At 58.3% G+C, this 248334-nt stretch overlaps 31 protein-coding genes and 2 long non-coding RNA genes across 46 annotated transcripts; 13 read left to right on the top strand and 20 right to left on the bottom strand.

The window, feature by feature from the left end:
* Positions 1-3286: 3286 nt before the first annotated feature.
* TMEM80 (transmembrane protein 80) lies at positions 3287-9549 on the bottom strand. Its single transcript, XM_036384436.1, is given in 7 exon segments — positions 3287-4400; positions 5336-5428; positions 5530-5623; positions 6838-6854; positions 9111-9144; positions 9147-9256; positions 9259-9549. Coding segments are annotated over 7 exon segments (801 nt in total). The 5' UTR covers positions 9506-9549; the 3' UTR covers positions 3287-4194.
* On the top strand, positions 9394-29590 carry DEAF1 (DEAF1 transcription factor). Of its 3 annotated transcripts, none has more exons than XM_036384435.2 (13): positions 9394-9462; positions 10725-10822; positions 11162-11291; positions 12146-12292; positions 13095-13234; positions 13838-13903; positions 14821-14947; positions 16811-16939; positions 17682-17810; positions 19578-19828; positions 25694-25759; positions 27444-27533; positions 28570-29584. In XM_036384435.2, the coding sequence occupies exons 5-13, from the start codon at positions 13157-13159 to the stop codon at positions 28672-28674; spliced, it is 1041 nt and encodes a 346-aa protein (XP_036240328.1). In that variant the 5' UTR covers positions 9394-9462; positions 10725-10822; positions 11162-11291; positions 12146-12292; positions 13095-13156; the 3' UTR covers positions 28675-29584. The 3 variants fall into 3 exon arrangements, with proteins under 3 accessions (XP_036240328.1, XP_054371210.1, XP_036240327.1); XM_054515235.1 differs by lacking the exon at positions 9394-9462 and adding an exon at positions 9655-9950 and having other exon boundaries at positions 28544-29590; XM_036384434.2 differs by lacking the exon at positions 9394-9462 and adding an exon at positions 9655-9950 and having other exon boundaries at positions 28570-29585.
* A 2005-nt stretch (positions 29591-31595) lies between these two features.
* On the bottom strand, positions 31596-40706 carry DRD4 (dopamine receptor D4). Its single transcript, XM_036384375.2, has 4 exons — positions 40476-40706; positions 33161-33273; positions 32271-32818; positions 31596-31857 (listed from the first exon to the last, which is right to left on the bottom strand). Exons 1-4 carry the CDS (start codon positions 40704-40706, stop codon positions 31655-31657), a joined length of 1095 nt encoding a protein of 364 aa, XP_036240268.1. The 3' UTR covers positions 31596-31654.
* A 15805-nt stretch (positions 40707-56511) lies between these two features.
* Positions 56512-67572, top strand: CDHR5 (cadherin related family member 5). Its single transcript, XM_036384722.2, has 14 exons — positions 56512-56590; positions 56780-56955; positions 57900-57950; positions 58282-58374; positions 58501-58599; positions 59727-59837; positions 60187-60363; positions 60719-60809; positions 61972-62069; positions 62401-62607; positions 63105-63221; positions 63726-63798; positions 65771-65931; positions 66796-67572. Exons 1-14 carry the CDS (start codon positions 56512-56514, stop codon positions 67381-67383), a joined length of 2121 nt encoding a protein of 706 aa, XP_036240615.1. The 3' UTR covers positions 67384-67572.
* Positions 67573-71687: 4115 nt separating this feature from the next.
* Positions 71688-80285, top strand: LOC118687914 (uncharacterized). 2 transcript variants are annotated; one of them, XR_004980405.2, is made up of 4 exons: positions 71688-72180; positions 75151-75266; positions 76518-76585; positions 79138-80285. It is a non-coding gene; the product is annotated as an uncharacterized LOC118687914 (long non-coding RNA). The 2 variants fall into 2 exon arrangements; XR_008508479.1 differs by lacking the exon at positions 71688-72180 and adding an exon at positions 74273-74382.
* On the bottom strand, positions 72046-79867 carry LOC118687916 (uncharacterized). The gene is made up of 4 exons (XR_004980406.2): positions 79772-79867; positions 76494-76605; positions 75821-75904; positions 72046-72169 (listed from the first exon to the last, which is right to left on the bottom strand). It is a non-coding gene; the product is annotated as an uncharacterized LOC118687916 (long non-coding RNA).
* An 11545-nt stretch (positions 80286-91830) lies between the features above and the next one.
* On the top strand, positions 91831-94159 carry MPEG1 (macrophage expressed 1). Its single transcript, XM_036384628.1, has one exon. The coding sequence runs from the start codon at positions 91886-91888 to the stop codon at positions 94040-94042; it is 2157 nt and encodes a 718-aa protein (XP_036240521.1). The 5' UTR covers positions 91831-91885; the 3' UTR covers positions 94043-94159.
* Positions 94160-94630: 471 nt separating this feature from the next.
* On the bottom strand, positions 94631-102801 carry DTX4 (deltex E3 ubiquitin ligase 4). The gene is made up of 9 exons (XM_036384629.1): positions 102539-102801; positions 99477-100206; positions 98592-98653; positions 98298-98459; positions 98128-98189; positions 97746-97898; positions 96913-97074; positions 96547-96636; positions 94631-96298 (listed from the first exon to the last, which is right to left on the bottom strand). Exons 1-9 carry the CDS (start codon positions 102747-102749, stop codon positions 96065-96067), a joined length of 1866 nt encoding a protein of 621 aa, XP_036240522.1. The 5' UTR covers positions 102750-102801; the 3' UTR covers positions 94631-96064.
* A 3755-nt stretch (positions 102802-106556) lies between these two features.
* Positions 106557-107973, bottom strand: CNTF (ciliary neurotrophic factor). Its single transcript, XM_036384727.1, has 2 exons — positions 107785-107973; positions 106557-107537 (listed from the first exon to the last, which is right to left on the bottom strand). The coding sequence occupies exons 1-2, from the start codon at positions 107896-107898 to the stop codon at positions 107046-107048; spliced, it is 606 nt and encodes a 201-aa protein (XP_036240620.1). The 5' UTR covers positions 107899-107973; the 3' UTR covers positions 106557-107045.
* Positions 107974-108909: 936 nt separating this feature from the next.
* Positions 108910-124524, bottom strand: ZFP91 (ZFP91 zinc finger protein, atypical E3 ubiquitin ligase). Its single transcript, XM_036384071.2, has 11 exons — positions 123848-124524; positions 123162-123187; positions 117544-117762; positions 117305-117341; positions 116763-116852; positions 116306-116428; positions 114146-114196; positions 113542-113620; positions 113151-113265; positions 112547-112646; positions 108910-112226 (listed from the first exon to the last, which is right to left on the bottom strand). The coding sequence occupies exons 1-11, from the start codon at positions 124192-124194 to the stop codon at positions 111716-111718; spliced, it is 1698 nt and encodes a 565-aa protein (XP_036239964.2). The 5' UTR covers positions 124195-124524; the 3' UTR covers positions 108910-111715.
* On the bottom strand, positions 124357-125019 carry LOC129046713 (uncharacterized). The gene has a single exon (XM_054515075.1). It carries the CDS (start codon positions 125017-125019, stop codon positions 124357-124359), a length of 663 nt encoding a protein of 220 aa, XP_054371050.1.
* Positions 125020-127190: 2171 nt separating this feature from the next.
* Positions 127191-130061, top strand: LPXN (leupaxin). Its single transcript, XM_036384562.1, has 9 exons — positions 127191-127203; positions 127960-128063; positions 128176-128231; positions 128447-128552; positions 128628-128777; positions 128857-129030; positions 129104-129185; positions 129373-129521; positions 129602-130061. The coding sequence occupies exons 1-9, from the start codon at positions 127191-127193 to the stop codon at positions 129866-129868; spliced, it is 1101 nt and encodes a 366-aa protein (XP_036240455.1). The 3' UTR covers positions 129869-130061.
* Positions 130062-130264: 203 nt separating this feature from the next.
* CTNND1 (catenin delta 1) lies at positions 130265-157400 on the bottom strand. 3 transcript variants are annotated; one of them, XM_036384521.2, is made up of 20 exons: positions 157187-157400; positions 143746-143864; positions 142687-143000; positions 141597-141668; positions 141181-141339; positions 140453-140985; positions 137075-137538; positions 136798-136981; positions 136423-136540; positions 135961-136114; positions 135567-135584; positions 135252-135320; positions 134473-134600; positions 134207-134357; positions 133776-133968; positions 133571-133685; positions 132953-133040; positions 132568-132615; positions 132353-132450; positions 130265-131931 (listed from the first exon to the last, which is right to left on the bottom strand). In XM_036384521.2, the coding sequence occupies exons 3-20, from the start codon at positions 142879-142881 to the stop codon at positions 131920-131922; spliced, it is 2799 nt and encodes a 932-aa protein (XP_036240414.1). In that variant the 5' UTR covers positions 142882-143000; positions 143746-143864; positions 157187-157400; the 3' UTR covers positions 130265-131919. The 3 variants fall into 3 exon arrangements, with proteins under 3 accessions (XP_036240414.1, XP_036240415.1, XP_036240416.1); XM_036384522.2 differs by having other exon boundaries at positions 130265-131928; XM_036384523.2 differs by lacking the exon at positions 135567-135584.
* A 6074-nt stretch (positions 157401-163474) lies between these two features.
* Positions 163475-164723, bottom strand: SELENOH (selenoprotein H). 2 transcript variants are annotated; one of them, XM_036384918.1, is made up of 5 exons: positions 164655-164723; positions 164126-164411; positions 163904-164049; positions 163719-163832; positions 163475-163644 (listed from the first exon to the last, which is right to left on the bottom strand). In XM_036384918.1, exons 2-4 carry the CDS (start codon positions 164275-164277, stop codon positions 163732-163734), a joined length of 399 nt encoding a protein of 132 aa, XP_036240811.1. In that variant the 5' UTR covers positions 164278-164411; positions 164655-164723; the 3' UTR covers positions 163475-163644; positions 163719-163731. The 2 variants fall into 2 exon arrangements, with proteins under 2 accessions (XP_036240811.1, XP_036240812.1); XM_036384919.2 differs by having other exon boundaries at positions 164126-164340; positions 164655-164672.
* Positions 164724-164847: 124 nt separating this feature from the next.
* Positions 164848-167026, bottom strand: TMX2 (thioredoxin related transmembrane protein 2). Of its 2 annotated transcripts, XM_036384917.1 has the most exons (8): positions 166814-167022; positions 166363-166423; positions 166088-166201; positions 165891-165967; positions 165710-165816; positions 165557-165622; positions 165319-165448; positions 164848-165221 (listed from the first exon to the last, which is right to left on the bottom strand). In XM_036384917.1, exons 1-8 carry the CDS (start codon positions 167000-167002, stop codon positions 165084-165086), a joined length of 882 nt encoding a protein of 293 aa, XP_036240810.1. In that variant the 5' UTR covers positions 167003-167022; the 3' UTR covers positions 164848-165083. The 2 variants fall into 2 exon arrangements, with proteins under 2 accessions (XP_036240810.1, XP_036240809.1); XM_036384916.2 differs by having other exon boundaries at positions 165319-165622; positions 166814-167026.
* Positions 167027-167208: 182 nt separating this feature from the next.
* MED19 (mediator complex subunit 19) lies at positions 167209-169188 on the top strand. Its single transcript, XM_036384067.2, has 5 exons — positions 167209-167429; positions 167715-167971; positions 168064-168160; positions 168241-168335; positions 168459-169188. Exons 1-5 carry the CDS (start codon positions 167231-167233, stop codon positions 168519-168521), a joined length of 711 nt encoding a protein of 236 aa, XP_036239960.1. The 5' UTR covers positions 167209-167230; the 3' UTR covers positions 168522-169188.
* ZDHHC5 (zinc finger DHHC-type palmitoyltransferase 5) lies at positions 169097-186356 on the bottom strand. Its single transcript, XM_036384066.2, has 12 exons — positions 186278-186356; positions 180083-181359; positions 174702-174823; positions 174194-174351; positions 173936-174108; positions 173734-173836; positions 173267-173358; positions 173055-173187; positions 172520-172643; positions 171680-171792; positions 170655-171535; positions 169097-170349 (listed from the first exon to the last, which is right to left on the bottom strand). The coding sequence occupies exons 2-12, from the start codon at positions 180184-180186 to the stop codon at positions 170184-170186; spliced, it is 2169 nt and encodes a 722-aa protein (XP_036239959.1). The 5' UTR covers positions 180187-181359; positions 186278-186356; the 3' UTR covers positions 169097-170183.
* Positions 186357-186640: 284 nt separating this feature from the next.
* CLP1 (cleavage factor polyribonucleotide kinase subunit 1) lies at positions 186641-188841 on the bottom strand. The gene is given in 3 exon segments (XM_036383157.2): positions 186641-187461; positions 188150-188395; positions 188397-188841. Coding segments are annotated over 3 exon segments (1278 nt in total). The 5' UTR covers positions 188757-188841; the 3' UTR covers positions 186641-186789.
* Positions 188842-188967: 126 nt separating this feature from the next.
* Positions 188968-190239, bottom strand: LOC129046712 (proline-rich proteoglycan 2-like). Its single transcript, XM_054515074.1, has 2 exons — positions 190079-190239; positions 188968-189535 (listed from the first exon to the last, which is right to left on the bottom strand). The coding sequence occupies exons 1-2, from the start codon at positions 190237-190239 to the stop codon at positions 188968-188970; spliced, it is 729 nt and encodes a 242-aa protein (XP_054371049.1).
* Positions 189284-191813, top strand: YPEL4 (yippee like 4). The gene is made up of 5 exons (XM_036385132.2): positions 189284-189535; positions 190079-190390; positions 190757-190800; positions 190899-191007; positions 191568-191813. Exons 2-5 carry the CDS (start codon positions 190238-190240, stop codon positions 191655-191657), a joined length of 396 nt encoding a protein of 131 aa, XP_036241025.1. The 5' UTR covers positions 189284-189535; positions 190079-190237; the 3' UTR covers positions 191658-191813.
* Positions 191814-192174: 361 nt separating this feature from the next.
* Positions 192175-196356, bottom strand: SERPING1 (serpin family G member 1). Its single transcript, XM_036385175.2, has 9 exons — positions 196255-196356; positions 195500-195568; positions 195256-195325; positions 194624-195149; positions 194400-194537; positions 194116-194319; positions 193764-193906; positions 193257-193476; positions 192175-192723 (listed from the first exon to the last, which is right to left on the bottom strand). The coding sequence occupies exons 3-9, from the start codon at positions 195322-195324 to the stop codon at positions 192476-192478; spliced, it is 1548 nt and encodes a 515-aa protein (XP_036241068.1). The 5' UTR covers position 195325; positions 195500-195568; positions 196255-196356; the 3' UTR covers positions 192175-192475.
* On the top strand, positions 195573-197490 carry UBE2L6 (ubiquitin conjugating enzyme E2 L6). 3 transcript variants are annotated; one of them, XM_036385178.1, is made up of 4 exons: positions 195872-195901; positions 196586-196675; positions 197050-197236; positions 197305-197490. In XM_036385178.1, exons 1-4 carry the CDS (start codon positions 195875-195877, stop codon positions 197463-197465), a joined length of 465 nt encoding a protein of 154 aa, XP_036241071.1. In that variant the 5' UTR covers positions 195872-195874; the 3' UTR covers positions 197466-197490. The 3 variants fall into 3 exon arrangements, with proteins under 3 accessions (XP_036241072.1, XP_036241071.1, XP_036241070.1); XM_036385179.1 differs by lacking the exon at positions 196586-196675 and having other exon boundaries at positions 195573-195901; XM_036385177.1 differs by lacking the exon at positions 195872-195901 and having other exon boundaries at positions 196373-196675.
* Positions 197491-197673: 183 nt separating this feature from the next.
* Positions 197674-200212, bottom strand: SMTNL1 (smoothelin like 1). The gene is made up of 7 exons (XM_036383682.1): positions 199604-200212; positions 199241-199427; positions 199049-199082; positions 198814-198954; positions 198208-198310; positions 197984-198135; positions 197674-197902 (listed from the first exon to the last, which is right to left on the bottom strand). Exons 1-7 carry the CDS (start codon positions 200210-200212, stop codon positions 197758-197760), a joined length of 1371 nt encoding a protein of 456 aa, XP_036239575.1. The 3' UTR covers positions 197674-197757.
* A 1340-nt stretch (positions 200213-201552) lies between these two features.
* TIMM10 (translocase of inner mitochondrial membrane 10) lies at positions 201553-203586 on the top strand. Its single transcript, XM_036384593.2, has 2 exons — positions 201553-201780; positions 202279-203586. Exons 1-2 carry the CDS (start codon positions 201710-201712, stop codon positions 202478-202480), a joined length of 273 nt encoding a protein of 90 aa, XP_036240486.1. The 5' UTR covers positions 201553-201709; the 3' UTR covers positions 202481-203586.
* On the bottom strand, positions 203545-207786 carry RTN4RL2 (reticulon 4 receptor like 2). Its single transcript, XM_036384592.2, has 3 exons — positions 207552-207786; positions 204896-205383; positions 203545-204496 (listed from the first exon to the last, which is right to left on the bottom strand). The coding sequence occupies exons 1-3, from the start codon at positions 207583-207585 to the stop codon at positions 203759-203761; spliced, it is 1260 nt and encodes a 419-aa protein (XP_036240485.1). The 5' UTR covers positions 207586-207786; the 3' UTR covers positions 203545-203758.
* Positions 207600-212383, bottom strand: LOC118687028 (basic proline-rich protein-like). Its single transcript, XM_036383681.1, has 4 exons — positions 212304-212383; positions 209525-210296; positions 208165-208726; positions 207600-207973 (listed from the first exon to the last, which is right to left on the bottom strand). The coding sequence occupies exons 1-4, from the start codon at positions 212381-212383 to the stop codon at positions 207600-207602; spliced, it is 1788 nt and encodes a 595-aa protein (XP_036239574.1).
* On the top strand, positions 209357-216305 carry SLC43A3 (solute carrier family 43 member 3). Of its 4 annotated transcripts, XM_036384946.2 has the most exons (13): positions 209648-209834; positions 212326-212568; positions 212905-213034; positions 213178-213224; positions 213326-213402; positions 213499-213591; positions 213777-213916; positions 214073-214179; positions 214594-214752; positions 214829-214942; positions 215148-215334; positions 215597-215720; positions 216072-216305. In XM_036384946.2, exons 2-13 carry the CDS (start codon positions 212382-212384, stop codon positions 216225-216227), a joined length of 1521 nt encoding a protein of 506 aa, XP_036240839.1. In that variant the 5' UTR covers positions 209648-209834; positions 212326-212381; the 3' UTR covers positions 216228-216305. The 4 variants fall into 4 exon arrangements, with proteins under 4 accessions (XP_036240837.1, XP_036240838.1, XP_036240836.1 ...); XM_036384944.2 differs by lacking the exon at positions 209648-209834 and adding an exon at positions 209357-209510 and having other exon boundaries at positions 212326-213034; XM_036384945.2 differs by having other exon boundaries at positions 209529-209834; positions 212326-213034; positions 214864-214942.
* A 125-nt stretch (positions 216306-216430) lies between these two features.
* Positions 216431-218739, bottom strand: LOC118687027 (uncharacterized). The gene is made up of 6 exons (XM_054515073.1): positions 218734-218739; positions 218231-218321; positions 217521-217780; positions 217261-217395; positions 216842-217040; positions 216431-216489 (listed from the first exon to the last, which is right to left on the bottom strand). Exons 1-6 carry the CDS (start codon positions 218737-218739, stop codon positions 216431-216433), a joined length of 750 nt encoding a protein of 249 aa, XP_054371048.1.
* A 988-nt stretch (positions 218740-219727) lies between these two features.
* On the top strand, positions 219728-221037 carry LOC118687026 (proteoglycan 3-like). The gene is made up of 5 exons (XM_036383678.1): positions 219728-219788; positions 219874-220052; positions 220132-220266; positions 220567-220678; positions 220885-221037. The coding sequence occupies exons 1-5, from the start codon at positions 219728-219730 to the stop codon at positions 220941-220943; spliced, it is 546 nt and encodes a 181-aa protein (XP_036239571.1). The 3' UTR covers positions 220944-221037.
* A 177-nt stretch (positions 221038-221214) lies between these two features.
* Positions 221215-229921, bottom strand: TNKS1BP1 (tankyrase 1 binding protein 1). The gene is given in 13 exon segments (XM_036384741.2): positions 221215-221520; positions 221697-221762; positions 221877-222043; positions 222206-222342; positions 222425-222554; positions 222755-223070; positions 223193-225330; positions 225647-226141; positions 226143-226901; positions 227680-227752; positions 228428-229052; positions 229177-229311; positions 229797-229921. Coding segments are annotated over 11 exon segments (4995 nt in total). The 5' UTR covers positions 229271-229311; positions 229797-229921; the 3' UTR covers positions 221215-221520; positions 221697-221701.
* Positions 229922-231203: 1282 nt separating this feature from the next.
* Positions 231204-237594, bottom strand: SSRP1 (structure specific recognition protein 1). 2 transcript variants are annotated; one of them, XM_036384798.2, is made up of 17 exons: positions 237511-237594; positions 236852-237010; positions 236468-236653; positions 236193-236298; positions 235541-235731; positions 235243-235473; positions 235048-235151; positions 234821-234949; positions 234441-234662; positions 234285-234357; positions 233748-233886; positions 233610-233655; positions 232999-233122; positions 232468-232638; positions 232134-232225; positions 231841-232021; positions 231204-231585 (listed from the first exon to the last, which is right to left on the bottom strand). In XM_036384798.2, exons 2-17 carry the CDS (start codon positions 236903-236905, stop codon positions 231517-231519), a joined length of 2118 nt encoding a protein of 705 aa, XP_036240691.1. In that variant the 5' UTR covers positions 236906-237010; positions 237511-237594; the 3' UTR covers positions 231204-231516. The 2 variants fall into 2 exon arrangements, with proteins under 2 accessions (XP_036240691.1, XP_054371256.1); XM_054515281.1 differs by having other exon boundaries at positions 237501-237516.
* A 666-nt stretch (positions 237595-238260) lies between these two features.
* On the top strand, positions 238261-242549 carry P2RX3 (purinergic receptor P2X 3). The gene is given in 14 exon segments (XM_054515233.1): positions 238261-238288; positions 238439-238607; positions 239388-239523; positions 239615-239686; positions 239758-239794; positions 239797-239823; positions 240225-240318; positions 240400-240477; positions 240666-240807; positions 241341-241471; positions 241559-241652; positions 241729-241794; positions 241978-242055; positions 242165-242549. Coding segments are annotated over 13 exon segments (1329 nt in total). The 5' UTR covers positions 238261-238288; positions 238439-238467; the 3' UTR covers positions 242399-242549.
* A 2609-nt stretch (positions 242550-245158) lies between these two features.
* On the top strand, positions 245159-246275 carry APLNR (apelin receptor). The gene is given in 2 exon segments (XM_036384640.1): positions 245159-245293; positions 245295-246275. Coding segments are annotated over 2 exon segments (1116 nt in total).
* The last annotated feature ends 2059 nt before the right edge of the window (positions 246276-248334 follow it).

Here is a 248334-nt window from a genome sequence, read left to right as displayed (position 1 = left end):
TGGGCTCATTCTGGTTAGCCATTCCTCTCCCAAAACTGAGGCTTTTGAGAGTGTTTTTGTGGAAGTTCACGTGTCTGCAGGCTTCCCCACCATGCCCAGGCTGTGTGTTGAACCACTGCCATGCCCATGTGAAGTGAGAACCCGTGTTGCTGGCCCTGGGAGGAAACAGCTGAACTGCGACACTAGGGAAAGAAACAAGGAAAAGCTTCCCCCTCAGGACAGCAGTCTGGGAGAAGCCCAAACTCTTTAGCTTTACATTTGCTGAGTTTCCCGCTGCTGTGGGTTTCTTTGAGGGGCTTCTGCCCAGCGCAGGGCTTGGCCCGGGTCCAGGCTCCGCACGCACGGAGGAGCCGCCCTGGTGAGTTCCTGTGGGAGGAATGCGGCCGGGTGAGCCGGGCGGGCAGGGGGAGAGCAGCTCCCTGCTGACAGCCGGCATTTCTGCAGCTCGGCTTTGACAGGACCACGACCTCTCCTGCTGCGGGAGAACACGAACCGATACTTGGTGTGACACTCCCACCCAGTGCCCCATCATCCTCATCAGGATCCCCGGGGACAGATTGTGAAAACACGGCCAGCCCTAGGAAAGGCAGGATTTAGGGAATGCCTGCTGTATCAGGCAGAGGAATATCAGTCCAACACAAGAGAAATGCAGTGGGAATGTCAGCCGTGCTGGAGCCTTGTGAGCCTCAGCAGCCAGAAGGTTTTGTGCAGGAGATCCCTACTCCCTGAAACACATCACTGAGGTATTTCAGCAGGACTGCTGGGCTTGGCTGACTTTCCTGGGATGCAAACAGGGAGTTGACAGGATGGTGTTTTAAGGCACTGCTTCCTATCCAGCTCTGCATTCACAATGAAGACAGGGCTACTGTGAGCTGCTGTGCCCCACAGCAAATCTCTTAACTGCTCTGCAGAGGCAGCAACTTTTCCTCTGGGCAGAGAAGAAAACCACAGCAGAGCTTATTACACCTTCCCAGCTGTCCCACCTGACAGCTGGTGCCGGTGAGGGTGGGCCAGAGGCAACTGGAGAATCATGGAATGGTTTGGCAGGAAGGAATCACCCTGTGGTATGGTGGTGGTTCCTGTCATGGCTCCCAGGTGTGGAATCAACTGAGTGCATGTCCTCAGCCTCCCTCCTTCACTGGAGCACCAGGCCACTCCAGAGGGACACCATAAAGTCATGGACCCATAACACCCTATCTTCCAGTATCTCCAATTTGGAAATCCCGGGAGGCTGACTTGCCTCTCGGGATCAGCCTTTTAAATCAGCTTGGCGGCAGACACCCCTGTGATGGCTCGAGAACAAAGACTTGTCGAGTAAACACCACCCAAACCAAGCTCCTCAAAATATGTGTTCCTCTAAATTTTTAATGCTGTTTGCATCCAACTTGCTTGTCCTGTTTCAGAAGGGCTGGGCCTCGTAATTAAAAGCTCCAGCGATTGTATGTCTGGCAAATGTCATCAATGGCTTCACTATGCCTGCCCTGCTTCTCCAAGCAGTGGGAACAGTTGGGAAAGGAGCTCCTGGTTAGGGAAACTCTCTGAAGCTGATTCACTTTGGGTCTTTGTACCACCTCAGCATTGAGAGATGCCACCATGAAATCAGGGACACCAACACATTGACAATTCCCATTGAAAGCCTGGAAATACTTGGGATGAAGGAGTTGTCTGAAGATTCCAGGCTTCATGCTTCATCTTAGAGTGCAGGGCTGTCAACAGCAGCAGTACCCCTCAAAAGAGTTCACGGACAATTTTATCTGGAATTGGAAAACTGAAACCAGAGCTGTCCTGCCCTTGTGAGAATGCAAGTCCAGGTTGGTGCCAGTTGAGCCCAGCAGGCACTGATAGCCAGCCAGGGCTCTGAACAGTTGCAGCCATCAGGCCCTGCCCTGAAATGAGCCAAAAAAATTAATGTTTGTTATCCTATGTGCATATTTACCCCATGCCTCACTATCACTAAGTACTGGCACTCTCTGCTGATCCTTGTTTTACACCTAGGTGATGGGAAGGGAGCAAAGGGTTCACCATGTTTTATAATTCATATTTGTGTTTTTGTTTGTGGTGATCACTCAAGAAGGTGAAGCACAGGAGCTGTGACTCAACATTAACCTGTGTGACCCTGTTTGCTGTTATCACCTGCATTCAGGTAAAAATTCCACTTTGCAATATTCCTTTTAGAACCTGTCAGTTGTTCTGTGGGCAGACCTTCGTGTAAGGCAGGTGCAAACACCAGGAAAAGTTTGTGCTTTTTTTTGTGCCCATCCAGGAAGAGTTTTGCTTGTGTCCTTTGATCGTTAATGGGGCAGGGACAGCTCGGTATGTTGGTCACTCCTTGGAACAAGCATGTGATGGCACATTCCATCATGCCAAGCAAATCTGGGAGGACAAATAGGTGGGGGCTCCATTCAGGCACATTAAGCACGGAAACATTTGATGGTTCCATTTCCTGGGTGCTCCTTAGCCCCTGTTCTGCTGTGATGTTTCTGTGGGAGCAGCAAAGGGCTGGCTGTGCCCTGGCTTAGCAGGACCTGTCCAAGGGGATTTGTGCCAATGGGTACTCTGTGACTGCCAGGGGGTGTAATGTGGACAGAACTTGCTGTTACCTGGCCTGTGAGTAGAAAGGTTAGGGTTGGATGGGACTTTAAACCTCATCTCCTTCTATCCCCCCTGCCAAGGGCAGGGACACCTTCCACTAGACCACATTGCTGCAAGTCCCATTCAACCTGGCCTTGGACACTGCCAGGGATCCAGGGGCAGCCACAGCCACAGCTTCTCTGGGCAACCTGTGCCAGGGCCTCAGCACCCTCTGAGTCACAAATTTCTTGCTGGTATCTCATCGAAACCAATCCTCTTTTGGCTTGACACCACTCTCCCTTGTCCTGTCACTACATGCTCTTGTGAAAGCTCCCTCTCTTTCTTGTAAGCCCCCTCTAGGTACTAGAATCCTTAAGGTTGGAAAAGCCCTCTGTGATGGTCAAGTCCAAGCATGGAATGACTGAGGGATGAAACTGGGCTCTTCCACAGAACTTCTGTGTCTTTCATCCCTTTCTACCCCCACCAGAAAGCAAAGAGCAGCGTGGCTGAGGTGCCACAGGCCTGCACCCCAAAGTTTTCAGCCCCTGTGATTGCAAATTAACTCAGACCTTCCCAGGGCAGGAGAAGGGGCTACACACAGCAGCAGGATCAGGATCAGAAGAGGCTTCCACACACATCCAGGCTTGCCAAGTCTTCCTTTGGATGACTTAGCTGGAGCCCAAGATCTGAACAAGATGCTCTGCATTTCAAACACTTCTTAGACCTAAACCATTATTTATTTGAATGAATAAATAAATACAAAAATAGGAAATTCTGAATATAAAAGAGGCCTCTTCAAAAACCCAGGAACTCCCAAAGCTTTCCATTAACACATATTTTTGAGACAGGAAAAAAACTCTGCAGTTGCACCAGTCAGAAGTTAAGACAGACTTGAATATAGTAATTTTTGCAAAATAGTAGAAATAAGCACATTTAACACCAAATAGAAATAAAACTGCCAACATTCTGTTGGACTTTTAAACAGGACAGAAGGGAGAATGAATGGTGAATGGTTTTGTTCATTTTAAGTCCATTCTGTCTAACCAAACATCCCCTCACGTAGTAAGAACTGGCTGCCAAACCTTGTGGCTTGGCTCTCCAGGTATGCACAAAACCCAGTTCCACTCTCCCCCGCTGGGATACATCAGGTTCTGCCCTACTAAAGTCAGGGAAATTACCACTGAGGTCTGGAAACACAAATGAGAGCAGCAGAGCAGCTGTGCCCTCAAACACGGACGTGTGCGTGGCAAGGCACAAGTGAGCCCTGGCCTGATTAATTTCTGTGTCACTTGGGCTGCGTGTTGCTCCCGTGCCATGAAAACTGCCACCATGCCAGCAGCACTGCCTCCTGTCCTGTGCTGGGAATGGATATTTAGTACTGACCCCTGGTGAATGCCAGAGTGTTAAGTGTTTTGTGATTCACCCCTTGCCTTTGCTCATAAATAAGCCAATGGTGGACAGCATCACACAGCTCCTGGGCGGGACATCTATGTCCCCAAAACTTCTCATTTAACCAGAGAGAAGCTTTCCAGGGTTTTTCTACACAAAGGAATTCAGCAGTGGAAATGAAGCCCCACTCTTTCAGAGAAGGAATGTGTGGCAGGTGTGTGGGAAGGGCCGGGCTCAGCTGACAAAGGCAGCGATGGCCGTGACCTTGAGGCCCGACTCGAGCCCGTAGGCGGCGAGCAGCACAGCGTTGAGGAGCACATCTGCCCACAGCACGTAGCTCTGCCACAGCAGCAGGTACACACACAGCAGCACGCTGCCCACCGTGAGCCCCAGGCTCAGCCCCAGCGGCGCCTCTGCTTCTGTCAGGTTACCCTTGAAACCTGCGAGGAAACAGAAACCAAAAGTCCAATTTGTTCTGACAACAGCTCAAGCTGTAACTCGAGAATATTCCTGCTCAAAAAAGGCCCCGGTTCTGACTTTGCTCTTACTGAGTCCTAAAAAAGCTCAGAATACACTGAAATACCAGCCTGAATCAAAGCTCTGCCAGCAATCAAACAACAAGCCCAACACCAATGGACAATCCATTTCAAAACAGGAAAACTAACCAAAGTTAATCTAAATAAGTTCATCAGTTGATAATCACAGCCAGGGCACCTCTTCTTACCACAGAGAATCAGTTCTGAAGCTGCATCCTTCTGAGCACTCAGCTTCAACCATCAAACTCTTCCTGAGCCCTCCAGCCCTGCACTCAACACGGTGACCTCGGTGCACCCCTGGAGTCCAATCCTCATTTTCAAGTCTTATTCCCTTCTAATCTATACCTGTTTCAGATGACTGGCATTGTGGAGAAGCTGTCCTTCTCTCTTCTTTGCAGCTTACTTCCAAGCTCAGCTCAGTAGATTTTGGTGTTTAACTACATTAGAGTTGAAACCCACCTCTTTATTAATGGATCAGGCTCCATAAATACCCAGAGAGATTTAAAGCAGTGGAATAAATCCAACCCTAAAGCCACTCAGATTGATTCAAGGGCCCCACCCTGCATAAATGCCTTTGGAATATTAAGCAGATTTAAATTGTGATTTGGGTTTTTTAAAAATTGGACTTGAAGAAGTTTTAGCAGGCTTTGGACAAGGTCGGGAGGCCCTTCCTGCCCTTCTGTCTTAGTGAAAGGAAGGTGTTGGTGCTGGCAGGGGCATCCTCAGGAGAGAAAGGAAAGGTGTAGGGGTCTCCAAATATCTGCTCAACTGACAGACTCCATTTCCAAATGATTCATGTTTACAGATTACGTTCCAGTTGCACTGATAACATCACCTACCCAAGTACAATCGAGGCACTTCCAAAATGGCCATAAGGAAAAGCACGGCAAGATCAGGAGCCAAAAAATCATCTGGATAACTGAAAACCTGACCTGGAGAATAAACCAGAGTAAATAAAGCAGGAAGACACAGCGGGACAAAACCCAGCTGTGCATCAGCACAGCCTGCTCTGGGGACAATACCTGCAACTTACTTTTGTAAATAATCATTGCAAGAGTTGCCAAGAAGTAGAAGATGTAATAAACCCCATTTACATAAAGCAGGATGTGTAAGGGAAGCGATGACAGCTGAGAACTGTTGTTAAGGATTTCTCATAGCAATGAGGTGGGATCTGTTCCATAAAAACACCATTTCCCAGTAACCCCAAAATACACTGCACTCCCTCTTTATACTGAATGGTCCAGCTATGCCTGGCTGTGGGGAGGGCTCAGGAAGGAACTTGAGGCTGTGAGCACCATGGCCTGGGATAAAAGCCTGCTGTTTCAGGCTTGGCTTTAGTTCCCTTTTTAAGGAATTTTATTTGGACTGCAGTGGGGCATCCGTTAGCCTGAGAAAGCAGGGGGGATGCATGTGTACATTACCCCAGACTACTTCTACACTTCTTAGTCAGCCTTAAGGAAGTTGACAGAGAGTTGGCAAACGCCATCAAACTTGTGTTTGGAGAAGAGGTGGCTCTGTGCAGCAGCCAGGCCTTGCTCCTACTCACAGCATGGAAATGCTTTGCTCCATACCTGTCTGAGCTCAGCTTTGAGATGCAAATTCCTAAGAAACAGCCTTAATTCACTCCCCTCTCTCCCCCAGCCTTTTTCAAATCCTACAAATATCTCCAAGCAGGGATTTCATCCCAGGCATCTTTTACAGGAACTGCCCATCCCGCTTCTAAACCCACCCACGCGCCGTGGATGGATTCCAGTTCCCAGAGCAGCTCATTTTATTAACACAGAACCAGGTTTTGGGGTTTTTCCAGTTGAAGGAAGGTGGAGCAAAAAAAAAAAATTACTAGATAGGTTCTAAGCATGGAAATCTCAAGAGCCAAGGGTGTCTCCTCCTTGGAGGTTACTTGGATCTTGGCAGGAGTAAAGGTGGGGTAACTTACTGTAAGAGAGGAGGAAGTTACTACTGAGGGCTGCTTTTACTACCCCTTGTCAGCTGTGTCAGCTGTCTGTGAGCTGTGATGAAGGGGGTGTGTCCACCAGTCCATAAATGCAATTTTTAACCTCCTTTCCTAAGAAAATTGGTTAAATCATGACTGCAGGGGGGCTGAAGAGGTTTCTGCAGGAGCAGGAGCCCATCAGAAGCAAATCCCAGCTAAACCTGCACCAAACATCTTCCATTGGAAGCAATGTTGTCCCAGTTGTGCTTCCTGTGGATGACACTGACAGAAAATTCAGGAGCACAGACCCAGCAGTGTGCAGAGTTACTGGACAGAAGACAGGAATCCACTTGAGGCAGTCTTCTCCAGGAGTCTTGCAAGGAGGGAGCAGTGGTACAGAAAGGATACAATCTCTGATGTTCTTCCTTTCCATGGAGAAGAAGAAAACAAAGAGAAGAGAATATGTCTAAATCCAGAAACATTCTAACAATGGTATCTAAATTCTGGGAGGAATCTCTTTTTTCATCTCCCAGGAACATTTATTTCTTGGACTTCAGGTTCCAAAAATAACCTTTTCAAGTAGATGAAGTCTCAAATAATTTGGGGAAAATCCCTACTGGGAAAAGCCACTTTCATTGAGGAACTTTAGGCTCTTTCAAAGCCTGAAGGAAAGTGCACAGGCATTATCCAGAACTTGTTCATCCTGTCCTTTCCTAGCAGATGACACTTCATCCCCTCTAACTATGCAGGAAGGAGGTGAATATGGGATCCATTTGCTTGTAAATTGTGAGAAAGTTTGTGGAGAACACAGGGCTCCCAGGTTCCTCTAAATATCATCCCTCCAAATGTCATCTCTCCAAACCAGTTCCCTTCACAAAGTCATTCCACATCCAACCTCAGTGTGTTCTGACAGCCCACAGAAATCAAAGCAAGTATTCCCAATGATCCAACCAACACATTTCACTTTTATCCTTATTATTTTCTGCAAAAATCACATAAAATTCCCATGCAACAGGATGGCACCAACCTACTAAAGCACCTCTTGAGTTCCTCATTAATATTCTTGGCCTCTCTCAGACACATGAGGAATTGCACAGTTGGGATTTCTGTTCAATTGGGAGAGTAAAACCTGTGAAAGGCCATTTCATCTGTTTCTTCAGAGACAGCTCATCACTGTCACACCGCCATCCTCATCCCCGGATTCCTGATCTCACTGTCCTCTTCACCTAAGAGTTTTATGCATTTAGGTCCAAATTAATTCCCCCTAACTCCAGGCAGCTAATTAAGGTGTCCAGTTTGGGAACACAGTGGGAACGGGCACATGATTTTAGGTGATTTATGTGTCCATGATCTGAAATGTCTCCTGGACCTGATCCTCTCCTCTCAGCTCTCTGTACAGGGACTGGGGGCTCCCAGCACTCATCCTGTCACTTGGGAGTGACAGGACAAGGGGAATTGCTTTGATACTGGGAAGAATTCCTTCCCTGTGAGGGTGCTGAGGGCCTGGCACAGGGTGCCCAGGGAAGCTGTGGCTGCCCCATCCCTGGCAGTGTCCAGGGCCAGGCTGGATGGGGGTTGGAGCAGCCTGGGATAGTGGAAGTTGTCCCTGCCCATGGCAGGGGATGGATGAGCTTCAAGGTCTCTTCCAACCCACACCATTCCAGGATTCCATGATTCCATGTTCACTCAATATCCAGAACTACAGCTACACCACTGGTGCTGAATTGTATGATAGTCAAAGGCATGGAATTCCCACAGGGAACTCCGAGTGAATTCCCTCAGGGCAGTTCCCCATCTTCATACGTGAACTCTTCTTTCCTTACTCCTTTCCCAGGAGAGGGCAGTGAGCCTCCTGCAGCTGTTCCAGGCCGGGATGGCAGCCACAGTTCCTGAGGATGTGCTGCCTCCCTCAGAGCGAGCGGGACATTTCACAGGGATAAACCCTGAAACCCCAGAGCACGCCAGAGCCAAGAGGGATTATTAAACTGCCTGAATATATCATTTCAGTGCTTTACCCAACAAAATCTTGGTTATCTATCCAGCCTGGTGCTGATTTTAGAGTGAGTGACACTGAGAATGGGGATTTGAGGTGGAACATGGCCCATTTTCTAACAGAAAGGTTTAATTTTTAACATAAAACTTTATTAAAGGCAGCAGATGTGGTTAGCATCGCCCAGAGCACCTCATTGCACAGTCTTGGGATTAGGACTTTTTTATTATTAATTCAGCACAAATTCTCTCAGCCGTCTTTATCATCTCCAGCCAAAAATTTACATTTTTGGGAGTAAACTCTGACCTCGGTGAAAGACTTGAAAATTAATGATTTTGACCACACTAAGGATGAAATTTCCCCCCTCTGAATCCCAGCAGTTCCTAAACTGAAGCAAAGATCTGGATTTTCACGAGGCGTCTCTCGGCCTCAGGAAAGCGTCTTTCCCGAGGTCAAGATGCTCCCCAGCCCGCACATGCGCCAAGCCCCGGCTCGCGGCGCCACCGAGATCTCCCCAGCGTGTCGGGATTGTCGCGATATGCCAACAGGACAGGACTCGACCTCGGCCCCGCCTCGCTCTAGTCGTGTCCCCCCGCGAGAGATCACCTCTAGCTCGGTGGGAGACGGCCCCCCCGGTGCCCCGGAAAGGGCTGTCGTGTCGCTGTCGTGTTGCTATCGCGACACCGCTCACCTCGGCTCGGCACCGCCATCTTGACGCCCCCGACCCGCCCGCCGGTCCTCCGCCGTCCCGGCAGCCCCCGCGCGGCCACTCGCCCCGCCCACCCGCCTTCGGGCGCGATCGGAGCGTTCGGCCCGGTTCGGTCGCTTTCGGGCGCTGCTCGTTCGGGCGTCTCCGTTCGGGCCGGCGAGCGGAGCTCGGGCACGATCGGAGAGGACTCGGCACACATCGGCGCTCCTCGCTACCGCCTTCGGCTGAGATCGGACACTGCTCGAGCGCGCTCGGAACTCTTCGCCTCGCCGGGCCGCACCGCTCGGGGACTCGGCCGCGTTCGGGCGGGCTCGGGTCTCACCCGATCCGTCAGGTACCGCTTCGGGCCGCGCCGCGCGGACTCGGCCGCGCCCCATTGGCCAGCCGGCAGGGAGCGCGCACGCCGGCCGCCTTCGCACGGGGCCCGAGCGGCTCGGGCCGCTTCGGGCCTCATCGGAACTCGGTCGAAAGGCCCCGAACACGCTCGTCAGCGGTCGGGCAGGCTCGGCTGCGCTCGGCTCGCCGGTCCCCCCTGCCCGCAGTACCCCCCTCAGGCGCGCCCGGGGGGGGAGGCGGAGCGGGCTCGGCCACCCCCGGTCCCGCGCATGGAGCAGCGCGACGGCGACTCGGCCGCCGGACAGCTCGATTTGCCCGCGGGACCGGGGCAGCAGCGGGAGCCACCGCAGGCAGCGGAGGGGGAGGCGGAGCCCGAGGAGCAGGAGGAGGCGGTAACGGTGATGGCGGCAGACGCCGAGCACATCGAGATGGGAGCACCGCCAATGCCAAGCGCCGACGAGGCCGCCGCCGCCGCTGCCTTCGCAGGTCAGGGCGGGCAGCGCTCCCTCAGCCCGCCCGGGGCTCCCCCAACCCGGGCTCCGGCCCCCACACAGCCCCCGGGGCTCGGGCTGGGACAGCGAGCTCCCTCAGGGAGCGCTCCCACCCCCTCGCCGAATCCCACACTCCGCCCCTTCACACACAGTAAAGAGCGGGAGGCGCCCGGTGCGCCTGGGCCACGGCCCCGTGTCCCCACAGCCCAGCGCCCCCAGTCACAGAGCAGCGTCGTGCAGCCGAGCTGCGGTGCCACAGAGGCCAGAGCCCTTCGCCCGGCCCAGCGGCTGTTGTTCTTTCACCCTCACCCACGTGGGAACCCAGAGATTTGAGCCAGGCCAAGCGCTGAACACCACAGAAACGCTGGGCTGTGCGGCTGTCAGCTCTTAACTGGGCGACCTGCACAGGTCATGGCACCATGGGAATTAATACATGACAGAGGCAGAATCTGTTCAATTTCTCCTGATGTCTGCCTGTCACCCCTATTTAAATAAAAGCACCACAGCTTGGAGTATCCCTAGTACAGATGCCATACTTATTTTTCCCTTAGTTCATCACACACTGATAGTGACTGCCCTGCTTTCATGAAGGTTAAAGCCTGTTGAACCCAAAGATTAATAGAAATAAGAATGATTGTGTTTATAACAACTTACAGGTGCAATGAAAAATAAAATTAATTTAGAAAGGAAAGAAGAAGGAATTTTTCAGATGTTCATCAGGCTCTCTGCATGAAGCAGAAAATTAAATTAACCCTGTTTTACATTCCAGAAGTCACCACAGTGACAGTAGCCAACGTGGGGGCCTCTGCAGACAATGTTTTCACCACATCTGTGGCCAATGCAGCTTCAATTTCAGGACACGTGTTGGTAAGTCTGTCCTTTCATTTGAGGGCCTTGACAAAGTTTCTCAGTGTAAATGAAGAGCTGTACTAAGGCTTGTTTTCATTGTAATATCCAGGCATTAAACTACAAAGCCATTAGCTGGGGGACATACAGGGGTTTTATTCCTAACTTTTTTTACCTTTCCACCCCCACATATTTGTCTGGTAACAGAGCTGGTAACCTGGAACATGAAATCTTTGTATTTGCATCAGAGACTCAAAAATTAACCTAATAACTGCCATACTGATTGGAGTTTTGGGGTGCTGTGAAATCTATTCATGTTGAAGTGTTTTAATCAGTTTAAACTCTTTATTTCTTCTGCAGTCTGGGAGAACAGCCCTCCAAATTGGGGACAGCTTGAACCCTGAGAAAGCCACTCTGATAGTGGTGCACACAGATGGCAGCATCGTCGAAACCACCGGGATCAAGGGGCCTTCAGCACCTCTCACACCAGGTATTAGACAGTCTGCTTCTGGTGGGTCACTCTCCCAGAGGGATGGCTTCTACTCCACTCATCTTTCTAGAATCTAAAAATAGGTGCATAATTTTATAAGGGTGCTTTTCTCTCTTTTAAAAACTATAAAGTTGTTCAGATTGGAAAATACTTTTAAGATATCAAGTCCTCACACAGTATTTTGTGTATTTCTTGGGAATGAAAGAATGCTTTTTTTGTTTTTGAATTTTTTTCCTGTAAGAAATGTGTTTAATTTCTTCATTCTTTGCCCTAACCCTGGCAAAGGAGCTGCTTGAAAAATCTTGCCCTGTTACCGGGCTTTCTACACCCATCCCACCCCCAAGGGCAAACAGATAATTTTAACATGGTTAATAAAAATCTGAGTCTCCCAGTTCAGCACGTGTTCTTTCCAAGGCTCCTGGCACACATTTTCATGTCCATTCAGGCTGATACTTTAGTGTCTCTGTCGCTGAGGTTTTGTTCAGGGCTGCCTGTCACTTTCCTTGCTGCCCACGAGATGGCACAGCAAACCTTCAGTGCTCCAAAGCTTCCCACTGGATGGGCTCTGGGAAGGGGAATCTCCAGCCAGCTCCTTACACCATAGCTTACACGTGGTGTAAGGATCAGGTCACAGTCTCAGTGTTTATTCGCTGTTAGAGCCTGTTTCCTCAGGTCCTCTTTGCTTAATTATCAGCCTTTCTCAGTTCGTTCAGGCTGAGCTTTTTGTGCTGCTTCATTGTGGGGGCGTTCCAGCTGCTCCAGTCAACCCCTTGGCATATCATCCAGCCAGGCATGGGATGGAGCACCACTCTGCCTTTTGGTTCTTGACACCTTTCTTTGCTCTTTCCTCCAAGGACCACAGTCTCCTCCTACCCCTCTGACAGCCGTCCAGGGGAAAAGTGGAACCAAGTACAACTGGGACCCGTCTGTGTACGAGAACGAGCTCCCAGTGCGGTGCCGGAATATCAGCGGAATTCTGTACAAGAACAGGCTGGGCTCAGGTAACTGCCACCGGGCTGAGGGGTGGCACAGCTCCTTTTCTTCCTTCTCTACTCTTCTTTTAATCAGGTTTTTCTTAAGGGCTGATCGTGACAGGAAAAAAAAACCAAGAGAGTTTCCAAGACAGCCCAGAGTCTTTTGATTTTACTGTTCCCTTTTGTTTTGCTTTTTCTTCAGAGGGTTTTTAACTTTTTCTTAAACCTGCAAATATCCAGGCTGCCATGCAGTGAGTCTCCTCAGTAATAGGCTGACTCCTTTAATGATTTTTTTGTCTCATAAGTAGACTTGTGTTTTTGCAAAACTCTGAAGAATCCCTGCTGGAATGCAAATAGTTTTTTCTCTTCACGGGGCTTCTGAGCTCTTCTCTTGTCTTTTATCCCTGTGGGGAAGCTGGGGAAGCTGCAGCAGAAATTGCCAGCCAGCCTGGCTGCCCAGTGCAGTGCTTGCTTTGTGGACAGAAAGTTTTCTTCTAAACCCACCACAAACTCAAAAAAGATCAGAAATTTAAGTGCACATTGAGGAAAGAGTTAAATTTGTGGTGTTTGTCCAATACAGCCTTTTCTTTTTTGTGGAGGAGTAATTTTTACAGCCTTTTGAGACATAGAGTTAGAGCTCTTAACATGCCCATCATTGTCCCAGCCATGATAATAAATGGACGTAGTTACCCAAGAGCAGTGGCCATGTTTAGCGGTTCTTACAGATTAACTGCTCTTTTGTCCAGCAATTTTCATATTTTCTTCTTTAGAGAAGTGGCAGAATTATCCTTAACCTGGACTAACAGTGTATTTTGTTGCTTTACTTCAGGAGGCCGGGGCAGGTGCATTAAGCAAGGGGACAACTGGTACAGCCCCACAGAGTTCGAAGCCATGGCGGGGCGAGCCAGCAGCAAGGACTGGAAGAGGAGCATCCGCTACGCCGGGCGGCCCCTGCAGTGCCTTATCCACGTAAGGTTAAGTTTGCTCCCTCCTTTCTGCAGGAAGGGGCAGCTGGAGCCAGGTGCTGATGGCACCAGGAGCAGTGCTTGGTTTGGTTGAGGGGCGGTGAAGTAGGGGAATTGGTTTTGATATGTCTCAAATAGCACGCTGGGAATCTCGTTTATACTGGGAAGAGTTTCTGCAGGGTGAAGCCCAGCCTTGAGCTATGCCACAGGAGTTGAGCTCTCACCTGTGATACTGTAATTCAGTAGCCTGATCTCCTTCAATGTCTGCCTGCCACGCCTTCTTCATTTTCACCATTCATGATTTGAGTCTCCTGGAGAGCTTGGCATTGCCACTAGGCTGACAGTTGATTTCTGTTTGAGCAGAAATCAAGTCTCAAATTCATATATCCTGGCCTTTGGGTGTGGAAAAGGTTTGGTTTTCCTTTTCTCTCCTCTGACCCTCTCACCCCATTGCACTGGTGTGGGGAACTGGCCTCTCTGTTACTGTACAGCATCCAGGAGGGAATGGGTACCACTCTGGGAGCCATCCACATTTTTTAGCAGGATCAAGGTGTGCTCTGGGTGATTTTTGTGACTCTCATGCTGAACTGGTGATCTCTGATTCCAGGATGGGATTTTAAATCCCCATGCTGCCTCGTGTACTTGTGCGGCTTGCTGTGACGACATGACCCTGGTGAGTGGGAGGCTTTACATCCATTACTTTAGGAACTAATTATTTCTGTTGGACAAATTAACCAGTCAAGCTGCCACAGCTCTTGGGTGAGCAGGTCATGAGTGTCCTGGGAATTGAGTGCCCTGACACATGAGTGTTCAGGGACAAGTGCTTTGTCCCTGCCGTGTGGAGAAAGGAGATGAGGAACTGCTGGCATTATTGCAGACCCTCAGTAAAAGCAGATCCTACTTAGTGCTTTTTTTCTTTTTTTTTTTTTTTCATTTTCTAATTAATATATCTATGCAAAATACCTTTTGGTAATGTCAGTGCTATTCATGATTTTTGACTCAAATTTCACAATGTTTTGAGTTGGAAAAATATTTTTGTGAAGAAGTAACATTATAATCTTATGATAGGTCAGTATTTTCATTTTAAAACTACTTGGGTTTTTTTGTTAGTTGATTAGGGGTTTGATTTTTTTGCTAGTTTGTTTCAAAAATGAGATTTAAATCCTGAAGCAGAAGCAGAAGACTTTAGCTTGACCTGGTGCTTTGCCTTTCTTTTCTGCTATGAACTGACTGATGTGCTTGTTTTCTAGCCTGGAACTCCTCCCTCTTTTTCTCTTTTCTTCCACCACCTTGGCCAGCAGCTGATTATCTTCCCAGTTCTACTCCTTAAATAATAGTGGGAAGATGTTGAATTTGTGACTCTTCAGCTGGAGGGAGCTGAGTTTAACTTTTCTTTTTTATTCAAAGTTCTTTTTGTTTGGAAAACTTTTAAGTGCTTTGGTCTATTGTTGCAAACCAGACATCATCCATGGGGATCTGTGCTGCTGTTCCTGGAAAGATGAGAGTAAAACCAAAGTCTCCAAAGAGGTGCCTTAGCTAATGCCTTTTCCTTTTTTCTTTTCATTGTCTTTCTGGTGTTTTTCTACCCAGAGTGGCCCTATACGACTCTTTGTGCCATATAAAAGGCGGAAAAAAGAAAATGAAATACCGGCAACTCCAGTGAAGAAGAATTGTTCCAAAAACATCACTCTGCTTCCAGCCACTGCTGCAACTACGTGTAGGTTCTTTTCTCCTGGTAAAAATTGCTTCCTTCCTTTGGAGAGTTGCCCTGCCAGGTGTTTTATGTCTGTTAGTGGCCCCTTGGAACTGTCCAGCTGAGAAAAATCTCCTTTTTTTGGTCACATTCTTTTCGTTGGATGATTTTATTGTCTCAGTGTCACTTCCTATTTTATAGGAAGTAGCACAGTGTTGCCACATCTGAACACAAGTTGAATAGGAAAAAGTGCAGCTCTAGACCTCCAGGAGACTCAGGTTTAAGCATTGTGGCATCCTTGTGCCATGAACAGTAGGTTTCATATTTTGTGCTGAGAGAGGTTTGGGCTATGTCCTGTGCCTGGAATTGTTCAAGGCCAGGTTGGATGGGACTTGGAGTAGAAGGTGCCCCTGCCCATGGTAGGGTGGTGGAAGGAGATGACCTTAAGGTCCCTTCCAAGCCCAAGCATTTCAGGATTCTGTGGTTATAGTTTATGATTATATTGCCCCCTGTACCTGCTCTCAGTGGGGTGACAATTATGGGATCCTGGCCTGGATCCTTAGTGAATTTCAGGTTGATTTTTCACAAATAACAACTGAGAAATTTCCTGTTGGAATTAGTTTTGGGAGAGGCTGGCCCTTCTCTGCTCTGCCAGAAATCCCTATTCCATCCTCTGAGCTTCTTTGTGTCCCTTAGAAGCTGGAGTAAGATTTGTGCTATTCCTTGCAAAATAGCCTGGAAGCAGCTGGAATGAAATCCCCAGCCTGAAAGTCGTTAATGAAGGAGGCAGAAGGTGATGCTTTGATCTGCACATCCCTCTCCAACATTCAGCTTTGTCAGTTACTGGTTTGATTGGCAAATTATCTGTGTGAGAACAGGAATTAATTTGCAAGCTGATCCAGCTCACACATCCCCAGTCACATCCATATGTCCTCCTGCTCTCGGCACGCTGGCATCATCTGCAGGTAACAGTACAAAGTGAGTCAAGGAGGAAGCAACAGAAATCTAAAAAAAACCCGAAAAAGTAAGATTAGATCATCAGCAACAGTAGGAGGAGAAACACACAAGGATTCTGCAGAGGTTTTTTTTATGGCTTCGGTCTTTTTAGTCCCCAGATAGGTTGAATCTGTATTGGTTTGTTATGTGAGGTGCTGTGAGGCTGCTCGTTCTCTCATGCTGGCACTGGAAGAGAGAACCTCTTGTTTTGGTGGCCAAATACTTCAGCCAGGAATTTGTAGCTACGGTATTTTAAAATTTAATTATTGTGTACCACAGAATCAGACCATCACCAATTAACGGTACCAGTTAAATAATCCTCTTTAAAATGGGTTTTAAACATTCAGAAGCCACTCAGGTATAATTATACAGAAGGATTTTGTGCCTTGTTCCTTTCATTGGTTGAGCACATTCTATCACTTTGTGTAGATAAACAGCTAAAATTGCCCAGCTGTCATGGAATTAGCTGTAATCCACAAGTTGTTGTGTTGATTTAAGTAACAACAAACACTCTTGCTAAAATTGTCATAAAGCAGCCAGAAATTGATGGGGTGTGTGGCCTCACTGAATCTTTATGGGAAGTGTTAAGTTATGGTTCATAAAATAACTGAAAATGTGGTGATTTGGGAGATACTAGGTTGTAAATTAACGTTTTGGCCTCGTGCCCCCAGAGCCTTGGAAGGACAGCAGAGCCTTCACAAACCCCTTGGGGTTTTTATTCCCCTTTCCAACTGCACTGGTCACAGGTGTGATCCAAACTGGGTTGTCCCAGGCTGGTGATCTGTGAGTATCCTGAGCTTGGATGGTGCAGCACAGGGATAACAGCAAACAGCTGGACAGGCATGTCCTCTGCACTGAGTGTTAATTATGAAAGTGCTTTAATGTTTCCAGTCACCGTGACTCCCTCTGGACAGATCACAACCTCCGGGGCGCTGACCTTCGACCGCGCCTCCACCGTGGAGGCCACAGCCATCATCTCAGAGAGCCCAGCACAGGGGGATGTTTTCACTGGAGCCACTGGTAAGAGCTCAGCTGTCTCCTAGACAGCCGTGGGGAGGAGGAATAGAGGTTTGGATGCCCACTGCTGTAGGAAGGAACATTTTGAATGCAACACAAAGGATTTATTTCTCAAAGGAGACACTGCCTAAGGCACTGTCTTTCCTGTGAGATCATTTCAGCAGTTTGAAATCTTAGCGGTTGCACCAAAGGAGAAGCTTTGCCCAGGTGTGGCAGCTGCTAATGTTCACCTCTGCTGAGTTCCTAGGATTTATGTTCATCTCTGTAATTTTTATTTTTTTTTACTCCTCATTTAACCTAAAATACTACCAAAAAAACCCAAACTAGGTGAGGGTTGAAATGGAGTGAAAAATGCCAGGATAAGTCAAACAAAATATAAATGCATTATATACATTTTAGTTCTCTCAGTTTGAGTCATGCTTTGGGTTGTGAGCTCTCCTGAGGGAATGATCTTGCTCCAAGAATGAGAGTTTGGAGCCCTGTGATGATCGTGGATATTTCAATATGTGGGATGGAACTAAGGAACCTGTGGCTCTAAAGGTGAAAGTAGAACATGGTCGAGCCAGGACCAGGATTCCTTGCTTGCTGACTGTGTGAGACCCTGCTGCTGTTTCACATTTTCAACCCTTGGGAATTACCACAGAGTGTAGGAACTTGTCTAAAACATAAAAACATAGGGGTGAATGCAGTGTAAGGAACACGTGCCAGGTGTGTTAGTGATTCCAAGGCCCTTGTTCTCCTGCAGTTCAGGACACCAACGTCCAGCAGCCTTGCCGGGTGTCTCATCCAGAGCCTCACTATCCCAGTTACCAGGACAACTGCCAGATCTCACCTTTCCCTGAGGCTGCACTGCCAACGTCTCATCCCAAAATCGGTACGTTTGCTCTCCCTGTGCTTCAATTTCCTCCCATCTTTCTCAACAAAGGTAAAGATTGGGACAGAAAATTAAACTTTGCTCTATTTTGCTTGTGAGTTTTACAGATACTAAGATTTGGACAAACAGGTGTCCCCTTCATGGGAGATTTTTCACTCTTTATTGAGAGTGATTTGATTTATTGATTGTGCCAGAGGCGGCTGCTGTGATTCTGCATCATGAGTTGTCTTGCATTCCCTGCCGTTCCTAAAGTTTTTACTTCCAGACTTTTGTCTCTTTGGGCACTGTGGCTGAACATTTATTTAGTGTTCGATCTGAGGAGAACAAACCCAATTCAAATCATGCCACAGAAGCTTTTCTAGACATCCCTTTACTCCAGTGATGCGTGATGGGGGTACTTTTGACCAGGTTTAGTGTCAGTTTTCAATCCCCTCTGTACGACCCTTATTTATTTCTTTAGAGTGGCACAGGATGTTCCTGGTCTCCAGAGTCAGATCTTCTTGTGTTTAAGACTTAGTCAGATCTTGATGTTACTAATTAAACATTGATTGTTTTTTCACCAGTGAATACTTTCTCTTGCCTGATGTACTTGTGCCAAAATGAGGAATTGGAAGTAATTCCTGCTTGATACATTATCAAATGCCAGGCAGGGATAAATACTGTGCTGGAAATGGAGAGTGGGAAAGGCTCTTGTGCAAACAGAGATTGATAAAAAAGACTGGTTTATCTCGTACTCATATCTATGTGCAAATAGTTCCATGCCACTCATGTGCAAGTTCATTAAAATCACTGTTTTAATTAAGGGTGTTTTGAGGTAAGAAGTCTGCACAACCCTGAGGCTGGTGGTACCTTCTTTGTACCAGTAAAGAATTCAGTGAGGAGTGTCGAGGTCAGTGTTGGTAGATGTGAATGTCTTGGACTGAATTTTATGGCAGATGGTGAGTATTTATTGCTAGAATTACATTTTGGAAAAGGAAAGCCAGATAACATTTCTTCCTGGAATGTTACCTAAGCTGAGCTTATACTGTGTGTGATGGAGTTCCTGGGTCTGGATTTAATTTTATTAAATTAAATACCCTGATCTCCCAGTGTACACACAAACCTAATGTGAAAGTAACTGGTTCAGTGACACACTAACTGCTGGGTTATTAAAGAACTTCCCAGCCCATGGTTTTGGGAAGTCCATGTTTGGAATACACTCACTTGGAGGTAATGGTGACTGTCTGGGGTTAAGTTCAGTGTCTGGCCAGGGTTATGTAAAGGTCAGATTTCAGGAAGCACAGAGAGTGTGATGTGGATCAGTACTTGAGTTTTGTGGTTTGCACCCTGAGAATTGACATCTGGGTAGGATCATCAGGGTGTTTCTGTAAAGTATTGGGTCACTGAGTGACTTACTCTGACCTTACCTAGCCATGGCTGCGGGAAATGTTGGCAGTGGTGGAGGAGTTCCTGGGAATGCTGCTTTCACTGCATCATGGTGCTTCTCCACAGCAGTGCTGCGAGGTGTTAAACTCTTCCTAGGGTCATCCACGTCAAGAGGAGGCATTCTTGTCCCGTGGGCTTGTTCTGCACAGATGTGCACTTGATGTTGCAGAAGGAGCAATCTGTTTAACAAACACTTTCCTGGCTGGAAATTCTGCAAACCACATTTTAAAAAAGAAACCACCACAGAAAAACGACAAAAACCAACACCCTGCCACCACCACCGCTTCATGGAAATGAAACACCCTAACTGTCTGTATATTCTCTTTTGTTCCTCACGTGCAGTGTTGACGTCTCTGCCTGCCCTGGCAGTGCCCCCCCCGACGCCCACCAAAGCCATGTCGCCGTCGGTGGTGAACGGGCTGGAGGTGACGGAGCAGCGCAGCTGGCTCTACCTGGAGGAGATGGTCAATTCCCTGCTCAGCACAGCACAGCAGCTGAAGACTCTGATTGAGCAGGCCAAGCAGGCCAGCTCCTCCTTCCGTGAGGCTGCTGTCACACAGGCCAAGATCCAGGCTGATGTGGAGAGGAAAGAGGTAACTGTGCCACAGCGGCTCAGCCACGGGCACCTTTGGGGCTGAGTGGTGAGCAGAGTAGTTTCTGGCTGGAACAGTGATACTGGAAATTGTTTCTCCAAGCCTTGAAAGCAATGCTAGCGAGAGAAATCTTCGGAAGTTATTTGTATCCTGGGGAAAGGAATAAAGTTCTCTGGGATTCCAGAGCTGTGGGCAGCAGGCTGGTTGTACAGACTGTTTGGTGTCACAGATCCTGAGGCTCTCCCATCAGCTGTGCATAAAGTTATGGGATGTGGGCACTAAGTCCCGATCTGAGGAATCTGGTGAGTGTTCAGCAGTGCAGTGGCTGCTGTCAGGTGAGCTGGGTTTTCAATAGGATATGTGGAACAGCTTAACACAGAGTTTATGGGGAAGTGTTCTGTCCCAAGGTAAAAGAGGGAGTTGGGGAGGATTCTTTTTGACAGATTTCTCAGATGAAAATAAAGCACAAATGCGGCAATATTATATCTGAATATAAAGAAGGCGTCCTACTGAAGGGGCATAGAAAAGAGAGCAGAGAGGAGAAAAGAGAGACAGAGAAAGAAACAGAAGACAGGGACAGCGTTACCGCAAGCACGCCGGTGCTCGGTCGGCGCCAGCTCAGCAGGCGGAGCGTGCGTGTTGCAAGGCGCGGCGAGACCCCGCGGCTTTTGTCGGTGCCCGGGCGCAATCTTCTCACAGCAGCAGCAGCAGCAGCAGCAGCAGCGCGTCCCCGGCGGCGGCAGCGAGCCGCCCTGCGCCGCTTCTGTGAGCGGCGGCGGATGCGGGCTCTTGGTGGCCGCATGCGGCAGCTGCGGGCTTGTCGGGGCGCAGGCGGTGACGCCAGGCTGGTGGCTGCGGGCTGAGCGCTGTGGCGGGGTGGCGGGGCGGGCAGCGCACAAACACCGCGGCGGCGGTCGCGGCTGGGTGCAGGCGGCTGCAGCTGCGCCTGGGAAGCGCGGTGGAGGCAGCCGGCTGCGGCGGCACCCGCTCCCGCTCCGTCGGGGAAGCAGCGGAGCACAAGGTCGTGGCGGCAATGAGCTGGTTGGCAGGAGCAGGGCAAAGCAGGTAGCGGCAGGGAAGCAGGACAACAGGGAGGAAAAGGTGAGGGGTGGGGGGGAAGAAGGACCAGGGTGGCTCTCCCAGCGAGCCTCTGATGCCTCCAAGAAACCCAAAGCAAAAGGTCTCGCCGTTTTGTCACAGTTAGCCACTTTTGTGTGCTAAGGCTCCTTCCACAGCCCGATTGTATGGACATTCTTCATGGGAATCCGAGCCTTTGCCCTACCGGCAAATGGGGCGGGTCGCTGACAGCCTGATCATGGAAGTTTTTTCGGCCCTGATTGGCTGCCTGGCAAAGCCCTTGCAGGAGCAGGGTTACCAATACATGTACAGACGTGTATACCTTACAGGAATTCTTCACCTCATGTGTAACATACGTCAAACCATAAATAAAAATCAGATTGATCCCTCTCGGGGAAGATGAGCAGTAAAGTTTAGAGGTGTTTTGCTGAGAACTGTGCAAGCAAAGCTGACTCGCGAGTCCTGGTGGTAGGACTGGCAGGCTGCCTGGCCTCTCAGGAGCCCTGACTGGTTCCCATCTTCTCTCTCTTGTGGACAGGGATTATCCACAAGAACTGCTCTCTTCTCCCTCCTCTTCTTCTTTGTAACTGATGCATGGTAGGGATCTCGGATCCTTCTGACCACCAGTTCATGCATACACCCAAGTATAGCTTCATCCTGAAGGTGCTGTCCCTCTCCCACAGATCCACAGCTGGTGTGAACCGGGGAGAGAGAGGTGGGGGGCAGTGTTGAAACTGGTGTCACCAACAGCAGCTGCTGAATTCCCAAACACCACTTTCCTGCTGGTGCCATCAGCATTGTGCTAACATCAGCTTTCTACTGAATCCATAGGCATGAGTGTGCAGCAACAGGCCTGGAAGAGAGGTGTGGGAAGACTTTGCTGGAAGCTGAGGACCCCTAGGACAGTCCTTGCAGCCTCTTTGATATTCTTTGCCATGTTGGCTCTGCTAACCTCTCCCATATGATGCATCTTTGATGTGCAGGTGTGTGATATACTGGGAGTCGAATCCTTCCCTGCCTCCCTCCTGTAGAACAGGTGCTGGTGCTGCTGCCCAGCTGGGCTGGCTGCTGCTGGAAAACTGCACAGAGTGTGGGACACTGAAATATTGGAAGCTTTGGCACAGTTGAGTGATAAACATCTGCTTTTGTTTAGCTTCACTCTGCTTTTTCTTTCCAGTCTATGTGCATCTTCCCTTCTGTTTATCCTCACAGTGGTTTCTGGAATGGTTATTCAGTCCCTTCTCCACACCCTCTGATCCAAAACCAGCTCTCTTTAATGTTCTTCTACTTCTTGTCCTGGGAATGGGAGTTAGAATCCCTCCTTTGTACGGAGTAAAGCTGACTTGACATGGGAAGGATGAGCACATGATTTCCAGAGAAAACCCCTTTCCCAGGAACTGCTGCATGCCCAGTTACACCACTTGTGTCTCACCATTCTCACTGTGTAATGGGGACCACCACACTTGTGCACTGTGGTGAAACCACAATACTCATGCTGATATTTTTTATCATCCAGACAATTCTAAGCTGTGCTGGCTGCTGGAACCATCCAGACAGTACCACAAGTACCTGTCTCTGAATTAATTCCTGCTTGTGAATTCCATATATGGACAAAACTCTGTGTTCCTGGATACAGGGAAGCAATTACACTAAAGGTCAAAAAATTGGCTCTGCTTTTGTGTTGGTCAAAGGGTCTTTCCCAATTTCCTAGTGGTTTGTGACTCAGTTTCCCACTCTGAGTATGTGTGTGTGGTCCCGTGGCTTTTTTGGGCACTTAAGGTATATGAGAAGCTGAGAGGCTTTCATGGCCTTCAGGTAGGGGATTTTTTACAAAGGAGGTTGGTGCTTAATTAGCACTTAGTTTGTTCTTCCACTGATAGAACTTCCAAGGGTGAGCAAACAGGGGGAGCCTTTCCTGGTGGTGTCCCTGTGTCAGAGCTGCAGAGTGAGGCTGGGCTACAGATGAGATGATAACAGAGCTGCAGACTCAGCTCTTCCTGGAAAAGTGACTTAGTACAGAGCAGTATTGTAGAGATCTGATAGAAACAAGCTGGTTCCCAACTGGATACACAAACTCAGGTGCCTCGTTGTATGCTACAAACTCACTATAGTGTGTTTCAGTATTGTATTTATTATTTGATGAGCTTTCTAGTCATTAAATAGCACAAATGAGCTGTCCTGCTCCCATAGAGCAGCAGTTAGGTTGCCTTAGCTTTAAATAGCAGGAGCTGTGCTCTGTGCTGGGCAGTGTCAGTGGCTGTGGGACTCACACAGCTCTGAAGTGTGTCTGATGTCAGGGGTTTGCACTCTGCCTCCCTCCTTGTGCCATCTCAGCCCTGTGTTAGGGGCTGGGAACATCCTTATCCCTTTTGAAGGAACTGTTCCAAATGCTGGAGATAAAGGCTTCACCAGCACAGAAGTTTTTTAGCACATAATTTAGTATTTTGGCAGTTCTGACACACACTCAGTTGCTTTCTTTGTACTTCTTAATTTCTGTAAATTTGTTCAAGGGTCATGGTTTGTTGAGCAAATTTCAAGCCTGAGGATCTCCTTCAAATTTTGTTTCCATCTTTCCCACAAGTCATTTTGATGTCCCTGGGTAAGTCCTTGGCCTCACTGTGCCTCAGATGAAAATAACACTTCCTTCCCAGAGAGCTCATGTGCAAGTTTGCAAAGTGTTAGGAGTCGCTGAGTAAGGTTACATTTGTGTTACTTAGAAGTCCTGGGGAATGATATCCCAAAAGAAAAGTAAACCAGGAGCCCTCCAGCCCCATGTTTATATGAACTTCCAAAATGCGTCATGATATTGCAAAAAAATGGAAATATGGAGAGATTTATAAGGTTTTTCTGAATTGCAGCATTTTGTGTGGGATTAGTTAAATACAACTGCTCTGGTTGGATTTCATGTGGCTGTTAAGAAACAGTTCTGGAGTATCATTAGTAATTAGGTTGTGGTTGAGTATCTGATCCCCTGGTTAATATCTCCATGTAGGCTTTACTGCATTTTTTGGTAGAGGAAGGACATCTGGGAATTTAGGGTGAGTGGAGTAACAAAGGCTCAGTGTCTCTTGCAATAGATATTTGACATTTGCAGATCAGGCCCAAAATGAAGAGATTAAAGGCAGGACTGACATGTTGGTGTTCTTGGGCAATGTAATTTTTCTGAGTGTGCATTAATCCAATGTTTATATCAGATAAACTTTAGGATGGGGATATTACACATACTCACTAAATTCTGTACCAGAATTGCTAGGGAATAATAAAGAGATTCAGAAAATGCATTAATTGTATTTTCTGTACAAGTTGAAGAAAATGAGTGTTGAAATCCCACAAATGTTTTAATTGGAATAGCCCTCTGTAAAGCAGAGATGTTTCTGGAGCCCTGCCTGTTTGAAAGCAAGTGGTAAATTAAATCAGCAAACAGCTGGGGCATCTGAATGCTTTTTAAGAAAGATTAAACCAATTCAGGGCTGGAGAGTATGAAATTAATCTAAAAAGGGTTGGACAGTTGAGAAATATGGCTCTGGTCAGCAGACGGTGGCTTGTGTACTCCAAACTAGCAGTGATACTCTTGGGAATTGGAGATTCTGGATTTTGTGGAGCTGTTTCTGTGAGAGATCTGAATGTGTCTGGCTTGTTCCTCTTTCTTATCACACCTTTTCCTTCTCCATGGTTTGTGCATGGCTGGAATTGCCTTGTCAAATAGGACAAAACCAAATCACACCCCTGGCAGGCCACAGCAAGAGGCTTCTCTGCCTCCACCTCCATCTGCCTGGAGTTTTTAAATTTAATTTCTGTCACGGTAATATCAAGGTTTTGAAGGTTGTGGTTTCACAGGAGAATAAATACTGTGCTCTCAGGTCATACACTTGTAAATTAAGCCTTTAATCTCCTTATGTGTTGAGTCAACTCCTGGATGAACCTGCTTGGCCTGGAGGAAGGGATTCGGCTTTTTTGAACTTTTTAACTGTTCCAAATATATTTAAGCCAGAGTTAGCACATAATTAATTTGGGATTGAGTTTGGATGCCATTAGTTTGGGACTTCTGTCCCTCACTGCTGAGTGTGTTGCAGCTGCAACAGGTACAGCAGCACCTGGTTGGGCTTGAGTTGGTGTGAAGTGATTCTGCCAGGTGGTCAAAGTGGGCTGAGATCATCACCTCCAGAGGACTGATGGAGTCACAACTTGTTCTACAGCCCTCCCACTCTTCTGTTTCAAGGAGGAGTATTGATTATGGTTAGTGCTGCTCCTAAAGTCTAAGGTGTGTTAATTTTGTTTGGCTTTTCTTTTCCTCCTAATCCTTTTTGGTGGTCTGTACCTTCCTTCCAGACTCCTTTGCCTCTTTGTGAATTAGGATCACTGGACTTGACCCAAAATTTGGCCCCAGAATGTGCCACTTGGCCCTGTTACCTTGGTGTTTTCCTCATGTTTCTTGTGCTTGTTTCCCAGTTGCCACGTGTGGGGGAGTTGCAGTTAAACCCCCCAGTTTAAGGACAAGTGCGTGGTTGGATGGAGTGGGGAGCTGGGCTTGGAGGCAATGCTGTACTGAACTGGCAGTTTGTCACCTCAGGCCATTTTCTCACAGGCTCCTTGCCCTGTCTCTGCATCAGGTGACAGTGTCCCTCTCCTAGAAGTGAGCAGTGAGGGGCCACCCTGTCCTGTTGCAACTGCAGCGTGGGGCTGGGCAGACACAGCTCAGCACAGGGACCCTTCATCCCAGCACCCTTTCCAACCGCTCACGTCATGCTCTGGCTGGGAAATGACATGTCTGGTGTGTTCTCCTTGCAGCAATACCAGAGCCAGTTATTCCAACAAACAGAAGATGTGGATGGGAAGACAGAAATCATCATCAAGGTAGGCTGGGGATGTCTCATGTTGTGAAGAGCCTTTTGGTCTTTGCCTTATTCCATTTAAAGACTCAGAGGTTTTGTCATTGCTGTGGAATCCTGTGGTCTGTGTCTGGCCTTCTGACAAAGGATCTGAGCCCTTCCCTCCCTTGGCCAGTGCTCCAAGCAGTGTCTCCCCTTTCCCAAGCATTCCAGTTTTCTGTGCTCCTTCACCTGGCCAGGTTCATCAGTCTCCCTCTCCTCTGAGTGGTGCTGCTGCAGCTCTGGTGGGTGGCTGTCACAGAGCTGTGACAGGAAGAGAATTTGCTTCCTTTCTGTTCTGTGAGCTGGTTTTCATAACTCCACAATTTCCTCTGGTACTTGGAATGGGAGTTAGTTCTGGACCCATGACTGAAGCCCTTAGAGCTGTGTTGCTCAGTTCTCTTTCAAATCTGCAGGTACAACCATGCCCCGTGTATTTTCCACATTTTCCAGTTACAAACAGCCCCAGTCAAGTGTCCCGTCAGGGCAGGCTTTGCAAGTCCCAAATCACAGCTTTAGGCCATTTTTGGTGTCCCAAATCCACAGCTGCACATCAGGAGCACAAACACAGTTCAGTGTCACCAGCTGTTCACTGCAGGTACATGGAAAGGTGTGAAAGAGGCTATTAATCAGAGCACTGATTTCTGGGGTGGTTTTGCTCAAAGAGAGAAGAAACCTAGAGGAACTGATGAGCCCACAAAACTTTCACAGCCCAGCAACACCTCTTGTCACTGCTGCTGACGTGCTAATGATTTGTCAGGCGTTTAATGAACTGGAAGTGGAATGCTCTGTGAAGTGCTTATTTAGGTGGCAGTTCAGTGATGTTTCCACCTAAATATACAGGTTAATTGATGTCATCAAAATAAGATTAAAGCGATAGACACAAAAACATCACTTAAAAAGCAGGTGTGATTTTTCACCTGTGTATCCTATCTCACCTTGCTTCTGGATTTAAATCCTGGGCTTCTGTTAGAACCTTCTTAATTTGACTCCTGTTTCCCTCTTGGTACACTCCTTATGTAGTCATGACTGGGAAGGGACCAAGGAACATATCCCATAGGAGCAGATGCCTTTTTCCTCCCTAAAACTGGGGGAAAATATCTGAAGGGTCCCATCTGTATTCTTAGTCTGTTGTCCTTCCTCAGACCTTCTCTTAGATATACACAGGACTATAAACCCAACAAAACCACCAATGAAATCTGCCTTTAAACCTTTAAATTTGGGATAACCTCAGAGCTTGTGTGTCCACAGCCTGTGCACAGCCTGACATGTCTGGGTGGGAGACACCCGACTCCTGTAGTTACCTGACTGCTGGATACTGGACCTATCTGGAGGGAGATTTCCCTGGGGTGGTGGGGATGGGTTTTCATGACCACTCAGTGTCCACACAGTTTTGGGGGGCTTCCTGCCCAACAGAAAGAAAACCAGGTGTATTTCATTTTCCAAATGAAATTTCATTTCCTGCTGAAAGAGCAAGGAGAGTGGGTCTCTGAGGGTGTATCCAGAGGCGACTGGGCCTCTTTGTTGTGGGTTGTGTGCTGAGGCTATTTTGGGAAATGGGAGCTTTCCCACTGCTCTGGCATTCCAGCCATCACAGCACTGCTGTTGCACCTTGGTGATGCCCCTGGTTTGTCTCTGTGTGATTTGTCCCTCTCCATCCCTTCCCTCAGCAATCCTGCGTCAACTGCGGACGGGAGGCCACCAATGAGTGCACAGGATGCCACAAAGTCAACTACTGCTCCACGTTCTGCCAGCGGAAGGTATCAGCCTGCTTGTGACTTGGGATTCAGTTCCCCAGAGGGGGCTGTGTGACCCTGGGGACAGCCAGGCTGCTTGGGCTGTCACCTGATGGCTGTCAGTACGGAGGGAGGAACGGACAGCAGAGCCAGGCAGTCAGAACAGAGCCTTGCATGGGTTAAGCACTCCAAACCCACCCTGCCAGTGGGATCACCAACAAGGCTGTAGTGATGGGGCAGGCCTGCAAGTCAGGACAGGGTTAAAAGGGTAGAGAAGGTCCCCAGGTTTGTACACACCTTCCAAAAGGTGACCCAAAAAATCCAAGTGACACTAGAAATGAAGCATGGACACCTCACTGGGAACTGTGGGGAGCACTTTTACAGCCCCTTCATGCTGCTTCCTTCCTTCCCTGCTGCTCCTGCCATGGCACTGAGGACATAGTTCTCCTTTCCATTACTTGTGATGCTGCAGGTGGTACAGTGGGACAGATTCTACAACTGTGAACTTGGGAGGTGGGAACAGTGTGAAGTACAGTGGAGGAAGCTGTTGTGTGTCATGTTTCACACCAGTTCCTTACAGTGACCCTTGGCCCTTGCTTGGAGAGAAGGATGCTTCAGTTTAGCCATTACAGCTCTGTTGGGTGGCCAGGTTCAGGCTGAGTCAAGCTGTCCTGAATTCCAGAAGGAATTCCTGAATTCCAGAGTTAGTTCCAGAAGGAATCTGTTCCTGTCCTAGCTGAGCTAAGATCCCAGCACAGTGCTGTCCCTCGGGAGCACTCAGTGTTGAGAGCTGCCTTTCAGGAGAGGCTTTAAGTCGAGGTTCTGACTCAGTTTTAGTAAATTTTTCCATCTGACTGACACTGATATCCTGGATTGTGGTTGTATGGAGATGGCAGCATTCTGCTTAGTCCGATTCCACCTCTTACATTGATCCAGTGCATGGCTCCTTTGTCCTCCATCATTGGTCTGGTTTGTGGAGAGAGAGTGTTCTCACACAGGGATGGCCCTTCTCCAAGGGCCTGTTCTGCTCACAGCCTTTCTCTCTGCTCTCCCCTGGCAGGACTGGAAGGACCACCAGCACATCTGTGGCCAGTCAGCCACGGTGACGGTGCAAGGGGACGAGGTGCACGTCCCGGACAATGTCATGGAGAAGGTCACCGTGTGAGGGCGCTACCTCCGCAGCCGTTCGTGGACACGCGGGGCCGGCTGGATCGGCGACCGGCGGGAACGGTCTGTCCTGTGCCAACAGCACTCTTCTCACTAGCAGACTCATTTTTCATTGATTTTTTGATACTGTGACAGCACTTGTCTATTCCCAATCCCCTTCCAAAGCTTTGGATAATACAGAGACTGTGAAAACCTCATCTGGAACCCTCTCCCTTCCGTCCCAGCCCCAACTGGCTTTGGGAGGCTTTGCCTTTGCCTGACTGGATCCTCCACCATGTGGATTACAGCAGTCTCCTCATCTCTCTTGAGATGGATCTGAAGCAGGTGCTGCAAGGAGATCTGCCAATGCTTTCTCCTACTGGGGCCTCCCTACCTCTCATTAGAGAAGAAAAACAAATCTTTGGCTGGTTTATTTAATTGCCTTGACAAAGTCGGTACAAGTTCTTAGTTTGGCATTTTGGGGTTTCCCGTGTTCCCTCTGTGCTGGGCAAATCTGGAACACATTGGACTTCTCTACTTAAATATAGTTGAAAAATAACATGTTGTTAAATAAAATGTGCTGAAAGCACAAGTGTGCCCAGTGGTTCCCCTTCATTCCCCGGGCAGCACTTTGTGGTACAGGTAACTGCTCAGGTGAGTGCACCAACAGCTGCATGTGTGTCTGTACTCCCTGTCTACCTGGGAGGTATTTTCTCCACAGGGAAGCACAGCTTCATTCCACAGCATGCCTGGAATGTCACTCATAGCATCCAGCTGGCCAGAATCAGATGGGATCAAGCCCAAGGTGAGCACAGGTGGATATGGGGCTGTCCTGTCTCTGCCCTGTAAGAGCTGCTAATTAGAGATGTGCTGACCATTAGGAAATTACTGGCTTTGTTCACTTCAACAAATTAATTTTAATTAATAATCTACTATTTTAATTGTTAAATTAATCCTTTATTTGTTAATTAAGTTAAACCTTTGTTTGTGGTTGGAGATTTCAGAGGAGTTTTGACAAGTGCACAAGCCTCTGATTGGTTGGTTGGTTGGGTTTGTTCTTAGCTCCAGGCATAGCCCCCATTAGGGGTCACAACCCCCATGAAGGGTCACTATTGTTTGCTCTGGTTGAGGGGTCACAGTCCCTGTGAGAGGTCACTTGTCCTGGCTCTTGTTTGCTCCAGTTTGGTGATGGTGGATGAGGATGGCTGTTCATTTCCTGCTCTAGGCAGGGTCACCTGAACCACAGAGTGACCCAACCTAACATCACACACGCTGTCAAACTGAAAATTCTATCCTGATTCACAGGAAACTTAAAAAGAGAGAAAAATGCCATGGAAAAGACTCAAAGGTGAACTCCAGGGAAAAGACTAGATGTTTCTGACAAATCTATTCCCTCTACTTTGCATCTTAAAGGTCTGCCAGGTTGCATTCTATGTGTTCCAAGGCAGTAGGAGCTGGTTTTCTGTCTCTCAGTGGTGTCTCTCAGAAGTGCCCTTGGTGGGTTTGCCAGCAGCACCAGCTCCTGAGGGGCATTGGTCCTCATTCTCCCGTGGAGGGAGGTGACAGGGCTCCCACAGTCCGTGGCAGGTGGTGAGTGTTACTTCCTGGCTGTTTCCTGGGAAAGTTATTCCTCTTAACACAGGGCTGAGCAGGCCAAGGGGGCAGCAGTGCAGTGCCATAGAGGATGAGGAGCTGGTAGCCACAGTGTGCAGCTCTTCCAGAAGGAACCATGCTTACAACGAAATCCAAGCAGGAACTGAGGCAGGATGGGAACAGAAATTATCTGTGATACTCCTGGGAAAGAAAGAACAGGCAACTCCTTCCACTCCCATAGCAAAATGCTCACTCCTGCTTTCCAAAGTAATACTTGAGTGTTGGGAATGGTTTCTGCTCACAGTTAAATGCTGATTGCCCATTGTCTAGAACTTGGAGACAATTAGTTAATTGAGAAGACAGTCTTGATTGAGCCCACAATAACACAGCTCATTTACAGGGTTTCTTGCCTCCTGCATTCAGATGCAGCAAAAGCAGCTCTGAAGCAGCACCTCTGAAAAGCCCATGGTGCCCTGGTACCTGGGGCAGCTGTGCTCCAACCCATCATGTGACAGCTCAGAAATGCACAATACAGTCGTGGGAATTGAGTCTGTTTGCTGGTGAGAAATTGAGCACTTGCTATTTTTAGTCAAAGGAATGCTCTAGACATCCCTTTTCCGTTCTGCTTCCAAGCAAATTCCCTCCTGGAAAGCAACAATTCTGTACAAAATCATTACCTGGAAGACTGTAATTTTCTGCAGTATTCTTTTTCTCCCCTCTGAGCCTCAGTGACGATCATCACCTGTCCCACTGGCCACTGTGGCTGTCGCTGCATGCAGGTTCACCTAAAGGTATGAAGGACATTTTCCTGAGGCTGGAAATGGTTCCTGGCAGGAATTGTGTGGCTTCACAGGAAATTCTGGAGCACTAGCAATAACATTATGGTGCCTTTGTAAGACCTTTGTTAAACATGAGTGAAATCAGGTTTTGGGTTTAAAATTATCAAGGATAAGGGGAAAGGAGATTGCATAGGTAGATTCACCCTCACCTGGCATATGGACATCTGGAAATGAGCCTGGTACCCTTGTCTGATATGTGGACATCTGGGAAATGAGCTTAACAGCCTTTTTTCCCCCCAGGCCCATGTCCATGTTACCTTACAGCCCTGTAATACCACCCCGGAAGCCAGAAGATTAGAAATTACACTTATTATCCTGCTTACGTCAAACAGCAACTGTTTAAGAAGAGGCTACACTTGGCAGTTCCACTGGGAAGAGGATTCAAGCTGCATCCAATGGCCCTCACCTATAACACCTTACTACAAGGACTTGGGGAGCCCCTTCCTTCAGCTGCCAGCTCTCCTCATCCTCCGCTCATCCCCAACAAAGACAGCAGACCAGAGGCAGAAATAGATCTTTAATGAACTATACAAAAAATGACCCAGTGGTTCCTCCTGCGCAGAGGGCTCAGCAGAAGAGGTGCAAGACTTTGCGGAAGAAGTTCCTGAACTCGGCATTGAACACGGTGTAAATGATGGGGTTGAGAGCACTGTTGACGTAGCCCAGCCAAGTGACAGTGCTGGTGACTTGAGGGGGGATGGAGCAGGACTTGCAGAGTGCCCTGGTAATGTGCACCACAAAAAAAGGTGTCCAGCAGAAGAGGAAAGCACCTGCCAGAAGGACAATAAAGAGAGAAGGTGATATGAATGTTCAAAAGGGTTTAATCTAACAAAGTCTTAGACAAAAAAGACAGACACAGCTTGGGCACTCAGGGAAAAGGCAGTAGTTGTGCTGACATGTGGAGCTGGGCTTATGCCTAGACAAAAATTGGGATGTTATTCCTGTCCTAAACATTGATAAAAAGTCTTAAGTTAGTCTCGCTTTGGCTTTGAATGTAAGATATTGGGAGTCACGGGTTTGCCTTGGAGGGAGGTTGCGTTATAGACAATGCATGTGTTCTTTCCCAAGGGTGGTGGGTTTTGGCACTGCTCTGGATTCACCCAGGTCCTGCCAGTCTGAGTGCTGTGATGTGACAAGGTGGCACATTTCCCACTCTCCCCAGCCATCCCTGACATCCACTCACCGACAACGACGGGCAGCACCCGCATGGCCTTGCGCTCCCGGCCGTTGATCTTGGCCCGCTTGCGCCCGTGCCCTGGATGCGGGTACCTGAGGTGTGGGTAGGACACAGTCTGGATCCCACTGTTCATCCCACACTCCCCAGGGAGGCCAGCACGGGCATAGGGGCTGCACTCCAGCAGCCCCAGCCGGGTCTGCTCTCTCTCCATCAAGGTTGGGGGGTGATACAGCTTCCTGTTGGCTCCGTAGATGCAGCCTCTCAGCTTGGCCTTCCGGGCTTCTTCCCAGCGCTTGAGTCCTTGGAACATGCCACAGTACAGAACCAGCATGACAGGGCATGGGATGAAGAAGGAGCAGATGGAGGAATACACGATGTAGTTGTCATCCTCCAGTTGGCACAAGCTGGGGTCCCGGTCTGGGACATTGTTGAGGCCAAATATGACTGGGGATGCCACAGCAAAGGCGAATATCCAGGTGGTGGATATAAGGATCAGCTGCCGCAGGTCGATCTGCCGCCGGTTGTAGTTGAGTGGGATTTGAACAGCGATGAACCTGCCAACACAGCCCTGGGTGAGTCAGTCCTGGTGTGGTGGCATTGTGATAATGTAACCAAGGGACCCCAAACTCCTTGCCACTGTCCTTTCCCCCCCATTAATTTACTTTACTAACAGCCGAGGCCTGGGCTACAGCCACAACAGCCAAGGGACAGCTCTGGATCATCACACAACGAGTTTATCTTGGCCACCACCAATGGGACACAAACCTGATGGTGGAGGATGTTAGGGCAGAACAGCCTCCTTAGGGGAGGGCAGAATCCTCCCTGCCTGGGACACTGGCAAGGGGCTATGGAAGCAGTGTGCTGCCCAGGCACAGCCAGAGCAGGAAGCCACTCACCGATCCACGCTGATAGCACACAGGTTGAAGATGGAGGCCGTGCACAGCATCACGTCCATGGTCATCAGGGCATCGCACAGCACCGTGCTGAGGGACCACACTCCTCCCTGGAACTGAAAAGATCCCTGGGGTCAGCAGATGCTGTGTCCTTTAAAATGACAGGAACACGGCCATGCCTGGGTGCCTCAGCCACTCATGTTTGCTCCAAACAAGCAGCCCAAAGCTGAGTGCTCCTCCCATAGCACGATGCTCCCAGTGCAGCAGCAGCACATGGGAATCAGCCCCACACAGAGCCCACAGCCTGCTCAGGGCTTGTGATTCTGGCCTGTCTGGAGAACTGAGCCCTCAGACCATCAGTACAGCCAAGTGAGTCATGCTGGGCAGAGAAATGGACACGGATTTGCACTGCCTTGGATGAGGTCATGTACCCCCAAACTCCTCAAACCCCCAATTCAAGACCCCAAGATCTTCCCAACAAAGCAATATTGGCTGCACAGCATCCTGAGCTCAGTCCCCAAGCAAGCAGGAGACAGAGCACAAAGCTCCTCTTCCACTTCTGTGTCTCAGCCACTCCAAACCCCTGTGTGCAGATGATGTGAACAGTTTCTCTGTGTTACACAACTGTTCCATCCTGGCAGGCCAAGCACAAGTCCAGCCTCTGGAGACAAGGTCCAGGCAGTGAGTAACAACCCCTGATTCTCTCCCCATGGTCTTAGGCACCAGGGCAGAGCAGCAGGGACCGGTGTTGGTGCTCTGAACCACCTGGAAGTGTTGACTCTGCCATTCTTGGTGATTTTCAGCTTGGTCATGTCTCAGCCAGACAGCACAAGCTCTGCACAGCCCATAGCACAGGACAGGCAGCAGGACAGACAGAAGGTCAGCAATGGCTGATGCTCATACAATCAAAAACTACTTACAACGCTTTGTTCCAATCAAGTGCTTGTCTCAACCAGGTACAAACCCAGCTTGTTCTTTTAACATTAAAGCACTTTTTAGGCTGATAAAGAAATAGGTCACCTCGATCCCATTCCTGTGCCATTATTCCCATGAGCTCCTTGAGCAGAGGCAGAGACCTATCAGTTTGCTTGCACCTGCACAGGTAAGCCAGGTAGCTCAATAGGCTGTCACCACAAGGTAGCAGGGAATTTTTCCTCAGAGTTTGAGACTGTGAGGAGAATTCCTTTGGGTCCCTCTGCAGACATAGGTTAAAAACCCAATAAAATGTACAAACAAGTATGATTTTAGCTGGAAAAAAAAAGTGTTCAGTAGCAATGGTCCCTTGTCATGTCTGATTCAAACACTTAATTTTGATGTTGCAAAATACCAAACACTATCTGTACTTTCTATATGTTTTTATTAAAATATATATTATAGATATTACTATAGTATACATATTGCTGCAAGTAATATATTTAATTTTCTATGTATGTTTATCTACAGATAATGTGCATCACCTACTATATATAATTTATTATATATTTTTATCTATAGAATTGTGCTGCATAAAAATTATATATATATATATATATATATATAAACCAGGGACCTTTTTCTCTATAGCAATAGTCAGCCAGTGCTCATAGAGTCTAACGTTGCTGCCCTTTAATGTTGCAGGTTTCAGGAAGCAGGTATGGATTTGTTCCTGTACTGGTGCTAAACAACAGGTTCTGGTTTCATTCATCCCAGCACACAGTAGAGCCACGTGGGGAACACACTCCACAGAATGCTTGGAAGGTGCTGAACCCCAGGCCCTGCCAGCCACAGGGCAGGCAGCTCTGCAGGGATTAATATCAGCCAGTAATGATGTCAAGCACAGGATTATGATTAGAGAAGCTGTAAAGCCAAAGGAGTCTCTGAAGTAACTGTTTTGCTATTTTTGTACAGCATCTCCTTGAGATACCTCCGGGGGAGCTCTGGAGTCAGACCTGTGTGCTTCAGTCAGCCTATTTTCTAGCACAATGCAGACACTCCAAACTGAATTTGGGACCTGAATCATTAAAAGCCAAATTTCTGCCAAGCTCACTGGGATCTTGACAGGTTCAGTTGAGCTTATGAGAGAGAAAAATTTGATTTTGGCCTGCAGTTTTCCAAATCTATTTGTGATTTGAGGGAGCAAATTGATTCTGAAAAGGACAAAGGCTCTTGGTCTGCAGCACCATTGGATCATGTGAGATTAAAGTTGGGCACTTGGAAAATGCTATAAACCCTTTCCTTTACCCATCAACCCCCAAGACTGGGCTTTGGAGGAGGTGCTAGGAGAGAACTTCCCATTCTGTGGTGTTTGTCACCTGCCCACCTTGGCAAAACGTGCCAAGGACCCCTCTGATGGGAGAGTAACTTTGGATAAGAGGCTTTGCTGGGCCATGTGATTAAGGAGTACCTAATTCCAGGAGGCTGCAGCAGATTAGCCCATCAAGGTACACAGTGTAAAGATTTAGGGATCACAAACAGCTCAAGCTTCCTTTAAGTGCTTCAGAGCAACTGAACCTACAGCAGCTCTTTGGGTTCTCCACTTTTCCAGAATACAATACAGAAGTTTTTATAGGATGCTGGATGGCAGGAGACAGACTTGGCTTCTCAAACACCCTTGCAGCTGCCTTCCTAGTCAGCCCATTCTGGTATCCTTATTGCTCAGCACAGCTGATTTGTAAGGAAAACTGCCTTCTAAACCAGCCTGATGCCAGAAAAGCTCCTGAGGGCAGGAGCCAGGACAAAGCCAAAGGTTTTAGTTCTATTTTCTCTGATACCAGCCCTTGTCTCACTCCTGCCACATGCAGGGAACAGCAGGAGCCTGAAAGGGAATTAGGAGATGCCCATCTGGACTTTGAACAAGTATCTGCCTCAGTGCAGCCATGGCTCCAAGACATGGCATGGAGTGAGAAGGCTGTGACACGAGTTGGAAGAGAAACAGTCCTTGCCAGTGGGAAAAGTCCAGCATCAGAGCCAAAGAATTGTTTCCGTGTCCACCAGAAACTGACTTGGGGCTTTTTGTCATGAGTTGTGACAACTGTCACAGTCCCCAGAATACACAATGCAGCCTGCAAGGGGAGAGGAAGAAGAGGGAGTGGGACATAAGACAGAGATGCCTCATGTCTGCTTTGATGTTGTTTCTTAAATCATTGAGGTCAGGGTTTTTCAGAGATTGTGAAAAAGTCTCATCATCCGTCTGAGACATTATGAGGGCCAAGAATTCCAAGGCACCTCTCCCAGTTACTGGTATCTGAAAAAAAAAAACCCTAGGCACTGCTTTGTAACTGCTGGCCTGTCTCACCTCCCTGGTACTTTGTGTGGCTCAGACATCAGCCAGGCCCAGAATAACATCTATTTCCACTAAAACTGTAACATTCTAGGAAAGACTAATCCAAATCCTGCTGCAAACAAGCTGACACGCATTCACAGAGAGCCAGGGGAAATTTGGAGAGGGTAGAGGTCTGGCCTCTTATTAGAAGAGCTGCATCACAGGCACACAGAAAAAACTGCAAGAAAATATATGTTTTGATACCAAGCCAGTGACACCCTGAACGTTTTGGGCAGAACCCATCACCCTCAGCAAGATAAGAAGATAGCTCATGAAGTTTTTACTGGCTGCTCCATCATCATGACTGCTGGGAGCACTCATCTTCCCTGACCTGGAGAAGGAGCCAGGTAAACATGCAAATCTGCTCAAACTGTTTCCTCTTTTCCGTAATCACTTACTCAGGTCTTAGTGGCAAAGATGTTTACATAACCAACACCCTCAGCTCCTGCCAGCAGCTTCCTGGCTCAGGCCTGCTCCACAGTTCTGCTGCTCGGCAGGGATTAGCAGAGAGCTGATCACAGGAGCAGCAGGTACAGGTACAGGTGTGCTCCACAGCACAGTCCACGTGTGGAGCTTGTCCTGGTGCCTGCCATAATTGCTGGGATGCCTCCACTTGATGAGGACTGTATAAACTCCTGCAAGTATCCCAGAGTCCTTGGGACTCCTGCCATTTTCACAGTCTCTGGGAAGAGGAAGCTTGCCTCACAAGGCAGGCCTGTGGAGCCATGCAGCTCCCTCCCAAAGCCACCCAGAGCCAAGTGATATCCTGCAGTAACTCCATAGCTCTGCTTCCTCAGGTAACCCCTGTTTCGCTGCTACCAATGCTCCAGGGACTCTCTGGGATCTTCTCATGGCCTCTCTTCACATGAAAGCAGAACTCTGCTCCTCAGGAATAACAATTAATGCCTAAGAGTGCTCCAGGTCATCTCCTTCCCCCTTGTTTCCCATCATCCCCGCCTTTCTGGCACTGGATTGATTGCTGATACTGGAAAGCACCTGACACACTCATTAGAAAGCCAAGGCTGGCAGAAGAGCAGTGCAACTTCCACATGGAAGTTACCATTACCTCTCCCCATCATACTGCTAAGACCTCAGATTCCCAAGCAGGCAGGAAGGTAAGTGCCTTCTGCCCACCAGGGCAGGCAGCTGTGTGGTAATTACAACTGGAAACATTGGAACATGTCTTTGTTCCATATTTGGATGAGTCCAGTGGAAGGAGAGTATGTGTCCATAATTGCTGCCAGTGTCTGAAATGAGCTTTCTTAACAACCAGAACTAAAAGCCAAGATCAAGGACTCTCCCACTGTGCTCCAGCTTCAGTGAACAGCAGCAGAGGATCACCCACATCCCACAGGGAGGAATCCCATCCCCACTGGGGCTTGGAGGAGATCTGTTCTTTGTGAGAATGTCAGATGTCACCTCAAAAGTTAAGTCCCTCCTGCTGTCTTCTACAGCTCTGACTTGGAGGAATGTTTCCAAAACTGGAACACAAGATGCCACCTCACAGGAAAACAGCACAAGGTGAGCAAATTTCTGCTGAATGAAAAAATGCTCAGTTTATTGTTCTGTTCCTGCTAAAAAGCAAAAATCCACTGCCTCAGCTAGTTTTTGAGTTTTCCAATAGGCCCTCAGAGTCTACTGTATCAGGAGTTGTACTAGAGTTTAAAACGACAAAACTAAAACCCCACACCAAGAATGAAGATTGAGGTGAACATTCAGGACTGTCCAGTCCATATTTTCAGTGCCCACCATGTTTGGTACAGAGTGCAAGCTGAAACCGAGCTAATTTTAAAGAGCAATCACTACACCCTGCATCTTGCATCCCAACATCTAATTCTGAGTTTTGCCTCCAAGAAAAAAAAAACAAAACAAAAACAAACAAACAAAAAAACAAAATAAAAGAAACAGTAAAAATTCTGTCCTCTGGCATGGATTCAGTGGTTACACTCCCTTTTGCTTATTTCAGAACAAAATGAGCTGGAAATCCTGCACCGGTGTACAGGAGACAATTAAAATGAAAATAGGCACCTGGAGTCTCTGAGCCCACAGAGAAGCTTCCAGGCATGGAATGGGAACTGCTGCAACACTAGAGCTGGAGTTGCTCTACACATCAAAGCCTCACTGCCTGCTCAAGGCTCTCCCTCTCTCTCCCTCTCTCTCTGTACCTGTTCAGCACTTCCCTCACCTGCTCCATGCATTCCCTCTGAGCGGCACGAGTGCAAATCCTGGTGCCTGTGCTGTTTTGTGCCTCTGAATGCCTGCCTGGCTGCAGGAGCTGCAGAGGATGGGAGGGAAAGACTTCTGTCATATAGCACCTTCATTCCCCATGTTTAATATCCTGGGAGCAGAGACATGGAAGAATTCCCTCACAGAATTGATGTTTATGAACAGCCATGGAAGTGAACGTACCAAGTGTCACCACAAGCTGGACAGTACCAGTTTTTAAAGCTCATACAGATATGAACACCTGTTACCTGAGAATCCAGAACTTGTGGAATGTCTGTGGTATTCAAGAAATACTCCTGCCCCATTGGAAGCATTTTCAGAGGTACCCCAGAATATGTTAACCTGTATTTTATATATTCCAGCAAAACTCCCACCTGCAGGCAAAAGGAAACCACTCTGGTGTTGGTGACTGCCCATAGAGAGACCTGGGGACTGAAGGCATCGAGAGACAACGGAAAGAGGAAGGAAGAAAAGGGATCCCAATTAGCAAAAAGTAGCTGAGAAGAATGATGAAGAATGTGCCTTTCTAACCACAGCAAAAAAGAAGTAATGAGGGAAAAGCAAATCCACAAAAGCCAAGAGCACAGTGGAAAAAGAGGGGACCTAATGCTCCAGTTCTTCTTGGTTCTTCTCATGGGTCCCCAGATGAACCTGCTGCTCCACAATACCTGTCTCCAGAGAGGTCACAGTGTCCTGCAAAATCCTAGGATGAGGTAGAGACCATTCTAAGCTCTAATCTGCAGCCTGCCTTGCTTAGGGGAGTACACGCCTGCACAGTCAGGGCCTGCTGAGCCATGGGGTGCTCTTCATGGCTTGTGAAAGAGGACAAGAGGGGAGATGCTATTCCACAGCTGGGAAGAAGATTTACACTACCAGCTACCACCAGGATGGGTAGAAAAACCTGCAATTTGGCCCAGTGGATGCTTTCATCCTCTTGAGCAAGGAAGAGCCACCAGCTGGTACTAACAGGTTCTAAAACATCCCTCTGCAAGCACAATGGTTTATTTGTCCCTGGCAGTAAATGTTACAGAGAGAACAACTCAGCCTCAGGAGTGCCTGTTCTTTCCTTCAGCTGTCACAGTCTTGGGGGTGAACAGGTTTTGGGAGTGAACAGCAACTCTGCCCCATGTCCCTGAGCTGGCTCTCCACGACCGCCATCGCATGCTGGGTCAGGCCTGTGTCAAGCAACAACCTACCAACCAAAGCCACCTTGGTGCAGGGTGACCAAATCCCATCCAGCCCCCAGAAAAGACAGCTTCTCCTTCTCAGCCAACATGGAAAGTTATTTCCTGGCTAAAGATGCTAAAGATCTCCCTTTATCACCAAGGCTCACTTTATGCCAAACAGAACACAGCACCTGTCTCTTCCTATCATTTGCTGACGGCAGCCTGGACAGCGTGCAAGCCGAGGGACAGCGTGCAAGCCGAGGGACAGCAGCCCGGTGCGCCTCCGCTCGGGGCATCTCCACTCGGCGCGGTTCGGACGGGGATCCCAGGAGCTCGCACGGAGCCAGCCCCGCTCCCCGCCGCCCGCGGTCCCGCAGCGCTGTGCGATGCCGTGACGCTCGCAGGTAAGAGCCGGGGGGGTCTGACCGCCACATCCCGGGGGGCACGGCAGTCCCGGGGGGGGAAGCACTCCGGGGCCGGCGGGGTGGCGGTGGGGAGCAAGCCCAGAGAGCGGCTTGGACCCTCACTACTTGATCTCTTGCCTCCCCGTTGCCTCGTAACCTGCAGGCTCGGCGGGCACGCAAGCCCCAGCCCGCCGTTCCCCGGTGTCCCCGGGCTGTCTCACCTCGGAGTAGACGTAGAGGGGCAGGACGAGGAGGGCGAGCAGCAGATCGGCCACGGCGAGGCTGACGATGAAGTAGTTGGTGGTGGTCTTGAGCGCCCGCTCCGTGCAGACGCTCAGACAGACGAGCCCGTTGCCGCCGACGATGAGGAGGATGAGGAGGATGCCGAGCACCAGGGCGGCGATGCTGTGGCCGGGTACGGCGGGCGGGGGTCCGGCGGTGCCGTTGCCCATGGCCCCGCGGCGCTGCCCCCGCAGCCCCGCGCACGGAGCCGGGCCGGCCGCCGGGAGCTGCCCGCCGAGCCGCGGGAGGAGCCTCCGCCGCCGCCCCGCCCGGCCCCGGTCCCGGCCCCGCGGGGACAACTGGGTCACCAAGCGGCTTAAGGGGTGGCGGGGGGGGCAGGCTCCCGGGGTCCCGGCTCCCGGTGTCCCGGTGTCCCGAGCGCTGCAGAGGTCTCGCTGCGTTCTCACGTGGTCTTGCTGCGTTCTCACACGGGGCTGTTCTCTTAAGCAATGTTAAAGAATTGGAATTAGTACAGGTCGGGTGAATAACTGGGAAGTTTTATTCCGATGTGTGTGTAGAATCTGGTAATATTTAGGAGTTTGTAATTAAACTGAGTAAAGATCCATAGAGAGATCCATAGAGACACAGTCCATAATCAAATTTAAAGATACTGCCAAGACAGGATGCTGAGGGTGTCTTAGAGCACGGAGGAGGGATTAAAAGTGCTCTTGATAAGTTGGCAAATGCAAAATGCTCTTCAAAAGGAATTTTGCACCTTACCCATGCTTGGGCATGAATAGCCAACTGCAGAAATGTAGGATACAGGATACAGGAAGGAACCAGATGGGCAGCAAGTGTGGGACCAAAGATGGGGTGGCAGGTCATGAGCTGAACATGGCGGCTGGGGTGTTTTACTGCAGAAAATGAGAGAAAAATGCTGTTTGAGGGGTACCTATGCACCTGCAGGATCAGGAGGTATGAGAGGTGTGACCTTCCATTTCCAGCCCAGATGACTTGGGAGATGTGGGAGCTGATACAGACTCTGTGAGCATCTCTGCAGCTGTGCCACCAAACCTCAGCCCAGATGTTAATGCCAGGTAAGCATTCAGGTCAGCCTGCTGCTTGTGGAAGATGGTGGGAAGAGAAGGCATAGCAGTAAAGGGACATTTATACTGCATGGAAGGGAAAAATATATAATTGGAAGATTTTTATGCTTCTAAGATCTGTTTATAGGCTGCAGCTATCAGAGTTTCACCCAAACTATTGAGACTTGTGGTAGAAATCCTCTCTCCAAACCCTACCCCTGCTGCCCAAAATTCCCTTACTCTTTTTTGGAAAGGATCACAGTTATCCCCCAGCATGTGCAGCATGGAAAGGCCGCAGCCCTGGTGTCAGCCTTGGGACACAGATCCAAGCACTGTCCTTCCCTTGGACTGGACTAACAGCAATTGATCCACACAGTCTGTTTTGCCCAGCTGCTGTGGCTCTGCAATTTCATACATGAGTAAGAGAAAATTCCCTTGGTTTAAGCACTTGGACAACAGTCTGGTTGGCTAAATTCTGCCTCCAGACATGGGGCTTCCAGGTCTTTTCTAAAGCCAGCAAGAATGCCATGTCTTTAGTAACTGCAGAGTTGTACCACCCTTCTTTCCCACCCTAGTGAAGGCTGCCCATCCTCATGTTGATCCCAATATCCATGGATTTGTTTCTCCAGTCATCTCCCTCTTCTAGTGTGCAAAGACAGGAGAGACAATTCCATCTGGCCTGAGTAGGACCACATCTAGATCTGTCTGTCACCAGCACTGGAGTGGGTACTCACATACCTATATCTCTACATTCCTTTTGGGAATGGCTTCTGTTGGACTCAGGTGGACACAAGCATGGCTGCACATCTGCCAGGTTTGAAGCTTGGTGATACCTCATCTGCTGGCAAGCTCAGACAAGGAAGATGGTTTCCATCATCTGGTCACAGCTTTTCCTATCTGGCTTTGTTCCCTAAAGCCTGACTCCTGACACAGCCCTCACTGAGTGAGGGGCTGGGACAGCAGAACCACATTCACTAGAGTCCTTTTTATTCTGAGAAATTAACTCAAAGTAGTAAAAGGAGGCCCTGAAGTTCATTAATGAAACTGTGTGGACAAAATACTCTTAATTTATTTATGTTTAAACCACCTGAGCAGCCAAGAGAGCAGGATGGAAATGTGACTGCTGTCCTCCTGCCTTCCCACAGGGATTAGTGGCATTCCTCTAATCCCCTTTAACAGTTAATTTACATTCATTATCTCAATTTTCCCTGTGGGTTAGTGCTGAATGACTCTTAATTCTCAGTGTGGAAGCTCATATTCCAGACTAACAGGTCCTTAATCTTAAACTAGTTTAATCTTGGAGTGGGTTAAACTAATGTGAAATAATGCTTTTGACTTCCAGAAGTGAGTAGCCATGCAAAGCACTAATTAGGACAGTGCTTCCGTGGCAAACAGGCTACAGACATTAAACACAATTCCTTTCTTGGATAAGAGGGGCTGCTCTCCTAGCAGAGGAGAAGGAAAGTCTGTCTTACATCAGCATATCCAAAGTCATGTCGTGTCAGTGCACAAAAACAGATGGCAAAGGATAGAGTAATGGGTCACCCTCATGGAAAGCAGGAGGAGTTATGCTGGAGTGATGGACTGGGAATGCTTAGAGCACCTTTGGAGAGGGTCTGATGTGGTTGGTGTTTTGGAACAACCCTTTTTTGTTTGGATGCACAGCCTGCAGTGTCCTCATTCCCCATCTCACTCTGACAGAAGTTGTAGAAACACCACAGCTGCTCCTGGTGTCGGGAAGAGGGCAGCACCAGAAAAACACCCAAACCAACAAACCAGCGGGAGATCTGCCTTTTTGGAGTGTTTTGGAGTGTTTGGAAAAGAAACTCTGGGAGATAAGCAGTGTGGTTTATGGCTGTGGTGAAGCTGGTCCTCTGCCAAGGAGCCAGGAGGAGTCCTGCAGAGACTCCCCCAGGATAAATTAATGGAGGATTCGATTCCCAGCCAGTTCAAAGGATCAGGAAGTTTACGAAGTGAGACATCTGTCAGAGTCTCCACAAGGAGATGGAACTTTTATCAACGTAATTTTTCACATCTGAGGCACTACAAATTTAAATAGAAAAGGGGAACAATGTGGCTGCCAAAGTTTCAGGACAGATGTGCCAAAGTCAGCTGATGAATAGTGCCCTGATAGCATCAGCTCTCCTGGCTGCCTTCAGGTTCAGGACAAAGGGAGGAAAACAAAGAGCTTTCAAGGCCAATCGTGTTCCCATTATTTGCTATATTCAGCCTGGCAATTTTCTGTGAGACATTCATAGGCAACAAAGCCATCCTGCTTTCCAATCTCCTGTAATGCATTTCTCAAAAAGGAGGCAGAGGCAGCATCCCCCCCTCTCAGGTGAGCTTTTGCAGCAGAGAGAAGAAGATGGCTCAGCTCTCTGGGCTTTCCAGACTCTCCCAGTCCCCCAGGAAGCTGCAGGGATTTATTTACATGCTGAATGGATCTCTTGACATTTACCATTCTGGTAAATTATGATAAGTCCATGTAAGATGTAAAAACTAATGCTAGTGGTTATCTGCCAGGGGTGAAACTATGGAGAAAATGGCTGCATTTTCCATCTCTGTTTGCTTGGAGTCAAAACTAGATGTTTTTGTGGATGCCTGGTTTCAGCTTAACCACATAATTGATCTCACACAAGGGTGACCCGATGAGATACAAGGGCTTGTGCCACAGGACAGATCAAAATAATATAACTCAAGAGCTCCTGCTGGGTGTAAAACATCACTGAGCTTATTAGACCCACTTGTTGGGAAAAACCTCCCGGGCAGGGGGAGAAGTGGAAGCCAACACAAGCAGGAAAGGCAGGGAAAGGCGTGACTGGGAGCAGCAAGCACCTGTAAGTGCACCTCCCTCCATGCTCATCTTCCTGTTTACTGAAAAGGGTGTCCCTTCAGGTGCCTGACAAAGTCAGGGAGGGATGAGCTGAAATGCAGCCCAGGCAGCTGTATCAGGAGCTGCTGGGATGGCACACCTGGGGCAGCTGGCCACAATGCACATTCTAATTCTTCTAAACTAATTCCCCGAAGCGCTTTCTCCTCTTCCCAGACACACAAACAGCTGGAGGATGAGATTACAGCGCTGATGCCAATTAGAGCGGTGATAAGGCAGGACACAAGGGAAGTGTGAGCGCGCTCAGTGCTCCTGTAGTGCAGGTACAGGGAGCTTCCAGCTGGGCAGGAGGCAGCGCTGGGCCAGCAGGGCGAGGGTGGCCAGAGCAGCCTGGGGAGGAAGCCACCCAGTCCTCTGTGGTCAGGTCCCTGTGTGTGATCAAAGCATGACTTTCTCTGCACAACACAGGCAATGTGTGGATGAAATTATTTCTGCTGCACATCCTGACCAGAAGGAAGTAACGCCTTGATTCTCTAACACTAAAAATGTTGCTGGGGAGTTTTTTTGGTTTTCCTGCCATTTTGGTGATGCCTGCACTGGGATGTGTTGTTCCACCCTGGGAACATAACCAGGGGGCAGTTTTTGGGGTTTTTTTCCCACTTGGGTGGGAAAACCAACCCAGGGAAAACCAGGGAAGGTTTGGAAGGAGTTCCATGGGCTGTAATATTCCAACAGGTGATTGATGGGAGTGACAGCTTATCTTTATAAACTACTTTGGGCTTCCTTGGTGACAGGGAGACAGGCATGATGCACTCATAGGATTGGAAAACAGAGTTCCCTTCTTCCTGTAAAAAGAGCTGTGCCCTGAGCTTGGCTTTTCCTTTTCTGGATCACAGTGCCAGCCACAGTAAAACCAACCCTTCTTTCCCCTTAGAGCACCCATTCCCAAAGCAGGCAGGAAGAATTTCTTCTCGGGAAGAATTTCCTCATGGAAAAGGTGGTCAGGCAATGGAAGGGGCTGCCCAGGGAGGTGGTGGAGACCCCATCCCTGGAGGTGGACAAGGAACAACTGGATGTGGCACTCAGTGCTCTGGGCTGGGTGACGAGGTGGGGGCACAGGTTGGACTTGATGGTCTTGGAGGTCCTTTCCAACCTCAATGATTCCATGATTCCTTTATTTGCTTGCAGGAGGGAAGTGCCTCATGGCAGCCCTTCCAGATTCAAGGCTTGTCACAGGTGTTTCTGCTGCAGGATGGGCCTGGCTCATCAGCATCCCTAGGGAGGCATCCCAGGAGACCCTCTGGCTTAGCTTAGCACCTATCCCTGCTTCAGAGGGATCTTCTCACTTCCAAAGCACCTCTTATCTCTTATCCTGTACTCAAGAGAGCCAAGGCACCCTGCCAGCACTCAAGGTACCACTCCTGCACCAACAGGATAATTTTCCCCTTGTTCTTCCCCGTTCTTAGCAAAATGTTTCAAGCATTTGAGGACTTTTTCTTCTTTTTTTTCAGTATGCGCCAAACACCTAATATTTACTTTTTTTTCCTTCAAAAGAGCTGGGGTTTACTGCAGATTTCACCCAAGGGTTTGGCAGGAAGCTGATACAACTTTGACCAAAATGACTGAGATCTGCTCCAGCACAACCCAGAGCTCCTGACAAATGTTTTGCTGTCCTTTTCCCCTGGATAATGCTGCCAGCCATGCATGTCACCAGCATGTCCAGCACCTTCCCTCCTGGACTTCAGACCAAGCAGGCACAACTCCAGGTATGTGACATTTTGTGCTTTTGTCCCTCACATCTAATTTTTGTTTTAAACTGGTGCAAATCCAGAAAGGTGCCACATATTTCAGTCAAACAAAGCAGGGGAGAGAGACAGGCAATCCAAGCCTGTGTAACTCACGAGCAAGTAGGTACAAAGAGAGACACACATATCCTGGATCTACCCACCTTCTTAGCTTAATTTGCCCCTTTGAGATTGGGGTATGTGTTTTTCTGAGGTTACATGACCATATGGGCCTGTGATCTTCCTTCTTCTTCCAAGCCCACCTGGGCTGCCCTACTTGCCTCTTCCTTCCATCCCACTCTTCACTCTTACAGCCAAAATCATTAAATCAGGTGGTAAAGATTAAAACCACTCCTGAAAGCATCCTGTGCAAGAAAGGAGCATTTAGAAGGCTAAATCCTCCAATCCCTTTATTCCAATTAGGGTCCTTTCTCTTACAGACCAGGGAGTGATGCAAGGAATCTCCTCCAATCTGCTCTCAGCTGGAGCAGCATCACTGTCATCACAGTGGCGTGGGCAAGGCTTACCTGCAAACACACAGAGCCAATCCCCACTGCCCACATGGCCTGACACAGACACAGGAACGGGAAAAAAGGAATGGGGGAGGTAGAAGTTCTTGAACACCCTGTAAGCTGATTAAAGGGTATTTTACGTAGGAAGGATTTAGCCATGCAGTTCCTAGTACCATCTGACCTCAATAAACTCCCCTGCCATGGGCTGGTGCTGCCATTGCATGGGGCACAGCTTGTGCTGGGCTCCCCAAAGGTCAGCTACACCTGGACAGCTCCATCAGGACTTGGGACAGCATTGCTGAACATGTGTGGGGCATGACATGGTCCTCCCACAGCCTTCTTGGCCTGGCTTAACCCTTGTGCATTTTACCATCCCAAAGACATGGTGCAAAGCATGGCTGTAAGATTTTGGGCTGTGTTTTGGCCAGTCTTTAGGAAGAAGAGAAGCTCCAGCAGATTATGGGGTCTGGGTTCTGGACAGGCTGGCAAGGATTGGGCAAACTTTGTAAGGACTGCCCCGAATAAACAGCAACCTCAAAGGCTGGATGGGCTTTCCTTGTCCAAGGCAGGAGCAACTATGTCCACTTGACAATAGCAGCATTTTTCCAGACTGTTCTTAATGCTCTCTGGAGGGGGCCTCTGAATGCATCCACACTGCTTCACCAGGGAAAAATATTTTCTGATCTCCTGCGTCAATTACTTTGAAGGGTGAATGGGAATTCCTCCCCTTCACAACTCAGAATGACCCACCCTCCACCCGCCCCAGAGCTCTGAGTACTGATTTTGGAGAGTCTGCCTGCATCCTCCCTGTGCTGTGGGCTAGGATAGGTAGCTCTGTGATGAAATCCTCTCTTCTGAAATGCAGTTTCTTGTATTTACCTCCAACATCAAAAAAGGCCAGGCTCACATGTTCTCTCAAATATTGCCAAATTTGGGGCTAAAGCATTTAACATGATGTCGCAGACATCTTTTCATTAAAAATCCTTTCTTCGGATTTTTCTTCCTGAGAAGCTGAGAGGCTTCAGGAACAAAATGTAAACAATGGTTATCTGCTGCTGTGGAATGCAACAGGTGCATCTGTGATTGGCCCATCTTGGATGTTTACAATTAATGGCCAATCACAGCCCAGTTAGCTTGGACTCTCTGTCCGAGACACAAACCTTTATTTTCATTCCTTCCTATTCTTAGCTTAGCTAGCCTTCTGAGATGAAACTTTTCCTTCTATTCTTTCTAATATAGTTTAAAAGTAATGTATATCATAAAATAATAAATCAAGCCTTCTGAACATGGAGTCAACATTCTCATCTCTTCCCTCACCTGAAAACCCCTGTGAACACCGTCACAACATGGCTCTAAGATGCTGCCTTTCACACTGCAGATTTGGTGACCCCTCCCACTGTAAAGAGGAGCAAAAAGACCTTCCTCAGTTCCATTCTCAGCTCTGATGCCTTTGAGACAGAGCAGTAACCAGAGCCTGGGTGTTGAAGGGGGATGGTCCCTGTGTTTCATAATCTTTGCTCTCTGTTGGCACGAGGGTGTCCCAGGCATCAGCATGGTTACTGGGAATAGCCCTGGCACCCATTGCAACTGGATTTACTTAATGCATCCCATCACAGGTCTCTGCATGCTGGGCATGTCAGTCGGTGTCAAGCCTAAGCACAAGTGACTGCACAAAGATCCTGATGGCTTTATACCTGGCAGCGTCCCCAGGGCAGCTCAGGGATGGCCCCAAAGCTCATAGATCCCTTCTCCATCTTGTCCTGGGGCAATTCTCCCTGCTGTCTTCAAGGACTGTGTGTGCACAGCCTCAGCACTGCTCAGTGTCACCTGTTTGTGGCACTTTGTTAAAATTCCTGTGCCATGGACAGGTCAGTCAGGGCAGCCCGGGGCTAGGATCAGTCCAGCCCAGACTTCCCACACCTGCAGGCGTGGCAGTAGTACAGCAGCAGGGATCAGGTGAGGCCACTCATTTCCTCTGTCATTCTTAGCGACAGAAAATAGCTGAAAGCTTTTCTCTGCAGCGATGCTGCACATAGATAATGGGTTATAGATTTCATCTAAATGGATGATTTAATCCTGCTTTGTGCCTGCTGGATGCAGGCAAGGGGAATCTCCACTCTCCTGCTGGGACTTGGAGTGTTCACACAAATGGAGAATCAAGGTGCAAATTCACAAAGCTCCTTATAACTGATATTGTTAAGCAGGATTCTTTATTACTCCTATTTCCATAATGTCTCCTGATGAGAGTTTGATGTAAATTCTGGTTAAGGAGAATCAAATGTTGTTTCAGGACTGAGGAATTGGTTTGGGCTCTGGTTTATTCAGTTATAAATTTCAGCTTGAAAATGCTTTTGAGCTCTCTTCATGGCCCTGAATATCCTCATCAGGGGCTTTCAGAGCTGCACTGGAGCTCGAGCCCACATTTGTCACCTGCATTAAGTTGCAGCAGTGCTGGGCATAGCCACACCATTTCCTACCCCATCAGCTTTTCACTCTGCCCCTGCTGCTGGAGGCAAACCCCATTTTTTGTTGCAAAATAGTTAATCAGGTTACTTATTTCATGTTCTTCCAGTCCCCAGAACCTTTTAGTGTCCTGTTATACACCCTCTGCTGCCATCGTGGGGCCACTTTGTCATTCCAACCTCTTCTCTTGTCCTCTCGTGGCAAACTGAGTTTCCCCAGAGCTTGGAGGCATTTCAGACCCACTGAGGTTGTTTGCCAAGGAAGGAAAATCACATTAGTAATTTTTACCTCCCTACATCTTGTCCAGCCTCTTTTATAAACCTGAAGCTGCCAGCACCACTGCAGGCAGAAGCAGAGGCAGAAGGCTGCCACTGGAGAAAGCAGGTTCAGAGAGGAGAGGAAAGTGTTTGGGAAATGCCTGGACCAGAGCAGGTCCCAGAGGAGGAAATGGGCTCCCCTGTCCTAGTGCTGACCATGGCAGGTCTCGATGCTCCAGGCCTGGAAAGGGACCTCGACTGTCCCTGCTGTTTTCCCCTGTCCCTGGGGCAGGGCTCTGGCTGCAGCCTGCACTCACAAGCTGGAGGGCTGAGGTTCTGCTCATCAGGCCCTGGGGCATTCTTCAAAGAGAAAGATGATGGGGGAAATCTTGTCCCTCCCAGTCCTCTAGTCATGAGGATGCCCTTTGCTTTTCCAAGGAAAAAGATAAGTAGCTAAGCTCCCATTTCTCCAGTTGGAAGATTAATTTTTTTTTACTATTATTATTCCTTATTCCTTCCAAGCTACTTTATACCATACAAAGAAGGAGAGAAAGGGTAATCTTATTTTCTTCCTCTATTTCTGAGTCACCTTTAGCTGCAGTATTTGAGACCAGCCAAACCTCAGCAATGGCAGCAAATATATTCAGGATGTTTTCCATACGTGTATAAGTATGCTGGCTTTTTAGATGCTGTGACAATTTGTACTTGGCAGACATTTCCCAGTTGAAACCACAGTTCAAAAGGTTGTTGCCCCCTCATGGAAAAGTGAGCCCTGATCCTACTGATCAGGCAATTCTTGCCCTAAAAAAGTGACGCATTGTTCAGCCAAATCACTGCTGCACACAGGGACTCCCTGACAGATCCTGGCAATTGCAAACAGCTCAAGCCAGGATGAAATTACAAGAACAGATTAAGCTCCTATCAAGAGGTAATTAAAGCCAGGAAATAATTATGACAATCATAGTGAATCAATTGGTACAAGGATGTTTGCCCAACAAATGTCATTATAGGCAGAAGCAGGAATTATTATCCATCAGCAGAAATATTCCATCAAATTGCTGTGAATGACCTGATCAGGTAATTAAAGGGACATTCCAACCCCGCTGCATTATTTGCTGTTAATCATGATTGCTCATATCCATATCTTTACTCAAATAATTGCTTCTGATAAGGCTGCAGATTTATAGGGGTCCCCAAGAGGAGCAGGCAGTGGAGCATCAGCTGTGAGCCCAGAGCAACCCAGGTCGGTGAGTCCTGCTGGGGTGAGTGTGCTGCACGGGCTGCCTTCCCCTCTCTCTCACTTTGGGTGGATTTCAGACCTCTGTGATGCCTCACTGAGCCATTGCTATGAGGCCACCCATGTCCTGAGCAGCAGTGCTGGAATATGGGGGTTTCCCTCCTCAGGGCTCCCTGCCTGGCTCAGGGTGTAGTTCTTTCAGCTAAAGGTCCCAGCTGGCCAAAGAGTTTGCAGTCATTTAAAACCAGCATCAGTGGGGAGGAAATTAAAACCTTGGAAGTGTCCTGCTAAAGTTAAACAGCCCTTCAGTGATAACACTGGAGATCTACCTGCTTCTTGGGATGTGGGTAATTTTAAAAATCATTATTGATAGGAAGGAAAAGTTCCCCAATAGCTATCACTGCTCTTGGGAACTTCAGCAAGCAAATATGGTCTACCCAGGGGACACAAAATTACATCCAGGAAGAGAAAAGAGAAGTTGATCACCAGATTAGCAGCTAGAAAGGTTGTGAAGAGAGGGAAAGTCTGGAGCCAGGGATGGGGTTTTAAATGGTCTCTTAAATATGGTGCTGCCAGAGAAATGCCAGCCCATGAGAGGCCAAATGCTGAGGTGAGATCCTGGGGTCAAGGGATTGTGTGACAGCTGTTGGGCAGATAGAAGGACAGGCTCAGGATTCAGGTGCCCCTTGCCCAAGGATGCTGTGGTTTTGGTGGCTGTTTTCAGCTCCTCCTGCATTGCAGGACTGTGGAGGCTGCCTTGTTTGGATTCCAGTAAGATGCTGATCTTTGAAATGTCCTTCTTCCTTTACTGTTCCATCCCCTCAAAGCTGGATCAGGCAGGAAAACACAACACTAAAGCTCAAAGTGTGTGTGAGATGAAGCTTATGGTTCCTTCATCCTCTCACATGTTTGCTTTGCAGCCCTCATTAAATATTTGCCCTGTGGTTTACAGTGAATAAATTTCTGTATAAATCTCTCACTCTTGTCCTTTCTCCTTGTGCCTCTTCTCATCTTGCAGCACCTCCAGAGCAGCAAAGAGTCCCAGAAGGGGGGGCTAGAAAGTATTCTGAATTCTTGGACATTCTCCTTGCATGTTCTTTGTGCTGTTTAGCTTCAGAATAAAGTAAAAACCAAGGGAGGATTTGATTTGGGGTTAGCAAATGCCATCTTGAGAGACTGCAGGACAGTGATGAAGGTTTGTTTCTTTGCAGGAAGAAGATAAAAAATAGAGGAGTGTATTACAAATTACAGGTAGGGCTGCTGTGTGATCCTTGAGGAAGGGTGAGCACCTGGGAATAAAGGGGGAAACAATCTGGGAATAAAGGGGGGAAATATGCCATGGTTTGTGATGAACAAAATGTACTTTTCTTTTTATTTCAGTGAGAAAACAAAATAGGAGGGCCTGCTGTGACTTCAGATCTGTGTTATTTAATTTTTCCTTCTTGAAAGGTTAGAGGATAGGTGGATATGGGCACACACAAGCCCTTCCTCTATATGTGAACAAATTTTATTTATCATATGTAATTTTTTTTTGTCTGAAAGCCCCTTGCAGATGTCTCCAGGTGTTTATCTCTCTTTATTCCCTCTGCTGGCAGGAATTCCTGCTTTATTTAATTACAGTGGTGGTGTTTCCAGCCCTGTCTTTGTGGGGCATGTGAACTGCACCAGATACACACCAAGGCCTCTTGTCCTGCTGCTCACAAAACTTCATGCTTTATTTCAGGAGAGAACATGGTTTCCATGATGACAACTCTGTGGCAAGTAATTATTCCCATGATTGTCCTGTCCCACTTCTCAGCATCTCTGCCATCCTGGGAGAGGTAAGCCTTTCTCAGGACTCTGCTTTCTTTTTCTCCATGGTTTTTGTTCAAAGAGCCTGCTAGCTGAAAACCCAGCCTTTTAGCTGCCTTCTTGAACTTGCATCTGCTTGCTTGTGGATCTTCTTTTTCCCTAAACAGATTTGGTTAAATGAGTGCAAATACTGTAAATGTTTTTCTTGCTTAAGGATGAGAAAGTTAATTTTATTTAATTCAGAAGAAAATTTGTGACTCCAAAACAAAACACAGCTACAAGGACAGTTTTGAGTCTGTTTTTCTCCTGTGCACTTACACAGCCTGATAAAGGTGAGAGTTTGTGTTTCCAACAGCCTGGTCCCATGAAAACATAACCAGAAATAGCCAACCCTGTAAGTTCACCAAGTTCACCAAGGGGGTCACCTGCAAGGGCTGGTCTTTGCTGCTCTTTCCTAAATGCTCTTCAGCTTTGTGTCTCTGGATATTTGTTTATTACTTCTCCAGCCTCTTGTCCTACTCTTTTGTGCTGAATCATCAATAACCCCACATTCCCACATCCTTGTGGCAAGGTGATTACATCAGTAAAAGCAAGGGCAGGTCATTTTCCTGTGCGATGTTTAACAAAGGTATTTTTAAACTCCCTTTTTCCCCCTATTTTTGTGAAACTTTGCCAAAGTGGTACGAATTCTTGCCCATGTGTGTTTGGGACTCTCTTGCCTTGAGGCAGCAGTGTTTAATGCCTGTTCTCGTGTGTTTTTAAACCATTTTAAACCCTCTGACTCCCCCTTTTCCCTGTTCCAACCCACAGGATGGAGCGCCACGCAGACGGGCTCTTCCACAGCGAGCTCAGCAAGATGAACGGCAACGCCTACGTGCAGCAGTTGGTCAAGCACCTGGTGGGCCTCAAGGACAGGTGAGCACCAGCCACACCCACCCTCCTGGGGCAGGGAAGTCTCCAGGAGGATGTGGGATCCCTGCCCTGAGGGTCTGCCCATGGAGCTGAGCTGTCCAGCTGCAGAGCCAGCCCCTGGCTGCCCAGGATGAGGAGGGGAAGGGGAGGGATACAAGGCCCTGTAGTGGTGGAAGGAGAGGCATTGCTGTTTGCTGTGGCTCATGGGGAGTCCCACATGGCTGGGAGGTGCAGCTGCTGTCCCATGTTGTCCCCACACAGGTCCCTGAGGCACTCGGATGGGCTGTTCACCAGTGAGTACAGCAAGATGAGAGGCAACGCCCAGGTTCAGAAATTCATCCAAAACCTCATGGGCCGCAAGCGCAGGTGAGAGGGAACCTCTGGTGTCCCAGTCCCCACCCAGGCTCTCACTGCCACACTGGGCCAGCAGCCCCCACTGAGGCCATGTCTGTGAGCACAGCAGCAGATACAACACAACCTGCAAGTGCTGCTCTGCAGTGGTGGTGGTTTGGTTACATAATTGGTGGTTTGGGGTTTTTAATTATTATTAATTTTCTTTATCTAAACCAGCTCTCCTGGCCCAGTCAACACTGACATGCAGGGGAGAGAGGGAGTAAACAAACCTGAGGAACTTTGCTTTCTCTGGTTGTACCAGAGCTTTCTGAACACCAGGTAGGTGAGAGGGATTGGTCACCTCTGTGACTCTGAGCCCCACAATACTGAAGCCAAAAGAAGGCTTTTATGAACAGCCATAGAAAAGTCAGTTGTTAAAATAGTAAAACCCAGGGAAGCAAAAGAATATCTTTTCTTAATAATTTCCTAAGAGTTGTCATTCTGGATTGAAGCAATTATTCATCTCATTAGGAAATGTGATCTAATGGTTAAAATTGAAAGAAAGCCTTTGCTACCCTGTCTGAATTCAGCTGCTGATTGGAACACACACCTCAGGATGGGTTGTCCCAGCACCTGGACATTGTCTTTTCCTAATGCCCAACTGCTTTCCCTTAGACATCTCACTCTTAAATCACTGTAATTAGGAGGAATAAACTGGCCCTTAGTACCTCTTGTGCCACAATGGAGGAGAAACACCACTGTGCATTTGTAGAGTGCCTGGCAGCAGGCAGCCATGATCCCTCTATGGGGATCATGACCTGCTCTTTGGAGTCATCCCAATGTCACAAGGTGGCCTTGTCACACTTTCTGAAGTTTATGCTCTCAGAAATAATTTTTTTTCTTTTTTTTTCTTTTCTTTTTTTTTTTTTTTTTTTCTTTTTTTTGTCCCTGATTTTTCCCTTCCCACAGCCGCTCAGACAGAGATGCCAGGGAGGCTGCTGCCATTACCAGCCAGTACATTTGTCCCTTCTCTAAGCAGCTGGTTGCAGACATGAAGGAAGATACAGATGGTTCTGAATGAAGGTTAAAAGAAAGAAACAGCCAAGGAGACAGTTTTGCACATGTATGGCCTTGAAAATAAACAGGGAAGCTCTTGCTTAGGAAAAATTCTTGAGATAGGCAAATAAATAAAAATAATCCTGTAAAGCAGTCAAAAACCAATGAAACCTTTGAGATTATCCCAAGTGAAATGCATGTGGGTGTGTACTGCTGTCAGTAGATGGAGCCTGGGTGAAGCACATCCCTTCCACTCTGTGTTGGCATCTGGCTGCCTGCTGCTGATCCCAAATAAAAATGGTTAGCTGTGCCTGTGCCTTGGCTGCTCTTTGGGAAACTGGAATAAGGATGGTTCTATTACAAGGTCTTGGATTATTAGGAATGCAGGGGAGGAGCATTTTGCCAGAATTCCCCACGTGAAGCATGGTGGGACACATGGCTGGGACTGGGGAGTGCCTACAGTGCAGCTGTGCAGAGATCAGAATCAGGGCTCCCTGTAGCAGGAACAAAGCCAGATGTTAGGTCTTATGGCAAAGAAATGTTCTGAGAGCTACACAACAGAGATAATCACTGTAAAAGTTATTTCCTCTCCATTCTGCCCCTGGAGTTGATGGCCCAGTTTTGTCACAGCCACTGAAGACAAAGCTCCACAAGGAATAATTTGTTCCCACCACTTAATGAGGTTCATGTACTATACCTCTGCCACACAGGCAGATTGCTTTCCTTTGATGGAACAGCCACACCAGCTTTCCTGTAAAACCAATGGATTTTGGAGAGCAGCTCTAAAATAAGGATCTTCAGCTGCAATCCTGTGTTGTGCTGTGCTGTGCTGTGCAGCCCTGCCCAGCCCATCCTGCTCCAGCAGTTTCAGCATCTGTGATGGACCTGACACCTGCAAAAGGAGCTGTTCTGACTCAAATGCACGCCTAAGCACCATTCCCTTACTGAGGAGCTGAACAAGCCTTGGCAGTTGTTCATTTTGGTCCATAGGAAGTCTCTGCTAGTAAAGATTCCTTTTGGAATACTTTTGGAAGGAGTGTTGACAGCCTGGATTTCAGTAAGCTGCTAGTAACCACCTGGCTGAGGCACAGCATCTGAGAACTTCCTGAAATCAGAATGAATTTTAAAAGATCAGTGAGAGCAGAGGTCCCCTGAAAAATTCAGGAAGCTGCTGAGGTTCAAATAGTTGAAGATCTCCTGGTGTGGAATGTCCTGGAAGGAGATTCTGGGAAGCATCTCTAGAAGGAGCAGCCACCAGTAAAAGGAGATCTGTTTTCCCTACAAAGTTGCTGGGCATTCCCTGGGCTGCAGGTGAGCCTTGTCACTGCTGGGATCCACTTGCTCACCTTGTGGGATACAGACCCCATCTCTGGCACATCAGAAACCAAATTTTCCCCCTTTCCTGTGGGAGAGACTGGAGTAAACAGGCAGTTTCCTAAGTACCAGCCCTTGTCCTGCATGCTCAACTGGGCAAGGGCTTGGTTCTGAGTTCTGAGCTGCTTCAAATATATCCTTGTTGCCACAGGGAGTTTAGGATAGGAAAGATCCAGAGAAAAAAGAAGCAGCAAGGATTTATGTGTCATCGTGTTCCATGACTGGTAAATCCTTCAATAAGTCATCCAATGGGGCAAAGAGGCAAAGGTTGAACCACAGCAATCCACAGCCAGCTGGTGTTTCTTGGTGCCATAAAGTGGTGAATGCAAACAGGGCACAGGGCAGAACAGGGAGATCAGCTTAGTTGGAAAAAGGGATTTTTCAGCAACTGGCAGCTCACCATGGCTATTCCTCACTGGCTTCTCATGTCTGCATTCTTCCTGCTGCCCCTCTTGGCACAGATTTCGGCACAGGTACCAGGTAAGCTCTTTCACAGGGTCCATGTCTTTGAGGAATGTCTCCCATGGGAGGGGGTGGCCCTGTTACAGGTGGGAGGTTGCTGCGCTCCAAGACCCCTTTGCTCTACAGCTTGTGACCACAGCTCTCGCCCAGCTCCTTCACAATGTGAATCCTTGGGCAATTTTGCATCTTATTTATATGTTTTTCCAGGATGTTCTGTCAGTAACAACAACCCAAGTGTCCCTGAAAATGAGTGTCCTCTTGTGGTGGCTACCATCCATGTGCAGCCAGGGTACACCCTAACAATTGATCCCAGTTACCCCGATGGCCAGTTCTTCACCATTGAGGGCTCCGAGCTGCAGCTGACAAAGTGTGTGGACTATGAGGTAAACTTTCAGCTGGCTGGCTGTAAGGATGGGGTGCAATGAGTTTCAATCTGGAGTCTTGGGTTTCCAGGGATTCTTGACCTGTTTCTAGAGGAAATAAGTAATTTCAGTTGTGTGAATTTGGGAGCTTACAAAAAAGATGGAGAGAGACCATTTTAAAGGGCCTGGAATGACAGGATAAAGGGGACTGACTTCAAACTGCCAGAGGGCAGGGTTAGATGGGATACTGGGAAGAAATTCTTCACTGTAAGGGTGTTGAGGACCTGGCACATGTTTCCCAGAGAAGCTGTGGCTGTTCCATCCCTGGAAGTGTCTGAGGCCAGGCTGGATGGGGCTTGGAGCAGCCTGGGCTAGTGAAAGGTGTCCCTGCCCATGGCAGGGGGTTGGAATGAGATGAGCTTTAAGGTCCTTTCCAACCCAAATCATTCTGGGATTCTGTCATCTTGTGTGAAGCAGTATAAAAGGTCATTGTGTTCACTTAGGTGGCTGCTACTTTATTTTAGCTCCCTGGAGTGCTCTGTATACAGCCACAGGCATCCTTAAGTTCCCTTTCAATATAAAAACCCACTTTTACTTGAGTGAAGAGCAACAACCTGAGTTAACACCCCACAGGTGTCACCGTACTTGCTGCATAGAATGTTTCTGATTTATTCAATTTTAAAAGAAATCTGTTTGAATTCACCTGAGGTGAGAGAGAATGGTAGATTAGCTCTGCTAACATCTTACAGGAATTGAAGGGAGAGTGCCTGGCAGATGGGGCTGCTTTGATATCGTCATAAACAAGATCCCAGCATTAAGGAAAGAAAGGAAAAGTTAGATAAGACCTGAAAATAAGATAAAGCCCAGCAGCGTTTCTGATTCAGCAAAGCATGAATTTGACTAATTTAGCCAGAGGTTGTACTCTTGGGCTGTTTCTACAGTGAGGGGGTTTGTTTTTCATGCAGGAAGACCCCGTGCTGCTGCTGTCCCTGACCTGCAAGGACCCTGCTGGCCAGGTGAGTGCTCTCCTATGGCTGAGCCCTGGGACAAGGCACTGCAGGCAGCACCTGCTTCCCTCTGCTCTTCCTAATCCTCACACTGGGATGGGCAGATGTCCTTCTCTTGTGGACAGACACACTGTTCTCAGAGCCACAGAGAGTGCCAAGGCTCTGCCAGTGGGGAGGAGGTGGCAGCAAGCCCACAGTCCTGCCCAGGACGTGGGCTGGCTGCAAACCCCAGCCCCATCTGGCCCCATCCTTACACCATCCCCTCTGGTCACTGTGCAAAGCAGGATCAGCCCCAATAGTCTATTTTTGTCTTTGATTCTTTGATTTGCCCATTCTGCAGAGCGATTCCTTGCAAATCCTAGTCACCATTCTGAACAAGAACGATAACCCCCCCGTGTTTCCACAGCCAAACATCACCAGGCAAATCCCAGAGGTAAGGGGTTTTGGGAAGGGAAGAGGGCACTGCTCACTGAGTGCTGTGGGACTGAGGAAGGGTCAGCAGGGAGAGGACTTCAATCCATTTCACACAGACAATAACTACAACAATGTGTTTTTTCAGGATACAGAAGTGGACACAGTCATTGTAGCCCGTGAAGAAGTAACTGCTACTGATGCTGACCTGGACACCATCTACTATGAACTCACCACTACAGTGCAGGTGAGCAGCTCTGGGGACAAACAGTAGCTCTGAAGAAGAGCCCCAGCTTTGAGGAGAAGATCACTACATTTAACTCACTCAACCTTTACAAAACTCAAACATTGATTTTCTTAGCAGAACAGAGCCATCAATTTGGCAGGTATTGAATTCTCTTATGGCTCACACTTCTAATGCACTGTACAGATTAAACTTTCATCTATAATGTTCAGAGCTGTAATGATTGAGGGAAGTCTTGTTGGCATGATCTGTAAACATATCAGGAGACCTTTGTACCTCAGGGAGCTCAGAATTGCACTGAGTCTGATGGGGAAAGCAGTCCTTGTCCTAGCTGCTAACAGCAGCACAGGAAATGTGCACACAGTTAAACCAGTGCCAGCCTAGAGTGCAAGGGCTGGCTGTAAACTAAAATCAAAAGGAAATTCAAGAGAAAAACCAAATGTATGTTTGCATTTTTGAAAAGTGTTGTGGAGAGAGCAGACAGTGCCTCTGTTACCTCTATATCCCCAGGGAATTTAAGTTTCTGTGAACAGAAACCACCAGTTTTTCAGCTCTGGGATCAGACTTTGCATTCACATTGGTGTAAATTCAGAGGGATTTAGAAATTCAGAGGCACAAGATTAAAGGAGAACCAAAGCAAGTGCAGAAGGTTATAGAGTAAAATGCAACGCATGATACTTCAACTCAGCTTTACAGTTTCTTTCAGTCCAGCTGTATTAGGCTAAGGCAGGTGATCCTGCCAGCTCTCAAAGGCTGAGCCATCTTTGACCTTTTTTGTGCATGGAAGTGAGATTGTTGGCCATTAGGGACCCAAAACCAAGGATTGTAGGCAACTTGCTAAATATAGGAAATAAATGAAGTGATAGATTTAATCCAGAAGCTACTGAGCAGGTGGGCAGTCAAAGCAGGTATTCTGTGAGAGGAAATTCACAAGAACAAAACTTTCTGACAAGCTAGGCAACTCCAGTGTGCAGTGCCAAAAATTAAGTAGATCAGACATTCCTACAGTGCCCCTCATCCAGGTCCCCAGGATTAAAGGTCCAGTTAGGATGACAAAGATAACAATGAGCAGGATTTGGAATGTGTCTGTAATTGAGTCTGCTATAGGATTTTTCCTTTTCCCTTGCCAGAACACAGACGGTTATTTTGCCATAAGAGGAGTTAATAACCCGGAAATTTATTTGCAAACAGCATTGGACTATGACAAATTTAATTCAACAACGTTGCTCTTGTATGCAAGGGTAAGTGCTTTGGGAAGAACAGAATGCCTCGTTTGCATGGTCCCTCTTATCTGAAGGATGAGTCTGGATGGGACATCTCTGGGATAACAGGAGGGAGGGTGGAGACTGGAGGGGGGTGCATTTGGAGCAGCCTTTCCCTCTCCATAATTCTAGTGACAGACCTGCAGTCAGCCCACTTTTGTCAGCAGAACAAGATAACTTACTGCTTTAGCTACTCTCACATGAATTTCTAATTAAACAGAATGGAGTGACAATGGCTAAAGGGCCCCAGTCCACTGCTTTTGGCCGATGGGCCCTTGTTTTGGCAGTGAAACTTGTGTCTCATGAGTGTGCTTTGCCTTGGGGGCAGGACAGACCTGTGACCAGCCTTGAGCCTGCCAACATGGCCACTGCAACAATAACCATCACCATCAAGCAGAGTGACACCCGGGCACCCTGGTTCCTGCCTTGCACCCAGCTCTACAATGACACCAGCGTCTGCATCAGCAGCCCCTACTCTGGCAGGGTCAACATCTCCGAGATGTCGGTGAGCAGGAGGGCTCAGACAGTGCCCCTGGGCTCTTCCCAGTGGGAAGCACTGAGCCATTTCCATGAACTTGTGCTGGTCTCCAGTATAATGCAGATGATTCAGCAGAACAGGGAGCCTTTGTCATCCCCCACCCCAAGCAGCACTGCTTGTCTCTGCTCCTACAGCACATCACAGGAGAGGCAAGAGCTGGAACACCAGCCCAAGGCTGTCTCACCTTCACCCTGTCACAGACACCTCCCAGCAATAAATCCCATTCTGTCCAGGCAGAGCCATGGGATCTGCCCTGGGCTGGGAGAGCTGCAGTTGCTGATCTGGTCCTTGTGGTGTGTGATTGTTTGCCTTGCTGTTGCAGACAGACCCGCTCCTCCTGGAGCCAGGACCCATCTATGCTGTCGACCCTGACTACACCATCAATGACAGGATCGTGTACAGGATTGTTGGGGGTGAGTAGACCTTGTCACCTTCCACAAGGAACATTGCTCATGTCTCCTGTGGTACTTGCCAAGAGAGAGGGCCTGGGATTTACCCCTCTGTTTCTGCCACAGAAATATAACTAGAGCCACAGAATGCTGTTGATTAAGTAGAAGAAACAGACCATACAGAGAGGAAGAAAAAAAATAATTGCAGTCCCACAAAACAATCTCAGTGAAATTAGTTTCAAAAAGATTTTGGTTTTTTGTGAGATGAGACATGTTTTATGTTTAAACTTTTAGCTGTGATTTTGTCAATCTGGTCATGCTAATTTCATGCAGTCTTTGAACTGTACCTAAAATTCCCCCATTATCAGCCTAATCTCTATTCATTGCCCAGAATTATGTTTTTATTCCCCAACACATTGTAACTTTCTCATCTGCCCTGTTTTAGTCTTGATTCCAAAAGGATCAAGGCAAAGGTCATATTGGTCAAGTGAAGTTCCTCTCCCTTTATGCCTCATGCCAGCACAGTTGTGAACTTCCCCCTGATGCCAAATGTATTAAAAAACATTAAATTCCACTGGCACTTGGATGGAGTGTGGCCTCACTCCCCACAGTCAGTGACTCAGATCCCTGTCAACAGAGAACCCACAGTGTCTCAGGTGAGGAACAGAACTAAAAATTCTGCTTATCTTACAACATGTATCCAGCACAGGTATTTTTATTATTCCCACACAGATGTAGGAATCTGATTTCTACCTCTACATAAATACAAGGTTTGTGTCTACGTTCCCTTTGTAACCAGTAGAGAGAAATAAGCATTCCCAGAGCAGACTAGGAACTGGATGGAGATTTTCAGTCCTCAAATTCCACCAGAGGCTCCGGGCATTTATTATACTTTAGACTGACAGTCTGTGGGCCTAGCTTCTGGAAATGCAAAGCTTTGTTGTTTTGCCTCATTTAATTGGGTTCACACATATCTAATGTGTCCCTCTACGTGCCTGGCCATCACTCCCAGTCTTTGGAGCAGCCAGGCAGGTAAGGAAAGCAGCATTTTAACTTGGGTAAATGGTATTTACCCAAGGAAAATTCCTTGAGGGTATTTTCACTAAGATGTGGAAGAATGAGTCTGTGAGCTCCAGGTCACTTTATAAGGAATCTGATGGTTGAATTGTCTTTGCATTTTCTCTAGGGAATACAAACAAAGTGTTCTCAGTGGATGCAGACACAGGGAATCTAACCATGAACAAAATAGTGACTTCACCAGATTCCTTTCTGTTGCAAGTTATGGTAAGTGATGACATTACAGCCACCCACCCAGCACAGCTGGATTTCCAGGAAGCAGCAGCCTGGCTGTGACAGGAGTCAGTGACCTCAAAAATAAGTCAGTTACTCCCTTTCTTTTGAAGGGCCCAGTGTTTGACCTGTGGGTTGGTCCTGCACCAACCCACAAGCAAAGCTCCTGCAGCAGTTGAGAGTTTCCCCTCAGGTGTGAGTGGAGACAGCAAATGAAATTCACCCTGGGCACATTCTGCTGATTTGATGAAGGCTTCAGATTGAGCCTGTCCTTTCATGTCTCATCAGGGGCAGAAGTCTGGCATCTCTCTCTCTTCCTCTCCAGGCCACCCAGGTCAGCAATGTAAGGAAATACTCTGTAGCCACTGTAGAGATCAAGGTCATCACTAAAAGCAACTTTCCACCCTACTTTGAGAAGGGGGTCTACAACGGGATGGTGTTTGTTGGGCTGCCCCAGAGAAGCTTCGTCTACCAAGCTGGAGATCCTTCCACCCCCCTGGTGATAACAGCAATGGATCAGGATTTCCCTGATGTAAGAAACTGCTCTGTGTTCTGTCTCACTGCTTCAGGCTTAAAGCAGGATCAGGAAACACTAGGGGGGGAGGAGTGGAGAGGCAAACACATGTTGTCCTCTAGTGTTCCATGTTATATTCCCTTGGAAATTGCACAGATACCAGAATCACTTATGGTGTAATGTCATGGGGAGAAGCTGCTGGACTCCCCTCTTCCAAAGCCAGTCCCACACACATCATTTGCTTGGGCGAGTACTAAAATTGCCAACACAAACTAGATTAAGACTTGGGATTTTTACTTTTTTTAATATTTTTGTGATATGTTCTTGGCCTCTGAGCAACAGGGTGAATGCAGTTGAGTTCAGCCTTTCTCACCTGCTCAGCCCAGGTTTATTTGTTACTCTCCACATCTGCTTGTACCTCAGGTGTTTTGGACAGATCCTGCCAAGGGGTTGTTAGGAAGATGCATGTGAAGCACAGTGTGGTTTGATCACCCACTCTCTCTCTGGCCTTTCAGAAAGTCAACCCCAACATCGAGTACTATCTCAAAAACAGCACCGATTTCATCGCAACCAGAGATGGGCTCATCCTGACCAACAAGGTGCTGGAGTCCCCAGGAACTGTGACCATCCAGGTAGGGCACCTTTCTTGGGTATTTTGCCAGGGGTGTGTGGAAAGGAGGAATCCAAATCCTCCTTTTTGCTTGAGTTAAAGAAGCAGTCAACAACTTTAGACTTGTAAGAAGCTGGATGTTCCCTTTGTCCACATGCCTGCCTAAGGCTTGCCTGGCACTGTGCCATGTCCTGTGGGGCTGTCTGAACCAGCCTGGCCCCAGCATTGCCAGGTTTCACAGGCAGGCACACAGAGGTGCCAGCACCTGCTGCTTCTGCCCCACACTGCCTCAGAACCTGTGCTCTGCACCATGCTGGAGCTGAACACAGAGCAGGGACCTGGTTCAGCTCATCCACTCCCAGGGCAGGGAATCCTCAGAGCTCTTGTTCCCCTGTGACCAGGCTGTCCAGCCACAGTGAACAGCTGTGGTGACAACAGGGACAAGGTACAAGGGCCCCCCACAGACCTTGAGAGTGAGCTGGAGATCTGGAAGTCCCTAAGCCATCTCTTTCCCATGTTCCCATAGGCTGTTGGAAAAGATGTGTTGAGCCTGCAGGAGGCAAGCACCATAATTGTGGTGGAGGTCATCCTTGCCACAGGTAGGCTGGGGTGGGGGGGTGTCTGTTTTTCACTCTGGAGAGTCTTTTCTATTTCTGTGGCAAATTGGCCATGATGGGTCACCTGCTGAAGTCTGTGGGCCAGGGCTGAGGCCAACCCCAACCCTACAGGAGGTTCTGTGGTGGCTTTAAGAGAGAAAATACATTCAACGTTCTCACAGCAGTCACCAGATGCCTTGAAAAGCCTCCTGAGACTTTAGTGGTGCTGTGTATTGGAGTGTCTTTTCTTGCTGTTGTTTCAAAGCTAAAACTGAAATTGGTTCATGCTGGGAAATAACCCAGGATGTCTTTTCATGGCAAAGGAGACCTTGGTACATCATTGCTCCTTTTTAGCCACACACAGAGAAAACTGCAATGTTCTTGCCTGTCTGAGGCAGAGCAGAGGGCAGCTGGCACACCCCAAAGCCAGGCTTGCCCATGAGCCAAGGCTTTTCTACTCAGGTCAGGACAGGTCAGGGTCTTTTACACCAGAATTTTATGGTCTTACAGGAGAAACAGCCCATGAGTCATAAGGGAGACATGAGGCTTCATACATAACCCTCTGGCTACTGTTTAACCTTGTCAATGTGAAATCAGCTCACACTTCCATACTGCTGAGAAATGACTCTTAGATTGGTCTTATAAATAAATTAGGATTGAAGTTCATGAAACTTCTTATGCTCTGAGTTAAGCTGAACCAATAGCAATGAAATTTTTATCTCAGGATAGGCAGACAATGCCCAGACTCCACTGGATTCTTCACAATGATGTGTGAGTGAAGTTCTATGACTTCACCCTCTGATCACCACCACTGTGGGGTGGGAAAAACAAGTGAGTTCCTGGGTGTAAATTTGGATTCCCTAAAGGCAGTGCTACTTCACAGCTAAAAACCACTGAACCCCCATTCCAGGGCACAGCCCAGCATAAAACTAGTCCACGTGTGAGCTCACAGAGTTAAAAATGCTCCAAGCATGCGCCAACACTTCTGAGCAACTCTGAAATTGTGCCTTTGTTGCTTAAGCCACACCAAGCAATGGTGCTGCTGAATATGCAGAATTACACAGCTCTGAGACTCTCTGTGGGCTGCAGCTCCCCAGGAGACAGGATTAAGCAGCAAAAATTCCCTGAAGTCCTAAACCCTTGCTGAGGTGTTAATGATAAACTAAGGGCGAAATCAAATGCAGAGGGAATACTCCAATTCCATTATAATAAACAGGTCAGCAGGAGAACAAACCCTTATTTCATTAATCATTAATGAGAGTCATTGACACACACAATGAAACTGGAAAATTTAAAGAATCCCACCACCAGCAAGCAAAGCTGAGAATGGTACTGTCTTTCCACTCTGGTGTCAATCTCTGTACAAACACCTGACACTGCTCCTGAGCAGACTGGGCAATATTGCTACAGCTACAAAAGAGCAAGAAAGGTTTTCTTGTCCTGGGGACCTTCTAATGCTTTTCCTATTTCCTATTCTGGTTTTTTGTTTCTTATTTTGATGTGCTCATCTGTATTGGAGAGGATGTTCCAGATGAAAGGAAGTTTTGCATTTTCACAAACAGACGTACAATCAAACCTCATTTTTGCATTCTGGTGTAAAAGGGTGAAGTGGGAAAGTCAAAGAACTAAATAGCTACTCCATGTAGCATCAGCTTGCCTGATGCAGTCAGGTATTTATTAACTTAGTTAAATCACAGGGTAAAAGTCACTGTCCTGTAAATGGCTGCTATTTCCACTTCATGGAATTTATTGGAAATGACAATATTGTGTGTAATTAAGAAAGAAGCCCTCTGCTGTTAGGACAGCAAAAAAAGATTTTCTGTGGTATCAGATATATGATTGTCACATTCTGAAGCACAGGATGCTTCCTTGCCTTTCAAAAATTGATTGGAGCTTCTCCCACAGTGAAGGGTTTTGTTGGAAAATGCTGCCTGCCAGTTTTTGGCTTTGTAACACTGCTTTGTTTTCCTCGCAGCTGTAACCCCCTCTGACAAGATGTACTCTGCTCAGGACATGGCTATCTTAGGGGGCACATTAGCAGCACTGCTGTTAATTGCCTTAGTCTTCCTTGGAGTGCTGGTATGGAAATCCAGTAGATGGCACAGAAAACCTTTCACATACCTGGTGAAGAAAAAGGTAAGTGCCTTGTTTGTACCTGAACTTCTAAGAGTTAGAAAGTGGGATCTGAGGAAGCTTTGAAGTACGGATGGGCTGCCCAAGTACCACACATTTGTGTGAAGGTGGTGAATCACTCCCAAGACAAAGTCTGCAGAGGTAGCACCACTTTGGTGGTGTTTTCTGCTGTTCCTTCTGCCCCTGAGGCAGGAGCTGTGTGGTGGATGATGAGCAGACATGGTAAGGAGAGCACCACAGCTCCATGAAGAACAAAATCTAGGATAAAAGTGGCACACATTAGGGGTGGTCTCTGAAAAACCCCTGTCTGAGGTATAAACTACAGTTCATCCTCCATAGTCAAAGGAGAGGAGAATTCCTTCATATCTGATCCCAAAGCCCGGGCTCAGACGCTTGTCTGCCCCTGAGCTATTTAATTTTGGACCTCTCAGGTCCCTGGCAGGTTGGTCACTGCAAGTTTAGGGTGTAGTTTGTCTGACCAGCTGTTGGTCTGTGCCATAGGCTGGGCCTGCCAGGAGCCTAGACCTGAGAGCAGAGCACATAGCTCAGGTGAGTAACAAAAGTCCTTCACCCTGAGTGAGGGAAATGCCACTGCAGAATGGGCTGGGTACAAACCACCATGTGTGTGGTGCTGGTGCTCAGCCCTCCTGGAGAATGAGCCTGCTTATCTGAGAAATCTCCAGAAATGGAGCCAATCAAAAATGTCTCTTCCAGGGATCTGCATCTTTCCCTGGCTTCAAATAGGTCTAACTGCAAACCAAGCTGAACTTTCTTGAGCAGGAGCTCAGTCACTGCAGTCAGCCCTTCCCTCCTGCTCCCCATTTCTTTTCTTGTTCCTACAGTCACAATGTGTCTCTCCTCCTGTAGCTTTCCAAGGAAATCTCTGAGGGTCACCAGAACAAATATTACCAGGAAGATGAACAGCCAGATGTGAGCACCAAGCAGCATGAGACATCAGAAAGCAGCAGTGTCCAGGCAGAGACTCCTGTGCCAGAGCTGCTAGCACTTGCCTCACACTTCTCCAGTGCAGAGGAAACAGAGAGTGTCCCAAAGGGCTCCATAGCTTCCACTGTCATCTTTTACCAGGAAGAGGAAGAGGAAAAAAAGGAAGAAGAGGCTGGACAGGAGAAAGAAGTGAAGTCAATCCTCAAAACAGACAGGCACGTGGCAGATGATGGCTACAAAGCTGTGTGGTTTAAGACCGATGTGGACCCCGAGGCTGGAGAGAGGGTTGAAGTGATTGAGGACAATGCAGCAGATGATGATAATGATGATGATGACAGTGACCAAGATGTGCAGAAGAATGAGGAGGAGGAGAAAGAAAGTTCTGACACAGATGGTCACCGCGGAGGGCTGGGAGTGTCCTTTTCCTCAGAGAACTCGTCACTCCCAGCAGCAGAGGTGACAGCCAACATGTCTCACACAGGTGCAGGGACAGATGACACTGAGATGTAAAGGAAATTGGGTACACACCCCCAAAAATGGGACAATTTCAGCTCCTTCACTGATGTGAAGCCCAGGGGGGAAACTGGAATGCAGAAGGGTGAGGTTATCTGTCCTGCTTGTCTGAATGCAGCAAATAAGGCCAGAAGAGATTACAGCTAATTTAACCCTTTAGTGAGAGCTTGGAATATCACTTAGGATTTTCAGGGGAAGCAATTCATCTTTCCGCCTTCCTGCCTGTTCCCCCTGGGTCCCTTGGCACAGCCTTTCCTAAATTGGCTGCAGGTTCAGCAGAGCTGCAGCTGACCTGGCTGGCAGCAGCCAGCCCAGCTCACAGGAGCAGTCCAGTGTTGTTTGGCTCTTCCCTTTAGGTGTGGTGCAGCAGGGGTCAGCAAGTCCCTCCAAGCCTGCAGGTGCTCTGACTTCAGGGCTTGGCTCTGCTCTGTTCTCCCAGCACAAACATCTGGAATGTGCCACCAGGCCCTTGTCCTGCCAGCAGGAGGTTCCACGCTCAGGACCTGCTGTTTCCTTTGTCACTGGTAAACACGGACTGATCACATGAAGGACTTTGTCATCAATTTTCCGTGTCATAAACCCACTAATTGTGCAGTACTTTAGCTGTCTATCTGTTATCTGTCAGCCAAAGAGCTCCTGAGATATTGCCTTCAAGTGCCAAGTCAGCACTCTGTTTTTAGCTAGCAGAGGGAAGGAAATATTTGATACTCTTGTCTAGGTTTGCATCTCCCATCAAATAATCTCTTCCCCAGCTGGCAGCCAAAAGCTGGGCTGGTTTCCACCAGCTGAGAGCATGGCTGTGTGCATTTGCATCTTCTGATCATCAGCACAAGATTTATGCTGCTCCTGGAGAAAGAAACAAAAGAGTGACTGCTAGGATCTGCACGAACATCAGAGCATGTGTGATTCCCAGGGAGGCTTTTATCCTCTTGGGCCATACATGTCCCTGTCCCAGTGTTCCCATGCTCACTCCTGCTCTCCTGTCTCTGAGGAATGCTGCCCTGGCCTCCAGGACTTCAGGAGATGTGTTTGTGCTGCAGATCAAGCCCAGGACCCGGGAAGCTTTCCTACTTCCTGCAGCAAAGCTGTTTGCCCGGGAATTACAGTGTGGTAATGGAGGGTGGGGAGTGCAGCCAGTGTTTGCCATATGAAGAATCCTTCCAGCAGCTTTGGGCTGTCTCCAGGAAGCATTTTCCACAGGCTTATGAGAACTATCTGGCAGCTGCTCACTGCTAACCCAACACCTCTGGCCACCAGCAAGGCTGAGGAGGAGCCTGCCCCCCATGCTGATGCTGCTCGTGGGAGGGTTGCTGATGTGGGGAGAAGCTGGAGTGCTTCTCCCCTGCTCCGTTTCCTTGGTGGCTGTGCTGTGTGTGGTCCATTCCTGTCAGTGCTCTGCTGTCTGTACTCCCTCTGCTGCTGTGTACTCTGGATTTCTGCTGGTACACTGATTTATGAGCTCCCTATGACTGCAATCTGTGTTCAGCTCTTGGTGTTTTCCTTCCCCTCACCAGTGTGCTTCCCATGCTCTTGGAATGGGACTGGTCCCATCAAAACAGTCTTTTTTTTCTCCTAGGGCTCATCAGTGCATACAGCCACGGGATTTGGTGTTTTTCAGGGTTATGGGTGTTTAATTTCAAAGGAGATGATGTTTAGTAAATATTGTGTCTGTGGAAGTGGTGGTTGTTGTGAGGAGAAGCACAACACAATAATAAAACTTGGCAGCAGGCAGAGCTCAGCTGCTTCCAGCCATTGCCTGTTAAAGCCTCCAGATCCTGTGTTCTTGACTCCTGTCTTTTTGGAAAGAAATTAAGAAAACTGTCTAAGGAACAAGAAGAAAATTGGACCTTTTAAGTTCAAGTGAGCTTGAACTCTGTCTGTCTGTATGGGTTGGTTTGTCTGCTGAGGCTGGGAGGGATGACAGAGTTTTTGCATCCTTGTACAGCAATCATGTTCATTTATAAATATCTGCATAAGAAAGAAAAATGTACTGATATAAATGTTTTTAGAAAATTGGATCAGCTTAAGTGGTTTTTGATGGCAAATAAATATCTACATACCTTGAAGGTCTCATCCTTACACTCCAAAGATATTCAAGTGCTTTTGGAAGTTTAACTCTACAGGTAGATATAAGAAATCTCTTTCACCTCATCCCCTGCCAAGCTCTGTTTTTATTTCTGTACCAGCTTAGAATGATACTTTTTTAATACTTGTAATGCAAAGCTATAAAAAGCTTGTCAGCAAATCTGCATGGGGAGAAAGAGCAATTTCAGTGTGGCTGTGGTAAGTGTGGATTTGAGGTTTTACAGCTGGAGTGGCACAGATGCCAAGGGAGAGGATCCTCATGGCTTGCCAGCTTCGAGCACCCTCTCCTGATGTAACACAGACCTGGCATGTGCCTGTTTCATCTTCATTTTAGCCTCTAGAAGGAAAAGAAGCCTCTCAGCTGCCAGGGGAAACTCTAAAACTGAATTGAAATCAGCAGGTGCAAGCAGGGAATTGGAAAAATCAAGTAAATACAGACATTTTACCTGCAGGAAGTAACAGAAACAGACTGAAAAATTCCCAGGTGTCTGAAAATTAATTTCTGCTCAAATTCTGTCTCCATTTAGACCTGAATAACCTTACGGATTTCATCACGTGTCATTGGCATAACTGACAGCAAATGCATCCTTTTGCTTTTTTTGCCTCTGAGAGAAAAATGCTTCTGGCACATGGGTTGCCAGAGTAGGGAGGACACTTGGTTTAGTTTTGAAGGGATGGAAGAGAACTGAGACCCTTCTCTTTGTATGTAGGATAGCAGAATGATCTAGCATTTATAAACTTCCAAATGAAAAACAGTCAGAGATAAAAGACCTGTTTTAACTTGATTCCCCTTAAATATTAAGCAGCCTTAGCTCCAAAAGGGATTCCTTTTCCTTCAAAAAAGAAAGTAAATTAGATTTTATTCCAGTTTGTGTGATATATTTTTTCATGAGTTGGTTGCTGAGTCCTCATGGAAATAAAGCTGACATAAGCAGTAAATAGAATTTTAAAGAAGCAGGATCAACTCCATCAAACAGCTTTTAAGCAAATTATGGCCTTTCCTTTTTATAAATACATATTTTATCCAATCAACAATAACAGCAGTTCACCACCAAATTCCAAGGAACAAATTTTGAGCTATAACAACAACTGAGGCTGCAGAAATTATCCAGTAGCAGTACTGGGGCAGAAATTGTATCTGTGGAGAGCTAGCGATCTGCGTGCAGAAGATCTCGGGCTGTACGGGTAGATAAGAAGGCCCCCCTCACCCTGCAGTCTGACCTTTGCTCCGTACCCGGCCACACCCAGCCGGACGTGAGCAGAGGGAAGTGACACAGACTGCCCAAGCCATAAATACCCCTGAGACCCCTCAATAAACGCCATTTGCTGTCCACCACATTGGTGTATGTAGCATTGGACCGAGTGACCCTGGGCCTTGGGTCACCGGGCCGGACCTCCTGAACCAGGTCTCCAGGCCGTAACGGCAACATGTATCCTTTTTGCACAGAGAGGTTGCTGTAATGAAGGACAGAGATGGGAGTGTCAGGTTTCCCCTTGATTTGTGGAAGTTCAGATAAACACTTGTATGATAAGCCTTAATGGAATGGCTGAAACATGTAAGACACCATATTATACTTGTGTTCTGCTTGGATTTATACATCTTTATGAAGGTGTTATGGGTTTTATAGTACGATAAGTATCCTAACTGTTCAGGTGTAAAAATAACAGATTTCTTAGGGAGATACAAGGCCATGTATCCATCCCTGCTAGGTCCCACATGAGTTTCTTGCCCATGTGATGGAGAAACAACCACATCAACACCATGGTCCCGGGCGGTCCCGGGGCTCTGGGGCGGTCCCGGGGCTCTGGGGCGGTCCCGGGCTCAGGGGCGGTGCCGGGGATCAAGGGCGGTCCCAGGCGGTCCCGGGCGGTCCCGGGGCTCAGGGGCGGTCCCGGGCGGTCCCGGGGCTCTGGGGCGGTCCCAGGATCAGGGGCGGTGCCGGGCGGTGCCGGGCAGTCCCGGGCTCTGGGGCGGTGCCGGGCGGTTCCGGGCGGGGCCGGGCCCGGTTCAGGTGTGCAGGGCGGGCCCGGCTCAGGTGCGCGGGGCTCCAGCGGCGCTGCGCGGGGCGGGGCCGAGGTGATTTAATCCCTGGAAATCGCCTCCAGCGCCATTTGCTCACCCGGAGGGCAGGGAGGCTGCTGCCGGGTTGGGCTCTCCCGGCGGGTACCCCTCTCCTTTTCCCTCCTCTTTCTCCTGCCCTTATCCTCCTCCTTCGTTTCCCCCTTATCGCTGCTTTCCTACCCCTCCAGTTCCTTTCTCCCTCCCACCCCGCCCTTCCTCTCCCCCTTCGCCAGCCCTCTGCACCCTCTCTCCCTGATTCTCGGCACATCCCCGACCCTCCCTACGCCACTCCCGCACCCGACTCCCCTCTCATGCCCCTCTACCTCTCTTCTGTCCATCCTCCCGCTCCCTCACCCACCTGCTCCCCCCATCCTCCGTCTCTCTCCCTCCTTCCCCGCAGCTGGGCTCAGGCACCGGCGAATAAAGCCCAGAGAGCCGGAGCCGGCGCCTCCCGCCCTCGCTGCAGCCCCACACGGGGCCGAGCCCGTTCATACCATGGGCTCGTGGGGTGACTTGGAAGAGACGACGAAAACTCTCTGGACTCTGTTGTCCCATCTCACGGCAAAGAACACGTCCAAAACTGCCTCCTCAGGCTCGTGGAATGGCAGTGGCTGTGTGGAGCTCTGGCAGGAGTGCCTGGAGACCAGGTAAGGACAGAAATGAGATTGTTTTGGCTGCTGCTGGATGTGGTTTTCTCTTTTCAAGATATTTTTCTGATTGATGTTTTCACAGTCATTTTCTAGGTGTCATGAGAGGGTAATTCCAAAACTTTGGAAGTAGTTGGGAAACAGTGGGGCAAAAATGTGAACCTGATCCATTTCTAGTAATTCCAAACTTCTCCCACAACACCATTCTGGGGGAAAGCTGGTTAAAGGATAAAGATACAGAGGAACGAGTGTTGTGAACCCCCCTCGCTCTCTGACAGAGCAAACCTTCCAGTAATCCCAGTACATCTCTCTGAGAGACTCTGGGATCATATGGTCTTCCAGGAAAGCAAAACAAGCACAGAGACGAGGGAATAGGCTGCTGGTTAATAATGATTTGATGGGTGTAGGAATGATTCTTGCATGTTTCACACTCCTCTTTTAACTCCTGGAATATTTTTAAAGTTATTTAAAACTTTAACAAACTAAATTTGAGAGGAAATGGTGCAAAATAAATGCATGGAGAGATCATGGAGTCCCCAAATGGTTTGAGTGGGAAGGGACCTTAAGGATCACCTCATTCCATCCCCTGCTATTCCATCCACAGCCCAGGGTGCTCCAAGCCCCATCCAGCCTGGCCTTGGACACTTCCAGGGATGGAGCAGCCCCGATTTCTCTGGGTTGATGGGCACAGGAGGGAATTTCCAGCAGGAGCTGAGGCGTTTCCTTTGCTCTGGCCAGCCCAGCAGGGCTGTGGGAGGCAGAGGATGTGGGAGCAGGAGCTTTGCCCCCTGCCCCGGGGGAGTCTCTGCTGTCCCAGCCCCAGCAGAGCAAACGTTTGTGCTTTCACATCCCGTTCCAAGGAGCTGCCCAGGCAGGAACGGGGATGGGCGCGGAGCAGGGACGGTGCCAGGCACAGGGGCACATCCAGAGGGTGCCACCAGCCCGTCCCTGCTGCCCAGGCTGGCATGAGCAGGCTGGGCACCGTCCCTGGCTTTGCTCTGCAGGCTGAGGAAGCCAACCCTGGCGAGGAGGAAGATGAGGAGGTGCGGGAGGATGGAGACAGCGGCCCCCAAAGGCTGGGGAAGGCCCAGCTCCAGGTAGGAGATGCTGCCTTCCAAGGAGAGGGACTGGTCTGTTCCACTGGAATTTGGGCTGGGAGGCCAATGGAACAAAGGGGTTGATTCTATTTTCTTACGTGGGCCAGGCTGTGTTTGAAACAGCCCAAGGTAGCAGAGAGCTGGAGTAATTTCCTAGCAGGGAACTTGATTTGGAAGCTGCATTCCAAACTCTTGTCCACATTTATTTTATCTCCCACATGGAGATGCCTAAGGAAGATGGGGTGTTTCTAACAAGAGAACATCCCAATTCATCTGTGGTAGAGGGCTTAAAATTAAAGTGTGAATGGAGCTGCCTTTAGGACACTTCAAATTCCTTAGTATACGAATGGAATTTAAATGAAATATCCAGATCCTGAGAAGCTTGTGTGAACTCCAGAGCCTCTGCAAATGTTTTACAGCCAGGGAGGGAGACAAGAGTCTGGAGTCTCTCCCCAAAAACTGGCTGCTGGTTGTTTGACCAGGCATAGGAATGACTGTGTATTCCCTGGGGCTGTCCTTATGGAGGAAGGTTTATTTATGTGCCCTGGCTTTATTCAGGGTCTCTTCACCATGATGGAAACTGATTTCATTGAAATGCCAGAGGTGCCCAATGCTTTCCCCAGCCAGAGCTCAGAACCAGCCCTGTGGGAAGGGGTTTAATGCCCATTTTCCCAATCCCTCCAGGCAGCAGCACTGGAGCACTTGAGCCAAACATGGCCAAGGTGCCCAGTGCTGGCAGGAGGCAAATCCAGGGATTGGACAGTGGGAGTTTGCACTGCTCCTGGAATCCCAGACCTGGAGCTGTGCTTCAGAGAGCCCAGGAGATGCTGCCTCACTCAAACCTCATTTAAAGCTCAGCATCCTCCCTGCTCCCTTGGAATTATTGCTGCTTCCTTAGCTGTTCTTCCTTAGTACTATTATTATTATGTTATTATTATTGATGTTATTGTTACCATTATTGTAAACTCCCACTCCCTGTCTCTTCCATAGCCCTTTGCTTCCCAGAGGTGGTGCTTTAGGAAGCCCCTCCAGCCTGGGAAGGGCTTTCGGCTCCAGACACGTTCCCAGTGCCCAGGAGCAGCAGGACCTGTGCTGCTCCCAGCAGGTGAGGCAGAGGTGCCTTTCCTTCCTTCCCTGCTGCACTTGGGCTTTTTGAGGGGTCTCTGGGGCTCTGAGGGAGAAGTTCTTTGTCACTGCAAGGCAGAATTAGCCCTGGTCCCACTAAAAGCAGGAGAATTCATTTTATCCTTGGTTTTGGATACACATTTTGTATTTTCTCTCTGTTGCTGACACCGTGTGGTGAAGCAGCAGCTCCCAACCTTGTCAGTGCTGCTCCCTGGAATAGTTTTTATCTGTAGAACCATGAATTCCCTGCTGGAATCCAGTCACAGCCCCCAGACCAATGTGCAGTTGAAGGTCTTACACCCTGACCAGGACAATTTCCTGTCTCTAGACATGGAAAATGGGGGAAAACTCAGTCTGGAGTGGAGCCAGGATGCAGAATGGGGCAGTGAGGCAGCGTGCTCAGCCCAGGCTGGGGTTGGCACAGGGGCTGTTCCCTGTTGGATGACACCCACATGGAACAGATCCTTCTCTTCCTTTGTCCAAAGTCCAATGGCAAAGGATTGAATAACTCACAAGTGGGGCCTGGAATGAAAATGGATCTGTTAAAATTAGGCAAAGAATGTGATAAGAAAAAATGGGCATCCTTTTTATGTATTAAAATAGTAGGGAATAAAATGTTGACAAGGGGCACTTTTATTTGGTGTCACCTTTCATTTTTTATGGAGTGAGCAATCAGAACAGAAGTAGGAAAGGCAGGAGCCTTTGACTTCCAGAGTGGACCTAATTTCCATTTTCTCCTCTCTTTCAGGACAGGAAAAACCACTTAACTGATCCCATCTTTGCCCAGAGCTTTGGAGTTTGAGCAGCCAAACCCAACGGGCTCCAGCTGCACTGGAGGGTCCCTGCTCCTGCCCGTGGTGTGGGGTGAGTCCCCAGCTGTGCCCAGAGTGTCACAGACCCAGAGGGATCTGCCCTGGTCCCAGGCTGTCCCTGCCCTGCTCCCTGCAGTCCCCAGGGCCTGAGAGCCAGAGAGAGCCCTGTCCCAAGGGGCCTTTGTCACCTTTGTCACCTTGTGGGGAATGTGGTGGCAGCCCCGGGAGCAGCTGGGAGCTGGGGCAGGGCCTGGCACTGATCCAGGGCAGGGCAGTGCTTCCCTTGGGGGGGTTGGCCCCCCACGCTGAGCTCAGGCAGGATCAGGCTCACAGATGCTGCATTTTGTGCCCCCTGAGAGTTTCTGTGCCCCCTGAGGATTTCCTGCCGGGATGGGGCAGCGCAGGAGCAGAATTGAACCTGCAGCTCCTGTGGCCATTGCTGGCCTTTGTCTCTCTGCTGTGCCATCAGACCGTGGCAATTTGCTGCTGCCACTGCCACTGCCACCCCCTGGGGCTGTGTCCTCCTGGCAGCCCTTCCCAGCCCCAACAGGAGCTCCAGTGCTGCCTCTGTGCCTGTTGGCAGTGTTTGCTGGCAATGTGCCTCACCCCTGGCAGGATCCTTTTGTTCCAGAGCAGGCAGACTCCAGAGCTTTTGGGCTTCTCAGCTTCAGGGCTGGATTGCAGAAGTCCCTGCAAAGAAGAATAACCATGAGGTTTGTCCAAGTGGTGCTTTCAGAGCCCACCTGACAGTCTGTGCTTTGTGCTGGAGGCTGTTGTGCATTGGCACTGCAGGGAATGAATGTCCCCTTCCCAGCTCAGCCCAGCAGATCCCAAAGGCTCTTACAGGAATATTTATCCTTCACTTCCCTGTGTGATAACTTAATCTCCACCTGCCGTGGGCCATTCCTTGAGTTCTCCTGGAGAAAACCTCACAGCAGAGGAGTTTGCAAAGAGCCCAGAGCTGTGTTTGGAGCAGAGAGAGCTGAGAGCTGTGTCTGCCTGTGCTGCCCCAGCCTGGCAACATCCCCATGGAACAGCCTGGGCAGATGGGATTAGATGGAGCAAAATCCCTTCATGCAAGAGGTTTTCTCCTGTGCAGATCAGGCACGGGGCAGGCAGTGAACTTTGGAGATCAGCTGATTTCCCCAGAAAGCATCACTCCCATCAGCATCAATGACAGGACCTGTGCCCACTGCTCAGGAGTCACCCAGCCAGAATCAAGGGCAAAGCTTGGTTTGGGTCTGAGAACTTGAAATAACTTGGAAAGAGAAGAAATGACCTTTTTCTTCTTCCTTTCCTTCAGATGCTGGAATTGCCTCTGTGGATGTGCACTGAGCTCTCGCTGCAGGGAGCTGCCAGGCCTTAATGGTGGTGAGCTCATGTTCTTCTCACTGGGGAATTGGAAATAATTATTAATTAGTAATTGCAGAAATGTTTTCTGAAACCTTTCCCCTTTGCTGGTAGATCTTCTCTTTGTGGCTTTGAATTTACAGAATTCCCTGCTCTCCTTTGCCCTGCCTGAATTCCTTGCAGCTCCTAACTGGGAAAACGTGGGATAACTCAGAGGGGACAGAGGTGACATTTTTAGCTGAAAGCCTGGGGCAGCTGGGAGGGGACACAAGAACTGTTTGTGCAGGAAAATGTGAGGGGATGTCAAGGGGAGCCAGGTGGCATTTTGAGGGAAAAGATGAGGTGATGTTTAGGGGAAAGAATGCAAATTTCAGAGTAGAAAAGAGCTAATCAATATTGTACAGGAAGGAAAATTTGGGGGGTAAACCTCGATGTAATCTGTAGGGGACACAGTGAATATATTGGAGTAAAAATGAGGTACTCAGTAGCAGACTGAGTAAAAAATTTTGGAGGCAAAACTTGACAAAATCTCAAGAGAGAGAATGAACATACTGAGGGAAAAATGAGGTGATGAGTACTGAGTATACAGTTGGGAAAATTCGGGGCTAAATCTGAGATAATTTCTAGGGGAGAGCATGAACATACTGAGGTAACGTGAGGGAATCAGTTGTGGGCAGATGGGCAAATTTTGAGGGGTAAAAATAATATTAAATAATCCGTAGGGCAGAGAGTGAACATTTTGAGGTAAAAATGAGATCATCACTAGTAGACAGATGGAGAATTTGGGGGGTAAATCTTGAGAGAAGCTACATAATAGAAAATTACTATATTGAAGGAAAAATGAGGGAATCAGTAGTGGATGGGAATTTTAGGGGGGTAAAATTTGAAATAATCTTAAGGTTGAAAATTACTATTTTCAGGTAAAAATGAGGTAATAAGTTATGGACAGGTAAGGAAAATTTTGGGAGTAAAACCTGAGTAAATCTCAAGGGAGAGAGTGAACACTGACATAAACTGAGGCAGTCACTGGGGGTAGGCAAGGAAATTTTGGGGGTAAAACTTGGGAAGATCTGTAGGGCAGAGGATGAACATCTTGAGGCAGAAATTATCAGAAGTCAACATTAGGTAGAATTTGGGGGGCAAACCCTGAGGTAATTATGTAGGAACAATAAGTGGTTTTGGGAAAAAATCTGACATAATTTGCAGGGCACAGAATGAACATTTTGGGGATAAGAGACATAACCTGTGTGGTTTTGGTTTTAAAATCTAGTTGGTAAATAGGGGACAAAATGAACGTTTTGTAATAAAATCTGAGTTAATCTGTAGAGGAAACAATGGATATTTTGAGGTGAAAAGGAGGTAATCAGTACTGGGCAGGTAGGGAAAATTGAGGGCTAAAATGTGAGATTATCTCTAGGAGAGAGCAGGAACATCCTGAGGTAAACTGAGGGAATTGCTGTGGACAGGTGGGTAAATCTGGGGATAAAACTTGAGGGAATCTCCATGGTAGAAAATTAATATTTTAAGGTAAAAATGAGGTACTCAGTGGTGGAGAGGTAGGGAAAATTTTGGGGTAAAATCTGAGGTGATCTGTAGCAGAGAGGATGCACTTGATGGGGTAAACTGAGGTAACCGGTTATGAACAGGTAGGGAAATTATTGGGAAGGAAAACTGAAAGCAGCTGTAGGGTGAAGAATGAAAATATTGAGGTGGAAATGAGGAAACAGGGAGTGGACAAGGTAGGGAAGATTTTTAGGGTAAGTCTTGTGGTAATCTCCAGACTAGAGAAAGAATGCTTTCTTGTAAAAATAAAAATTGGCTGCTGAAATTTCCTAACCCAGGGGCTTTGGCTGGCAGGGCAGCACAAGGATTGTTCCCTGTGTGGTGCCCAGATTTGGGGTACAGTATCAGCTTTGCTACTTTAGAGGAATTATACCTGTAGCCCCCCATTCCCTGCTGAATTCCTACTGGAATAACCTTACAGTGCCTCATGCAGTATGGATATTCCCACACAGATCTGCCTAATTAAGACCACTGTGCCAGGAACCAGCAGAGGCTCCAAGGAAGCTCAGTGGGATCAGGACAAAGACAGGTTGATATTCCATAGCATTTGCTATTTTTAACCCTCAGCCAAGTGTTTCCCCACAAAATTTTCTATCTATCTTCTACCTATAACCTCATTGTTACCTTAAAATGTTCATTCTAGCCATGTTCTCGGGGGCACTTGCAGAGTTCCCTGGAATTCCGTGGGCTCCACCCCTGGGCTCGGCTCCAGCTGATGCTCTCAGCGGCGAGGGCGGGGCCGGACGCGCTCCCGGCCCTGCTGAGGCAGCCCCTGTGCCCAGGGGAGGGCATCTCTCCCTGCAGGAGCTGAGCTCATTCCAGAGCCTCGGCAGCGGCCTCCGGGAGCTCTTTTCCCTGAGGAAAGGGATGCACATCCCTGCCTGCAGGGCACCTGCACTGTGACCCACCTGTGCCAGCTTCCCAGCACTTCTGCAGTGCCAGCTGGCTCCCGAAAAACTCCAAACTTCATCCAAACAAAACTCCATCTAACTCTAACCTTTTGTTTTAAGGCATCTCCGAGGGCCTTGCTTGGGATTGAATTTCTGCGAGGGGAATTCCCTTGGCTTTAAGGCTGCTGCTGGAGGATGGCCCCAGGCTGGAAGGGAAGGGGCTGGAGTGGCCGGGACACACCCTGGTGGCTGTGTGGGAGCTCCAGGAGGTGGCACCGGGAATTGCTGTCTGAGCTCCTCTGCAAAGCCAGCGTGCAGCACTCCCAGGCAATGGCAGCTGTTCCTTGGGCTGGTTTTGGGATGTCAGGGGGCTCTGTCCGGGCTGCAGCCTCTCCGGGAGCCCGTTCAGAGCAGCCCCTGGCTCAGGAGCCACAGGCAGCCCTTGATCCGTGCCCATCCCAGCGCTGCCCGGGCATCCCAGCGCCCGCCCCGGGTGTGCCTGGCACGCTGCCTGCACGGGCAGGACACTGAGGCACAGCTCCTGCCCTGCAGGCACCGAGGGCAGGAGGGGCTGGTTCCCCCTGGGCTCGGCCTCCTCCCGCCCCGCGTTCCCGGCCAGCCGGGACACACGGAGGGAGCAGCGAGGAACATTCCTGGCAGGGAGCAGGAGTCCCCCAGGGCTCCGTGCAGCTCCGGGCCGGAGAAGCAGCGCCGGGCTCAGCCCCCGCCGTGAGTTTGGGGTGTGAGCACTCACCTGCAGGAAAGGCCCCTCTGCAGGCGGGACCAGCCCTGACACTCTCCAGAAGAGCTTGGGCCTTGGAGCAAGGGAACCCTCAGGACTTGCTCGTTTCTCCCTGGAAAGGGACACGGCATCAGCATCTTTACAGCTCTGTAGGAAATGCTGGAAAAGGCAGGAAATCAGGATTATGGGAAGAGTTTTGTGCTGTCACACAACTGTTCACCTGTGTTGTTCCATGGTCAGGTGCTGGCTATGGAGCTCTGCCCTACAGACGTTCCAGGGGCTGGTGTGTAAAGCAGCATTGGCAAAGGAATTGCTCTGCTGGCATTTGGCATTCCTGTCCCAGGCAGGGCATTGCCATTACCTGAGATTGGCTTGGTTGGAGCAGGGTGCCGAAAATGCCCAGGTTGTGGGTTCAATCCCCAGCTGCACCCTTCACATAAGGGTTCAGCCTGGTGCTCCTGGTGTGGCCCTTCCCACTCAGGATATCTGCTGACCTGGAAATAAAGAATAAACAGTTTTCACTGGCTTTTTGAACCCAGAGGTTTTTTGTATTAGAGAGTACAACCCATAGGGAAAGTGGGGGAAAGGAGGGAGAGCATCAGGTCTCACCTGGCAGATACCAGGTGAGCGGCCCGAGCAGAACCGAGCCCGGGCAGGGCCCCGTGCCCGCACCCGGCACAGTCGGTGCAGGAGCAGCAGCGCCGGGCTCGGCCCCAGCGTCCGGCCCGGAGCGGCTCCTCCGGCCCGCGGCGATGCAGCCCCGCTCGTTCCGCGGGGACGCGGCGGGCGGGAGCCCCGGGGGTGCGGGCGCGGGGTCCGGGTCCCGCTCTGCGCGCGGCGGCCTTGGGGGTACCGGGGCTGAGGGGGCTCCGCATCCCCGCGGGGGCCGGGCCGGGAGCGCGCCCCGGGGGCCGCCGCGCTCGCAGCTCCGCTCCGTGTCCGCCAGGGGGCGCCCCGCGGGGCGACGGCGCTGAGGCAGCGGCGGGGCCGGAGGGCTCCCGGGGCCGGCACGGGCGATCCCCGCGCCCCGGCCGCTTCCAGCCGCGATCCAGCGCCTGCTCCGGGAATGCGCCGCTCTCCTGCCGGGCCCGGCACCGGCACCGGCACAGCCCCGGCTCCCCACGGCAGCAGCGGGACCTGCCCGTAGCCGTAGCGGGAGCAGCCCTGGTCCAAGCGGGAGCGGCAGCGCCGGGCTCGGTCCGTGCCCATCCCGGAGCAGCTCTTTCTGCCCGCGGCGATCCCGATCCCGATCCCAGCCCCAATCCCGCCTCGGTTCTGCGGCCCCGCGAGGGAGAAGCGGCTCAGCCCGGGATCCCCAGCAGACACCGGCAGGACCCGGACCCGAATCCCCAAGCCCGGGTCCTGTTCCCGGCCCCACCTCAGCGCCTCAAGCCCCGCGCAGCAGCGGGAGCAACCCCCGGTCCGGGGCTCCGCACAGCGCTCCAGCGACGACCCCGCCGCATCCCGGGATGAGCATCCATTGCACAAAGCGGAGCGGGCGTGGATCCACCGGGATTTACGGGCGCGGGCGGGGCGGGGCGGGGCCGGCTCAGGTGTGAGGGGCGGGGCCGGCTCAGGTGTGAGGGGCGGGGCCGGCTCAGGTGTGAGGGGCGGGGCCGGCTCAGGTGTGCGGGGCGGGGCCGGCTCAGGTGCGCGGGGCCCCAGCGCGGCTGCGAGGGGCGGGGCCGAGAGGATTTAACCCCCGGGAATCACCGCTAGCGCCATTTGCCCCCTCGGCGCTCGGAGGGGAAGGTTCTGTCCGCGCGGGCTCCATATCTTTTTATTTGTTTCTTTTCTTTTACGCTTTTTTTACCTGTTTTTCGCAATACCTCCTCTCTCTCCCCCTCCCTTCCTCCCCTCCCCCACCCCCTACACCCTCCCCCCCCCTACCCCCCCCCTCCCTCTCCCCCCTAGCCCTCCCCTCCCTCCCCCCCAGACCGCTCCCTCCGGGCCGGTCCCCCCTACCCTTCCTATGCCCCCACACACCCCAGCCCTACCCTACCCTTCCTTCCTCCACGCTTCCTTCTCTCCTTAGCCCAGTTCCCACCTGCCCCCAATTCCTCCTTCCCCCCAATTCCTCCTTCCTCTCCTTCCTTCACCTTTCCTCCTTCTCCACCTCCCCCTGTTTTCCTTCTTCACCTTAACCCCCCTCACCTGTGCTCCATCCTCGTCCTCCATCCTCTGCCCGTCCTGCCCCCGCCACCCCACCTGCCCCTGCCCCCCTCCCTGCTCCCCTGCACATCCCGACCCCCCCACCCGCCCTCCATCCTTGACCCAGCCCGACCACCCCCTCTGTCCCCCTGTTCCCGTCCTCTGTCCCCCCCTCCGTCTTTCCCCCGCAGCCGCGGGGCTCGGGGCGCCGCAGAATAAAGCCCAGAGGGCCGGAGCGGCGCCCCCGCTGTCCCTGGAGCCCCCACACGGGGCCGGAGCCGCTGGGCGGGTCCCCCCATTGCAGTGCAAAGCACGGCCCGACACCGCCGGGGTTCCGGCTGTCCCTACATCACACTGGGGGTCCCCGGGGCGGGGGGGTTGGGGGGGGGGGTCAGGGAGGGCCCCCTCCTCAGGAGGGGGTCCCGGGGGGGAGGGGGGGTGGGGGGTAGGGCCCCCTCCGGAGGAGGGGGTCCCTGGGAGGGGGGCGGGGCGGGCCCCCTCCGGAGGAGGGGGTCCGGGGGAGGGGGCGGGGCCGGAGGGGGGAATTCCCCCTCCAGGCCCCGCCCCCTCCTCCGGGCCCTCTCCTCCGGACGGGGCTCGGCCCGGCCCCCTCCCCGGGACCCCCTCCTCCGGACAGGGGCCCCGGGGGAGGGAGGGGGCGGGTGGGGTGGGTAGAAGGGGAGGGGCCGTTTGTCTGTCCGGTGATGTCTTTGTGCGTTCACGCTGCAGAGTGACGTGACCCCCTCAGCTTCCCCCCCACCCCACCCGCCCCCTCCCTCCCCCCAGGGCCCCGGTCCGGAGGAGGGGGTCCCGGGGAGGGGGCCGGGCCGAGCCCCGTCCGGAGGAGAGGGCCCGGAGGAGGGGGCGGGGCCTGGAGGGGGGAATTCCCCCCTCCGTCCCCGCCCCCTCCCCTGGACCCCCTCCTCCGGAGGGGGCCCGCCCCGCCCCCCTCCCAGGGACCCCCTCCTCCGGAGGGGGCCCTACCCCCCACCCCCCCTCCCCCCCCAACCCCCCTCCCACCCAGGACCCCCTCCTGAGGAGGGGGCCCTCCCTGACCCCCCCCCCAAACCCCCCGCCCCGGGGACCCCCAGTGTGATGTAGGGACAGCCGGAACCCCGGCGGTGTCGGGCCGTGCTTTGCACTGCAATGGGGGGACCCACCCAGCGGCTCCGGCCCCGTGTGGGGGCTCCAGGGACAGCGGGGGCGCCGCTCCGGCCCTCTGGGCTTTATTCTGCGGCGCCCCGAGCCCCGCGGCTGCGGGGGAAAGACGGAGGGGGGGACAGAGGACGGGAACGGGGGACAGAGGATGGAAACAGGGGGACAGAGGACGGGAACAGGGGGACAGAGGACGGGAGTAGGGGGACAGAGGACGGAAGTAGGAGGACAGAGGATGGGAATAGGGGGACAGAGGAGGGGGACAGAGGACGGGAGTAGGGGGACAGAGGAGGGGAATAGGGAGGGATGAGGTGGGGAACGGAGAGGGGTTGGGGAGAAGAGGGGGGGAAGGGAAAGGCCGGATGGGGGGGAAGATGATGGACAGAGGAGGGGTACAGGGGGAAGAGAGGGGGGTCGGGCTGGGGAGAGGGGTGAAAGGAACGGGGGGTCGGGGATGTGCAGGGGAACAGCGAGAGAGGGCAGGGGAGGCTGGGGAGCGGGGAGAGGGCAGGGGAGGCTGGAAGGGAGAGGAGGGATGGGGGGGAGGGAGAAAGAAACTGGAGGGATAGAAAAGAGGAGGTAAGTGGGGGAAAGAAAGAGGAGGATAAGGGCAGGAGAAAGAGGGGGAAGAAAAAGGGAAATCGCCACCGGGAGAGCCCAGTGCGGCAGCAGCCTCACCGCGCTCCGGGTGAGCAAATGGCGCCGGCAGAGATTTCTGGGGATTAAATCACCTCGGCCCCGCCCCGCGCAGCCGCGCTGGGGCCTCGCACACCTGAGCCGGGCCCGCCCTGCACACCTGAGCCGGGCCCGGCCCCGCCCGGAACCGCCCGGCACCGCCCCTGATCCTGGGACTGCCCGGGACCGCCCCTGAGCCTGGGACCGCCCCTGAGCCCCGGCACCGCCCCTGAGCCCCGGCACCGCCCCTGAGCCCCGGCACCGCCCCTGAGCCCGGGACTGCCCGGGACCGCCCCTGATCCCCGGCACCGCCCCTGATCCTGGGACCGCCCCTGAGCCCCGGGACCGCCCCTGAGCCCCGGGACCGCCCCTGAGCCCCGGCACCGCCCCTGAGCCTGGGACCGCCCCTGAGCCCCGGCACCGCCCCTGAGCCCCGGCACCGCCCCTGAGCCCCGGGGCCCCGCCCTGCCCGGGATGGCGGCGGGAGCGTCGCTGCCGGACCCGCCCCTCTCACCTGGGCCGGGCCGGGGCTGCGAGCGCACCGGGACCGGGGCCGCGGCTCCGGGTCCCGCCGGTGTCTCGGGGGGGTCCGGGCGGTGCCGCCTCTCCCCCGCCGGGCGGGCTGCGGGTCCCGGCCCCGCAGCACTGAGGGGGCTTGGGGCCGGCTCCGGCTCCGGCAGGATCCGCTCCGGGACGGGCGCTGGGGCCGGGCCCGGGCAGCCCCCGGGATGCCGCGCTCAGCCCGACGCGCCGGGCCGGGCTCCGCGCTGAGCCCCGAGCCCCTCCCGGCTGCTGCCCGCGCTGAGCCCCGAACGCGGCCCCGGGGCTCCGCCGCCAGCCCCGCCCGCGGCGCTCGGCCGCTGCTCCGGAGCTCTGCCGCGGCCGGGGGAGCCCGGCTTTGGGCCGTGCCCGAGGCACGGCTCGGAGCCCAGAGACACGGACTGGCCCTGGCCGAAAGAGCCGCCTGGAGCACCGAAACGCGGCGTTTGGCCTTTCACTCAAGCCCCCGAAAATGCAGCACTTGAATCTCTCTTGGTGAAGCCCAAACACTGACCTACCCCGGTTTCAAGACCTCGCAAACACAGGCCATGGTCTCTGCTTCACGCCTCTAAAATGCAGAACTTGGTCTCTCTGAGATCCCAAATGCTGTCTGAGGCACCTTGGTTTCAAGCCCCCCAAACCAGTCCTTAGTGTCTCTTTCTGTACTTGGCCAAATGAGCCCAGTTTTGAGCCCCCAAATCGCAGTGCTGGGTGTCTCTCTGTGAGCCCCAAAACTGCTCCAGTCCGCAGCGTTCGGAGCCCCCAGAAACGCCCCGGGCCATGGGCGGGACCCAGCTGGGCCCCAGCAGCAGCTCCCTGACCCCCAGTGGGATGGGGAAGAGACCAGAGACAAAAATCCAGCTCGGAACAGTTTAATAATGGAAACCAGTCAAATACAATAATTTAATATTAATGACAACACACAATAACAGTGAGAGCAACAAGAGCAGTGAGAACGATAATGAACAGGAGAGAGAGAAAAGCCCCTCCACACCCTCCTTTAACATTTTAAATCCAAAATGTAATCCAGAGCACCACAAACTCCCAGTGTGGGGGATTTCCATATTCCTGTTATTTTCTCTGTGTCCATCCTGGGGATTTGAGGCACTTGTTGCTCCTCTGTGCAAGGGAAAGGCTCCTGTGCTATTCCCAAAAACAGAACCCCTGGAATTAGTGCCCTGGGAGCCCAGTCTGCTCCTTCCAGTGGCTGGGGGTCACCCAGAGGGTCTTTACCAGCATAAAGTGAAAATGACATCCTGGTCCAGTGCATTTCCAGCAGGATTGGGCACTCCTGGCCATGGTGACCAGTCCATGGAAGTTGGACCGGTGACAATCCAGGGGGATTTGAAGTTGGATATTTGCAGATTTCATTGTGCAGAAGCTCCAATTCTTTTTGGCACCTCTTGTTTAAATGTTTTCCTGCTGGAAGAGGTCAATTAGTCTTTTGAATGGCCAGATTGCCAAAGGCAGTTGGGAAAACCAAGCAGCATTCCCTGCACATCTCCATCACTTCCACGTCCACCTGCAGCGAGTGGCTGAAGGACAGGAGCCAGCCCAGGACAGGCTCAGAGATGAGGCTTCCAGCCCAAACCATTCCAGGATGATTCCACCATCTCTCCCTGCATTAATTTTGTATTGTTTCCTCTCAAATTTAAATTCCCAAATTTAGGTGATTTATTAAATGAACCATTTCAAAATTATTCCGATATCTAAGAGGGAGCATCCAACACACAAGAATCATTCTTTCATCCATCAAATCATTATTAAATTGGAAGCTTATTCCCTCATCTCTGTCCTTGTTTAGCTTTCCTGCAAATCCTTATGGTCCCACAGTTTCTCAGAGACATCAGCTGGGATTACTGGAAGGTTTGCTCTGCTGGAGAGCCAAGGGGAATTTACAGCATTTGTTCCTCTCCATCTTTGTCCCCTAATCAGGTTTCCCCCAGAATGGTGTTATGGGAGAAGTTTGGAATTACTAGAAATGGATCAGCTTCACAGTTTTCCCCCTCTGTTTTTCAACTATTTCAAAATTCTTGGAATTACTCTCAAATATGCTCAGGAAAATTCCTGTGAAAGGATCAATCAGAGGAAAATCATAATATAGATTCTCTATCGTAAATACATAATTCTCTCTCTATATATAAAATATATAATATACAATATATATTATATCATATATTATCTAATTGTCATAAATATATATTTCTCTATCCTAAATAGAGAAAACTGCCTCCAGCAGCAGCTGGAATGATCCCATTGCTGCTCTTACCTGGTCTCCAGGTGCTCCTGCCAGAGCTCCCAACAGCCACTGCCATTCCTAAACAGGAGCCATGGAAGACGTTCCTGCTGTCCATGAGGGCGAGGAGGCACTTTGGGATGTTCTTGGCTGTGCAATCAGACAAGAGAGTGTCAATGATCTCGCGCTCCCTTCCAAGCCAAAGCAGCCCCTGATTCCATGGCATGATCAGCACCTCTCCCACTTCCATTCCAGAAACATCCTCCCACTCACCCAGGGCTTCCCCCCTCCTCTTTTTGCTCCACATTCAGGGATGTGTGGCTGAGTGCCACAGGCATGGGAATTTAAAGTGTCCTAAAGGCACCTCCACTCACACTTTAATTTTAAGCCCTCTACCACCAATAAATTGGGATGTCCTTTTGTTAGGAACACCCCACCTCTGCTTCTTTAGGCAACTTCATGTGGGAGATAAAATAAATGTGGACAAAAGTTTGGAATGCAGCTTCCAAGTCAAGTTCCCTGCTGGGAAATGACTCCAGCTCTCTGCTCTCTGTTCAAACACAGCCTGGCCCCTCAGGGCTGCAGACTCTGAGCCACACAACTTGTGAGCTGGCAAGTACCAGCAGCTGAGGTCTCATTCCAACAAAACAGGGATTGGGGGCTGCATTTGGATACATGCAGGCAGGTTTGGGTCACTTCAGAAAGCTTCAATCCCTGATTTTCAGAGATTCCATCAGGGATAATGACCTTTCCACAAATACCTCCTAAGGCACATGAGAACCTGAGTAAGAAAATGGAATCAAGCCCTTGTTCCATTGGCCTCCCAGCCCAAATTCCAGTGGGACAGACCAGTCCCTCTCCTTGGAAGGCAGCATCTCCTACCTGGAGCTGGGCCTTCCCCAGCCTTTGGGGGCCGCTGTCTCCATCCTCCCGCACCTCCTCATCTTCCTCCTCGCCAGGGTTGGCTTCCTCAGCCTGCAGAGCAAAGCCAGGGACGGTGCCCAGCCTGCTCATGCCAGCCTGGGCAGCAGGGACGGGCTGGTGGCACCCTCTGGATGTGCCCCTGTGCCTGGCACCGTCCCTGCTCCGCGCCCATCCCCGTTCCTGCCTGGGCAGCTCCTTGGAACGGGATGTGAAAGCACAAACGTTTGCTCTGCTGGGGCTGGGACAGCAGAGACTCCCCCGGGGCAGGGGGCAAAGCTCCTGCTCCCACATCCTCTGCCTCCCACAGCCCTGCTGGGGCTGGCCAGAGCAAAGGAAACGCCTCAGCTCCTGCTGGAAATTCCCTCCTGTGCCCATCAACCCAGAGAAATCGGGGCTGCTCCATCCCTGGAAGTGTCCAAGGCCAGGCTGGATGGGGCTTGGAGCACCCTGGGCTGTGGATGGAATAGCAGGGGATGGAATGAGGTGATCCTTAAGGTCCCTTCCCACTCAAACCATTTGGGGACTCCATGATCTCTCCATGCATTTATTTTGCACCATTTCCTCTCAAATTTAGTTTGTTAAAGTTTTAAATAACTTTAAAAATATTCCAGGAGTTAAAAGAGGAGTGTGAAACATGCAAGAATCATTCCTACACCCATCAAATCATTATTAACCAGCAGCCTATTCCCTCGTCTCTGTGCTTGTTTTGCTTTCCTGGAAGACCATATGATCCCAGAGTCTCTCAGAGAGATGTACTGGGATTACTGGAAGGTTTGCTCTGTCAGAGAGCGAGGGGGGTTCACAACACTTGTTCCTCTGTATCTTTATCCTTTAACCAGCTTTCCCTCCCCTGCCACACAGAGCCCACCCCAGCAACTCGGATCCATTCATCGGGACACCGACTCCCCCCATTTCTCCCAGTCGCTCCAGCCCGTCCCCGTTCCCCGCTCGGGGCCGTCCCCGTTCCCCGCTCACCTCCGAGCCCTCCGCAGCGCTCCCGGTGCCCCGGCCCGGCCCCGCCGCTCCCCGGGCTCCGCCATCGCCGCTCGCGGCTCCGCGCCTGCGCTCCCGGCACAGCGGCCGCGGTTCCTGCCGGGAGCGGCCCCGGCCGAGGGCCCCGCGGCCTCGCACCGCCAGTCCCCGTCGTAGTCCCGGCCCAGCTCCATGTCCCGGTCCCGGTGCCGGTCCCGGTGCCGGTCCCGGCGCCGGCCGAGCCGCGGGAAGCGCCCGGACCGCTCGGAGCTGCAGTACCGGGTGTGTCCACAAGACGGCAGCACTGAGGGAGCCACGGCCACCGCGCATGCGCAGTGGTTTTAGGCGTGCCCCTAAATCCCAATTTCAGGAGCCACTAAATCCCAATTTCAGTGAATCCCAGATCTCGGATTTCGGGTGTTCCAGCGAGAGCAGGGAGAAAGAGCTCCGCGTACCCAGAGCTGTTTCTAGGTCTTTCATTCAGATAATCTTCTCTAACTTTTTCAAGCCCTTTATTGTTTCATTTATAGACCTAAAACATTGTATTTTTATTTTCCAGCCCTACGGATCCATAGTCAGAATTCTTTACAGTCTTGAGAGGAATGGCGGATTTGTCTTTACAAACAAGCTGTGGGTCTGCTGGTAGATAAAACGAGCTCTGGAAGATAAAAGAAACAATGGGAAGGATTCCAGTGATTGATGAATGGGAAAAGATATTTGCTTTTACAAATAAGCCTTAGGTTTGCTGATAAACGAAATTAGACATTGAGAGATGAAAGAAACAATGGGGAAGAAAACCCCCTAGATTCTGTAAGAATTAAAAATTAAAAGGAAGGGTTGTACATTAGAGGGAAATCTTTGGTATCAGGTGTATTGGAGAGTCTGTACCTCTCAAGTAGCTCAGCCAATGGGGAAAGAGAGAAGGGAAATGCAGCCGGGAAATTGGGATAAAAAGGGAGGTTGTGCCCTCCAAAAATTTGAGAGATCCCAGGGGAATGCCCCATGGCCTCTCCCTTTATTCAAATAAAGTAAAAGGACTCCTTTGTCTCCTTTTTGGACATAAACCTCTGGTGTTTGTGGATTAATTTTCTTAACAGTCTGAAATCCAATCTATAACACAGCAGATTTATCTTGAAATAAATAGTGTTTTTTTCTATATATAAAAAAGACTCCTTCCATTTTCTAGTGTTTTACACACAAATGATTTTTCAGGCATTTTGGGGCTATAACCTCCTTTTTTGGGGGGTATCCCACCTGTTTCCCCCTCTTGGCCCACTCACCAGCTCCCCCACCACAGACATTGGGGTGCCCCAAATGACACCATCACCCCGCAGACTCACACACTTCTCTTTTTCCTCACCCCCAGAGAAGGCACAAAAAGAGTCCAAGTGCCCTGGCCAGCGGCTCAGTGTTTCCATAAGAAGCACATGGACATACCCCAAAAAAAAGGGGGGGAAATCGAGGGCAGGGCAGCCCCCCAGAGTGTTGGAGTCCCCCCAGCTCCTGTGCCACAGGCTGGCAGCTGCCCCATGGCACAGGAAGTGTCCCCAAGGGTGATGCCTCATCTTCCCCCTCAGGCCCCACCGCATTCTCCCTCCACTCCAGGCAGAGGATTCCTCAATTCCAGGAGATGTCTGATCCCTTCCCTAGGCCTTCCCAGACATGGCTGGGCCGTGATGGAATCCATGCTCCCAGAGCCACCCGGCAGCTCCAGCCCTTGCACTGCTCCTGCACATCTGCCCCAGCTAGGGAAGCAGAAATAAAACCTAGAAATTTAAAAAGGAAACACAGCCCCAAACCTCATTCACTTGATGGTTAAAAGGTGTCTCTGTTTACACATACCCAGGAAAACCAGTCCCTCTGGAGAAGTCTTGGATTTCCTTTTGCATCAATTGAGTGGCACAGCTGCCAGCTGATGCCATTAAACTCTACATCCCCAAAACCCCTGATCACCCTCAGCTGTGGGGTTTTTGGTGTCCCACTGCTGGCAGGGACCTCTGGCCAGCTGCCCTGCCCAGGAGAGAATCCATGGGACTGATGGGAATCTCACCACTGGAAGCCAGGCAGGAATTGGTTAATTCAGAGCACCACATCAGAGTGTTGGGGGAAAACCGTAACATCCCACTGCCTCCATGGCACGGTGGGCAGGTTTTAGGTGAGGTGCCCACACAGGCTGCACATCCTAGTGCAGATGAGAATCCCTGCACAAGGGTTTTCCAGCTACTGCAGGGGCTGGAGACAGCAAGAACATCCCTGTAGGAGCGTCAGGGGGTAGGACAGACGGTCGGGACGGACGGACACGAGAGATCTCTGAAGCCAGGGCGTGGAATTTGGGGTTTATTGAAAAGGGCCTGGGTGCAGGGCCCTGCTGGGAGCTGCCAGCCACAGCTCAGAGCAGGACTGAGAGAAGAGAGGGGTGGGGAGGATGAGAGGATGAGAGAGAGAGAGTAAGAGAGCGAGGTTCCCGTTACAGTACAATAAATCTTCTTCTGTGTTGAATGTTCTAATTCTCACTAACCAGCCTAGTACAAGATACAAATTTTATAGCATTTATATCCAGCCTATAAGAATCATTACATTACCATACTGTGCTACATTTTAAACCCTAAAAACTCCTCTTTGGGCCCCTTCTGCCAAGCTAGTGGGGTCAGCTCTGACCCTTGGGCCTGCCTGCAAGCAGAGGGTATTGTCTCATCAATAGGGGATTACCTTCAGCTGGCCACACCATTGTTTTCCAGTGGTTCAGTAACTGAGGTATCTCAAAGCTTGCTTTCATTTCAATCTCACTTATAGTTTCTATAGTCTCTAAATCTTTTGCCAGGCAATCATATTAATAAGGCTTTCCTGTTTCATCTTCCCCAACACAATAGCGTTCCTGTTATCTCTTCACCCCCCACTCCTGGCATTATCCTGCCCAAAAAACACAGGCACCTACAGTCCCTATGCCTCCATCACAGCTGTCACTTCAGCCTCCTCCCAGGCAGAAGTGTCCTGCAAAGAGGAACTTGGGAGCAAAACCAGGGGAAGTGAATCTGTCTGTATGGAAAGAGTCACTGTTTTCACAGCAGAAACTTCCTTTGCTGTTTATTCCCCAAAACTTGCAACACCTGCCCTGTGCTGCTGAATCCAAAGCCAGCCAGGCAGCAGCTGGGCAGAGCTGGATCAGAGCCCTCAGCACCTGTGGCTCAGCATTCCCGAGCAGGAGGTGCTGTCCCCGGCTGGTGACACTGCAGATCCTGGTGGAAGGACGGGAGTGGGGCAGAGGAGGCTGCAGAGAGTCCCTGGCGGGGCAGAGGGAGGGACAGACACCTTCCTGCTCCCACCCCCTCCCTGGTCTTGGTTTCCCCTCTGTCATTTCTCACATGCCTCAGTTCTCACTTCTCCTTTCCCTTTCGTCAATTCCCTCAGCCAGCTCGTTTTCCCAGCTCCGGTCCCTCCGCTCCGGCTGGTGAGTGCCCAGCACCGGTTCGGCCATGGGCTTTGGGCTCGGGGGGGCCTCGCTCACCTGGGCACTGCTGGCGTGGGTGACGGGGGCTGAGCAGCCCCAGGAACTCTCATCCTCTTTGGGGTTTGGGGTGTGCAGAAAGACCTTGAATCTCTCAAGTCTGGAAGTTCTGCCAGGGGGCGGCTGGGATAACCTCAGGAATCTGGATATGGGCAGAGTCATCAACCTGGGCTACTCACAGTGCAAGACCACAGAAGATGGATCTTACCTCATCCCAGACGAGATCTTCACCATCCCCCGCAAGCAGAGCAACCTGGACATCAACTCTGAGATCATCGAGTCCTGGAAGGATTACCAGAGCATCACCTCTGCCTCCATCAACCTGGAGCTGTCCCTCTTCTCCTCCATCAACGGCAAATTCTCCAGCGACTTCCACCGCACCAAGACCCACCAGGTGAAAGACAAGGCTGTCACCACCCGGGTGCAAGTCAGGAACCTGGTTTACACGGCCAAGATCGACCCCGAGGCGGCCCTGGACAAGGCCTTCAAGAAGCAGCTGCTGACCATCGCGAGCCACCTGGAGAACAACCAGACCCAGATGGCCGATTTCCTGGCCGAGGTGCTGGTGCTCAACTACGGCACCCACACCATCACCTCTGTGGATGCAGGAGCCACCCTGGTGCAGGAGGACCAGATCAAAGCTACCTTCCTGAAGGACAGCTGGGCCACACGGAGCACTGTCACCGCCTCAGCCGGTGTGGCCTTCCACAGCATTGTCAATGTGGGAACCAAGGAATCCCTGGACGTCAGCTCGGGCTTCACCAAGCAGTACCTGGACAACCGCACCAACTCCAGGGTGGAGAGCATCGGTGGGGCCCCCTTTTACCCAGGCATCACCCTGAAGACGTGGCAGGAGAGGATTCAAAACCAGTTGGTGGCCCTGGACCGCTCAGGGCTGCCCCTGTACTACTTCATCAAGCCGAGCGCGCTGCCAGAGCTGCCGGTGCCCACGGTGCGGAGGCTGGCCTGGCGTGTGGAGCTTGCCATCCGCCGCTACTACACTTTCAACACCGCCCCGGGCTGCACCGACCCCTCCTCACCCAACTTCAACTTCCACGCCAACACTGACGATGGCTCCTGCGAGGGCACCATGGCCAACTTCACCTTCGGGGGAGTCTTCCAGGAGTGCGTGGGCCTGGGCGGTCCCGACACCGGCGCGCTGTGCCGGGCGCTGGAGCAGAGGAACCCCCTCACCGGGGCCTTCTCCTGCCCCGCCGCCTACACCCCGGTGCTGCTGGGCGTGCAGGAGCGGGAGGAGGGTCACAGCCACCTGGAGTGCCACAACAAGTGCACCCTGGGCATCTTCTGCCACCGCGAGTGCCAGGATGTCTTCTGGCTCTCCCGGGTGCAGTTCAGCGCCTACTGGTGCGCTGCGAGCGGGCCGGTGCCTCCGAACTCGGGGTACCTCTTTGGGGGGCTGTTCAGCACCCACAGCGCCAACCCCATCACCGGAGCCCCGTCCTGTCCCTCGGGCTTCTTCCCACTGAAGCTCTTTGGCGAGCTCAGAGTGTGCGTGAGTCAGGATTACGAGGCGGGGGCCGAGTACGCGGTGCCCTTCGGGGGCTTCTTCAGCTGCCAGGCCGGGAACCCCCTGGCCGGGCAGCACCGGGGCACGGCTGAGGACGCCCACGCCAAGGGCTGTCCCCCGGGCTTCAGCCAGCACCTGGCACTCATCAGCGACAGCTGCCAGGTGCAGTTCTGCGTCCAGGCCGGGCTCCTCACCAGGGGCTCGCTGCCGCCCGCCCGCCTGCCCCCCTTCACCCGGCCCCCCGCCAACCTGCCGGCCGTGGACACGCTGCTGGTGCGGGACGGGGACAGCACCTGGGTGAGGGACGGCCAGAGCCACGTGTGGCGGCTGGCACGGCCCGAGGAGGCGCAGCACGCGGCCGACATGGTCGGGGGCCGGGGGCTGTCAGGGGGAGAGGTGGCCGGAGTCACCGTGGCCGTGCTGGCCGGGCTGGCCACCGGCCTGGGGACAGCCTGGTACGGCCACCGGCGCTACAGGGCCAGGGGGTACCGCGAGCTGGGCACAGGGGACAGCCCGGCCCCCGCCAGCCCCGAGCACAGCACGGTGCTGAGTGTGGGCGAGGGGTACCAGCAGGAGATGGAGGGGACGGTGCCCTGAGTGCCCCCTCCCCCGGTGGCCCAAATCCCCAAACCCACGGGAAAAGGAGGGAGCGGAGGGGCCCCGGGGAGGGCTATCTCCCAAATCCTGCATGCTGCAAGCTGCAACCCCTATCTCCATGTATATCTATCGGGATAGATATACACACGCATGCAGAGAGGCACGGAGCAGTTTTATTTCAGCCAGCAACTCATCGTGTAGTCAACAGAGCATTAAAAAAAAGGAAAAAAAGTCACGTTGTGGAAAGACTTACTCACAGTAAGAGCCATCGGGCTGGCACCGCGGAGGTGGGAGACCCTCCCCCCTCTCGCCCAGAGGGTTTTGCATAGCTCCAGACAGGCTTTGTCTGCACTGGGGAAAACCCAGGGCGTGCAGTGGAGGAGAAATCATACGGCTGAGAGCCACCCAAACAGGGGCGTGTGCCTGGGAAAAGAGGGTTTCTCCCTTGAGGTAGAAGATAACAACCCACGCTGAGGGCAGCTGGGCACAGATGGGTGCAAAGGGAAATCAGGGGGACTCGGGGTGCCTGGCCCTGCCCACAGTGCCCCTGGCTCGCCCGGCCACACAGATGACTGACAGAAGACAACGGAGAGGCCAGGCCGTGCAGGGACCGCCAGAGTCCCCTGCCATCCGCTTTATTGACCCCCAGCCCCTCCACGGGGTGGCCGCGGGGGTGACGGACCCTCCAGGCCACGGAGAGGAAAAACAGCAACGACAACAGAACGATGCACAGCAGGATGGGCCCCCCTCCCACCAGCACAGAGGGCCGGGGAACCCCCAGCACCCGGCACAAGTGGCTCTGAGAGGCCCCATGAACCCCGGGTTTGGGATGGAAGGGACCCCACAGACTCTCATTCCTAACCCCTGCCCTGGCAGGGACACCTTCTTCCACCTGGGCTCTCCAAGGCCCAGTCAGCCCAGGGGGCTGACAGGGACCCCCAGAGCCTTGGAACACACTTCCCCCACCCCCATCACCCACACTCTCCTACCCACACCACCCTCCTGGCCCAGCCCACGCCAACCCCTCACCAAGCACCTTCCCCTGCAGACCTCTCCAAGGCCTCTCCGGGGGCAGGAAGGGGGACACTTCTTACCCCACCTGCACCTGGCCCCATGGGGACCCACAAGTGACAGCCCTCCCGTGGGGCAGAGCCCTGTCGGGGTGGGGGGCCCCACAGCCCCTGTCCCAACCCCAAGCACCACTGTGCCCAGCCCCAGCTCAGCTGCAGCACTACGTTCTCCTAGGCTGCCTCCCCAGATGCCCCCTATATGTACAGATATACGACAAAACCCCAAAACACGAGGTATATAGAAATTCCAACGTGGGGACGCCCCCATACGAACAGTTCAAGGAACCCACTGCGGGGGGGTGGGATGTCACTGTCCCCCCACACACACTTCCTACCACCCACCAGCCCCTCCCTGGCATGCAGAGGGACATGGGGACCCTGCAGGGCACAGCTCAGACACAGCCAAGGGGAGCAGGGGGCAGGGCTGGGGGGAGCTGAGGCAGCCCAGGCCCCCCAACCTCCACAGACACAGGAGACCAGTGGGGAGGTACCGGACAGAACGAACGGACAAACAAACGTCAGAGGGACGAGGCAGAGCAAGGGGGACTCCTGTGGCCCCAGCTCCCACCCCAAGCCAGGTCCCAGCCCCAGGTGGGTGGCAGGGGTGTTGGGTCAGGCTGGGACTGGCACAGATGAGGAAAGAGAGGGGAGCCTGGCACTCCCCACGCCCTCAGCACAGTGACAGCGAGGACAGAACACCATCCAGAGGGGCGGCCAAGCCAGCCTGAAGCCCCACAGCTGTGTATGGGGATGTTCCCGCCCTGCAGGAGTGAAGGGGACGGCCAAAAGGACCTTCTCCCACATTCCCAGCCAGCCTGGGGCACTGCGTGGCTGCCACTGGGAGCAGGGGGCTCCAGGTGTGCCCTGGAAACCCCCAGGAAGGTATCTCCAGCAGCTTTATCCTGGTGGGTGCCAGCACAGGCAACCCTTTCCTTGCCTCCTTGCCACAGTCTCAGTCCTTCTCCTGGGCCAGGCTCTCCTCAGTGATGCCCTGGGCTGCCAGCTCAGCCAGGACATTGTCCAGGTAGTTGATGTCGGGGTAGCCATGGCCAGTGAGGTTGGAGCCGAACTCTGTCTTGTGGTGGATCTCGTTCCAGATCACTGTGTCCGACTCGCCCGTGGTGCTGGAGGTCCCGATGGCGAAGATCAGGCGCCGGTCCCAGGCCACCAGCAGCAACTTCAGTACCTGTGGAGGCCAGGAATGGGGCAGGCAGCAAAGCAGGCACGGCCACGTGGGCAGCCCACAGGCAAGGCCTCCTGGAGCATCCCAGCACAGCCTCCTGCCCCAGCCAGAACAGAGGGACAGGGCTGCCGAGCCTGCAGGGGAAGGTCACAGGGCTCCTGCAGAGCCTGCTGGATGGGCTGTGGGTTAAACCTCCACCCACATTCCCCTGCTTAAGCCATGTTTGCTTTTCCCACCCGGGCACGCCTCACCTTCCTGCCCTTCTCACTGTCTGGCAGGTAGCAGTGCCGGGGGAAGCCACGGGCCGTGAAGCTCTTCCCAGGGTTTGGATGCTCTGGTCCCTGCAATGTGGAGGGGAAAAGAAAACCCTTCTGGAGCTCAAAAGCAATCTCTGGGCACAGGGCAACTCCCCAAGCCTTGGTGGGCACTGATGGCCACCATCCCCCTGCCACCAAGCAGACAGGGACAGCACTTTCATGCAGATACACCCCAGACTTCCCACAACATCCTTATGGACAAGCAGCTTCTGAGCCAAGGCACGAGCTGCAGCGGGACCTGGGGGCGATAGAGCCGTGACAAGGGCTGCCAGACCCCCCCGGTGGCCCCCCCAGACCCACCTGCACCCCCGGGGGGATGTTGTAGATGATGCGGATGGTTTTGCAGTCGGCGTGGCCGGGCAGCGCGTGGGGGATGATGTGATATTCCATCTTCCCGGGAGGCTGCGTCCCTGTCTTCACCCCATAGATGGTTTTGCAGGTGGGACACTGCAGACTCCCATCCTGAGAGTGGGAAAAAGGGGGACATGGTGAAATCAGAATCTCCAGCACTGAGCCACGCCAAGTACTGAGTCCCTGAGCAGCACTGAATGTTGTTTTAATTGGGAAAAACATAATTTCAAAAACTCTCAGGAACCTGGGGTAGGACTGGGAGAATGCACTATCCAACTTCAACCAAACACCTGAGGTCTGCATTTCTCTTCCCCATCAGTTTTCCAGTCCTCATTGCTTTCCCTAGCTCTGAATTGGTGCTTTGTTTTGCTTTGTTTTTTCAAAGAGGAAAATATAAAAAATATTGAAAATCTCCAAACAATGCATTTTCCAGGGAATGTCAAGCACGAGGGGTATTTGCAAAAACTCTCCCGTGGCTGGAGAAGCACTGCCTGGCACCAAATTCCAGGTAGCTCTGCTCAAACATGCAGGGATCAAAGTCCACCCTGGTAAGGAAAACAAGCACAAAAATTTGGGCATAGTGGGGGAAACAGACCCACACAACCCTGAGTTCTGATTTAGCAGTCCCCAAGTGCTTGCAGCTGATAAAAATTAAACTCTGAGTCAGGATGAGAGCTCAGGAGTCCTCCAGGGCAGCTAGGCTGGAGCTCTGTTCCATGGACAGCTCATGGAGCTCAGCAGAGGTGGCTGAGCTGGGGGTCCCCGGGGCCACAGGCTCTCACCTTGTTGCCGTTGTTGTACATGGCCACCAGGCAGTGGAGATGGAAGACGTGGCTGCACTTGACCAGCTTCCCCACGAGGTCAGGCTTGATGGCCGGCTGGGGCCCCTTGTAGCCAGAGGGGGCAGAGAGGCGCTCCATGCAGATGGTGCAGTCCTGTGCCGGAGGGAGGACAGGGATCAGAGGGATGGGCGCTGATGGGCTGCCCTGCTCTCACCCAGGGACCCGCACCCAGCCCTGGGCAGGGCTGTCACCCTGCAGGGGCCGTGCACGCAGCACACAGCCCCTCTCTGGGGACAGGGCAGAGCCATACAGGGTGGCATTGCGTGTGTCCCCAGCCCCTCATCCCAGGAGAAAGCCCCTGGCACAGCCCTGCTGCTCGCACCTCATCTGGCGGATGCCGCACCTTCTGCAGGTATTTCTTCAGCACCTCCTCTGGGGTTTTACCTGCGGGAGAGCGAGGGTCAAAGGATGGGAGAAACCCACTGCCAGGGGCAGCAGAAGGGATGGGGGGCACAGGGGAACCAGGAAGGGCAGGAGGGACATCTCTCTTACCCTTCTTGGCCTGTTTCTTGGTGGTCTTGCGGCAGGAGTGGGAGATGCCGGGGATGGACTGGATCTCACTCTTGCTGACGGGCGGGGGGTGCAGCACCAGCTTGGGGGGCCGGGTCAGGCACACGGGCAGCCCGGCCGCGCTCATGAGGATCCCCGTGATCCCTGTGCAAGGAGGGAACAAATGGCACTGAGGAAAACACCCTGAAACCCAGAGGCTCCCCAAAACCTGCCCCACTGGGGCTGTTTGTCCTCCCACCCTGGGGGAAGCAGCACCCGCTGCGGCCCCATCCTCACCTGCCAGTGCTGGGTTGACGGGGCTGGAGCCAGTGAGGTTCTTCACAGGGACGGTGGGGACCCTGAGGGGAGCCAGCACAGACCACGTCAGGACAGGCAGGAGGCACCCACGTCCCCACAGGGCCCAGGGGCCACACAACAGTTGCCTGAGCAACTGCACAGGCCGTGGCTGGAAAAAGAGAATCCCCCCGACGGGGCAACATGCCCCTCCCTGCCCCACCACTGCCTTTTCTCTGGCGCTTTAGAAACCCTGACTGCATCTCCATTCATGGCCCCTTTTTGTCACAGCTCCCCGGGCCAGTCTGTTGTTTCTTTTCCTCTTTTCTCCTACAGCCACGTCACTGCCACAGCTCTTTCCCCCCTCCCCCTGGGGCTCTCTTCCATGGGAAAGTTTCCCAGCAGGTCAGGAGCAGAGGGAAGGGGGAGAATGGAGAGGGAGAGGAAAGGGGCCAGGCTGTGACAGAAGGCTGACGGCAGAGCCAGACAAAGGGGAGAAACAGGCCCATTAAATGTCCACCCCATCACAAAAAAATGTCTTTGGAGGGTGGGGGTCTGGAGGGACCCCTTCTCATGGGGCCTGAATGGCTTTTCTTTGGGCCTTTCGCAGTCCCCCACCCAAACCCTGACTCCAAGAGAAAGAGCAGCCTCAGCCTCTTCATTGAGATGCAGGAGCCACCCCATCCCTGCTCCGGTCCCCAGGCACCTGTGGGGAAGGCGAGGGGCCCAGTAGAACCCACTACCCTCCACGGGAGGCTGGGCACCACCGAGGGTCTCCCACCACACTCAGGGCTGACAGACGCCTGCAGTGAGGGCTGCAGCCTTCCCTGGGGAGGGGGAAAAGTCTGTGCCGTCCCTTTCTCCAGCCCGGCACACCGCGGGACTCACCCGGAGGCGATGAGCACTCGGGACTGGGCGATGGCCAGGCGCTGCAGGTGGCTGCGGTTCAGGGTGCCGAGGCTGGCCCGGGAGCCTTTGCCGCTGCCCACGCCGCCGGGGGGGCTGCCGGAGGCGCCGGCCGAGCTCAGGGCGGGCGTGCTGGCCGCCTGCCGCCGGCCCCCCTGCGCCGCCAGCGGCTTCAGCGAGCCGCGCACCGCGGCCACGCCGTCCGGCGCCTTCGGCCCCGCCGCGGGCACTGGGGGCTTGGGGGTGGCCGGCGGCTTTGCGGGGGCGGCTTTGCGGGGCTGCAGCGTGGAGGTGCCGGGGCCGGCAGCGGCGGCGGCGGCTTTGACGCTCATGACCAGCAGGCACTGGGGACACGTGCAGGCGGGCACCGGCGGGGCCGCCGCCGCCCCGGGGCTGGCCGGCCACGACTGCGACTTGGGCAGGGTGCCCGACACCAGCGGGTAGACCATGTCGAGGCGGCGGCGGACGCGGCGCTTGCGCTGGGTCTGCCGGTTGATCTGGCCCATGGTGGCGAAGTCGATGACGTAGCAGAAGCCGATGGCGCTCAGGTCCACCCAGGGGTGCTGCTTCTCGTAGGCGCGCTGGATGGTGATGCCCACGTCCATGTCGTAGGGCGTCCACGTGCCGCTGTCATTCTCCCACTCCCAGACCACTCCCTTGCCCGGCGCCGAGGACGGGTCGTAGTAGCTGCGCCGGACGGGCCGGATGGTGCCTGAGGGAGGGCGACAGATGCCGTCAGACCCTGGCGCCAGCACCCACCCGTGGGCAGGCAGCGAAACCACCCCGACCTGCCCTGCCGGTGCCATTCCACGCGGGGACAGCGCGGCTTTCCGGCTCTGCTGCTGTCCCCGCCCTGCCAGGGGACCGGTGTGCCTCAGTTTCCCCAGAGGGCAGGGAGCTCCTACACCCCACAGCCTGGGGTGCACTACCAGTGCAACTGGGCTGAAGGGAAGGGCAGATTTCACTCCCACTGGCCCACAGGCCAAGCATGGAGCCACTCAGCCCTGATGGGGAAACAACCACAAGCTTGGCTGCTCCAGCCTGCTCCCAGGGACCTCCCGCGGGAGCCTGATGAAACCAGGCATTAGGGCACCCAAGTCCTGCAGTGCCTGTCTCCCTCACAGCTCTGGGCTGGAACAGGTGAATAAAAGATTTGAGCTCAGAGCAGCTCTGAGCCCCAAGCAGTGACACACACAGATCCTCACACACGTAGGGGACCGGGGCTCATGCCAGCCCCACCATCTGCAGCTGCCAAACCGGCCCCGATGAAAACCCCAACTGTGGCAACTGATTTTCCTCACAGGGAAAATCCCTGTGAGGCCAAGCTAAGGAGTTTGAGCGGGGCCCTATGCCCAACTCCCGCTGCCCCATCAGCAAACATTAGGAGTGGGATGAGAGCACAAAGCACCAAGGCTTTGTGCCTTGCATCCTTATTTTGGCTAGTCGTGTCCTTTTCCACCACTCCCAATCAACTAGGATGCATTCGAAGCATGGACAAAAATTTTAGGAACTCCTACAATGAGGAGAAAGGCTTCCTCTTTGGGATGTCTCACAGCGGGGCAGGACTGGGTGTGCATGGTACTGGGGTCCCATCCTGAGCACGTCATTAATGCCCAGAGGTGTCTGGTAACAGGTGGGACAAGCACCACTGCCTCCAGGTCCCTCTGCGGATCCCCATGGCTCAGCCCAGCGTGAGGAACAAGAAAGCACTCAAAGAGAAGCAATAACAAGTCTGCTGCTTCGGCTTTTCACCACGTGTCCTGCAAAGCCTCCAAGAATTTCAGTCCTTTCTCACCCCCACCTCTCCGCAGAGAACAGCCGCCACCGCAGGTCCCGCAGGGACACGAGTGGGATAAGAAGGAAAAGGTGTTTATCAGCACCCTGCCAAAGGGGCACGGGGTGCAGCTACACCCCAGACAAGCCGAGCCACCCGCCCTGTCCTGCCAAGGGGCACTCGGGGCAGAAAAGCCGAGGGGAGCGGGGCAGTGATTTATCCTAATCTGGCGGCGGCATGCGGCATCTGGCGGTCCCCAGGCAGCAGTGTGGGAATGCTGTGTGTTCCCCCAGCCCCTCGCCGCCAGCCGGCCTCCCATTCAACAGGGGAAGAAAGGGAACAATAGCTATTCAGGGCCTGCCAGGGTCGCGACCCCCCCAAATCAGAGCTGTTTAATGACCCAAAATACCAACATCCCCAGCAACCCAGGGAGAGACAGAACAATCTCCCTTTCAGTCCTCCACCCTGGGCAACAATAGCCCTCAGAAGCTGGCCCCCAGCCACCCTGCTCGCAGAGGTCCCTTGTCCCCACACCCACGGGCAGGGGAGGGTCGCCGCCAGCCCCCAGGGCTGCTGGGGAAAGAGGGACAAAGGAGGGTGTCTGGCGCTCTGCTGCACCCCAGGGACAAAGCACACTGGCCATCACGGGGGTGTTGGGGATCACAACCCCCCCATTCTAACGCCCTGCCATGGGTGCTTGTGCCCCACATCCCAGACAACCCCAGGAGGTGGGGGACAGACAGCCCCATCACGCTGGGACCCACCCACCTGCCCATGCCCTCCCCGAGCATCCCTGCACCTGCTTGTGTCCCTGCCCTGGGGCTGCCATCCCCCCGGGATGCAGGATCTGTCACCCAAGTGCCATTCAGCTCTAGGTCGATGGCGGCACAGAGAGCGGGGCACGGCCCTGGAAGGGTGTACAGAAGATGAGCTCTCCTGAAGGGAGAAGGATGGGGTGGGTGCAACAGGGCCCTGCAGCAGCGAGGAGGGCGGGCAGCACGACCCCGGGGGGGGACCAGGGATGCGCGGGCAGGATGGACAGCGAGGGCAGGGCGAGGACCTGGGGACCAGGTGGGAGGACACGGGCGAGCTGGCATCGCGGCGGGATCGGGCACGGCGGGGCCCGGCAGCGCCGCTCGGTGCAGCCCCGCACGGCCCCGGAGCGGGGGACACCGGGACGCCCCTCCCGCCCGCCCGCCCGGCCGTGCCGCCGCGCGGGGCCGCTGCGGGCGGGAGCGCCGAGCACGGCCGGGCCGCGGGGCCGACTCACCGGTGTCCTGGCGGAACTGGTGCATGGACTGCAGGTCGATGATGTAGGGCGCCAGGCGGCTGTCGGCCTGGCCCAGCACCACGCTGCCGCCCGCCCGCGGCCCGGCGCGGGCCACCGCCTCGATGTGGTGGCTGACGGCCGGGCTGTAGGGCCGCCAGCGCCCGTGCTCGTTCAGCCATTCCCACACCACCACGGCCGAGGCCAGCAGCATGGCTCCGCCGCCCCGGCCGCGGCCCCGGCTGGCTGCGCCGCTGCCGCCCGCCCCGGCGGCTCTCGCATGCTCGGCGCGGCGCAGGGCTCTGCCCGCCCCCGCCCGGGGCCGGAGCCGCGCACGGCCGGGCCGCCCCTCGCTCGCCCCTGCGCGCACCCGCGGCGCCGCTCCCGGCCCGCTCCGCCCGGCCCCGCCCGCACCGAGCGCCCCGGGCCGGGGGCGGCACCGCGCCACGTCAGCGCGCCCCGCCCCGGTGGCACCGAGCGACCGCGGGGGGCGAGGGACCCATCGCGCCCCTGTCCCGGTACCCCCATCCTGCACCCCGACACCTCCCACTGTCCCCGTATCCCTGTCCTGCATCCCGGGTCCGGACTGTCCCCGTATCCCTGTCCTGCATACCGGTCCCCACTGTCCCTGTAGCCCCTGTACGCCCACCCTGCAGCCCGAAGACACCTCTCCTGTACTCCTAACCAGGTGTGCAGCCAGGGAGCCCCTGGTGTGCACACATCCTTGTGGGGACCCCCCAGTCGCTGCCTGCCAGCACTGACTCAGGGTGCTGGTGGGTCACAGGGAAACTGCTCCATGTGCTGTGTCATAGAAATGTGGTCCAAGAGCTTATTCAGGAAGTGGCCCCCTGAGCTGCTCTTGCCCGTGACCCATGACACACAACAATTGTTTCAAAGCCCAAAATTGCCTCATGTCTGGGGTCACGTGGGCTGTAATCCCAGCTCCTGCACCCCAGCTCTCCCAGCTGCCTGGCTTCCCCTACTGTGACGTGCACAACCCTGTGCAACCCTCAGACGCAGGAGCAGCCAGTGCTGGCCCTTCCCAGCAGGCCAGAAAAACATTCCTGAGCTTGTTCTTCCACGGAGCCCCATAAGCAGCTTCCCAGGACAGCCCTGAATGGCAGGATATTGGTGACAGACTGGTCTCACCTCCTTTTGTGCTCCTGTGCTCAGACACACCTAACACTGACTTCCTTGTATATGAAACACCTGGACTTTCCTGATTCGGGAGAAATGTACAAATTGCCCCTGTGTCCCAGGTTTGGTGGCACAGGAAATCCCCCAGTCCATGGTCCACCTCAGCCTGCAGGCAGCTCATCCCCAGGCAGGTGGTGGAGCTCCTCTCCGGACAAACCTGTTTCCCAGGCACTGCCCATGCTGCTGAGTGCCTGCCAGAGGCGTTTGTGGTGAGAAACCATTAGACAAGATCCAAAAGAGAGGAAAAAACGAAGGGAAGGAAAAGGGGGAACAGGTGGGGACTGACTGCGGTGATGCCAGCTGGCGGGCGCTGTGGTGAGAGAGGATGAGGTGAACCACAAAGTTCTCCTTTTTCCAGCTCACACTTGGATATACACATGGGGCTACGCTCGAGGCACATTTTCCTGCAAGGAGGGAGGTCTCCTGGCCCTTCCCAGGAAAGCAGCACAGCCACAGAGAGCCACTCCTCTGGGTTTTCACCTGTTCCTTTGAGGCAGACAAGTGCAGCCAAGGCTACGACGGGGGAAACCCGGGGAAATCCTTTCCACTGACTCAGACAGGAGGAAAAGGCTTTCCTGCTATTAAAAAAGGAAAGTGTTGGTGAATATCCACCCACCTCAGCTCCAGCTCAGGATCAAGAAGTCAGAAGCCGGCACTGCAACACTGGTGTGGGACCATGGGTGAAGCAGTGGGACCAGCACAGTGGAATCCCACCGGCCCCTGGGCAAGGAGCAAATCCATTTTCACCCAGCATCAAGGCCTGAGGTGCAGCCTCAGCCAGCTCAAAACCTTTCCAACCCCACAAAGTGTGCCCAGCCAAGTTAAGCCCTAAAAACATTTATTATTTTGAAATTAAACATGTCCATGGGTTGCTTTTGGTGGCTGCATCCCTGCTGCAATTTGGGAGTGCACCCCTCCCTCCCACCCACTCCCAGTTCCCTGTTCCCACCAGCACTACAAATCCCTTCTCTCTTCCCAAAGCACAAAGCTGGATGGTTTTGGTGGGTCCTCAGTTTGCAGGAGGCCATTGCAGGGGTCCTCAGCAGCCTTAACCACACGGATACAACTGTCCTCCCCTCAAACTCCTAATTTCTGATTCCAAAATGAACAGCTTTGTTTGCCTTCAGCCACTCAGATCAACTTCACTTCAATCCATGGCAGAGCAAATCCAAGGGCCTCCTGGCACCACGGGAGCTCAGCTGTCAGGCACCCTTGTCCTCGCCAAATCACTTCACTGGTGATTCCCTCAGGGCTGCAGCTGAAAAATAGCATTAAACCCCAGCCAGCTCAGACGTCACCGCCTCTGCACGGCATGGCGGGGGCTGGCTGGCAGGGAAAGGCCCAGAGCTGGAGCCTCTCGCTCAGCCAAAGCCTGGAGGTTTGGATTAATGGATTGCTTTTTCCCATTGTTTCTGGGTAGGGTGGCCATTCCTGAGCGCGGTGGCTGCTCCACAAATGCAGGTGCACCCAGCTGGCAAGGAAACAGGGAAGGAGTGAGGAAGATTGCAAAAGCCCAGGGAAATCCCTGGGGCAACACCACCGTCCACCTTGGGTCTCCATTGCTGCTTTCACCCTGGAGTGCAAATGCAGCCCCGAGCTGAGCTCTCTGCCAGCAGCTGAGGTGGGAGGATCGGGTTGCAGCCTTGGCCGGCTCCCTGGGATCTGAAGGTCACCTCGTACCCGGCCTGTGCTGCCGGAGAAAAGAGGTCTGTTCCCACCTGGTCGGGTGGTGAGGTTCAAGGACACACTGCAGATGTCCCTGGCCACCCCCGGGAAGGTGAGGAGGGTGTGAGCACCCGGCCACTGCTGAGCTGGAGGGTGCAAGGGGAGAAGAGCAAGGTGGCTTCAAGCACACAGCAGCAGGCAAGAAAAATACTTGTCAGAAAAGAGACTTGCTTTGACTAATCCTGAAAAAAATAATGGCCATAAATTGTTATTCCCCAGTGCAGGGAAGCATAAAGATTGAAATAATCCAGTCTGAGCTGCAGGAAGCTGAGGGCAGGCAGTAACTGGCAATGAAGAAGGTGCAGGTTCTTCCTCGCAGGCACCACTGATAAAAAATCAGCAAAAGACCCCATGAAACCACCCTTGCCCCAACCCTGCAGCCCTGTGGAGTCGGTGGGGTGGGCAGGATGGCACTGGGGGCTCAGCCTGGGGCTGCTCTTTGTCTCCCAGAGGCCCCGTGCCTGTGCAGGAGCTGCTGGGGCTGGGGCAGGCGCTGTGCCCGACGCTGTGCCAACCTGCCACCACAAAGCCGCTTTGTGCAGGGCCGGCCCCGCACGTCCCCAGCCTCTCCCTGCTCTGTGGCCCCAGTGGCTCCTCCTCATCTTCCCACCATCTCCTTCATCTCCAGCTCCTTCGTCTCCCCCATGACCTCCCAGTGGGTCACATCCCCCCAAACCTCTCACCCCACTGGGATGCACCCTTCCCTAGAGTGGGAACTGGGCAGCCCAGCCTCTCTGGTGAGCTGCCCCACCTCCCCCAAGAAGTACGTCACCCTGGTAGATCTCCCAGCCCTTTTATTCACACGGCAGCCATCACATCCAGTCGGCAGGAGAACCGTGGCCCAGGAAGCTGTGAAATATCCCAGCACTCCACAGGACAAACGACGTGGTTGGGGCTCTTAGATTCTCCCATGCCATTCCCAGTCCTAAAATAAGCCCTGCAGGCACTAACCCCCTTGCAGAGGGGCTTCTGAATCACAGCTAAAAGATCCCCTTTCAGTTAAAAGATCCTCTCCATTATCACGTCCAAGCAATTAAGAATTCCCCCTCCTGATTGCTCCCCCCCCTCCCCAAAAGCCCCCAAGCAGTTAGAGCAGAAATTCAATGAGCAGCCAACCAAGCTGGGCAGAAGGAGAGTCCACGTGCAGGAGGCCAAGCCTTGTGCCTTGCAGCTGGGGGGCAGGTCCCAAGATTCCTTTCACCCGGTGATGCTTTTCTGTCCCTTGGCTCCTGCCCTGCATCCACAAGAGCCCCAAGGCAGCATCTGCCTGCCATAGGCAGCATCCAAATTCCAAAGAGAAGGGCAGTGCCTCATGCCTCTAGGCCCTGGGGGGAGCAGCAAAGCTGCTTCCTGAGGGATAATTTTACTGCCCAGCAGGAAGAGCCCAAGGACCCCTGCAGATCCCTGCTCCCTCCAGGGTAGACTGCAGCCTGTGCCTCAGTTTCCCCACGGGGAGAAGCATTAAAAGCATGGGGATTATTGGCATGGTCCCTCCCCTCCACGTCCCCTCCTTCGCTCTCAGCTGCCCTCTGAGAGGGTGGGCAAGGAGCCCCAGGGGCACCCAAGCCCCCCCACCCTGTGCTCGCCTTCAGGAGCTCTCGGCCAGGCCGGGGGCTGCGCCGGTGGCCGGGCTGGGCTTGGCGAGCTGCCGCAGGTCCCGCACGGACCTCACGGCCCACTGGGCCAGCTCCCGCAGCACGCCCAGGCCCCGCAGCTTCTGCTCGAAGAGGCTGAGGCGCGGCGGGGGCGGCGGCCCATCCTCCTCCTCCTCCTCATCCCCCTCCTCGCCGGGGATCCCGCGGCTCTCCAGCCGCAGCAGCTCCTCGAGGTGGTAGGCAAAGGCCGAGACCTGGAGCAGGACAGCCGCCAGTGCCCGGCCCAGGCCCGTGTCGGCCTCGCCCAGCTGCTCCCGCTGCTCCTCCAGCATCTGGGCCAGCAGGGCGCGGAAGGCCCGGTAGGCCGCCAGGTTCTCCAGCAGCCGCTGCGTGCCCGTCTGCTCGTCCCAGCGCTCCACCGCCGCCAGCGGCACCCCCTCCACTGCCGCCACACTGGCCGAGGCATCCAAGCCCTGCTGCTCCACCTGCAGGGTGAGGCCCGCCGGGGATCAGCGAGGCAGGACCGACGTGGGGGGATCCCCAGCCCCGAGCCCTGCGGGTGTCGGGGCAGTGCGAGCTGCCCAAGTCTTGCCCAGGTGTGAGCAGGCCTGGATCCACCAGGACTCTGTGCCCCATCCCTGCCGTGGGTCAGTCCTCGCACCCCAGCACAGCTCCCAGATCCCAGCAGTGCTCCCAGCCCCGAAGCAGCCAGAGGGAGCAGGGCAAACTCACGTAGGCGTCCAGGAGGTCGACGACATCCGCACGCATCTTGCCGGCCAGGCGGATGCCGCGGCTGCAGAGGTCGCGGCGCCGGAGGGCAGCGGAGGGGCTCTCTGCGGCCGCCATGGTCCGGGCAGCTGTCACGGCCACCAGGCTCCGGGCACAGCAGCAGCCGCCCGGCCTGGCGAGGACAATCCCTTGCTGAGCTGGTGCATTCCAGCCGGGAGCTCCGCTCACACGTCCGCTGGCCTGGTTCTCCCCCTCTTCCGTGCCTGGGGCCTGGCACCACGCTGCAAATTCCCGCCTCTGGGATCAACAGCGACAGATTATTTCCCTAATTCCCCCACGCATCGCTACTCCAAGTGCCTTGCCCAGAACTGTCTGGCGCAGCAGCAACAGGCTCCCAGCCCCGGCTGACCCACTCCTCCCTCCCAGCCACACAGTGAGATTAGCAGCACGCTAAGCCCTCGGCTCATTCCAGAGCGCGGGAAACCACTGCCGGGAAGAGGTGAGCAAAGCCCGGACATTGCTCAACACCTCAGCCCGGCAGCCGGCTGGAGCCTGAGCAGGGCCAAGCAATGCTTGAGGGCAGCCCCCAGGCTGGAGATCCCGCAGCAGCCCCAAGCCAAACTGCAACCCAAACGCTGGCAGAAGGATCTGTGCCAGATGCTTTTAACCCCCCTTCCCCAGAGGGTTCTTGCCCTAAAGAGGGGCTGCAGATAAGGAAAGATATCCCAACCACCCCAGAACAACACCAGCCACCCCACAGGTGAGCTGCACATACCAAGACAAAAACAGCCCTTCGGGTTGGGTTGGTTTTTCCTCAGTATGTTTATTTTGGTTATGCATTACCCAGATCAAGAGTGAGAAAAACCCCAGGCGTTGAAAAGCAGCTTCCCATGAATACCAGTGTGCCTGGCTGGGGATCCCAGGGCTGGGGGATCCCCATATGCCCAGCAGGCTCCTTGCCACCCCGTGGCTACTGCAGCAGCTGCTGAGCTTGGGGAGCCCCTGGCCACAGCAACCCCTCAGCCACAGAGGCCAGTGGCCCAGGGCCCCTCAAGTGCTGCCCATGCCAAAGGGCCTCCTGCCCCCTCCAATCCCTCCCCAGGAGGAGAAAAAAATAAATACAGGGGAAAAAAATACAAAAAAGTTTATTGCAAACTACTACAATAATTTATTGAAGCAAACTGCATGCGAGTGAAGGAGAGACATCGAGGGGAGGAGGAGCTGCAGGAGGGCTGTGTCAGTTTTAGGGCTTCAGAGGGGCATGGAAAGGGAGCTACACATCACTCCTGCATCAGGGGCGAGCAGGCTGTGGTTAGACAGACAGGCACCTGGCCACGGCCAGAAAAAGAAAAGGGAGAGCTACAAGAGGTGTCATGGAAGGACAAGGCAGGGAGCGGCAGGGATCAGAGGTGTCCAGGCCGGGAAGCAAAGGAAATGTTTGATTTTGCATCCCAGAAGTGCAGCCAGGGGCAAACCCTGCTCCACTGGGGCGGACATGGGACGAGGCAGCCTCCCCCAGCCTGGTGCCAAGTGCTGGGTCACCAGAGGTGAGCAAGCCCTTGGCCCAAAGGCCTTTTAGTGCCATCCCTCGACCAACAAACCCCCAAGCTCTCCTTTAGTGTTCTGTGCAAGGCTCTGCCCAGCCTGCACCTCCCACAGGCACAGGGGCCAGCAGAGACACAGCTCCAGCAGCACCATGTCAGAAGGACAAAGCCAACCTGCCCCGAGGGCCACCAAGTGTCCCCAGAGTGCTGCCCCTTCTCTAGCCTGCAAGGGGAGGGGACCAGCTGCCACCCAGAAAGTTTCCTGCTGGAAACCACAGTAAAGCAATCCAAGAAAGACACTGGATCATCTCAACTGAAGGAACTGATTTAGTTTAACACTATTCTACCACAGACCTGCCACCAGGTGTGCTGGGCCCTCCCGTGAGCCAGGCTGCTGCCACAGTGTGACCACGGGATACCCACACCCAGGGCACGGGGCACCCAACTGCTCAGCCTCGATCCGCCCCTACACCAGGAAGTGCTTCGACTTGCTCTGACAAAGGTATCAGTGCAAGGGGGAGGAGGAAGGGAGGGGGAGAGGGGGCAAACCAGGACAAACAGCCTGAGAAAAGCCAGCATGTTTGGGCCACAGCTGGATTTCCAGGCGTCACAGCGGACAGAGTGGGTGTTCAGAGTCAGTTTCCTGTTAATCCAATTAAATTCCACATTTTATTGCGGTTTTCCAGACCCCCAGGTACCCGATTTCAACAAGCTGCTGTGTGCTACAGACCAACTCAGCTGATCTTGTGCTCAGACAAGATACTTCAGTTCTGCTCCCAACCCCAGAAACCCAACCAAAAAACAAGCAAATAAACAAAAAACAGGTTATTCTTCACCTCTTCCAAAACCGCTACGAATTCAAGGCCACTGAATCTCCACACAAAGTTTCAGAGAAGACCAAAAAAAAATCCAAGTCTCCATAGCAGACACATCTTATCCTATGTAAACTTTTCCAAGGGCTCAAAGCTGCCCTAACTACACCAGCAGGCAACACCTGACCCGCCACGTTTCAGGGAAAGCTGGGGTGTCTATGCAGAAAAGAGAAGCTTTCAGAACACGGCTACACAATCCCCCCTCAAAATGAGGGCAGGGAGAAAAGCTGACAGCCCCATAGTCCCACATCAATCTATTGCCTTGGATAAACAAGCCTGAGAAAACCAAATCCAGTCCCTGCTAACTGTGTCTTTGTCCAGACCTGGAAAGGAGAGGCAGAGTTGGATGAGGAGCACCACATCCCCCAGCAGCAAGTAGCTCACGGCTGTCCCAAGAGTCACAAGAACAAGTTCCTGGCTAACAACGTCCTTCCCCAAAAGGCTGGAGGCAAAACAGGCATTTAATACAAGGAGCTCACCCAGAGCTGGGAGGGAGGGAGAGACAGCCCATCACTCACCTCATCCTCCTGCTAACACGTTGCTGCAGAGACTCCCACTGCACACAGGCTCTTCTCCAGGGGCTCTCCCTCTACTCTGCAAAAGCTGCAAGACACATCTGACTCCAGAGCGCTGCCTTCACCTCAGCTCTCCCAGCTGCTGGCACAATGGCACTGGAGCTCCCTGCACTGGAGCCTACTGGGAAACAGCCTGAACCCCTTCCACCCCCGCCCCTAAGAACAGAACTAAAAAATACCGACCCTTTTTTAAACAATAAATAAGGAATCTTGTTACCACAACACAAAAACGAAGCATGTTCAAAGTGCAAATTACTGTCGTCAAACTGGGATGCTCCTCCTTGCCTCTCCCACGCAGGGCTCCTGTAGCCCCCGGGCCTCTCCAAGCAAACATGATCTACGAGCCAGGGCGTTCCCTCCCTCCACTTCCTGCCAGGGCTGGAGCAGGGGAGCGTGGTGGGAGCGGGATGTGCACTGCTGCTTCACAGCTCACCCTGCCGAGGGGCTAAAGTGCCAAACTCCCAGCCCCGGCCAGGAAGAAGGAGACTGCAAGGACCAGAGTGCAGTGGTGCATAGAAGTCGGGACCAGGGGCAGAGGGAGTCCTAAGGAACTTCTCCAGAGCACGTCCAACGCTTTTTAGTTTGCCAGTGGGGCCATGCCATGGAGCCAGAAAGGCAACAATTGCTTTGGGGTAGAGCGAGGGGTTTCAGCAGTGCCCCCCTCCCTTGGAGAAATCCGCCGCTCAATCCAACTTGCTCTGGCAATGGCAGCACGTGCCCCTTTCCACCAAGGGGCCGTGGGAGAGAGAGAAGTGGTTGGGAGAAAGAGGATGTGCTGTGATCCGCGCTGGAGGGGAGCAGACCCTTCAGTTATTTACTAGTATTGTAAGTTTTGTTTAACTTTCCTCTCTTTCAGTAAGTGCCTCCTCCTTTTTTTTTTTTTTTCCTTTTCCTTTTAAATACAGAGTCGCAACTGTCCCAGCACCCAGGTGCTCCCCTGCCACTAGGGTCCAGTGGAGTCTGAATCTTCAATGAGCACCTCCGTGCTGGCTCCCAGCATCTCTGTGTTCATGACCAGCCCCTCTGGGTTCGCGCTGCTGCCGCTGCCCACGAAGAGCTTGCCGTCAGCCACCAGGCTCACTCGCTCTGCCCCGCCACAGTAGGGCTTTGGCATTCCCTCTGGGCTCAGCAGCAAGCAATCTGCTGGGGGAGCACTGCCCAGGGGGTCGGGGAGCAGCGGGAGGCCCTGGCCATCTGTGGGTGGCACAATGGCCTCGGGATTAGTGCCCAGGATATCGGTGCTGGTGATCAGGGCACCCGCGTTGGCAGCCAGTGCTTCAGCAATGAGCACTTCGGGGTGACTCTTGGCTTTGTGGGCCACCACGCTGTCCTTCTTCTCGAATTTCTTGCCACAAATATTGCAGGAGAACTGGTAGAAGGAGTCTGCATCATGCTTCTTCATGTGCCAGTTGAGGGAAGCCTTCTGCCGGCAGGTGAATCCGCAGATCTCACACCTTGGAGGGGACAAGGAGGAGGTCACAACAAAGGGACATCCACACATGCTCATAAGGACAATAGTAGTGAGGTGGCAGCTCAGAAGAACAGCAGGAGCTCGCTAATGTCACTGCAGCTCCAGCTCTGATTTTATTTACTGAGGGCTTACTTTCCCCAGATCCACACCAAGACACGCCCGAGGAGCAGGTGACTCAAGTGTGTGTTCAAAGAGAGCTACAACACCAGGAGCAGGCTCCAGCCTGACTTGAGAGCTGCTCTGAAATGGGTGTTTCAGGGGTCCCTCAGAGCAGGAGGGCAAGGCACAGGCAGAGGTACTCACTGCAAGGGCTTCTCGCCCGTGTGGATCATCCGGTGCACTGCCAAGTTGTGGGAGCTCTTGAAGGCCCGGGCACAGTACTCGCAGATGTAATCCCTTTGATCTGAAAGACAACACCAATTGCAGCACTGCTCTCCCACAGACCTGCCCCTTTTCCCAACTCTCAGGCAGTGCAGGTAAAGCTGCCCAAGAAGGAGCAGAGCTACAAGTTCTGGGAGGAGGAGGTATCCCACAACACACCACAGCCGCAGATCTGGAGAGGAGAGGCACAATTAAGACTCTCCTAAGAGCTAATTATCCACTCCAACCAAAACTGAAAGACTGGCAAATTGGGATAAATCAGACTTTATCTGTTGAGGCTTATTCCCCTACAGAGCCCCTGAGTGATGCCTGCCAGAAGGAGAATTAAAACCTCTATAGTCTATTTCTTTCATTTGCTTAAAAGATGGTAATCCAGAAGACAGTAATACCCTGCTGCTGCTGCTGCAAATCTATGCCACCTGACTTGGCTTCACTCTCTGCAGAAGTCCCAGAGGCTTTTCCATTTTCCCTCTATCTGTTCACTGACCTGAAGAGGAGTTTGCATCTATTTCCCACCCCTCTGTACCTGTGTGATGTTTGGCATGACGCAGGAGCTGCTTCTGGAGCCGGAACAGCCGACCACAGGAGGGATGAGGACACACATATTTTTTCTTCAGTAAGTGCTGATATTTTATGTGATGCTGGAAAGAAAGAGTGGAAGTTTGCAGACTGTTCATGGCTGACTGAACAGCTGAGGTTCACTCAAGTTTAGATCCCCACTGGAAAATAAAAACACATATGGACATCCAGCAACCTGACAGACACTCGCACACACGGCTACAACTGGCCACAATGAAGTCTTCCAAAATGACAGCATCAGGAAGGGGTGTGAGTGCCAGTGGAGGTTTAGCTGCCTGTTCAAGCACCCCTTCTCTGCCCTCCCACGTGCCACAGAGGAAGTGGACAGCCCCACCAACCTGCAGGTACCGCGGGTGAGCCAGGACCGTGCCGCAGCCTTCCATCTCACAGCGCACATACTGGATCGGGGGCTTCTTCCTGGGAAATCAGCAAGGAGAGGGGCAGAGTGCTTGGCTGCTTCTACGGCCAGGTGATTCTATAGATATTCTATTTAGAATCACAGTTCTCTGTGCTGTGAGGGGCTGATGTGTCTCATGCCACAAATAACAAGTGCAAGCACAGCAAAGCACCACTGCTCCAAAATCCCTGCCTGGGCTGTGATACAGTTGCTGTCCAAGAGCCACCTCTTCTCCTGCCACTACTTGAGGGCTCTCCCTAGAGCTGGGAAAACCTCAGGAGACCCAGAATTGACAAAGCAATTCCTTATTGCTGGGCAATGCCATAGGAGGGATCAACTGAGAAGTGGGCAGGGGGCTGGTTCACTTGGAAGAAATTAAACCAGCACCTACAGGGGAAGGAGAAGAGGGAAGACAAGGCATGCTGCTGTTTTTGGTTTTTATTCCCTTTAAGGCAGAGAGATGGCTTTGGGACAATCCTTGTCTGCATGTAGGACACAAGGGAAGCAAGTCTGCAGAACACAACTGGGTTGAGAGGACCACTTACCTTCTCTTGGGCAGCCTTGGGCTCTTGTCATCCTTTCTCCTCCTTCCCCTCCTGTAACATGGATACAGAAACAGAACTGAGAGAAGCTTCTTTACATTAGCAGTGGGCAGAGACTTTGAAGTGTATGCTGTATCGCCTCATTAACTGCATGGTCTAGAAAAAAACCCGAGTGCAAGTTGGAGACAGATTTAAAAGATGGAGAATTCCAGAGAAATAAATGCTTCACACAGTTTGCTCTCTCAATACTTCCCATTTCCTACTGCATTTTTCATAAACACGTATTTTGCCAACGCGGTCTAGAACCAACAGTGCACCCTGTTTCCTCTGCTCTGCTGGGGAACATTCCACACCATAGGAAAACATCCATCTGCCTGGTCAGGAAGAATGGGATTAATGATCCAGCAGCTATTTTAAAGGGCTCTGAATTAGCCACAGCAGCTTCTGTACCTGTCAAGACAAAAATCTAGGCTCTGTCTGAGCAGACCTGTGCTCACATGTAAACTGCAGCCTCCCAAGCCACAGCTCTGCCCAGCTCTGCCTGCCTGATCCCATTGCTGCAGAGACACTTGGAGCAGATTGATGGAAGTATTTTCTACACTCTACTGAGACATCTGTATTGATGGCAAGCCAGGAACACGCTGAACACACACTCAGCATTCAAGCCAAGCCCTCAGAAGAGCCACAGGTTTTATTACGCACAGAAAGTAGTGTCTGATTCAAACAACAAAACCTCAAGCCTCAGAAAGCAGTCTCCAACAGACAAAAATGTTCTCAAAATATCAGCCTCCTCACTCCTCTCCACTGTGAATCAGCAGCAGCTCAGGAACAGCAAGAGAAATTACACCACAAGTGTGCAGCAGGTCAGCAGAGGGAGCCCGGGCTGTTCCAACCACTCAGAGAGGAGCTGAGGTACAAAACCAGCTCCTTTTTCTTTTTTTCCCCTCACATTATCCCAAAGAATGGCTTTGACACAGTCACATAAACCCATCTCCCTCTGCTGCCAGGAGGAATGCTTCAGCCATGAGTTCCAGGGACAGCACACACCAGAAGGTGTCAGCAACTGGTGACTGACTGGGTGGCAAAAGTTTATTGTTTACTTCTTGAAAGCAAGGGAAAAACAGCTGATTTTCCTGACCTCTGGTGAAGTCCTAACTGTACAAAAAGGACACTTACCACACACACACAAGGTATTGCAGTGACAAGACATCCCAGTGTCTGCCCCCAGCACACAGCAGGAATGCTGCCCTTTCCCACTGGCTTTCAGGATCTACTTGAGGCATCACAAGGAACCCATTGTAAGGACACCCAGTGTGGGAACTCAGCACATCCCTCCGGATGTCCAGAGTTACCAAGAACCCTGTCGGGCTTGGTTTTGATCCTTCCAGCGAATTGCCAGCTTGGCATAGGGATGTGAAAGCCACACAGGTTTGAATGGTGTAATAACAAGGTGTTCACAGGGTGAAAATGTAGATTTTAGGATTTTTGGTATAGGGGTTATGGGGACAAGATGGAGGAATCAGGGCATGTTTAGTCCTTCTTTCTTCTTGTTCTCCATTTTCTGCTGTGATGTTGGCACTTAGAAATTGGTTTAGAGTAGAAGTGCACTGTCTAACATAGGTGATAGGTATTGGAAATTAAAAGTAAATATGATATACGTAGTTTTTAGTATAAAAAGACAACACCACCTTGGGGGCAGTGGGGAGTGCTTGTGGCTGCCATGCTGAGTGGACTTTGGCTAGGCAGCAAGAAAATTTTGTAGATAAGAAATAATAAAGAACCTGAAGACCAAAAAAGTGAAGAGTCCAGACTCATTCTTCCGAGTGCGGGCTGCCACAGAACCATCCCACACATCTCGGGGCAGAGAACAGACAGCCGACCCGAGAACCCTGAAGTATTTCCCACTGTGTGGTCACACCCAGGGAGGCTGACTAACCACAGGATGATGAAAAACCCCTTCACTTCAGCTAAACTCTGATTTTTTTGTAGCTGAAGACAGGCAAGATGTGAGGGCACAGGATAAACAGCGCTGCCCCATCAGCTGTCAGGCCCAGAGGAGGAGGGGGATGGGGGGAACCAACAACAATTAAACACTGTTGTACACCAGCAAGAATGCAAAACACACAGCACACACTGGCATGCGCAACTGCAGAGTTTACTTACTTCCTTGGTGGTTCTTCATCCTCCTGAAACTCATTCTCTTCTTTCACTTCCACTTTAATCTCTTTCTGCCTTTCTTTTTCCTCCTTCCCCTTGCTAGCTTTTCTCCTTTGCTTTGGTGCTTCCCTACGAAGACACAAATACAACACCTTACTCCAATACTCTTCCCACTGCCTGCTTTTTACAAAGATTTCAACAAAAACTGGACCCAAGTTCAAGTCTGTTCTTCAATCCCACTTTCAAGCAGAAATAAGAACCAGGCTTAGGGAAGTAGCCAGCAGCCAGCAAGGCTCTAAAGGCTTCAGTCCCTGAGACAACAGTTCTGGCCAATGCAGGCCATGTTTAGAACCATTCCACCAGATCAACTAGCACAGGTGCTTGGGGGCATATTAAGCTAATTCAGGTAACATGCCCATATTTTTTTGGTCTAAACCCCCAATAAGTACATAATCCAATATACTTCTCTAGGTGGGGCTTGTAGGTCTCATCTCTGGGATCATCTTTGAAGGGAACTTCTTCCTCACTGATGAGCATCTCCTCATCATCATCACTGTTGGGAGAAAAGGAGAAGAGAGGACTTTGGCAGCAACAGCTTGGCCACTACTGCAAGAATAATATCTGTGCACCATTCCCCAGCATGGGAAAGACACTATTACACTGCACTTCCTCATCCAGCATGACTGGGGAAAGGTACCAGCCTGCACTGACCAAGGAGCACAGTGACAACCAGAACAGGCCAGGCAGAGCTGTGTCCTCTCCTGAGCCCACCCAACCACAGCAACAAATCTACCAGGTGGAATGCCCAGATCAAATCTTACTATCCATTTTTCCACAGTATCTCCCAACATCTGTGCACACTGGAACTGCAACAGCAAGGGGCCAAAGGAGACAGAGCTACTGTCAGTCCCATGGATCATTTCACACTAACATTTATTTTCAAGCGACTCAGGCCCACTTTGAGACACTGAATAGGAAGAAACACCACAAAATAAGATGTCCTACCTGACTCCATCTGGAGACTGATGCTCGTCTGTGACCACTGAAAGGAAAAGTCACCATTAGGTTTCAAAGTGTGTTCGCTGCAGTGAGCTCATCTGTCTCACGGTACCTCCGACAACATTCAGAGCCGGGAGTGCTGGTGGCAGAAGGCACCCGTGACAAGCAGCACCACGCCAGCACAGCCACACGCCCCGAGTCACACCCGCAGCCCTGACTGTCCCCGGGCCTTCCGTGGCACGTACCGTACTCCAGCTGGTCGGCGTTGGGCTCTGACTTGCAGATGAGCTGCAGGGAGGCAGCCTTGGCTCTGGAGGCGCGGGAGTTCTCGGGGTCGCGCTGGCGGGCGGCCGCCGCTGTCCGGCTGCTGCGCCAGCTCCGGCTGGGCCGCGCCGTGCCCACGGGAGAGCCATGGCTGAGCGTGCCAGACACCTCCTCCTCCTCCTCCTTCTCTTCTTTGGGAGCTGGAACACACAGTGCAGGGTGTTTCATCAGAGTACAAAACACCTAAATCTCCTCGTTAAATCGCACCTTAAATCACAGCAGCCCCTGTTCACGCCTAGAAAGGCTGATCTGGAACAGAGACTAGACGGAGCTAAATGGATAAAATAGGTATTTATTGAAAGGCTCAAAAGGATACACCTTGGGCAGTGTATCCTGCCAGGAGGATACACTGGCAGGGCCTGGCCAGACCCAGAGCCTGGCCAGGGCTACGCCCAACACGAATCCAAGAATGGTTCCTGGTCACGAGTTTTTACGCTTTTCTAAGTTTTGGTTCATCTACATATTGGGTTCAATTGTCAAGTTACAGCTCCAGGTCATGAAGCCTCACCCCTCTGGCTTGCCCCCTTCTCTTCACTGTTGTTTCTGCTTTTTGGGTAATGGCTTTCCTTGATTCTCTAGCTGGGAAGGGATTGTTTTGTCAAAGTACCCCGTGAAGAGAACTTACTAACATCTAATATGAAGTTTTGGAGTTACATACCCGGTAGCAGAGAATATGAAAAATATAGAAGCTAAAACCCAAGGCATCACTGCCTGCTGTGGGAACCTGCTCAGCCCCCCCAGGCCCTCACCTCAGCAGACCTTCCCTTAAAACTCTCCTCACATTCCCTCTAAGGAAAGACACTAATATTTAAAAGCAGCTTGTATTTCCCTTGGATAAAGGCTTCTAAGACAATGATTTGCGGGCTCTAAGCACAACAAGAGACACTCATAAAGCTCAGCAAGTGCTTTATGAAAGGCCAGCTTCAAAGTTGGGCCATGTGAAAAGTCGTGTTTAGAGAATTCCCCAAACATATACTTCATTGGAATTGTACACCTGGCAATATCCCAGAGGGATCTGAGCTGGATGTTTCTGGTGCTGTGCTAGAGCAAAAAGCATCACAAATGCTGTTAGCCTGAGGCCTCCACACTTATTTACAGCTTGTACAGGTGGTTTCCTTTTGGCTCATGGCTGGTCTCCAAACATGCTTTGGCAAGATAAAGAGAACTGGCTGAAATGTCTTGTGAGCAAGTTAATCCCTTAAAAACTAAAATTCCCGAGTACAGTTCATTTGATCACATTTTTTGGCACTTGCTGTGACACTGGGCCGTCATGAACTCAACACCCTTTGAAATGTTACAGCTGGTCACAGAATGGTTTGGGTTGGAAGGGACCTTAAATCAGCTCATTCCAACCCCTGCCATGGGCAGCAACACCTTCCCCTAGCTCAGGTTGCTCCAAGCCCTGTCCAACCTGACCTTGGATACTTCCAGGGATGAGCAATCCACAACCTCTCTGATTCCTCCCAGTCTGCAATCTCCAGTTTTACATCAAGCCTTCTGAACCAAATGATCCTTTTTCTCCTAGCATGTAGTTTGCTTTGCATTACTCACTGTCTGATCCTTGATTAACAGGGTGGGAATAAGCAACATTTGGCTGGAAAAGCCTGACTGGAATCCCGGATGTGAGGCATCACACTGTGTTGTAAACCATCAAGCTGTGTCTTGCACGTATAAACCTCACCATCAGAACATGAACTGCACCCTCCTGGATTTCTTTAGCAGATCTCAAGGTGACTGCTGCATGTTCTCAGTCCTTGTGGTCAACATCTCATTTTTGAATGCTAAACCAAACCCAAAGACACTTGAAACCATCCTCTATAAATTCCCCCCTCAACCCCTACTGTGTTGCCAGGGATAGCACTGCTGCTCTGGAAGAGCTGTATTCCTCCCTTGGAAGATCGGGCATTCAGCTGATAATACTTATCATGTTAAAAATCATGCTTGCAGAGCTGAAGCAGTCCTGCATCAGAGCACACCCCTCACCCAGCAGCTCTGTTTCCCTCCTCTCAAGTGAAGGTCTTGGATAAGCCTTTTCCCAGGATTTCTTCTTCTACTTCCTGTGCTTCAGGTGTCTAACAGATTCAGGGCATTTTCACATGCAGAGAATACCCAGGTACCTCCCAAACCCCATCCTTAGGAGAGAGATGTATCAATTATTTACCTTGCCACACAGCTGACAGTGATACAGAGCTAGGAGCTGAAAAACCTTCCAACTCCAGACCCTCCCAACATGGTCCCTGGTCCCTATCCAAGGGTCAGGGCTGCACCAGGGAACTTCTGTCTGTCAAGTGTCCAGCTGCAGGAACAGCTGGAATCAGCCATCACCAAAGCCCTTGCTCAAAATATGGGAAGTCCTAGATTGGAATAAATTTTTGTCTCTTTTTCCTTCATCAAAAATAGATTAAAAATCACGAGCGAACGCCAGTCCCTGGGAGAAGGGACAAGGAAAGGAAACCTGGAAGGACACTCACAGTGAAGTTGTGGCTTTGTTTAGACAATCAAAAGACAAGACTCTGAGCACTGCTCTGCTTTTCAACAGAGCTGAACTTTGATTTATAAGGCATTTGGAAGCTTCTTACTGACCCTGCAGACAATTTCAGAAAATACATGTGTACAGTTAGGTGAAAAGAAAATAAACTATTAATTGCTAAGTTAAAAAGCTTCTATAAAAATAAATGCACCACAACAAATGCACACCTCTGGGATTTAAGGAAGCAACCACACAGTGGGTAAGGCACCAAACACCTGCTTTCATAATGGCATGGACAAAAATGAAACTCAGGAAAAATATCCAAGTGCAAAGCTCTATCCAAAGGGCTCTTCCCCACCAGAGCACTGTGGAACTGCACAGATGGGATACAGGAAATCCTTGGAGGGTTTGGTGCTGAGCTATTTAAATTCAGTGCGTTTTTATACAGTTTGGTTTTAAAAAATGACATTGCTTTCTCCAAACACTGACAAAGCCTTAAGGGAAAGCAATGCTCCCAAAAAGAGCATGAAGCATTAAGAATAAAACTCTTTGGTATAATGTGAGTCCTCTCTGTACAAAACCAATTGCCACTTCCTGAGCCCTAAAGTTTTCCATCTTTTTTTTTAAATTTGCCAAACCTAACTTGTTTTCTTAGCAAAACCCCTGGATTTGAGAATGGGCTTCCAGGGAGGTGACTCTCCTGACTAAAATGAAAATTATTCCCACAAGAATACAGAGCGCTGTGGGAAGGCAGACGTGAATTCTGCTACACAGCGACTGCAGCTACACAAATTCATTTGTAAGCTGAGATTAAACGTTCTACTTATGCATCCAATATTCCTTCAGGCACACGTTGGGAAATCCTGCAACTGCATGACTAAGCAGGCAACAGGGAATAGCCAGGGAGCACAGGCTGACACTGCAGCTGCCCCGTGGTGACAGTCACACTCGGGCTGTGACACAACACAACACACACACCTTGGGCTCTGATCTCCCTCCAAACTCCCCGTCAGACCTGCACAGCCAGAACTGCCCAGGGGATGCAGGAAAAGCCTGATCCCATGGCTTTGTACCATGGCTGTCCCAGGGAATATTCCCAACTGGATTTAGCAGTTGACAGTAAAGGCTAATACTGCAATGCAAAAAAAAAAAAAAAAAAAAAAAAAAAAAAAAAAAAAAAAATCAATTCTGTATCAGGGAACACAAGCACAGAATTCCAAACCTTCACCAGAACCACTCAGCACCTTAACCCAGCTCCATGCAGGGTGAAAGGACAAATGAGATTTTGCCTTCCAGGCTCACAGGGGGCTCCTGGCTACCAAAAACCCTGTTGTGCAAGGAAAGCTGCTGCTTGCTTACACTAGTCTGGCTCCTTGAAAAATCTCTGCTAAAGCCCAACAGAAGGAGGAGGGAGAAGCTCCGCCTGCTCCTGCACAACCTGTCCAAGGAAGGAAGGAGGAGGAGGAAGACACTCCTCAGCCTGTTTCCAGGTTCCCTCCAAGCAGCACAAGGTGCACAAGGGCTCCATCCAGCGTGCAGCCAAGACACAGGAGTGCAGCTTCCTCACTCCTGTGCTCCTGTAGACTAAAAAGCAAACCAGAAACAAACAACCCCCACCCCCCACGGCACAGACTTCCTCTGGCCCAGAAGTCAGCACTTCCCAGTGCCAATTTCCACGCAACTATCCCTACCATAACTTTGGCTGCAAATGCAATTGGGAAAAAAAAGAGCCCCAGAAGTTTAACAAACACTTTTCCCACTCTCACCTTGAAGCACAGCTGAAACTCTCAGAGGCCAAGTTAAAGGCTAAAATGGCTCGAGTGCAGAGAGCCCCCAAACCCAGGAATTTCAGTCTGACAACTTTCACTTCCTGGGGTAAAAATGGGAATATTCTGCCCGTTTTCTACCACTGCCAATGAATATTTCTCCTTAAACTAAAAACCAAGAAAGTCTTAACTCTATAGACATACAAAGCTAAACTTTTTTAGACATTTCAGCAACTCTGCTTTGACATAAAAGCCTGAAGCTCTGACATTATGCTGCCCACCCTGTACACAGTGAGGGGTAAATACACACAAGCAAGATCTAGACTCAACACACAGTGGTTAATTCTGCTTCAGTCTATAAAAACACACCTTGGCAGCTGGAACTGCGATGGATTTCCACACCCAACTGGAATAAAGTCTTGTAGGAGGAAAGCTAAAGAGTTACCAAAACACGAGAATAACAGCAGCCTCCGAGACAGAGCTGCTGGCAAACAAACCCGGGCAGCTCCAGCAGAAAAGGGAATTCATCGGCACAGGTGTGTGACCTCCTTTCCTCAGGGCTTCATTCTGCCACAATTCTCTGGTGCCAGATCAAAAACAACACTACACAAAGCCCTCTACTTGGACCTGTTTCAGAAGTCATCACCAGGTAAGGAGCAAAGCCCACTGGATTTTTTTTTTTTTTTTTAAAACAAGAAATTTTTAAATAGGTGCACAAAGTTCACAGTGTGCATTGGAAAACAAAAGCTCTGCTAAAGGTTGCAGATCCCCACAGCTGGGGCTTTTGTGTTCAGACCCTACTCATGCTCCCAGTTCTAAATAATTTTCTCTTTTACCCCTGAAGACATCAGCCTAAAAAATCCATAATCCACTAAAACTAGAAAACAACAACTGTGAATATCTGAATACTCTGATTTCCACACAACTATCCCAGGTCTCCTGAGGATCTACTCCTATATTCCTGAGCACAGAACAGAAGTGAACCCAGGATTTGCCGACTGCTTGGGACTGCTGTGCAACAAGAGCTGTCAAACCATGGAGCAGCTCAGCCTCATGCTCCAACAGCCATGGAAAACCGAGTGCTTTTTGGGACAGTGAGATTTTGCAGGTTGGGTACGTGCCAACAGCAGCAGCTTATCACAGTTCCACAGTCTTGAGAGACACTCAGAAAGAAACTGCACATCACCCAGCACTAAAATATTCTTTAAAAGGAAGATCCAAAAAGAGGATTGGGCTAAACCATGGGACAACCCAGACTTTCTAGATGGAACACGACACCAGGAGTGAACAATTCAACTCTTACCTTTACCAGCGACTTTATCTGTGGACCTGAAAAAAAGCACAAAAGCAAGTGTAAGAGCCAGACTCTATGGGGTGGGCAGCAACAAGGAACTGAATGACATGGAGATGAGCCCCAATTCCCCAAAGCCGCGGTGCCTCTCTATAGGATCATTGTTTTCAACCCCTCATGCCAAGGTGGATTGTTTCAGCCGCAGGAAGCTGAGGGGAACTACAGGAATATCCAGCAGCAGAGGCCCAGCCATGCCCAGGACAATTAGGAGTGATCCAGGGGGGTTGTGTGCTCAGAACAGGGGAGAGCAGCTGCACTTCCGAAGGCTCCGGTGTCCCGCTCAGGACCGAAAGCGCAGCGAACGCAGCCTCTCCTCCCGGGAAGGAGGATCCCACCGCCTCCCTCACCCGGACCTTTGGCAGAGGGAGCCAGACCGCGCTGGCGCCGCGGGGCACCGGGACAGCGGCCGCTGCCCGAGGGCGCTGCGCAGCCGGCGATTCCCGGGACACGGCCCTTCCTGGGAAGGGACCGGCGGGGCCGACCCAGCCCGGCCGGAACAAAGGGGCAGCGGCGCGGGGCACCCCACAGCCGGAGGCAGCCCTGGGCCCGTTCGCGCGGGTCGGGCAGAGACCGCATCCCCCCCCTTGCGGCCGCGACCCCCGGAAGGCGCGGGCGGAGCCGGCGCTGCAGGGACTCACCCGGCCCGGGGGGCCTTCCTGGCCGCGGGCGGCGTCTCGGCGGCGGGCTGCTCGGCGGCGGGCCGCGCCCCAGGGCTGCTCCGCCGGCGTCGGGGATACTCGGCCTTACGGCGGCGGGACGCGGCGGCGGCGGCTGCAGCTCCCCCCGCGGCCGAAGCGGCGCGGCCGCGCTCCCGGCCGCCCCTCAGCACCCGGCTGCCGCCGGACTCCTCCCCCTGATCAGCGGCAGGCGGCGGCGGCGGACGGCGGCGGCCCGAAGCCGGCGGTCGGTCGGCGGCGGGCGGCGGTCCCGGGGCGGGCGGCGGCTCGGCGGCGGCGCCCCCCGGCTGCTCGGTGCCCGCCGGCATCGGGGCGGCGGCGGCGGCGGCGGGGCCGGGACGGCCGCGCTCCACCCTCGGCCGGGCACGCCCGCCCCCGCCGCCCACGGCCAATCAGCACCCGCCGCCCGCCTTCACGCGCGGCCCCTGCGCCCCGCCTCGTGCCCGCGTCCACCAATCCGCAGGCGGGACTCAGGGGACGGCCCTGCCCCCCAGGACCGAGTGCCCCCGCCCGCCGCGCTCACGCCTTTCCCCGCCGCTCTCGCGCCGCCTGGCCAATGGGCGGCCCGGCCGGGGCGGGGCCCGCCCCCCCACCGCCGATCGGCCAATCAGGGCGCTGCTCCCGCGCGCGCCCCGGACTCGCACCGCCTCTCGCGCAAGCGCTGCCACGGCCGATGCGCTCGCGCTCCCGCTCCCCCCCCGGCTGGCCCCGCTCGGCGCCCACTCGAGCGCGGCCCCCGCCGCCGCCGCCCCGCAGGCCCCTCCGCCCGGACCGCCCGTCCGCCGCGCGGCCGCCGCCCAGGCCCTGGCTCCGCAGGGCTCCCTACCGCCGCCGCTGCCTGCGCCCCTCCGCCTGCCCCCGGGCCCCTTTGCCCCTCGGGCGAGGCCTGGCAGGGGAAGCCGCTCGCCGCCTCGCCCCACGCGGCTGCTCCGTGCCGTGGGGCTGCGGCGCCGCCCGTAGTACCGGCGGGGCCTGGCGGCCGAGCCGCTTTTTGCTACCGCTTCTCCTTTAAGAAAAAAAAAAAAACGCCCCGTCGGGCGGCGGGTGAAAGTCGGTGACAAAATGGTGGCCGGCGCAAGGGGGGCGGGGCACATAGCCCTGGCCCCGCCTGCTTCCGTCCCCCGGCCGCGCATGCGCGGAGCCTGCCGGGAGCTGTAGTTCCACCGGAGCTAAGGTAGTGCCAGTTCCGCGTTCCCGGCGGTGTCCCCGCCGATAACGGCGCCTGAGCAGGAGCCCCGGGAGCGGCTGTGCCGGGGCACCCTCCCCCCCGTGGTCTCCAAGGCCCGAGTCCCTCCCCAGAACAATCCTAGCAGCACCTGTCCCACAGGAACTGCACTAACACATTGAATCCACACCAAAACACCAAAACTTCGCCCCCGCAGACGCTGAAGGCACCTCCCAGGAGCGGGTTTTGTCACGGTCACCATTCTGTCACTTTCCCTGCTGTCCCAGCCGCCCTCGGTGGCTTTTGGACCGAGCAAGATGTTACACCAGGCCAGGACCTTGGGGAGCAGGAGTGGGGTGTGCTCTGGAGAGGAGGGTTTGGCCAATCTTACCCAGTGCTTTATGACAAGAGAACAAAGGGTGACACTTTCCCAGAACAAGGTGCTCTTCATCATCCCTCGGGAGACAAAAAGCAAAAATCACTGGGGTTCAAAGAGCCTGCAGCATTGAGCTGGAAAATCCTGTTTGCTGAACTGGTTCCCAGCAGTGAGAGGGCTCCGAGCGCCTGCTGCTCCCTTCTGCTTCTGCATTTCAAATCCTTTCTGCTTCTGCATTTCAAAGCCTGAGCTCTGCCATGTTCCTAGAAAACAAAAGTGTGTCCAACAGTTCCTGAGAGAGTGCTAATAAACCCCCTCACTGTGGAGAGCCACATTCCCCTGAGCCAGACACTGGGAAGGATGAGAATGTCCTTGCATTAAAGAAAACCTTGGGATCCTTGCACAGGGATTCCTCCTGTCCCTGCTTTTTGTCAGCCCTGTGCCAACCTGTCCCTGCCGTTGTCATGACTGATTTCCCCTCTGCAGGCAAGGCTTGGGTTACTTAATTCTTGTTGGAACAGGGGAGCAGAGCTCAGGGCAGGGCACAGCGCAACCTCCGGCCTCTGGGTTCTGTAAGGACAAGTTTTAAGGTATTCCAGCTCCAGATGCTCGCATGCACTTGGGCTCACACATCGCTAAATCACTGAGAAAGCTAAAAATAGCCCAAAACCTTCCGCAGGCAGGAAGGTTCTGTGGAGTGCAGAAAGGGAAGGCCTGACACCAGGATGCCATGGCCAGGCAGCCCCAGCAGTGACAGCAGCAGTGCCTCCTCTGGGCTTTGCGGGGCTCTCAGCATTCCTGGCCTGAAACAGCCCGGATACAGCGGGTTGGTGGCCCCGGGGCCTTTTCCTGAGGCGGGGTTGGGCTGGATATCCCTGCTGTGAGCAGATGACAAAATGGAGTCAGGAATGAAGTGACCCTGAGGTGGCAGCTGAGGGGCTCAGCTCCAGCCTGTCCCTCCCGTGGGGGCTCAGCAGTGCCCAGGAGCAGGGCCAAGGCAGGGCCAGCCTGACCCCTGTGGGTGCTGGATGGAGTCTGTGGCTCTCAGCCTTTGCTCCCAAGATTCTTCTGGCTGGGCTAAAGAGGACCCAAGCCAGGACCTGGTGACGCTTTGTCAGGGCTGGTGGCCAAGGTGACAGAGATGTTGTTGGTCACCTACCAGGTGCTGCCTCCTCCAAACACCAAACAAAAGCCCAAAGCACACACCAAGCCATGTGCACCCACCTCTGGCACTGACATCCCCCCAGTCCCTTGGAGCTGTTTCCACATCCACTGCCTGCTCCCAGCAGTGCCAGGAGATTTCTCTGCCAAAAAGGGATTTTCTGTTACCTGGGAATCGATGACGAGGCTCCAGAAGCATCCCCCAAAGGCAAGGCTCTGCTGGAAGGTGACAGCACTGCTCCATCATGCTGCCTCAAAGTTATTTCCATCCAGCACAGGGACGCCATCCCTTGTCACACATGGCCGGTGGCTTCTGGACAGGACTTGGGTCAGCAGGACATCACATCCTGGCTCCTGGAGCTCCTCGGGCAGCCCCTTGGCCAGTTTCTCCCCTCTGCAGCCCCTGCCTGGGCTGTTTGTGGCTCCCTGTGCCCCAGCTGTACCCGTCACACGTGGTGTGTGCAGCCCACAGAGGAAACCCTGGGTGACAAACCCTGGCGCGGGGGGCGGAGGCGAGACCGGAACAGAGCCGGCGCAGCCTCTGCTGCCATCTCAGCACCTCGGGGGGCTGCCCCTGCCCTGCGACCCCACACCAAGGCAGGATGGAGGATTTGGGTAAGTTGGGCCTCTCCAGAGCTGATCCTGCAGCCAGGCCTGGCTTGGGGTCACATTTTTGGCAACTCCGGGGAGCCTCTTCCTTCCTGTACCTCAGGGCCGGGAGGGGATGACACTGAGGGGCAGCCTTGGAGCCCTGCTCCCTCCTGTGCCTCTCCCATCCCACAGCAACGACGGGGACGGTGGTCGAGCGAGCACTTGGCCAAAAATGGAACCAGCCTGAGAGCAGGAAATGGGCTGAGGCAGCGCCACAACCCTGGCTGCATCCAGCGGGAGCTGGGAGCCATCCCTGGCCTGGGGTGGGGAACTGGGCTCAGCGGAGCAGCCACACTGCTGGGAGCATTCCCTGTTCCCAGTGTCAGGGACAGCCAAGGCAGAGGGGTGAAAGAGGAAAGGGAAAGTGCTCAGCCCACCTTGGGGGAAGTGGTGCTCTGGACACACAGGATGGGCCCAGGGTGAGCTTTTCCCTGCCAGGGCTTATGCTGGGTCAAGCTGAGGACTGGCAGAGGTTTCTTTGCTGGTCAGGGATGGTGTGGGGAAGCAGGACTCTGCCCCACTCACACTCTTTGGGAAGGTGGGCACATCCTGCACTGGGATGGGGGCCTCAGGGAGGGTGCTCAGGGCCCTTTGGGGCTGGCAGCTGGCCAGCAGGACCTGCTGCAACCCTCCTTTTGCTCCTTAGATTTTGGGAGCAGTACAAGACCGCAGGGTGGGCAGCTAGTGGCTGTGGGGCCTGACCTGGGTGTCTCTGTGCAGATGCTTTGCTGGAAGAACTGGAGCAGAGCTCCTGCCTGGCCTCCAAGGACCATGCACTGCAGGGACCAAGCTCCTGCCAAGATGCCCAGCATGGTACCCCAAAGGTAATGCCTGGGCACAGAGACCCCTCAGCTCATGATGGGGTGGTGGAGCTGGGCAGTGGAAGCTGCCAGGGGAGCACCCTGAGGGCTCTGCCACAAGGGTTTGTCCTTTCAGGTGCCACTGCCACCTCGAGCTCAGCCTCCAGGAGAAGGTTTGGATTCAGTGTACAGGTAAAAACAGCCATGGGAAGGCAAAGCCATCTGGGGATGTCTGTTCCTTGCTGGGATTTGCCATCCAGGGTCACCTGGGACAGATTGTATCCTGCATACCTACAGTGTTCCCTGTGGTGGCCTGTGGGAAAGGGCTGGGTTGGCAGAGGTGGAGGGGATCTTAGTCCTGGCCTTGGGGTGGATACCACAGCATCTCCCCTCTCTGCCATACCCAGCACCCCTGTGCCAGTCCCAAAGCCGCTGCTCCCCTCGCCCCCACACACGGAGGCTGCCCGGCAGCTGGATGAGCTCCTGGCTGACCTGGGCCACACGCAGAGCAAGGTGAGCCTTGGCCCTGGGCCACCAGGCTGGGGGGTTTGGCCCTCACCCAGACCTCACCATGCTCCTTCCTGGCAGCTGGCAGCTGCAGGGCAGGGAGCTGGGGTGTCCACGGAATCCTCACTGGACAACATGCTGGACAGCCTCACACGGGACCTGCAGGAGCTGGGAATCGTGGCCGCACCTGCCGGTGTCTGCGCCTCCTGCTGCAAGCCCATCGCTGGCAAGGTGAGCCCTCACTGCCAGCCTGGCACCCCTGGGCATCCCCCGGAGCCGCCCTCACAGCCCCCGTGCCTCCTCCTCACAGGTGCTCACAGCCCTGGGCAAAACCTGGCACCCCGAGCACTTCACCTGTGCCCGCTGCGGGCGGGAGCTGGACAAGCAGCCCTTCTTCGAGCAGGGCGGGCGGGCATTCTGCGAGGAGGATTATCACCAGGCCTTCTCCCCGCGCTGTGCCTACTGCGCCGGCCCCATCCGCGAGGTGAGTGAGTGAGTGACCCAGCCCCGGCCTCCCCTGCCTCCCCCCAGCCCCCTCACCTCAGCTTTTCCTGCAGAAAGTCCTCGCGGCCCTGGAGCAGACCTGGCACCCCGAGCATTTCTTCTGCGCCCACTGCGGGAAGGTGTTTGGAGATGAGGGTATGTGCCAAGGAATAGGTGCGGGGGTCCTGCCCACACCCCAGGTATCCCCTGCTCTTGCACTTATTGCCCCATCCGACAGCTCCCCATAGTCTCTCCTTTGCCTCCTATCCTGGGTACCACCGTGTCCATATCCCAGTGTGAGCCATCCCCAGGTGGGTGCCCATCCCAAATCCCCTCCCTGCAGGGTTCCTGGAGCACAATGGGAAGCCGTACTGCCACCAGGACTTCCTGGCCATGTTCGCCCCCAAATGCCAGGGCTGTGAGCGCCCTGTCATTGACAAGTACCTGTCAGCCCTGCAGGGTGTCTGGCACACCGAGTGCTTCGTGTGCACGGTGAGTGGGACGGCGGGGATGGATGCACGTACTGGGGGTGTTTCCAGGGCCACGCCAGCCTTCCCCTCTCCTTTCCCCAGGAGTGCCTGACTGGCTTCAGCGGCGGGTCCTTCTTCGAGCTGGAGGGGAGGCCCTACTGTGAGCTGCACTTCCACCAGCGGCAGGGCAGCATCTGCCACGGCTGTGGCCGCCCCGTCACCGGGCGCTGCATCACGGCCGCGGGGCGCAAGTACCACCCCGAGCACTTCATCTGCTCCTACTGCCTGGGCCGGCTGCACAAGGGCACCTTCTGCGAGCGCGGTGACAAGATGTACTGCCAGCCCTGCTACGACAAGCTCTTTCTGTGAGCCCCAGGTGCCCAGCAGGCAGCCTCCCTGCCTGGATGGCCCCCGCATCAAGATCACTGTCCCTGCTGACCCAAACACACCTCACATCCCACCCATTACACATGCCTGGTGCTGGTCCCACTCAGCCAACTGTCCCCAGCTTTGCTGCTGCCAAGCCAGGCATCATTCCTTGCCCCCCTCCCTGCAAGACATCCCTGGCATTGCTCCTTGGACCTGAAGCAATAAAATACCTGGTACTGCCTTCTCTCTGCTTACTGGTGGGCTTTGGGGACAAGGGTGCAAGGCAAGGTGGGAGGGCTGGGAAATACCACATGGTTTGTCACAAATTTTTCCACCACTCCTGGAAAAAGGAGCTGGGTTCAGCAGCAAAGAAAGACCAAAGGGGGCAGGCACACATCACACTTTAAAAACTTTATTTATATAAAAAAATCATTTTGTTTTAAAAGCGTTACAAGAGTGTGCACAGGAATCAGACAAGGAACGGCTTGGCGCTTCCCCCTCCCCACCTCCTTGGCCCCCCTCCCCACCAGGGCCAAGGAGGAGAGAAGGGGGATGCTGTTTTTTTTGGTTCATTTAGAATTAAAAATTAAAAAAAGAATTAGTGTTTTACATATTTAAAGGAAAAGAGAAGAGTTAGATCCCAGAACAAAACCCAACTGAGCTGAGGTGGGGCTGGAAGCAGGGCAGGCCCAGCCAGAGCTGGGGGGGAAGTGTGGCAGGAGCAAGGCACCAGCTCTGCCCCTGCCACCTCCCCATGCCCCGAGAGCCCACCCTGGGGGAAGCCCAGGGCTGGGAGAGTTCCTGCTCCAGTTTGCAGCCTCCTACAGAGGCTTCCAGTTGCACAGGGAGCCCCACACCCCCCAAAAGATCACAGCACATGGATGTGCCCCAGCACCACAGCCAGAGGAGGAGGAGGAGGAGCACATCCCAAACTCCCGTGGCAGCCCAGGCCAGGATGCAGATGAGCACCCCACACCCTCTCAGTGAGGGGCAGGGGGGTTGGGCTCCCCCCACAAGAGGCTCCCAGCCCCACTGCAGACAGGTAAGGCTCCCAGCAGGGAAGGGAAGAGCTCAGCCCTGCCGGAAGGCCAGGAAACTCCCCTTTCCCAGGGAAGCAGCTGGACAGTACGATTCAAAGAGCTATTTCACAGTGGCAAAAGAAAGGCACGTGTCAAGATAAAGTCAGCGGGGCAGCGCCGCGGGATCCCAGCTCCAGGGGCCCGGCACAGTGCGCCCCGAGCCGCCTGCTCTCCCCAAAACCCTGCCGCATCTCCTCCCTCCGTGGGGACCCTGGCCCATGCCCCAGCACTGACCTCCTTCCTCACAGAAGGATCCTCTTCACACAGGCACTGGGTGGGAGCCAGGGCCCCATCCAGCCCCCTCTGCAGGATCCAGAGCTGGATCTCCCTCCCCATGCCCCCCCAAAGCCTCATCTAGAGCAAAGCAAGAGACGTTATTGCTGGTTTTCCTTCCCCTGGCCCCTGTGCCTCCAGCCCCTGGACCCTGGTCCTGCAGCCCTCAGGGAGGAGGGATGCTCCTGCTGTCCCCATGGCGCTGGTTGAAGAGTGATCCCACACGAAAAAATATATCCTATAGGCAACAAAACCAAACCAAAAACAAGGCGGCGGCAAGTGAGGTCCCAGTCCCTGTCCCTGTCAGACACCTCGGAGCAGGGGGAAGGCGTGGGAGAGAAGGCAGCTCCTGGTCAAGGCAGAGATCCGAGTCCTTGTGCAGCATCCACGCCGGCTGATCCGGCAGAGGCAGGCAGGAAGGTTTTACTCTCAGGAGGAAGGAGGTGGTGGAGGACGGGAGGAGGAGTTCTCAGTGGTGGTGTCCCAGAACAGGGAGGTGCAGCGGCCCGGAGGAGACCGAGTGGCCCGGGCTGCCCTGGGGACCCGGCCCAGGCGTTTGGCTGGATGGTTGGCACAGAGAGTCCAGCAAAATTCCAACAATAAGACAAGGTAAAAGTCGGTCCATTCCACCATGAAGAGTTATGTATTTATATATATAATATATTATCAACCCAAATGGAACAGAGGCAGGGAGGCCAGCTAGATCTTCTGCTGCGGAGAGAGAGAGAGAGAGGGAGGGACAAGTGTTAAGGCTGGAGAGGGAGTGAGGGCGGAGGCAGGATCACAGCACCAGTGATTGCAGCAGCAGTGATTGGAGCAGGATTTGGCTGGCCAAGCACCCCTAAGAGCACAGCAGGATCTGTCATCACTGTCAGATTGGGCAGGACACCGTGGGACATACCGACATGGGGGAGGGCACAGCAGCATCTTGCTCCTCCTCCTCCTCCTCTACCTCAGGCTGCGACTCCTGCCCCTCCTCCTGCTGCAGACACATGCAGTTAGTAGGGGCCATGGCATGGGGGGTGTTAGTTGTGGGAGCCCAGCTCTCCTCTCCTCTGGCAGACAGGACAGTGACGTGGCATTTCCTGCACCCATCCATCCCACTGTTCCCAAGTTAAAGAGAGCTGCTCACCATCAACGGCGCCGCCTTCACCGGATCCATCTCGCCGAGGTCACCGGATCGGTCCAGCGTCCTGCTGTGGTCCCTCTCGTTGAGTGTGGAATAGTTGTCTGGAGTAGGAGAGGGGACAGTCAGTCGTGTCACCTCCATGGGGGGCTGCACCACCCCTGCAGGAGATGTGACACTGCCCTGCTCCCCCCCATACCGAGAGGGAGTCCCTCTCCTACCTGGTCCCATGTTGCTCATCTGGATCTCCTCCCGGGAGGATTTCTTGTCTACAAGCACAGGAGAGCACATCAGGAAAAGTTCCTGCAGTCAGGAGCTGCAGAAGAACTCCTCCCTGCCCCAGCTGGGGGAGCCCAGGCCCAGCTGCAGCTGTAGCTCTGTGACCCAAGGACAACACAGGACCTACAGTGCCAGCCCCAAGAAGCCATCTAAGGCCCAAACTGATGGCCAGAAAAGCCACCCAAGGCCCATACTAATGGCCCTGTGTGAGCAGCTGAGCTGCCAGGGAAGCCAAAGCTGAAGAGCAAGGGAGAGGACAAACACCAGCTGCCCCCCCACAAGGCAGAGGGATGATGGCAGGCACCGGTGCTGAAGGCAAGCACATACCTGTTTTTTGGTTCCTGTCGATGAGAGGCAAGGTGCTGTCATCAAAGGAGTTGCCTCCCTGGGTCCGAGAGGCATTGTTCAGGTTCACCTACAGCAACAGACAGTGACCACTCAGATCCTGGGCCCAGAGGTTCCTTCCTAATCAGCACATTCCAGCCCTCCAGCACCAGCACAAACCCAGGAATCCTCCCACAGCCCTTGAGTGGGAGCCCAAAGTAAGCAGAAGGTGCCAAAGCCCCCACTGCATCCCCATCAGAGTGGGGGGCCTGCCTGGACTGAGGCAGTGCCTGGCCCTCCAGCAGCAAGGCCAATCCCTGTTTTTGGGAAGGAAACTGAGCCTGGGGAGAGTCCTGTTCTTCAACACTGCCACAGCAGCACTTAGAGTGACAAAAATCCTCCCTCATGTGAGACACGGGACATGACACTTTACAGAGTGTTCCTAGCAGAGACTTCCTGCTGGCCATTGGCTGAAAAACAGCACAGGGACACCTCCCTGGGTGCCCAGTGCCACCAGCAAGGTGAAGAGCCACAGGCCAGTACTGCTAAGATCCAGGAACACCCTTTGCCCTACTGCAGGATCCCACCTACCACCCGGGCCACCACAGGGCATCCCCACACCTGGAAATCTGACTTCTTCCAGCCTTCCTTCTCAAGGGGCTTCCGCAGCTCCTTATAGCCCCAGACTGTCTGCAAGACAAGGGCAGCTGCCCGGACTTCTCTCTCTGAGCGGTTCCTAGAAAGAGGTGAAGGAAGAGATGTTTGGAAACCTGGAGAAAGTGAAGCCCCTCTCCACCCCTGGCATCATCCTTTGAGCAGAGCCTACCCAGATTTGTTGATCAGCACAAGCTTTTCGATCCCCTGTGTTTCCCGGAGCTTTTTGGCCGCCTCGAGGTTGTCCACGATCACTTCATTGATGGTGTTGAGGATTGACACCACTGTGTCCTCAGAGAGGTTTTTGGCAGGGGTCTGCTGGCCTCCAGGCAAGTTCTTCACTAGGTTGGGGATGGCATGTTTGCCTGGGAAGGATAAACAGCTGTGTGTGAGCAAGCAGGGAACAGGTCTGAAGGGAAAACCACTGACAGGTGACCTGTTTTGCTGTTCCCTCTCTGCAGAGCTCAGCACTCTCTGCTCTGGGTGAGGGCAGCAGACAGAGGCTGGGCTGATGCTGTGCCCACACACTTCCCCAGGAGCCAAGAGGAGAAGGAGGAAGCTCCTGCCCAGCCTGCATGGATATAGGGAGCATGCCATCCTCACCAATGAGCTCCTTGTTGCGCAGGTCCACGGCCAGGTTGCGCAGTGCCCCGGACGCCGCTTTCACCACGCGCTCGCTGTCGTGGCTCAGGAGGTCGGCGATGGAGGAGAGCCCCTTCTCCTGGCGCAGGGCTGAGCGGATGTACCGGCCATACTGCGGGGAGGCACAGGGCCACCGTGTCACCCGGGGCTGGGGACACCGCTGCCAGCCAGCCCCACGGGTGGTGTTCCCAGCTCCCCTTCCCTGTCCCAGCTCCGCGGGCACTCACCGTCCAGCTGCCAGCGCACAGGTTCTGGATGGCTCCTGCTGAAGCCTCCAGGATGGCTGGAGTCTTGCTTTCCTTCAGGAGGGAGATGTATATCCGCACCACTTCTGGCTGGAAGAGGAGCTCATAGCCTGCCAGGAGGACAAGGGTAGGAAGGCTTTATCCAAGGGTTCTACTAGTGTCTGCCTAATCCAAAGGGGCACTGCTGGGCAGAAGAAGCTGGAAGCTTCTACCCAGGCTCCCAGGGGGTGGGATCCTTGGCACAGAGAGGGCCAGGCTGCCCCAGGGTTTTAGAAACCTCAGCCACTGATTGGTATGGGGCTGTGATTCACACTTGTCCCCAGAGGCTTCTGGGAATGACCCTTCCTCATCCTCATGGCTGAGGAACAATTTAAGACTGAGATTTTAGCTTTAACTCATGCGTGTTCTTCATGCCCAGGAGTGAAGAGCAGACAAGAGGGAAACTGTGCTGGCAAGTCTGAGACCACCACAGAGGGCTGTGTCACTGTGCTGTCGCTCAGCCCCTGGGGCAGTATTTCCCTTCGAAACCTGTCCTGAGGCAGTGCAGACCTCATCCATGCACAAGATGCTCACAAGTACTGGCAGAGCTCATGTTTTAATGCCCAGGAATGCCTTGGGCATTCCTGCTCCAAACCCAACTCCTGCCCATTGGAGAGGCTCACTTCAATGGAAACAGCTCCTCTCACTTGCTTGTCTCCCAGGCTGCTGTAGCAAAAGCTGCCCTGACACCCAGGTCCTGCAAAATCACTCAAGGAGCATACCTTTGGCTGGAGTTGTTCTTTTGGGAAAATCCACTGTGTCGGCACCAGGGTCTTCTGGGAGCTTTTTACCTTTGAAGGGCAAGTGGAGAGGTGTGAGACTCCTCCCCACCCGCCTCGGCCCAACAGCTCTTTGCCACTTGCAGGAACAAGCCCAGAGGCGAGCTGAAGCCAAGCGACCAGCGTGTGGCAAGAGGGGACATTGGGGACATTAGCCACACCGCAGGCACAATGTGCCCAGCTGGGGAGGGGGGCAAAGAGAGCTGGAGAAAGCACCCAATTAAACCATGGAAAAAGTAAAACCAAGAGTGCACTCACCTCTGGAGAACCACTCGTCTATTGGTGAGGCGGAGAGAAGGACAGGAGAGAGGGGAGGCAGGAGGAGAGAAGTGCCGACAGCATCATGGGGCAGATCATTTGGCAAGAAAGCAAAGGGAAGGGGAAGGGGCAACACAGGAGAAAAGGGAAGGTGTGGAATTAGTGGACATGTACCCGTCACCATCCCGCCACCAGAGCTTGTGTCAAACGCTTTGGGCAAGCCAAGCAACAGCTCCCAGAGCCAGGGAAGCAGGGATCACTGCGCCTCCAGAGAAAGCTGCCCTTCAGGCTTCACACGAGGATGCCCGAGTAGGAGCACAAAGACCCCAGACCACCCTCAACTCCTGTCTCTGTTCCCCTCCCTCCTTCCCTTCCCTGCTGCTGGCACACGAACCTTTGCCCTTCTTGGCCCCGAAGCAGCTGGCATTGTGGGGCCCAGCGTTGTTGGCAGGGACAAGGGGCGTCTCCTGGTAGCGCTCGGCGTGGGGGATCTCACGGTGGACTTGGTAGGACAGGTTCCTCAGCAGGCACACACAGTTCTCCACCAGCTGGGGAGAAAACCAGAGTGTCTGACCCAGAGACAGGGAGCAGTACTCCAGGTCTGTGAGCTAGGGCCTGGCCCAGCCTTCAGCTTAAAGATCAAGGAAAACTCAAGCCAAGATTTTATCCAGGCTGATCAGGAAGCCCTGAGTCAGGTGACAGTGGTGTGGGGATGAGTGACACAATCAGGCCCCTGTTGGAGGGCCAACATTCCAACCCAAACTGCAGGCTGAGTGCCAGACACCTCCTGGTCCGAGAGTGCCAGGTGCACCCCACGCAGGCTCTCCCTTTCCCAACACCAATCCTGCTGTGGTACCTTGCTGTCAGAGTCCTTCTGGCCGATCTCAGACTGCACGATGTAGATCAGGGCATCCACCAACCCGTCACATTCCCGCAGCTTCCGACGGGCCTCGCTCCGCTCTGAGCTCACATTCCTGGCAGGCAGAAGAGAACCCTCATGGGAGAGACAGCTGAGGGGAGGCGAGGGGCAGCCCACACCCCACACAGCTCGAGAGAGAAAACAGCTCCTGTAGCTCCCCTCACCGTGGGTACACGCCTCCAAACTCAAGGCCTGCACCACCAGCAGCTGTCTTATGAGAGCAGCTGCTCCACAGTCCTCTGCAAGTGCCAGGAACAGCCCAGAAGGAGTGTTGCAGCCCAAACCCAGGCCAGTGCTCTGTCAGATCCATACCTAAGGCAGCCAGCGGTGTTGGTGAGCACTGACTCCCACTCTATATGGCGGGGTTTGGAATCCTCGTTGGGCTCCCGCTCCCAGCCGGAGCGGGGAATGACCACCTCATCAGTCAGGGCATGCAGTGCGTGATCCACGATGGCCATCTTGATGGAGTCGTGCGAGGACAGGTTCCATAGCGTCCCTGCAAGGCCACAAGTGGAAGGTGAGCGCCTGGCCCCTGACCACAGACCCCACCCCAGGTGCCAGCCTGTCCTGCCCTCCCTGCAGCCACTACCTGTGATGACCTCAGTGAGGTCCATGTCGTGGGCCTTGCGCAGCAGGCGCACCAGCGCGGGCACCCCGTCGCAGTTCTTGATGGCAATCTTGTTATCCTGGTCCTTGCCGAAGGAGATGTTCTTGAGAGCTCCACAAGCACCATAGTGCACCTCCTTCTTGGGGTGATCCAGCAGCCCCACGAGCACGGGGATGCCCTTCAGCCGCCGCACCTCCGTCTTCACCTTGTCGTTGCGGTAGCACAAGTGCTGCAGGTAGGCGGCCGCGTTGGACTTGACGGCGTCCAGCCGGAAGCTCAGCATGGCGATGACCTCCGGCAGCTCCGGCTGGCGCCAGTTCCCCGGGGCCGGGCCCCCTTTCCGCAGGCTGTCCAGGCTGGCCAGGCTGCCCCGCTCGTGCTGCGCCAGCGGGGCCCAGTAGTACCGGTCGGGGGCCACTTCATCCACCAGCATGTCTTCATAGCTCCTAGGAGAGAGGGCAGAGGGCGTCTGAGCACAGTCCTGGACCGGGGGAGGCAGTGCCCCTTCCAGCCCACCAGAAGGGATGAAGCGGGATCTTGGTCTCTGACTCCTGTACAGGCAAGAGCCAGCCCCACAGGCAAGGTGTGCTGCTGTCCTGGGGACAGGCTGAGTTGGGCACCAAGAGCCACACAGGCTCCAGGGATCAACCTCGTGGCTCCCAGGACAGGCTCAGGGAAGAGCCATGGTCCCAGACCCTGCCCTGGCCAGGAATAGCTCACACACGGACTGGCAGCACTGGAAATGAGCCCAAACAAGCACATAAAAGTTCAAGTGTGACTACTCGCCCGCATGCCAAAGAAACATTTCCCACCCCCAGAACATACACCTCTCAAATCCCAGATTCTCCCATTTTTGCAGTCACTGGGACTATAATCCTTCCCCAGGCAGAGGAATCCAGTAGATTTCCAGCAGAAAGGGATGGGAAGGGACAGCTCAGTCATCCCTGCTGTGAGGGCACAGAGCACATTCAAGCAAGACCCAAGGAGAGGCTTGTACCTCCACTCCAGCTCACACCTGCCCCAGGGGCTGCTCATGCACCTCCAGAGCTCCTGGATCAGGCACAGGCAGCTCCTGCCCCTGAGTATCCCTACAAGGATGGTGGCAAGGTCCTGCTGCTGCCATCACTTCCCTTCCTACAGCCTCTGGTACAGGAATTGCCCAAGCCACCAGCTTTATAGTCACTTCCACAGTCGGACAATCCTGGGCACAGTGGCACAGCCATGGTGTGGCAGCAGGCCGCCAGGCTGGCTTCCAGCAGGTCCCAGTGGGGACATGACCCATGCCTGGCTGCTCAGAGGTGCCGAGGAGCAGCAGCACGAGGCTGGAGCGAGACACAGCCACGAACACCTTCCAACACAACTGGCAGCTGATCCCACTCCTGTGCCAAGACTCGCGCTCCCCAAAAGGGAGCTCCCGGCCCACTGTGGTGCTGGATCCCACGCTGCAATTGTGCAGGATCTCCTCCAGGCAAGATGGGGCAGGCAGGGAATGGGAAGGACCCTCTTCCCTGCAGAGAGGGAGCTCTGACAGAACCCCAGAGCAGGGGCTGGAGCTCTCTGCAGCCGGTGGCAGCCAGCACGCACAGCGTCCCGCGGCTTGAGGCGCTCCTCGGGCTCCGCGTGCCTGGCGAGCTGCCTCCCCAAAGGAAGTCGTTAACAGCCAGGCTCCTGCTCAAGACAAACATCTCTGAGGCAGGGGGGACGCTGCTCTCCCTGTTCCCATTCCTGTGAGCTGGGCAGCCAGTGTGGACAGTAACTGAGAAGGTGGGGGACAAGCCAAATTCAACAGCACATGGATTCCACAGATTGCTATGATCTTTATCACTCTGCCCGGGGAGAGGGAGAGCTGGCTCAGGGGCCCATCAACCCATCTTTCATACCCTGAGCCATTCCTGCAACCCCAACAGAGCTGACCTTCTCCCTCTACGTGACCCACATACCCCAGTCTCCCACCTGGCTGCAGTTCCTGCACTTGCCTCCTGTAACCCCCTTCCTGCAGGACATGGAGGAGCAGGAGCACAGACACCTTCCTGCGCAGCAGAAGGGACCCATGGTCTCAAAGGCCACCCAGGACACAGCCCAGGGAAAGTACACAAGCCAGAGTCTCTGTATGGACAAGCAGCCAGGGGTTACTTGTGTAACACCTTCTGCCCAACATGCTCCCTGATGGCCATGTCCTCAAAACTGCCAACACTGGCTTGTCCTGGGCTGCCCAAGGAGGAAGAAGCCTGGAGCAGCCCTGCCTGCCCTCCTCCAGCCGGCACAAGTTGCACAAAGCAAGGAGGCCGAGCAAATCCATCCGGGTGAGCAACTGCCCTGACTGGTTCACCATAGCCCAGAAGCACTTGTGCTGGCACCAGCCACCAGGACAGACAAAGCTGCTCCTTCAGTCCCTCTGGCAGCCAAGAGCTACCACAGATTTATAGCATGCACCTGGATCTGGGAGATCTCCACAGGGGCTGGGGCAAGAGCCTCCTTTCCCCCAGGTCCCTCCTGTTGCCTCTGTTTTATGTCCCAGGATCTTAGGCAGCCTGTGCTAAGACTTACCTGCCTGCCTGGGCCCACTCTGGGGCACTCAGGAGGTGCTGGCATAGTCCTTTCTCCATCTCCAGGACTCTGTCTCAGCCCCTTGCTCCATGCTACCTCACCACCCCTAGAACCTGCCCAAAGCCCTGCTGACAGCCCAGCCAGAAGCAAAGCAGGAAGCAGCGCTTGTGCAGGGACAGCTGGCACAAGAGACCAATGGGCAGGAGTCATAGCCTCAGGAAGGTCACATCCTGAATGCTTGGCAGGGCAAGAAGGACCACCAGGACCCTGCTCTGGCCTCCGAGGGCAGCATAGCCCAGCAAGCTGGAGGAGCAGCCATCACCACAGACACACAAGGGGGAGAAGCTGCTGCTGCCAAACAGGTTGAGCAGCTTCTCCCACCCTGCCCTGCAGCAGGGTCGGGCTGTGCAGGAACTGAGCCCTGCTCACCCCAGCCTGGGCTAAGCTCCCCTTCCCGGGGCTGCTCTTGGCTCAAGGAGAGCACAATCATGGGACTGCAGCTGCTCCCGACACACAACCCACACAGGCACCGCTCCCAGAGGAATGTGCCACACTGGGGCACACACAGCCCTGGTGGCACAGAGGGAAGGGCCTGGAGCTACATCCAGCTGCCCACTGGAACTCCTGGCTGCAGGACGACCAGCTCAATTAGCACCCAGGTCTAACCACCAATTAAGCAGACAATTAGAAGCGGATGCAAGTTTTCTCCTGTGCGAGCCGCGTCTGACTCAGCTCACAGTGTTGTGTCCATGGTCCTCCTTCCTCCAAGGATGGTAAAGTTCAAGGGACACCCCAGAGACTCCCGCCACGTACCTGAGCCTCCGCCGAGCATCAGACGGGGTGCCCGCCCTCCTGGCCGTGCCATAGTCAGACATGAGCCCGTAGTCCACATCTTCGAAGCCCACGCTGCGCTGGTCATCCTCCAGGCCGTAGGGCTCAGGGTGGAAATGGTTGAGGTCCATGTTGCTGCCCCCAACACGCACCTGGGGCTGGGGGCCGTAGATGTCCTGGCGGCTGGGGGCCCGGTAGGCGTCTATGGAGGGGCGGTAGCGCTCGTCGATGCGGGTGACGCGGGACAGGCTGCCATAGCTGTGGTCGCTGCCCGGGTACCCGTCCTCGTAGGGGCGGCCGTAGCCGTCGGGGTAGTGGTAGTTGCGAGGGAGGGTGGCCGTGCCCGCCTGGCCCAGATAGCTGCCGGGGCCCCCGTTGCCATTCTTGCGGAAGTTCCTGTCCATGGTCTGGACGTAGTTGCTGGTGACGGGGGACGTCTCCAAAGGCAGCCCGTCGGGCCCCACCGGCACCTGCTGCACCGTCCGGGTGGTCACAGTCTTCACCACTTTCTTCACCTGGAAGGGGTGACACACGTGCAGGACATGCTCACATCAGGAAGCCTATCATGTCCCTGTGTTCCCAGATTCCCCTTCCAGCCCAGCATTTTACTTCAGGTACATTTCCCACCCTGTTTCAGCTCATGGCAGAGCACCCAGCCACCAGGGTCCCTCACCATGCCCTGTCCCTCCATGGTGTCCCCAGGCCCGTACCGTGGTCTCTGTACGCCGTGTTGTCCCATCATCTGATGTCTCCACAGACACGACTGACATAGCCCCTTCCGGGTCCTCCTCCATGGTGTACGTCTCCTCCACGATCTGGCCCGGGTCCTGCATCCTGGGGATTGTGCTGTACAAGAGGTGGCTGTGGTCCTGAGGGGAAAAAGTGATAGGCAGTCAGGCCCTGTCACCAATCTGGGCCTTCCCGGTGCCAGCTGGATGGGAGATCTTTCTTCACAGGGAGCCCTGATGCCTTTCGGAAAAAGGTACCTTTAAGCCAGGGGGGCCGCACGAGGAGCCCAAATCACCCTGTCCCAGTTGGAATAGGGACACTGGGGCACTGTCCGGCACCCCAGCACCTTCCCACAGTAAGCAGGCTGCCCACAGCCAGAGGGCTGAGCTCCCCCTACCTGTGGCCCGTTGAGCTTCAGATCTGAATATTTCTGCCTTTCCAGGTCAGCATCGCCCAGGAAACGTCCGTTCTGAAACACAGCAGGGCAGCAGCCCATTACTACACTGATCTCCTACACCCATCCTCACTTCCTGCAGGGCCTGAGCAGCCCATCTCATGCATCTGACAGAGACACCCACCATGCACCCCACGGGACCCCCAGCAGAGGAGCACCCTCCTCAGGGGTCTGTGCCACATGCAGCAAATCTCCTCTAGGTCAGCCTGGGCAAGAGTAGTCAGAAGAGACACCCCGACAAACCAGCTCTCCTGCACACTCCTGATGGAATGGCCACAATCCTTCCCTGCTCCCTGGCAGGGCCCTGGACACCTTCCACATCTCCTGACACAGGAGTCACCAGTGACCGCAGAGGCCTCCATGGGCCTGAGAGAACCACGTGGTGAGCAATCACAGGGTGCTGCTGTTTGACACTTGAACTCTTCCTCTGTCCACCCTGCCCTGCCCCACAGATCCCTCCTGGCACCACCACCTTCCACAGCCAGAAAGGCACCTGGCTCCTGCACACCACCATGCACCAGCCCTCCAAACACCCCTCTCCAAGACTGAGCCTGAAAAAGTGAGGAGACGCCTCAAGCCAAGGTAGATGAAACCACATTTCCAGCCCTGTAGAGAAGATCTCTCCCAGCCCTGGTTTGGCCATGTGGAGACAGAGAGAGTCCAGGGATTTGTCCTTTGTCACACACAGAGGGAGACGCACACCTCAGCCTCAGCATTTCAGCTGCCCTCCAAGCAGCCGAGAGGGATGGGGAGCAGAGATGCCCTCGAACTGAGCACAGCCAACCTCTGACCTTCCCAAAACCAGAGCAGAGCCGACCTGGCAGCAAGACCCTCCAGACTGGCACCTCCTCTCCTGAAGCCTCTGTCTGCCAAGGGTGGTCTGCACACCCCCAGACCGACTCCGGTACACCAGTGCCACAAGAACAGCCACGCCCTCCTCCACCTCCCGTATCCAAGGAGGGCTCCATGAGGGGAGGCAGCTCCGGGGGCTCCAGGAGCCTGTGCACGCCCCTGTGCCAAGGGGGTGTTTTACCTGGTGCCGCCGGGTGAGCGTGCCGTTGGCCAAGCCCGGGCCGGCGTCCTGTGGGGAGACCCGGACTCGCTCCAGCTGGGCTGAGACATGGCGCCGTTCCTCCTCCAGGGCCCGGGTCAGCTTCTCGAACTGTGCCTCCTGCTCCTTGACAGAGGCAAGGATGCTGGCGGTCGACTCCACTTCCGAGTCGTCCATGGGTGACGGGTGCCCAGGGTGGGCAGGGCGGGGGGCACGGGGAGGCACAAGCAGAGGCGGCTTGGTGTCAAGGTGAGGGTGGGAAAAATGAGCCAGAAGGGCAGGAGCCCCTCTCTTCACTGCACATGATTTTGGGGGAGGAAAGGAGGAGAGAAGAGCGGTCAGAAGAGACTGATTTCATTAAGACAGATTTTCAGAACAGGAAAAAAAAAAAAAATCTTATGGCATTAACACCCGCTCCCACCCATCACCAGAGAGCTGGCAAGAGGGTCCTGGAGCAGGACTCAGCTGCAAACTGCCCCAGCGTTAAAGCTTGAAAAAGTGGCACTGTGGGAATGGAAGGTCCCCCCAGCACAGCAAACAGTTGAGGCTGAGCCAAGTTCAGAAGAGCTGCTGTGGGCTGAGGGAACACTTCATGGGCAAGGAAAAGCTGCGGGCAGACAGTGCAGGAGGGGAGGGCATGTCCCCGGGGTGGGGCAGGGGACACTCCTGAAGAATGAGAAGTGACCCACATCCTACTGCTTCCTCCAGGGAAGGGTGGAGGGAGAGGGCCATGCTACTTATCTGCTCCCTCCTCCCTAGTATGGTAAGAGATCGGGAGACAGCCCTGGCTCCACAGCTCCTTCCTAGCCAGGAAAGAGGATGGAATGAATCCTTTAGGGGGATCACATGAGCCCCTCTGACTGCTGCCAAAACTCACCACCCTCCAGGTATCCACCAGGCTCTCCCTCCAAGAATCCTCAGCCCACAGACCTGGGGATGGGCTTTGGCCTGGACCCCTCCAATACCCCCGCCCAAAGGAGAACAGCAAGTGAGGCATAATCAACATTTTGGTACAGAAAAGCAATATTCTTCCATACAGACCTGTCAGAGGAGGAAGCTCAGGTTTGATTGGCAAAGGCACTGGACAACCAGGTCTAGACGCAGAGAGTCATGGGAGAAACAGCCCAGCCACCACAGTGAGGAAGCAGGAGGGAAGAGAGCTGCAGGGACAGCGGGAGCAGGTCAAAATCACACACAAGAAGCCCTAAACAGGAGGTAGGGCAGGCACGGAACTGGGAAACGGGCGCCTCTCTCCCACCCCCTCCCCTCTGAGGGATGGGTCTGGTCAGGCTGGTGGGGTGGCAAATGCGGCGCTGCTCCCACAACAGCCCCCCAAGCTCCACGGAGACTCCAGCAGCCCTCACTGTTCCCACCGATGGAAAAACGGCAGAGGCGGAGAGGAGTGGCCAGGGCTCAGCCTCCACCCCTCCCGCACAGCCCGGCCGAGTCCCTGCAAGCCCGAGAGGTTTTCCCAAAGCTGTGCAGTCATGGCAGGCATGTGGGGACTCGCTCGAGCCGGGCAGGCAGCACAGAGGCTGCTTTCCCACGGTCTCCAACAGCGGCTCTGCCCACTCCCCTCCCCGGTGCCACCGCCCCAGAGGGCCGATAAGGACAACCCGGCGCTGAGAGCTCGCACAGGCAGCATCCCTGTTCCTGCCACCTCCTGCAGCCCCTCCAGATCCATCCCGCAGCACATGCTGGTGCACAGCAGCTCAGTAAAGTCTTCTGATCTGTCAAAGCCCTCCCCACTGCTCCTGTGGCTCTGCTCCCCAAAGCCTCCCTCGTGTGTCAGCCACGGTGGCACTGCCACAACGGAGCCCAGCCATGCAGGGTGGATGTTTTCCAAGTGCTTTGGAGGGCGTCCACAGCACGTTCCACCATCTGGTCACTGCCACTCTGTCATCTTCCTTCATCAATAAAAAAATCCAGTTGCTCTACTTGTGCCCACGTGGTGCCCAGCAGGAGAAGGAGCCGTGGCACACCCACCCCAGGGAGAACACAGCCCACCACCCTCCGGAGCCTAAGAAGCTTTTGGAGGCTCCCAAACATTACTCCTGGCTCATGCATGCAGCTTTCCACCCCTCCCACCTTGCAACAGGTACTCCCTGAGGTTTTTCCATCAGATCAGCTCCCCGAGCCTTGTATGGAAATGCAGGGATGGCTCTGACCCTTCCTTGCTGCTCCCCTGCCCTGTGGATTTGCAGGATTCTCCAAAGGAGAGGGTTGGTGCCTCCCAGAACAATGCTGATACATCCCAGCTCTCATCCATGAGTAACATTCCCTATCTCTGGTGGGCTACCACCCACTGTAAGCAGAGGCACAGATCCTCAGCCTTTCCAGGACCCCCTGATGGAAGGGGAGTGCATCCTTGCCACATCCCAGTGTTGTCCAGCAGGACACAGAGCAGTCCTACCACCCCAGACACCCTATGCAACTGCAGCATCCAAAATCCCAGCCAGCAGTCCCCTGGCTTAATGGGATTTGTTTCCAGAGTGGTATTTCAGCAAACCCTTTAAAAGAGGAGAACTGTGGAGAAGCAATCCTCTACAACATGGCCTTGTCAAAGCAGCTGTGCTCCCTGGCCAGCCCTCAACTGTCCCAATGCAGAAGAGGCAGATTTTTAGGGCACAGGAGGGCAGAGACTCCCTGAGTGCATGGAGAGACTTGGCTGGTCTGGTCTCTTGAAGAGGATCATGCCTGCAGCAAGTGTAGACCAGCAGGGTCTGGATCTGTGGGAAGCGTGGACAGGAGATACAGGAGCCCCCTTGTTCCCACATGGCTGCCAGGAAGGGCCCACAGAGCCCACAGGAGCACCCCAGCCCCAAATCCCCACCTCTGCACATTCCCTGGGAATGGGGCTGGGAAACATGGACACTAACAATGAAACTTGCAGGGCTGTAAGGGCCCCAGATAAGGGGCCAGAGCAGCTGTGAGGCTGTTTCCTTCCCGTCCCTTCCACAGGGAGTAAACACAACAGCAAGGGAAGGAACAGGACAGGTCGCGCACCCTCCGGCTCCACTGGATGCTCAAGGAGGGGCCACCTGAGGGCCTCCCAGCAGGATCAGGCCACGTTAAACAGGGAGACTCAGTGCCAAGGAGGGGCTGCACTGCCTACACAGCTGTCATTCCTGCCCTGAGCACCGGACACAGCTCCATGATGGCCAAGAAGCGCCAGCAGAACGGGGTCTCTCCCAGTTTTCCTCCACCACCAGGACAGACCAGCTCCCTCTACTCTCGTTCCAGCCATTGTCTTCATCGATCTGGGATTAAAGACATAATTACAGAGAGGCAGTGCCAGGTCCAGAGAGGTCAGCAAGAGCTGTCTCCTCAGACAAAGCCAGCACCATCCCGGCTGGAGTACGGCCATTCCTGGGTTTGGCACACAAACCCCAAACTTGGCCATACACCTCTCAGCAGTGAGGAACCTGCCCCACATTCAGGGATAGGACCCCTTTTGACACGTCCCGATGCTGTCCCAGGCACTCAGTGGCCATCTCTGGAATGAGACAGGGAGGGCAGGAAGGGGAGAGCCTCAGCTATGCATCCTGCTCCCTCCAGCCAGTGAGCTACTCGTGACAGTGCAAAGCCAAGTACACAGGAACCCGCAAGGGTGAAATTCCAGGGATCGCTTTGCGCCCATTCCCCTCCTCCTCCCCCCCAGCCTCTGAAGATCCAACTACAGAGCATTCTTCAGAGCCAGACCCTGACCGGCTCTGAGGATGGCTCATGACAGCCTTTTCATCATGAGAGAGGCACTTGCTGACACACCCGTTACTTAAAAACCCCAGCAAGCCAAAAATATTTCAGCTGGCTCAGTTCAGGGCAAACCAAAAAACCTAAGGACAGAGCACACCCTGAGCAGCTTTGCCCCAGGGGCAGAATCATCTCTGTCCCCCCAGCAACCAGTACGAGGGGACCCAGGGAAGAATGCAGCGACTCAGGAAGTTTCACCCCTAAATCCCCCAGGCTTTATCTCCCAACTTCCCGGCACCAACCCCACCCTGTGCTGTACCCACAGGTCCCAAAGCCAGAGCAGGTTCACTGGAGAGATGTCACAGAGCCTGGGGAGCAGAGCCCCCTTGCTGGCCAGGAAGCAGCTGCCAGCCCACCTGTGTGCATGGAACTTCCCCACCACATTTCTCCCATCTGGATAAAGGCTTGGATACAGTCAGACAGGCACCCCAAACCCTGAGCCTTCCACAGCTCTTCTGCTGCAGCCAGCTGTGCCACAGCAGGTTCTTCCAAAACCTCTCACCCCAGCTTCTCCAGCAGAAATGCCTTCCCACAGAATAAATCCTTTGCCTGGAAAAATAAATTTCCAGGGCCAAACCACAGACATACCCACCTAGAGTTCACCTGCACCCTCCTCTGCCAGAGGATGGAGTCCAGGCTTTGAAGGCTCCCGACCAGAAGTGTTTTCCTGGAGTCTGCCATGGAAAGATTAACCCCGGGGCCCAGACCAAACCAGCAGATGGGGAATTGTAGTCCACAGGCCAGTGAAAATGGACAAGATCTGGCAGATAAGACTCAGACTAGAAGCTTGACAGAGGCAGCACCGCTGCAGCACAGGGGATCCCCGGCAGAGTCCTCTACATGGATTCTTCCAACAACCTGCTCCAGCCCTGCCCCATGCCCTGAGTCCCTGGAGAGCTATCACCCAAAGGTCTTGGGATCCCTGGGGCTAAGGCTGCTGCCTCAGCACAGAACACTTTGGGCAAAGTCCAACCCAAGCACCTACAAAGTCAGAATCTCCTCTGCCACATCATCCCCACCCCAGCACCCTGCTATGGGACACACTGCCATCATCCTGCTGCCACCAGGGAGGGGGAACAGAGCTGCATCAGCTCTGTCTGCCACATCCCAGCCCTTCACACAGCTTCACTGCTTGTTTGTGACCCCCAGACACCTGTCCAGCGCATGGCAAGGTTTGTCACCATGGCCAGACACCCTTGGCAGCCCCCCACACCATAAAACATGAGGACAGCCCTTCTCCAGCTCCAGAGTCAGGATGGACACAGCCCCTCATCCAGGCTGGCTGAGCCCCTGTGGGGCTCCGGGGCCAGACCCACCTGCCAGGCTGACAAAGAGGGATGCTCTTCCTGAGGAATTTTGCAACACAGTCCCCAACTGCACTCCAGTAACTGGCCTTTCTCTCTCAGCCTGAGGGCCTGAGGAGAGCCAGCTGGCTGCCCACTCTCTGAAAGCTCTCAGCACCAGATCCCATCCAAGAGAGAGAGAGAGAGAGGAAGTAACAAATTCTCCTGGTTCCAGCTGCCTATCATGATGCACTTAGGAAAAACAGAAACTCCATCAATAATTCAAGCCTGCAATTGTCCGAGCGCTTGCAGTGCACTTGCCCTGCACAGGCTCACAGCCCTGCTAATTCACTACAGGCTTCTGGTCAGTCTCAATTACCTAAAAAGTAAATGAGCCAGCATCCTGGGCATCTTTCCCCATGCCAAGCACAGGGTCCAGGCTCACACATCAACCCTCAGACCTCAGCCTGGCTGAAGCAGCATGGGAGGGGAGACCACAGGCCCAAGCTCATCTGCTCCTATGTCCAGCTCAGAGCACCCATGGCCCTCAGGCCATGGGGGGAAGCAGGACAGTTGATGGTGAGCAGTAGATCCCATATCCCTGCACAGGTGAAGGAGAGTTTTGGCTGTTTCTCTCCCAACCCCAGAGGCAGGAAGGTGCCCACAGCCATCACCTCAGAGCAACCCACCCTTGAGGGACTCCTGCCCAGGCTGACACATCTTTGCTACCAGGCTGAGTGAGGCCCCTTGCTCCCATTCCCCAGCCTACTCCGGCCCTGCTGGAGCCTACATCAGGGGAGAGGTTTCCCCACCTCCTGCCCTGGCCCCCAGGAGGGCTCTTCCTCCTGGCAGGTCACAGAGCACAGCGGACTTCGGGCAGGCTGGCAGGTGGCCAGGAAAGGGCAGCTCTGCAGCAGTTGGACACCGCCTTGGGCGCCTGCCTGCTCCTGCTCCGGCCCAGCCACACCTTCCCCGGGGGAACCGTGCCCCAGGTGCTGGTCACGGCAGGAGCCCGGCAGGTGAACACCCAGGAGTGGCGCCGCGGGCAGGGACAGGCACGGAGCCGTTCCTCCTCCGCCCTTGACACCCAACTGGTTGGACTGGCAGCGGGATCGCCACCTGGCCTACCTCACCTGCCGCCCCCAGTGCCAGGGATGATGGCCACGTAGCCGGGATGGGTTGGGAAAGCCTCCCTTAGGAGAGGGGAGTCACCTGGAGATGCAAGCTGGGCGCAGATCGCACCTTATAAGGGAGCGGGCCAGCAGCCAGGGAGCAGGATGAGGAGGGAGCGATAAGGACAGGGTGGGGCTGGAGGGGAGGAAGCAGGAGCGTGGGTCGTTCCCTGAGCCAGGGCAGGGGGCTGAGAACGGAGATACCCATCGGGTCAGCAGGACGGGTCTGGACACAGCCGATGATGGTTGTGAAACACGGGCAATCCCCTGGGGAAGGGATGTGTCCCTGGCCGCGCTGAGGTCACCGGACTGGTGCCACCCCAGCAGGGCGCAGAGTGAGGCAGCCGAGCACGGAGCAGTGCAGGGTCGGCTGTGGAGAGCTGGGATTGTTCTGCTGGAATGCCAGCAATCCTGCGGCAGGGCAGCTGTCCCTCCCAGGCACGCCGGGGGCCACTCACCCCCCTCTGAGCACAGCCCAGGACACAGCATGCCAGGAGCTCCTTCCCTCCAAGGAGAGCCGGGAAGCTGCCGACCCTCTGCACCGACCCTCTGCACCGGCTGGATGGAGGACCGTGGCGAGAGCAAGGGAGATGAGCTTCCCTGGGCATTTGCAGGGAGGAGAGGGGTGCAGGAGGGCAGCCAAGCCGCTGGGCTCCAGGCAGAGACTCTGTCCACCCGCAGCCCCCAAGCGGGATGGCCACAGGGCCAGAGCCTTCCTGCCAGCAACATCCTGCTGCATCCCACCGCCCAGGGACACCTCAGCAGCCCTGCTGCCACGGGGCACTGCTGTGAGGGTCCTCACCCTGGGGACAGTAGCAAGCAGGGTCCCTGTCACCTCTCAGCACCAGCCCCTCGGCTCACACCCCCAGGCCCAGGAGATTCACATGTCGGGAGCCCTGCAGCAGCACAAAGGCGGCTCTCTCCTCGCTGTGGGAATTCGCAGCTGAGCGCTCGGCAGGGACAAAGGGATTTCACAGGCACATCCCCAGCCGGCGGCCGGCCTCCCTCCCCCCGGCGTCCCCGCTTCCTGTCACAGTAGCACCAGACCTCGGGGGCGCAGCAGCAAACAAACACCCAGCGCCGGATTCTGGGAATGGGGCCAGAGCATTCCCGGGGCAGGCCACACTCCGGCAAGCCAGCGGGCTCCTGCTTCACCCAGCGGCTCCCGGGCAGGGGGAGGCAGCAGCCCCCGGCTCTGCCAGCGCGGCCCGAGGCGAGCAGGTGAGCTGGGGGGACTGCAGGGCTGCCCCTGCTCCACCCAAGGAACAGCGGCCACCTCGACGGGGGACATGAGCTGTCCCCATGGCCACAATGCTCAGTGGACGCTGGCGCTGAGCTGAAGGTCAACGCGGCCCCCCAGGCTCCAGCCATGCCAATGTCCCTGCCCTTCACCCGTCCCCCCACCCTCTGCCGGGCTCAACTTTCCCATTCAGCTGCCTCTCTCCCGTAGGGAAAACAAACACACCAGAGATAAGGGCCATATTGGCAGAGGCCAGGGAGCAAAGTCCCCTCAGTGAGACACGAGGCTGCCTGGCCAAGCCGAGGGCACGGCAGATGGGGGAAACCGCTCTCTCTAGCTCCCCATCCCAGGGGCACATGAGCTACTCCAGAGCTCACAAGTGCTGCTGGCTGTGCGCAAGCAGAGAGGCCGCAGTCTGGTGGCCAGCATTCCCAGCAGGATTAGGGGCAGCCTCCCTTCGTCAGGCCACGGGGACAAGCACCTACAGCTACCTGTGCCAGCCCAGCACCCAGACACATGGATCTGGGACCCTTCCCAGGCATAGAGCACTTCCCACAGCCCTCTTCCCAAGGAAGTCACTTGAGATCATTTCCTGTCCCGCACCTGCAGCCCCAGGAACCGGTCCTGGCTTCCAGGCCCTGCTCCAACCAGTGGACAAAGGAGCAGGGCCTGGGAGGACAGGGGAATCTCACTGGCACCAGCACAGGACCTGCACTGCTGGGGGCAGTCAGCACTATGTGCCTTTCCAGCAAGTCACCAAAGAACCATGACCAGGAGTGGGGACAAGGGTAGGAGACAGAGCCCCCCAGCCTTCCCAGCAACCCCACCTGGGGTCACCCCATCCAAAGGGTACCCGGGCACCCCTGAGGCAGACAGGGCACCCTTCCCTCTTAAAAAGGAGACACCCTCCCCTGCCCACACTGAGCAAACAGGTGAAGTAGCATTTGGTGAGGGAGTGGCCAGGAGGAATTGCCGAGATTAAGACGAGCCGGCCTGAGGGAGCGGCCCAGGAGTGGGACCCCCTGCCCCCCCTCGCCCCAGCCAGCCCGGACTCCCCGAGCAGGTAGGGCGGCCACGGGCTGAGTCAGAGCACAAACCACGCGGGGCTGGGCTGAACGCCCCGGCTCGGCATGACCTCATCAGGTACCCAGCTCCTGCTGGAGATGGCTCCGAGGGCTCTGCCAAGGGCTGTAATGAATGGGTGAAGGAAAGCCACTGGAGAAGCATCAGGAAGGAGCCAGGGAGTGAATCACGGCTGGAGGTGGGACAGAGGGGGACCTTGCTGCAGCAGGGTGTCAGCAAGTCCCCCAGAGCACTCCAAGGCCCCACAAGGTGCACACACAGGCTAGCAGGAGCCAGCACTCACAGAGAACAGCAAGGGACAAACAGGACAGCAGGCCAGCAGGACTCCATCCTACCCAGCCCCCTGCCCCAACTGTTTGCACCCCCAGCTCTCGCTGAGAAGCACCTTCCCAGGCTCCTGTGCGAGCCAAAGGGAAGGAAACCTGCGCTTCCTGGTCAGACGGGAGATGACATCGTGGCTTCCCTTTCCTGCAAGTTTCTAAACACGACGTCCTGCCAAGGGCCACTCCCCACTGCCTCTGGCCTGCATGCAGACGATCTGGAACCAGGCTGGGAATGCCAGGCATGGGCACCACCACCAGCCCAGCCCCAGCCAGCTGGGCCAGCCAGGAGGCCAGCATGGCTCAACCAGGAGAACAGATGCCTGGCCTTCCAGCTTGCTGGAAGCAGTCTGCCTCCAGGGAACACATCCGAGGGTTCCTCACCCACAGTGCTATCACATTCCTGTCCAGGGCTGGGAACATTCTAAGATGAGAGAGTGGAAGATGTTTTCCAACCCCTCGAGGCTCTGGCTGTGCCCGCCATGCCCCAGAGATGGGCTGGTTACCTGCAGAGCTATGGCAGCACCAACACCACAACCCCAGCACAACACGTGGCCCCTAAGCCAGCTCTCCAGCCTCCCTCACACACCTCATCATCTCCTTGTCTGCACAACTCCCTCAGAGCTCCCTGACACTGAGGGGCTGCCAAGGCTCCTGAAGGCAGGACAGGGCACCCCGGGAAGCCAAGCATGAGTCCCCTCAGAGCTCTCATTTCTACCAGAGCTTTGCTCTGCAGGCCCATCCACCTGCCCTTCATAGGGCAGCTCCTCTTGCTGCCAAAAGGAGAATGGAGAAGGGAAGTGAGTGGTTCTCCACTGCAGCCAGCTGCTGGGGACAGACCCTGGGCAGAGATCAGGGGAGAGCAGTGGCTCTGCCACACCAGTGTGCTCTAGAGGTAAAAACAGGCAAAAAAGAGAAGAGAGAGTAAGGATGGCACAAAGCCAACCTGGAGAAGCAGGCCCCCCACATCAGAGAGGATTTCTCCCAGAAACATCCTGGGCTCTTCACCTCCTCCCCCTCAGACCCCAGTGAGCAGGAGGGGGACAACATCTCTCCCCCTGGAGCAAGCCGACCTGCCCACAGCCAAGTCAAGCATGGCAAGCAGCAGCCCTGCATGCAGCAACACGCTCGCAGGAATGTGTTACTCCACTGGGCAAGGGGCCTGCCAGCAGCATGCAAACACCCCCAGTGACCCACCCTTTCAGGTCGGAAAAACTCGTCTTTGCAGTTCCACACACTCCCTCCCACCCACAGCAGATACCCACACGCAGCCCAGCAGCACCGCCTCCCCTTCCCGCCCGGCCCGGGCCGGGACCGGGAGCACCGGGAAGCAGCTGAGAGAGCCAGGGGCTCTTCTCGGAACGGACCAGCCCCAGCACCACACGAGATGGGGCTGAGAGGAAAAGGGATTGTCTGGGGACAGCCAGACGCCTTCCTCCTTCTGCATGGGCGGGAACCAGTTCCCCACATTCATCCAGTCCAAGGCCTTCCAACTCACACATGGGGCCACCTTGCTCCCTCCCCCAGGTAACCTCTCTCCTATGCAGGAGGTGCTTTCACAGCTGCAAAAGCTGTGTGAGACGAGGGGAGAAGAGAGAGTTGCCCACTCTGGCTGCTTTCTCCCCACGCCTGGTGCCTACAGCCCAGCCCTCGGGCACCCAGCAGTGGCAGGTACAGCTCAGGTGTGCCCAGGAGGGCCAGTGAACTTTGAGCAGCATTTGCTGTGACCAGGGCCAACGCCCAGGGGAACAGGAGCAGTCAGGGCCAGGATGGAGGTACAGGAACAGCTCATGCCCTCACACATAGGAGCCCAGCACACTGCTGCCACCAACCCCAGCCCATCCAGGGGCATCTCATACAAGCCCTGGAGCTGCAGATGTTTCCAGAGCACCACCACCCTGGCCAGGCTGTAAGAGAGCTCTTCCCAGGGCTTGGCCCTCACCCCAATTTGCCTGAACCCTTCCCTGTTTGTGCTGGAAAGCTTGGCACACCTGGACAAGCACCCAACCAAGACTGGTACCACAGCAGAAATTCCCCGTCCCATCAGCACAAACATCTGGGCACAGACCTGCTAAAATCAAAACACAGGGTAAGCCTGGCTCAGGCCCTCAGGCCAGCAATGGCACAAGCATTCTTGCAGTAGGTAAGAGCTCTGCAGTGCAAAGTCACCACGGACCTGCAGCGTGAGGTTAGGGACACTGGCACAAGTTCCTGGGCACCCACCAGTCCTATGAGCACCCCCTGGCAGGGAAGCACATCTCCCTCAAGGCAGCAGGAGCCAGCATGGAGGGTTGGGCAGCAGGGACCAGTTGTTCCCATCCCAGTCCAAGGTCCATACTTGGACCCATGGCAGACGTCCCACTGCCAACCTCCGACCAGCAGCTGCTCTGGGCTGGGAAGAGCAGAGGAAAGCAAAGGTGACTGGCACCCAGGTTAAGGGTTGGCCCATCCTGGCACCACGCCTGGCAGCTTGCGCTCCTTAGTCACTGGTTTGCCCCCACACCCAGCAGAGCCAACTCATCTCACCCCTCCTTGCACAGGCCACCACAAGGAAGCAGCATTTCTGACAGGGAGAAGTTGCTTCCTCCACAGCCAAAGGGAAACAGGAGGATCACACTGCACCCACTGCCACCCCAAAGCCCCCCAACAGGCTGAAGGCACACGGGAGCACAACAGAGCACATTAATCCAGAGGTCAGGCCCCGCAGACAGCAGTCACTGGACAGGGCAGAGGGACAGGCATTCCTGTGCCAAACCAACACCAGCAGCCTTCCTGGAGGGAAGGAAGGCGGATTAGCAACAAGCACAAGACAGGCAGGAGCTGGACAGACTCATCAGCCTGCTGCTGGGGGTTTCCAGCACAAGAACTGGCTCTAAGAAACCATTTCCTCCCCCGAACAGCCTCCTCAGATGATATACAGCAAAGAAAAGGTTGTAGCCACCTCAGAGAACTCGAGGACTTTGGTCAAGAGCCCGTAAATCCAACTCCTTTCTGACAGCCTAGCGCTAAGGCACATTCCTGAACTCTGTGCCAGAGGACAACCTCCTCTGCTGGCCAAGCCCTGTGTCACACACAGAGGAGTGCCTGAATTGCCCAGGTTCGGCTTTTGTCATCACATCCCGGCAACACCTGTTGTCTTCTATTGACCCAAACCAGCTCCGGGTTCCGCTTCTCCCTGTCAGCGAGGCAGGGACAGGACACAGCCACGGTGCTGCAGAGACACGAGGGTTCAGAGCCAGGAGGGCTCTGTACTTCCCTGGAGACAGCATCACCACAGTCTTGGGAAAGGGCTCTGTCCCTGCCAGCAGTAAATGAGAGACAGTTTTGAGGGGTTGTTGCGAAGGGAAACCAAGAGCTTTACCCAGCACTTTCTCCCTAAGGCCACAGACACTGGTAAGCTATTTTGAGAAGCCAACAGCCTTCCAGGCATGATCCAAGCCACACTATTATTTTCTGGGTGTCCTAAAGCCACCTCCACTGCAGATACAATGGGCCAAGGTCTTATCTCTGTGCCAGAGGCTGGAGGAGGGAAGAAATGAGAGGCAATCCAGGGACAGATGCCGGCTCCGCGGTCTGGGCTGGACCATTCATCTGACTCCCAGCCCATCTTTAGGGAAGGGATGGCCTCAAGGGCTCCTCAACCACAACGATCAGGCCCTGACCTCTGTGTCGGAAGGGAGGAGGCTCACCCCTCTGCGGCAGCCCAGGCAAGCCCAGCATGCTCCACTGAGCGAGCACTTTCATCCTCCCACCGCTTCCAGGAAGGTTCCACACGAGATTCCAGCAATGCTGCACACGGCAAAGGACAGTCATCTGCACACTCAAGAGTCAGCCAAACCCAGCCAAGTGGAAGAGCAGATCCTTAAAAACTGCCTTTATGCTGTTGACAGAGCATGAGCAAACACCAGCACGTAAACAACCTGCCTCAAGAAAGCCCTGGGAGCAGGATGGAGCAGACAAGGTAACTCTGGAGAAGACGACTAATAATTTTCTGCCGAGGCTCTTGCCACTGACCTGGCGGACACGGCCCCGCTCCATTGGCAGGAGCTCCAGCAGAGGCTGGAGCCTGGGAGTCACCAGCCAGCCGCTGACCCCACCTTCCCACAGCCAGGAGAGAGGGCATGGAAGTTGAAACTTCAAACAGAAGCTGTAAGCGTGGCTTACAGGAACCCAGCACGCCTGCAAAGCTGAGGACAAGCTCAATTCTCCACACCAAAGACCTGGACAGTCAAGTCCAAAAGCATCTGTGCAGCACAGGGAGGGCATCAGTGAAACCACAGGTAGCTGCAGTTCAATACCATCACAAGGCTCCATGCACCCAGATGCTTCTCTCTGGCTCACCAGGAGCTGGGCAGAACCCTGGGTGCCACAACCCTGGGAGAGGAGCCTCCAGCTCCTGCTGGTCACAAGACAGCCCAGGCCCCCCAGACAACGCCCTGTGAGCCCCATCGTCACTGGCTCCCTGGAAGGGCAAGGGCACCGAGCCCTTGGAGGGAGAGGGAGGCACTCAGGAGGTCCACCCCTCTCTCCAACAATCAGAGGAAGCTTTGATGTCCAGGCTCCCTCGCCCAAAGCCCAGGGCCATAACGGAGGTGCCCCACCTCTCTTCTGCCAGCCCGCGGGTGGCTCGCAGATGCCAGCAGCCCTCATGACTGAGAGGCACCCAAACTTTCTCAGCCCAAGCTAAGTCTCCTCTCAGCAACGCTCCGAGGAGGCACAGGAATGCCCACCGTGCAGGGCAAAGCGATGCCGGGGACGGTCACAGGAGAAGGCACGACCAGCGCTGGGGGAGGCAGCCGGGCTGTCGCTAAATGACAGTGTGGCCAAGGGAGAGTCAGAACGAACCGGCGGCTGAGCAGACCCCCGAGGCCGGCTCCAGCACCGTCCTGCCTCCTCGGGAAGCGTGTTGGTGTCGCTTGTGAGCTCGGGCGGACGGGCCTGTCGGGCTGTTTTGAAGCTCAGAGCGATTCCATTAGGAGGAGCCGCAGCCCCACCCGCACACTTGACCCCCCCGGGCACACCGTCCCCTTCCCCGGCAGAACAAAGGCGCGGGCGAACGACACACCGGCCGAGGAGCCGCTGCGCACACAGGCAGAGCCGAACCGGGCGGCCGGACGCACAGACGGAGAACCGGACCCCGCTCCGGCCGAGACCCCGCGGAGGGACCCAGCCCCGATCCCCGCCCGAGGGCGGGGGGGCCCGCCGGTGCCGGCCGCGGGAAGCTGGCACACGGGCCGCCTTTGTTCCGGGCAGGGCGAGCGGCGGCGGCCCCGGGCGGGGAGCGGGGCGGCCGCCCGGCCCAGCCGCCTTTGTGTCGCTCCCCGCGGGCTCCCGGGCGCCGCCAGCGCCCCCGCCAGGGCCGGGCCCCGCCGCCCCACCGGTCCCGCGGGGCGCGGCCGCGCCTGGCACGGGTTCCCGGGCAGGACGGGACTCCCGGGGCCCGGTACCGACCGGCCCCGGCAGGAGAGCGCGGCCGAGCCCCGATCCGGCCCCGCCGGGCGAGGACCGGCCCGTCCCGCCCCGCCGCCGCCGCGGGGGCGTGCGGCGCCCGGCAGGCGCCGGCCCGCACCGGCTCTGCTACCTCCCCTCTGCCCCCTGAGCGGCGGCACGGAAGCCGCGATCGAGACTCACCGTGGCCGGGCTCCTCGGCGGACGAGCGAGGGGGGGCGGTCCCGCCCCGCGGCGGCGGCACGGCCGCCCGGCCCGCTCCGCGGGTCCCGCCGCGGCGGCGAGGCGAGAGGCGAGGCGGGCACCCGGTGCGGCGGCGGCGCGGGTCAGGCCGGGTCCCGCCGGACGGCGCGGGGCGGTGTGTGGGGAGCGCGGGGTCGGTCGAGTCCCGCCGTGCGCCCGCGCCGCTCCCGCACCTAAAATGGAAGTTGGTCCGGCGGGCGGGGCGGGGCGGGAGCGGGGCCGCCCCCGGCGTCAGCAGCGCGACAAGGACGGGCGGGGCCGGGGCGGGTGTCCCGGTGGGGTCTGTCCCGAGGACGGTGTGTTCTCCGCGTGCTCCAGCCCAATGGAATGTGCCCCAGCGGTGCATGTGCTTCAAACTGGGGTCTACCCTCAGATGGGCTCCACCTTGGGGCCATGGCGCCCAGGAGCGCACCAGCTCCTCCTCAAGGTCCGGTCTGCCCCGGCATGGTGCGGCAAGGGGCTCTATGGGACACCCTCGGAGTAGAGCCTCCTCCGGCCGGTCCCTCTGGAGCGGCGGGAAAACAGGTTACCCTGTCCAGGGTGGATCTTGCCAGGAGCAAGATTCTGTGGCAGGATGGGCTGCAATACGTCCCCGGAAGGTTACCCGGTCCCCTCTGACTCTAGGGATCAAGGTGCTGGTGGACCCCAGCCACAGCTCACCCTCAGTGGTGGAAGGGTTCCCCTTCCCTGGGAAGCAAGGAAGTAACGCCGGGCCAGCCCCATCGCGTGTTCCCGGCTGCTCACCTGGGAGAGAAGTCCAGGTCCCCTGAAGGTTTTCTGCCTTGTCCCTGGTCAGGAACCGGGGAGAACCCTGCCTGCTCCTTACTGCTAAACTCTTAGTGAGATAATGATAGAGGAAAAGAGCTGGGGACAGTTTTGGGTGGGACAGGTGATTCCTGGGGTAAATATGCACTGGGAGGCAGGGAGGATGTGCTAACAGCCTGAGGATGGAGGTGTGAAGGAGGTGATCCCGAGCTCAGTGGGGATTGGTAAAGGTGGTGCAGAAAAGTGTAATGAGGTGAAATGGGATTTGATGCATACAAAGGGCACATCGAGGGAGATGATCTGGGCGTGGGTCCCCCAAACCCTCCCTGCTGTTTGGTTTGTAAAATAGACCATCCAACCAGCTGGCAGCAGAGGGAGAGCTGCTCCACAGCTCCCAGGGAGGAGAGGGTCTCTCCATTCCATAGCAGGCGAGTGAGACCTTGCCTCTGCATCCCTTCATCCTCGTTGTCACCCAAAACGAGCAAGCTGAGCCCCCTCTCAGTCTTGTGTCTCAAGTGAGAACACCTCCCAGATTAGAAATAATCCCCATCTGCCCTCCCTCCCTCTTGGCCCACACAAAGAGGAACGTGGGTCCATCCCCTGAGTCACAGGGACAAAGAGGGAGAAGAGGTGCTCTCAAAATTCCTTCTGGAAGGAAGAGTCCTCGCACACCTGACACCTCCCAAGGGACAGCTCTCCCTAAGGGAAAAAGCATCAGAAACACCTTGCTCCTCCATCCCAGCACCAATGACACATCCTTCAAGGCCTCTGCCTGGGCAGTTGGGGCAGCAGGGTCTCAGAGGTTCATGCATGGTCCCAGCACAGTGACACCCTCCCTCTGCCCTCTTCAAAGACTAAAGGTGCTCCAACAAACACAGCTCTGACACTGGGGGAGTGCCTCCTGTCCCCAGGATGGAGCTGCACAGGGTTTATCCAGGCACTGGCCCTGCCCCAGCCCTGCCCTGACAGCTGGAACACCCGGCAGCGCATGCTTACTTTGGAAGGCAGGCTGGACCCTGATCCTGCAGCTTCAGCTCACTCTGCAGCAGATCACACTCTTGTTTCACTATAACTCCTGGGGCAGAGCAGCCTGTCCCACTGCGTTCTGGGAAGAAGAGAGATGTGTTCCTAGCATGGGAAAGTTTCCCCTCTTTTACAGTAATTGCTTGTAATAACATCTTGCACATCCCCCTTCATCCTACAGCTGATGCCTTTCCCAGATGAGACGCCCAGAAGTGCAGCTGCCACCGGAACAGAGCAAGACAATTTGTTTACAAGGCAGGCCCGTGCTCCCGGCGGCCGAGGGCAGCATGAAGGGGAGGCTGCCGTCTCCAGGTCCACACAGGCAGCTCAGGGGGATGGCCTGCATTGTTCCAGGTCAGGATAACAAGGCCCTTCCGCTGCCCCTTTCCTGTGGGAATCCCAACAGATCGTTGTCCCTCCCCGCAGAAGGGGAAGTGCGGCACCAGGGGGGTGAAGCGACTCACGAAGGGGGAGAAGGAGGGAAGTGGGGTCTGAAGGAGCTTTCCAGCTCCAACTGGAAGATGCCAGGCCACAAAGCAAGCCCAGAGCCCAACCTGACACCTTCCCAGTGCAGCTCCATGTGCTTGGTGTTGTCCCTGCTTCCCACCAGCCTCCCACTGTCTTGGGCTCTTCCATGCCCACAGACCATCCTGCTTTCAGCCTGGCTGCATCCTGTTGTGCCGTTGGATTGTCAAATTCCTGGTACATCTTTTGCCCAAATGTACACGTGACTGAAGTGTGCACAGAAATCTCCCTCCCTCCCAGCCCCAGAAGGATCTATTGCCACTTACCGTCTCTCCTTCCTCTCTCCCAGCCTCAGATCTTGCCTTCATCCATCCCTTTGCCGGTGTGCAGGGTCCAAGGTCCCTCTGGAGAGCAGGTACTCAGAGGCAGGTCCTGTCCTGCAACACAGGCAAAGTCAACATAGCTGAAAATGATCCTGGATATGAGACTTGAGATGGGAATTTCCCTTCTCTTACAGAAACTGGCTCAGAAACTGCTGATTTGAGGGCTTGGGAGACACTGGAAAGACGAGATTTGTCCTGTGAGGAGGCCACTCCTCCTATCAATAGCAGAGGGAGCTTGAACAGCCAGCACAGTTTAGGCCTTGCCTTCCCCTCTGCAGTGAATCCCACCAGGAGATAAGCCTTGCTGAACATTCCCAACCCTCTGAGTCACCCAGAGTTGTGCCCCGCCATGAGCCAATGGCCAAGGACACCAGCTGTGCTGCAGGTCTGCAGCCTCTGAGCACCTGAAGGTGGACAGGATTCAGGGTCTGACACGTTTTGCAGTGAAAACTGCAACCCCATACATTTTTCCAGGAAAATCTGGTAGCAGAAATGGAGTTTAGAGAGAGGGACCAACGGCTGCTGGTGATTTTTCCACTCTACGTTATTTGGCTTTGGATACTAGTAAAAATTACACTCATAAAAGGCCTCTTTTGTGTACCTACAATGGGAGTGGTTGCTTGGTTGCCAGTTTGAGTATCAGTGAATTTTAAGGGCAGACAAGGCCACTGCTGGGGGGGGGAGCAGTACTGCAGCTGTTGGGGTACAGTTGAGTGGGGGCTTTGCCTGACAGGGTTTAGTGCTGAAACATTAAAACCCCAGCACCCCAGCCCTGTTCGCTGGAATGTGGCTGCCCCCTGTCCCACTGTGGTCCCACTCACTGTCACAGGGCACTGCATGGCATCTGGATCCAGGCACTCCCAGTGAGGTCAGGCTTTCCAGGCGACAGCTCCGATCATTGTAATTCCAAAGGATTGCAAGAAGTGGGGGAGGAAACATCTCTATTTTCCTTCTATTTTTATGAGCATATGATAGCACTTTGATATGAAATTACTTGTTTTGCTGCATCCCTTGGTATTCTGGGCTGGGCTCCAAGCCACCCGGGGGCAGTGACAGACTGCCAGCGACCTCAAAGGCCGCTGGCCCAGGCCTGGCACCAGCCACTTTCTTCCTTGGTTTGTGTCCATTTTGCAAAAACAGAGAAGAAAAACCACCCTCACATGTCCAACCAGATGAAAATCCCTCTGCAAGACCACATTTGAAGACCTTGTAGATTTAAACTCTATGGCGACATTTAGGCTCCTGTCCTTCTGCAGCTCCTGAAAACTTCCACCCACTTGGGTTGTTTGTAGGAACAGCCACTGTCTCCAGGCGATGGGGATGGATTATAATCTTTGTTCGTGTATGTGGAGTGACTGACGCAGATGTTTGTACAATGGGTGCTTTGTAAAGTGACAAAATACTTTCAAACTAAGTGGGCAGCATTGCCTGCTTGAAGGATGCCTTCCAAAGTACCATCAATCCTCCCCTTCAGGAGCCTGGGGCACAAAAACACCGTTCCTCACACGAGAGGGCATAGGGGAGCCTGAAAATCCAAACCAAGGTGCATCGCGGGGCTCTGAGCCCTTGAACCCAGAGCTGCTCCAGACAGCAGGTGCTACACAGCACCTTCCCCATTATCGACCTCGTGTTCTGCGATGCCACCACTGCAGTGACCACAAGCAGCCCTGGCCTGGCTGTCGTGTCCGTGGCCCGATGAGGATGAGGGAGGGATGAGGGGCACCCAGGCTGCCCTCAGCGCAGCCGCCATGACACGGCAAAACCCGAGCGGTGCCTCCAGCGCCTGGGCGGAGCAGGGGTAGCGCGGCGGCGGAAGGGCTGCGGGAAGGGGTCGGTCACAGCAGGCGGGTGTGCGCCGAGCAGCGCTCCCAGTGCCCTCCGGTGCCGCCGCCGCCGCCACGCCGTTCCCGCCGCGCCGCCATTGGCTGCCGGGCTGCGGCTGCCTGCGGGCGGGACAATGGGTGGGCCGAGGCCGCCGCGCCACGTGAGGCCGCGGGCGCGAAGCGAGGGCGCGCAGGGCCCCGATCCCGATCAGCGCCCCCCGCGTCCGCGCCACGAGCTCGGGACTCACTCTCGGGGCGATTCGGCGGCGGCCCGCGCCCCCCTCGGCAGGTACGCGGCGGGCCCGGGCGGGCCGGGCTGGGGGCGCCTCAGGCTGCGGCGGCCTCACGGCGCCCGCTGTGGCGCCCCCTGGCGGACGCGTGGAGGTCGGGGCGGCGGGGCCGGGGCGGACACCGGGACAGTGCGGGGACAGCGCGGGGACAGCGCCGGCTGTCCCGCGGGGCTGCCGGGCCGGTCATGAACACACGGGGCTCTGCAGACATCGGCGCCGCCACATCCCAGCCCCATACCGTTGTGACAGCCCGAAGAGGGCAGGCAGGCGCTGGTCCCCGCGTCCCCAGCACGACGCTGTGTGTCCCTGCAGGACGGCCATGGGTTCTCCCACAGCCACGCCGCAGCTGCTTTACCGCAGCACCCGCCTGCTGCGCACCGCCTTCCAGCACCTCCACCAGCAGCAGCAGCGAGCCGACGTCTTCTGCGATGTGGTCCTGCGGGCTGAAGGTGAGCAGGCAGCATCGCCGAGGGAGCTGCGGGCAAGGTCTCTGCAACCCCCCTAGGAAACACTGGCGTGAGCAGGAAAGGCTGCAGGGCAGTAACAGCCACTGTTGCTTTGCAGGCGAGGCAGTGGTGGCCCACTGCAGTGTTCTCTCCGTCTGCAGCCCCTTCTTTATGGAGCAACTGGGCCGGGAGCTGCCCCCCCAGGGTTGCAGGGTGGTGCTGGAGCTGGCGGGGCTGAAGATCGGGGTGCTGCGCAAGCTGGTGCGCTTCTTCTACACTGCCGAGCTGGAGGTCACGCAGGAGGAGGTGCACGAGGTGCTGGCAGCCGCCCGCCGCCTCCGTGTCACTGAGCTCGAGTCACTGCAGCTTTGGGGAGGACGCCTGGTGAGGGTGGGACCCCAGTGGCAGCTCGACCGCTCCTGCCTGCACTCAACTCAGGAAGTCTCCCCCGTGGTGGCACCTGACACAGCTGAGCCTGGCAGTGTCAGCTCTGGGGTGTCCCCCCAGAGGCAGCCACAGTCTGTGGGGCACTCACAGCCCAGCCCCATCGGGCGGATGAGGCTGCGGAAGGTGGAGCGCTGGGGGTGCTGGGAGGTGGTTCAAGAGGTGCAGCCCCCTCCTGTGCCTCCACCAGGGCTGGTGGGAGATGTGGGGGGGACAGAAGCACAGCCCCCCCAGGATGAGGATGCACGGGAGCAGGTGAGCGAGTGCTCCCCACCCCAGCAGCCCCCCAGTGCAAACGGGATGCAGCAGTGTGGGGACCCCCCTGTGTCCCCGCAGGGCTGCCAGCTGGCAGCACCCCCAGGGACCCCGGGAAGTGACAGCAAGGAGGAGGAGGAGGAGGTGGATGTGGGGACAGGGGAGCTGTTCCTGCCCCCTGGCACAGTCTGCCTCTGGCCCAGTCCCTCATCTGAGTCGGAAGAGGAAGTAGATGTCCTCACCTAGGGGGGGGCTGGCTCTGTCTCCCCCACCACCCACCAGTGCCTGCACCCCTTGGGCTGCATGTCCTTGGAATAAACGGCTGGAGCTGTGCTGTGGAGTACTGAACTTTATTGGAGATTGGGGGGACAACGGGGTGTGGAGGGAGCCAGGGGTCTGGCAGTGGCAGAGCTGCAGCATCAGGGACGGGACTGGGGCTGGCAGGTGCCCCCCACTTGGTCTCGCCTCTTCATGGATGCTCATGCCGCCTGCATCCTGGCTTGGCTGTGGAGAGAGGGAAGTCGGTCCCTGTTGGTCCCATCCCATCCCAATCCCATGCCATTCCCACCCCCGCTCACCTGGCCAATGTCTCTATGTAAAGTTGCTCTTCAGGGCTTCCACCACGGTCTCCGGCTGGGGAAACTTCAGCTTGCGGGGGGGCCCCTTCCCGATACCGCTCCACAGCTCCACGGCTGCAGAGATAAGGAGGATTATAGGATCAGGGGTGCCGGGGAGCCCCCGCCGCCCCCAGCCCAGCACTTACTGCTGCCGTCCTCCTTCACCAGGGACACCTCGAAGCTGTTCCTGCGCGGCGGCCGGGGGTTGATGTCCACGGGCAGCTGGGCCATGGCCCCGCGCAGGGCCGCGCTCACCGCCGCCGCGTTGCGCCCGAACACGCGTCAGCTCTTGCTGTGGGGACACGGCGGTCAGCGACCCGGGGGGCACCCCAGGGCCCCGCACCACCCTCGGCACCTCGGGTGCTCACCAGTGTTCGATGACCACACGGGGGCCGGTGTCCGCGGTGCTGCCCTCGTCTTGGGCCTGGGCCCGCCCCCGCTTCTGCGGGGCTCCCGCCGTCTCCGGTGCCTCGGCCGCCGCCGGCTGCTGGGCTCCGCGCTTCCTCCCGCGGGGAGCCATCCTGAGAGAGCCGAGGCGGTGGAGCCTACGCAGGAGCAGGAAGGGGGCTCCAGGAACGCCGCTCTGGGGTGGGAAGAGATCTCAGGTACCCCGCTGTCAGGGGAGTGGAAAGCTGGGTCCCTGTGGGGACACTGCTGTGGGAGAGAGCCAGGAAGGGCCAGTCACCATTGGGGGAAATGGGGGACCCGCCGGGATCCTCCTGTGGAGGGCGGGAAGCAGTTCCGCAGGGATGGCGGCGCGGTATGCGGCTGGGGAGAGTGGGGAAGTGGGGCCCCGGGGAAGGGGGGGACGGACGGACAGACGCGGGGCTCCGGGAAAGCGGGGTGGGGGGGGGTGGGGGACAGACGCGGGTCTGGAGCGGCCGCGCCGCCTCCTACCTGCCGCTGGCCACGTGCCGGGAGCGCGCGCCGCCGGGGGAGGCGGGACCGGAAGGGGCGGGGCCGAGAAGGGTCCCCAAGCCCCCCGCCCCCCACCCCGTGGGCTCCGGTTCCGCCCTCGCCGCCCCAGCCAATCAGAGCGCGTGGGCCTCACACCCGGCCCGGGACCGGGGACACGGACACAGACACAGGACACAGGCACGGCACGGACCGTTTATTGTCAGCGATGGATGAGAGCGAGCGTTAACCGAGGCGGGGCCCCTCCTACCGCCCTGCCCGCACGGGGCCGGGGGGCACCGCTGCTTTCCCAGGGCTCAGCCGGGACAAGTCCCCACGGAGAGTGGCTCCGGGCAGGGCTGGGCAGGCCCGCGGGGCCGCTGCCACCAGGCTGATGGTGACATAGTGATGGGCGACAGTACAGGGTAGCTTCTACTTGTCCTTCTTGGTCTCCTGAGGCGCAGCCGCCGGCACGGCTGGGGGCTCCTCAGGCCCCTCCTCCCGCGGCTTCTGCTGCTTCTTGGCCTTCTGGTAGAGCTCATTGAGGTTGAACTCCCGGATCACATTCTCCTGTGGCCAAGAGGTAGCATCAGCACCCCTGGGATCTCCCCCTTCTTCCCAGGCACAGGCTGGGCAGGGGAGCAGAGGGCTGGAGGGTCCCACACACCTCAGAGAAGGTCCAGGACACAGCCCGGCCCTTCTTGTCGATCTGCGGCCGCCGCATGATCTCTGTCCCACCCTGGAAGAGGATGAGGGTGGGCAGCTGCTTGGTGAGAGGTGAGGTGCTGACCTTGTACCTGTGTGAGGACAAGCCCACAGTGACCCTCGGGCAGCCTGGGGGGGCTGGAAGGTCACAGGGACCGCCCCAGAGTGAGCCCTGTTTGCCCACACTGCATTCCCCACACCTGGTGCTGACATCCGTGTACCGGCCAACATCCACCTTCCCAAACTGGAGTCCTGAACAGTTGTACCTGGGCAGGATGGGGACACATGGCTGTGAGGGACACAGGGGACCACAGGCCCCGTTACCCACCAAGATTCCAGTGGGTGCCACTCACTTGAGAGAGAGGTCAGCGAAGATGGGGGCAAAGGACTGGCACTCACTGGACCAGTTGGCAAAGAACTCAACAATCCACGTCACCCGCTTGTCCCTCTCCAGCTCCTCCTGCCACAGGGGCGTGGGCTTAGGGCGGGGTGGGCAGAGCCCCCCAAAAGCCCCAGGGCTGGGGAAATACTCACATCAATGGTCTTGTCACTGAAGTACTTGATGTATTCAGGGCCCATATAAAGGGGTGGCTTGCAGGTCATCAGGAACACTGGAATGACAGCAGTCATTCCTGTGCCCCAGGAGGGCCAGGCTGGGCCTGGGACAGAGCTCCTCCAGCCCAGAGCAGCGAGGGGGAGTCAGGACAAGGCAGGAAGACATGCAGGCTCACCTATGCAGAGCGTGAGGTAGAGCAGCCCCATGCGGATGTCGAGGCGGAAGAACAGGATGGCATTGGCCACTTTGCTGAACATGAAGATATTCCCAATGTGCTGCTCCACGGTGACTGTGATGTGGAAACAGGAATAAGGGATGGGGCCAGATGCCCCCAGAAGGCTGGGGGTAACTTTAGGGAGGGCTGAATCTGGTCCTCCAGACACCACCCCACTCTGCTCCTTGGAGGGGACCACATAAGCACCCCCAGCCCCCCAAGTCCCCCTGACTCACTGGAGCGCCGGTTCTTCATCATGACAATGGCGCTGAGGAACATGAGGATCTCCACCTCCCTCTGGCACAGAGAAGGGATAGCATGAGCTGGAAGTGCCCAGGACACCTTGGAGCCATGCCTGGCCTGACCTGGCCCAGGGAACTGTGGCCATGCCAGGCCCTACTGGCCCCAAGGCCCTGCCAGAGCCCAGAGCCCCCATCCCTCCCGGAGGAGAACAGCGAGCAGAGGGGCTGCTCTGCGGCAATGGGCTCGACCAGTGCCTGGCGGCTCTCAGCTGTAGGGGAACACCGCAGAGCAAGGCCAGGGGCTACCGGGCATCTCCTCCCTCAGCCAGGCCGGGGTGCTGTGAGACCAGGAGGGGAGCCAAGCCAGGGGCGGGGGTGCAGGGACAGGCCCGGGGACAGCCCAGGGATGCGGGGACAGGCCCGGGGACAGGCCGCGCCGCCTCACCCAGTCAAAGTCACACGGGTTACCATCCTCCCGCTGCGAGGGCAGCCCACGGCAGAGCGGCGGGACCTTGCGCACGAGCAGGAAAGCGGCGGCGAGCAGCGCGGAGAGCGGGTAGTAGGGCTGGGCGAGCCATCGGCAGAGCCCGGGCAGCCCCCACAGCAGCGCCAGCAGCGGCGCCACCACCGCCATCTTCCCTGTGCCCCGCTCACTGCCGGGGGGCGAGGCCTCCCCGCGCCGGCCAATGGCGAGCGGCGAGACGGCCGCTCCCGTGCGGCGCAGGCCAATGAGAAGAGAGAGAGAAGCGACCAATCAGAAGGCTGGGACGAGTCTCCCATAGCAACGGGAGGCAGGCCAGTGTAGGGGCGGTGCTCGGCCAATGGCGGGGCGGGGCGGCCCCGCGCGGGGCACGCCGGGAATATGGAGAACTTCTCGGCGCTGTTCGGCGCGGCGGAGCCGCCACCCGCCGCCGCCGCCGCGCTCGGATTCGGGCCCGCCAAGGCTCCCGGCGCCGGGGCCGCAGCGCCGCCCGCTGCCTCAGCCGCCGCGCCGCCGCCGGGCGAGGACGCGGCCCGCAAGGCCGCCGCCGGCCCCTTCTACCTGCTACGGGAGCTGCCAGGTGCGGGCGGGCCGCGGGGCGGGGCGGGTGCCGCAATTGACCAATCAGCGCGGCGGAACGCGGCCGCGGGGGGAACTGACGGCGCCACGATCCAATGAGGCTCCGGGGGCGGGGTTACGCAACGCGCGGTCCGGTGGGGAAGTGGGCGGTGGGGGGGTCCCCGGGGCCGGGATCGCGGTGCTCGGGGGTCGCAGGAGGTCCCGGAGCCCAAGCTCGGCCGGGGAGAGGGGCCTGGGGTGTCGTCGGGGCGTTTCCCCCTCCCCAACTTTTCCCGCGGCCGCACAGGCACTACGGAGCTGACGGGCAGCACCAACCTGATCACACACTATAACCTGGAGCACGCCTACAACAAGTTCTGCGGGAAGAAGGTGAAGGAGAAACTCAGCAACTTCCTCCCCGACCTGCCCGGCATGATCGACCTGCCTGGCTCCCACGACAGCAGCAGCCTGCGCTCGCTCATCGAGAAGCCGCCCATCTGTGGCAGCTCCTTCACCCCGCTCACGGGGGCCATGCTGACCGGCTTCCGCCTGCACGCCGGCCCGGTGAGCCCCGGGGCCTGGAGACGGGGGGGTGGGAGGCACCCGACGGGGTGGGAGGCACCCGGCGTAGCCTGACCAGCCCCTTTTCTCCACAGCTGCCTGAGCAGTGCCGGCTGATGCACATCCAGCCGCCTAAGAAGAAGAACAAGCACAAGCACAAACAGAGCCGCACGCAGGACCCCGTCCCCCCAGGTAAGGCTGCCACAGCCGCCCCTCTGCTCCCCTTCAGCACTGGCAGAGCATCGGCTCATCCGGGGCTTCTGCTTCTCCAGAAACCCCCTCCGATTCCGACCACAAGAAGAAAAAGAAGAAAAAAGAGGAGGATCCAGAACGGAAGAGGAAGAAGAAAGAGAAGAAGAAAAAGAAGGTGAGTGGCAAGGCTGGGGTGTGGTGCCCAGCCCCTGGACCTCCGAGGGGCTCTGTGAGTGGCCATCCCCAAGGGGCTGCTGGCCAGCAGCTCTCACAGGCTCTGTCTGTCCTTCCTCTGCAGAACCGGCACAGCCCGGAGCACCCGGGGGTGGGCAGCTCCCAGGCCAGCAGCAGCTTACGGTGAGGCCACGCCGGTGATGCCCTGGGGATCCCCCAGCCCAGGGGAACAGCCCTGGCTGACCCCAGGGACACTGGGGCTGGCCTGTCCCCCCTGGCTAAGAGGACACCCCTGCAGGCCCCCAGGACCAGGGGCACGGACTCTGTGGGTGCTGACCTCAGGCTTTTGTACCTGAAGAACCTGGAGCATCAAAGCCTATTTTTTAGTCACCTTTTAAAGTCTGTTCTGAGGAGGGGCTGGTGGCCATGGCTGCTGTGACCCTCGGCTGTCACGGTGGAGCCTGAACCAAAGTGTCCCTGGAGCGTGCAGGGTGCCCTCCTTTGGATCCCAAACCTCACCAGCACCCACAACACCTCCCCTGGAGCCTCTTTTCCCATGCCTGGAAAATTCTTACCTTCTGTGGGAGCAGAGTTTGCCTCAAGTCAGAGTTTCCCCAAAAGTGAGCCAGGCTCAGCTCTTACCAGACCCCTTTCTCTCTCTCCCTCGGGATGGGGGGGAAGGCCGAGACCCTGAGGATCAGGAGCCCTGGAGGGGCTGCTCCATCCCTGGACACCAAACAAAGCACACGCACGGCCCCGGGGTGGCTCATTAAATATCCTTTTATTCCTTGTTTTTAAAATGGCTGATAATAATAAAAAACCCTGGCGTGGCTGTGCGGGGCCACGGGAGCTATTGCCGTAGAGAAAGAGTCCGGTAGTGCCGGCAGGGCTTTGGGGACAGGGAGCACGGGGCTCCTTGGCTGTGTTTTTTTGGCATGTGATGAGAAAATATTGCTTTCCGGGGATGCACCTGCCTCTTCCCCGAGCGAGCGGAAATAAAAACACCCCTGCGACAGCAAGAAACCTCCTCGGAATCATTAACAGAAATAAAAAAAGGCAACAAAACCAACAACCCCCCCGACCACAGCCCCTGGGGAAAGAGAACAAAGAGCAAAAACTGCGGGTGGGGGACGCTGGGGCCTTTGTGCCAGCTCGGGCTGGGGGTGTGGGAGTGCTGCCCCCACCCTGCCTCCACCCTGGGCCTTCTAAGGGGGCTGGAGGCTGCAGACACCACAGATCAGGGAGGGGAGTGTCCGAGGGTGGGTGCCTGGCACCCCCTGGCCCCCTTCAGGGAGGGAACGGTGGCACCCAGCACCTACCACAGCTCCTTCCATGGGTGCAGGAGGCAGCCCCACGTCCCTCCTTTGGGGACAGGGACAAGGTGGGGGGGGCCCAGGCCCTGAGCAGGGTAGTTTCTTCCTCTCTCTGGGTAAGATATATAATTTCTGCTTCTTTTTTTTTTTTAATATTTATATTTATATATATAGATATTTATATATACACACACCTGGTAACTCGGAAAGAGAAAAAAAATAGAATCCGTAACAATAATAATAAAAAAAAGTATTCTGGTTTAAAAACAATCCGTTCCTACCACGCCAGGCGAGCGGGTGATTGCACAAGGCCCACAAGTGGCTGGCGCAGCCGAGGCGGTGCCGGGGCTGCGGCCCCCCCTTCCCCGAGCCCTCCCTGAGCCCCCCGCGGGTGTGTGCCGGCCCCCGTGGCCCGGGGGGCAGAGGGAGGAGCAGGGGGGACCCGCCCGGCTCTCCCGGGAGTCCACAAGCGCATCTGGGCACGGCGGGTCCCTGGGGCCGCCGGGGAGGAGGGGAGGGGGCGGCGGCTCTGCCCCTCATACCGAGATCTCGTAGGTGGTGCCCCCCACACCCGAGACCTTCTTGACACCTCCGCGGGTGGGGCTGCTGAGGGGCACCGGCCCCGAGCCCGATGGGGCTGAGCCCAGGCTCTTGGGCTGCCCGTTGGACTTGCTGTAGGCTGTTCTCATCTGCACCTCGTCCCTGCAGGAAGGAAGCACGGACATGGGGTCAGGAGAGGGAACAGGCTGCTGGCACCCAGTGTTGCCACAGCCCTGCCCACCCCAGGGACCACCAGCACCCATTCCAGATTCCGAGGGGCCCATGGAGTGACCGAGGAAGCGTGGGGGGGCACCAGCTCTGTTCTGGGAAGAGCCAGAAGATTTCTCTTGCTCTTCCCAAGATCTCTCCCCAGGGAGGGGTATTCTGCTGCCCCAGAGGCTTGGAGGGACACAGGGCAAGCATCCCCCCACAGGCCAGAGACGCCCCTGTGCCATCACAGTACTCACTTTGGTGCCAGTAAGGGCTGCAAGGCCACCTCCTCGGTCTCGGGGCCGCCGGCCTGAGAGGCTGATTTTTGGCTGCTGTAAGACACGGATTTGCCCAGGTGGGGGGTGGCGGGTTGGTCGGGGGAGCCCAGTGAGCGCACCCGCAGCGCAGGGGGGGGCTCGGGCTTGCCGAAGCGGGGCAGGGCCGGGCGGGTGAGCGGGTTCTTGCCCAGGGGCGAGCGCTTCGAATCGTCCGAGGAGGAGCTGGTGCGGGGGGCGTTGCTGGAGCCCGGCGTCGACTGGATGCCCGAGTCCGCCAGCCCCGCGTCCTCCTCCCGGCCCGGGGCCGGCGGCTGCTGCAGCAGCTTCTCCCGCTCCTGGATGGAGGCCACAATGTGGCGGGAGAGATTGTCATAGCGCACGGGCGAGGGCTCACGGGGCACCGCGTGCTTGGGGGAGGCGGCACTGGCAAAGCGGCCGTGCAGGTCGGTCTCTCGCTGCTGGGCAATGCGGGCTGACAGGAAGGGCGAGGTGTAGCCCACGGGCGGCTCGGGCTCAGGGCCCGCCTGCACCGACTCGAAGTCAGGGCTGTCGGAGGGCGTGAGCAGGCTGTCGTAGGAGAGGCTGCCGTTGCGTGTCTGGTTCACCAGGCTCTTGTAGGAGGTGGAGGTGGTGCCCTCCGAGCGGATGGACTGCAGGTGGCCTGTCTCAAAGCCTGTACCCTGGGCTGATTTGAGGCTGGAGGAGCGGGAGCCACTGGAGAGAGGGTCAAAGTGGAAGCTCTTGCCAAAGGTGGGCGAGCGGAAGCTCTCAGGTTCCAGGCTCGGCTCCGAGCGGTAGCTGGGCTTGTGGCCGCTGTCACAGATGGAGTTGGGCTCCTTCAGGCTGTTCACTCGGCTCAGCTGAGGGGCAGAGGGGCAGCAGTTACCCACAGAATGACCTTGGGGCCCCTGTGGAGCTCCAAATGCATGCCCTAAACCCTTCCCACACCAGGAATGGGGTGGCATCCCCGTGGGGCTGGTCCCCCGCGCTGGGCTCAGCCTTACCTTGGCGCTGGTGGAGTGGGGCAGGGCGGCCGAGCTGCTGCTGCTGCTGTAGCCAGGCCGGTACTTGTACATGGTGGGAGTCGGGGGGCTGTCCTTGCCTAGCAAGCTGCTGTCTGCACCGGGAGAGAGGGGCACGCTCAGGGCGGCTGCGGGCAGGGAACGCACTGAGCCCTGCCCTCCCTGCCTCAGAACCGACTCCGAGCCTGGGGCGGACAGACCAGGGACAGGGATGGGCTGCAGGGGAGGTGCACCAGGGTGGGAGAGACAGACCGGGAGGAAGGGATGTCCCCACAGCCACGGGTGTGGGGCTGGCACTTCATGCCCCTGTGGCAGCCCCGGCTGGGTGACACCCTGGGGGTGCACGGCACGGGGGTGTCAGGGAGCTCCATGGGAAGCACACACACCATAGCCCTCAGCGGGCAGCAGACCCCAGGCAGGGCCGGGAGAGCTGTGGGGTCTCCAGCTGCTGCAGAAAGCAGCTGCCACAGGCTCTGCCCATCACATCCCACCTCTGGCCAGGCCCACACGGAGCCGGCCACAGACGCTCTGTGCCGCTGAGCCAGGCCCGCCACCACTTCGCCTCCTCCATCCTGGCAGCACGGCAGCTGCAAGGTACAGCTCCTGGTGGCTCCAGACAGCGCCATGCTGGCTCGGCCTCCGGCAGGGCAGAGCTGACTGTGAGCATCCCCCGCAGGCTTCTCCAAGTGCAAGGAGCCACATACACCAGCCCAGGAATGCCGGTGTGCTCCAGGTCTGCCCTACGGCCCTGGCTCCTGGCCTGCCTGGTGCAGCCCTGGGCTCCCCTCCCAGCGGCTGCCAGGGCCCTGGTGCCCTCCTTACCCTCAGTGGTGGCCAGGGTTAAGTGTGTCCTCAGGCCCGTGTAGCGGCTGAGGTCGGGCTTAGGTGGGGGTGGCGGCTCGGCGTCAGCAGACTGGCTCTCCGTCACCTCCAGGCTCCCCTTGGACTGCAGAGACAAAGCGCAGGCAGGGTCAGGAGGGGCCAAGGCCTCAGCCCCCCCGGGCTGGCAGGGCATGGACAGCGGCACTGGGGGCTCCCGCTGCCTCCCGGGCATCCGACAGAACAGAGGGCAGTGCATGCCCCAGGTGGGTGCTGGAAGTGCCAAGGAGGGAGAACTTCCAGAGGGTGGGGAAGGATGGGAGCAGTGAGGGCAATGGAGGGGGCAAAGCCTCATGTGGTCACTGCCACATGGGAGGGGGACAGTTTCCATCCGACGGGGACATAGAACAAGACGACACGGATTGGGATAGGGAACTTGACCAGGCTCTCTCGGTTCTCTACTCACGGATGCAGGCTTGCACCCCTGGGATCCATGGAGGGCCCCAGCGCAGGCAGCGCTGGTCCCCACCCCCCTCACCTTCGTCCTTTTCAGCTCTGTCTGGATACCATTGTCCATGATCTTGACAGTGATCTGACCGTCTGACACCTCGGGCCGCAGGAACGGGGGTCTCACCAGCACTGTCTGCTCGGCCTTCGGGCGCCCGAGGTACCTGGGGAGGGGGGGAGGAAGGTCATGGCCTGGAGCCTGGGATGGGGCAGTTTTCCCAGGGATGCAGAGGCCAGGCTCACCTGGGCGCCGGGGAGCTGCAGAGGACCCGGCTGACGTTCTTACAGCAACCGTTGGTGAAGGGATTGACGCCCCCGCGGAACTTGCCCGTCACCTGTGGGACAAAGGAGCATCACAGCCAGCCACGCCAGCTCCCTCAGGACACCCCCTCAGGACCAGGACAGAGATACTTTGAGATCCAGCTCCTTTTCCTAGTGCCTGTTTCAGTGCTCAGACCCCCCTTGAGAGGGTTGGGTCTCCTCAATTTCACCTCCTGGGTCCCAGAAGTGCCCGCCGGGCTCCATCCTCTGACTGCACTCCCACGAATGCAACTGCCTCTCAGTCACGCTGTGCTCTACCTCCCCAGCTCAGGGGCCTCCCCCAGCTTTAATCCAACCCATCCACATCCATCCTCTCCCAGGAAATCCCAAAACGTATCCGTAGGTGGCCTGGCCAGGCAGGCAGTCCCCCCATAGTCCCTCGGACGTACCTGTTCATTGGTAGTGCGGCCCCTGGCCACGAGCACCACGTGGAAGCCTGTCAGGCCAGCGACGGGAATGAAGAAGAGCCCAGCCACGCACATCACCACCATCCTGCCACAGCCAGCTAAGGAGCAGCCACTGCCTCGCTCGGCACCGCGCCGCCCTCAGATCCCAGCACGCCCTGCCCACCCGCACTGCCCAGGAGGATACGTGACGGCCATGCGGACACCGGAGAGCTCCTCCACCTGGTACAGGACGTAGAGCAGCCCGAAGCCGAAGACACCCATGATGTGCGTGGTGAGCGACAGCAGGAAGAGGAAGAAGTAGCGGTAGTTGCGCCGCCCGATGCAGTTGTTGACCCAGGGGCAGTGGTGGTCGAACTCCTGCCAGGGATGGGGCTCGGTGAGGGGGTGCTGGAGGGGCTCCCTGCCCTGCAGGGGGCTGGCAGAGGCCCCAGCAGTTCCTCACCTCCACGCAGTTGTCGCAGACGCTGCAGTGGGAGCAGCGTGGCGGGCGGTAGAAGCGGCAGGTCGCGCACCACTTCATGCGCACCTGGATGCCCTTGATCTCCACCGTCTTGTACAGCGGGGCCCGGAAATCGTCCTCTTTGTCCTCGTCCTCCTCAGCTGATGGGGACACCCCGGCATGGTGTCAGGGCCCAGCCATGATGGGCTTCTGCCTGCCTGAGCCGAAGGCTCCTGGCATCACGTTCCTGTCACCTGACACAGGGACAGCCAGGGACCCCAAACACAGGCTGGGGGGGCTCTGCCAGGCCCTGTCCCAGAATCCTGAAACTGCCTGAGTCCCAAGGACCCAACATGGGATGCTGAACCCAGCCCTGTAGCGCTTGTCACTGCCTGATCCCACCGGGCAGGGCGAGGAAGGCTCCTGGCCAGCTTTTTGGGACCCAGAAATCCCCTTTACCTTGGAGGAAGGGTGCAAGGAGGCAGCTCCTCCCGGCCAGAGCCAGACTCACCTCGTGGGAATATGCCTGGGTCCATGAAGGTGGCCATGCTGAAGTTGGCCAGCACGAAGAGGAAGACGACGGCATTGTAGGCAGGGATGATTGGGGACACGTAGATACTGAGCCCTGGGCACCTGTGGGCACAGCAGCTGTGAGACCCTCGGACCCTCACTTGTGTTGCTCCTGCCACCTCCCAGCAGTGCATCCCACACCCACACTGCAACCACTTCTACAGCACAGCCTGGGGAGCACCTGGGGGTCACAGTGGGACGTGCTCCTGGCATCTTTCAGGGAGCAAAATTCCCCTTTGGGACCCCACTGGAGGGTCCCACAGAGCAGTAGTGCTGGCACAGGAAAAAACAGGCCAATGGCATGGGGGGCACCCAGGTGACTTGCCAGAAAGCAGGATGTCATCCTCCCTGTGCCCCACCAGCTGCTCAGGAGCACAGGGGATCCTGTGAGGGAGGGGACACAAAACCAGCAGCAGCTCTGGTGCCTCCAGAGGCACTCATGCTCCTCATATCCCAGGGACAGCTCCAGCAGGACACGGGGACCCCAGCCAGCACCCAGCTCCTCCAAAAAGGCCGTGGGAGCGCTGTGAGGGAATCACCCTGCTCCATCCTGCCCCAGCAGGAGGGCTCAGGACAGCGGGCTTCCCCCTTGCAGGCGCCAGCGTAATTCCCTAATCTGCTTTGCTGCTGGGATTAAATCCCACAGATCTAGGGCAGCATCTGTCCCTCTCTTCCCCCCACTGGGCTAAGTGCCGATGGATTTAGGTGGCCGGAGCAGCGTGGGGCTGGGCGGGCAGGGCGACATATGGTGCCAGCGCTGTAATCCCCCACAGGCTGGGGTGAAGGGGCAGGCGCTGGCCCTGTCCCCTCCTCCACCACCACCCACAGAGACGGGTCCCATCGCCGGGCGAGGCAGCCCCGTCCGTGTCACAGCAGCTCCGAGAGCCCTGCCAAGGCTCCAGCTGGTGCAGGGCTCTGTCCCAGTTCAGGGCCCTGAGGAGGGCAGGGGGCACCCCCGGGTGAGGAGCAGCAGCTGTGCCAGGGGCAGGGCAGGAGAAGCGGGCACACCCTTCCAGCACACACCTGGCAGCACAGAGGGTGAGGCGGGCAGGGCGCTCCCAGCACCGGGCACTGCTCCGTGCCCCAGGAAGGCTGGGAAGCATCAGTGGCACCTGCTCTCACAGGCCAAGGCTGAGGCTGTCCCCATCCAGGCACAGGGGTGAGAGAGAAGGAGGGCAGACTTTTGGTTGGAAGACATCCCAAGGAGGACAGCATGGCCAAGCCACCCAGCACACTCCTCTTCTTCCTCCTCCTCCTCTCTGGCCCCACATCACACCAAGCTACTCCTGCAGACCACCTTCCCCAAAGCCTCTTCCCCCTCATTCCTGAGGAGCCGCCCTGCTGGGCACCCTGGATGCTGCCTCCCTGCTCTGTATCAGGCTGGCATCTCCGGGATGGCATTTCCCGAATGGCATCTCCTGGCCCAGCCCCCCGAGCTGTGCCCCAGGCTGGGGAGCGGCTCCTGGAGTGGCACCGGCCATGCCGGCCCTGCCGCCTGCACTGGAAGCCGGCCAGGCGGATTCTCCCAGATGGGACGGGCTGGAGAGGAGGAGTCCTCTCCAATCTGTGCCCCAAAACCCTCGGAGAGCAGAGCTGGAGGCACAGGACCTAAGTGACAGTGCCAGGCCACAACCCAAGCAAGGGACAAATCACGGAGTCATGGAATTACAGAATTGTTCAGGTTGGAAAAACCCTCCAACCGATTCCAACTGCTTCCCCAGCACTGTCGGGGCCACAACTGAACCGTGTCCCCAGGTGCCACAGCCACACGTTTTTTGGTGACTCCACCACTGTCCTGGGCTGAACAACCCTTTCCATGAGGAAATTCTCCCCAACATCCAAACTAAACCTCTCCTGGCACCACCTGAGGTCGCTTCCTCTTGTCCCATCACTTGTTCCTTGGGAGAAGAGCCCAACCTCACCTGGCCACACCCTCCTGTCAGGGGGTTGTAGAGAGTGAGGACACAACAGAACCAAGGATCCCATGTCCCTGAGCTGAACTCCTACTCCACTTGAGAAGCCTCCCTGGCTCTGCTCTCTGCTAGACAGAGAAGGCCGGGGGCTCAGAGCAGCCCTAAAAGTAGGAAATGCCCTTCCAGAAACCCTGTGGAAGGAGCTCCTCTTTCCAGGAAGGGAAATCCCAGCCCAAACCTTTGCTTGAAAGAGATGGAGGGGAGCCAGGAAGACCCATGCCCGGGCAGTCATCCCACACAGGGAACAGCCAACAGCCAGGCTGAGCCAAGCACACAGCCTGGATCCTGAGAGACAGAGCCCAGGGAGGCAGGGAAGGATCCAGCCGCCTCAGAAAGCTCTGGGGCACACAGAGAGGGAAGGACCAGGGGAAGGGAACACCTCTGTGCTGTCCCAGCAGCCAGCCCTTCCTGGAGGGACACACAGCTCCCAGGGCAGCACAGTGCCCAGCAGGTCCCTGGGCTCAGACACACTGACAAGACCCCTTGGATGAGATTAACGGGCCAGGGCAAGCATAACACCCTCCATAGGGAACACCAGGACCTGCTGCCTTCCTGACTCCCTCACATGCAGGACCCTGTGCCATGGGAATCCCCACAGAGCCGGTGGCACCATGCTGGTGACCCCAAAACCAGGGAGTCACCTCCCAGGACCATCCCCGCCCGCTGGAGGGATCAGGGTTCTCCGCAGGGAGCAAAGGCGCTGCCCATCCCTAGGGAACCTCCTTATCAGGGGAGTGATGTGTTCCTGCCTTTTGCTCTCCTGAACAGAGAGTGCAGGGCTGCAGGCCCTGCCTCGAGCCCGGGGCACACGGGGCAGGAGCAGCAGGAGCAGGAGGGAGGCTCCTCCCCATCACCAGCCACGCAGGTCCCGCAGCACCCATCGGGCTTCCCCTCAGGATCAGGATGCAACACGCTCATGGCCAGAGGAGCTGTTGGGACTTGTCCCTGGCAGCACATGAGAGGACTTGGGGAACCTCGGGCACCATGAGTCACAGTGGGATGAGACTGGCTTTTTGCTACCAGTCACGCCCGGAGAAGCCTGTCCCTCCGTGCTGGCATCCCTTCCCCAGCCCCTCAGCCCCTGCACTCTCCTGGGCACAGCCTTCCCTCCCTGCCTGTTCCCTGGGCTCTGACCCATGGGCTCTCCAGCTCTCCAAAGGCCTTGGCACAAACACAATCCCTGCTCGCCCTGACCCTCACACAAGTTTGGATCTGACTGGAAGTGGGCATGGCACTGTGTGCCAGTGGCACTGCCAGCCCCAGGGAGGGGACAGGGAACCTGAGAGCCAACTGCACCAGGAGCTGGGACCAGCCAGTGGGGAGGTGCAGGAAAGGACAAATGGACCCCAAGGCGCAATTTCCATCCTAAATCGGCACCTGAGAGCTCAGCAAGCCTGGGACCCCCACTCATCCCAGGGGGAGGTGGGAACATTCCCTCTCCTGCTGCCCCTCCCTCCAGGGCAACCGGCCTCATTTCCACCGCCACGTGCTCAGCAGCAGCAGCTCCTAATTAAATTAATCAATTAAAGAGAGTTCTTGGCCCAGAGACACAAATCCTGGATGGACCAAAAGGCATCCAGTGGATAGGCTGGAAGCAACACAACTGGACTCTGAAGAGCTGTGCCGACCCCTGGCTGCTCCCTGTTTTGGGGAGGTCTCCCAGAGCCCGCCCCCACAGCTTCCATTGCACTTCCCAAAGGACCAGCCTTAGGTCGGATGCTGACAGGGGGAAGGAGGTCAGGCAGGGAAGGGGCACAGTGGCCCCCAGGACCACGCAGGAGGCAAACCTGGAGCCCCACGTCCCTGCCAACCTGCTCCAGCACCAGGCAGACCCTGTCCCAAAGGATCCATCCCGCAGGGAGCGTGTGAACGCCGTGCACGGGCTTTAATGGGATGTTCTGCACTCGGATAAACAACATCGCTGACCTGCAATTACAGCGACCTGCCCAGGTGCTCCTGCCCTGGCCAAACCTGCTCCACGGCGCCGGCGCTGCCTCTCACCGCCCGCTGATAAGCGGCTGCTCCCAGCGCTGCTGGCACCCGAGGCTGGGATGGGCTCGGGGTCCAGCTGTCCGGCAGCCACCATGCCAAAACAGGGCCAGCCTGTCCCCTAAGGTCACACACGGGGTGGCACACGCAGCTCGGAGGGCACCGCCCGTTCCCTCTGCTCCTCCTTCATCCCCTTGGCACACCAGCAAGAGTCAGCGACTTCCACAGGCATCTGGCAGCCTGGAGCAGCCAAACCCCGAGCCTGGGAGCCTGGTGACCGCTCGGTGTCCCAGCAGGGGACAGCCACATGCTGCTGAGTGACACTGCCAGCTGCACCAAGCACTGGACGGGGCGAACCAACCCCCCTCCCCTCTTGGGTTGTCAAGTTCTCCCGTCCCTGCCCAGTTGTCAAGTTCCCCTGTCACCAAAGCCACAGTGACCTTCCCACCACCAATGGCTCCTTCCCAGGGAGTGGCAGCAGCCATGGCACCTGTCCCTTTGGCCTCCCACAGCTCCAGCTGATTCCTGTGGCCCCAGCACGAAAAGCCCAGGGAGTGGGAGAGGCTCCCTGCAGCAGAGGGTGCAGCTCCTTCCCGCACCCTGCCAGGACCCCAAACACATCTGCGCTGAGACCCCGGGGATGCCCTGCAGGATCTGGCAGCCATTCCCGCTGCCATGCTCTGGCTTTCCTGCCTGGCACACTGTGCCATGCTGCCAGCCCATATGAGCCACCCTCTGCCAGGCTCCCTCAGCACCTCGAGGTTCTGCTCCCCCACCTGTCACCCCCCTGAGCACGTCACCGAGGCACGTGTCACCAGGCAGGGAAGAGCAGCAGCCTAGGGATGTCACCACGCCTCTCCAGCACCCAGCACCATCTCCCAGCCTGGTGGGCCCCCCCAGGCCCCAGTGACCTCCTGGCCACTTCCCTGGGGCGCTCTCCAGGGACATGGAACCCTCGTTGCCCCAGGGCAGGGGACAGAACACAGCGAGTGATCGACACAGGGGTCAGAGTTCTCCTCCCTGAACTTTCCTTTGTGGCTCACAAATCGATTACGAAACTAAAAATAACACGTGTCCTGCCCCAGCCCACCAATCCACCTCGCCTGGCTCCAAAGGAGAAAGTGATCCATGCCTTTTCCACCCACAGGTCACAAACCAGCTCCCAACCCAGCTGACCTGGAGCTGAGTGATGTCTCACCAGGATCGCCAGCACACAGGGAATACTCATGGTGTGAAATGGCTCCTACTGTGGCTGCAGCACCCAGAGCACAATATCCCCCTTCCCTCTGGGAGGAAATCCCAGCTCCTGTCCCCTGTCCTTGCCGGCCCTCCCCGCTCTGGCCCAGCAGCCGGGACTCACGTGAAGGCGAAGAAGAGGGTGGTGGCTCCCACTAGGAAGATGGCAGCAGCGGAGACCGGGACGTACTTGCTGGGTTTGAATCTCTTTCCAGAGGCTGCTGGCATGTTGGAGCTGTGGTGGGGGGTCCGCCCCGCAGCATAGCCCAGGCCCCAGGGGACTCAGAGCAGGATGAGAAGGGGAGGGGGACAGGGGCTGACCCCTACCCTGCCCCCACGCCTGCTGCTGGGGCGAGCTCCGACCGGGGCAGACAGTCCGGAGAAGGGTCTGGAGCAGGAGGCCCAGGAGAGGAGCCCACTCTAAGCTCTGCCCCGTGAGAGCTCCCGGGTGCAGGGAAGGAGGGTTAAAAACATTAAAAATTCACAACAGAGAAGGGGATTTGGGTTTAGAACAACCGTTGGAGTGGGAATGCTGAGAGCCCTTCCAAGCCTCAGTCCAGGCAGCAGCCCACAGGGAGCAGGACTCCCACAGGCAGGCTCTGCAGGGAGGGAATTCCCCAGGCTCGGGCAGGGTGCTTCCCACCCAGCCAGCACCCCGAGAAGAGCACAGGATCAGCAAACTGCTTGCAAAAAAGCCACTCCAGGAGCCTCAGGGCAGCCACTTCTCCTTTTTAATCCGCCTCTGCTGTGCCGCAGCCCCCGGTGCTGCACGGGAGGAGGGGGTGGTCTCCAAGCAATCCCAGCTTCCTCACGGAGCTGCCGTGCCTCCTCCTCCTCCCCTCGCTGGAGGGGTCACGGAAACACTCTCCCTGATTTCACCAGGATCTGGGGCTGGCTGGCGGTGGCTGTTTAATTTTATTTATTTCTCTCTTGTCTGTTAAAGCCGAGGAACAGCTGGTGCAAGGTTGAGCTGTAAATCCTTTTTTTCGAGGGGGGGCGGAGGGGAAGGTCTGGCGGATTGTGGGTTTTCCTACTTGCTCCTTTCTCCTGACCCCCCAGGCCCTTCCATGGGCTCAGTATCCACTCGGCGGTTGGGGAGCGACAGGAATTTCATTAAATCTTCTCTGCAGCAACCATTCCCAGCAGGTGAACGGGAAGGGGGTGTTCAGGGAGCGCCTTTACAACCCCAGCAGACACCAAAGGGTGGAAGGGGTGCTGAGCAGCTCTGTCTCACCCATGGCCCGGGCAGTGCAGGGAGAAACTTCAGTTTGTTCCAAACAGCTCCATTTTTCCCTTCCCCTTCCTTCGTTAAAATGCCTCTTCATTCATCCATCCATCCGTCTTTTAAAAAAAAACTACATAAAACCATTAAAACTCGAGGTCTGGTGTGCCACAGCTCACCTGGAAAAAACAGCAACAGAAATTAGCATGGCAGAGAAGGGATGGAGCCAACTGTCATTAGCCACAGCAGCCTGGCCACGGCGTCTCCCATCCCAGCCCAGGGGCATTGGCTGCTGCAGGAACTCCAAGCCACCCCCTCTACCCCGGAGAAACCCACCCTGAGTCCTGGAAGGGCTGGAGGGACACATGAATGCCTTCCTGCAGCTCCAGCCCAAATCCCAGCACCAGCGAGTGCTGGCTCCCTGAGGGGCAGGGGCTGAGCAAAGACTCCAGGATTTAACATAAGGGTGGAGACCACAGGAGGAAAAAACATCCAGGAATCTCACTCCCTTCCCTGGAGGGCAGGAGACAGGAGAGGCCCCTGGAAAACACCAATCCCATGATCAGAAGTGGCCTTTGCAGCTCTGGATTCATCAGGAACTGAAGTGCCAGGACAAGGAAGAGTGGATTTGAAATGACAGAGCTCAGGGTTGGATGGGATATTGGGAATAAATTCTTCCCTGTGAGAGTGGTGAGGCCCTGGCACAGGTTGCCCAGAGGAGCTGTGGCTGTCTATCCCTGGAAGTGTCCAAGGCCAGGCTGGATGGGGCTTGGAGCAAGCTGGGATAGTGGAAGGTGTCCCTGCCCATGGCCCTGACCTGCCCCAAGCAGCCACCAGCCCATCATCCATCATATCCCACCAGTTCCTGCTGCCACAGCCACCACTCCTCACCTTGTCACCGTCTGTCACCCACTCTCCCCTTGCTGCCTCCATGTGCAGGTCCAAGTACAGCCTACAGCTCACTCCTTTCTCCCTTCCAGCTTTCTCTGCCTCCCCAGTTTCTCCTTCAGGGTGGGCAGGGAACTCTCTAGCGCTGACTAACCGCGAGTGAAGGTTGGGAGAGCTGCAGGCACCCAATTAAAGGCAGCTTTAATGACAAGGATGTGTTACCACCAAGTGGGCTCAGCCCCAGCTCACAGCCACTCTGCCTGACTCACCCAGGAACAGCTCCTGCCACTCGGCCTCTGCAGGACCAAAGCTCAACTTCCCATCCCAAGGTTTCCCTGCCCTTGGGAGTGAGAGGAAATGTGGGGCTGAGGCTCTGCCCAGCAGGGAAGGTGCTGCTGGTTTCACCTGACAGCAGCTCCTGAGCGGAGCAAACTGAACAGTAACACCAGGGAAAGCTGTTTTCCACAGCAGGGACAGAGTTCCCTGGAGAGCAGCAGTTTCCCAGCCCCGCTCTGCCTGTTCGGGGAAGAGCCCAACACCCCACAGAGCTGAGCCCAACAGCAATTCCAGGGATGGGCTATCGGAAGTGCAGGCCTGACATCACGGCTGATTGCTTTAGCAGGAGCAATCTGCTCCCTGAGCACCCGGCCCTTTGAACGCTCCGCCATGGAGGCACGGCCACACCTCGGGCTCAAACAGACGCTGCCAGGCAGAAGGAGCTGTTGCCTGATAATTCCTCCTCCGGAGATCCCCACCCTGCCCTGGCAGGGCACCGTGGGCATGCGCCTCGTGGCCCTGCTCTGCCCCAGCCCGAGATGCAGGAGCCCTTCCACAGGGTGCCAGAGCCAGCTCCCCATGGAATCAGGTACCCATGGGACAGGCCCATGAGCAGGGGAGAGCCCCCTGTGCTGTCATTAGTGACACCCCAGTGAGAAGCGATGCAAATGCATCCCGGCTCCAGCTGCCTGTGCCCAGAATAACTCCACAACTCATCAAACAGGAGCTCATCCCGGCTTGCAGAGCCACCACACTACTCCCCAGATTGCCTTCCTGATCCCCTGGTGTGCTGAGACCCCACAGGACTCCCCAGTCCCAGCCCTGCTGCAGAGGCCCAGAGAAAAAGCTGTCAAAATGTGGGATCTCTGCTCTGCAATCCTTAAGGGGTCCAGAAGAAACACAAGGAAAATCCACCCCAGATTCCCACAGATTACACTAATTCAGGCCCCAATTCTTCCAAACACACATACTCCTTCCCAGCCCTACAACCTGCCCACCTCTGGTCAACCAACCCTCCTTTTCCTCCACCTTTGCCCCAAATCCTCTGTCTCACTGGCCACTTTGTCCCTACCCACCAAGGCCACTCACAGACTTCCCTGCTCCAAAGAGCCCCCAACTCATCTTGCTTACCTGTGGCCTACATGGGCTCTGCTCTTGTCTCCAATTCCTTTCTGCTCTTGCCTCCCATTCCTTTCCCTCTGCCAATTCCAGCCCAGCAACTCCTCCTCTCCCGCTGCTCCTCCAGACCTGCCCTGCTCCTTCCTCCCCCAGCGCCTGTGTCACTGCTCACTCCCCCTTCCCTCTCCCTCAGAAATTCCACCTGATTTTCCCATCCCAGCACCTCCTTTTTGGAGCACTTTCCCAGTTCTGGCTCTGCTCAGCCACCTCTGGAGCAGTCATCTCCACTCTCCAGGGTTTCCCTCCACTCATACAGGGGAGCTGCTCCTGTTTCCTTCACCTCCATTTCTGGGGATTTCTTTTAATTCCAAATTCCCTCCCTCGGGATATGTGCAAGCACGACTGCTGCCACTTTCCATTTCTCTGAGCCTGCATCTCCTCTTCTTGGTTCAAGGCCCTGTAAAGCCTCACTGATTTCCTCCCTTTACTCCCCTCCCAGCCCTGTGCTCCTCCTTCCCTGCTTCCCACCCCACTCTGCTCATCTGCTCCAGCCGCTCTCCAGCCTTCCCACACACAGCCAGGTGCTCGATGCCTTGTCCCTTCTGGAGCAGGAGGTGCTCCTCACCTCTGCTGGGATGGGGACACACGTGTCCCCAGCTCCCAAAATTCCCTCCTCCCTCACTCCAGCTCCTCACTCTGCTCCTGCCCGGGAAGGAGGAAATGCACCTTGGCATCAACCACATGGCACCTGCCACCCCTGGATCCACAGCACAGGCAGGACAGACAGAGTTCCCTCTTGGTCACTGGCTCCCAAACCCACAGCTCCCAGTGGACCTGCCCTGATCCAGCAGAGTTCCCATGGCACAGGGCAAACACACAAACAATTCCTTCCACGTGAGGCAACTCCCAGACAGGGCAGATCCCGGCTGCAGGAGACAGACGGGATGTGCTTCACCTGTTCCCACTTTGTTTGGATCAGCTGCAGCCCAGAGTCCCACAGAGCCCTTCCAGAGCTCATTGCCTGGCACCGTGAGTGAGGGGTGTCCATGGAACAAGGAACTCCCTCCTCCCTCTGCAGCTCCCTCTGCTCACTCTGTCCTGGCACAGCCAGCTAACAATTCACACTCCAAAATCCATCAGAGAAAGTGTAAAATTTCCCAAACCTGGCACTGTGGCTGGAGCAATGCCAGCGTGAGATGCCCACTGGTCACTGCCCTGTGTCCAAACCGGAGCACCTGCCCCAACAGGGCAGTCTGGGGATACCTCCCTGCTCCTAATTTTCCAAAGGAGGATGCACAGCAATGTGTGTTTGGGCCCCCCTCGGCTCCAGGTGCACCCTGCACACCTGCCTTTCTCCCAGGTGGAAGTACAGAAGGATCAACACAGAACATGGAGAAATACTCCACTACAGACAGCCAGAAGGCTGGAATCACTCCCTGCTTATCTCCTGCCCAGGGCTTACACCGCTCCCATCCTCCTTCCGCAGCCCATGCCGCTGCTTTACACGGGATTAGCCCCATTTTATGGCCAAAGCAGGAGGAACAATGGCTCATCCATTGAGGCCGCGTCCCAACGGGCCCCACAGCGAGCAAGGACAGCGCCAGCCTCTTGTCACTGTGTTAGGAGACACAGGGGCAGCGACAGGTGGGAATGTCCCCAGACAGGCCCCTCACAGGGGAGTTCAAGGTCTCCCCTTGGACCCACCCAATCACCACCCTCTCCGTTCCCAGATGGGGCTCCTGGCCTGGGAACCAGCAGGAATAAACGCCTGCTAAAGCAGCACCCGGGCCCGGTGGCAACCGGATTAAGCTCAGAAAGAGGCTCCAAGATAACTCTGGCTTTGATCGGAACAAGGCTCCGGTTGTACTTTACACACCCCAAAAATCCCGAGCAGCCCCTAGTGCAGGGGATCCCTGAAACCCAAATCCAGCTCTGTGCCGGGGCGGGAGCCGGCAGATCCGGGGGAACCACTTCCCAGAGCCACGGGGAGCACAGGGGCAGCCGATCCCCTCCCCAATCGGCGCGGTGAGGGGGCACAGCTCAGGTGCTCGGGAATCCGGGAATTCTCTCTGAGGGGAGGCCAGGCTGGAGCCGTTCCAGTGCCCCCGCACCGGGAGCAGGGACGGTGCCGTGAGGAGACGCCGTGCTGTAAACACGGGTCCCCCTTGGGCCGCGGCACAGAGGCCACGCTCCGGTGCCCCACAACAGCGCGGTGGCGGCATTCCCGGGGGCACCGGGGACAGGCCGGGTGCGGGACAGTCCCCCGGGCGCTCCCTGCGGCCGCTCCCGGGCCCCGGGCGGTTTCCAGGCGGGGAACGAGCCCCCCTCCGGAGCGTTCACTCCGCACCGTGCGCAGGGGCGGCCCCAGCCCGCGGGGCACCGCTCCCCGCCGGCCCCGCATCGCCGCTCCCGCAGCCCCCGGCCCGGCTCCCCGCGGCACAGGAGAAGGTCCCGGTGGCGGCGGGGCCGCGGGTACGGCAGCCGGGGCAGGAGGAAGCGGCGCTCCCGTGCCGAGGCACCGCGACCATCGGGCAGGCGGCCGTGCGGAACGGCGGAGCGGGGCCGCGGCCAGAGAGGCGGGCCGGGCAGGGGTCGGTGCCCGCTGGGGCGCCGGGCAGGAGGGTCTGCGGCGCGGTGAGGGGGCACCGGGGCACAGCCCGAGCCGCGCGCGGGGGGAGCCGCGGGGGCAGCGGCTGGGCGGGGGCGGTCGCGGCCGGGTCCCGGCGAAGGGCGCAAGGGAGCGGCGGGCCGGGAGGCGGCGGTGGTGCCGGAGCGGCGGGGACCCGGCGGGGTCGCGCGGCCCACGTGACTCACCGGCAGGAGGCCGCGCGCGGCAGCGGCTCCGGGCACGGACGGCGGCGGCTGCGGCGGGCGGGACGTCACGCGTGCGCGTGCGCACCGCGCCCCCCCGCGCGCCTCCATTGGCCACCTCCCGCCGGCCCGCCCCGGCAGCCGCGGCGCGCATGCGCGGGGCCGCCGAGCGGGCGTGCGCGCTCCCGCCGCGGTGGGCGGGGCCACGGCCGGAGGCTCAGCGCGTGCGCGGACCGTACCACACCGGGGGCCAGAGGGGGCGGACGGGACCGGGCGCTGCGCACTCCGGGCGCGGGGGGAGCCCGGGGCCGGCAAACTCCGCTCCCCTCGGGGACCCACCACCCTCAGCAAACGCTCACCACCGGCAAAGGCTTCCAGATTTAATAGCAAATCGTACAAAAAGTATAAAACCCAAGGGCGGGTGCTGCACCAGGGTCACACCGCGCTGGGGGGGATAAGGAGGGGGCACAGGGAGGAGGAGGAGCAGGAGGAGGAAGGCACATCCCGCTCTTCCTCTACTTGAGGTCCATGAAGCGAATGTCCATGATGAGCAGGAAGTTCTTGGGGAGGGGGCGCGGGGCTGGGGACAGCACGGTGAAGACCTGGCGCTCCAGGTCCACGCCAGTGACCACGATGAAGCCGGCCACGCTGGTCTCGGAGATGTTGTCATCGGGGCTGTCGGCGGTGCTGACACTCAGCAGGTGGTGCACCATGTCCCGCCCCGGCGTCACCGGCACCAGCTTCAGCTGGTTGTCCTCCTGCGACATTCCCAGCGGCAGGCACGAGTCCGGGATGGTGGGAGCGCCCACCTTGTAGATCTTGACGTCGGAGAACTTGACGTCGAAGGCGTGGGGGTAGAAGCAGCCGCGGAAGCCGTAGAAGTACTCGCGGATGCGCTCGTCCCGGCACTCCCGGCGGAAGTCCTTGGAGCGCTCCACCACGCCGCCGGACTTGGGCAGCAGCACGGTGCGCACAAAGTGGGGCAGGTCCCGCTTGAGCTCATTGTAGAGGCGCTCCTGGTCCAGCACCACCACCACGTCCACCTCAAAGGCGGAGGCGGCGTGCACCAGCGCCTGGTAGCCCGAGCTCTTGACCCAGCCACAGGTGTTGATGACGCAGCCGCTCACCGACGCCCGGCGGTTCACCTCGCAGCGCTGGTTGAAGACGTCGGCCAGGCACGACGTGATCTGCGGGAGGAGGGGGGTCACACCCAGGCACCCGTGTCCCCACACTGTCCCCAGCTCCTTCAGAACCCTCAAGGCGTCCATTCTGGGCAGCCACCCAAAATTTTGGAATGGTCTGGCTTGGAATAAATGTTAAAGCCCATCCAGATCCCTATGGCAGGGACACCTTCCACCAGCCCAGGTTCCTCCAAGCCCCATCCAGCCTGGCCTGGGGCAGTTCCAGGGATGGGGCATCCACAGCCTCTCTAGACAACCCTGAAGGGCTTCATTGTCCTCACACTAAAAGAATTTCTCCCCAATATCCAGCCTAAACTTCTCCTTTCACCATGAACCCATTCCACCCCACCCTATCGTTCCCGATCCTGACAAGAATCCCTCTCCAGATTCCCCGTAGGCCCACAGGATGGAAAAGGCTGCTCTGAGGACAGGGCACAAACTTTCCTCCTCCAGGCTGAACTGCCCCACCTCTCCCAGCCCGTCTCCATAGCGGAGGTGCTCCAGCTCCCTTCATCAACTTCATGTCCCCCTATCTCATCCCATAGCTGGGAAGGGGTGACTGGCCGTGCACGAGGCTGTTTTTAAAACACGTTCTGCTGTCCCCAAACAGCACCCGGGGATTCAGTCACCCCGCAGAGAAAGCCCAGGGAACTCCGGGGCCAGACCCAAGTGGGGCCGAGCCCGCCGTGCTCACCTTGTTGTAGAGCTTGATGTTGGTGCCGGGCGTGGTGGAGCCGAAGTGGTAGACGAGGGGGGCCTGCAGGGAGAAGCCCTCCTCCACATCGGCCGGGCGCTCGATGTACAGCGCGCCCATGGTGCCGGGGATGGACACCGAGCCCTGCCCCACGTCCAGCTCCACGAAGGTGGGCCGGCGGCCCAGGCGCACGGCGTAGTTGAGCAGCAGGCGGCACACGGTGGTCTTGCCCACGTCGGTGGGTCCCCACCACCATGACGCGGGGCCCGCGCTCGTCCTCCCGCTCGGCCTGGCGCCGCATCTGCTCCAGCGCCGTGTGCGTGTTCAGGTACAGCAGCATCGGCGTGTCCCGCGACACGTAGGCCACCTCGGTGCGGCCGCTGAGCTGCACGGTGCAGCCGTGCCACGTGAACACGGCTACCTTGGCGCCCGCGTCGAACGTGAACTTCTTGTTGCGGGTGAGCTCGGTGCCGAACACCTCGGCCATGCCGGTCAGCAGCTCCAGCTGCACCGTCTGCCCCGCCTCCACCTCGAACCGCAGCTCCGTCTCCCGCTCCAGCTCGAACTTGGCCACCTGCTTTTTCTCCTCGCCGCCCTCGTCCGCCATGACGGCGACACGGGGGTCCCGGGCCCGGTGTCCCCCGGCCGCCGCGGCCGCGACGGAAGTGACGTCAGAGATGCGCGCCGGGAGCGCGGATGGCCCGGGTCACGTGGGAGGCCTGCGTCACGTGGGGAGGGGAGTGTCCTGTCAGGTTCTTGCTGCTCGTTTGCATCTCATTTGCATATCACCAGCGGCTCCTCCTAGGGGTTGCATCTCATCACAGTGGGGCTCCCCCTCTTCCCCCTCCCCCGATCCCTCGGGATGAGTGCCGGGATCGTTTGCATGACGTTCGCACGACATTTACACGCAGTCCCGCCCGCCCAGCCTGATTTACATCTGACAGGGGGGACATGAGGGGACAGGGGCACACGGAGGGACACTGGGGACAAGGCGGAACACGGGGACACGAGGGGACAGGGACACACGGAGGGACACTGGGAACAAGGCGGAACACGGGGACACGGGGGGACACAAGGGACACGGGGTCTGGAGGGACGGGGTATCCATGGGAATGTGGGGGGCCATGAGGGAGCGGGAGGTGCCCCGGGGGTCGCAGAGCATCCCCGGCGGCTGGGCTGACGTCGGAGGGCCGTGCGGTGACGTCACGGCGGCGGTGGCGGGCGGTGATGTCACGGCCGCGGGATGAGTCACGGTGCCGTGATGCGGCTCCCGGGCACGCAGGGCCCCCCCGCGCCCGCCCCGGGGACAGCGGCGACAGCGGCAGCGGCGGCGGGGACAGCGGCGGGCGGTGAGCGGCCCCGGCCCCCGGGAAGCCACGGAACCCGGTACCCCCCCATCGTGTCCCCCCGAGACCCCCACAGCCCCACCGAGCCCCCGTCGTGTCCCGCAGCGCTCCTGACATTGCCCCCCCACACACGGCGACATCCCTGTCCTCCTTCACCGCCACCGCAAACATCCCCCCCGGCACCCTCCCTCCTCCCGAGGACCCCCGGCACCCCTCCTGGGACCCCCAACCGGCCCTTTGGGACCCCCCTCATCGCATCACCCCCGTGAGGACCCCCACCAACTCCCGTCGGGACTCCCTCCATCCTTCCCTCGGTTCCCCATTCCCCCCGCTCGGTACCCGCAGTTCTCCCCCTCAGGACCCCCATCACCTCCCCGGAGACTCCCCCACGCTTCGAGAAGAGACCTCAGACCCATCCTGGGACTCCCCCCCGCCCCCAGTTCCGGTGCCCCCCCGGCTGTCCCGGTGTCCCCGCTGTCCCGGTGTCACTCCGCCCGCTCTCAGCCGGCTCCGTTCGCGGAGCGCCGACGCCTGGGAGGCTGAGGAGGGGTCCCCCCTCACCGCCCCCCTTCCCCCTCCGCAGGCCGCCCCCCTTTTCCGCCTCCTTCTGCCGGGGGCCCCCGGCGGAGCCCCCCGAGCCCGGCCGGGCGGGACGGCGGCTCTGGGCGCGCTGCTGCGCTGCTTCCCGTGCGAGCGGCTGTGCGGGGGCTGCGCGGTGCCCCCCGGGGCGCTGCCCCCGGCCATGCCGCCCCCGGGCCCGGCCCGCCGCCGCCTGCCGCCTGCCGCCCGCCTGCCGCCGCGCACCTTCCGCAGTTACCTGCCGCGCTCGCACCGCACCTACAGCTGCGTGCACTGCCGGGCGCACCTGGCCCGCCACGAGGAGCTCATCTCCAAGGTGCCACCGCCACCCCCGGGCCGGGTGGGCGCCGTCCCTCGTCTGCTGCGACAGCGGGAGTCCCCCTCGCCGCGTCCCCGGGGTGTCCTAGGACAGCGGGTGTCCCCTCGCCGTGTCCCCAGAGTGCTGAGTTTGAAGCATCCTTCCCCCCCGCCCTGCCACGGCGCGGTGTGCTGGCGGTGGCAGGTGACCCGTATGGCTCCCACGGAGGTGGCCGTGTCCCCCTCGGTGTCTCCGGGCTGGCAGGTGTCCCCCGCGGTGTCCCCAGGCCGGGGTGGCAGTGCAGCTGGATGGGAGCAGGACATGGAGGGAGGGGTGCCGGGGGATGTGGGGGCCCCACCGGTGACACCGGCCGTGTCCCCACAGTCCTTCCAGGGCAGCCACGGCCGTGCCTACTTGTTCAACTCCGTGTGAGTACTGGGGGCACCGGGGCTGGCAGTGGGAGGGGGAGCCCGGGGGTGCCTGGGCCGGGCGTGCCGAGCCGGTGGGAGCCCCGCTCTCGGTGTAGGGTGAACGTGGGCTGCGGGCCGGCCGAGCAGCGCCTGCTGCTGACGGGGCTGCACTCGGTGGCCGACATCTTCTGCCAGAGCTGCAACACCACCCTGGGCTGGAAATACGTGAGTGCTCCCCAGCTGGGACCCCCACCTGCTGCAGGCACCGCCCGGGGTCCACAACCCCTACCCTGGGCACCCCAACCCTTTCCATGGTTATCCCTGGGCACCCCAAACCCTGCTCTGGGCACCCCAACCCTTTCCATGGTTATCCCTGGGCACCCCAATCCCTGCTCTGGGCACCCCAAACCCTGCCCTGGCATCCCAACCCTTTCCATGGTTATCCCTGGGCACCCCAATCCCTGCTCTGGGCACCCCAAACCCTGCCCTGGCATCCCAACCCTTTCCATGGGCATCCCTGGGCACCCCAAATCCTGCCGTGGCACCCCAACCCTTTCCATGGGCATCCCTGGGCACCCCAAATCCTGCTCTGGGCACCCCAATCCCTGTCCTGGCCTCCCAACCCTTTCCATGGGTATCCCCGGGCACCCCAATCCCTGCTCTGGGCACTCCAATCCCTACCCCGGGCACCCCCGGGCACCCCAACCCTTTGCTGAGGACAGCCCCAAGGCAGTGCCCGTGGGGACACGGAGGGGTGACACTGTGTCGTCGTCCCCCCTCCCCAGGAGCAGGCGTTCGAGAGCAGCCAGAAGTACAAGGAGGGGAAGTTCATCATCGAGATGTCGCACATGGTGAAGGAGAACGGCTGGGACTGAGGCGGGGCCGCGGCTGGGACTGGGGGGCACCGGGGGGGGCGCTGGGTCACCCCCTCCTTGGCACCTTCGCTGTGCCCCCCGGCGGCCCCCGGGTGGCACCAGCCGCGGGGGTCGCGGGGCTTTTCTAGGGCAATAAAGGCGCTTTTTTTTAGGAAAGTTCTCGTTGTCACCTGCCCCCCACCCCCGCGCTGCCACCACCCAGCACACAGCCTGGCACACAGCCTGGCACACAGCCTGGCACAGAGCGGGGTCCCTGGTGGCCCCAGCCTGTCCCTTCCCCTCCTCACACGCAGGAGGCAGGAGGTGGTTAGTGCATTTATTGGGACCCCGAGCTGGCGGGGAAACTGAGGCACGGGAGGGCCAGGACACCCCCCCCCCCCCCGCCCCGGTGCCCTGGGAAGTGTGAAGGGAGAGGAGAGGAGAGGAGAGGAGAGGAGAGGAGAGGAGAGGAGAGGAGAGGAGAGGAGAGGAGAGGAGAGGAGAGGAGAGGAGAGGAGAGGAGAGGAGAGGAGAGGAGAGGAGAGGAGAGGAGAGGAGAGGAGAGGAGAGGAGAGGAGAGGAGAGGAGAGGAGAGGAGAGGAGCAAGGGACAAGGGATGCAGAGAGAAGGACGGAGGGAGGAAGGGATGAAGGGAGGGAGGGAGGAGGGGCAAGTGAAGGAAGGATGGGAAGAGAGAGAGAGGAAAGGGGTAAAGGAGAGAGGGAAGGAGGGAAGCAGGGAGAGGAGGAGGCAGGGATGGAGGGAGGAGGGAGAGGAGGAGGCGGGAGGGGAAGGATGGAGGGATGGGAGGAGGGAGGACAGGGACAGGGGGAGCAGAGTCAGGGCTGGGGGTCGCTGAGACGGCCCATGAAGACGGGGAAGTTGCCGGTGTCGTGCCAGAGGACGAAGAGGAAGGGGCGCAGGGCCTCCAGCACCAGGGCCGAGCGCGCCACCGAGGTGGCCATGGCCGCCGCCGCCTCCACACCGGCCTCGTCCAGCGCCAGCACCGCCCGGTGCCGCGCCGTGTCCACCGCGGCCGGGCCCCGCGCCAGCCCGCACAGCTCCGCGTCCAGGAACAGCCCGAAATCTGCGGCACCGGCCTCAGCGCCACTCCCGCGGAACACGGGGGCAGCGGGGGCCGAGGGGACACCAAGGGGACCCGGCGGCTCGGGGGGTCAGGAGAAAACCGGAGGGACGGGGACATGGAGACGCAGGGACACGAAGGACAGTGGGGACATAGGACACACGGCGGGGACACAGCGGGGACACTGGGGGGCGCCAGGGGACACTCAGGGATTGGGGAACACCGGGGAGATGGGGAATGTTCGGGCCGCTGGGGATAATTTGGGGATGCTGGGATGTAAGGGGACATTTAGGGGCGCTGGGGGGAGCGGGGCACATCCGGGGCACTGGGGACATGGGGGACGCCAGGGACACGGGAGTGTGGGGGGGCCTCAGGGAATACTGGGGACATTGTGGCCTTTGGGGACCCTTGGGAAAGTGACCCCCGGGGGAGGGGAGGGGCCCGTGAGATCCCGCAGTGAGGAAGGTCACCGCACCGGGAGCGATGTGACCCCGCGGCCCAGCCAGCCCCTGTGGTGACACCAGAGGTGTCCTTACCCATGTCGTGGACCAGAGGCACCACGTCCAGGGCGAGGTCGAGGCGCAGGCGGGGCAGGGACAGCGCGGTGGCCCGGGGCGGGGTGCGGGCCGCCCGCCGCAGCAGCGCCAGGAAGGTGGCGGGGTCCAGCGCCCGCTCCAGGCTCTCCAGAGGCTCCAGGGGCTCCCGCGGCATCAGCACCACGAGGCTCAGCCCCCCGTGCAGCTCCAGCCGCCCCACCTGTGGGGCAGACCCCCACTGACGGCCACTGCGAGAGCCCAGGGACCGTCACCCCCACGGTGCCACCAGAGAGGTGCCAGCCTGGCGTCCCTCAAAGTCCCAGGGGAGCGAGGTCACAGCCTGTGCCCCTTTCAGTGCCAGGGCAGTGACATCAGCCTGGAATCCTCCCCGAGTGCCGCAGGAGTTATATCACAGCCTGGCGCTCCTCCTTAGTGCCACTGGAGTGACATCATACCATTATCCCCCCAGCAGTGACCCCCTAGACCCCCAGCACCTGCTGGGGCTACCTGGACCCGCAGGCGGGAGTCGGTGAAGGAGGCCACCGGGTACTTGGCGCTGGTCATGGTGGGCACCATGCGGGGGCGCTGCCCGGGCCGCAGGAAGGGCAACAGCACCGTCTTCTTGCGGTCCAGAGGCGTGCGCCAGGCAGCTGCGGGGACACGGCACCGCGGCTGGGGCACCGGGGAGCACCGGGGGGGCCACACGGAGCGGCCTCAGCCCCGCGCCCCATGGATGCCGGGGGGATGCCCGGGGGATGCTCAGGGGGGATACCAGGGGGATGCCCGGGAGGATGCCAGGGAGGATGTCCCGGGGGATGCCCGGGGGATGCCCAGGGGATGGCGGGTGGTGGGACCGTACCGCGCAGGTGGACGGCGCTGAGCAGCAGCAGGCTGGGCTCGGGGGGCAGCGCGGAAAGCAGTGAGGGCAGCAGCCCCTTGCTGGCCTCCCGCACCCAGGCGTTGATGCGCTGCAGGTCCAGGCTCTCGTTGCCGCTCAGGGCGTACGGGCGGGCGCCGTAGAAGCGCAGGGAGTCGTTGAGGAAGCGGGGCCGGATCTGCAGCTCTGTGCGGCGGCACGGTCCAGGGTCAGCCCGGGTGCCCGGCGGGCAGCGGCGCCCCACCAGCACCCGGTGCCTGCCTCACCTGGGTGGTGGAAGATCTGGGCGGCCGAGAAGAGGCCTGGCGTGCTGGCCAGCTGCTGCAGGGCGCCGTGCACGCAGTGCAGCCCCTGCGGGTACGCCAGGAGGGCGGCCAGACGCTCCTGGGTTTCTCCGCGGGCGCCTGCGGGCAGAGGGGAAGCTCGGCTCGGTGCCCCGGCTGGGACAGCCGTGACACGGCGGCGCCGGTGCCCGAGGGCAGCCCCTCACCCAGCAGCAGGTGGGAGAGCCCCGTGGCGACGTTGATGGGGGAAAAGAGCAGGTTGGCGTCGGGCTCGGCCTGCTCTGCCATGCGCTGGTAGAAGTGGAGGGCAAAGGTGCCCAGAGCCTCGGCCACGGCAGCCCGCTGCTCCCCCGTGGGCTTCCCGCAGGTGTCGGTCGGCTCCTCATCCCCAGGGCACGGCGGGGCGCTGGTGCCGGGCGTGGGCACCGCCGTGGTGCCATGGGCTGCGGTGTCCAGCTCCTCCAGTGCCCACTCCGGCGCTGCGGGGCTGGGGCTGGGGACATCTGTGACACCCCAGCCATTGGCTGCGGTGTCCAGCTCCTCCAGTGCCCCCTCCGGCGCTGTCACATCTGTGACACCCCAGCCCGGCAGCCCCTCGGGGTGAGCGCTGGGGGTGGGCAGCACGTCCTGCGAGGGAGCCGGGGTACGAGCAGGGGGCACAGGGGGCACAGGAGGTGTCGGGGTCTCTCTGAGCAGTGGCATCCAACTGGGAGAGGTCTCCAGAGCGAGCACCTGGGCACAGGGATTTGTGTGAGGGGGGCATGGGGCACCCGGGTGGGGGACTCAGATGAGGAGGGGTGTCGGGCACAGGGAGCCCATGTCCCTGAGCCACACTTACCGGGGTGGCAGTGACCGCGGCTGTGGCCACTAGCCATGCCAGAGGCAGCCAGGGTGTCTTGATGGCCATGCTGGTGGGAGGGCACAGGTCAAGGACAGACACCCAGCATCCCCCACCCCGGCACCCCGCACCCCACTCTCTGCACCCCCCGTACCCCCACCCCGCGCAGCCCCACCCGGGGTGCCCCCACTCTGTCCCCCCCTTTGGCTGTGGGGGGCGGGAGGTGGCAGCGCCCCGGGCCCACCTGGGTGCCCGGCGGGTCGGTCCCTGCGTGTCCAGCGGCGCCGGGAGATCTGGCCGGCTCCGACCCTGCCTGGTTAAAAATTAAGGAGGTTCCCGTAAATCAGCCGGGACACGGCCGGTAATGCAGGGGCGGGCACGGGGGTGCGGAGGCAGCCAGGATGCGGCCCCGTGTCCCGTTTTGCTCCCGTCAGCCGCTCGTCTGCGCGGGTTGCTGGCTCTCTGTCACCCCTGGGAGCCCCCGCGGTGACGGGGGTCGCCGTCTGCCCCCGGCCCATCCGTCCCCACCCACCCGTGCCGGGGGCGCGGCCGCAGAACCTCGTCCCGCCCGCCCGGAGGCGTGACCCCACGGAGCCCATCCCCGTGGCACCGGGCACCGATGACCATGGCCGGGCGGATCGCCAAGGTGGGCACCGGGGGCACCGGGACGGGACCAGGACTCCGGTGCCGCTGCGGTACCGGCGCGGGGGTCCTGGTGTCCGTACCGGAGCGGGGACCGGGGGCAGCGGAGCTCGCGGTGCGCGGGTCCCGGTACTGGGGTGCGAGAGGGGGTTCTGGGGAGTGTTAGTGCCAGTGCGGGGATACCGGTACCGGGGTGCGGGAGAGGCGGTGCTGGGGGTGTCAGCGCCCGGTGAGGGGGTCCCGGTACCGGGCAGAGGCAGTGCGGGGGGTGTCAGTGCCGGTAAAGGGGTCCCGGTGCCGGGGTGCGAGAGAAGCCGTGCTGAGGGGTGTCAGCGCCCGGTGAGGGGGTCCCGGTACCGGGGAGAGGCAGTGCTGGGGGTGTCCGTGCCGGGGGTCCCGGTGGCGGGGTGCGAGGGAAGCAGTACCGGGGTGCAGGGTCTCCGGTGCGGGGGTGACAAATACCCCGGCACGTTTCAGTTTCGTTTCCCCGGCGGGGCGGCCCCGCCCAGGGGTGTGTCCAGAATTCCGGCCTCGTCCATAAAAGTGTGCCCGGTAAATAAACCCTGCCTATTAAGGCGGGGTCTGCAGGCGGCCCCGCCCAGAGAGGGGGTCCCGGGAGGAGGATTACCCTATGGAGGGGTCTGTGGGGACACACCTCCGCCCACACCTGCCCCACCCCTTCCCGCAGGAGCTGGAGGAGGCGCGGCGCTGGGAGGGGGTCCGCGACGTGCGGCTGCTGGACGGGAACGTGCGGCGCTGGGGGGGCCTCCTGCTGCCCGTGCGTGGGGAGAGGGCACGGGGGGACGGGGGGCACGGGGGGCCTGCGGGGGGTCCTGGGGAGCAGGGGCCGTGGGGGACATGCGGGCTTGAGGAATGATGTGCCCTGGGGACATGGGAGGGAGCGGGGGTGACCCTTGGGACGGGGCTGTCTCACTGAGTGAGGGTCCCCCGCAGGACAGAACTGGGGAGGGCCCCTCTGAGGACGCTGCGGGTCCTGGGCTGGGGACACTGGGTGGAGATTCCCCTCCTGAGGGGCTCGGGCTGGCACAGGAGAGTCTCTACGGGGGTCACTGGGTATCAGGGCTGGACAGGTCCTCCCCCCGCGATGGACGCTGCGGCAGAGGGGGCTGAGGTGCCCCCATATCCCGGCAGAACAACCCCCCATACAACACGGGCGCCTTCCGCTTCGAACTGACCTTCTCCCCAAACCACCCGCTGGAGCCGCCCTGCGCCACCCTCCGCACGCCCATCTACCACCCCAGCGTGGACCTCGAGGGCCGCGTCTGCCAGCCCCTCACCACCCACGGGCACTGGGAGCCCGCCACCCGCGCCATCCAAGGTGGGCACGGCGGGGACAGGGGCACGGCGCAGGGGGTGGGCGCCCCTCTGAGCCCCGTGCCCTTGCAGTGCTCCAGGACCTGCTGCTGCAGCTGGACAGCCCAGACCCGCGGCGGCTGCTGCGGCCGGACGTGGCCCGGGAGCTGCAGGAGCGCCCCGAGGAGTTCCGGCGCCGGGCAGAGGAGCACACCCGGCTCCACGCCGAGCCGCGCCCCGACCCCCGCACATGAGGCAATAAATTCTCTCCATCACCTGCTCCGGCTCCGTGGTGCCTCACTGGGAGGGTGGGGGGCTCCGGGAGTCGCTGCCCCCCACGTGCCAGCCCTGGGGAATGTCACCCTCCTGGTGGCAGAGCCAGGGCTGTGTCCCAGCCTGGTGACAGTGCCCAGACACTCGCTTGGTGCCAGCATTCCTCCCTCCAGTGACGAGGCCACCACCGCCTGGAACCACGGCCTTTACTGCTGGGGGACAGAGCAGGGGACAAGGAGGGGGATGGCACAGCTGGGGGGCTGTGGGGGTCACTCAGCGCTTCTTGGTCTTGACGAGCCCCTTGGCCACCAGGCAGCGGTACAGCTCCTGCACGTACGTGTACACGCACTTGGCGTCGGGCACCGGCAGCCGCACCATGTCCTCCACCTCCAGCAGCGGGGCACAGCCCGCCCGCTCCCTGCGGGAAGGGACACAGCGGTCACCGGCACCGGCCGGGGGTGGCCGGCGGGACCGAGGGGCCGGCGCTGCGCTCACGCACTCGGCGGTGGCGAAGGCCAGGGCGAAGTTGTCCCGGCGGGCGTTGGGCTCCAGGGCGGCGAAGTCGAAGGCGTCGGGGAAGAAGCTGTGCAGGAGGGCGCAGAAGGCCAGGCCGCTGCCCCAGCTCCCCGAGAAGTTCTGCACGTCCACGTTCTGCGCAGACAGCGGGGTCAGGCCACCCCCGGGCCGTCCCCGGACCCTCCCGCCGCCCCCGCCGGCACTCACCGGGTACCCGCGGGTGCGGGCGCGGCACCACTCCAGCAGCATCGTCTTGACCGTGGCGGCCCCCCCCGAGCGCCGCAGGTGTGGGGCTGGGCCCTTGGCAGCCCTGGGGGGACCTGGGATGTGGGATCCCCCACCCCCACCATCCCTCATGGGGACCCCAGCCCCTCTGTGACCCCATTGCCCAGTGGCTCTGGGCCCCCACTGCCCCATGGTCACACAGCCCCGCCTGTCCCACCCCACCTCACTGCTCTACGGACCCCCCATTCCTCCCTGTACCCCTCATTGCCCCATGCCCCCCAGTACCCCCTGTGTCCCATACCCTCCCTACTTGCCCCATGTCCCCCCTGTACCACCATTGCCCCACAGAGCCCCGGTTCCCCAATGACCCCATTGCCCTGTGCCCACCAACACCCCCACTGACCCATGCCCCCGCCATGCCCCCCAATTTCCCCTGTACCTCCCATTGCCTCACGGCCTTCCAACACCCCCACTGCTCCATGGCCCATCCATCCCACTGTCCCTGGCTGTCCTACAGCCCCCCCAAAACCCGGGGTCCCCCATTCCCGCAATGCCCCTCCTGCCCCCCACGGGGCCAGGCCCCCTCACCCTCCAAACTTTTCCAGGATGGCGCTGCGCCCCTGTGCCCGGGTCCCCACTCGTGGCCGTCCCCCGGCCCCCTCCAGCCTCAGCCTCTGTCCCGCCGAGCCGGGGGCTGCCTTGTCCCGTGTCCCCCCCGCTGGAGCAGCCCTGCAGGCACACACGGGTGGGACAGCCATGAGCAGGGCACTGTGAGGTGCCATCCCTGCCATGGGGTACTGGGGTGCCACCCGTGGGGACACACCTCGTGCTGCCCCCCGTGTCCTTGGCGGTGCCAGCTGCAAGGAGAGAGGAGGGGTCGGAGGGCTGGAAGAGGGCACCCACGGCCCCCCTGGGCAGCCCTGGCGCTCAAGGTCCTTTCCCTTGGGGAGGATGGACACTGTGGGGCAGCAGTGACCCCAGGACACTCGAGTGCCATTGCCCAAATGGCTCTTACCTGTGGGGGACACTGGGGATGCTGGGGACATAGGGGACGTAGGAGACGTGGGAGATGTAGGGGACATGGGGGACATGGGGGACGTAGGGGACATGGGGGACGTGGGGCTGGTGGCCCCCTCTGGGGACGAGCAGGGAGGGAACTCAGGCCACAGCTCGTCGTCCTCGTCCTGAAGCCAAGTGGGTTCCTGTAAGGAACAGGCAGGGTGGCATTGCCAGCACGGTCAGTGTCACTCACACAATGTCCCTGGCACTGTCATCCTGGCCCTGGCACTCTCACCCTGTCCCCATCCGTGCCGCAGCTGCCCTCCCCACCGCCTCCTGCCCTGGCTGTGCCGCCACCTCCCTCCCAACCCCTCCTCACCTGTCGGCGCTGGGAGTTGCCCGCTGCTGCCGGCGCCGCTTTTCCCTCGGTACCCTCCTCGGTACCCCCTCCGGTGCCCCCGGCTGTCCCTGCCCCGGCATCGCCAGCACCATCCCCGGCCTCCCCGGCATCGCCCCCGGCACCCTGGGGCGCTTCTGCCCCGCCATCCCCGGCAGCCTCTCCCCCTGCGCACCCTCCTGAGATCCCCGTACCCTCCCCTGAGCCCCCCGTGTCCCCCCCATCGCCCCCCGTGTCCCCCCCATCGCCCCCCGCTTCCCGAGCCTCCTCCCCACCCCCGGGAGCCGCTGCCTCCCCGCTGCCCTCCCCCGGCCCCGCAGCGGGGTCAGAGGGGGTGTCCCGGGTGGGGGTGTCCGGGGTGGGGCTACCGCGAGTGGGGGTGCCGGGGGTCGGGGTACTCGGGGTGGGGGTGCCGGGGGTGGGGGTGTCCGAGATGGGGGTGTCCGAGGTGGGGGTGTCCGAGGTGGGGGTGCCGGGGGTCGCCGTGGCGTTGTCCGAGGTGGGGGTGCTCGCGGCGGGATTTGTCGAAATGGGGGTTTCCGAAGCGGGGGTGTCCGAGGTGGGGGTTTCAGTGTCTCCCAGAGCCTCCATGTTGCTGCGGTCACTGCTGCAGGGGCACAGGGCTGTCACTGGGGTGCCCCCGATGACGCCGTGAGCTTGCCCGTGCCCCCCAGAGCCCCGGCTAACCCCCCTCCTGTCCCTGTCCTTGTCCCCATGCCCTCCCCCAGCCCTGCCACTCCTACGTTGGGCACCCCAGTTGCCCCACTCCGGCCCCCCCATGCCCCATCCCGGCACGCCAACAGCACAGCCCGGCCCCTTCACGTCTTCCTGCAGCCCCCCAAGCCCCAAACCAACCCTCCCACTGCCCTCATGCCCCATCTCAGTCCCCCTGTGCCCCCTCCTGCCCTCACGTCCCCTCCCGAGCACCCAGATCCCATCCCGGCCCCGCCATGTCCCCCTCCCGGCCCCACATGTCTTCTCCCTGCCCTCCCGTTCCCACTGCCGGTCCCCTATAACCCCTTCCCGGTCTCCCTTGCTGCCCTCCGGCGCTCCTCCCCGGTACCCCCCAGCCCGCTCCCTCCCGGCCGCTCCCGTAGCCCCGGTGCTCCCGGAGCCCCCCGAGCCCCTCGGCCCGTACCCTCCGGCTGCTCCCGCTCCGCCGCCCCTGCTGCGCCCCGGCCCCCCCGCCCGGCGCTATTTTTACCCGGCGGGGGCAGGTGCCGCCTTCACTCACCGCCCACCCGCGGGGCACGCGTGGGGCCGGGCCGGACACCCGGGCACGGCTGGGGAGGGGGAACGCGCCGACACCCCTCCCGGACAGTGGCGAGACCCCAAAGCAGCCCGCGGGGAGGGGACCGAACCGTACCGTGCGACCCGAGGGGCACAGGGGACACGGACACCCTGGGCAGGGACAGGGAGACTTGGGGGTCACAGGAACACGGGCGAGGTGGGGAACACAGACACGCGGGCGTGTTCGGGGGACACAACGGGGACACGGGCACACAACGGGGGACACGGGGAGCGCGGGGGGAGCAGACTCCCGAGGGCAATGGGAGGCACAGACACGCGGGGACACAGGTCACACGGGGACAGCCCGGGCAGGACGGCGGGACACAGGAGGACCCGGGGACACGAGGAACAGGGCACACACAGGGAGGGACTCGAAGCCCCCCCGGTCACGTCCGGGTGAGGTCCCGGCGGTGGCCACGCCCTCTCCGGCCTGGACACGCCCCCTTCCCGTGACCCCGCCCTCTGCGGGGCAAAGGCCGGGCCCAGCGCGCGCTCCGCCGCTCCCCTCCCGCCGCTCGGCCGCCGCCGCCGCCACGCCCCTTCCGCGAGGCCAATCAGCGACCGAAGCGCAGCCCTGGTCCCTCCTCCTCCTGCACGCCATTGGCCGGCGCCGGCTTTGGGGCGGGGCCGCTGCGCGGGTGGGCGGAAGCGCGGCGCCCACGTGGTTCCTGCAGGGAGCCGCCGCCGGGTCCCGAACCGAGCGGGACCGTGCGGGTCCAACGGGGCGGATCCGAGCGGGGTCGGGCCCAGAGGGATCGTGATCGGGACCGGGACCGAGCGGGACCGGTGGTGGCCGCCATGGATCCGCTGCGGGCTCAGCAGCTGGCGGCCGAGCTGGAGGTTGAGATGATGGCCGACATGTACAACCGGTGAGGCCCGCCGGGAGAGAGCACTGGGGGCGCTGGGATACCGGGGGGCGTCCGTGTCTTGGGGACACTAGCGGGTGTCAGAGGCAATGGGCGACCCTGGGGCTGTAGGGGAGTGCGGGATGTCCTAGGAGACACCCGGGAAATGGGGAGGGGAGCCGGAGATGCCTGAGGATGGGGGACGGTGGGGGATCCTAGGGGTGCCCGGGTGGCAATGACGGGGGATACTGGGTTTGTTGGGGTGCAGAGGCCAGCGTCCCGCTCGGTGATGCTGCGGGTGCAGGAGGCGTTGGGGTGCAAGGGCTGGGGGTGCCGGGGGTGGCGATAACGGGGGGTGCTGAGGTGCGGGGCTGGGTCCCGGGGTGGCGATGGCGGGGTACAGGTGATGTTGGGGTGCGGGGTCGGGGTCCCGGGGGTGGCGATGGCGGGGTACAGGGTGTGCTGGGCTGCGGGGCCGGGTCCCGGCCGGCGCGGGGCTCAGGCACGGTGCGGTCTGTGCAGGATGACCCAGGCGTGCCACCGCAAGTGCGTCCCGCCGTTCTACAAGGAGTCGGAGCTGTCCAAAGGGGAATGCGTGTGCCTGGACCGCTGCGTGGCCAAGTACCTGGAGGTGCACGAGCGGATGGGCAAGAAGCTGACGGAGCTGTCGCTGCAGGATGAGGAGCTGCTCAAGCGGATGCAGCAGGGCAGCGGCAGCGCCTGAGCCCCTACCCATCACCCCAATAAACCTGGGCGTCTGCTGTGCTCCCCTCGCCCCCCAAACCCACCCTGTGGCCGTCTGTTGGGGTGCCCGTGGTTGCTGCTGGGAGCCCCCCTTGTTGTCCCCAGCTGACACGTGCTGTGTCCTTGTGGGGGGCACCCCTGGGTGCCCCCCCGGCTGGGCCCAGCCCGTGTAATCCCCCGGATTAGGCAGAGCTGGGCTGAGCCCCTTGTAATCCCCAGTGGGGTGGGACAGGGCTCAGCCCCTCCCTGTCTGTCTGTGCTGGGGGTCACCAGAGGGGACAGCCGGGACAGCCCTGCACAGGAACACAGCTCCCGAGGGGCAGGGCACAGGGACACCCTCGCAGGGACACTCCCAGCACATCCAGCTCTGTTTGAGGATACACAGATGGGACCACGTGGGGACAACCCAGGGAACACCTCTGCCTGGGCAAGGACCACGTGGGGACAGCCAGAGACCACAGGGGAGGGGGAATAGGGACACCCACATGGGGACAGTCTGCACACACACAGACAGACACCCCACACACCCCTGGGGACACCTGGAGGGGACAAGGGCCCCGGGAGACACGGACACCCAGCGAGTTACACCCGCTGAGGGACACCCAGTGAGGGGCAGCCCTGGGCTGTGTGTAACACACACCCAGAGGGACCGAGCGCAGGGGGAGGGCGCTGTCCCTGTGCCCGCAGCCCGGCAGTGTGTGCTCCATCCGTGTGCCTGCGGGAAGTGGGTCAGGCAGTGCAGGGCGCGGGGGTGGCTCCGCGCCCCGCGGCTCCCGTGACACCCGCCAGCACTCTGCTCGGGGTGCGGGGTGTCGGCGTCACGGCAGCCTGCGTGTCACCGGCCCCGCGGTGGCGCCGGGCGTGCGGCCCGTGTCGGGGGGTGTGTGTCCCGCAGGGGGTGTCCGTCCGTCCGTCCGTCCGTCCCCCCCGCAGCGCCCTGCACGCCTCGCTGCCTTGCCACCCGCCGCTCCCATCAATATTTCAGGAGCGGCAGGCGGTGACCTGGATCGACAGTGGCCCACCCACAGCAGCCAGGCCCCGCTCTCCCAAAATAAGACCATTTTTAATAAATAATTTCCCACCTTTTGGTTCCTGTTGGGGGTTTTTCCCGCTCAGGATGGGAGGGGACGCCCTTCTGCATCCTGCGGCCCCCCCCCCCCCCGCCGGCTTTTCCCCACAGTTCTTGAGGCCTCCCCTGGGGAGAAGGGGGGCACGGGCGCCCCGAGGTGCCGGGACCCCCGTGGGCGCCGAGGGGGGCTCAGAGTCGGGGCAGGATCAGAGCCAGGAGGGGCAGGAGGGCGGGGGGCCGGCGGGGCGCGGCGGCGGCCATGGGGGCGCAGGGGTCGTGGGGGCAGCTGGCGTCCTCGGGGGGCCCGCGGGAGTCACGGGACGGGGGGGGCGGCCGGGGCTGGGGTCCCCGCAGGTCGTGGGGGGGCAGCCCGTCGCGGTAGAAGGCGGAGGGCGGTGCGGCCGGGAGGGTGCCGGGGCGACCCAGCGCCCGCCCCGGGGTGCCCATCACCGCCACCCCGTTGCCATCTTCCATCTCCTCGCCGTCGTCGTCGTCGTCGTCATCCTCGGGGCAGGCGTCGAAGTCTCGGGGGCGCAGGTGGCGCAGGTCGGTGCCGCGGCGGTGCGGGGGGCTGGCGCACGGCACCGGGGAGCTGGAGACGCGCGTGCGGCGGAACCAGGCCCAGAGTGGGCGCGCACGGCAGTCGCAGGCCCAGGGGTTGGCGTTGAGGCGCAGGAACTGCAGCGAGGGCAGCGCGGCCAGCGGGTCCCCGGGCAGGGCCACCAGGCTGTTGTTGAACAGGTAGAGGATGGTGAGGCGCGCCAGCCCGCCGAAGGCGCGGCGGTGGATGGCTGCCAGCCGGTTGGCGTGCAGCAGCAGGCGGTCCAGGCTCGAGAGCCCCCGGAAGACGCCCTCCGACAGCGCCCGCAGCCGGTTGCCGTGCAGAAAGAGGTGGCTCAGGTTGGCCAGGTCGGCAAAGAGATCGTCCTGCGGGGAATGGGAGAGGGGTGGGCGTGGGGTGGGGGCCCAGTGCCAGTGTGCTGCTCTGTGGCCCTGCCTGGCGGGCATCAGCTGGAGAGACACTGGTGTGGGCCCCACAGAGCCCTGCCATGGGGCCTGGTCCTGCCAGCATCGCCCGTCACCCTCTCCTGTGTCCCTGCTCTGTGAGCATCGTGCAAGACCTTGTCCTGTGTCCCTGCCATGCTGGGGTCACCCATGGTCCTGCCCCACGGCCATCACCCCGCTCCCTCAGCATCTCCTGTCCCTGCCCTGCATTCTGGCCGTGTCAGCACCACCTTGTCCCACATCCTGTCTCCATGGCATGTCATCATCACCCATCCCACCCCTGTGCCCTGGAGGCATCGCCCAGGCCCCCTGCTCACCCACCTGGAGGTAGAGCAGCCCGTTCTCCTGCAGGTAGAGGTACTGGAGGCTGCGGAGGCCACGGAAGATGCCGCTGGGCAGGTTGGCCAGCCGGCACCGGTACAGGTGCAGGGCCTGGAGGCGGTGGAGGCCGTGGAAGGTGTCGGGGGCCAGGACGCGGAGGTGCGGGTTGTCACCCAGGTCGAGCTCCTCCAGGGCGGGCAGGTGGCGGAAGGTGCCCGGCTGGATGGAGGAGATGTTGTTGGAGTAGAGCCAGAGGGTGACGGTGCTGGGCCCGAAGGTGCCCGCCCGCAGCGCCCCGATGACGTTGTTCTGCAGGAAGAGGCGGCGGGCGCCGGGCGGGAGCCCCGCGGGCACCGAGGAGAAGTTGTTGGCCTGGCAGCTGACGGTGGGCGGCGAGACGTAGCAGGTGCAGAGCGCGGGGCAGGCGGGAGCCCCGCCGGGCACCCACACCAGCGCCGCCAGCAGCAGCAGGGCCGCCGGGCGCCCGCCTGAGGGCACAGCGGGGCGTCAGCGCGGGGCACCCGCGTCCCCGACCCCCGCGCCGCCCGCCCCCCACAGCCCCCCGGCCGCCGCAGCCCACAGAGCCTCCCGGGGCCGTGCCCTCCAGGAACATCCCTGGGAACGGCTCTGGGAGCCCCCTGGGGCCGTGCCCACCCCATCAAGCCGTGGCTCCTTAGGAGAGTCCCAAGGTCCTGATCATTCCATAGGGTTGGGCACCCCAAGGAGGCCCCCTGGACTGTACCCACCCTTAGGGCCTGCGTTTGCCCAGGAGAACCCCAAGGTCACGACAACCCCATAGGGCTGGGCACTCCTAGAAGCCCTCCAAAGCCATGCCAGCTCCATAGGGCCACGGTTCCCCAGGAGAATGCCAAGGTCATCACCACCCTGTAGGGCTGGACGCCCCGAGGAAGGGGACTGTGCCCACCCACAGGCCATGGCACCCAGGAGGCCCCTGAGGGCCATGTCTCCTCTCCAGGGACGCCCCAAGGCCATGCCCACCCACACAGCCATGGTCCCCTAGGAGATCCCTAGGACCACAGAGCCCTTGGAGAATCCCAAGGTCATGACACCCCATAGCACTGAGCGCCCCTTGCAGCCCCCAGACCCACATCAGCCCATAGGACCGTGGTCCCCAGAGACGCCCCCAGGGCTGTGCTGCTGCACAGCACCAAGGCCGGGCACCCCAAAAAGTGGCTGTCCACCTGTGACCTTCTGGGGCTGCTCCTGCTACTGGGGCCATGCTCCCCAGGGACCCCCAAAGCTCCCTGACCCCCCTGCCGTGCCCACACTTGTGCGGGACCGTGCCTGCCCCACGGTCCACCAGAACCCCTCACGGGGTCACAGACCCCTGGGACCCCCCTCACCCCACTCTGGGGGGGGTCCGTGCCCCCTCCCCAAACGGGGCGGTGCCACGTGCGCGCGTGCCGCGGCCACGTGTGGGGCGGGGCACGCGTGGGCGCGGGCTGACGACACGCGCCGCCGCTCCGGGTGTTCAGCATCCCCCCCTTCTCCCCCCCCCCCCACCCGTGTCCATCCCCCCCCTCAGGCTGCAACCCGAGAGCTTCATCCATAATTCAGCCCGGCGGCCTGGATCCACGCCCGGGGATGCGTGGATGCGCCCAGTCGCCGCTGCCGGGGGAGGGGAGAGGAAGGAGGGGGGCGGTGGGACCCTCCGGTGCACCGGAGGTCACACCGGAGATGCACCGAGGGGTCCCACCGCCCCCTTCCCTCCCTTCCCCTCTGCCGGTGCTCCGCGAGTTGGGGGGGTGCCCACCCCCCAGCCACCCACGGAGGCGTCCGGCGCATCTGCTCAGCGCCGCCCCCCTCCCCCGGCGCCCCGTGCCGGCGTGCGCCCCCCACCCGCGTCCCATCTGTCACTCCCCCACGCCGCGGGCTGACTCAGTTGGGAGCTGAAGTCACCGGTTCTCAGCTTCCCCCCCCCGGGTGCCAAACCCCCCCACCCCGGTAGTTGCGGGTACCCCACAGACCCGCGGCACCCACCCGCGGCGTGACCCGGGCGCTCCCGGCTCCCCGCGGTGCCACTCGGGGAACCGTGGGGCGTCTCCACGCCGCGCTGGGGGTCCAGGGGTGGCACCGCGTATCCCCTGAGTCGCGGGGCACACCCCGCTGGGCAGCGTGGGGTACCCACACTCCAGGGCTGGGGCTCTCGGGGTGGCATCGGGTACCCCGTGGATCGTGGAGCGCCAGAAGCCGGGCTGTGCACGCCGGTGCTGCACAGGGCGTGCCGGGGTTCGTGGGGCTGCCCTGGGGGGCCCGGGATGGCAGCGAGTACCCACGTGTCATGGGGCACTGCCACGCCGGGCTGGGGGTCCCGGGATGGCACCGGCCACCCCGTGGGTCGTGAGACGGCCACACCTCGGGCTGGGCTGGCGGCAGGCGCCTCGTGGGTCGGGGGGCACCCTCGCGCCGGGGGTCGCGGGGGGACTCAACCTGGGGTGCCCCGGGACTGCGCCCCCGCGCCGGGCCGCGCGTTCCGGGGCGGCCGCGGGGTCCCCGCGCACCGGGGGCTCCCCACTCACCCCGGGGCGCCCGCACCCCGAGCGCCGCGGGGCGCCCCGAGCCGGGACCGAGGTTTCCGGGGGGCACCCCAGGGTCCGCCCGACACCCGCGGGACCCCGCCCGACCCCGCGCCTACCTGGGGGCAGGTCCCGAGCCGTGGGGGGCCGCATGGCGGGGCGGCCGCTCAGGCGCTGCCCACCCGCGGGGTCATGGCCGGTGCCGGGGGGGGCTGCTCGCCCCCTTCGCCCCCGCCGCGCCGCCGGGAGCAGCAGCCGCCGCCGCCCCGGGGCATGGCACGGGTGGGCTCGGGCTCGGGCACGGGTGGGCTCGGCGCGGCGCTGCCCGCGGCTCCGTGGGGCTGAGCCCTCCCCGCGCCGCGCCTTATCCCGGGGCGGCCGCTCCGCCCCCCGCGCCGGCCCCGCCGTTTAACCCTTCCCGGGCTGGCCCGCCCCAGGCGGGACAGGGGTGGGCGCAGGGACTCCCGGCGGGGACAGCGGGGACCGCGGGGACAGGAGGGACAGGGGGATACGCGCTGCGGGCGCCCGCGGGGGCCACGCCCTGCGGGACTCAAGACGGGGACCCCCAACGGGGACACGGGGTGTGATGCGCTCCCCCCACGGGGAAAGGGCGCGGGGCTCGCGTGGGGAGCTGTGACCGCGGGACACGGAGGGTGGTCTCCGTCCGTCCGTCCGTCCGTCCGTCCGTCTGTCCGTCTGTCCGTCCCTCCCTCTGTCCCACGATCCCCGGACCGGCGCCGGGCTTTGGTGCCCCCATGGCCGGCGGGACCCCGCGGGGGCCGTGCCCGGGGTGGGGGCGGCGGGGCCGGGAGCCCCGCACCCAGCGAGCCGCCGGGAGGGCGCGGTGGGCGGCGGTCCGCACCCACGCGGGACCGCGGCGCTGTTCGCGGTGCCGGACCGGCGCTGTCCGTGGTGCCGCCGCGGCGCCGCCCGGCCCGGGGCACAGCGGGTGGCGGCGGTGCGGGATGCGCGGGCCCCGCGCCGGTGCCGCGCGTGGGGGGACACGCGTGGCCGCGCGGGCTGCGGCGGCACCGGCACCGGCTGGCACCGGCGCGTGTTTGCGGCGCCGTCTCCGGCGAGCGAAATGCCACAAGCTGGTGCGGCGGCAGCCGTGGGAGGGGGCGTGGGCGGCGCGGGGCTGACTCAGGGGCCGCCATCCGCTCCCCCCGCCCGTGGCCCCGGCCCCGTGCCGAGCCCCCGGCCGGACAGCGCCGGTCTGGAACGGGGAGGGGGAGCCCGCTCGGGGGGGCTGCTCTGGGTGCTGGTGCCCACCCGCCTGGGGAGCTGGGACAGGCTGGGTAGGGAGGGGACGGACAGACGGATGGACGGTGGAGGATGGATAGAAGGAGGGGACAGATGGGTGGACAGAGAGGTGGAGGATGAATTGATGGACAGGTGGACACAAGGAGAGGAGGACAGATGGACAGATATGGACGGAGAACATGTGGAGATGGGGTGGACAAATGGAGAGATGGGTGAAGGATGGGGAGGACAGACAGATGGACAGGTGGAGGGAAGGGCAGGTAATGGGCAGCTGGATGGTTGTGGGACAGATGGATGGGATGGATAGAGTTGTGATTGGAGGGGGACAGATGGACAGGTGACAGACAGACCGATGATGGACAGATGGATGGGTGACAGACAGATGGATGGGTGATGGACAGATGGACGGGTGATGAACAGACAGAAGGGCAGCTGGCAGAGCAGATGAGAGGCTGCAGCAGTGGGGACAGGTGGGGACAGACCGGGTGGCTGCAAGCACTGGTGGATGGACAGAGGGACAGAAGAGAGGATGTGGAGGGGAGGGTGACAGGAGGGACAGCAGTGTCCTGGGCGGGGCGAAGGCAGGGGGTGGCGGACCAGGGACAGGCAGGGGACACAGCACAACACAGCGGGGTGGCATGGGAATGGCTCTGGGATGGCACAGCAGGAGGGGCCCAGGGATAGCCCAAGGGTAGTCCTGGGGTGTCCGGGAATGGCCTAAGGGGTGACCCAAGCATCACTGAGAACTGGCCCGAGAGTGACCAGAAGGGCGATCCAAGGGTGGCGCCACCGGGAGCGCCCCTTGGGAGCGGCAGGTGAGCTGGCACACCTGGACGTGCCGAGGGCGCACCCGCGGGGGGCGTACGGGCGGCGCCGGGGAAAGGCTCCGTGCCGGGACGGCCCCTCCTGGGCGGACCCACGGGTGACCGGGGCCCTCCACCGAGGCCGCCTCCCGCGCCCCCCCGAACCGCGGGGCCCGGGGGCGGGGCCCGGCCAGGCCCAGCAGCTCCGCTCCGCCCGCGGTGAGGGGGGGGCGGGAGGGGCCGCGGCATTTGGGGGCACCGAGAGCACCGGGAGCACCGGGAGCGCCGGGGCGGGGAGAGCCCGGTCCCCTCCCCGCCGGGCCGGGCGGGAGGCGGGTGAGCGGCGCGGGGATGCGGCGGGAGGAGCCGCGGGGCGCGGAGGGGCCCGGATGGACACGGAGCGGCGGCGGGAGGGGGTTGTGACCGGGACGGGAGGATGCGGAAGGACCGAGGGCCCTGGCCCCGTGGCCTGCGGGGCTGGGCTCGGCGTGGGCGCGGTGCGGGTGTCCGGGGTGTCCGGGGTGCCCGGGGTGTCCGGGGTGCCCGGGTGCCCGGGGCGGTGCCGGGGTACGCGTGGCGGAGCCGCGTCGGCCCCGGGGCCGTGGGGGAGGCTCGGGGGGCGGGCACGGCGGAGCCCCACGTTTGCCCACCCCCAGGACCACGCGTGTGTCCCCGCCACACGTGTGCGGGCCAAGTCCCCGCGGCCGGGGCTGCCCCTGCTCGGGGGGGTGCGGGCAGTGCCCGCCCCAGGACACCGCGTCCCGCGGGGGCAGCGGGGTGGGGAGGGGGCGCCCAGCCCTAGGGCAGCCCCCAGGGGTCCTGTGACACCCCCCTGCCCCTTCACGGCCTGGGGGGAGCTCGGGGTCACGGCAGGGACAGAGGGGACAGAGTCACTGATGCTGCGAACCTCCGAGCCGAGCCGAGCCGGAGCCCCCTGCTCCCTTGTGGAGGGCTCACCAGTATGGGGGGGCTCTCACCAGTATGGGGGGGTCACTGCTGTGGGACACACCCGTGTGGCTGGCAGGGACAGTGTGTCCAGGACACCCCAGTCAGGCCTAGTGGCTGACACCCATAGTGAATGGCTCGGGGTGCCCCAGGCAGTGACCCCCACATGTCAGGGAGCCCCGGTGCCCTCCAGCTGCTGTCACAGCCCCTGCCTGTGCTATTTTTAGCCACCTGAGTGGCTAAGCACAGTACAGGTCTCCCCGGGCCGGCCCCCCTCCCCCGGCTCTGTGCAGGTTAATCTTTAGCTGCTGGTCACTGTAATGTGGCTCATTACCCTCATTACCCTCATTACCGCGGGACAGCGACAGGCCCTGGGCAGTGACACGGTGACAGGGCTCTGTGCAGCAGAGCCAGGCTGTGTGTGGCTGAGGGAGGTGGGGGGACACGGAGGACAGTGAGCTGGGGGTGACGTGGCTCTGGTGCCCTTGGCACCCGGCTGTGGGTCACGGGGAGTCCCAGCTGCAATGGGGGGTGACCTGCTGCCAGCCCCAGCACGGTGACAGCCCCAGTGCAGTGCAGTGCTTGGGGCAGCAGCGTCCCCAGGAGACATGTCACAGTCCCCAGCAGTGTGAGGGGATTCCTGGGGACAGGACAGGATCCCCCGGGGGTGGCAGGGTCCCAGAGGTGTGACAGTGTCCCTGAGGGCTGTGCCAGGGTCCCCAAGGGAGGGCCCCAGGGGCTGTGCTGGGTCCTTGGGGGGGTGTGTCATTGTCCCCTGCAGCGTGCCTGTGTCCCTGTGCCAGCATCTCCAGGGATTGTCCCAGATTCCCAAGCACTGTGCCAGGCCCTGGGGGGGATGGTGTTTTGGTGTCCCTGTGGGAGTGCCAATGTCCCCAGGGGCTGTGCCAGCGGCACCAGGAAGAGTGCCAGTTTCCCAAGGGCCGTGCCAGGTCCCCAGCAGGTGCTGGTGTCCTTGGGGTGAGGTGTGTTGTTGTGGTGTCCCCAGTGCTCACACCAGGGTGCCCAGCAGTGTGCCAGTGTCCCTGTGGCTGTGCCAGGTCCTGGGCCAGGCTGGCTTGAGGCAATAGGGACAGCACAGGGGGCTCCTGACACAGTGAGGGGACCGAGCCCCCATCGGGGGGCCCGAGGTGCTATCAGGGGGCCCAAGGCAGTATTGGGGACCGGCAGCCTGGGGAACCCGAGTGTGCTCCCAGATTAGGGGGGAGTCACTGGGGCTGTGGAGATGTGTCCCAGCCACACTGCCGGGGGCCAGACTGCAGGGCAGCAGTGAAGGTGACAGTGACAACAGGAGGGACTGGCCTCGTGCAGGTGGGTGAGGGGTGCAGGACAGGAATCAGCAGGCACGGTGCAGGTGTGCACGCCTGCAAACCTGTGTGTGTGCCTGTGAACAGCTGTGTGCACCTGGAAGTGTCTGTGCACGCCTGCAAACCTGTGTGTGTGCCTGTGAACAGCTGTGTGCACCTGGAAGTGTCTGTGCGCCTGCAAACCTGTGTGTGTGCCTGTGAACAGCTGTGTGTGTGCTTACAAATGTGTGTGTGTGCCCACAAATCTGTGTGTGCCTGTGAACAGCTGTGTGTGTGCCCATAAATCTGTGTGTGCCCCTGCAAACCTGTGTGTGTCTGTCAATGGCCGTGCGCCACATGTCACTAGCTGTCCCCAAATGTGCGAGCCCTGGCTGCTGCAGGGCCCTGCCCTGCGCCCTGGCACGTGGGAGGACACAGGTGCCAGCCACTGTGGCCAGGGACAAGGGGCAGAGCCAGGGTGACAGTGGCCTTTGCCCAGGTGGCCACGTGCTGCCAGGTGTCCCTGTGCCCCCGGTGGGTGCCCACACGGTGTGACGCCTTCCCTTTGTCACCCACAGGCTTGGTGAAGACGCCCCAGGCTGGTGCCAGGCCAGTGGCTGCCTGGGCAGGGGCCATGGCGGGGGGCGCAGGGCTGGCCAAGCGCCTGGGGACGCTCCTGTCGGGGCTGCTGGAGTGCGGCGCCTTCTGCGGCATCATCTTCGGCTGGGCCTCCCTCGTCTTCGTCCTCAAGGACCTGGGCTACTTCGAGGGGCTGTGCCAGCCCTCCACCACCCCCGGCCCCAACCTCACCCTGGGGTCTGGTATGGACCCCCCCCCCCCCCCGTGTCCCCATGGTCCCCTGACTCGTGACCCTGCTGTCCCAATGGCTCGAGCTGTCCCATGTCCCCACTGTGCCTGTGTCTTTGCTGTCTGCGGTGTCCTGATGCCCTGCAGTGCTCTGTGTCCCCACTGTCTCCAAGCCCACGTGCCTGCTGTCCCCCAGTCCATGTCTCCAGTACCGTCGTGTCCGTGGTGTCCCCACATGCCTGGTGTCCCCCGCATCTCCGCTGACCCGTGTCCCTGGGTGCCCGTGGTATTCCCGGTGTCCCCATGCCCCTGTCTCCGTGTCCCCATGCCCCACTTGTGGCCGTTCCCAGACTGCAGTGGGCAGGATGAGCAGTTCTCCCTGGTCTTCACCATCGGCTCCTTCATGAACAACTTCATGACCTTCCCCATGGGCGTCGTCTTCGACCGCTTCGGCACCGCGGCTGCACGCCTCATCGCCATGTGAGCCCTGCGCCAGGGGACACGGGGGACACAGCTGGGGCTGCCGGGAATGGGGGTCATTCCGGTGGCCTAGCTCCCAAAGGGCGAGGGGAGGGGAATCACCTGTGATTCCTGTCCCCACGTCTCACCACTGTCCCCTTTAGCTCCCTCTACACTGGCGGGACCCTGCTCGTCGCCTTCTCCACCCCAGGTGAGACCCTGTGGCCAGCGGGTCCCCAGCCCTGGGGGGACCTCTTTGGTAACCCCTGTCCCCACTGACCCCTGTGTCCCCACTGACCCCTGTGTCCCCAGAGCTGGCAGTGCTGCTCTTCCCAGCCATGTCCATGCTGTCGGTGGGAGGCATCCTCCTCATCCTCACCAACATGCAGGTGGGTTCCCCCTGCACCCTGATACCCACGTGGTGGCAGGACACCCTGTGTGGCACGGGAGGGCTCTGATGGAACGCAGGGGTCTCTCGGTGCCAGGTGGGGAACCTGTTCGGGAACTACCGCTCCATCATCATCACTCTCTACAACGGGGCCTTCGACTCGTCCTCTGCCATCTTCCTCATCGTCAAGGTGGGTGCGAGAGACGTGGCAGTGGCGGCAGGGGAGGACAGAGCTGGGAACAGCTGGGTCACGTCTACGGGCGTATTGGGGACACAGTCTGGGACACACTGAGTCACATATGGGGACACACCTGAGGCCTGAGCAGGTGGCCACTGGCAGCCTGTCTCTGTCCCTGACTCTGTCCTTGTCCCCAGCTGCTGTACGAGCAGGGGCTGTCCCTGCAGGCCATGTTCCTCTTCCTGGCAGCCTGCAGTGCCTGGCACCTCCTGCGCACCCTCTTCCTGATGCCGCGCAGCCGCATCCCCTACCCTCTGCCCCCCGACTACAACTACGGGTATGGGGGTGCCTGCGCCCTGCCTCTGGGGGCTCTGGGGAGAGGGGTGCTGGGTGCCACCCGGGGCTGGGTCCCACCCTGTGGGCAGCGGGTCCTGTCCCCTGGGCAGGGCCAGCCCCGGCAGGTGGACGCAGGGTGACACAGGCGCTGCCACAGGCTGCAGTGCCGGAGCCGTTCCCGCTCCTACCGAGCCCACAAGGACAAGCAAACCCCGGGAGAGGCCGGACCGGAGGAGACACCCCTGGAACCCCCCATAGCTCGAGGTGCCGGAGTGGGAATTTGCTCGGTGGGGTGGGGCTTATATTTGGGGAGGGGCTTGGCCGGGTGGGCGTGGCCACATCTGGCTGTGGGCTGTGCTATGTAAAGGAGGGGTGTGGCATGGGGATGTGGATGTGCATGGCCTGGTTGAGGGCACCATGCATATGCAAATAGATGTGTGTGGCCTTCTGGTGGTGGGCGTGGCTGTTGATAGGCGTGGCTGGAGGACGGCAAGGATATGCAAATGAAGCAGTGCTGGGTGTGGCAGCGTGTGAGCGTGGTCAGAGGGTGGGCACGGTGACATATCTGAATGAGCAGGCTCATACCGGGGGCTGTGAGGCCCCAGTGGGTGGCAGGGACAAGGTGTGGGTGTGGCCTGGGGGTGTGTCTGTATGTGCCCTGCCCTGACACCTGCACAGGTGGGGACACCCCTGGGACACCGTTCCGGGCCTGTGCCTGCTCGTGGCTCTTCGCCTGGCACGTGGCCTGGCTCTCAGTGATGCAGCTGCGCCATTACCTGTTCATCGGCACCCTCAACCCTCAGCTGGAGCACCTGGCGCATGGGGACCACGCCCTGGGTACGGCATCACGGTGGGGGGACACGGCAGGGACCCCCGGGGCCGGCCCTGCCCACCTGACGCTGTCCCCCCACAGTGAGCACCTACACCAACGCCTTTGCCTTCACCCAGCTCTGCGGGGTGCTCTGTGCCCCCTGGAACGGCCTCATCCTCGACCGGCACAAGCGGGGAAAGGGCCCCCGCCCCGAGGGTAACTGAGCCCCCAGCCCATACCCCGCGGGTAATTGACCCCCACGGCCCTTCACCCCAAGAGGAACCATTCCTTGACCCACACTATGGGGGTAACACCCCTCCCAGTCCTGTGCTCCCTGTGTCCTCATTGCTGCCACCACCACCGTGCCCGAGCCTGCGGCCCCTGGGGCCGTGTCCCCATGCCGTGACCGCCATGCCCACAGGGACCCTGGCCGCGCTGGCAGACCTGCGCTCGGCGGTGCTGTCGCTGGTGGTGACGGTGGCGCTGTGCCTGCTGTTCTCCGTGCTCGCCGCCGTGCCTGTCCTGCCCGCCCAGTTCGGCACCTTCGTGCTGCAGGTCATCAGCCGCTCCTTCCTGTACGGCGGCAACGCCGCCTTCCTGGCCATCGCGTGAGTGACTGGGGACAGCCCCGGGGGACGCAGGGCTCAGCGTGGCAGGGCATGGAGGCACGGTCGTTGTGGCTGTAGCAGGGGACAGTCAGGGTGCCATGGTCAGCATGGGGTGGCAGGGGATGGCGGTGGCACTGGAGGGTGGCAGGGGATGGCGGTGGCGTTGGAGGGTGGCAGGTGACACAGAGCCCTGTCAGGGCTCAGGAGGGTGCCAGGGTGGGGGTGCCAGGAGGTGCCCGTTGGTGATGTGGGTGCCTGGCAGGTTTCCCCCTCAGCACTTTGGGAAACTCTACGGGCTGGCCATGGCACTGTCGGCGCTGGTGGCCCTGCTGCAGTACCCCTGTGTCGCCCTGGTGCAGGGGCCGCTCCAGGGGGACCCCTTCTATGTGAGTGTGCCCCCCGAGGGAGGGCTGGGGGGCTGCTCCACGGGGAAATGGAGGTCCTGCCCTGGGAGGGAAGGGGGCTTGCCACATGGGGAAATGGGGGTCTCATCCCATGGGAAAATGGGGATCCTGGTCATGCCCATGGGAAAATGGGGGTCCTGCCACATGGGGAAATGGGGATGCTGCCCTGGGAGGGATGGAGTCCTTTCCCCAGGAATGGTGGGGTGTTATGCCATAAGAAATGGGGGTTCTACTCCTGGGGAAATGGAGGTGCTGCCCCAAGTGTCCTGGCCTAACACAGGGGATGGGGGATGGCACCCCAGACCCCTGCCCTGACACTCTTCCCCTCCGCAGATGAACTTGGGGCTCATCACCGTGGTGCTGGTGGCCTTTGTCAGCCCCGTGGTGGTGGCCCGTGAGTGCCAGAGGCGAGCCAAGGAGCTGGGCATGGCTGGCACCCCCCTGGCAGCCCCTCCCAACACTGAGATCCACGACGAGACCCCACACTGAGCCCCAGAACACCATTTTTGTACCGGCCTGGGGGTGCTGTGCCTGTGGAGTGGGGATAATAAACATTGCTGCCCCCTCTGCTTGCTGTGCTGCCCCCACGAGCCCCCAGCCCCATCCCCAGGCCCCTGGTGCACACAGACACGGCTCAGGGCTCCTCTGCTTTACTGGGAAAGGAACTGGGCTGCCATGGCAGCGCCGGGGGCTCAGTACTGGCAGATGAAGGGGCGCAGCTGGAAGCAGAAGCGGCTTCGCCAGAGCCCATCTGGGGACAAGGACAGTGTCAGGGCCATGGGTGGTTCCCAGGGCCCCTCAGTACCTTGCAACCACTTGCAGTGCCCCCTCTACCCCCCTTGCCTCCACCAGTGACCTGCAACCCCTCCCAGTGCCCCTCCCAGCGCCCTTGGTGCTCCCCTCAGCTCACCCAGTGCCCTGTGTTCCCCTCCCCACAGTGCCCTCCCGATGTTCCTCCAGTGCCCCAGCAGCCTGTGCTCCCCTCCCCACAGTGCCCTCCCGATGTTCCTCCAGTGCCCCAGCAGCCTGTGCTCCCCTCCCCACAGTGCCCTCCCGATGTTCCTCCAGTGCCCCAGCAGCCTGTGCTCCCCTCCCCACAGTGCCCTCCCGATGTTCCTCCAGTGCCCCAGCAGCCTGTGCTCCCCTCCCCAGCACCCGCAAGCCTGGACACGGTGGCTGGCTGACCTTACCTCGGACGCTGAGGGTGGTGCAGGTGGTGACAATGTGGAAGGGGTGGGTGGGCGCCCAGTTCGCGTAGTTCCAGGGGCTGGAGTCCTCCCAGTAGGACTCCCACTGCCCTGCCTGCTGTGCCAACACCTCAGTCCCCAGGGAGAGCCCCCACCACCCCTCCCCAGCCCCTCGACCTCAAAAACCACCCCCAGCAACCAATAGCCAGCCCCTCATGCCTCAAAACCCAGCCTCCAGCCCCAGGCTTGTCCCCCACAAAGCAGCCCCGGACCCTCACCCCCCAAAGCAGCTCCCAGCACCCTTTGGCAGCCCCTTGTCCCCGGAGTACCCTCACCCTGCGGCTGGTGACAGCTCCAATCCAGGGTGAGATGATGATGTGGTAGGTTCGTGCCAGTTTCTGCAGCTCCTGGTTGCGGGCAGCGCTGTGCACGGAGGCCAGCCGGCCCCGGTACACGTCCTGGCAGTAGCGCTGTGGGACGGGCACGGGCTGGCACCAGGCACTCACCTGCGCACACGGGCACCTCCTGCCCGTGCTGCCGTGGCACGGGCATGGCCTGGCATCCTGGTACAGCCCCTGTGGCCCTGTCCCCTCACCTGGGCGCCCGAGTAGGTGCGCAGCTTCTTCACCACGGCGTAGTGCAGCTGGGTGGTGTCACCAGCGGGGACCCCCGGGGGTTGGCAGGGGGGCTGCAGGGCACAGCAGGGGGAGGGTTGGTACCGGGGGTCCCCACCACCGCCAGCCCCAGGCGTGTGGCACCGGCGGTGTGGGCATGGCACTGGGGTCGCAGGGACTGAGGGTGTCCCCAGGTGTCCCTGGGAGTGGGCAGGGGTGTGGGGGACACTCACCAGGGTGGCTGGCAGGGACAGTGCCCAACAGGGCGAGAGCGAGCAGCAGGCACGGCCACATGGCAGCGGGACACGCAGGGACACTGGGGACACCACCAGCACCCTCTGGAAATGCCACAGCCCTGTCACCCTGTCACCCCTCACTACGGTCCAGAGCCCGTCTGCCACCCTCGGTAACAATCTGTTCTCTCTGTGGCCCTTCTGCCATCCCCCATGTCCCCACTGTCCTACTGCCACCTCCAGTTCCACCTTGTGTCCCTCACCCCATCCTGCCCCTCTGTGCCCCATACCCCCACTGTCCCTCTACCATCCCCTGTGCCACTCCCATGTACTCCTGGCATCCCAGAGACCCCCGTGTCCCCCAACACCCTTGTCCCAGCCTCACAAATGCCCACCCCAGCAGCCAGGGGCTGAGCCCACTCCCATGTCCTCCTCCATGCCCCATCCCCGTTCCTCACCTGGAGTCTGGGGGGCTCTGCCCGTTGTCCCCGTTATAGGGGGGACAAAGCCACGTGTCACCACCACAGCCTTGCGCCACCCAGCCTGGCCCTGGGGACACCATGGGGACATTGGGGACACTGGGGGGAGAGAGTCCTTGGCCCCCAGGGAGGGGGGGCATAGGGGCGGGGGTGCACAGGGGTGCCCAAGGCAGGTTGGAGTGTGTAGGGGTGGGGGCTGCTCCAGTTTGAAGGGTGCAAGGCAGGTGTTGGGGTGCAGCATGAGCTGGGGTGAGGGTGCTGGGGGTGCAGAGGGGATGTTGGGTGCTGATACCATCTCCCACCAGCCACGCTTGCCCAAGGGCCATTTCCTTTCCAACGGCCGTGGCCCCCTGGGTCTGGCCTGGCCGTTTGCCCACAGAGCCCCTTGAGCCCCCCCATAATCTCCCATGCCCCTGACCAGCCCCCTGGCCTGCAGCTGAGCACCCACAGCCCCCCCGAGGACTCTGCACCCCAATCCTTACCTCCATGCCCTGTGCACCCCTGCACCCCAACTCCTCCAGCCCCTGCACCCCAACCTGAGCCCCTGTACTGTCAACCTGCACCCCAAACTCCCACAGCCCCCTCCCCCCACACCCTGCACCCCAACCCCTCCAGCCCCTGTACCCCAACCTCCCTGAGCCCCCTGTACTGTCAACCTGCACCCCAAACTCCCACAGCCCCCTCCCCACACCCTGCACCCCAACCCCTCCAGCCCCCTGTACCCCAACCTCCCTGAGCCCCTGTACTGTCAACCTGCACCCCAACCTCCCACAACCCCTTCCCCACACCCTGCACCCCAACCCCTCCACAGCCCCTGCACCCCAACCTCCCTGAGCCCCTGTACTGTCAACCTGCACCCCAAACTCCCACAGCCCCCTCCCCACACCCTGCACCCCCAAACCCCACAGCCCCTCCCCTGGACCAAGCCCACCCCAGGCTGTGGCACTGGCTGGGCAGGGCACTGGCAGAGCCCTCCTGGGGTGTCCCCCACTATGTCCCCAGCAGTTGGTGGTTGGGGATGTCACAAGGCTGTGGTTGGGGGCGTGTGTCCCTGTCACCAATATAAGGGTGGCAGTGGGCATAGCCGCCCAAGACCCAGGTGAGGAGCGGAGATAGGGACACAGGGGTAGGCTCAGCCCTCAGCTGCCAGGGTTGGGAGTTCCTGAGTCTGGCACTGGGGGGCCCAGGGTGGAGGGGGCATGGTGGGGGACAGAATGGCACAGGATGGCCAGGGGAAGGAGTGACCCAAGGGTGGGAAGTGAGGAACTGGGCAGATGGTGGGCACAGGAAGGCTGGGGTCTCTCGGGGTGGCACTGGGGGTGGCAGAGGGACAGTGGGGATAAGGGGGGTTTCTGAGGGGACATGGGGGGGACAGGGTGATGCTGGGGTTGGCATGGGGATGTCCCCAGGGTGGCTGAGAGTGATGGCGCTCTGGGATCTCCCATGTGCTAGTGGTGTCCTCAGTGTCCCTGTGCCATGCGGTCCTGCCTGCTGATTGCCCTAGCCCTGCTGGGCACAGTTCCCGTCAGCCGCTCCGGTGAGTGTCCCCCACACCCCCACCCGCCCACAGGGACATCCTGGGGACACTCCTGATCCCAGGGTGACCCAGCCAGTGTCCCCAGCTCTTGCCAGCCCTGCAGTGGAGGATGAGGAGGACGTGACGGAGCTGGAGATGCCCGAGGAGTTCAGCGGATGCCGGGGGGGCAGCGACAAGCAGGCACCCGGTGTCCCCAGCATGCCGGGCACCGCCACCTGCCGCTACGTCATCATCCGCCGCTGCCGGAGCTTCCGCCATGCCCAGGTGGGATGGGGTGCGGTGGGTTGGGAAGGGGCTCGGGGTGGGGGCACCGGTGCCCTCCATGACAGCCGTGTCTCTGCAGCGCATCTGTGCCCGGCGCTTCTGCGGGCGCTTGGCCTCGATCCACGATTCCCGCACCAACACCTTCCTGCTGCTCCTGGCGCGCCGGCACACCAATTCCGGCCTGGTCTGGATCGGTGCTGTCAGCCAGCCCGCTGTAAGGACCCCGCCTCGCGCCCCCCACCCTGGCCAAGGGGCACCCTGTCTCCTCCCAGTGTCCCCAGTGCCCACCCCGGGTGTCCCAGCCCCGTGCCATCATTCCCAGTGCACAACCCCTGGGTTCCCCAATCCCATTCCCAGTGCTCTCAGTGCCCATCAAGAGAGCCACAACTCCACCCCAGCGCCCACCTGGGTGCTCCAGCCTTGTCCCAGCATCCCTAATGCCCACCCTGGATGTCCCATTCCCATCCTCTGTCCCCCAGTGCTGGGGGTCCCCACACCCTTTCTCCCCTGGCAGGTCCCATCCCCGAACTGCCACTGGACTGACCGGAGCCCCTGGAACTACAGCCGCTGGGTGCCGGGACATCCCCTGCCTGGCCGCCGCTTCTGCACCGCCCTCTGCACCAACAGTCAGTGGGGGCTCAAGGGGGGGTCCAGGGGGGCGCTGGGGTAGCCCCTGCCCATGATGGGGGGAGGGTGCTGAGGGGCTCAGGATGGGGAGGTGACACTGGGGGGCTGGTATAAGGTATCTGGGGGGCTATCCCTGGGGCTGGAGGGGTCCCTGGGGTGGGGGTGCTGGTGGGCCATGGGCTGATCCCCTCTCTTCTCTCCCCAGACGGGCTCTGGAGGAGTGTGCGCTGCAGGAGGCAGCTGCCCTTCATCTGCGAGATATGAGGGGCTCAGCCCCCCTGGGTGCTCCCCTACTGCTGTTCCCCTACAGGGGGCTGCACCCCCTCCCTTGGAGTATAATAAAGTCTTGCTGTCAGCACCCACTTGGTGTTTGGGCAGGGCCAGGCTGGGCGCAGCCAGGGTAGGCACAAAGGGGTTTTGGAGGTGTCCCTTCTTTCCTGCACAGCTCCTGTGTGGGAAATGGCAGTGGCAGGGTCCCCTCATCAAGGATCTCAGTGATCCCTGTCCACGGCCCAGGAGAAGAGTCAGGACTCTCTGAACTGACCAGCGAGGTTTTATTGTCTGTGGCAGTGGCACCACGAGCTGGACCCGTTGCCCTGTGTCCGGGGCCATACACGAGCAGGGTGGAGGGGAAGGGGGGCCTTGTGCCCACCCCCAGGCCCTTGGGGACCAAGGGGATGGGGTACAGTGGCGGGTTAGGGAGGAGGTGCTGGGAAGACAGGGACCCTGCAAGCTCGTACAAAGTGCATAGGTGTGTGTGTGTGTGTGTGTGTGTGTGTGTGTCCCCACGGGAGGGGACAGCCCTGGTCCAGGGACAGCGGGCTTCAGCGTCGGAGTGAGCCTGGAAGTGACACAGAGGGAAGGAGTGAGGACCCTGCAGGGCCCCCCGGGGATGAACCAGCCTGGGGGGACCCAGCCAGAGCAGAGAGGAAGAAGGGGGCTACCCCCAGCAGTGCAGACATGGGGAAGCCTGAGCTGGGGGGGTGTCGCCAGCACTGCCTGAAATCCCACACTCACCCTGCTCAAGGCTTCTTCCTTTTCAGCTTCAGGGCCTGCAGCCAGTGGGGGGGAGAGGCCTCGGATCTGGGGTATTGGCAGAGTTTCAGCATGAGCCCCCCAAAACCAGTCCTGGGACCCAGACTGACCCCTCAGCCCCCCCTTTTGCCTCCATGAGGAGGATCCTGGCCCCACACTCACCCTGAGGATTTCTCTGGCTTGGGGGGCAGGGCTGGGGGTTTCCCACTCACACCGGGGATCTTGCAGGACTTGGAGCGCTGCACATGGGGGTCTTTAGGAGGGGTCCCCTTGCTGTCCCCTGATGATGTCCCCTCCTCAGCCGAGCGGTTGCGACCCCTCAGCTTGGCCTGGGGGCAGAGAGAGAGGTCAGGGAGAAACACAGTGCTCTGTCCCCCAAATCCCCCACTGCCTTCTCCCTGTCTTTAGCCAGGCCCCAGCTCCACCCTGCCTTTGTCTCCCTGGGTTCCACCCTCCCCTCCACGCTGCAGCCAGGAGTCCAAGGGACTCACCTTGATGGCAGAGGCACTGAGGCCAGGAAAGAGCGGCACCTTGACCCCCCTGCCCGAGGATGAGCCACGCATCCGCCGGCTCCGGGGCTCCTCTGCTGCTTCCTCGTCGGAGGATGCTGCCGGGGCTGGCCGGGGCTCTGTGGGGACACAGGGACAGTGTCACCACAATACTGTGCCAGGACAGACACCCTGCTCCCATCCTCATCCTGCTGGGCTCACCTGTGGAGTCCCGGAAGATCCAGCTCTCTCCCTCGGTGGTGGTGGGGCGCAGGGATGGTGCCCGGTGCTGGCGCTTGCGGCCCAGGCTGGCCTTGCAGCGGAACACACTGCTGTCCAGGAGCTCCGTGTCCTGCCGAGCCCAGGGGACAGGTCACAGCTGGCTCAGGGAGCCCAGGGACCCCCCACCCCAGCCAGCACACCCACAGCCCCCACAGCGGTGCTGGGGGCCCTCAATCCATGGCTGTCCCTGGGGGCAGCAGGGTCTGAGAGCCCCATCCATAGACACATGCTGTGTCCCAGGCCATACAGGGTAACCCCACTTCCACTCACCTCCAGAAGAGGAAATTCCTGTCCCTGCTCCATGGACCCCTCGGGCTGGGGGGTAGTCAGTGAGAGCCGCTGCTTCCCCCAGCTCAAGGAGCTCTCCCCGTCTGGGTGGTCCGAGGGCTGTTCCTCACTTCCTGCGTTCATTGGGATCCCACTGGCAGCCTCTGGCAGCACAGGGGGGACCATGGGGCTCTGTGGGGCAGTGGCTGGTTCAGAGGGATGCCTCTCCTCCTCACAGTGGCTGGGTGACTCACTCCGGGGGGGCTCCACAACTGGGCAATCAGCTGGAATGTCACCCATCGAAGGGCTGGGGGCCGACCTGCTTGGGGGACAAAATCTCAGAGTTGTTCTAGCCCCAGGTGACACAAGCCCTGACCCAAACCCCTCCGTCTGCCGCAGGGGAAGCTGCTCCCTCCCTGCCACTGCCGGTGCCCTCCTTACTTGTGCTCTGCGCCGGTGTCCCCTCCCACGCTCCGCTCCTCCGCACCAAGGTCCCGGCTGCGGGCGGCGCAGCGGGCGCTGAAGGCACTCGCCCACTCCTGGCGCCTGGCCTCGGCATCCTGTGGCTCCACACTCCAGCTGTCCAGGTCCTGGCTCCAGCGGGCATTGCCCATGTCCAGAGAGAGATCCCTGTGCAAGCCTGCCTGGGGCTGTGGCAGGACCCCGGACATGGAGCCATCCGAGGCTCTGGCACTGCAGGGATCTGCCACCCGCTCTGTCCCAATGACACCAAACTGGCTCTGGCACTCAGCTGCTCCAAGCTCCTCAGCCCCGTCCCTGCTGCCAGAGCTGTGATGCTCCTGCTGGCGGGCACTGCCCCAGGTGGGCTCCTGGGCTGGGGGCTCAGGGCAGTGGGAGCTGGGCATGTCCTGCTCACCAACCCTGACCAGCCCGCTCTGTCCGATGCCACCCTCACCGGGCCAGCTCAGCCGGGCTGGGACCTGCTCCTGCTCTTCCTCCATGGGGGTCACAGAGCTGTGCTGCCCATCCCAGGCTGCTCCACTGGGGCTCAACTCTCTGTCCTGTGCCTCCACATCCCTGGTGCTGGATCTGTCATCCCAGACACTTCTGCTGGGGCTGAACTCCCCATTCTGGGTCTCCGTGTCCCCAATGCTGTTCCTGCCATCCCCGGCTGCTCTGCTGGATGCGAATTCACTGTCCTGGGTCTCCATGTCCCTGCTGCTGGATCTGCCACCCCAGGCAGCTCCGCTGGGACTGAACTCATCCTGGCTTTCCAAGTCCCTGGTACTGCATTCACTGGCTTCAGCCAGCCTGCTGGGGCTGAACTCCTGGTCCTGGCTCTCCATCTCCTTGGTGCTGGATCTGTCACCCCAGGCTGGCCTGCTGGGGCTGAACTCCTGGTCCTGGCTCTCCATGTCCCTGTTGCTGGATCTGTCATCCCAGGCTGGCCTGCTGGGGCTGAACTCCTGGTCCTGGCTCTCCATCTCCTTGGTGCTGGATCTGTCACCCCAGGCTGGCCTGCTGAGGCTATACTCCTGGTCCTGGCTCTCCATGTCCCTGCTGCTGGATCTGTCATCCCAGGCTGGCCTGCTGGGGCTGAACTCCTGGTCCTGGCTCTCCATCTCCTTGGTGCTGGATCTGTCACCCCAGGCTGGCCTGCTGAGGCTGAACTCCTGGTCCTGGCTCTCCATGTCCCTGCTGCTGGATCTGTCATCCCAGGCTGGCCTGCTGGGGCTGAACTCCTGGTCCTGGCTCTCCATCTCCTTGGTGCTGGATCTGTCACCCCAGGCTGGCCTGCTGGGGCTGAACTCCCTGTCCTGGCTTTCCATGTCCCTGATTTCACCAGTCCAGGCTGGCCTGCTGGGGCTGAACTCCCTGTCCTGACTTTCTGTGTCCCTGTACTCCCGAGTCCAGGCCGGCCGGCTGGGGCTGAACTCCCTGTCCTGGCTCTCCATGTCTCTGGGGTTATACCTCCTATCCCAGGCTGGCCGGCTGGGGCTGAGCTCCTTATCTGGGCTGTCCCCAGTGCTGGATCTGCCAGCCCAGCCCAGCGTTAAATTCTCATCCTTGCTCCCAGCATCCTGGCTGCTGTATTTACTGGCCCAGTCTGGGGTGAGTTCCCTGTCCTTCATCTCCGTGTCCCTGTCGCTGTACCTGTCTGCCCAGGTGGGCTGCCCGGAGTGTGGCTCCTTGTCCAGCTGCCGGACGTGTCCCGTGCCAAGGCCACTGCCCCAGTTGGCCTGTCTGGAGCCAAGCTCCTCTGTGCTGCCATAGCCCTGGCCCCACTCAGCTGTGCTGGCACTGAAGTCTGGATCCTGTGGGCAGCTCTTCCCAGTGCCAAGGGACTGGGACCAGTCGCTGCAGCCCAGTTTCGTGTCCCCCATCAGCTCCACTGCTCTGTAGTCACCACTCCAGCTCTCACGGGCAGTGCTGTCCTTGTTGCTGTGGTTGCTGTCCCAGCTGGATTTGGTCCCAAATTCCTGGTCCTGCTTGGTCTCAACAGGCCAGTCTCTCTCCCTGGATGCACCTGGGTGGCTCCAGTCAAAGGTGCTGTCCTGGCGAGGGTGGCCAATGCCGAACTCACTGCACAGGTCCTTCCGTGACCAGCCCAGCAGGTTCTGGTGGAATAAAGGGAAGAGGAGTTAGAGGGGGAAAAGACGTTCAAAAGGAGAGAGGAGTTTGAGGGGAGTGCAACCCTGGCTCCCACAGCAGCGGAGCTGGGGAGGAGGGGAACACCTTGGGGACACAGCGCAGTGGGACTCATCCCAGGAAGGGGGCAGACCCCACCACTTGCCCCTCAGCACACAGTCCTGCTCAGCCTCCACTGACCCCCTGCCTGTCCTGTCCCATCCCACTGCCCCTGTCCCATCCCCTGTGGAGGGCAAGGAGGAGCCCAGCCCACACCAACCCCACAGAGCCCCCCACACCCCTCACCTCTGGAGAGCTGTGGACCCCAGGTGACTCCAACAGTTCTGTCAGCCAGCCTGGGTCGGCATGGGGGTCAGGCTCCTGCGAGGGTTTCTCAGCCTGGCCTGGGCCCCCAGGACCCTGCAGGCTCTCGGGGCCATCACCTGCCCAGGCTGAATCAGCTGGAGCAGCTGGATCTGGTGGGGCTGGATCCAGGGGGCCAGCTGTGGTAAGGCTGGGCTGGGTGGGGGACTCAGGCTCAGCTGGCTGCTGGCCAGGCTCTGTCACACGAAGTGGGGAGTGGGACATGGGAGCATCTTGCTCTGCCTCCCTTTCCTCCTCCTCCTCCTCCTCCTCCTCCTCTGCTGAGTGCTCAGCCTCTTGCTGTGCCACAGGACCCCCTGGGCATGGAGCCCCCTCTGCCTGCTGGCTGCCAAGTCCTTCAGCCCTGCTGTCCTTTGGAGGGCCGGGGGCTGCAGCATCCCCATCTGACTCCCCCTCTTCGGAGAGCCCTGAGTCAGGGTGTCTCCCGGATGGGGGAGCGGGGAGGGAAGGCTGGCAAGCGCGCCCCCCGCGACGGGAATGTCCACTCAAAGGACTGGGAAAGGCTCCAGCCGGACTCACTGCCCAGGGAGGGCTCTGACAGGAGGTCTCCAGCCCGGGGCAGGGCACTCAGTGAGCCCCCCAGCTCCCCCAGGCCCTGCCCTGTGGGCGGGGGCCGCAGCACTCCCTCTGAGGAGCGCCGGAGCCCCACATCCCGGGGAGGGGGGCTGAAATCAGGACCCTCATGGAACCGTGGGGACACTGCTGAGTCATCAGGTCCCTCTGGGGAGCCTGGGGGACGAGAGGCTTTGGCAAGGGGTGGGCTGGGGGGGCCCAGGTACTCGGCAGCAGCCTCGGGAGAGCCAGGGGGGCAGGTGACTCGTGGGGGCAGTTCAGGAGTGCCAGGGGGGCTGGCAGTGCCAGGGGATCCCTCCCCTGGAGTGTGTGGGGAGCCAGGGGAACGAGAGACTCTGAGCTGGGGATCGGTGGCCGAGGGAGCGCCCGGGGCCTGGATGGAGGTGACAGGGACCTCGACTGGAGGCCGAGTGGGGGATTCAGGGGAGCCGGGGGGCAGTGTGGGGGAGTCAGGGGCCAGGAGCTCGGGGGGGGCATCAGGGGAGCCAGGGGCTGGGGCAGAGGGCTCAGCAGGCTGGAAAGGAGCTCCTGGGGCTGGGGCTGGGCAGGTGGGAGGCCTTGGGGAGCCTGGAGGTCCGAGGGCACCCAGCTGTAGAGTGGAAAGCTGTGGAAAAAAGCCAGCAGGGGGTCATGTCACTCAAAAGGCACCTCCAAACATCATCCATCCAAAAGCCAGACCCCAAACCTCTGGAGGGTCCCTCCCTCCAGCCCTGCTCCCCTCCCTGCACCCGGGGCAGGAAGTGCCCATGCTGCGTGCCAGAACCAGGCTGCTCCCGCGTGACTCAGCCAGGGCGGCTCCCGGCGCCCCAGCCCTGCTCCCTGCCCGGCCCCCTGCAGCCCCCAGAGCGCCTGGACAGATGGAGACAAGAAATGAAGCAGGAAGAAGTCAGAACCCCCAGCACAGCCCCCTGCCCTGCCTGTGGCTGGCATCCTCCTGCCCAGCACTGCTGGGATTTGCCCCCTTGCTGGGGTGACCTGGTGTCGCTGCCCAGGCTGCCACCCGCAGTGTCACCATGGCCTGGTGTCCTGGTCACCGCCCTGAGTGAGCACGGCACAGGGAAAGGGCCTGGCGGGGTGCCCGTGGGGCCTGCCCTGCCACATACCTGCCAGGTCACCGAACCCCAGCTGGTGACTCACGGCTGCTCCCTGCCCACGCCTGGCACTGCTGTTGGCACACGCCACCCCCACAGCCCCGGGCCCCACACCGGGCTTTCGGCACAGGGGGCCCTGATTCCCCCCAGGAAAGGACAGCCAGCACCCCAAGGAGAAAGGAGAGACACGCACCCCGCAGAGAGGGAGCCCCGGAGGAGACAGGAGAGCCCCGAAGGAGAGAGCCCAGGAGCGGAGCCGCCATGGCGCCGGAGGGCGAGGCCAGCACTCACGTCAGGAGGGGATGGCGGCCTCCGGCGTCCACAGGGGTCCCCGGCACAGCTCGGCCCGGCTGGGGGGGAGCTGCTGCGGAGAGAGAAGGGGAAGGGGGGTAAATCCCACTGTGTGCTTCGGTGCTATTCTCCCACCACCCTTCACGGATGCAGGGTTCAAGGGGTCGGGCCCTGCCACAGCTGCACCGTCTCTGGCTTGGGCTGCGAGGGGAAGGAGGCAAAGTGGCCCCAACTCCCCTTCCGGAAAGTTTTCGGTCCTTTGGGAACGAGTTTCTCACACTGCGGCTCAGAGCAGCCCCCGCCCAGCTCTCCCTGAGGTGCCTGGCTCTCGGGATCGTGGCCAAGCCCAGGCCCTAGCCCAGGACATCCTGCAGTTGGGAGTCCTGCCGATCTGACTGCTCCCTGTGCCCTGGCATGGCCCAGCAGGGAAAAAATAGCAAGGCTGGAAAATCAGGAGCATTTCCTAGGGGAGCGACCCCCTGTCTGTAACTCCCAGCCCAGGGGCTGGCTCGGAGCCCGCCCACAGGCAGCTCCTGGCCCGGGACAGCCCATTCTGCGGTTGGCACCAGCCACCCCGGCCTTCCCACGGAGGCAGCTTGAGGCACTGCGGCTTGGGAGCGGGAGGAACCCGGGCCCCGTGCCGGCAACCAGACCTCAGCTCCGTTACATTCCCAAGCCTGGGATGGCTCGGAGTGATATCCCCTGTTCCCACTGCCACTTCTCCCGGTGTTGGTCCCTGTGCCCTCACCTCATCTCAGCCACAGGGTGTCCATCATCCCCCATTCCCAGCTCGCCTGCCGCAGGTCGGGGCATCTGGGGGGCTTCAACGGCAGGGTCTCCGTCTGCCTCCCCGCTGGGACGCTTCCGGAACGCAACAAAGGTCTTGGAGCCGAAGCGGGAGGAGGGGTCGGTGCACAAGGGCGAGAGCCATGCTCGGTCTGGGCTGCCCGGGCCCTCCCTGCTGTCCATCTTGGCCAGGATCTCCTCCACGGTGGTGCCCGGGAACCGCTCCGGCCTGGCGGCCACCGGCACCGGTGTCACCTTGAAGGGCGCCGGGCCCTTGCGCGAGGGGGCTGGCGGGGCCGGCGGCACCTCCTCCTCAGTGCCTGTGACCGAGGGCGACGAGGGCCCCTTCCCGTTGGGGGTCTCGGGTGATCTGACAGTGAAGGAGGGGCGCCGGAGGGGCCCCCCTGTGCCTGCCCCGCTGTAGGGCTGGGGCCCGGCCAAGCGGTTCATCTTCTCGGCCGAGGGCAGCTCGGGCCGGGGGTGCCGTGGGCCCGGCATGGGGGGCGGCACCAGGGGCTTGGCGGGCACGGCCGGCTTGGGCAGCACGCGGGGCTTGGGCCGCACCGGAGGCTTGGGGTGTGCGCTGCCTGCAGAGAGCAAGGGACGGGGACAGGGTCAGCGGAGTGGTGTGGCCCCCCAAACCGGGAATAGCCCTCGGGGGGCTGCCCCAGCAACCCCCCGTCCCGGTGGCCCCCAGCCCGGGGTACTGACCTTTATCGGGGCTGCTGGCCAGCCCAGCCCCCGCAGTGCCGGCAGGGGAGGCGCAGGGCACGGCGGGGGGCAGGGGCTGCGGCTGGGAGGCCATGGTGACGCAGGCAAGTGGGGGGCTCAGCACGGGGTCAGCCCCTGGGGAGAGAGGGAGAATGGTTTTGGGGAGCGCCCCGAGCCTGGGGGAACCCAACCACCCTGTGGGGCCCCGTGCCAAGCCCTGTCCAGCTGTGCCAAACGGTGATCACACCGTGGTGCCAGCCCTAGTACATTGGCCCCGGCTCACCTGAGCCAGCCTGGCCCCAGCAGCAGAGCCAGACACGGTCCTAATTCCCCGCCCCCCGTAACCACAGGGACCCCACACGACACCCCCTAACGCCGCGGCGCCGCTCCTTCACCTGTGTGACCCTGCGCTAACCTGTCCCAGCACACACGTGTCACTCTCACCGGCCTTCGCCAAACTCCCAGAGGCGAGCTGGCCCCCAGTCTGCCCCAATCACCACCTCAGCTCCCTGCCCAGGTCACTCCCGGCCCCCCCGAGCCCCCGGCAGCCCAGGAGGCACCGCCCGGTCCCCCGAGACCCTCGGCCAGCCCCTCTCAAGGGCCGCGGGTGCCCCACTCACCTTCCCCACAGCAGCCTCATGTCGGGGGCGGGCCGGGGACGCACGTGGGGGGCGCAGAGCGGGCGGGGAGGAGGGGTTACTGTCCCCACGGGTCTCACGCTGCCGCCGCCGCCTCTCCCGTGACTCACCGGGGCTGCGGGGACAGGAAAAACCCGCTCGGTGCCTCCTCCCAGCCCTGCCCTCTCTCCCCTGCCCTCCCCCCGCCGCCCTCCTCTCCCCGCCTCGCTCCCTCCTGCCCCGCCGGGGTCCACCCTCCCCAGGACCCCCCTCCTCTCGCCTTCCACGGGGGAACCGCCGCCACAGCCCACATCTGGCGACCATCCGGCCCGTTTCCCGGCCCGGGATGGCGGCGGGGCCCCGGGATGCGGGTCCGGCCCCCCGGGGTCCTCCGCCAGCGCGGCCTAGCCTCGTTGCCACGGCAACGAAGCCTCCGATCGAGTGGCTGAGTAGGCCGCGACCGCGGCCTAGCGCCGTCCCCATGACAACGAAGCCCCCCCACTCAATTCGTGGGTCTCGGACCCATGTTGCCCGCCGGGGCCGAAGCCGTGTGGTCCCCCGGGCGGGCGCCACGGGCCCGGGGGGAATGCCGGTTACCCGGTAGCCCCATGCCGGCGGAGAGACCCCCACTCACCCTCCACGGCCGCTGCTCATGCATATTCATGAGCGGCCCGGCCACGCCCCCGGCGGCGGAGTAGGGCGGGGCAGAGCGGCGCCGCGTGGCGGGCGGACCATAGAGAGGGGCGGCCGGAGAGTCCTTCGAAATGGGGGTGGGGGACTCGCTTAGGACCTCCAGCACTGTCCCAGTCAGCCTAGGGGGCCCAAACAGCCGAGCAGGATCCCCCCGATTGCAAATTATCCTATTCCCGGGGTCCTTCAGCCGCGGGGCTGCTGCCAGAGGGGTGGTAACGCGTAGTTAGGCGGAGGTTGCTGTGACAATAGAGCCCCCCCCCCCCCCCCCGCCATTCGGGCATCCAGGGTCCCTTGTGCCCACCGGGGACACGCGGCTGGCGCCTGTCCCGGGAGACTCCTGCTTCCCCGTAGCCCCATCCCAGCGGTGCCGGTAAAGGCAGTAGAAGGAGGGGGGAACAGGCAGCCATGGGGTCCCCCCCGGGGCTGGTGCCAGACCGGGAATCGGCTGCAATCAACACCGGAGGGGAAACAGGCCTTAATCGGATCAACCCCCTCACGAGGGAGGTAGAAAAACCCCCAAATGGCATCAGGATCGAGCGAGGGGCTGTAATTAGGAGTCCTGATGGCTGAGCAGGGGCTGGGGGCCGCTAATGGAGGGTGGGGAGAGAGTGAAGTCAGCCCTGGAAGCGGTTCAAGGAGGGGAATGAGCTCCCGGATGGCTGCAGGAAGGAAGGAGGGAAGGGGGAGCCAGCCCCACACCCACACAAACACCATCAGTGGGGTTTTTTTTTTATTCAACCCGAGTTGCCATGTGAACAGACCCAAAATACAAAAAAACAACACCAAAAAAAAACCAACGAGGGAAGGAAAGGAGAGAAAGCCAAGAGTTTAGAAAAAATAAATTGATGGAATATAACGGTGAGGGACTGAGGAGGCACCTCCTGCCACCACGGGGTGCTGGGGGGACAGGGGAACCTGGCCCTGCTCCCGGGTGGGAGCCATCCAGAGCCCGGGACCCTGGTCCCTGCGGTGGGGCTGGCCCGCCCAGTCCTCTCCTCTGGGATCCAGCCTGGAGCCAGCTGGGATGGTGCTAATCCGAGCCTGAGGCAGAGTCCTCTGAGCTGGGGGGCGGGCTGGCAGCTCCCTCCTCCTCCGAGTCCTGCAGGCGGGGGACAGAGAGGTCAGCAGGGGACAATGAAGGCAGGGTAGCATCCCCCACTACAGCGGGGACAGGGTGATGGTGGTGACTTGTGGACACACCAAGGGACGTCCCCAAGGACATCAAGTACCAGAAGGACCCAGCCTCTCCAGGAGAAACCAGCAGGATGTTCCCCAAGCAAGAGGCACTGGGGTTCTCCCAGAGAGTTGTTCCCTAGGGAAGAGGGACCAGGACCTCCCCCAGTTGTGACCCCACCTCCTTCTTGCTCTCTGCAGAGGAGCTCTCATCGCTGGACACGAACTCCTTGCTCTTGAAGCTGTCACTCATGCCCTTAGCCGGGGACTTGGAGGATGAGGACTTGGAGGTGGCGCCTTTCTTGTCCCCTTTCCCCTTCACCTGCTTCTCCTGCTTCTTCTTCTTCTTCTTCAACCTCTCCCTGCACAGGGTTGGGTGAGCAGAGGAGAGAGGAGCCACATTACCCATCTGGCCCTGGGAACAGCCCGATTTTGGGGGGCCAAGCCCTGCCAGCCCCTTGGCAGCACACTCACCCCCTGTGGCTGTCGGCCTTGCTGCCCACACTGTATTCCTTCATGGCCTTCTCGTAGTCCCGCCTGGCATCTTCCGCCTTCCGATCCCACTCCTGCAGCCAGAGCACAGGGTCAGCGAGGCCACCCCTCCTCCTCCACCATCCTCCAGCACCCACCTCCACCCCACCCTGCTCCCACTCCTGATCACCCAGCGCACCAGCCTGAGGATGTCCCCACCCCTTCCCAACTCCCCATCTGTGCAACTCCCAGCTCCCAGGAGCAAGGAAGGGCCTTCCATAGCCAGCCTCCCCTCCTGTACCAGGCCCAGCTCTACCCCGGGCCTCCCATCCCTCACCTCCTTCTTCTCCTTGGACATGGCCTTCCAGAGCTCCCCAGCCTTCTTGGACAGATCGGTGATGCTGATACCAGGGTGGTCCGACTTGATCTTCTCCCGGCTGGCATTCAGCCAGAGCATGTAGGCCGACATTGGGCGCTTGGGAGCGTTGGGGTCCTTCCCCTTCTTGCTCTGGGAGGTGGAGAACACCCATGGAAGCCCAATGCACCCCTCACCCAACACCTCGGGACTGGGCTCTGCTCGCCTCTGCACCCCCAGCAATCCAGCTGGGGAGTGGGGCTGAAGGGCCACAGCCGGGGGTCAGGCTGCTAGAGAACAGCCCAACAACAACCAGGATAGGCTGGGCATGGCAACAACGTGCCCTTGGGAGAGACTCAGCCTGGACCCAGCTGGATGCAGCAATACCAGGTCAGACACCAGCTCTGGCCAGGGCACTGGTGAGTGCTGCAGAGGCTGAGGTCAGGCAGCTGAGGCTGTGACCTGCCTCACCCCGCTCCAAGAGCTGGTCCTGCTCCCACAGGAGCCCCTCACCTCGGGCTGTTTCTTGCGGGGCTTGCGGTCCTTGACGATCTTGGCCTTCTTGGCCGGTTTCTTGTCGTCCCGGTCGCTGTCGCCATCACCGCTGGACGAACTGGCCGAGGCGTTGCTGTCGAACCTGTGCGGAGGCACCAAGCTCAGAGCTGCCCCCAGACACCAGAGCCCTGAGGCTTCCCGGGCTGGAGCTGCCCTGCTCCCGTTAACAGCCCTCGGGGGAGTGGCCTTCCACGAACACGGCTCATTGTGTTCTGCTTCCTGGACATTCGGAGCTCTTGAGGCGCTAGGGCTCAGCTTCACAACTCTCACCCATCCTCCTCACCCTAGCCTGGGGCTTTAACCCTCCTCCCAACTGTTCTCTTTCCCAAAAAATGCAGCCAAGGCCCTCCCTGGAGCCCTTCCAGAACTTTCTCATACTGCCTGATGCCATTACAATGAAGTGAGCCCAGACCAGCGCCAGCTGCCCAACACCCCCAAACCCAGGGCTGTACATTCCCAAATCCAGGTGATCCCAGTCATGCTGTGAGCATCTCTCAGTGCTCACACAGCCCTAGAACAGCACCTTCCCATGGGGTTTTTGGATAAAGCCCTGCCTGGCCTCTACTCACTCTTCAGCCACATCATCATCCTCTTCTCCAGGGTTGAAGGATGAGTCTAGAGGAGAAAGTGAGGGCTCAGTGTTACAGATCATCATGGGGAGCAGGAGCTGGAGCACCATGGCAGTCCTTCACAGCCCCAGCCCTTACCTGTCTCCTCCCCAGACCCATCACTGCTGTCATTGGCATTCTCCTCCCGGATCTTGCCCTCCTCTTTCATCCTCTCCAAGTAGGCATCGTGCTGGTCCTCATCAGAGTCAGCATATTCATCATAGCTCTGCTTCATTCCCTGCAGAAGGCAGGATAAGAGCTGCTCCCTGTGCTCCCCTCTGGAACGCAGTCCTGGGTGAGCACAGCCCTGGGCATGCACAGGCCAGGGCACAGACACAGCCATGTCCCCTCCTTCCCCCTTCAGGGCCCCGGAGAGAGAGGGGCAGAGCAGTTATGGGGGTTAGGGGGGCCCCTGCACACCACACTGGGGTTACTGGGTTAGTCAGAGACCACCACAGCCATGCACAGGAAACCTGCACCAGGAGGAGGAGGAGAAAGAGGAAGGGATATCGCACGGACCTTTTTCCTCTACAAGGGCAAGGAGAGAAAAGAGAGGTGAATAAAGGAAGGAAAAGCAGCTGAATTCTGGGAGAGGGCAGCACCAGTGGGCACAAGCCCAGCCCTGTGTGCTGATACCTCCTTCAGGCCCCGGTTCTTGATGTTCAGCTTCTTGGCATTGACAAAGTCGAAGAGCTTCCCGTACTCCTCCCTGTGGGAGAGGGCACAGTCGGGCCGGGGGTGCCAGGCAGCTCTGGTGGGCACAGCCAGGCTGGCCCCACAGCCCACACCCACCTCTCGATGCTGCTGAAGGTGTACTGGGTGCCCTGCTTGGTCTCGATCTCGAAGTCGAAGGAGCGGGTGGTGGTGGTGCCACGGGCGAAGTTGACGAAGGAGATCTCGTCGAAGCGGATGTGCACGGGGGGCTTGTGCACGTAGATGAAGCCCCTCTCCAGGGGGTACAGCAGCCCTGAGCTGGCCTTGTAGGAGCAGGTGATGCACTGGGCTCCAGAGTGTCTGCAGGACAAACAGTGCTATCCGTGGGGACAAACATCCTCCCCATGCCCAGCCCTGGCAGACAGGCCTTGCTCCCCAGCATGAATCACACACAGAGCCCCTTCCCCCAGCCATGGGAACGAGGTGGAAAGAGAGGGACTGGCCAAGCAGCTGCTCACCCCTGGAAGTTTCCAGGCACGGTGATCTTGCGGTTCACCAGTGCCTTCATCACCCGGCTGACCATCTCGTAGAGGGACCCTGACATGTTCTTGGTGAGCCGCCCCTCAAAGCGCTTCTCCACCTCCTCCCTGTGTGGAGGGAAGGAGGGCAGAGGTGAGAACAGGGTCTGGGGTGTAAGGAGCTCCCTCAGGATCCAGGGAGGGCAGCGTGGCATCGGGGAGCTCACTCATTCATATTGAGGGTCAGGGAGATGTCCTCATCCTTAGAGAAGAGCAGGATCAGGAAGTGGTATCGGGTCTGGCCTTGCTTTATCGGGGGGTCCAGGCTGATCTGGAAAGAGAAGAGGAGGTGAAGACACGAAACCCCCCCCCAGAGGACCCCCAGTGCCCTTCCAGGGGAGGGCTGAGCCATTCCCACTCACCACGAAGAACATCTGGCGCTGGTCCTTGTGCGGGAGCAGGAAGAGGCGCAGCACGGTGGTGTAGGGGATCTTGTAGTCGAAGGTCTTGCCGTGCAGGTGCAGGAAGGTGGGGTAGATGCGGATGTCGTAGCGCCCGCGCGGCGTCAGGCACTGCAGCTCCCGGAAGATGCAGATGGCATCTCCAGTGGCCTGGATCACATCCGCCTTGGACAGCACGTTCTGGGCGAAGGCCTGCCAGGGGAGCGGTCACAAAGGGTCCCTCGCCGCCAGCCCCCGCCCTCCTGCCGGCCCCACGCACCTCCACGGGGTCCACGCCGTCCTCCTGGGTGGGGGGCACGTAGAACCGGACCTCCATGAGGGAGACCTCGGCGTCGTCATTCTGGTGGAACTCCAGCGTCACCTCGTTCTTGCCCGTGGTGCACTGGGACACGTTGCTGAGCGGGATCTCGAACACCGGCTGCTCCCCGATGTCAAAGGACAGCAGCTGTCCTGTGGGGACACCACAGCCAGCTCAGAGCTGTGCCCCACAAATCCCATCTCCAGCTACAGTCTCGCTCCTCCCCCAAAATCCAGCAGTGCCTCTCCTCTCATCACTGTATTCCCACCCTCAAAATCCCCAGGCTTTCTCCCTTCTGGCTGCATCACTGGAAATTGACGCTGATCAGAAACAGACCAAAAGGAACTATCTGAGCCCATGTATCCTGGTCCCTGAGCTGGAGGCATATCCACCAGCTCCCCTGGCTCTCTGAAAATGGCACACATGTGCAGATTCCACATCAAGCACAGCCCCCTGGGATTCAGGGCCCTCTGGCTCTCCTGAGATGGCAAATGTCCCCACTGTCCCTGAGGACTAGAAAGCAGCTGCTCCTAAGGGAATGGCTGTGGCAGCAGAACAGCCACACTGGTGGGAACATCCCACCCCACAGCCTCAGGCTACCACTGGAACTCACCTCCAAACCTCACTGTGCCCCAGTTCCAGCCCTTCACACACAGATCCTTCTCCGCAAGCTCCAGGCAATAGTGGGCCTTGAAGAAATCTGAGAGCTTGTCAAACTCCTGGGTGGGGGAAGAGGGAGGCAACACCATCAGGAACCAGCAGTGCCCAGAGCCCCGGGTGACACACAGCCCCTGGGCATGGAGATGCAGGGGGCAGAGCTGCTCTGGGGCTGGCAGGGAGCACAGCCGGATCTGGGACAGGGCCAAGGCAGCGGGAGCAGGGACTCACCGACTCCCGGAACCCGTCATACTTGTAGACGTGGCCGTTCTTGGTGAGCAGCTTGAGGCCGTGCCCCAGAGCCACGCGCCGCCACACGCCCTCGGCCAGCTCTGAGGCCTGGATGTTGTCCACCTTCCCTGTCTTGCTGTTCTTGAAGATGACGCCCTGCCGGCTCAGCCGCAGCCGCCCATCATTCTGTGGGACAGCTGGGCGTGAGGGGACTCGGCCCCATGGAGGAACCACGGCCCCGTTGAGTGCTCCAGGCACCCACACCACCAACCCCCCTCCAACCAGCCACAGCTTCATCCTCCTCACCGCACAGCATTCCCTCACCCCATGCACACCCCAACGCTGGAAGTGCCCCTGGGGCCATCCCCATGTCCCCTCGCTTACCATGGACCCCTTCACCTCCTGGTAGATCTCGTTGAACTCCAGCGTGTCGGCCATGGCGGCTGCGGGGTGTGGGAGGGGACGGGGACGATCTCAGGGGGGTTCAGCAGCCTCCCCAGCCCGGCATGCCCGGGGAAGCGGCACAGGAGTCACTCACGGCAGCTGTGGGAGGACAGCGGGTGAGCCGGGCTGGCGACAGGCTCCTGGCGCTCCCCAGCGCCCCCAAAACCAAACCTCGCCCCTCAGGCTGCCCCCGCCCCCCGGACGCTGCCTCTGACTCACTGACGGGGACGACCCCCGGCCACCTCGCCCCTTCCCCAGCTGTGCCGTGGCCCCAGGGCCGCCCCTTCCTGCAGCCCTCGGCCCCCGCTGTGTCATCGCACCTCTCGACTCCCCCCACCCCTGCCCTTCCCCTCCCTCATGCGGCCTCTCCGCACCCCAAACCACCCACCGCACCCCCAAATTCCTTCCGAGCCCGAGCTCCCAAGCGCCCCCCGGGCCTCCCCACAACCCCGGGCCTGCCCACCCGCCCCGAGCCCACTTCCATCTCAGGCCCGTTCCCCCATCCCAGCCCGGCCTGCCCTGACTGCAGGCTCCCCCCGGGAGACCCAGACACTCCCGCCTCCCCCCCTTCCCCGGTAAGCCCACCGACCCCCCCGCACCGCTGCCGCCGCTGCCGCTTTTCCCGCCTGCGCAGCGCGAACCGCGCGGAGCCGCCGCCGCCGGAAGTCGCTCGGACTTCCGCCATGGCGCCGGTCCGCGCTGGCGCCCCCTGGTGGTTGGGCGGGCCCCGTGCAGCGCTCTCCGCCGCACCGGGGGCGGGCCCGCAGCGCGCTGGAGGCCCCGCCCACCGAGTGGCCGGGGCGGGGTCAGAGAGGCCGGGACTCCGCCCCCCACCCGCCGCTCTGCCCCGCCCAGAACCATAGAGAGAAGCGGGAGAGACCCCATTGGCCAGCACGGGGCGAGCCCCGTGACGTCACCTCGTGTGGGGACACCCCCCCTCCCCCCCCACCCCACCAAAGCCGGGGCGCCCCAAAGTGTTGGAACCGGACAATGGGACGGCCCAGAGCGGGGCACCCCCGAAACCGCACGCACGGGGCTCCCCCACCGTGCTCCCCGGCAGAGGTGTCCCCCCAAACCAGGCATCCCCAGTCTGGGGCGCACCCCCCACGTGCATCTCAATGTGGGACTCCCCGGTGCTCGAACGGGTCCCCCCTTTGGGACTCGCCCCCATAGGGACCCCGGGGAAGGACCCCGCCTGCACCCCTCCATTCCCCCAGGAATGGGGGGCGATCCCTCCGTCCCCCCGGGCCATGCCCCCGCCCCGGCCCCCGCCCTGCCCCCGCCTCCGCCCGCCCGCCCGCACCGCCCCCGCTGCCCGCACCCCTGCGGGTGCTGCCCACACCCTCCGGTACCCGCACGCTGCCCGTGCCCCTGCCGGTACCACTGCCTGCACCCGCTCCCGCCCTGCCCTGCCCTGCCCTGCCCGCATCCCCGCTCACTGTCCGCACCCCTGCCCTGCCCTGCACTGCCCGCATCCCCCTCGGTTCCCGCAGCCCTGCCCGCAGCCCCGCCTTGCCCTGCCCGCAGCCCCGTCTCTGGCCGTCCCCGCGCTGCCCATGTCCCTCCCGCGCTCCCGCACCCGCTGGGTGAGCGACTTCTTCTCCTACGAGACCACCAAGTCGGTGGTGGTGAAGAGCTGGGTGGTGGGCGTCGTCAACCGCGGCGTCCAGCTCCTCATCCTCGCCTACTTCGTCGGGTGAGCCTCCCCGGCAGCCGCCGGGACAATCCCCGGGCACCTCCGGGACAGCCCGCGCCGGGACATCCCCCGGGGCACAGCCCCGAACCCTTCCCGGCACCGCGACAGCGCGGTGACAGCCACTTCCTGCTGGAGGTGACACCCGGGGGTGACGGCGTGTGGCATGGGGTCACAGCGAGGGGACAACAGGCGGTGGTGCGGGGTCGGGGGGTGGCCAGGCCGGGAGCAGAGGAGGGACGGGAGAGCGGGTGACAATGTGCCAGTGCCGGGAGTTCAGGTGTGCCGGCGCAGGTGACACGATGGGGACAGCCAGGAGAGTGTGCCGGTTGACAAGGCGGGACAGAGGATGTCGGTACGGCTGACACAAGGGGGACAGCCAGAGAGCGTGCCGGTGCGGGTGACAGGAGGGTGGCAGCGCAGGTGACATGATGAGGACAGCAAGATGTCGTTTCGGGTGACACAAAGGGGACAGCCAGGAGAGCATCTCGGGTGGATGACGGGAAGGGACAGCGTGGGTGACAGCGAGGGGCAGAGAAGCCGCTCGGCCCCAGGGGACGACAGAAGGGGATGAGCCGCGCTCGGGTCCCTGTCCCCGAGTGCTCCCGGGGGTGACAGCAGCCACCGGCGGGGGGATGACAAGCGGCAGTCGGGGATCGGCAGCCGCTGGCGCTGGCAGTTCCGGGGTCCGGGGATCACGGGCAGGTCCGGGGGAGGGTGCCGGGGGGGTCCGGGGGTGTCCGGGGGTGGCTGTCCCCAGCGTCACCCGCGGTGCTGTCCCAGCTGGGTGTTCCTCCATGAGAAAGCGTACCAGGTGCGGGACACCGCCATCGAGTCCTCCGTGGTCACCAAGGTGAAGGGCGTGGGGCGCTACGCGGGGCAGGTGATGGACACGGCCGACTACGTCACGCCCCCCCAGGTGAGCACCGGGGACCGGAGGGGTCGCTGAGGGGCGCGGGGCCACCCCCGCCTCAGTTCCGGACGGGTCGTGTGACAGCGACGTCCCGCAGGGCACCTCAGTGTTCGTGGTGGTCACCAAGCAGATCCGGACCGAGGACCAGGCGCAGGGCGTGTGCCCGGAGGTGCGGGGGGGCAGGGGGCGCTCGGGGGGACCCCTCGATGAGCCCCCCGTCCGCTGACCCCCGCCCCGCAGAGCGAAGCCGCGTTCCACTGCTCGGCGGACCGGGACTGCCGGAGCTGAGCCCGGGCACGAGCAACGGTGAGGGACCCGCTGGGAACGGGGGCTCAGGGGACCGAGGGACGGCGGGGAGCCACCACGGGAGGGAGGGAGGGAGGGAGGGAGGGACCCTCGGTGGGCTCGGGGGAGTGGGGGGCCCGGGGCTCTGGTGCGGGAGCTGGAGGTCTGGGGGAGCCGGGGGGTCAGGGTCCCAGGGGTGCCAAAGGGGCCCCGGGGATCCCCGGGGGTCTGACGGGGGTCTGGGGTCTCAGGGGTGCTCCCGAGGGTGCTGATAGGGGTACGGGGATCCCAGGGGTGCTGACGGGGGTCTGGGGTCTCAGGGGTACTCTCAGGGGTACTGGCAGTGGTCTGGGGGTCCCAGGGGTGCTGGCAGAGTTCAGGGGCCGAGGTGCCAGGTCTGCTGACAGGGTTGGGGATCCCAGGGCTGCTGACAGGGCGCTGCGTCCCCTACAACACGACCCTGCGCACCTGCGAGATCCAGGGCTGGTGCCCCCCCGAGGTGGACACTGTTGACGTGTAAGTGGGGCCGGGGGGACATAGGGAGGAGCAGGGGACATGTCCCCTGCCATGTCCTCAGTGTCACCCCCCTTCCTCCAGCCCCGTCATGCTGGAAGCTGAGAACTTCACCCTCCTCATCAAGAACAGCATCCGCTTCCCGCTCTTTGGCTTTGAGAAGTGAGTGGCACAAGCCACGGGGGGGACACGAGGGGACATGAGGACAGGGCATGGGGTAACACAGGGACATGGGGACAGGGGACATAGGCACAGGATGGTGGGACGATACTGTGATGGGGGTCCATGAACCCAGACTGCTGCCTGATGGCACATCCCTCTGTGTCCCCCGTGTCCCCCTGTGTCCCCAGGACCAACCTGCCACCCCCTGGCAGTGGGGTGGAGCTGGGCCGGTGTCGCTTCCACCCACAGCTGCAGCCCCTGTGCCCCATCCTGCGCCTGGGGGACGTGGCACGTCTGGCTGGGCAGGACTTCCCTGCGCTGGCTGCCACCGTGAGCGGGGACACAGGGGACACGGGAGGCATGGGGACAATGGGTGGGTGTGGGGACACAGGGGTACAAGCGCGTGGGATGGAAGAACATAGGGACATGGGACTTGGGGACACAGAAATATGGGATGTGGGACATGGGGACATGGGACATGGGATGGGGGGGATATGGGGTGTGGGACATGGACATGGAAGATGGGGACATGGGCTTGCATAACATGGGGACACGGGATGCAGGGATGAGGGATGTTGGGATCAGGACATGGGGATACAGGAACACGAGACAGAGTGATGATGTGGGGCTTGACACAGGGGCATGGATGGGGTTTGGGATGTGTGACATGGGGACCATGGGGTGTACAGACATGGAGATTCGAGACATGGGGGGCAGAGGGATGTGGAGCTTGGGGAGATGTGAATGTGGGATGTGGGTTCATAGGACGTGGAGCACAGGGCCATGGGATGCAGGACTGTGAAACTGTGGGGACTTGGCGCCATGGGGCCAGGGTCCGTGGTGCTGATGCAGGGCTGGGGCAGGGGGGGGTGCTGGGGATCAAGATCGGGTGGGTGTGTGACCTGGACCGGGCCTGGGAGCGCTGCCTGCCCCGCTACTCCTTCACCCGCCTGGACAGCCTGGCCCGGACCCCTGCCCCTGGATACAACTTCAGGTATGGCCAGGACACGCACGGCACAGGGGTGTGCACTGCCTGGCATGGCTCCTGTCCCCATGTCCCCGTGTCACTGTGTCACCACAGGCACGCCAGGTACTACCGCTGGCCCGACGGCTCCGAGCGCCGCACCCTCATCAAGGCCTTTGGGATCCGCTTCGATGTCCTGGTGTATGGCAGCGTACGTGTGGGGCTGGGGACTCGTGGGGTCACAGGGGGGTCGGGGACTCCGGCCAACAAGGGCTGTGCTCCCCCAGGCCGGGAAGTTCGGCATCGTCCCCACCCTCATCAACACGGTGGCTGCTTTCACCTCCATCGGTGTGGTGAGTTGGGGATGTTCTCAGCCCCGGAGTGGTGACACCTCCCAGGGCACAAGGGGAAATGCCATGGCCACGGGGCATGGGGACACAGCACAGATGCAGGGTGACAGCGGCCTGGCTCTGTGGGGAGGGGTACGGGGGTGCTCCACAGTGCGGGGCCCCCCACCCCAATGCTACCACCCCCAGGGCACGGTGCTGTGCGACATCATCCTGCTCAACTTCCTCAAGGGCGCTGAGCACTACAAGGCCCGCAAGTTCGAGGAGGTCAGACATGGGGCCGGGGTATCCTGGGGATGGGGACACCTCTGGGGGGCTCGATCGCCCCCCCCCGGCTGCAGTGACTCACCCAGTGCCTCTGTCCCCTGTCCCACAGGTGTCAGAGGCCGGCGTGCCCTGCCACCCCCTCAGCGTGTCCCCCCGGGGCGCTGGGGACCTGCTCCCGGGACAAGCAATCCACCGACTCGGGCACCTTCTCCCTCGGCCTCTAGCCCCGGGGGCCATGGGGCAGCCCCGCCTGCCCACCACGCTGTGGTGGCCTGGGGAGGGGCTCGCTGAGACCCCCGTCGGGCTCCTATTGCCCACCCAGTCCCCAGTGCTCCCCCTGTGAGCCCCATCAGCATCTGACTGTCCCCAGTGCCCACCCCGGGTATATCCCAGTGTCCCCAGTGTCCATACGAGGTGCCCCAGCCCTGTCCCTTGTCCCCAGGGTGCCCCTCCCGCAGCACCTCCCTGTCCTTGCCACCCCATGCCCCCCAATAAACCCGTGGCTCGCAGCACCCACCCGTGTCCAGTCTTTGGGGGGCGCGGGATGGTTTTTGGGGGACCGACGGGCAGGGTTGGGGTGTGGGAGCAGAGGGAAGAGGTGTGAGGGTGCTGTCCCTGGGACGGGGCACACCGCGGGGGCAGCTGCCAACAGGAGGAGCGCCGTGCCCGCAGCGCAGCCCGTGGAAGGGAAGGGGGCTCAGAGGGACAGGAGCTGTGCCCTAGCGCTGTCACTTCCTCGGTCGGATGTGAGTAACTCTGTGGATTCGGAAGAAGCTCCAGGATGGTTCCTCGTGCAGGGCCAAGCGCTGCCCTTCCTGCTCGGGATGGGGTGAGGGGGGTGAGCTCTGGCTCCTCATCCCGCCCCGTGGGGGCTCCCACCCCAATCCCCCTGCAGAGCCAGTGGGGAGGGACGCCGTGAGCCTGGCTTGCTCCCCGTGGAGCCGCTGGTGCCAAGTCCTGGGGTTCATTCCTGTGAATGCCAAACGAGCGTCCCGAACCCCCCGCTGGTGCCCAGGGCGGCCCCCGCCCCGCAGGGAGAGTGGCTCCTGCCCTCCCCCCGCTGCAGATAGCGGGACTCCTTATCAGCCCCATGGATTCCTTATCAGCCCAGCCCTGGCCACCCACCCACCACCCGTGGCCACCACAAACCCAGCCTGGGGGGCTCCGTCCCCGGCGCCGAGACCAAGGGACCCCCTGGGTGGCACTGAGGGCGAGGCACCCCAGCTTCCAGGACAGCGAGGGGGTGACCGGGACACTTAACCCGCAGCTTTTGGAAAGGAGAGAGTGGAAACGGATTGGTGTGCGGCGGCTGGAAATGGATACTTGTGCCGTGCTCCAATTAGGACACAGATAGCTGGGAGTGTTATTAATAGTAATTAATAGAACTGCTCATTAGCGGTCCTGCTCATTAACGGGGCTCCGGCCAGGGCGGTAGCGGCCCGGGGAGCCTCGCTGCGATCCCGGGGGGTTCATTAGCAGTGCCGGTGCTTCCCTGTTGATGTTGCTAATTAGCGGAAAGGCTCGAGCCGTGTCTGCGCTGGGAACTGCGGGGTTCCGGCCCTTCTTCATTCCAGCTTGGGATTTGAACCGGAACTGGGCACCCTCGCGGTTCTGCCACCACTTTCAGCAGTTTCTGCCTTTCATACTTCTCTCCCCGCATGCCGGCTGTCCCGGCACTGAGATACGGGATCGCTCCTTATCTCCAGCCTGGTTTTCTCTCCCGGCTGATGCTGCAGCTCTGGGTGTCTGGTTTGGTGCCCCCACCCCCTGGGTCCCTTAACTTGCACCCCCATTTACCGACCCCTTTCCCCCCTACACCACTCTGCCTCATTTTAGAGGTTCCTGAGAGCTCTCCCCCCCTATTTCAGCCACTGAATTCCCCCCACAGCCCCTCCTTCACACCTCTTTGCTGGTAGAAGGGCCCCACTGAGCTGGTGGGGGGTCCCGGGGGCTCTGTGCCCCCCCACCAACCTCCATCCCTGCACTGGGGTGTTAAGCCTGCCCCTTCTCGTGCTTAATCCCCCCTTATAGCCCCATCCAGGCCTCGGCTCAGCCCCCCCCCCCCCCCCCCCCCCCCCGTGTGTCCCGGGGGATTTGGGGCTCTTCAGGCATCACTCTGCAAAGTCCCGCTCGTCTTCTTCGGTTCTTTTCCCCAGAGCTGGAACTATGAGAGTTCAGTCCCAGTGGGACAATCCCAGACCACCTCGGGGGGCTTCCTTCCTCCGTCCAATGTTTATTTGTGGGGTGGAGGGGAGTTTGCTCCCTCTTGGCTCAGCGTTGCCGCTCCACGAGCAAGCGGAGCTGGGGACACACCGAGAGCTCCAGTGGCAGCCGGTCCTGCGGCAGCTGCTGCCCTAAAATGGTCATTTTACAGCGTGGGGGGTCCCAGAACCCCCTCCCCGCCCAGGATTTTTGGTAAATGCATAAATCTCCTCGGCACGTTGTGCTCAAAGTGGAGCCCCGGCTGTGGGGGACCCCCTGGAACCACCGCTGTGCGCACAGCGAGGCAAATCTGGCAGCAAAACGGGGAATCCCAAGTGCCAAATGCAAAATGCCAAATGCAAAATGCCAAATGCACACCCTCCCCCCCCCGCAGTGCCACTCCCTCCAATGTGACACCAACCCCCAGAGCGACCCCCCCGCCGCCAAGTGCCCGATGTGACACCGCCCGTGCGAAATGCAGCCCCGATGTGTGACACCCCCGGCGCTGAATGCGGCACCCCGAGGTGAAACCCCAAATGCTGGCCGGAGCCCCCCGTTCCTGAGCTCCCCAGAGCCGGACCCCAGCCCCGAACGCCGCCGTGGTGGGCGACCAAACCCCGCGGGCGTGGCGAGGCCGGGGTTATCTCGGGGGTCGGCGCGTTGACACGCGGGTGAGAGCTCGGTAAAACCCCCCGGGCAGGAGCCAGATGGAGGTGGGGGGAGCTGTGAAGTTTCCCACGGGGGCTCCCCCCGGCCCTGCCTCCTGCCCTGTCCTGCCCGTCCCCTCCAGGAGGAGGGCGGGGAGGAGGAGGAAGGGGAGGTAACGCGGTGGGATTCGCTCCGGGGCCGCAGGAGCGGGTGAGCCCGGGATGAGCTGAGCGGAGCGGAGCCCAGCGCCGGGATGGAGGAGACGACGGACGCCTACAACTACGGCTTCGACAACGATACGGACTGCGAGTACACGGAGTGGGGCCCTTCGCTGGCCCTGCTGCCCACCATCTACCTGCTGGTCTTCCTGCTGGGCACCACCGGCAACGGGCCTCGTCCTCTGGACCGTCTTCAAGGGCGGCCGCGACCGCCGGCGCTCGGCCGACACCTTCATCGCCAACCTGGCCGTGGCCGACCTCACCTTCGTGGTCACCCTGCCCCTGTGGGCCGCCTACGCCTGGCTGGGCTACCACTGGCCCTTCGGCACGGCCGCCTGCAAGGTCAGCAGCTACCTGGTGTTCGTCAACATGTACGCCAGCGTCTTCTGCCTCACCGGCCTCAGCTTCGACCGCTACCTGGCCATCGTGCGGCCGCTGGCCACGGCCAAGCTGCGCTCGCGGGTCAGCGGGCTGGTGGCCACGGTGGCGCTGTGGCTGCTGGCCGCCCTGCTGGCCCTGCCCGCCCTGGTGCTGCGGCGGGCGGCCGCCCTCGGCGGGGACACCAAGATCACCTGCTACATGGACTACGGGGACCTGGCGGCGCAGGGGACGGAGGGCGCCTGGGAGGTGGGGCTGGGGCTCTCCTCCACCGCCCTGGGCTTCGTGGCCCCGTTCGCCGTGATGCTGACCTGCTACTTCTTCATCGCCCGCACCGTGGCCACTCACTTCCGCCGGGAGCGGGCCGAGGGGCCCCGCAAGCGCAAGCGGCTGCTCACCATCATCACGGTGCTGGTGGCCGCCTTCGGGGGCTGCTGGCTGCCCTTCCACCTGGTCAAGACCCTCTACGTGCTGATGGACCTGGAGGTGCTGCCCTGGTCCTGCGCCCTCCACACCTTCCTCAACAACCTCCATCCCTACTGCACGGGCATCGCCTACATCAACAGCTGCCTCAACCCCTTCCTCTACGCCTTCTTCGACCCCCGCTTCCGCCACGCCTGCGCCGCCCTCCTCTGCTGCCGGACCCCCGGCCCCGGCCCCGAGCGCTCCGCCAGCTACTCCTCGGGGCACAGCCACCCCCCCGGCGGCAAGGGGGGCCCCGGCCCGGGGGGCAAGCTGGACCCCGCCACCCAGGAGACGCTCTTCCGCTCCTGAGCCCCTCCCCGACCGCCCCCGGCGCCCCCCGAGCTGGTCTACTCGGGGGGAAGACCCCCCTCCGCCTCGCCCCAAAGCCTGGCTTGCTTTGGGGATGCCCCGCTGGAAAGCCCTGCTCGCGGGAAGGGGAAACTGAGGCACAGCCGGGGAGGAGCCCCTGGGGGGCTCAGGAGGGGGCGGCTCCCCCGGCACCCCCAAGGCTTTGTGTTTTGTGACAAATAAATGAATTTTGGTTAAAAAAGGAGCAGGGTGTGCGCAGTTCCCTCGGGGGGCTGGGGGGGATGTGGTGGAAGGGAGGATGGAGGGGTGGGGGTGTGGAGGAAGGAGGGTGTCCATGAGCAAGGGCTCAGTGTGTGTGGGGGTTTGTGTGCACTAAGGGCCGTCTCTGCCTGGGACGGATTCTCCCGGTCTCTTCCTCAGCAACACTTTGGGAAATGCAGGAAAACCTCCATCCCAACCCTTCGGGGCATTGCAGCACCGGGGTGGGGGTGTTTGACCCCGTGGGGTGGGCACCTGCCTGCCCCAGCCCCCCAGCCGTGATTGTATCAGGCGGCAGCACTGAAATCCCAAATCCTCTTTTGGGGCTTTTTTTCCTTATCTGAGGACGAGCCCCGGGTGACTCAACTGGGTGTGCAAACGGGACCTGGTGCTGTGAAACACCCAAACCTGAGGGATGGGGACATGGGACCCCCCGGGTGCAGATGGGGACGCTCAGGGTATGAGGAGGGACACAGGACCCTCTGGGCATTGATGGGAGGTTTGGGCACCGGGCAGGACCCCGGCTCACCCCAAGCAGGATTTGGATGAGCCAGCAAATGGCTCCTGTCCCATTTCCCCCCTCCCAGCCCCCGCCGTTTCCTGAGGCTCTGCTCGAAATAAATCTTCCCCCTATTTGCTATTTACATCCTTCATTTATCGGTGATGAACTATGCTATCTCCTCAGCCTTTGTTCTCTCTTGGAAAGGATGCTGGGTTCCTTGGGATGCTTCCCGTCAGGGGAGCTGCCTCCGCCTTCCTGCCGGCCCCCACCGTGTTTGGGAGCCACCGCCCAGGGTCTCCCCGTGTGGGGACAGTCCTTTGTCCAGAGAGGGGGAACAGAGGGGGTGGCCACGGGGATGGGGACTGCACAACCCCCCAGCTGGAGGGGTGGGAGCCTCCTTGAGGGTTTTGGGGAGTTTCCAGATGGATCTGGTTTGGTCTAAGGGCTGAGGGAGCTTGAGGAGTGGGAATGTTGCATCCAGGGACACGTCCAAAAGTGTGTTTACATTCCAGTGCCATCCAGGCTCCCTCAGCCTGGAGAGACCCCTGGATATCTCTCATCCATCTGTCAATCCAGCTGTACATCCATCAGTCCAACAGTCCCCTCCTCCCTCCATCCATCCATCCATCCATCCATCCATCCATCCATCCATCCATCCATCCATCCATCCATCCATCACTCCATCCATCCGTGGGTTAATGGTTTTGGGGTTACAGGAGCATTGCTGGGTTGATGGCTGGACTTGATCATAAAGGTCTTCCAACCTTTGTGATTCTACGATTTTTCCCTTTTCTCCCTCCCTTTGCCCATCCCTCCATCCCACCCTCCTCCTTTCCCTCCATGCCTCCATCACCCCCAAACACCCCTGTCCTGTGGGGGTGTCAGCTTTGCTGCCTCCCCCCGTCCGGCTCAGCCGCCGGGCGCGGAAATGGCCGCAGGCGCCCGGCCAGCAGAGACGGAGCTGCCGACTTTCTATCCGCGTCTTGGAGATTTCCCTTTCCCTTCCAGGAGGGAAATGTTTGGTTGAGGAGTCTCTGGGGAGAAATGCAGGGACACTCCAGAAAATAACAAGGCCGGAGCTGGGGGTGAGGGGCAGCAGGGCCGGACCACCCGTCGGAAGAAGATAAGGAAGGTGTTGCCTTCCTGAGAGTGCCTGGGGAAGATGAGGAGGGAAGATAGAGGGGGACAGCAGGCACGGGGGGATGGGGAGCATCCTTGGAAAGGATGGCTGGGGAGTGGGGGGTGGCCGTGATCCTCAGGGAGCCCTCAAACCTCACAATGCCATGCCTCGGGGACGCT

This window comes from Molothrus ater, chromosome 6 (genome assembly GCF_012460135.2).
Source record: "Molothrus ater isolate BHLD 08-10-18 breed brown headed cowbird chromosome 6, BPBGC_Mater_1.1, whole genome shotgun sequence".
NCBI classification, from domain to species: domain Eukaryota; kingdom Metazoa; phylum Chordata; class Aves; order Passeriformes; family Icteridae; genus Molothrus; species Molothrus ater.
The sequence above is the reverse complement of the archived record's forward strand: the minus strand, read 5'-3'. Positions and strand labels throughout refer to the sequence as shown.

What these genes read in the sequence shown, in the direction of transcription:
- CTNND1 (XM_036384521.2), bottom strand. Translation starts at nt 142,881, where the DNA reads ATGGACGACTCGGAAGTGGAGTCGACCGCCAGCATCCTTGCCTCTGTC. An exon ending in GATGCTCGGCGGAGGCTCAG is followed by an intron (nt 137,539 to 140,452) that starts GTACGTGGCGGG and finishes CCTCTCTCCTAG; the next exon opens with GAGCTATGAAGACATGCTGG. An exon ending in GCGCAACAAGGAGCTCATTG is followed by an intron (nt 133,969 to 134,206) that starts GTGAGGATGGCA and finishes TATCCTTCCCAG; the next exon opens with GCAAACATGCCATCCCCAAC.
- CNTF (XM_036384727.1), bottom strand. Translation starts at nt 107,898, where the DNA reads ATGGCGGCCGCAGAGAGCCCCTCCGCTGCCCTCCGGCGCCGCGACCTC. An exon ending in TCGACCTCCTGGACGCCTAC is followed by an intron (nt 107,538 to 107,784) that starts GTGAGTTTGCCC and finishes CTCACCCTGCAG; the next exon opens with GTGGAGCAGCAGGGCTTGGA.
- DRD4 (XM_036384375.2), bottom strand. Translation starts at nt 40,706, where the DNA reads ATGGGCAACGGCACCGCCGGACCCCCGCCCGCCGTACCCGGCCACAGC. An exon ending in CCCTCTACGTCTACTCCGAG is followed by an intron (nt 33,274 to 40,475) that starts GTGAGACAGCCC and finishes GGATCTTTTCAG; the next exon opens with TTCCAGGGAGGAGTGTGGTC. An exon ending in TGTGCTATCAGCGTGGATCG is followed by an intron (nt 32,819 to 33,160) that starts GTGAGTGGCTTC and finishes CTGTGTTGGCAG; the next exon opens with GTTCATCGCTGTTCAAATCC.
- ZFP91 (XM_036384071.2), bottom strand. Translation starts at nt 124,194, where the DNA reads ATGCCGGCGGGCACCGAGCAGCCGGGGGGCGCCGCCGCCGAGCCGCCG. An exon ending in AGATAAAGTCGCTGGTAAAG is followed by an intron (nt 117,763 to 123,161) that starts GTAAGAGTTGAA and finishes TGTGTGTTCCAG; the next exon opens with CTCCCAAAGAAGAGAAGGAG. An exon ending in CGCCGACCAGCTGGAGTACG is followed by an intron (nt 117,342 to 117,543) that starts GTACGTGCCACG and finishes TTTTCCTTTCAG; the next exon opens with TGGTCACAGACGAGCATCAG.
- SLC43A3 (XM_036384944.2), top strand. Translation starts at nt 212,382, where the DNA reads ATGGCGGGGGGCGCAGGGCTGGCCAAGCGCCTGGGGACGCTCCTGTCG. An exon ending in GGAACCCCCCATAGCTCGAG is followed by an intron (nt 214,180 to 214,593) that starts GTGCCGGAGTGG and finishes ACACCTGCACAG; the next exon opens with GTGGGGACACCCCTGGGACA. An exon ending in GCATGGGGACCACGCCCTGG is followed by an intron (nt 214,753 to 214,828) that starts GTACGGCATCAC and finishes GTCCCCCCACAG; the next exon opens with TGAGCACCTACACCAACGCC.
- YPEL4 (XM_036385132.2), top strand. Translation starts at nt 190,238, where the DNA reads ATGCCGCCCCCGGGCCCGGCCCGCCGCCGCCTGCCGCCTGCCGCCCGC. An exon ending in GCCTACTTGTTCAACTCCGT is followed by an intron (nt 190,801 to 190,898) that starts GTGAGTACTGGG and finishes CTCTCGGTGTAG; the next exon opens with GGTGAACGTGGGCTGCGGGC. An exon ending in CCACCCTGGGCTGGAAATAC is followed by an intron (nt 191,008 to 191,567) that starts GTGAGTGCTCCC and finishes CCCCCTCCCCAG; the next exon opens with GAGCAGGCGTTCGAGAGCAG.
- ZDHHC5 (XM_036384066.2), bottom strand. Translation starts at nt 180,186, where the DNA reads ATGCCAGCAGCCTCTGGAAAGAGATTCAAACCCAGCAAGTACGTCCCG. An exon ending in TCTGCGACAACTGCGTGGAG is followed by an intron (nt 174,109 to 174,193) that starts GTGAGGAACTGC and finishes CATCCCTGGCAG; the next exon opens with GAGTTCGACCACCACTGCCC. An exon ending in CAGAGCTGAAAAGGACGAAG is followed by an intron (nt 172,644 to 173,054) that starts GTGAGGGGGGTG and finishes TTGTCTCTGCAG; the next exon opens with TCCAAGGGGAGCCTGGAGGT.
- LOC118687027 (XM_054515073.1), bottom strand. An exon ending in CAGAGCCCCCCAGACTCCAG is followed by an intron (nt 217,781 to 218,230) that starts GTGAGGAACGGG and finishes TGTCCCTGCCAG; the next exon opens with CCACCCTGGTGAGTGTCCCC. An exon ending in GAGCTGTCACCAGCCGCAGG is followed by an intron (nt 217,041 to 217,260) that starts GTGAGGGTACTC and finishes TTGGCACAGCAG; the next exon opens with GCAGGGCAGTGGGAGTCCTA.
- DEAF1 (XM_036384434.2), top strand. Translation starts at nt 9,734, where the DNA reads ATGGAGCAGCGCGACGGCGACTCGGCCGCCGGACAGCTCGATTTGCCC. An exon ending in CAATTTCAGGACACGTGTTG is followed by an intron (nt 10,823 to 11,161) that starts GTAAGTCTGTCC and finishes TTTCTTCTGCAG; the next exon opens with TCTGGGAGAACAGCCCTCCA. An exon ending in CTGATGTGGAGAGGAAAGAG is followed by an intron (nt 19,829 to 25,693) that starts GTAACTGTGCCA and finishes TTCTCCTTGCAG; the next exon opens with CAATACCAGAGCCAGTTATT.
- LOC129046712 (XM_054515074.1), bottom strand. Translation starts at nt 190,239, where the DNA reads ATGGCCGGGGGCAGCGCCCCGGGGGGCACCGCGCAGCCCCCGCACAGC. An exon ending in AGGCGGAAAAGGGGGGCGGC is followed by an intron (nt 189,536 to 190,078) that starts CTGCGGAGGGGG and finishes ATGGGGGGGTAC; the next exon opens with CGGGTTCCGTGGCTTCCCGG.
- LOC118687028 (XM_036383681.1), bottom strand. Translation starts at nt 212,383, where the DNA reads ATGGCCCCTGCCCAGGCAGCCACTGGCCTGGCACCAGCCTGGGGCGTC. An exon ending in TGCGCCCTCGGCACGTCCAG is followed by an intron (nt 208,727 to 209,524) that starts GTGTGCCAGCTC and finishes CTCCCTACCCAG; the next exon opens with CCTGTCCCAGCTCCCCAGGC. An exon ending in GGCACCAAAGCCCGGCGCCG is followed by an intron (nt 207,974 to 208,164) that starts GTCCGGGGATCG and finishes TGAGTCCCGCAG; the next exon opens with GGCGTGGCCCCCGCGGGCGC.
- RTN4RL2 (XM_036384592.2), bottom strand. Translation starts at nt 207,585, where the DNA reads ATGCGGCCCCCCACGGCTCGGGACCTGCCCCCAG. An exon ending in GGCTCGGGACCTGCCCCCAG is followed by an intron (nt 205,384 to 207,551) that starts GTAGGCGCGGGG and finishes CTGTGCCCTCAG; the next exon opens with GCGGGCGCCCGGCGGCCCTG. An exon ending in ACGGGCTGCTCTACCTCCAG is followed by an intron (nt 204,497 to 204,895) that starts GTGGGTGAGCAG and finishes CATTCCCCGCAG; the next exon opens with GACGATCTCTTTGCCGACCT.
- SERPING1 (XM_036385175.2), bottom strand. Translation starts at nt 195,324, where the DNA reads ATGGCCATCAAGACACCCTGGCTGCCTCTGGCATGGCTAGTGGCCACA. An exon ending in CCGCGGTCACTGCCACCCCG is followed by an intron (nt 195,150 to 195,255) that starts GTAAGTGTGGCT and finishes CCCTGTGCCCAG; the next exon opens with GTGCTCGCTCTGGAGACCTC. An exon ending in GCCTCTGGTCCACGACATGG is followed by an intron (nt 192,724 to 193,256) that starts GTAAGGACACCT and finishes CCGGTGCCGCAG; the next exon opens with ATTTCGGGCTGTTCCTGGAC.
- MED19 (XM_036384067.2), top strand. Translation starts at nt 167,231, where the DNA reads ATGGAGAACTTCTCGGCGCTGTTCGGCGCGGCGGAGCCGCCACCCGCC. An exon ending in TCCGCCTGCACGCCGGCCCG is followed by an intron (nt 167,972 to 168,063) that starts GTGAGCCCCGGG and finishes TTTTCTCCACAG; the next exon opens with CTGCCTGAGCAGTGCCGGCT. An exon ending in GCAGGACCCCGTCCCCCCAG is followed by an intron (nt 168,161 to 168,240) that starts GTAAGGCTGCCA and finishes CTGCTTCTCCAG; the next exon opens with AAACCCCCTCCGATTCCGAC.
- UBE2L6 (XM_036385177.1), top strand. Translation starts at nt 196,529, where the DNA reads ATGGAGGGGTCTGTGGGGACACACCTCCGCCCACACCTGCCCCACCCC. An exon ending in GGGGGGGCCTCCTGCTGCCC is followed by an intron (nt 196,676 to 197,049) that starts GTGCGTGGGGAG and finishes ATATCCCGGCAG; the next exon opens with AACAACCCCCCATACAACAC. An exon ending in CGCCACCCGCGCCATCCAAG is followed by an intron (nt 197,237 to 197,304) that starts GTGGGCACGGCG and finishes GTGCCCTTGCAG; the next exon opens with TGCTCCAGGACCTGCTGCTG.
- TIMM10 (XM_036384593.2), top strand. Translation starts at nt 201,710, where the DNA reads ATGGATCCGCTGCGGGCTCAGCAGCTGGCGGCCGAGCTGGAGGTTGAG. An exon ending in ATGGCCGACATGTACAACCG is followed by an intron (nt 201,781 to 202,278) that starts GTGAGGCCCGCC and finishes CGGTCTGTGCAG; the next exon opens with GATGACCCAGGCGTGCCACC.
- LOC129046713 (XM_054515075.1), bottom strand. Translation starts at nt 125,019, where the DNA reads ATGCGCGGCCGGGGGACGGAAGCAGGCGGGGCCAGGGCTATGTGCCCC.
- LPXN (XM_036384562.1), top strand. An exon ending in TGGGCCACACGCAGAGCAAG is followed by an intron (nt 128,553 to 128,627) that starts GTGAGCCTTGGC and finishes CCTTCCTGGCAG; the next exon opens with CTGGCAGCTGCAGGGCAGGG. An exon ending in GAAGGTGTTTGGAGATGAGG is followed by an intron (nt 129,186 to 129,372) that starts GTATGTGCCAAG and finishes CCCTCCCTGCAG; the next exon opens with GGTTCCTGGAGCACAATGGG.
- TMX2 (XM_036384916.2), bottom strand. Translation starts at nt 167,002, where the DNA reads ATGGCGGTGGTGGCGCCGCTGCTGGCGCTGCTGTGGGGGCTGCCCGGG. An exon ending in GATGAAGAACCGGCGCTCCA is followed by an intron (nt 166,202 to 166,362) that starts GTGAGTCAGGGG and finishes TCCACATCACAG; the next exon opens with TCACCGTGGAGCAGCACATT. An exon ending in CTACCTCACGCTCTGCATAG is followed by an intron (nt 165,968 to 166,087) that starts GTGAGCCTGCAT and finishes CTGTCATTCCAG; the next exon opens with TGTTCCTGATGACCTGCAAG.
- CDHR5 (XM_036384722.2), top strand. Translation starts at nt 56,512, where the DNA reads ATGGCTATTCCTCACTGGCTTCTCATGTCTGCATTCTTCCTGCTGCCC. An exon ending in TGGATCAGGATTTCCCTGAT is followed by an intron (nt 62,608 to 63,104) that starts GTAAGAAACTGC and finishes CTGGCCTTTCAG; the next exon opens with AAAGTCAACCCCAACATCGA. An exon ending in CAGGAACTGTGACCATCCAG is followed by an intron (nt 63,222 to 63,725) that starts GTAGGGCACCTT and finishes ATGTTCCCATAG; the next exon opens with GCTGTTGGAAAAGATGTGTT.
- MPEG1 (XM_036384628.1), top strand. Translation starts at nt 91,886, where the DNA reads ATGGGCTTTGGGCTCGGGGGGGCCTCGCTCACCTGGGCACTGCTGGCG.
- LOC118687026 (XM_036383678.1), top strand. Translation starts at nt 219,728, where the DNA reads ATGCGGTCCTGCCTGCTGATTGCCCTAGCCCTGCTGGGCACAGTTCCC. An exon ending in GGAGCTTCCGCCATGCCCAG is followed by an intron (nt 220,053 to 220,131) that starts GTGGGATGGGGT and finishes GTGTCTCTGCAG; the next exon opens with CGCATCTGTGCCCGGCGCTT. An exon ending in CACCGCCCTCTGCACCAACA is followed by an intron (nt 220,679 to 220,884) that starts GTCAGTGGGGGC and finishes TTCTCTCCCCAG; the next exon opens with ACGGGCTCTGGAGGAGTGTG.
- DTX4 (XM_036384629.1), bottom strand. Translation starts at nt 102,749, where the DNA reads ATGCTGCTGGCCTCGGCCGTGGTGGTGTGGGAATGGCTGAACGAGCAC. An exon ending in ACATCCCCCCGGGGGTGCAG is followed by an intron (nt 96,637 to 96,912) that starts GTGGGTCTGGGG and finishes TCCACATTGCAG; the next exon opens with GGACCAGAGCATCCAAACCC. An exon ending in ACAGTGAGAAGGGCAGGAAG is followed by an intron (nt 96,299 to 96,546) that starts GTGAGGCGTGCC and finishes TGGCCTCCACAG; the next exon opens with GTACTGAAGTTGCTGCTGGT.
- SSRP1 (XM_036384798.2), bottom strand. Translation starts at nt 236,905, where the DNA reads ATGGCCGACACGCTGGAGTTCAACGAGATCTACCAGGAGGTGAAGGGG. An exon ending in TGTCCAAGGAGAAGAAGGAG is followed by an intron (nt 232,226 to 232,467) that starts GTGAGGGATGGG and finishes CTCTGGCTGCAG; the next exon opens with GAGTGGGATCGGAAGGCGGA. An exon ending in AAGGCCGACAGCCACAGGGG is followed by an intron (nt 232,022 to 232,133) that starts GTGAGTGTGCTG and finishes AACCCTGTGCAG; the next exon opens with GGAGAGGTTGAAGAAGAAGA.
- SMTNL1 (XM_036383682.1), bottom strand. Translation starts at nt 200,212, where the DNA reads ATGGAGGCTCTGGGAGACACTGAAACCCCCACCTCGGACACCCCCGCT. An exon ending in ATCCCCAGTGTCCCCCACAG is followed by an intron (nt 199,083 to 199,240) that starts GTAAGAGCCATT and finishes CTCTCCTTGCAG; the next exon opens with CTGGCACCGCCAAGGACACG. An exon ending in CTGGCCTTCGCCACCGCCGA is followed by an intron (nt 197,903 to 197,983) that starts GTGCGTGAGCGC and finishes CCCTTCCCGCAG; the next exon opens with GGAGCGGGCGGGCTGTGCCC.